We start from the raw sequence: 261,670 nt of genomic DNA on the forward strand, positions 1-261,670 counted from the left end.
ACAGAGAGAGACAGAGAAAGATGAGAGTTTGAGAAAGACATCATGGTCATAGCTAGAAGGGTTTGGAAGAGCAAAGACTTTGAAAAAAAAGTGGGGATGGAAAGGAGGACAGGAAGTTAGTTTTAAAAGAAATAATGATGTATCTGCTTTGAACAATGTGGACAGCAGGACAGAAGCAGTGCTATGACCTTTCAATGGAGGGGCCTTTGTGGTAGTGTTTCCTGTGCTATGCTTTTTAGTGAGAACACTTTGACAAGTTTAAGTACTATGCAGGAAGCTCAGCAGGCTTTAGTGTCATAGCAACACTGCATGTGTAAAGATTTCAGACCCTTTCTGCAAGTTTTCTGCATTCTGGTTTCAGACTAATCTTAAAATGGATTCAAGTCGTTTTTGTCCACATCAATCTGTTCACAATATTTTACAATGGCAGAGCAAAAAATGGGTTTGTGAAAAGGGTTTTTTTTTGTGTGTAAAAATAATATTTGCACAAGTTTTCTAATACCTTCAATAAGTCGTGTTCTACCGATATTCTTGGCAAAACCATTCAAGCACATGGAGTGGGGGGTGGGGTATCTATGCACCGTCATTTTTTTTTTCTTTCCAAGATGCTGTATTGGGGTCAGGCTTGAATTCTGGCTGTGGCACACTCGGACATTCACTAAGATTTCCTGAAGCCCATCCTGAGCTTTCTTGGCTGTATTTTTCTGGTTGTTCTCTAGTTGGAAAAATGAAAACCTTTTCTCCAGTTTAAGGTCCTGGACAATCTGGCTTAATATTGTTTTCTGCATCCATCTTTCCCCTCTGTCCTAACCACTCTCCCAGTCCTTGTCACAAAAAAACATCCCCAGAGCATGATGCCCCCTCCCCTGGGTTTGACTGCTGTATTGCTTCCTCTCAGATTTGACAAAAGGGCTGCATGTAACAATATCAGGTGCTATGAAACTCTAGTAGATAGGAGGCAAGTGGAAACAGGACATACCAAAAGAAGGAAACCGCAGTTCAAAAACAGAGTCATTCCCCATACTGTCAATTATTGCTGCGAAAGGTGGTTCTTGGAGTTACTGAATGATTAAGGTGAAGTTTTTCACAATACTACATAGAAAGCGCTGAAAATTAGCTTTACTAGCTAGCCGTCTGCTAGATGTTCCCTTAGCTAACTCGAGTCACTGAGCTGGATTTCATGAACCAGTTGGTGACCTCATGGTATATTCACCCACTTTTTACAGACAGCTACACTGAAAACTGTGTTCATTGCAGATTTTTTAAAATCTGTCATATTATTATTACCGCTGTTTAAAAAAATCCCCACTTTCTGTTAAATTCATGGAAGCTCTGAGCTCTGAGTTTGTCTCAAATCCACTTAATTTTTGATGTCCTTCCTTGCTCGTTTTAGTCTCCTGAATTCTTGAAACTTGTACTAATTAAAGCAGGACCTCCTGATTGCTGCTTCTCAAACTGTGATCTTCCTCAGAAACGATCCCATGAACGAGCTGTCAGAGAAGTCCCTGCTTACGTTTGCATTACCACAAGCGTAAATGCAGCTTTGGCAAGAAAATAAAGGTGACTCATTGCCAACTGTGATAGATGTCATGCCAACTTCCAACATCTACGAGATAATTTTCATATTTTACTATCATGAATGAAACAAATGACTCCCTGCAAGGTAGAAAACAAATCAGTGAACTTGTGTTCGAAGATGGCTGGCAGCAACATAAAGTACATGATTTGTAGTTAATGGGCTAAAACAGACCTTTCATGCATCACACTGTGGAAAAAAAACAACACAGTTAGCATATTGAACTCTTTCAGCATGTTGCAAAGGTTAAAGGAGCATCAGTTTATTATCTTTAGTTTTATTGACAGTCATTCATCATGCTTTGCCGTGTCTTTGAGGAAAAAAAACATTATAGCTGATTTGTAGCTGGACAAGTAGCCTCGATATCAAAGAAAACAAAGATGGGAGTTAATTTTAGACCTGCAGAACAAAGTAGAACATCATAGAAAATTAGAACCAGGCTTCATGGGGATGAAATGTTATACTAGTAACATGAATGAAACAGGTTTGTAATACTGGCACAAGTTTCATGTACTCATATCTCAGGATAATAAAACAAACTTTTAAAAAAAGAAATTAAAAATTTATATATTGGAGCAGTTCAATGTCCACATTCTTTGCAGACATAAGCTAAGAAAGTTGAGTTTGAAAAGGGAAAGATGGAGAAAGAGTTTTAACATCCCCTGTCTAGAGGAGGAAGACTTGGTTCTGAAGCTAGAGAGGAGCTTATATGTGTAGAGCAGACAGAGTTTGGAAAGTCACGAGAGAATGTTGTAAAAATCAAGACGATGGGATACGAGAAGACAGAACCTGCGAGAAGCTGCGTGCCCCAGTTCATTTAAAAAAACGAGATGAAACTCCATTCAAGTCAGCAACTTTCATATAAACATGCAAGGAAGATACCGCTGCTAAAACCTTTCCTGTCTGTGCCCCGCAGCAAGATGTTAATTCTACAAGGATAATAACAGAGTGGAAAAAAGAAGAAATACATAATACATACATAATTGGAAAGAAGAGAGTTTCAGAATAGAAGGGAAAATCATAATTTGCAAAACACTTGTTTGTGTGAGGACTGACCACAGGTGGGTTATTGGGGCTTAAGGTTGAACGGTCAATTTGGAAAGAAAACTAACGTAGAGAACCACTGAATATCTGATGTGGCCATTCTGCTCGAAACAGCCAGAGGAATGATGTATGACCATTTATCACCATGAGACCATGAGAAAAGTAGTGCATTCTCCTAAAACATTGCCAAATTCCCAAATTAAACCAGGTATAAGTCCAGAACTATAAATCATGTAACAGGACAGAACCCCTGAAGGGTCACAAAGGTAAAACATTGGTACCTTAGCTTGCAAAAACGTTTGCATTTCTTCTAACCCTTACAGGAAAGCTCAGCTGTATGATACAGTAGGCTATTATGTACAGTAGATTGCCTCTTGTTGTACAGTACAGCCGGAGTAACTGCACTCTCAGCTGTAGCTGTAGTTTGCACCATTGCATTTAGAAACAAAACCAAAGAAAGTCACTGACCAGCTCTCAGACTGTAGGTTAGATTATGTCTGCAGCCTTGAAACATATGGTCAGGTAGACAAAAAATCAAATCGAGTACCTGCCACGATTCAGCAGTTTGTATCAGCAATAGCAAATTTACTCTCTTCTTTTTGACTTTATCTGTCTGTCACATCATTGTGGAGGAATTTTGGCTCACTCTTCTTTATAACGTTGCTTCATTTCATTAATGTTTGAGAGCATTTGCTTATGGAGCCATTGCAACACCTTGATTCTTTTCTCTTGTTGCAGATGCACATCCCAGTTCAGCCCAAACTTTAGTTGTCAGCCTCAGTCATGGTGCCCAGGTTCTATTACTACAAATCATTCCTAAATCACGATCCCTCCACACTGTGCTTCATGATGAGTATGAGTCAAACTTGTCACTGTGACCAAGCATCTCCACTTTGGTCATGGTTTTAAACATGCTACGTGAGCCCTGTAGAGTCTGAGATGTAGTTTTTGCAGTTTTTGTGATTAACGCATGGCTGAATTTGCTATAGGATCTACACCGCTGGGAAGATTGTAGCATTGTGTTAACACACACACACGAAACAAATGACTTGCACCTGGCCAAAATTTCTGCTTTTATGCAGGTGGTCGCCCTTACTGATAATCAATCAATTTGATTATCAGCACCTGGCTGCTACTTACCCTCTTAATTCCTATGGAAGCAGTAAAGGTACATTTTCTTTTTCACATTACTGTAGCTGTCATAGTGATCTATCGCTCGGGTTTATCACAGCAAAAGAGATAAAAAAGGAAAATAAAAAGCTATTTTTGCATCATTTCTAGCACTATACTCAGAGGTTAAAGTGGATTGGAACAAGGGCTGCTGTCCTTCTACTGAAGAGGAGCCGGCATAAAGAGAGTAGTAATGTTTTGTGGCAGTTTATTTCAAATGCAATTTTCTAACAGCTCAACAAATATCAGCAAACACACAAACTGCGTCTGTTCAGCGTGACACACAATGTGCCTGCTAGCTAAAGGTACGGCTGCTTTATTTCCCAGGGAGAAAAAAGAGAGTGCGATAACTTCACTCAGAGATGGAAAAAGATGTGAGAAAGAAAGAAGAAGAAGAAAAGAGATTATTTTTTAAAGGCAAGCGCTGCCCAGTGACATTTGATAAACTGGAAATTTAAAGCTTACACGTAATGTCCTCATTCATTCTAATTTTAAAAAATAAATCTGATATTGGATCTGCACATGATGTGAAACATCCTGCAAAACAAATTGAGGAACACTAAGTTTGGGTTATTCAAAAGTTGCATAAAAATAGTTTGCAGTTTGGTGCAGGCTACAGTGTTTAGTTTGCAGTGCTGTGGGGAATTTATAATAACGGGCTATGTTGGACTGGCGCAGAGAGGCTGTGGTGTTCAGCGTCAGTGTTAGGTTACATCAAGCGTAGCAGACATCAGTTTGAATTTAAGCTGATGTTGGTGGTTAGAGTCACTCACTTTGCACCTTTGCATTGTCTAGATGTTGGAAATCAGCCATGATAGAGCTCGTGTAACATCTGTTCATATTTTGATGAATTGAGCTGTGTAAATCCACAATGAGCAGTAACCCTCAGAGCAGCAGCAGCAACACATGTCAGCTGATCACAGCCTGTACACAAAGAATATCTACTTTCGCTCAAAAATATGAATTAATGTGACATTTTTCTAATTTATTTGTTTCCTCCTATATTGCACTACAAGACCCATCTGCCACATTAAACCCCGACTATATTTAGTTTTCTGCTCAGGTGTGAAGGTAAAGTCACTTATCTCCAATCCAAGCAACTGTAAATAGAGTTTTTTCCTCTACTTGTGTTCTACATAACAGATGTTCAAGCCAAGTAAATTCTTTTGAGTTGAATCTGCTGTTTACTTTTATACTCTGATTGCATTCGAGAGCCTGTACTTTTTCACTTTTACTCGAATAAAGAAGTTGGATCAGTACCTTAACTTTTACCAGGGCATTTTCTTTAAAAAACATATATCTGTACTTCGACTTGTCTGTACTTATGTGACACCTGCCATAAACTGTACCAAAGGATGAGCCACAGCTTCACCATCAGATTTTGTGTTTACTTGCGTTATCTGTGGCTAATATTTAATTTTATTTGACGATCTGAAACATTTAAGTGTGACAAACACTTAAGTGGAAATCAGTTTTTCACACCACTGTATGCAAAACATAGTTTTTTTGAACTTTTTAATAATTTCTCAGCTGTAACTGTTACCGACTCTGAAGTGGAAGTCAAGCAAAACAGTGCTTGACAGCAACCTTCTAAAAAAGGTTGCATAGCTGATACAGACTGGTCCCAGTACAGCAATTTCCAAGGTAAAAGGTGGTAGAAATTGCACAACTTAAATGTGTGGAAACACTTTTGCACGGCGTATAACTGTATACCTTAAGCTGTGGAAGCAGTGTGTCAGATTGAAAAAAAAAAGGTGTGTGTGACAGGCAGTAAAAGGGAGAGGAAGTGGCATAAAAACAACTGTTAACAAGTGAAGAGTGAAAAAACAAATAAAAGCAACTGAACGTGCAAAGGTTAAAAGGAAATGAGTTTAAGGAAGAACTATCAGACCTGCTTTTAAAACTATCACATGGATGTATCCTTTAAGTCCAACGTCAGAGGTGAGTGTAAAGTTCAGATGTTTAACTGTTTTCATATTTGTCTCAGAGTTGATTGGTTTAAAACTCTGCTGTAGATAAAAAAAAAATATCTGCACTTTTTGATCCACGCGATTTGAGCTGGGATCATGATACAGCTTTTCTAATGGCTCGCGCTGACAACACGCTCTTAAATCGCGTCAACCCCAGAATGCCTCAGATATGTCACAAAAAGGCTACGGGGGCAGGCTGGCATGTCTCAAGGTTGCGGATTACACGAAGAAAGTAGCCTGATCTACATTATTACTAATTTATTTCACATTAGATATCCCTCAGCCCATTTGCAGAGCATGTTGGGAGCCAAAAGGAGTTGAGCTGTGAATCCAAAAGTAACTCAATGTTTTAATAATTCAGTTCTCACAGATTCTGTGACAGGAAAAAACCTCTTCACTCGAATGCTCGTCATCTCTTAAATAAACAAAACAGTCAAAATAAACGTACCTCATTAAAGAGCTGTTCTTATTTGATAAGCTGTTGTTTTTGCTTCATGTTCTTTACTGGCTCTGAGTTATTGTATTTGCACAGTGGTTGCAGCTTTAGACATTCATGATGTCTTAATAGACACAAAGTGATAGATAATGTGCACTGGAAATAAGTAGCTGCAAGGGTTTTAGGAATCACTCAGACTCAAAAGATGCATCAAGAAAAATGCTGTTACCTGTCATTCGTAGGTGGAATTGCCTATATACTACAGTTGTGTACATTGCCTGTAAATGCTCCCAGTGTGTTATAGCCTTAGGAGAAATTATATTACTTGTCAGTTTTTGCAGGTGTTTCACATTTTGCAGCATCATGCCTTAACACGCCTCAAGAAACACATCAATTGAGGAACGTGTTCGGATATTTTCGTGCCTCAGCGGTAACAAAATCACTTGCACAGTGCATCTGTTCAATAAACCTGACGGCAGCCAATCAAATTGCTTGAGAAAGACATCATTTGTTCATGGTTGGAAGAGCGGGGCTTAGTTTTCAAATAGAACTTCTTTATCTTGCCCTAATAAAACCTGAAACTTCTTTCACCCTGTCATATCACTCGTTACGACCTTATAACTAACCAAATATGCCCCAAATAAAGAGTTTTGTGGAGTTATATTTAGTTGCAGTGCACTTCATTCTGATGTGTTCAGTATTTTACCATACATGCGGAACATCAGCTGTTAAACAGTCATAATTGGGATGATTTTGTGCTTTTGGGTGTCTGAGAATAAGTTGAGAAAATGCTTTAAAACTAAAACCACAGTCTGATTATTTGCAGTAAAATGAGAACTCATTTTAAAAGGTGAATCAATACATCAATCAATCAATTAATCCAATGATCATTCTTTAATTCATCAATCTTGCAGTTTGCCACTGCCGTTCCTGAGCCGGCTGAGAGATGCAGTCACAGTAAAGATAAAATACACACTCTCAGTACTAAGGCATAATAAAAACAAATAACTAGTGTTTATCAGGTCTTAAAATATTGGCTCACACTTCTTTACAACTCTGCTTCAGTCTATTTTGGTTTGTAGGTATTTATTTAAGTACAGCTCCCACCACAGAATTTCAATCAGGCTGATGTTTGGACTCTAACTCAAAAACTGGAATACTTTGATTCTATTGTAGATTTGCTGGTTTGCTCTCTTTTTCTCATTGCACTGTCCTGTCACGTGAACCAAGGCTTGTAGACTCTGAGATGTAGCTCTTAAGTTTTTTGCAGTTTCTCTGAGCATTTCACTGTCTGACCTTGAGGTTAATTTGCTGGGACATCCACTCCTGAGAAGATTGGCAACTGTCTTGAATGTTTTCCACTTATGAACAATCTTTCTCGCTGTAGAATGATAGATTTCAAATGGTTTGGAAATGGACTTGTAACCTTTCCCAGATTGATGGGCAGCAACAATTCCTCCTTGGCATTGTGTTAACACAAACCTAAATGCTTCAGACCAGCAAACCGCCCAAATGTCTGCTTTGATAAAGGGGCCACACTTGGTGATGCTCATTTAATAATGAGCACCTGGCTGCTACTTACCCTCTTAATTCCCTTGCTTAGTTTTCCACACACTGCTTTGGCATTTTTGGCTTAGTTTTGTTAAATAAATAATGGCACGGTGTAATATGCCATGTGGTGCTGTTCATCCGAGGTTATATTTACCTCATTTTAAAATCTGGCAAGGACCAGATTATTTTTATTATGTTTTGATATGTAAAACCTCTGAACTGAAAGTGGGTGTACTTTCCTTTTACCTTGAATATATAATTGCTCTAGAAGTTTCTGGGTTTGCCCCGGGGCCTCCTGCCACCTGCATATGCAGGAAACCTTTCAAGGGGAGCTGGATGCCACCTTAGCTGTCTCCTATCAGCGTGAAGGAACATTAGCTCTGCTCTGACCTCTCTGCTGACGTCTGAGCTCCTCACCTTAGCTTCAAGTCTGAACCCAGCCACAATCTCCCTCTCTCCTTCTTTTTCAGGCACTACTAAGTTGAGGATTGGAACTTGGATTGGAAATACTTCAGCGTCCCACTCAGCGGTCTCTTCACCACAACGGTCTGCTTTACACACGCTCCATCAATCCACACGTCCAGATCTCACACGCTACCTTCCCATTATAGAAGACGATCAGGATCTGGAGCTACTTAAACTCCTTCGCTCGAGGCAACAGCTCTTTCCAAATCAACAGGGAGAAATCAGCCATTTTCATCAGAGAACTGTGGCCTCAGATTCAGAATTTGAGGCACTAATTCCAGTCACTTCATACTCAGAAAAGTGCTCCAGTCCGTCTTAAAGGTCACATTTTGATAAAACCAACCGAAAAGCAAGAACCTGAGTTTGCGCTCTCCAAAATAAATACATATTCCTTGAGATTCTGTCTATGGTAATCACAAGAATGATGGCAGACAGGGGGCAACCCTCTAAAAGTCCAACACCCACTGAAAATATATTTGACTACCTGCCAAGGACACAGAATACCAAAAACAGTTCTGGAAATGTGGGAGGTATAGAGGTAAGTCAAGTTGGTCCTTTTATAACTCCACTTTCTACTGGAAAGAACATTTTAAACGTTTTAACAACCAACCACACATAAGAGACAATGACATGCAAAACAAACTGCTCTTGACACGACACAGATTTATTATGACTACCTCTCTCCCCGCCATTGTTCACTTTCTATTAGCTGCTCATAGCGTGCGTGTCCATTGTGAAGGGTTGCTCGTCATAAAAGACTGGTGCTATCTGTGCAACTTAATACTACTGTTGTGACTCTCAGCCGTTGTTCATCTCTTACAAAAGACACTCATGATCCTGTCTCCTTTGTTGTTGGAAAGTAGCAGTTGTCAAGCAGGCCCGAGACAAGCGTAGCTGTAGAGACGGGGATTAGACACGTGAACTTACTGTACACACACACAAGCATGTAGCTCATTGTCCGCTGTTTAGACATAACGCCTTTACAAAATATAATAATTATACAGACAAATGCAAACATCTATGCTGAACCAAAAAAGTTACATCTATTTTACTTCATGTACAAACTGAGCTAGACAACATGTTTTTGGCGTAATTGGACAAATAATCCATAAGAACCTTTCTTATGAGTTTATTTTTTCTGTTAACTGGACTCTTGTACTTCCTCTTGGTCCTCTTTTTAGATTTTAGAAGATCTTGCCTGTGATAGAAGACTCTGACCAATCACAAGGCTAGATCAAGTGAACAGTGAAAAAGTCTGCATATGAAAAAAGATGCAGTTAAGCAAATAAATTTTATCTGGTTACTAGAGCTTCAAATACAAGGTGAACCGAAAAGTTTGCACTGATTTCCTTTTAGTGCTTATAAAGTGTGTGCATATGCTAATCTGATGGGAAGAGCTACAAAAACAGAGGGGAGAGACACATGATGACAGCCTATTCTGAATTTCTGCCTGTAGATTTCCTAGTTAAAAGTCAGTTAAAAAACTAAAAGCTACCAAAGGTAATTGGATGAGTTATCGAATGCAGAGCAACTAATCCTGAATGCAGTGCATGTATAAGCTAGTTTCTAATGTAACAGTTACTTCTGCACCTACAAGTCTTTGTTATTTCTGGCTCTGCATTTCTTTATTTCCACTTTTTGGTTTGCAAGACCTTACTCTATTTACATCTTTAGGTATTAGCTTTTGGTCACAGCAGCTTTAAATCAGTACCCTTCAATGAAATTGCCTCAGTTTGCCGGGATCAAGTACATTCATGTGGCACTTTCACAGTCCAATGTCAAAAGTTTCAACTTTTCACATGTAAATGTGCAGTGAGGACTGCTCGCCAACTACTGAGTCTGAAATTGAGAAGGCATCCAATTTTATACAGACGTGTTCTACTGACTAGGAAGCACCATCAGTAGAGTTTTCTCATTTGTATCAATTTGCCTCAAACTAAACTGGCGACATCCAATGACGAACCCTGCACAACCTGCAAGCCACCATTTCAATGAGCTTGGAATGAATTTCACGGGCAGATTTTTTTTTGCAATGACCAGGCACTTTAAAGGGTAAGGGTAGGTTGTGTTACTGCTTCTTTTTGTATTTGCTCAGTCTGGGTTTTTCTTGGCGTAACAGCTTGTGTAAACATTGTTGCAACTTACCTATCCGCAATACATAAACCTGTTTTTTTCTACTTTACGTAGAAGGCATGACTGAGTAAAAAGAAAGAGGAAAATTGAGTCAGTGTTGTGGGTAGTGGCGCACTACTGGGTTCAATTGTTTCTTGGCTTTTGTGTATCGTAGAAGGGAACTATCAGTGTCTGTCATCTGTGGCTCAGCTCTGTCAGCCCTACAGGACCACAGCCACATACGGAGGTAAGTCCATTTGAGACTTATTAAAGCTAGACAAGTACAGCATCCCCCGACTAGCTGCTTCGTAAAAAAACAGTGTGTTCCTCTCTGTGTGGTGTCCAGCCTGACTTAGTTTGCCTCATAACACACACCAGAGCAAGTAAACTGCTTTGACAAGTACACGCAGAGACCCAACTCACCAGACATTAATACACAGGCATAGACACATACTCCTCCTATTCCTCTCATTGGGACTGTGTGTGCTGTATCTTGCTGGATCTCAGTGTGAGTCTCAGTGTGTGAGTGTCTTTTTTCCTCATCTTTTTTTTTTTTTTTCCAGGCATCCATCTCTGCATCTCGGCCTTGCCATCTGTTCTCCATGCTGTGGAACATGGCGCTCCCTCTGGCTGCAGGCGTTTTCACATGGTGGCAAAAATTGTCAATTGTGGAGTTTTGAAGAAAGGAAAAAAAAAAACCTGAGGACAGAAATTGTTTAGGATGTGGTCTAAAATGCAGCAATTCAGACATGTGTAAGGAGAGTGTGTAAACATGTCTAGTTTGGATCTTGTTTGAAAGGTGGGGATTATTTATATATGTCTTTGCATATTACTTTGGAAGAAAAAGCAGTTTTATCTGTTGCCTTTTTTCCTTTTTTTGCACTATATTTAAATAGTTTAACAGTTGCTACACTAATTGGCAATTACTGGACCTACTGCAAGCAGGGTTCCCATAGTAAAGTTCTTCCATTTTACAAGCTGGAAGTGGCAGTAATTTTGTTTGGTTGAGTGCGTATTTTTGTTTTTATCATCTGTCTACCTGCTGATTATCCTATTAACAGAGCTTGCCACCTGCTAAAGTTGGACATAATCAGCAGTAGAACCACATGAAAAGTTGCCTTATGACTGAAGGAGAACTTTTTGAAATGCAAATATCGTTTGAGAATATTCTTTTAAACATTTCTAAAGTAAAGACAGGCATGAGAAGTTTCTCCTAACGTCATATTTACGACTCCATTTCTCCACCACTAATCTGGCTTTAGAGCAGCAGCTTGGGGTTAAGAAAAGCAGCTTTCTCCCCAACATCTTTCTGCCAGGAGGAGGAACCAGAGGGGTTCCTCAGCCAGGTGGCATTTATTATCACTCAAGTGTGTTTTGCACACGACTCATGAGATGTCTCAAATGACATATCCAAGAAGCATCCTGATCCGAACCCCAAGCCATCTTAACTGGATCCTTTGAGCTCCTCACCCTCTGGCAAATGAAAATTCCAGGCATCCAGCAAAGAAAGCTGATTTTTTCATTTTTGAGTGTTTCTACTGATCTAAAGGCACAGCTTACTAACACCAACACAGCAATAAACCACGAATCGCCTGCTGATGTTATCCTGACTCATTAACAAGACTTTGGAGGTATTTGCAATAACAACCTGCTCCAAAAACAATCCCAAATAATTTGTCTTCAGAGAGCCACAGACAGAGAAACTAAGTCACAGATGGCTGGAAAGGAGCCTTACTAAATAAATGTTGGAGATCAATGTCTAATGAGGGCAACACATCAACATCACCAGCAAGAAGCATTAATGCTTTCTTGAAGTTAAAACGGCATCTCTTAGTAAGGAAAGGAAGAATCATGACAATCTCTTTCTTGTATGCTCATAAATGGAACTTGTAATTAAGGCCTCAGTCACACAGGGCAAGGGCTGGTTGGCCTGGCAACCTCTGGTTGCTAGGGAAAAATGTATATTCCCCAATTGGTCGGTGAGTGGTCGCTGTCAGTTTCTGAATGAAATTGGTCACAAAGAGGCCACAGCACCCAAAGCTTCCTCGTCATTGCTCTGGTCGTTAACAGACTGGTGCAGCTGCCCATAGCTTGTATAGAAGATGTCACGATGTTTGCAAATGCTCACTAACTACTAGCTGGGCAGAAGGCAATGCTAAACAGTGTGTTGCAGTTTTCACAGTTTTGTGACTGCTCGGTTAGTAGTAAGTGTTTGCGGGCAAGTTGGTGCCTTCCATGGAAGTCTGGGCAACTGTGGCAATCTGCTGGTGACCAAAGTTATTACAAGGAGGTCTTCTTTGCCACCAAATTCACCTTGTGACTGCCCGCAACCATTTGCAAATTAGTCGAAGAATATACAGGCCACCCTCCCAGCCTGTGATTGGGGTCTCTGACTAGTCTCCAGGCCTGCATCACTGGGGCTTTTACAATCAATCTCACCCTAACTTCAATCTCTAGCAACCACTTGCCAGTCTGTCAGGGAGTACACATTTTTCCCTGCTGGTGGTTGCTAGATGTTGACCTACTGTTCCCTCTCTGGTGCCTAACTGACTTAAAATTTAAAAAGCCATGTGACAAACACTACATAGGTAAGCAAGTTTGAACATATACACAAAAAGGAACTAATCACCCAATATACACGCCACTGACTGTACACTTTACAAATGAAATTCTTCATTTTGCCAGAAAAAAAAAACAGTCTAACAGATCAAATCACCAGAGAATGCAGAGAAGAGCTATTGGATAGATCTAATGAAGTAAATGGGTTCACTAAAGCTCCAGGGGAAAACAACACCTGGGAATTAGGGAACTTCTCAAGCTTTGGTTCAGTGTGGACGTGAGGAAATTATGCACATACACGCATACACAAAAGGGCAGATGCACAAACAAGGACACAGTCATGCACCCATGTTCTCACAGACACACATTCGTGCACACAGTCTCATACACACAATCACGCTGGAGGTCTGCTGTGCCTCCCAGAACTCCCATCTGTTGAACCAGCAGTCCAGGTTGGTCTTAATGAGAAATAATGAGCCTTCACTAAATAACAACAGCTTGGATGGATTTCACCTCCACTTCAGATTTTATTAGAATGGCATGGAGAGTAGTTCATTCTTCAAGCTACACAATGCATTTGTTGTAGTTCAAATGACATTTTGACATTTAATTCCTTTTTTTTTCTTTTTCTGAGGGTACAAAGGAAAGAAGCTAAATGACTGTTGGCACATTTTCATCAGCTACATCTTGTTATAAGGAATGTATAAGGAAAGCAATTAAGCATTAATTTACTAGAGGGTGGAGAAAACATTATTAAACAAACTTGTTCAAGTACAACTCATACTGATGAATTTGGGGTAATTTCCCGCTATAAAATCCAGGCTCTGAGTAATGAGTGCAAAAAGGAGTTCAAAAGGGAACTCCTTCCTTCAAACTTGACATATTTCTCAAATAAATCAGAGCACAAATTTAATTGCTAGGCCTCTAACAGCTGCATGGCTGTCAGCAAAAACACCATTAACATATAGTTCGTGTGCTTGTGTGTATCTGTGTGTGTGTGGCTGTACAAAGTCCAAAAGGCATCATGTCAGGGAATCCAGCTGTCCTTGGACGATTTCGAGCTGAAAGAAAGAGGGGAAATGATGAGTTTTTGGAGCGAATATGTGCACAAAAGAATGACACAAAGGAGCAGAGGAAGTCTGAAAGAGAAATTTAAAAAGAGAGGGAGTAGAATGTATCGAAGTATGAAGGAGTGCAAAATGCAACATGGATACTTGGCACAAAAACACGAAGATGATGTGGCATGAAAATGGCACGGACACACACACACGAAACGAACCTTGTTGTACAAATCAAGCAGTTGCTGGTGGTTAAACTCAACGAAGACATTTTCCTGAACCTGGAGAGACAGCGAGAGAAACGAGGTTAGAGACAGTCAGAGAGGCATAACATTTATGGGAGGAAACAATCGAAAAAGTAAGAAAAGTTCCGAAATATACAGAAGCAGCAGCGATGAAAGCACATAGGTAAGAGGCATGACGCAGATTTCTCGAGCTGGCTTCTTGTGCTTTCTATAAAAGCCTTCATTAATTATTACTGCTCTCTGACCAGTATGCACCATCTTTTAAGTCTTATCCATCAGTTGTTTAAAAATACACAGAAGAAAAAAAGCTGTCCGCCATCTTGCACAGGGAAAACCCATCACTCTGTCTCCATTCTGTTGGCTTACTTTGAAAACTTGTAGACTTCTGTCACCGTGTCACCAACCGTAGTACAAAACTACACACATGACTAAATAATACAGGACACTCCTTCTTCTACACTGTCAAGCATATAAACCATCATCCGCTTTCTATGTCAGAATTAAACAAAGCAAATACTCTTTTCCAGTTTATTCTTAAACAACGTTTTTTTTCCATCTCATGAAACAAAAAAATATCAAGTAACATAGATGTGAAACACCATGAATGCAATCATGTGACAGTTTAATGAAATTAGTCTTGTTCAAGAAACATTTGCATATGCATGGTTTGACTTTTGGAGCTAAAAACATGTTCACTACTTAATTTAAGATTATTTGTCTACATGTTTCCTTTTACCAGGAGACAGGTGTAGTGTAATGTCACAAACAGCGGGTTACCCAGGGGAAGCTCATACAGCACATTGACTTGAGGTTAGCACACTGCAGACATTCAAGAAAGAAATGTGTGATTTGAGTAATGGGGAGCCTGTGCCACAGTAGATCTTTATGTCTAACAATGCCTCTGGCTCCTGTTATAGACTCAGGAGTGAAGTCATGTTAATGATGGATCACAAAAGTTAGAGCAGCTTTTGTTTTTTTATACATTAAATGATGCATTTTTCATCTGTGAAGCTGGAATATCAAACTAAGATACACAAACAGTCCAAGTTTGCCTTTAGTTTCATAAAGTTTATTACTTTATGTGCTAACTCTTAGGTTAACCCTGGAGCCTTTTTCTCTGCAGACTCTGTAGAAAACTATACAGAACCAAGGGCAACCATCACTGAACTACCATCATCATCGTCGTCATCATCGTCATCATTATCCCATCAGAAACTCAGACTGAACGATAATCCACCTCTGTGAGCGGGCGTAATGGGGAGACACTTTATCAACACCCATCACGGAGAAAATAGCTATAATGTGTGAAATGGATGGAGAGTACAGAATGAGAACAGCAGTTTTGTAGCCAACTAAAGTGCATTTATTGATGTTACCCTAAATGTACCAAACTCTGATCCAAGAAGGATAGCAGACAGGAGGGAAAAGACAGAATGAACGAGATAGACACAAAGGGAGAAAAAGGAATTAAATAAGTTCATGCTGAAAGGCAGTAAAACTAAATGTGAGTTTTCTGATTGTACACTCCCATCTAAAGCTCCACTCCCAGCAGTTTGGTGCTCGGAGACTAACCGGAGCTTGGGGGCTTGAAGTTAACTGGCTGGCTGGTTGGGTGGGTGGAGGGAGGCCATGTGTCATGGTAAATTAATGACAGAGATATTAATTAGAAGCTACATTAAAAGTCCATAAAAGAGAGCACAGAGGGCTGTTATCTCTTGTCAAAGCTCCCACTCGACAGCAGCTTCACAACACAAGGAAAATGTAGGACAGCCTTGAATTTAGCTAGAGCTGAGGGAGCGCTGCAAGGACAGCCCAGCAGGTACTGAAACAACTAAATAAAGTGTTGTTACTGAGCGAGATAAAATGAAAAGAAGATGCACATCAAAGAAGATCTACGAGGTGATAAATCATTTCTCAGAGGAAAGACAGTTGCTGTTAGGAAATGATTTGATTTGAAGGAAAAAAATTGTGCATGCAGTGAAATTAGTTGAATGATGAACACGTTTTGCTTCCAGTAGCATTAATCAGCCTCAATTCACGCAACTCCCTCCCATTGATCTCCACTGTGGCAAACACTATTATAATGAGCAGACTCCTGTGCTGCATAATAACTTATCTTGGTTAACAGTCTTTAAGTGTGCTCGGGTCACGGCAGCACCAGGAGACTTGGTGGAAAAGCAGAAATAAACACTTGTCAGCTGGCTGAGCCGCCTACTGTTTTCTGACAGAGGTAAGACAAGGGACAGCCAAAATGACGGTTGTATGTGTGTGACTGCGATCAAAACTAACCTATGAGAAAATGCGTACAACAAACCGCTGTAACGCTTGGTGTCTTCATGTGTTACGCTTTTGTGAATGTGAGACTGACACTGTGTTCTGATAAGATTTTCAAAAGACTGCTGTGTGTGTGTGTGTGTTTTATCTTGGAAAACACATTCCTAAATGTGTATGTGAGTGTGAGTGTGTGTGAGTGTGTGTTTGGCCCATCAAATTGTTCCTCAGGGTTGAGATTTTGCCAGGCAGTAACCCAACAAGGCTCTGACAGATCTGGGCTAACACTAATGGGGATAGGATGCATCATCCTTGTCATCACAGCCCTATACAGCCCTAAAGTAGGCACACGCACGCACGCACACACACAGATATACATAAACGTTTCATCTGTCTTAGTGCTAAAAAAACAGAAAACAGGAAACAGGATAAACCCATTAACATAATCACAGATTCACTTGCATCTGGTGTTCCATATGCACTACATGTTAGACCGTATATAGGCTAGACACTGAGGGAAACCCAAAGCATGAGGGAGAATGAACGAGCAAAGGCGTAAATTAGCAAATAAAGGAGCTATAAAGTCATAAAATAAATCAACAAAACTTCTTGAAATATATCCTTGAAATGTAGGACAAACTTTTCTTCTCTCAGTGCTAAAAGCTCTCAACAATGTCACTTGTACAATTCTCAAGATGAGTCAACAAAGTCACAGAGGATAAAGACTCTTTGGGGATTACAGCATAACTCACCATGAGGACGCCATGTTAATTCTTTAGTCTCTGGACACTTAAAGCGAAATTACAACAAGCACATGATTTCCACAGCTCTGGCCTTCAGTGCTATCAGTAATAACAACGTTGTTATGTCAGTTTCTCCAATCTGGATGCGCAGTTTGATAGCAGAGAAACAAAGACAGTGAGATATTAAATAGATGCACATTATAGGAAATGTTAGAGGAGAAAAAAAAGGTACCATTACTATCAAAACTGACTGTAATGTCAATGTAACATCTTACTTTCTTTCATTATGTGATAAATGGTTACTTATATTCTGGCTGTGTTCACTTGAAGTTTTACTTTTAAATCGTGGTAGACAGCCTGTCTAACTGGCAGCTTTAAAAAGCTGGACCCCAAACATGCTATTTCCTTTATAGCACCAAAATTGGGTTAAAATTTTGTTATTATTATTGTTATTTTCCTTATTTCATTTTTTATATAGTCTTTTTATCCCCAGGACTGCCTTAATTCTTACAGGTGCTGGAAACATTCCTCAGAGATTTTAGTCCATATTGACATGATAGCATCACACAGTTGCTGCAGATTTGTCAGCTTCACATCTATGATGCAAATCTCTCATTCCATCACATCTTACAGGCGCTCTTCTGGATTGACATCTGATGACTATGGGGGCTATTTGAATACAGCGAACTCACTGTCATGTACACGAAACCAGTTTAAAATGATTTTGAAGCTTTGTGACATGACACGTTATCCTGCTGGCAGCAGCCATCAGAAAATGGCTACACTGTGGTCATGAAGGGACATGATCAGAAACAGCAGTCAGGTATGCTGTGGTGTTTAAATGATGCTCGGTTGGTACTAAAGGGCCCAAAGTGTGCCGAGGAAATATCCCCTACATCATTACGCTAACACCTGGCCAAACTGCAGGTACAGAGCAGGATGGATGCATGCTTTGGTTGTTGCTGTTTTTGGCACATTCTGACCCTACCCCAGCAAAAATAAAGGCTCATAAGGCCACACACTGTTTTTCCAACCTTCTACTGGTCAGTTTTGGTGAGCCTAGGTGAACTGTATAACAATTTCCATTTCTTAGCTGACAACAATGGCATCCTTGAAGCAAACGAGCTCTAGTTGCTGCTATAGCCCATTTACTTCAAGGTTCAACTGTCGTATTCAGAGATGCTCTTCCCCTACTTTTTTTGCAACAAGTGGTTATCTGAGTTACATCAGCTCGAAGAAGTATAGCCATTTTCCTCTGTTCCTCTTTGGCAATACGACCCTTTCTCCCAGAGATCTGCCACTCACTGGATATTTTCTCTTTTACCTTTTTCCCCTTTGTGATGCTGGATTAGATATAAGATATTTGTATTAAGGATAAACTGTGGCTGTTGCTCAGGAGGCAGAGCAGGTCATCTACTAATCGGAAGGTTGGTGTTTCGTTCCCTGGCTGCTCCAGTCTGCATGCGGGCACGATGCTGTGAATTTGTGCAAATGTTAGACAGAAAGCACTTAAGCACAAAAAAGTGCTTCTATGAATGCATGAATGGGGTATGTTGTATCAAGAGCTTTGAGTCATCGAGTAGAAATATATAAGAACCAGTTGCACAAGTGTACCTAATGAATTGGCTGGTGAGTATATATAGTTTTCAACGATGGATTTCTATGAACTTGGCACATATATTTGTTGCACCCAGGTGAGGAAACCTAGTAGCTCCAGTCATCTCCTGACTTTTTACCTGGAGCTGCAAACACCAAATATTTCACAAATACAGTGAAATATTTCAAAATTAGTGAAATGACTTGGCACAGATGTTGGACTTCATCTCTTTTTCCACAGCAGTTTGACATTTGTGATTCATAGTGCAGGTCTGGAGAAACCTTAGATAAATTTCCAGGCTTAAGGTGACCTTTGCTAGTCCCCGACTTTACTGGTCTATTGACTTTCCATCGAGTGTCACAATCAGGTCAAATAAATATCGGCATATTTGTATAACAGGTGTGTTTTCTTTATGACCGCAGAGTCACAAGTGTGAATGCCGACTCTGTCTTGTTCTCGTACAACCTGTTTATCCTTGGGCTCCTGAGTTTTGTTTTGTTTTTTCTGCTTGTCATAGTTTATTTTATAGATCTTACTATTTCTGATCTCCGACATTACTCCGAGGAACACAACAAAATCTGACCATGACCTAAAACCTAAACCCAAACTGAAGCATTTTAAACAAGAATTTCCCTTTTAAATAAATATGAAATGGAAAAACACTACTCCTCCTGAAGCTCAGAGAGCCAATCATCTTCTGTCATCTAGACGAACAACGGGTAACTGCAGCACTGACGTTGGGAACAGAGCAATTTCGTGTTATTCGGCTTAAAGAGGTTTGTTGTATTCTTGAGTGCTCCAATCAATGTGTTCCAACTGATAAAGAAAACGACACTTTCAACAAATGGTGCTTTTATCTCATCAAGTTGTTACTGTAGCCAGTTATAACAATTTTAAAGAGACTGTGGTGGACAACATGGAGCAGTAACAGCTCTTAATTCACACGGAGTTCATTGGAATGGGGCTAGGAGGACGCAAAAACACACTCTTCATAAATTATTTGCTCCAGTACAATAAAGTAAGGCTTGGATTTGAAACACTTGTCAAAGGAGTGATTTTTTTCTTTCCTGAGCACTACACAAAAACTGGATTTCTTATTTCTGACAAATATAAAACAAAGAAGGGCATGGTGGGAATAAGGAACGGGAGAGTGAGTACAACATGACAAGGAAAATAGAATGACAAAAAAAGAGAGGATGGGAGAAATGAGCAGCATACTGAAAGCAAGAGTAGAGGAAAAAGTGAAGACTCAAAGACAGAATAGTATCTTAAAGGGCAAAAGAATTGTAATTATCTAAGAGAAGGTTCTTTGTAACAAACAAAAAAACCCTCTTCTATTACTTAAATCCAGATATTTGCAAACCTGATATAACAACACAGCTGTGGATAATTTCACAGAGAGTGATAGAGACTGAAAGTGGGGCACTTTTCAATGTCAGGGTGAAGCTGTCTGCTGGGTGAAGCAATCTTAAAATATGCATGGCAGAGTCGATACCAGACAGACACGATGTGAAGCAAACCAGACTCAAGTGTTGAATACAAGTGACAATCAATCTTCTGCAGAATAGTTAAATGATATGTGTGGCCGTGTGAAGGGGCATCACAGTGGTGCCGCGGTGAACACCGTCACCTCACAGCAAAACAATTTTCGTGTTTGATTGAGAGCCTTTCTGTGTGGAGTCTGCGTGCTGTCCCTGTGCCCGTACAGGTTAATTCACCATAATCTCGAGTGTGAGTGAGAAGGGTTTGTATTCTCGCATTTCTGGAAGATTGTTTGCAAATTCAAAGTTAGGTTCTCAGTACAGCAGGGGTTTTTTTGTGTGTGTCTATTTTCAAGGCGCATTCTGTGAAGTTCAGGGTTGACAGCACTCACAGTCCTCAGTGCAAAAACATGCTCACTGTACAGCTTTGTTTTGCTGCTGCGCTCACGACAGTTTCAGCTGAAAATAGTTGTGAAATACGACTGCGCTCGTCTGTATCACTTCTCAAGAAGTGGCGGCATTTACAATACAAACACTGTCCTGTCACGTCTGAGGTGAAACTAATCCTAACTGTGACTAACAACCGAATTATTTTGATCTACTGAACAAAATACTTTTTAACCTTGTAAAAACAAGCTGTTTTGAAAAAAAAGCCCCTCCAGAAACAAGGTCATTAGAGACTCCTGTGCCTGTGAACACAGACCCTTAAACTTTTCTGCAAGATGAATTCACGAGTTATTTTTTTAATTCTGGTGCAGCGATCATCACGTGATTACTTTCTGTAACTTCTCAGGCTGCCTCTGTCATCTGTGTGTGTAGAAGCAACCAGCTGTGCCATAGACATGACAGTTGGGAAAGAAAAAGCATTTCCCTAGATAAGCGTTTTCCCTCTGGGGCACCTAGATACCCATGTGGAAGGTTTTTAACATTAAACTTGGCACTTCTTCCAGAAATGATGTCACATTCATGAGAGGTCTTAATTAGCAGAAAAATACATGAAGGCTGTGAAAAAATAAAAACAGACTCATCCTCTTGGTATTTACACAAACTGTAAAGAGTAATAAAATATTTTTAGGTCTTGATACGTCCCACATGTTTATGGCAACTGACATAAATGATTTAAGAAGTTTTGAAGCCAATGATTCTGACAGATTTTGAGAGCATTAAAGTTGAAATATTTATCGCAAAAAAATGTTTTGCAGTTCATCTCAACCAAAACAAATGTGATGCAAAAGTTTTAATGAAAAACTTTAGAATAAAGGCGCTATTAACCTGCCTTTCTGGTTCCTTTAATGCAACACAAGAAAGAAAGAGTTGCTTTAATTTCAACAGCTGAAGAGTTCTGCAGTAAGAGGATATGGTACAATCTTTGTCACTTTGCTGCATTACAAGTTTTCTGTGACTATGAGCTCTTTCAAAGTTTATTCAAACAGCAGACTCTAACGCCGTCTCTCTGTTGACTTTTCCAGACAAAGAAATCTCTACTCTGAAAGACAAATAGATAGAAAGGGAGATGGAATATGCAGGTTAAGCTATTGGATTTTAGTGGCCCTATTCTCACCACACACACACACACACACACACACTTGTAATTAGTGACCATCTTTTGATGGCAATACACGAGCTGTGACACCAGTGAGCTCTTGGACCTCAACTGCTGTGGAAAATATTATATTTTAATATACATAAAATGGTTTAAAAATAAGAAAAAAAGTACGGTGGCCTTGAGAGGTCAAACACACTGCAGCGTGAGAAAACACCTGCAAATAGAACAATGCTGGAAAAACCTTGCAAAACACAGCGGAAATGATTAGGGAAGATAATGATGTTACGGACACGCTGTGGAACGACAGAAACTGAAATATGTGAAAGATTACACTGAGACACACTTAAAAGAAGTGGAGGATTCGTCGGTACTGTGAGGGGAAAAATATGCACGTTAATGTGTGTTCTTATTGCTTCATTGAGATAATACTGTAGCTACAGGCAGCTGCTCCAACCCATTGTTGACTCCTCTAAATCACTTCTTTTTTTTCTTTTAATTTGCTGGTGTTTTCTTCAGTTTCAGTGCATTTGACCTAAGGTAGGATGACCATGAGATCATTGCCTGTCCCACAAGGCTGTGAAAAAAATATAGGTACTCAAGAAACGAATTGATTTTAAAAATTACTATTGGATTAGGTATGCATTTGTAACAGCATTAGTCCCGTCTTCACCTCCTCCAGTTAAACAACTTATAACCAGCATGTTTGCAGGCTGGCAGGGACTCGCAGTGGAAGTAGTTCATACCAAGTTAAGCCCCAGTCACCCAGGTCTAGATAGTGACATAGTGGCAACCCGAAATCCTTGCAATGTCCGGTAATTGCTAAATGACTGAAATAAAAATTTGCATTTGCTAGCTTATTTTCCATTTGCGGTTGGTGTGTTGGAATACACATTTTTCCCTAGCGACCAGTGGTTGCCAACCCGTCACTAGGCCTGCGTGCTCGGGGCTTTGCTCAGCACTCATATCTCAGACCAGATCCATCTTCAGACTTGAACTTCATTTGAAACCACAGCTGTAAAATTTGGGCTTTGCATAACTAGCGCTGTTATTGTGTTGACAAACTCTATCTGGACAGACCGACATATAAACATCTGCCAAAGTGCTCAAAACCCTCTTTGTCCTTCTTTGCCCCTCCAGGGCCAGACTTTGTCGAGATGACACGCAGACACACAAGGTGAAAACAATGCAAGCTTTGCTATGGCGGGTGGTTACAAATACACCCTTCCCTTTCCTGGTTGCTATACGGTATTTTAAAATACACATATGCTCTTTGTTTCAGCCTGGCTTCACTGAACATACAGAGCATTAACAAAAAAAACAAAAAGGAGCAACAATGGAATGAGTGTTGGTTTATCTTATTCTTCTGGCTCCAAGTTGTCTTTATGCTTGACTGCCGTCCTGTCTCTCTGTAGCCAGTTCACAGTAAGTCCTCTGTACACCCCTGTTTGTCAGTTAGCCTAAAGTGCACGCATCACTGCAAACCTGTCTGCTGATCCTCTTCTCTGTGTTCGTGCTAGCCAAATTTCACAAGCTCTACCTGGCGTCTCTGTTGCTTTCTGTCATCTTGCTGAAGGGTGATCAGCAGGAGTTACTGAAAAAGGATACGCTCGTCTTTCACTGGGCATGCAGACAGGTGATAAAACTGTGGCATAAAGACTGAGTGGCGTTTAGGAGAAAACAGCAATTACATCAAATACGCTGGAATCTCATCATTGTTGATGTACTTAATAAAGTTGCATACTAAAACTTCCTTTAATATCCAAATTAACAACCAAAACACATCTGTTGCATCATAGCAGAAAAAAAACAAAGTCAAAATCAAATGTGAGCCTAGTTTATTTATATATAAGAGTGCTTTTGGTTTGTTTGGTGACACATGTGTTTCCATGAACATGGTTGTAAGGGTGCAAAGCTGTCTGTCACTAACAACTCAAATACTGGCAGGTGTGCTGACAAAACAGTCTTTAAACCTCTCAAACATTTTTGTTGTTTGCTGCACAGCCACAGGTGTGCTACATCCTCTTTCATGCCACGAGTGCTTCTGTCAATGTGTCTATCTCATCAACACTTCTGAGATTTGCCTAGATTGCAGCCACCTGATTCACCTTGTTGGATGAAGAACTCAGGTGGGAAAATCAGAGACAGGTCAAAGTTGCAGCTGAGGAGAAAAACTAATTTGTTTAAGAATTATACTGTGTTGGGGAGCTTTAAACTCATTATGGCACACCAATCAAACAAAATGTAATGTATCATAAATCTAATATGTGCTGTAACTACATTTTCGGAACAAGCACAGGGTGCCATAATAAGACAATTACAAAATGGTGACTACTGACCCTTAAAACTTCCAAAATGTCATGATCTATTAGAGCCAGCATTTCTCAAATTAAGGCATGTTGCTGGGTATTCCCTCAGCCAGTTAGTGGACAGGCACAATACATGGTATTAGTATTCAGAAGGTTTTTTGGGGTAAAGCATGATTTGCAAGTAAATGGTCACTACTGATTACAAGACGTAATTAATACAAAGATGTTTCTACTCAAGAACTCCACCCAGTGAACTGAACACTGCCCACAGGTTGCAGATTATAGAATTATCCTATCCTAGCATCCAACATTTGTACTATTTTTGCGTTAAAAAAAGTGCTACCTACATAGAACTTCAATAAAGTGTGACATCCTATCTCTGCAAAACCACAAGACAATTACCTACTTTTTTATTTTCACTATTGCAAAAGGGGCGGCAAGGTTAAAGATTGTTTCATCTCCCTGAGCCGTCAGTGTCTGACATTTTTGTCCTCACATACACCACCATTAGGCAAAGATCAGAGTAGTTCAGTGCTCTTCAGTGCTGTGATATAACTTTTGTTTGAGATATCTGATTGCCAGAAAAGTGAGTCTGAAACACTGAAATACTGGTATTATTTTAACTTTTTACTTTATATTGTAGTAGTAAAATGCACAAATAACAATCAAACTGTCAAAAACACATTTTCAGTAACATTCAACCTTTCTTTTAAACATATACAGTGTAACAGTACACAATAGCTCTTATGCTCAAAAATGAAAAAAGAACAGAAATCACCAGCGCAATAATTAACCATGTTAATCTTCCCATGACCCGTTGAGACCGTAGCCATTGACAAAAAGCAGTCTATAGGAGCCACATATGCTCTATGCATAAATGCTGAAAGAGGGGCAACCATTAACTGGTATCCACTCTACAACACTGCCCTGTAGCCATCACACAGTGACAGACATGGAACCTCAAAACGTCAGCCATTCACCAAAAGCCCGTTGAGTGCAACAAATAAGAGCTGTCAAAGCCAAACACTAGAAACTGTCAATCACCTCTGGTATTTATAACAGAAACGGGCACAAGCAGATATGCGCGTACACGTGCACTCCCCACACAAATACACAAAGAAGAAAAGTTATTTTCCAAAGCTCTGTCAGACTTATGACATACAATAGATGACATGATGGAAAACCCATCCTGCAAACGGTAAGTCAGGGGCCTTCTGAAAACATGTAATGGGGCCAACACGTCACCCAGACTTTCTAATTTCTTTGATTTGGAAAAAAAAAGGAGAAAAAAAAAGCATCGAGCCTTATCCCTCTTAATATTTTCTTCCTTTTTCAACTGTCCTTTTGATAAAACCCTCATTTTCTCTAAACTCTGAAAACCGCAGGGAGTAACTAAAAGCATAGAAGAGTGGAGTGCACGTCAGGGGAGACAGTGGGAACTTTGACGACAATAAAAAGATAAATAAAGCAGGCAAAACAATAAACAAACTGTAGCTCTTGTTTTGGTATGAAGACAAGAGGAAGCAGCAGGTTCTAAGCCCAGCGGGTAGGATTCCTGAAAGCACACCAGGACACACACACACACACACACACACACACATCTCTAACTAGCCCCCACGACAACAAACAAAACATAACACATATATTTTAGGCTCATGGGGACGTATATACACAAGCATGCACGGGTACAAAAGCACCCACCCAATAACACAAACAATAACCATATACATATTTAGGAGGAAGTAACATAGAAGAGTTGCTTTTATGTTAAACATCAATTACCCTCTGGATGTTATATTAGGCCATTTATTATTTAAAAGCAGTTGCTGCAATGATACAAATAAATAATTAATATTTTCCGTGTTGGTCTGGGTGAATATGTCAGTGGCCATTAATTTCTGATGAAGGACACCTGCTAAGTGGTTCCAGTGAAGCTGTCTGTTCATTCTTCTTGATTAATGGGTAGCCTCAATCTAAAGTAGGTTAAAGTTTGCCAACGTGTTACAACAGTTAGCAAGTTAACCAGATGATACCAAATTAAATAATTCACACGAAGCACTGTCTAGAACAACGCTCACAACTGTCAGTGATCTGTTGTTTTTTTTCTACCCAGCATTTCACTGTAGAATCCTACGTCAAGGTCTTGGAGCAGCTGCTCCCTGAATTTCCTCCTGATGAAACATCTGCTTGAAAGATTGGGAAGTCCTGTGTTCAGAAAGTCGAGCCAATTTCTGGCCATTTCCACCAGGAAATTCTTACCCAACTTCAAAACTTTGGCTCAGGTGGCACTGCTAATTCTAGTTTTGAGTGTGGCAGCAAAGCCTAAACTCACAGTTTAGAAATTATAAATCAAACTGGACATGAAAAGCAGTCACTCTGGGGCCAAGACTTGAAAGCAAATGACAATCACCTCTGTAGGCAACCTCTTTCAAGTAAGCATCTACTTCAAGTCTTTCTTTTTTATCAGAACGGCTTGTTTAAGCACAAAGACTGTGGTGTTTTAGTAGCATGGGAAACAAATCATCTGCTTTCATGTGATGCCTTATTTTCATCTTTTCTGTCTATCCCCTTACAACTGCACACTCTGTTCTCCATCTATCCATTTTCTTTCACTTATCAGGGTTTCTGAGAGGCTGGACCTATCCCAGCTGTCATGGGGTGGGGTGCAGCCTGGACTGGTCACCAAACAAAGAGACAGACAACCATTCATGCTCGCATTCACATTTACGGTCCATTTAGAATCACCAGAGATTATTGGGAGAGCATGTAAACTTCACACAGAGTTGGAGCTGGTAGATTTGAACCTAGGACCCCTCTTACTGTGCCATGACAGTCCTAACCACCACACCACTGTTCCACTAATGCACATATCTTTATACTCTGTCTGCTATGTTGGTTATTATTGTGATTGTTTCTTTTAAACTAATTCAAGAATACAAGAATTGTGATGCAACTAATAAAACAATAAAACTATGAAATGGGCAGTTAATACACCGAGAGTCCTTCTAGAACATAGAAATGAAAGATCTCCCCCTATGAAAAACTGCACTGCCGACGCTCTGAATGTGAAACTACAGGAGTTTAAAACTGCTGTGCACTCCAACAAGGCAGATAAAAAGTACAGAGTTACCAACCTAAGGAGCAGAAACTCTTCTACTAACCTTAGTTTAACTAAATTTTATGTCAAGACTAGAAATGAGGTGTTCAAAGCCAGACAAGTGTGTTACATTAAAAGTGGCAAAGAGACTAACCTCCACCCCTCAAACCTCCCTGCATCTCTTTCTACTACTACATCCCTCTGCTTGGTTACAAAAATGTTGTTTGACATCCAACTGTTTTTTGGCTCTGCCTGACAGGATGGGCAAGTGAGCAAACCATCTTTCATCCTCCACAGAGATGGAGTCAGCCTGGTGCACAGTCAACAAACTAAGAATCATAAAAACTAGACTAACGCCCACAAGGAAAACCCAAGAGGCTTTTCTGTTTGAAAAGTCTAATGATCTGCTCAAATCTGATACAATCTTTAAGAAATATATTCCTAAATATGTCCATCAGGTGCCAAATGATAAGACAGTAGGTGTCTACAACATCACGTACACATAATGTCTCTTGATATAAAAAACATGACAGGCTTAGACTAAATATTGTCTCCTCCACCCCCAAACCTATGAAATATCCTTATTATTTAACACCTTAGGCATTTACCCAAACCGCAACATTCAAAGCAATGCTTCGGGTCAGCCCTCTGACACAGGCCCAGAGAGCTATCAGATAATGTCAAGACATTAATGTGAGGGCAGCCTGCAGGCTCAATGGCCTCCGTCACTGTGGGAGAGATGAGCACAGAGTCGTGGCTTGTCATATTCCAATGTGCCAACAAGCAGTACCCACCATGGCCAGCTGACAGCTGACTAATAACCTGCTTACATAGGTCACTCTGTTTTCTAGCTTTTAGTCTTATTCAATGCAAGATTATGTTAATTTTGTAAATTATGGTTACTGTTATTGTCAGAAAGGAGGATGAAGCAACTTTGGGGTGGGTTGACCTGTGGATTGACAAGTTGCTACCACGCGGGCATGCAGTGTCCCTCAGTTTCTTAGTCACCTCCACCACTCACTCGTCATGACTAATTAAAAAAAAAAGGTTATCTGAATAACAAATGGGTGATGTCACATCTGCCAGGTTCATCTTTTGTATACAGTCTATGGTATGCATTACATTTTACTAAGCATTTCAGGATCTGCCAACACATTTGCATGTTCTAAATATTTACTTAATGTAGTTTAACTATGAATACATTTAAATTAACTACCTAACATATACTTTTAGCTGTTATTGTCAGCTAAGTAGTTCTGACCAGGTTATTATTGTTCCAAATAACTAAGGATGACTGGCAGCCAAGTTGGTATCAGCTGAACTTTGAACATCTCCTCTGGTAAACCCAGTTAGGAAGCGTCGCACACACAAATCACAAGTTTGCAGACTCACAGAGATACATCACTGCTAGTACGTGACCTCCTTCCTGTCACACACGCCATGTGGTTTCACAATCACTGCCCTCAGATTGCAGTAGGATGAGGTGAGGTTTTGCTCCGTCTCCTTCTTCCTGTTGAGGTAATTTCTGCCTCCCTGTCCCGCTTTCATCTTTTCCCCATCTCTCACTGGCAAGAAACACTACCCTTTCTTGATGTATGCTTTTTTCTTTATCTCTGTAACTTCGCCTCATCTCCTGTCTTGCCTTGCATTAAGTGACGTCTTGTTATAAACAGCCCATCAGTGAGCTGTCCATCCGTAACCCGCCCGTGGACTGACATTTATTAAGAGTCAGCTTTGCCTGCAGTCTCCCTGCCTCGTTCTGCATCCCCACATGAATACAGAGAACCAATTAGAGAAAGAACAGGGCATATGTAACGTCTACATGCTCAGAGAGGTTAAGCCACATACACAAACAGATATCTAAACAGAGACAGCAGACAGATGGAGAAATGGACAGAGAAGAAGAGGAGAAGGGGACAGAGAGCAGATGAAGGAAGATGGGAGTAGATGAGAAAGAAAAAGGTGCAGGGGAGGATTTGAATGAACCTCAATAAATAGAGAAATGGAAATACTACCTACGGTGCTAAATGGCTGCTGCAACAAAGGCAGAGAACGGAAACACACTAGCTAAATAAACACACAGCACCTTTATTCAAGAGATTAAAAACACTGGGAGACTGCAGACAAGTAAATTGTGCAGCAAACTCTCATTCAGCAATGATGAGTCTTGACATTTACCATGAGCAGCGGGAAGCAGCTCCTGGGGCTATACAAATAATGTCCTCAGTGGTGGACTGAATAGAACGAGGGATATTTTGCCTATTGGTTTAGTCCCACGTGGATGAGGTCACCTATGTCCTGCCTGTCCAGTTTCGGTGTTTGTGCTTGTTCCTTATTTGTTTGTGTGTGTGTGTGTGTACAGTCCACCACATCCTGTGTTGTGGCTAGAGACAATGGGACATGACTAGGTTTCCACATCCGCCTCTTGAACCTTCGCATGCTATGCAGCAAAACACAGCGCAACAGAAACACAAACACAAGTGACTTATTGATGAGGAGCTTCATGTGACGGATTAATTTAGGCATGAATCACACTCGGACGAGCCAGGGAGACACAGAAAGAAATAAACTCCAGTTAGGTATGAAATCTGGAACAAACATTGTTTTGTCTGCCTTAACCTTACACGAACAGGCCTTCACTTTGAAAAAGTTCCTTCTGAGCCTAAAAGAAAACTGTTACAGAGTTTTATGTTTGCAAGATCAGAAAATGCAACACAGAAAGTTTATTGCAGGCACAAGTTGAGAGACTGTTTGCATTCCTTACAGCCATCACATTATCTCCCCCTGAACAAGCAAAGACTTTTCTATTACACATACATTTTCTTCCACATGCGCAACTTTGATCACGTACCTTGCAGAAGTCTAATGCCTTCAGAGTAAATCTCCCACTTTGAAAAGGATTCTGTGATCAGCTTTTTTACCTAAATTATGAGGTTTAAGAATGTAAAATTTTAATCTAGGTTTCCAGTGACAGCCTTTGAAAATATATGGTCATTGAACTTTAATTAAAATCCCTACACACGCCGTTTACTCGCCAGCGTTTTTCCTTAATACTCCTCTTCTCGGGACGGTATAAGCAAAAGTGCTGACTGATACACTGTGTTTTCATCATAATCGAGCTACGAAAACACATCACAAAAGACTGCCTGAAATGCAGTGAACTGGAAAAGTTATTTTAGTTACCTGTCTCATACAGTGTGCAGGATCATTTATTTAATTTCTTTGCATTGGGATAGACTGTTTAATGTCTGAGGTTTCTGTAAGCACTATACCTATTAAAGCAGAGACACACAGGAACAGTATACCTAATATGGATACTTCAATATTATTTTATTACCAACTATTATCACCACGTTGAAAAATTTTATCCCTAATCACAGATTTTTCTCACATCATGCAGGCTGTTATTAGTTTATGTTCACAGCATAGTACCGCACATCTTCATTCTGACTGGAGGACTAATTAGCATGATGATTGAAAACGTAGAGTGTGTGCAGGACCTTTAATCCTGCCACGAGCAATGCTTCACTCCGCACGTAATAAACTTTATTAACAGGCAGAGTGGGTATAAACATGTGGAAAATAAATAGTTTATGTACTAATAAGTGATGGCAAGCACACCGGTAAAGAAGGTTTTATTTAGATTCTTAATAGTAAACCTAAATGTCTAAAAACTAAAGAGCGTGAATTACTGGGTACACAGTAGTAGTTATATAGGTAAACAATAAATAAACAGTGGAAGCCACTTGATCAGCAAATTCTCTGCTAAAGGCAGTGCCAATCCTAATGCTGTATCTCAAAAGTTTAACGAAAGTGATGCCAACACGCACAAAAATTGATTTAGACTTCTGTGGGAAATCTACATCTTCACTCACGTAGTAACCGGAAACTTCTTTTATGCCTACACTGCAACTTTCTACACCATGCAAGTTGTATGCATCGACCCAATGTGTAGTAACATTTCTTGGGAGGTGCACATCAGGTTACGTAGAAGGTTGTGGTGTAGGGTTAAAATGGGGTTCTGGTGACGGCGTAAGGACTTGTTTGGGCTAATTGCATTGACCAGAGGAAAACAGGCAGAATTAGATGCTGAGATAATAGTCTAACCACACAGACAGTGTAATGCCTGAGGAAAGAGTGTACAGAGGGACACAAAGACAAACAGAAAGAGACAGACAGGCAGCAACAGTGGAGCTGGGTCTGAGAGAGAACAGTGCAGCGCCTGCCAGAGGTCATTTGTCAGGCCATTAGGTTCACCAGTTAATGCAATAAAGGAATAATAACAAATTCCCCTGTAATGTCCAACACAGAGACTGGCTGTTAGTGTGGAGTCCTCTTTCACCCACCACTTCCCATCCTACACACATATGAATACATGCACCCGCACCCACACACACACACACACACACACAAGCACTGTCTTTTCTTTCTGGGTTTCTTTCTTTCTTGCACGCATACACACAGAGCTGACAGTCTCTAGGTGGGCAAGGGTGGGATTTTCACACGCCTCACTCCCCAGAGCACATTCAGTACAGTACAGAGCGTGGCAGCAGGACATACACACAAAGGCTGGGATTGTCGGCACCCCATAAGCCACTCACTGAACTAGAATGACAGAAACACACTGAAGCAAGGATGCACACACATACACAGGCTCCTTGGGGGCATGCCTGAACACACACACACACACACACACACACACACACACACACACACACACACACACACACACAAACTCACACCGAATTCAGATGCACATTTTTCAGAAGTCAGCAGAGCTAAAGCTTTTCCTTTTGGGCCCCCACGACAAGAATGAAGACATCGCCATACAGATTCATTATTTCATCAAACAAAAAAAAAAATGCTAATTATGCAGAGATGCAATCACTCAACAACATTAAACTCACACAATCACTCACTCTTTGGTGAGCTTTGGACTCAGGCATGTTGTTTACAAGCTCAACAAACACAATTTCAAACAGAACCAATACTCTATATGCAAATAATACCCTTATCAACCTGCAGTCAAGCCTTTGCTAACTTTAATGCATTTTGACAAAAGTTCAGCTGTTCCACTTTGATGGCCCTCCTGCAGAGTCATAAATTTTTTAGGCATTTTTAGCAGTTAATTCATAAATAATAACCAAGGCCACGAAGGACTCTGGAACCTAACTGAAATAAACATCCAAATCTCACTTACTGTTCTCTGAATAAAATATTCTGCTCTCCTTATTTTATCAAGCATGGCAATATGAAAAGCTCCCTGTATCTCTGTCAAACATGGATGGTTTCTTTCAGGACTGGCTGTTGACATGCTGTGCTGAAAGATTCATAGAGAATGGATAAATAGTAGAGAGTGGCATATGCACTAAGAGTGCTAATTGTTTAATTCCCTTTCAAAGTGTTTGGTTTGTGCAGTTTGTTACAGACAACACTTCAGTTTTGTTTTTTGGGTTGTTTTTTTTTACATTTTAAGTACATTCTCATTCTTTTCTTACTTCTTTACTTCATCCCTCAGTAGTTTAGTGTCTTCCAATTAAAGGCATTATTTAACTTTTGATGCTTTTTCTAGAAGCAAAGTGACACACTGAAAACAGCATGCCAAAATATGTTAAAAACAACAAAACTGAAATAACAAAAGTATAGATTAGCTGTCTAATAACTGACATTATCACTTCTCCAAGAAAATAAATAGAAAGATTCTTTCCGCTGCTCCCTCACTCACAAGGCGTTCGCATACTTGATCTGGCAGATTTTATGCTGAATGCCCTTCCTGACATAACCCCCCAAAGGATTTGTGTCTCCTCCCTGTCTCGAACTGGAGACCTTCCACCTCACAGCCAAATGTGTAAACTGCTAACTATGGACTATGGACCACTGCAAGAAGGAAAATAAGTCACCCTTGAAAGATCAAATTCAAGTGCCTACAGTAATTGATCTACTTCACATGCAATGAGTCCACAGGAACACAATTAAGAGGTAATAATCAGCATCCGAGCAGATTATGAGCATCTGAACTTTTAGCCTTTGTCGACCTCGATGAATACTTAAAAAGACACTGTAATTATTAATTACTGTAATGTTAACAAGTCACTTGGGGAATCAAACCCTGGACCTCTGAATCCTCAGAGAAAATTACTCACTTGTATCTCTAGGAGACGTGATTTTTCTCACTACCTACAAGTTGAGGCAACGGTATCAGATGTCCAAAACTATTTGCAGTTAAAAATGCTAACAAATGTCAAAGGAGTGAGAAAAGCACATCATTCTGCTTGTTTTGAATGGACTGTCTTTGAATGGACTTTGGTGAGGTTCGATAAAAAAAAAAAAAATGCTGTGCATACAGTACTAATTACAGTAAGGAGGGATTCTGCCAGTTTGTTACAAACCCCAAGAACCACCAAACTGACCCCTCGGCTTAAGCCCCAGGAGATTTAGTACTTTAAGATCTTTAAGGATATAAACTGCAACTGCTAAGTCAGCTAATGTATCTTATTAGCTAGTGTAACCTGAAAGGATTATTAAAACTATAAAGAAAAGGAAAAGCAGTTTTAAAAGGAACCAAACAGATGTTATGTCTCATAACTGTGTTGCTAAAGTGGTTCATCAATATAGGCTGCGTTACATTTATATTTATGAAGTGGGAAATGAACTCCCTATTGTATCTCTCACTCTTTGCACCAGCAGGAGTGCATCAGGTGAGTCGTAAGACCTGAACCTATGCAGCTCTGCATATTTTAGAGCAGATGACCAACAGAGCAAAGATGCAGATGACTTTAGAGACTAAAATAATGAAACAGTTTTTAATCCTCGCCAAAGTATTTTTGCGACAATGACACAAATGCTAACTCAGTCGTTACAGTTGGTACACTTCCCTGAACTTTGTGGGCTGAGTAGTGGCTAGAACCAGGATCTGACACAGACTGCATTTGCAACATATGTGTGCATTGGACATGTACACAAAATATGATATTAGTATATAATTTTAAGTTAAATGTAAGGCACGGGTGACCCAAAATCAAAAATTTCAGACTTTTCCTCTGGCCTGTAGTACTAATCCTTCTACCTTGTTTTATCGAGGGTTGCTTATATTTTGAAATACGGGCTGTAGCTCTACCTTCTTCACTGCAACTAGCCCAACACTAATACTGATTTCTCTGCTCTGCACTGATGACATAACATTTACTTAATTAAAGAAGCAAAATGTCAGTTTTGGCCAGAATGTTAAGAGTTCAAATAGTTGGGTTGATAAAACTCTAACAGATAAAACAAAATTAATCATTTTAAACACCAAAGCTTCCATCTAACACTGGATCTGATGAGAAATCTTATCATGGAAGATAATCACTATGTCTTCCAGATAACTGTGTCATGACTTCACTGGAAGGCAAAATATCCCCGAATTCACTTAACGTTTCATTAAATGAGCCAAAGCCATAGCCTGCAGGTACAAAAATGCAATGTGGATTTTAAAGCAAGATAAATATGAGCTGACAGATACGTTTGTCTGCTTGTGATGAGACGAAGGGTTTCTAGTGACTTTCATAAATGGGTGAATGTCAAGCCATGATGTTTTGGAATAAATCTGGTTCACATCTTGCAGGGGCGTGCACTCGTGGTGCTTCAGAGGCAGCATCTGTGCTGATCAGTGGCCTCTTTGAGGCTAAATGAGGATGACTGGGACTACCGCATCACTTCCACATCCTTTATGCATGTCTGTCACTGCTTAGCAGCTTCAACTTTAATCAAAAACACAAAAACATGCTTGGCCACAAAAAACTTCTGTGGGGTTAAAAGCAGTGCAGTACTTTTTGTGGTGCCAGTGACTCTTGTGAACTTCCATGACAAATGTTCCGATTTCTCTCCTCCTTCCGTGAACCCTGTTTCTCCAACTTCACTCAAGTGAGGTGCAGCCAAATTATTATTCATCCACATGGGAATCTCTCTCTTCTTGCTCTAGGGAAATATGACAGTTCCTCAATCCCTCTATCCTACTCCTACTCCTCCCTCCCTACTGTGGTCACTGTTGAATAGAAACAGAGCCTGGTTCTGATCATCCTTCTAGCACGTCTGCAATGCGTCATCTGCCATATGCTGCGGTTGCTGGTTTCTCCATGGCTTCACAGGCTCTAAGCCTAAACCAATATACAAGGAATAAGTGCTTGTGTTATTGATTGGCTGCATTTTCACTGCCTAATGTTAATATGCATCCCCACTGCCTAAAGATTAAACCAGAAATCAATAATTCAAGCTTTCAGCTATGAGAGTTTTTCCTTAAAAAACACCATGATGCTATTTTTGACTGGCTTTGGTGGGTTTTTTCATTCATTTATTCATTTATTAATTTACCTTTTTTTGCTTGGTCATTTTCTCTGCCTAATAACTGTCCTTATACCAAGCCTCATGTGTCAGCCAGGTTCGATTATGCTTCCAGGCAGCATCGCCCAAAGCTGAGCCAACGGCAGCAAAAAGGAAACAATACACACCATAGCATCTACAAAACAGCTTTTAAATTTTTAAAAACTGAATCTGGGGCACTTTCTTCATTTTTTAGAAGACACTGAAATACTTATTGAGGTTTCATATCAAAAACATCCCATCCATTTTATATATAGTACATTTATTTCTATGCTTTCTGCTGGAGTACATTTTAATTCTGTGCCTGACACACTATACTTTGATACATCAGTAATTCCCCTTTTGAAGCCCAGCGTCTGATGCATGACTGATAACTGCTCACAATAAAAGAAAATACATGCAGAAGGCTTTATTAGACTCTGATTAAACCTCTCCATATGTGGTGCGGGAAGAAGCAGTGAAAGCCATTAAGTTTTTTCTACATCAAACCAGTCCCCCAACCACCTAAGCTTGACAATCTTAATGTGACAAACCAGAGCAGTTCATGACTATTTCATTGATGTATGAACTTGAAAATTTGTAAGAAAAGCCTCTAGAGAGTCTTTAAATCCAAGTGCACCCTTAAAAACTCATCTGAGACAAGGCTCAGGCACCTTTTCATCATCGCAAGAGGAATCCTGAGGTTTCAACCCTGTAGTAAATTTCTGTACTGTGAGATGCACAAAGCAAGAAAAAAATACATTTAGCTCCCACCTACAAACTTCCAACTTGTATTTCACGCTTTTTAAGTTCACTCCTTGTTGTATCTTCCAAAAAACAAGCGCTGTTTAAGCTACTACCAAAGTATTTTACTCATTCACTCTGTTGTTCTGCTGTGGAGCTTATGAATATGGGATTCACAGAAAGAAAGCTGCACTTTGAGAGGAATTTGGTCAAGATGAGAAAGTCAGCTTAATGCCAGCTTAACATAAGTGGAAGCTTGTGTTTAGGCACTATGTAGTGTCTGCAAAAATGTGATGCAAAAACGTCTCTGTACCTGACCTCCTTTTAAACATTTTCTCAACAAAGTAAATCATGAAATGACAAACTGGAGTATTAAAAGATAGAAGATATAAGATACTAGGGAAAAAGAGACAAAGAGAGCATGGAAGAGGACGGGAAAATAATCCAGGAGCTGGGACAGCAAACTGATGGAAGAGGACAAAGAGAGAAGCCCAAAGATGAGCAATTTAATTTTGATTGTAAGAGAAAAAAAAAAAAAAACTTAATCCATTTCATAGTCACCCACCACACCACCCATCATATGTGGTCTGTGGGAGTGGCAAGGGCTGGGCTGGCCTAGATACATGCAAAATGAATAAAGCTATATTATCCTTTGATACAAGTCTTTGAAACACGTTCAGCTTCGAGCAGCATCTGTTCCCACTTTTAATCTGGTTAGGGTATTTCTCTAAATACAGCCAAGTATTATCGTCATCAGCAGGCGTTACGGATAGGGGGATGTGACATGATCAATGGAGTGCACTAATTTAGTGGAAAATAATGTCAATAATCCTTGTTAATTCAATTTCTCAGTGTACATTTTTAACTCTGTCAGCGACTGTGAGATCCGTATAGGAGCACCAGAGGGGAAAAAACCCCATATAAACACAATAATATTGATGAATAATAAAACAGCTAATTTGGGTGTATATCTGAGAGAAAATAGGTTTGCTATTTGGCTCATACTGTGCTCTATATCTCCAACAATCTCCCCTATGTGGCCTATTTAGCCCAACTAACATCCAGCATCTGAAAAGGACCAGACCTCAAAGTGTGTGAAGCCTCTCCCCGTGCTCGTCATTACCATGTTTGTTTATCTACTGCTCACTCTCTCAAAGGAACACCCAGCCTTGTTAAGGAGGGAGAAGAAAGCTTTAAAAGTGGAAATAAGGCATACATTTGAGTCCGATCCCAGGACGATGCGCAGCGCCGAGCTATTTCCATAATGGTAGCTTAACGGGAGCTAGCCGGCTGAGCGAGGGGCACGTCGCCCTCATTAAGGCACTCGCTCAGGAACAGATTAGCGCTTCATTAACATACAGAGAGAAGCGGGGGAAATTACCACTCTCCATTTCACAGTCTGAAAGGCAGGCAAAGACCAGTTAGAGATAAGTGGTAGGGAAAAGATGGACTCAATTTAGGGGATGATAAAAATCGGTGTACGGTATAAAATTTCCTATTAAAGCATCCTGAATGTCTCTGACCATAAATGTGCATGACAGAGTTTCCTGTTTCTGTCCCCATATTTCTTTCGCTCCTTGTCAATCTCTTTTATTCTCTCTTTTTAACAACTTTGTCACTCTTACTGCCCCATTGCTTTTAAAAAGATACCTTCCTGGCCATCATTATACATTAGTTTGAAGAGAATGCGAGTAGTTGCCCTAGGCTGTATTGCTATATCCCTAAGTTTCTGCACAATCAGATGCATCAACAAAGCCAGACTTCACTCTTCCTAATTAGCGTGATGCTAAACGGGAGGAAGACGAGGCAGGACAGTGTGTTGAATAATGAACCAGCATCTGAGAAGCCAACCTGCAGTTAGAGCAAGTCACACTAAAAATTATGAATCTTAAATTTTACTTGTAATGAGCTCCTTTAACTATCCCAAACCAACAATGTACATATGAAGGTCATTTGATGTTCATTTAAGTTGGAAAAAAAAACCCCATCGTATCGTGGTGGGTCCCTTCTGTCTGCTCACATTCAAAAGTCGAAGCTCGGGGACCACGTTTGGCAGAAAAAGATTAATTAGCCCTTTGTGAAGAATTTTAAAAGAAACCAGAGTGGTCAAAAAAAGCCTTTTAGAAAAAAATATGATTAGGCTTTCTCCAGCCAATTCTCCAAATGCATTTGGACAATGTTCACAACAATTTCCTATTAACCTGCCCTTCACCTTCACAGTCTCATGTCCAATCTTTACAATGATAAATTCCGCTAAAATGTATTTACTGGTTACATTTAATGCGCCTAATTAGTGAAACTACCTGTCAGAAGACGGCAGAAATAGAAATGACCCTTTCGTTAAAAACTAAAACTTAGCTCAAAGAAGTGTCTAATTAGGGAAGCTACCTGCAACAGGACATTTGCACAAAAAGGGAGAATGAACTTTTCTCACCTCTAACTTCACGATGCGACTTTTACACGTTTCTGCCCTCATGTTAGCGACCCTCACAAAACTCCATATTTTAACCTTTCCAGGATGTTTAATTAGGGAGAGGTCTGTCTTGGCGCTCTGGCCAATTAACATAAGGAAGATGTGAGCATATCCTGGATCCTCTCCGTATATAGGATAAGTATACAGCTATGCTAACTGATCCAAATGCAAACTGTAACAAAAAAATATTTTGAGCCCTGCTTGGCTCTAATTAGCCTCTGGAATCTAACAAAGACAACTTAGTGCTGAAGTTAACTTGTCCCCCCGCTGTTTTAAATAATTTACAGTAATTTCCAACCTACTCAGAGAATTTTCCCCTTTGTCGATCTGTTTGTTATTAATACCTTTCTTTCACTTTAACTCTCAACTGGACTCTTGGAGGGAAGCTTATTATCCAAAGGTTGGCAGGGTTATTATTATCTACACAGTCTGAGCTGACTTTGGCCAGACAGACTCTGACTGAACAATGTGCTCCAAGTTAATCATCTGTGCTTCATTCTATATAGAAAAGAATATATATCAAAGCTCTGTGAACTACACCTCACTGAAGCCATATATTAACCTTGCAGGAGTCGTTTTAAAATCTCTGGTGTCAAAAATTATTATTTTTTATTTTTTCCATACACATTTTTATTTAACCTAAGCTAGAAGATCAAGGATGAGATAAAAGCAAAAAAGCAGTCTGGTGTGACACCACACTTTACCGTATTCTCCAAAAATCAAAGCCTTAACCCATCAAATTTCAAAACAATCAACAACACATATGATTTTTGCCTTCAGGTTTCCTTTTCTTTTTGCAGCTTATGGTGAATAAAATGACACTAAAAAGCTAATCTACTACTACAACATCGCTTTAAGTTAAAAAATAAAATGTAAGAGCTACCGTTCAAATTAACCTCAGCAAAGCATGACCATGAATCAGATAAGTGAATAAGAAAATAGGTGGGCTGACAGTAATATGTTTTTAACAATACTGAATATCAATTTTGATTTCGGCTTTAAAAGCTGTCCACAATCTTGCAGTTTGGTACTTGAAATGATTTCTCGAACATGTAGGAATATTTGCAAAGGTTGTCTGAGTAGTAAGATCTCTGTGCTGTTCTGTAGCTCACATAAAAAAAGAGACCTGTCGGACACCAAAACAATATAATTAACATGGAGTCAGTGGTGTAAGATACACCGAACTTTAACTACAGCCTACAGATTGTGGTAACTTGCAGTGCAATAATTAAAATTCACATTTTAACCTTCTCAACTCTCACGAAATTAAATGAATTAACTTCAGCTCTCATGCAGTAGTGTTCTCCTCTCCCCGAGGAGTATGTCAGTACGACTACAGTTGGAATTAAATGATAAATGAACCATACAGGCAGCACCACTACTGACAGTGAGAACACTGATTTACAACATAATGAGCTCAACCTGTGCAATACGGTTCATTCAAAGTGAGACAATTGCGTCTTGCAGTATATTTTATGTTTCTCAGAGAGCAGCCACACTAGTTTACGGTGAAAGAAAGAAATCGAGTTGACTTATAACCCTTTCTGGGTAATATTAAATAAATATTTTGGGAGTTAAGTTCTTTTCAGAAGTTTTTTCATTACCTCTCAAAGTATAAATAGTCATAACTACTTTTCTATTTGTTATACAAATGAGACAAAATCTAATAATTAGACAGCCTTAAAGGTGTCTGCAGGCAGTTTTGTTTTAGTTTTTCAGTGAGCCAGGATAGCTGTTTTAAACTGCTTCCTACACCAAGCTAAGCTGAGCTAAAATAAACCAAGATAAGATAAGCTGAGTGGCTTTGAGCTTCACATTAAACACATACAGCAAGACGCCATTTCAAAGCTTTAATCGTCAACTCAAACCAGCTTTTACTCCCATATTATCCTGATTTTATCAAAATTCTCATGAACTTGAGAAGAAATCACATTAAACATCAACTTGATAGACAAAACATTCACAACACAGGAGCCGGTAAGATAGCAGAGGTTTCCACATTTTCAATCGTATCACATGATCTTCCTTAGCAGATGGAGCTCACACGGTTTTCATGCAAGTAAACAAGTTCAATCTCACCTCCAATCTTAAAAAAGGCGTCTGTTGAGCATTTTCCAACAGCGAATGTTTCCAATGTTGTAGCTGAACTCATTTTAACTTGAATATTACATACTGGATGTCATATAGTGATGTACAGTGGCAAAAACAGTTAAATTATAACAATTATTAATTATTCTATAAAAATAAAAAAAAAACTATTTGTATCCACTGCATCATACTGAATTTTTAAGTTTGCTCGTGCAAGAAAATAATTTTTATGATTTCATTTTAATGGAGAAAGACAGAATATCCAGCTCCAATGCATTGGCCATGTGTCCATGTGGCACAAAGATTACAATCAATTAATGCACAATGCTGGAATATCCATCAGCAATAAGCTTGGTGAGAAGATGACAACGCCTGGTGCGATTATTTGGAAACTTAAATAAATATAAAATGACCGTCAGTCTCACTCGGTCTGGAGCTCTGAACAAGAAACTCCTTCCTTCACCCAGAACATAACAATGACCCAAAACATACCGCCAAGACAACAAAGGCACAGCTAAAAGAAGAAGCTTATTGAGGTCACGGAGTGGCCCAGCCAGTCTCCAGACCTGAATCCTATAGAAAATCTGCAGAGGGAGCTGAAAGCAGCTGCCAAGAAATCAAAAAGATTTAGAAAGTTTCAGTCAAGAGTCAAGTTTTGCTTAGAGGTCAAATAGCTATATCATTGAATAACATGCAAATCAATTTATAACTTTTATGTTTGGTTTTTTTGGTTGATATTCTGTCTTTCTCCATTAAAATTAAAGTACCATAAAACTTAGACACTGTTTATTTCTTTGTATGTGAGCAAACTTGCAAATTCAGCATGGGATCAAACAATTATATTCCCCCCATTTTACTTAAATCAGTATTGGACTAGTTATTTAAATATTGTTGTGAAAAAGATCCCAACCTCCTCACCTAGTCTAAATAGAAGAGTAAACATTCATTCATTCATTATTCAGATTAACTGAATAAATTCACATGCAAAGGGAACATATGTCACAATTTCAGCATGCTTTAAAGTGATGCATTCCTGAAATAAAATTCAACCCCATAAAATAACATCACAGACTCAGCTCATCCCAATGCAGTAGCCTAGTTTCTGTTTCTCTCTTTCAACATCTCACAGAGGGGGGAAAAAAGATATGAAAGCTTTGATTGTACTTTATCCTTGAAGTATGAAAAAGTAAACGCAAGGAGAGAGAGAACGGGGGAAAAAAGGTGGGAAAGGAGCTTCAGGTGCCATCCAGATTCCACCGCTATCTTTTAGTCTTTCATGACCAAATCAAAACATATCTAGTGTCTCTCGTCTTTATTGTCAATGCCTTTAATGTCTTTTCCCCTGCTTCAGCTCCTCCATCCATCCATCAACCCATGTTTTTCTAACCTTAAAGCACACAAAGGCTCATGCACAGACAAATAAACACTAAATAGTATCCCATCCATCTCACACTACAACCATAACCACATACTTATTACGCAGAAACAACACATGCCCGTGCGCTTACACATGCACGCCTGCATATGCCACCCATTCAGAGAGCCACACACCTCAACCACCTTTAACCATTCCTGTCTCCACACTCAAGTCGTGATGGCTGCTTCCAAGATGTGGGAGACAGTAGAAGCGTAGCCTCTGCTGAGCCTCCTGAAATGCTAGAGTTGTTTTTCAGCCAGGCTTTCACGATCTCAGGTCAAATATGCTTGCTGCTGAAGGCATTTCATCATCTCGCAAATTTTAGAAAGGTCTATGAAAGGTTTTCCGATGTTTCGAGTCCAGGTTGCGTGCTGTCTCTTTCAAAAATGGATGACTTCTGTCAACTTAAGTGCCTTGCTGGAAATGCAATTCCAAGCTGAACCATTTACCTGCGTGGGTGCGTTCAGGTGCTATCCAACTTTAAAAGTCTTTGTGGTGTCAGTGTTAATAAGAAACTTTATTCCATGCTGCAGGTACAAAATATGAACTCAACCCTTAATGTGACAGTCATCCAATTTGGGATAGTCCAGATAACTTTGTAGGTTTAAAAACTGTAAAAGCAAGAGTGAAACATGCCTTCAGATAGAATTAACTAAGTATTAAACCAATGGTGACAAAGATGAAGCGTTAAAATGTGGGGTGTATGTTGGGGTAACTGTCTCCCTCTGAGGGTTTCTCCCATCTCTGCTGTGACTAAAGGGATTGCAGAGACTTTTTTTTTTTTTTGACGTAATAGCAGAGAGAGGAAACAGCCTTCTTGGAAGCAACTGCCAAAATGATTTTTCCATCCTTGCCACCCCCTTTGCCACCTTCCTCCTTTCCTCATCTCCTTTCTCCTCCTCCTCCTCCTCACTAACCTATCTCTTCATACTGCTCTTCACACCAATGTGTCTTTTTTAGAGCCTTCAGAGGCTGGGTGTCTTATCGAGGTTTCCCAGGTCTACGGGCAAAGCTGAGGAGAAGCTACTGTCAACTCCTCTCTCTGCTATCAGCCCCGTGGCAGTCACAATGACACTGACATGCATACTCAAGCAAGCACATTACCACACGTACACAAATGCACGCACGCACGCACACACACAAGGGAATTTATCAACCCCAAACAAAAGTCTGCTTTAGACTGGAGTCATTTTCCCAGAGGGCTGCAGCAGAAAGAAAAATTGTGCTTAATGGACATTATTGTAAAAGTGCTTTATGAAATCTGTCAAAAGGCTACCAGACCAGTAAATAGAGCAGGGTGAAGCTTACAAGAAGCCGACACCTTATTCAAATAAGATGCTGAACACATCTAAATCCTATCCAGTCGGTGAAAAGCAATGCATAAAAAGCACATTCTTGCCAAAATGATTTCAAGAAACAAAGAACAGGACCATTTATTTTTTCTCTCTGTTCCCTCAAAATGATGTAATTGACTATGTTTCTCAGTGTTAATAAGACAAAACAAAAAGATCTTTTACCAACCGTTTTAACTCCATATAACAGCTGTTTGTTTACTTCGTTGCTGTCATTTCACGGCTAACTGTCATGTTTGTCTCTCTTAAAAAAAGAACAGTCACTGACAAATCGAGACTGTGTTTATTATTGTAAAGTGGTTAACTACAAATTTGTGATGAGTCATGTCATAGACAAAAAAGTACGCTGAGAAATCTTCCTGTTCGTCAAATTTACATAAGATCTCTGATAACAAAAAAAAACAGAGAATGGAGAGCCATTCCAAGAATGAGGCAACATGAAAAGACATGCAGACACTTTAGTTCTTTGTCCATTGTTCTCTCACCCTTTGCCAGCATGTTTATCAGATGAGCAATGTGAACCACTCCCACTGGCTTAATTGGTGACCCATGTATCTCATACAGTAAACAAACACTCTGAAATAACTTATTACGCCCTGTGCCATGTTATTAATGTGTGTGTGTGTGTGTGTGTGTGTGTGTGTGTGTGTGTGTGTGTGTGTGTGTGTGTGTGTTAAAGGGGGGCTGAGTTGGAAGGAGAAAAGGTGGGTGTGCTGTAGCATGACAGAGAAAAACATTCTCACAAATTAAAATTACTACACTAAAATGGGCTTCGCTTAGCAGAAGGCAGCCAAAGAAATTAACAGGCATGTCAGAAAATTCAGCCAGGATCATCTATCTATATCATCAGAGGTTCCTAACTGAGAGAGTTTGTCATTAATATTGCTTAACATAAAGAGACTTTTAATACATGTATATATTTATATATAAAATGAGTAATATCATAAGAGACACCACAAGCCTCCACACTTTAAGTCTTTAAGTAATGTTAGATATGTTACATGCTCCTTGGGGAAATTTGTCTTCTTCATTTGACCCATCCAATCTAATTAGAGGCAGCAGGCACTCACAGTGCAGCACCCAGTGGCCAGCTCCAGCTCCTTGGTCAAGGGCAACAGCAGGAGTATTCCCAATATCTAACATGGTGTGAGAGAAAAATGGCACACACAGTGAAAGCGAATGCAGAGAGGACAAGTAAAGTTTTTCTTCTCTCTTCTGTTCTGCCTTTATTTAACCTACTTGGCTTCTCTATATCTAGGAGAAAATTGAAAACAATATAAACTTCATGCAAAGCGAGTTTAATATTGCCTTGGAGAGTTGGGGCATGTGACATTTAGCTCTGGTAACCTTTGCTTTCTGTGGCTTTACTCTCAAAGCTGCAGGCAAAGTTAAATCCCAGCAGTTTTGTTTACACAGCGTCCAGTTTTCCTGACACACACAACAGGATGTGTGTGGGGGGGGAATCACCTGCAGGATGCATTTAATCAATAACAACCGCTGCAAGTTGTTTGTGTAAAAAGATGTGCAACACCAACTTGTGTATGTTACATGCCCAAGAAAGGTTGCCCGTTTTGCTGTTGTACAGAAACTTACATATATGTATGAAGGGGCCAAAGTCTGTGAAACGTAGAGGAAGAAGACGCCTACATAAACAAGTGGGTTCTGACACTTGTACTAGACTTAGAACAATGAGGATTACTTCTCAACACCCACCAACACTGGCATGTTCTGGCCTATCTGACAAGCTGTCATCTTCTACATTGTTCACTCTGTGCAATTGCACAGTGACAAACGGTATGAACAAAACTGTGTAGGAGAATAGCACAGATTTAAGAAAAAAATGTCAAACTACAGTACATAATCTCTGCCACTGGCAATCACTTAAACAGCTAAGCTAGAGCCATGTGCACTGAATCTACCTACACATCAAATATCGAGCTGAACGCCACATCTGCACTGTCAGATATCTTCAATGGTAATCCTTCGCCATTCATATCAACTGTACAATGCTAATGCTAATATTGAAAAACAGTGCCAAGAGCTACTGCCCTTCTTTAAACAATAAGTTGGCTGTCTTTCATGCAACAGTGTCAGTTTTATTTGGCTCTCAACAACACATTATACAAACTGAAAATTAATGCAACCTTCAAGCTGTTGAACCATCACCAAGTCACAGCTGGGAGCCACTTGGAAGGCTTTTATAGTTGCTTTAAAATGGGGGGATATATTCAGAGCACTAGGGGGAATTACAGCTGAGTGTGTGTGTGTGTGTGTGTGTGTGTGTGTGTGTGTATACGCATTACTCATTTAGTGGGGACATAAATCCGTTTATATAGTCACAGTTCAAGGGCTTTCCTTTTTTTTTTTTAAATAAACTAGAAATATGACAATTAAATTAATTAAATCAAATTTTATTTTGTCCAGTCTAATGATGGCCTCCTTCACTTTCATTGACATTTCTTTGGAGAATTCAGTTCAACACTTGGATCCAACTTCAGATCTTCTATCTGCTTAATTTGTCATGAAATAATGAGGGAACATGCTTCACCTGGACCTCATGACTGCTTAATTGTCCAATTAACTTTTCAGCCGTTGAAACTGTGGGACTGTGTATAATAATCACTGTAATTCCTAAACAGTTAATTCAATACTTTCATTAAACCCTTGAAATTAAATGCACTCCAATCACATCTTGATGGTCTAGAGACAAAATCACCAAATATTACCAAAACTTTGTGCTGTCCAAATACTTTAGGACCTCACTGCACCTGTACCTTGTTTGTGTGATGAAAAGCAGGTGTGCTCAAAATGTTACAGCTGCAATAAAGAGATGAAATTGGAGTCTTCTGGTGTGTGAGCTGTTGATTTTTTTACATTCAAAATGTTGACTTGCTTTGAGCCCAGTACCTTCCCCGTGTTTTTTTTTGGTATGGATGTGTGTATATTTTTTTCTACGTTGCTTATCTGTACCTAAAGCATAATGTTTAGGGTACGCATCCCAATGAATGTGTCCTTGCAAACACAAAGAAACCAACAAGTGTGGAGTGTGTGCACTGCACATCTGTTTGCACATAATGCCTGAACATGAGAGAGCGTGTGAATATGTGTGCACCATCATTAGAGGAAGGTCAGTGTGACACCCTGTATGCTTCATAAATAATGTAAAACAGCACAAGAATTAGACTTTGTAATTATAACTCTTCACAGCACTATGGCTGCTGTTTGCATGTATACATGTGTGCATTATGAGCATCTGTGTCTTTGTGTGTGTGTGTTTGTCTAATCTCTAATTAGCTCCAAGAGAATACACTGCCTACTAAAGTGTTGCATTACTTATTGCTGGGGATGAGGGAAGTGGTGGAGGGCTAAAATTGCCTCGGTTCATTATCATTTGTCTCGTGTAGTTTATGTGGCTGTTTTAAAGAAATTCACAAAAGGAATATATGAGAGAAAGAAAAGGGGGAGAAAAGAAAGACAACATTTAAAAATATGCAAGCTCACAGGCTTATACTCTATTTGTGTGAATGAGCATGAGTGAATGGCTCATGTTTATAAAGTGAGCCTGGCAGTGAGTGTATGTGAGTGTTGCACTTGTAATCATATTCATCCCTGTCAGGTCAGCCACAGTTTACACTGCCACTTTCAATCTAGCGGCTGTGACTTTGCTTTAAACAGCACACACATGGTATTTGGCTGCTATTCTAATGACATTTAACGCTGACCGATAGGGACTGCATGTCACTCTAATTAGAAGAAGCGTTCCCCTGTATGGCTAACTGTTAGACTAACATCGACTCCTCCCTGCAAATTTGGGGATGAATTATTGAAAAGGGCAAAGCTGAGCACCTTGATGAGGATGGCACATTTGGCTGGCTGAACGGTCAAACTGACACAGCTCAGAGAAAGAGAATAAAGGCCATCACTATCACACTAGTTCAGAGTGCAGCTTTGTGTGGAACCTGGACCTTATCATAGAAACTACTGGCAATCCATCCCAAAGATGACCTAAAAGCCAGAAGTTACCAAAGTTCAAATTAACATCAAATTTTGAACAGCTGCCTTCGTGGTAGTATTTATCAGAAACCAGCATTATGGCTCAGCCACACTAGAGTAAAAACAGGATGGCAACTCCCTCGTGATTAGGAATAACTGATGTTTGCACAGTAATTACAATAAATTTTTTCCACATTCAGCAACAGACTGCTGGCATTTATGGTGAACAAGTGGTTGTCCAGAGATTGAATCACAAGACAACTGCATGGCTCACCTGCTGGGAGTAAATCTGTCTTCAAACAGTCACAGTCTGAGAACTGACTGCAATCACCTTCAGACAGACTGGCGAAGATTTGCAAATAATCACAGTCTAGTTTATAAATGCAGACACTGTGCTAAACATTCAGTCAGTGTGTGCACCACAATTCATTTATGACGCTTCTCTTTTCAATAACGGACTTTGCTGAACTGGTTGTCAGCTGGTTGTATGAGTTTCTGGCTGAAGTTACTGCGAAGTCCCGTTTAATGAGAATTTCTATGCATGCAGATGCAATGCATTTGCAATTTTCACAGAGTTAATCGCCGTACAATCAGAAACAGTTCTCATATAACTGCCAACTTGAACAGATAGCGGACATATTACTAGTCATATTATTGTTTTATCGTAGTCTTGATAACTGGTCACAGTAACTTTGGTCATGCCAGTTTCCAACATCTGTTTTCCCTAGTGTGACTAGGGCAGGGCAATAAGGCCAAAAATATATTTATCACGATATATATTTGAAAATTTGCGATAACGATATAATGGAGGATATAATTGACGCAAGACAAAATACTTTACAACTCCACAACTTTATTAGTGCAAAAAACTTCATCAATGTATTTTCACTTAAACAAGCAGCTGTTTTTTATGTGCATTAAAGTTATATAAAAATGTAACACTGCAAATTCCTTGCTGACAGTTTAACCAAAAGGCATTTCCAGTGGAAACTGGCCGACATATCCTCAGCATAACCATGTATAATATCCACAAAACTTAAAAAGAAGTTATACACACACAATACGGTAATATTATGTTGAAGAACAGTACGTATTACTCCGTGAGGCTCCCGACTACGGTAGCCGTAATGCTCCAACAATCCATCAAGCGGTGCGGCTTCGTAGCTTACCAAAGTCGTACTAAAACATTTTTTGACAGATTTTTGTGCGCCGTGTACCACATAAAATCAGTTCGAGGTCAGTAAGCACGACCAGAATTCATACATAAGGCACACGGGATTATAAGATTTTTCAGAAAATCAAAGGATTGATTTTAAGTGTGCCTTATTTTCTGAAAAACATGGTAATAACGACGGCCCACTTGCATGCTCTACCAAAAATTGTGCTTTGGTGTGTATCTGACGGACGAAAGCCAAACCAGTTCCACACCACTGAAGTTGCAGCATTTTTTCAAACCAATTCTGGTTCATCTGTTTCATTCAACGATCCGCTTTCGCCCTCCTCATTCGGTTACACCAGTATAATGTTAGGCAATGATAAGAAAATGAAATATCGCGATAGAATATGGGTAAAACGCGCATGCGCAGTGCCTTTGTTTTCGTACGCACATGGCGGAAAAAGCATGGCCCAGCCCTAACTGTGACTTTAGCATTAGGTATTAAAATGTTTTGAATGCAAAAGGTGTAGCTTCAGTGCACCTAGCAGCAAGAGCTTAATGGCCCTCATTTACTAATATGTGTGTAGAAATTTTCTTATCCTTTGCAAATAACAAGTGCGTACACAAAATTACCGCCGGATTTATGAAGGGTGCACACTTGCGTATTTGGTTCTTACCACCATTCGCACATTAATAAATCACAACCAATAGCAATGGCAATGTTGTGAGACAAAAATCTACACCTCGAAGGAAAGAAAGCTTGAGTGTGTGTGTTCGTGAGAGAATGAGTATTAGTGTGAGAGAGAAAAAGAGTGTTGAGTGTGTATGTGAAATTGTCACGAAATGTACTTAAAATTGAGGGTGGCACTCCGCAAAAATGCCCCCCCCCCCAGGAGCCAGAGGCAGACAGAGATGGATCCAGGAGAACCGGGCCATCCACAGCCCCAAGAGTACCGAGGACCTAAGGCCACACATCTCGGTGATATCTGTGCTCCCATCCTAGTAAGAGAAGGAGCAAGGCCCTAGATGGAACACCCACGGCCAAGGGGTGGAAGTCCCAGAGGACCAGAGTCGACTGGTGTGAGCAGAGATCAGGGTCCCAGGGCTCCAGGCGCCGAAGAACCGCCCAGTACCCAGTAGAGCAGTTTATTAGTCAGTGTAAATGTCTTTTTGAGGACACTGAAAAAAGAACCAATACATGCGCAAGTACCCGTCTGTTTTAATAAAACCATAATATGTAAGTGAACGGCAATAAGCGATATGGTGTGTTTTTGCTGGATGTCACTGGTTAAAAGCTAAAACTGAATTCTTAAAGGCTGCAGAAAAAAGATCAGATCACCTCAAAGTCTCCGGTGAGGTGTTGATAATCAATTGTACATTCAGACATAATCGAATAAATGTACTTCTTTGTTTTCAGTAGCAGACGTGGGAAAACAAAACAAATTCATTGATATGCCTTCTTCAGCTGCCTTGGGGACATTTACTTAAATGACTAAACTGAGATGACTGAAGATTGAAATCTAATTTGTTGCTTTGCTACATTCCAAAAGCTTTCTTACCAATCGCTTTGATGGCTGAATCCAAATTTTGCTACAGAGCAACCCAGATAACTAAACGATTCAGTGCAGTTGTAGATCCTGAATATGTGTATAAACCTCTTTCATGTGTGAGCGTGAGAGAAATAAAGAGTGTGTTAGCCGTTCCCAAGTGATGATTGACGCCGCTGATGACAGAACGGTGGCATCGGATTCTTTTCCGTCTTGCTCCCAAGGCTCCTGACCCACCTAATTGGTTTTCATTGTTTAAAAGACCAAACCATCAAAGGCACCACTGTCAATCTGACGGCTTTCACTTTCAGATTAGGCTCTCTCTATTATTTATAACTGACAAGAAACTTTCTGATATACTCTCTCAAATATACAGACAACAATCCCAACTTGTCTACATACAGACCACACTTTGGTGATCATATATGCACACTTATGCTTTCTCTGCAAGCATGCGTACACACAGAGTGTAAGTACGTTCAGAGACAGCCAGCACACCCTGACACAGCAAAGAGAATATATGACCAAAGGGACTTTTTCAGTGTGTCTGTGTGCGAGTGTTTGTGGATGTGGTATGTTTGAGAGAGGAAAATGAAGATGGACAGTGTGTGTTTGCATATGTATGTATTTCAGAAGGAGACAGACTGATTTTGTGAGTGTGTGTATGTGTGTCTGTGTGTGTTCAAAGCCTTCATATTTTGCCTCTGTACAGACTCTGCAGAACTGCTGTGACAGTGCAGAACTACCGACAATGATACAAGTTCTGTGAGAGTTTCTGCTCCAGACAATACAGAAAAGGCTCGTTCTAATGATCAAAGCACTAGAATAACCCAAGGAAATGTCACTACATAATCCTAGACATTAAAAATAGCCTCATAAATTCTTGTTTAACTTTGCTGAGCACAAAAATAAATACCACGCACAATGGACTCGGAGGCTTAAATGTTAAACTCCAATCAGAGAAATATTTGACATAAAATAAATGTTTCTGAACTCTCTCTTCCCTCAAAATGACTTTCCCATCTCCACAAATAGGCTAAACTTCAACAACTCCTCTGACAGCTACACAAACATCCTCCCGTTCAGCCTCTTCCACATCAGCACGTTAGCTAACGGCTGAAGAAACAGCCAAAACCACTACAAACAACATGGTTTTCCTTCCTGCTATGCATCTAATCTGCACCTATCTCCCCTAACTCCACATCAGGGATACAAATTTAGCACAGATTGAGTCGTGCTTTGAAAGGAGGCTAGATGCTGTAAAGCTATCTTTCTAGTTTGGTGGAACCCCAGTATGCAGTCTGATAACATCAGATACACCTCAAACCAGGAGAAGGTCCGACTCCACCTACTTCCACCCACACGTTCAAGGTATTCACTACACAAACACATACACACACCTCTTTTATCCCAAGCTCTGTTTCCTCTTTAAGATGCCAATCAAACATTGATAAGCACTTGCTTTTAGACTTACAGTGACAACATCCTTCTCTACCTGCCTGTCTATTTTCCTTTCTTCTTTACACAATTCTGACAATATGAGTTTTGTCAATATTGCATAGCAGCCTCTCTTTCATTCTCCCTCTTTTTTCCTACTGTGATAGTGATCCAAGCGATAAAGCTTGCCTCTATTATTAGCAGAGTAATAGAGGGCTGTGGTTCTGAGGATCTGACAAGGAGATGATAACAGAAGTGCTTACTCCTCCGTTCTCCCCGTTCTCCTCCTATATCATTTAGAAAATAGTTGCAGTGCCGCAGCAGATCATGGCTGGCTAATGGCCTTAGAACATAACTGCTGCCACAGTAAGACACACTCACCATTACTCAATTTGTACAGACATTAAAAAGAACATCATTAAATGTAAGAATGTATCTGTTATTTCACTACTCAAACATGCTCCAATAAATATTTGTGACCAGGCACAAGGACCAGAAGCCAAATTAAGAGGTGTAATTAAGAAAGAGTGAGACTTTAGCTCCGCAGGCCTAGGGCTGCTTTCAGGATTGAGCTTCCTATTACGAACTCACAGCTGCTTTGTCTGAATGTGCATACCTCCTGGTTTTGGCAGCTCTCAACCAAAACATGCATCTTTTTCTTTTGAAATTGCCAGTGGGTGCATTTCCAGACATACTTATCTTCTGTTGCAAATTATTTTCTTTGGAGAAGCTCCAGATCTGACACCTGGCGACATCAAGGAGTTAAAATTAGGTCTACAACATTAGGCTTTAGGGGAGTGTGCTCATTCAGTCCCGAAATACAGATCACATTTTGTCTGCCCAGCAATGTAACATCCATGGAGTAAAGTAGAGTAGAGTAAAGACCCTAGTTGAAGGAAGAAACCACTTTATTTGTAGTTGGGTCTAATTTCAATAACAATATTCAAACGTAAGAAAAGTAAAATACTAAAACCTGAGAAAACAAAGCCAACACCGCATCACAGTAAAAGAGGGAAGGAAACAAAAGCAGTCATTGTTAGAACAGCAAAAGTAACCATGACCGGTCAAAGTTATGGTCACTTTTAACAAACAGACTGTGTAAAACTGTTACCAGCTTTGTTTAATGTTATAAATGAGTTCATCTTACTGTATCTGAGGGTTTCTTTACAACTTGTAACATGCCACGCCTTTTGCTGTCAAGTATATTCAGTATATAGTATATATATGTTGCTCTTATTTTATTCACTAACCTTTAGTGTAATTAATTTGTATATTTTATTCATTTTTTGTCTTTTTTATTAATTTAACAAAGGGTTTCTTTGAAGCTTTTTCTTAACTGCTCATTTTTTTAACGCTGTGTAATTACCAGCTTGTTCAATCGTCTGTGAAGTACTCTGAAATACACTATCCTACATGAAAGATCTTATACAGCACAAAGCCTGATTGATGTTCACTTAGTCAGTACAATGCTGTTATTACCAGCATGAATTTTTGCATGGCGTCCAACAACAACAGAAGACAACACAACATAATGTAGTAGTGTGGCAGCGAAGAAAAAGAATGAAGATTTCAGCAGACACAACATAAAATGGACCACATCCCAGTTTGAAAATATGTGTGAAAAGTCCTGTTAAGAACGTGTGTGAAGTTTCTCTATCTGTTAAGCTCAGAAAAAGAACTATAAACCACGAGCTTATTTCCATAGGCTAATGATTTTTACGCTGCAAGTATTCCTGCGCCAGTTCTGAGAGAAAGGTCAATAACAGGTGCTTTTTGTATGTGTGTGCGTTCACTGAGTTTGGCTCTGACAGCAGCACTGAAGACAACCAAAGCCTGCATAGATTTCTAGGGGGGTATGTATTTGGAGCGCTGTGGGTGACTATGGAAAGCGTTCAGAATAAAAAAAGAATAGTTCTCCAAGAGACCACCTGCTGTGTGTCTCTACACTATGAGTTTTCTGCTATGCATCTGTTACTTACATATACACAATTTAGCCTCGGTTTGAATACATTCACCTCAAATGGTGTGCTTCTCTGTGTGTTTGTGTGTCTGCATCGAGTCTAGCACTCTCAAGTGTGTGTTCCACCAAGCCTAAGAAGGTGACATATCGGAGGAGCTTCCTGTATCTATAATTCATAGTGCAGCCTCTAAACAAAGAACTGAGTGCTCGACTCCCATCAGATATGCTACAGGGGAACTGACACGGTTGCAAAAGCTGCAAACAAAATATAGCTGGATAGCTAGGACCTGGAGCTAATAAGAGGTATTACAGACTGTGATAACAGAAAAGAGTACACAGACTGACAAGCAGGCTGACAGCCACATGTGGAATAAGGAATACTATTTTCTTTCTGTCTCTTTTTCTCGCCGCCTTGATGGATTTTCTCTGACCCACATTATCAGGAAACAGACAGGCAGACGTGTAAACAAGTTCAAATATGACTCAGTGTGCTGTCTACACTGAAACAAAGGCTCTTTCAACGCACTGCAATATTTCCTTTGTTGTGATAGACACCTGTAATCACCCCGTGCTCACAATGAGGACAATCATGCAATATTTAGAAACTCAAGCTCAAATCATTCTCCGAGGGAAGATGCAACATTTATACCTGTTGTGTGCTGAGGTTTGTCTTCATGCTACACAGGTAGAAGTTTGTCACATTAGTCAAGCAAACCACTCATCCCTGCCGAAGGAAACATTGTGCACCTTTTCTTTCAAACACAGGGTGGGGCGAGCACAGATCATTTCAAATAAGAGAACAGCCAGAGCACAAATATTGAATATAGCACAAAGCCGAATAAGTGTAGAGCTGAGAAGATGAAAAGCTTATTTGTGTGTGAGAAAAATTAATAATCTGCAATTTTTAAAATCAACTTAAATGTTTAAGTAATCTTTCATCTGTTTTATATAATTAGCCATTGAATATATGTGGATTTTACAGAGTTAATATAGATGATCCCTCTGACCACACTGACAGAGGTATATGCACACACTTCTAGCCTCAAAATGTGTTCATGGTGTTCGGCTTGTTGGTACTCGCAGTAAGTGACAAAATCAGTTGCGTGAAAAATGAACAGAGTGTTTAAGAATTTATTTTCTGCCTGCTGCTTGTGGCTGTGCATGTTTGTGAGTTTGGACATGTCTTCAACAAAAAATATGAACGCTGAAATTTATTATTTGCAGAAGTTCAGACAGACCAAAGTTAATCTTAAACAAAGATAATCAACAAATTAATATTCCGTGTTTAAATCTATAAACCTATTTCAAGTTCCTACATTTGCCTTTCCTAGAAAACAACATCTACTTTTGCAAATAATGAACACTCAAGTCACACACTGTCTGAACACTAAGATGCAATGATGGCAGCATATAGCACCAACCTCACATCTGTTCCTGTGAGTCTGTGTCCTCTTAATTAAATAGCTCCATATTGTTAATAGCAGGTGACAAATGCGATTCTCTCAAACACAAATTGTCATGGGCTTCTGATAACAATGCGATGCTTGCTGCAATTATCGCACAGATGAAGGAGCCAGGCAGAAGGGAATATGTTCATTAAGATGGTACAAGGAAAAATAACCTGAGTTAGAAGAAGACAAAAAGAGGTGGAAAAAGAAGGATAGGTGATTGCAAAGTTGGTAAGATACACTAAGATTGGTGTAGATAAGACATCGGCAGTGATGGAGTGGGAAAAAAGTGGCTTTTTCACCACTGATGGAAGAATCATTCCTCGTCTATTCAGATGTAACTGGCTCATCCTTCAGTGCAGCCAAAAATAGCTTCCTCGCCAATTGCACATGGTACATTCCCCACCTCATTCATTCTGCTCAACTCAATCAGAGGATGAAGGAAAGTAAACGTCGGGATTATAATTCATATAAATATGTAAACATGTGCAACAGCATAAGACTAGTACAGTTGGACTGTGATATGTTCACTACGGTGCAATAATGTTCCACGAGTGTAAGCTTTTTTATCAAATTTGCTGTGATTACTTCCGGTTCTAGAAAACTGTCACATTTGCACGAAATGGTTCATTTATTTCTTTTAAAAAATCTGTTTTTATTAGTTAAATTATCATGATAACTGATAATGATCTATAAAAACTAAAGCAAAACAAGCTTTCGAATTAAAAAAAAATATGTATTATTAATAAACTCCCTGAAAGGTCTGTACATCAACACTCCCCATCCCAGCTAAGAGTCTGGCTGATTTTGCCAAGAAGAAAGGGAAAAAACCCAAAAGAAAGCTGTGCCAAGCTTGTAGCAAAACTTCCACAAAGACCTGAGTCTGTCAGTGCTGCCAAAGGCGGTACAACCAAGTACTAAGTAAAAGGTCTGAATACTTCATATTTTATATACCCAAATATACTGTTCTTTAAGTTTTACTTTGAGAAAATTAATAAAATATAGAGTGATGGGTTTTAATTAATGTGAAATATGTTAAATTAATAAAGGTGCATATTAAATATTACAAAATTGAAAGGGTCTGAAAAAGGGCCAAGTATACAGGTATTCACTGAGTGAACACAATTGTTTTCTTCAAGACTTGATGTATTGTGCATTCAGAGTTACTCCTGCATACTTTGGTTGTAACAAGAGGCTATTTTGGTTACTGTTTCCTTCCCACTAGCTTGAAGAAGACTGGATATTCTCCTCTGACCTCTGACATCAACAAGGTATTTTCGCCCATAGAACTACTATTCACTGGATATTTTCTATGTTTCAGACCTGCCTCTGTAAACCACTGAAGTGGTTGTGCAGGAAAATCTCTGTAGATCAATAGTTTCTGAAATAGTCAGACCAGTTGGTTCGCCACCAACAATTATGTTCAAGTAATTTAAATCACCTTTCTACGTGACTGGCTGATTAGATACGTCCATTAAAGACCAGTTGAACAGGTGTACCTAACACCTTTCATAGCCAGTGAGTGTATATAAAGTACAACTTTAAAGTTTTGCAAGTTTGTCAGCACTCCTGACAATGCTTGATACTGGCACCAAAACCAGGGTCTTGGGGAGTTATATAATACTCTTTTTAAAACGCCTAGACCACCAGGACTTATAAACACTGACAAAGGCGAAAGAGAGTTGGTGAAGAGATGAAATAAGAACAAACTGTAAACAAAGGCAAGAGTAGTTGGAGAAATGTAACTAATGTGGAAGTACAGTATATCCTATTAGAATGGCACCTGTCTGGAAGTAGCCTGGTGCTTTCACATTGTTTGTTCACACCGCCCACGCTGCTTAGTTGGAGGGTGACAACGCTGAAAGGACGCAAATCATATTAGGCACCTAAAAATTACTGAGTCCTGAACTGGAATGACTGGAGCTGGCAGCTTATCCGTGGGCAGAGGAAATGCTGCCTGTGTGGACCGTTTATCCAGTGCTATTCAGCATCTGATTTTCAGATCAACCCTCGCAATGCTTTCAGCTCATTTAGGCTATGCCCACACCAATGAGATACAATTAAAACGCCTTAAACAGGTGAAGAAGATTTTTTGGAATACTGCCTAGATTCTTTTTTTTAAGTTGAGGGTACAAGGGTAGTCTGATACGTTGTTTTTAAACAGCTTAATTTTTAAGCAGTAAAATCTTCCCTAATCAAAAAATAAATAAATAAATCAGACTTTTTAGAAGTTCAATTGAAATCAGTCAAAGTTTGTCCAATTTTCAACATCACACTTGTCTAAGTTACTCACTGGATTGGGTTTGAGTTAAGAAGTCACAAATCTTGCTCAGTGCTGAAGGAGCTCAAGGAGTTCAAACTCTCAGCAGAAGCATTTCAAAATAACATTTCAAGTACTTCTAGTGAATTACGTCACCTCAAATGCATTTGACAGGTGAAACAGCAGTCAAAGGACAAGCCGTTTATTTCTCATAAACATTGGTATTGATCACATTTATGTATTTATCCAAAAATCTTCAATAAGACAACTTTATTTATGATGTAATGTTAACTTTAAATTAATGTTTACTAATGCAATGAGTATTGGAACGAAAAATGAGTTAAAAGAGGCATCTACCCTAAAGTTATTTTCCACAAACTCAAGGCAACTAAATGCTGGCACTGCGTTGTGCATCATGTGGAGCTGAAGCAAGTCGTGTGTAACTTGAAGCCACTTTTGAATTTCTCATGAACAATTACTGAATGACTTTATTAAAACCATTTAAATGTGTCTGGCAGCACTGCAGACATAAACAATGCTCTTCTGGTGCATTCCTGACAAAGTAGAAGCTTAATGAGTGTTTGTTCACTGAGCTGCACTCATTGAGCTTATTGTTAATACCGGTAAAACTGTCAAAGAAGAGAATTTTGAGAGAATCAGGTCAGGATATTTTTCCACAGTTGTCCTTTCTAACATGCAGAACACCTGCAGGAAACACACTAATTGCTTGTATATATTTCTCATTAACACTTTGTTAGAAGCTCACATCATCAGCTGGTATCGAACAGCTGCAGTTCCTTGCGTTTTCACCCACATGCTGATCTAACACAGTCCGTTATTTCCTCAAATTCATACTGCGTTCTTTTTTTAAACCCACAACACTCATGTTTAAGAGCATCTAAATCAGGAGGCTTGACGCTGCGAGCCAGGGAAAATGGAGACACGATCAGCTCAAGCGCCAAGACAAACAAGCCAAGGAACACGAGCCGCTTGTGAGCCATAACAGGATCATTATGGTGGTGGCAGCTAGGTACCCTCGCCTGATATGCAGAAACAGGGAAGATGCCATGTCATGTACCAGCCTCTGCTGCCAAGCTCATACACTCGGTCTCCTTTCCAACAGGGCTGGGAAATAATGTTCCCACTGATGTGCAGCTACCACAGGAAAGCTGCAAAGACTATATATTGATTGCATGATGTGAACTAATTTAAGAGCTCTAAATTTTGGGCTCCTTTTGCATATAACCCCCATTTTATGCTTGTTATTTGACAAGCCCCAAGTTGTACGAGCAAACTTAAAAGTTTCCTCCACCAAACCCGATGCTCACCTCTGAATCTGCTTACTACAACATGATATCGAGACAACACAGCTAAAAAAGAAATCTGTGTCAAACCTTAATCATCTAAATGTGTGTGGGGTGAGTTGAGGAAGAAGTGCAGCTAGCCAACATCTTATAGCACGAGCCTTAACTAAGGCTTGGCGTGCCAGATTTAAGCATGAGAGGCACTCAACCCCTTCAGCCAGGGCCTCCATTTTGAAACAGTAGGCATTTTAATGTATTAAGTTGGCACAAGGTTAGAGTGGAGGTCATGGGTAAATGAGCTGGGTCCGTTAAGGAGAGAGAGAGAGGCTTGCAGAGGACGAGTAACGGCTGCTATTCACCACTGCAGGCCTGCTTCTTTCTGCTATGTGGCAGCCCTAGACGATTACCAAGGCAGCCACCCTGTGCCCCTATGGTATGTAGACACTGTCGCTCTCATACACAAGGAAAGAGAAGGGGGAGTACTGAAATGTGCGTGTGAGAGAGAGACAGAAAAAGAGATATGGGGTGGGGAGGGTTGAGGGGCAGTTTACAGTACAGCTTGCAAGAGACAATAGCCGTGATCCTTCCAATACAGCAAAACATTCCATCTCGACCGAACGACACAAAGCCAGATATAAATATGGTGTCATCAACAAATACTGTAGCTATGAGAAGAGACAATGAAGTTTTCCCACTTCTTTCCTGTTCTATAGTTAATGCCAAAATACAAAATCTATTTATTGAACTCGTTGGGTGGAAACCTAAAAATGTAAGTATCAAAAGAAAGGAGAAAAGCAGGTATTCAGTGTCAGGTCAAGTGCAGTTTTCACTTAAAACCCCAATTCTGAAAACACAGAGATGTTTTGGAAAATGTAAAAAATGAACAATAAAAAAAACCAAGAATGCAATGATTTGCAAATCTCATAAACTCTTGTCCTATTTACAACAGAACACAGAAAACATATCAAGTGTTCAAACTGAGAGATTTTATTGTTTCATGAAAAATAATTGGTCATTTTAAAATTGATGGTCTCTCTACAAACTGTGCAACAATTTCAGAATAAAGCCCCTAAACATAAAATTGAAAATTCTTTGAATATCTTATCGTCTACAGTATAACATCATCAAAGTATTCAGAGAATCTGGAGAAATCTCTGCACGCAAAAGACAAAGTTGAAAATCAATACTGGATGCCCGTCACTTCTGGGTGGCACTGTATTAAAAATCAGGCATGATGGAAAACACTGCATGGACTCGATGATTTCTGAAAATGATTCCAGAAATCACTGACTGTGTATACAGTTTGCTGTGCAATCCAAAAAATGCTGGTTAAAGTGCTATCAAGCAAAGAAGAAGTTATATAAGAACATGTTGCTGCCTTCTTGGGGCCAGAGCTCATTTAAAATGAACTGAGGAGAAGTGTTCTGTGGTCAGATTAATCAAAATTTGAAATTATTTTTGGAAAACATGGACATCACGTCCTCTGTGCTAAAAACTACAGAGAGACCATCTGGCTTGTTATCAGTGCTCAGTTCAAAAGGCTGCATCTCTGATCGTATGGGGGTGCATTAATGCCTATGGACCTAGCAGCTTGCACATCTGGAAAGGTGCCATCAGTGCTGAAAGGTATATACAGGTTTTAGAGCAACACATGCTCCCATCCAGACAACATCTCTTTCTTAGAAAGCCTTACATATTTCAGCAAGACAATGATAACCCGAATACTGCCGCTACTACACCACCATGGCTTTGCAGTAGAAGAGGTGCGCCTGCAGTCCAGACCTGTCACCAACTAAAATTTCATGCATCATGAAATAAAAAATACAACAAAAAAGACTTGGACATCTTTCCTCTCCCAAAAGTCCAGAAACTGACTTCAGACGTTTACAGGCTGTTAAAAGAAAAGGGGAAGTGACACAATGGTAAATGTGGCCCTTTCCCAACGTTTTGAGACATGCTACTGCTGTCAAAAATGAAATAACCTTGTTTGTTAAAATGTTCATTTCCTTAGTTTAGACATTTAATATGCTTTTATGTTCTATTGTAAATAAAATATGTATAAGGTTTGAAAATAAGCACTTTCTGTGTTTATTTACCTTTTTACACAGCGTTTTTTTTGTTTGTTTGTTTTTTTGATTGGGGTTATATTTCTTTGTTCTTTAATTACTACATGTCCATGCTACAGTAGCGTTTGGTGCAGCTGACTATGAAATGAAAACGATTCAAAGCTTTTTAGAGAGCTGTAGGTACATATAGGCAAAAAAGAGGTCATTTTAGCCTATTACTAAGTGGTTGCTAGGAAACATGATGACATCATGATCTCTGATATGTACCTTCAGCCACCTAAGATGTACTTGCAACACACAGACAGAGATTTACACAATACTTGTGTGTATTTAAAATGGCCATTTCTTGTATGGCTGCCTGTTTTTAGACACCATTTGAGATGCTTGATTCATTTTTGTTAAATCAGAAAACAGGTTTTGTAGAAAATCGTGTTTATTTGTCCATCTCACAAATACAACGGATCGCATATGCTTCTGATCAGTCAATACAGCTGTCTGCACAGCAGGAGCAACATTTGGTGTTCCACTGGTGCTTTACAGTTGTAGTCAAGAGCCTAATTGAATCCATATATGTCTATACATGTGTACTGTGTATACATCTATACCCATGGTGCAGGTGAAGCAAATAAATTCCACTCTGAACATATAAAGTAATTTCAAAAGTACTGCTTTATCTTTCAACAGTCAAATACCAGTGTAGCATCAAAGAGGGTGGGCATTCAATAAGAAACTGGTGACAATTTGTTGATATAGGCAGAGGGAGCAGTCTTTGCCCTATCATTGCAAGTCAGACGACAGCAGTGTCAGGCTGCAACCCACTCATTATAATCATTATTTCAAGGCAGGCAAAAAGCCTATAGCTCAGATCCTTTCATTGTGATTACATCTCGTCACAGTGTGATGCAAGCAGACAAAGACAGCTCGGAAAACAAAAAGAACACGGCGACAATTACAATAGAAACCAGAAGAGTAAACATCCAGACCTGTTCATGATGGGATGATATGTCTACATTACTATCAATATCTGGCATTTGAATAAAGCAAAAACAGCCTTTTCATTCTGTATGCCTATCAGATAACTTTCACTGGAATGAATGGATGTGATTTGGCTCTATGCTTCTGCAATCAGTGCGTCTTGTTTAAACTCAAATAGATTTCTCACCCCAGCATAGTTCAGCCAAGTGGCAGAGCAGCTTCTCAAAAATAAATGCCAAAAAAATTAAAATGACGAACAGAAAAAACACACACACGCACATCTGAAAATGGCACTCTTAAGCATTTCTACCAGCTTCTACAAAATGGCCAACAGATTAACAGGGGATTAATGATTACTTCACAAACTGGGTGTAAAACAAACCAGGCTGAATAACCAAAGAGAAATAAAAGCTGATCACAGGAGTGGGAGAATAAAAGGGGGACGTTAAATCAATGAGATTTAAATGGGAGTTGCAGTTGGATTTGCAGGGTTGATGGTTCGCCTATCTGGGTGTCAAGCATGTACCGTGGGTGTGCTAAACAACATCCAAACATACCCAAATCCCCCAGGCGCCTTTTAAGAGGCGAAAGAATTTGGGAAGGGGATTGGCTGAGGAAAACAGGAGTGGAGGTTGGGGAGAGAGCGGGGTGGACAGGAGAGATATAGAGAGTGTGTAATGGGGAGATCGAATCAATGGGTACCCCCGGAGCAAATAGGAGCCATGACATCATCGTATGGCAAGCAGCAAGGAGTGGGGTGGCGAGAAGTTGGGGGGAGAAAGAGAGAGAGAAAGAGCGAGAGAGCGAAGGCAGAGACGAGAGCACCCACAGTCACCCATTCTGCATCTCGGGGCCCATCCACTAGAATGGATAAGAGCTGAACAATGCACTCTGAATGAATGGGATCCCAAATCCCACAGGAGAAAAACAAATCACCAGTGGGAAAGTGGAAGGGCGAGGGAGAGATGGAGAAAGAGACAGAGAGAGATGGAGAGAGAAAGGGAGACCCTTAAAAAGATGTGCACACAAAGCAACAAAGCATCTTGGGACATGTAGAGCAAGGCAAGTAGAGACTGAGACAAAGCTGCTTTTGTCCTTCCCGGCTGGTGGGTGGCTTGGTGTGAAGGATTTGAACGTGGTACCATTTACATCAAAGCTCTCAAATATATTGATTGGGCCATGTAATCCCTCAAATGGAAAAATGAAAAGGTTGGATCTACAGTGGATGAGTTGTTTTTTGGGTCTACATGACGACAGCATGTGGGAGGCAAGAATGAGGCCTTACGTAACTTGTCAGGAGGACTTCGAATTGTGTTTAAAGTTTGCCCCGCATCCTCGTGATGCTGCTTTGACAGAGACACGTGAGGCAAGCAGGGACGTTCAGGGAGGCTCTGATCACAGCACCTCCTTGCAGAAGTCGAAAAGGGATGTTTAATTGCGTGCCTCATCACACAGTGTTAATAAATAAAGTCACAGCCTTCACTGAGAGGGCTCAAAACGTGTGCCGAGTGTGTATTGTTGTGTGCTTTCGAACACAGAGCTTTCATTCCTCCTTCATTACAGCACTGGTGCTATAAGCCAAAACAGAGAAAATAAATTAGAATCACACAACAAAAAAACTCTTTCATGTTGGATGCTTTGATAAGAAAAACAGGTTTCCACAAACTACATTTAGTTGGCTTATACTTTGGAGCTAGCTAGGGACAACTTGACACACAAAAAAATAATAATACAAATTTATGAGATTCACTCATAAAAAAATCACAAATAAAAGACAGGAGAGAAAAAAAACTAGGTCATAAAATTTATTTGGGGATCGATAAAAAGGAAAAGCGCTGAAAGCGTGGACTGGAGTAAAACAATGCAAATTTGGAGGAATCAGACAGAATAAGACCCCGAAATGTGAATCAGGAATCAGAAATATGCTCTTTCTGAAAAGAAGCACTTGCGTATGAATGAGCACAATTAACAGCATGCGTATTTGATGCTTAGAAACACTCTGCCTACGAGAAAGAAGCCACTCTTCCGAGTCCAAATTTTATTGAGAGCTGTTTAAACTACCACAGCATCATCCACCATCCATCAGGAACAGTGAGGCAAAACAAACTCAATTGTTCCCTTTCCAGACGCTACAAGAAATGGACTGTTGACTGTTTTACTTTGGTTACAGTTTTGTCTTATAATATAGTGATCTGTTTGTACTCTGTGACATTTAAGAAACAGGTGAGTGCAGTTAAAATGACAGATGCATTTAAACACGATTTATATAGCAAAAAGCTGAGATTGTGAGGTCTAAAGCGAGCCCAGACATTGAAAAGAGGACCAGAGGAGACGCCTGTTAATAAAAATCAATGTTAGTGGACTGAAATTACCTGGAGTGAAATACTGTATCTCTCTGAGATCAGAGGTGCTGACCCTAATCTCTAACCTCTGAACTTCTTTTAAGTAACAAAGTATTTTCTCTATACTTACTCTAGCTACATTTTTCAATCAATTAATTGATTAGTCTACAAACTGTCAGAAACTGTGATAAATCCTCGTTTTCTGAAGCCCACAGTAAAATTCTCAAATTGCTCCTTTTATCAAACTAAACATTTGTTAAAGTTAAACAATAAAAAACAGCAAACATTTACATTTGAAAAGCCAGATATAGCAAATATTTGCCATTTTCATTTTATAATTAGAAATTACAAAAACAAAACAAATTCCGATTATCTTGGGTGACAGACACTTAGAGAAGATCCTCCTTGAGTTTGAGCTTCTCCTCTTCTCTCCTTCATGTGTATATTTGCTTTCCCTCTTATTTATTATGGGGAGGACGTCGCTAGGTTTGTTAAAACTGTCTGATTTTAAAGAAATATTTTATTTTTATTGTTATAAGTTTTGTAGAGTGAGTTTTCCTTATCAGGATTGAGGCTCTAAGGCCAGCAGGGTGTTGTATCAACCAGTCACTTGAGCCCCACAGTGAAATGAAAAACAACAAGACTGAATGAAACAAGTACTTGGGCGGCGTCCAGTGGAAACTCCAGCTCTAGGGGAAAAGCTATTCCTGCTTACAAGTTTTTGATTGAATAGGCCATAGGAAGAACATAAGAAAAATCTGTTGGGAAAAGTCTGGGATTTGTCTCAAAGCTGCATTTAGTACATTTTTTCCCCTTTGAGGCTTAAAAACTCAGAAGAGCTTTGCTTTATCAATTCTCATCAAGTCTGTCTGAAGCTATCAAGCAAAGATATCCTTTGAAGTCGGAGCCAGCATGTAGAGGGTACATTAGCTCGCTAGCTCTTACCCCGTGCTTTTGCAGCCTAGCATGCGCACAATAAATATTAAAATCGACAGAGTCTGCCTTGCAAGTGGATGTTCCGTATTATAATTTTCACCCTAGCCTTTGGTCAGCAGGCCAGTGGCTCATCCTAATGCCAAAAGATAGAGACAGACACCAAGAGCGGTAAAGGATTTTAATTTTAAGACTCATTAAAGTGACATCAAAATTTCCTTTTTATGAATGTATGTTTAGAAAACAAACTTAAGCATCCAAAGGTTTTTTAAATCAATCAGTCTATCTTAAGGTGGTCACAAGTAGCACCGCTAAAAGGGGTCAAAAGGCTGATTTGTAATATTGTTTTACAAGCTAACAAAAATTTTAAACAAATGCAGGCTGTGCCCACTTGAGTATAGCCACTTGTACTTTCCTCCATGGAATATCTGTCTTTTCCTCAAATTATTTATCCGAGCGTTTCAAAACAGAAAAAGACCCAGTGTGCTCCTTTAAGCACTGCTAAGGATGTAATATCCACTCACTCATAAAAAGCCTCCTCAAAAAGCCTCCATCAGAAGTGGGTTTTCTCTCTGTCCTATTCCCAAAGTGTTGTGCCGCACAAATTAACAGTGCAACTGATTGACGTGTTTACACTAAGCTGCTTATTCTGTGGCCAAATATTTTGAGTATGACTAATGGCCCTGCAAATGCTTACCTTACATCATATACTTAAAAGGATCGATTGATACTGTGTCTTTATTTTTTTTTGTCTCACATATATACTTTAGAAATTATGGCTGCCAATACCAAACATGCCCAAAATTTCAAATAATGAAGTTGGAATATGTACAAATAATTCTCGTGCTCTAAAAACTCAGGCTTCACTCTAGTCTAAACACTGAGATTCAGACAATCTTTCTTCTATACGATGTCAAACACAGTTCCTAAATATGATCACAGTCATGGTAAAATGAAGGTACACTATCTGTCAATTTAAATGTTTTATACAGGGCATAAGTTTTAAAAAATCTACTCCTTACTGGTCTAAAAAAATAATTCAGTATCAACAACATATGGCACATTACATCACATAATGCCATTATTTATTTAGTGTGATTAAACAAACCCCGACATTAAACAGAACCACCTTTAGCAGAAATAACCTGAATTGTTTTCTGTGTGACTTTATTAGTCGTTCAAATCATTGTGAAGGAATTTTAGCCCGCTCTTTTTTACAGCTTCAATTTATTGAGGTCATTTGTTTCTCCACAGCTCTCTTAAGGTCCTGGCACAGCACTTAAGTCAGGATGAGGTCTTGACTTTGGACAACTGCAACACCTTGACTATTTTGTTTTTCAGCCATTCTGTTGCCGGTGTGCTTGGCATGATTGTCCTGTACTATAACAAAATATTGCCCAAGCTTCAGCTGTTGGACAGATGGCCTCACATTAGACTCTACTTTGGTATACAGAGGAGTTCATGGTCGACTCAGTGACTACGAGGTACCCGGGTCCTGTGGTTGCAGAACAAACCAAAATCGTCACACCTCCAACACCATGCTTGACTACTAGTTGGTTTAATAAACAGTACATGGCTGCTACTTACCCTCATAACTCCTGTGAATGCATTAACTTTACTTAGTTTTTCACACTGTCTGTTTTTGTTAAATAAATAATGACATGGTGTAAATAGGTCACGTGGTGTTTTTCATCTTTTAAGACCTGTTAAGGACTAGATTCTTTTTTATTATATCCTGATACTTAAAACATTAGAAATGAAATTAGGTGTACTTTCTTTAAATCTCCAATCATCTCCGCCATCTCTGTGAACACCGAACCCCCGCCCACCTTGTGTTCAAATCCTTTGCTTTTGAGAGGCAGCCAGTATTTCCGCACCTCAGAGATAAATAAGATAAATAAAGATTATTTTCAACTGTGAATAATGCAGAGTTTCTGCAGTTTAGTTCAAGAATAATCCACTTTAATGTTTTACTTTCAGCGCCCTTTTTATCTTTGGCTTTCTTTTATCTATTATTGAAATATTCTCCTCTTGCATGTTTGCTTTCTGTAAGCTGTATCTTTTTACAAATTCAATAATCACAGAAAAATAATAATATCTTATTAAATACTTTGTGGCCCAGTCATGGTGTGATCATGAAAACATATGGCTAAAAAAAGATCTCACTTCCTCAAGTTTTCAACACTTACGTTTTTGTCTCTGCTGCTGTACAAAATTGTGCCATCTGGTTTGTTGGCATGTTGGTTTGTTGTACTAGAGATGCAAATACAGAAATTTATGAAACTAAGAATCTTATTTTTTTGTCAGTTTCTTTCATTCATAACCTACCGGCATATTTGAAGATTTTCAAAAAGTTTTGCACCAAAGGATAAACTCAGCAACTTGGAGAATGAAAGGGAGACGTCCATGTGGTGCTACAAACTCAAGCAGTCCAGTATGCATGCAGCAGATGCTGGGTAGAAAGCCAGTATCTGCTTTACGCATCGTTATTTCTCTAAAGGCAAAAGTCTCACAAACAACACACCTCTGACATAAAATGGAAAAAACTATGCATTTATATCTGAAGGTCTATGCAGCTGGAAATGTTTAATCGGGTTATCTGCAGTCTAGCTAGCATGCCAACAAAAACCTTCTCAAAATACAGATAAAAGCAGACATTCCTGTTTCTCAGAAGCTCAGAAACACTTCCTGTCGTAAAGTCGCATGCCATACATACTACTATTATGAGGACCTCACATAGCCTAATACAAACTGCATGAGAAATTTCAGCAAATTCTCACTCTCATCTTTCAGTTGCCGTTCTCGAGTTTTCTTTGTAGTCTTTTCTCTATTGTTTGTCCTTGCTATCACCTTCTGCTGCATCCTGATCTTCTCCCTTCCATCATCTGCTCACATCAAGTTTTCCCCCTAACTTTTCTTTCCTTTTGACAGCAGATCAATCAAGTCATTTTTCTGTCTCAGCCCCCTCCCCACTGGGATAACAATGCAACAGGTCTTGCGTCATACCTTCACTGAACGAGGCCAATCTCACCGGTCCTTATGAGGGTAAACTAGAGCTCTCACTCCTGAAATATTAAGGAGTGCATGAGAAGACATTTATGCCTGTGTGCCGATGTACTGCAGTGCTTCCTCTGTTTTCATATCTGAAACAGCAACTTTTCACCGAACCCGATACAAATTCAGTTATGAGGAAAATAGCATCTCACATGGGTGAGGTCACACAATCATTGAAACAGAAAATATAATCCATAAGTTCCGTGTTGGTCCACACACTTTAGAGACAGAGGGTGTTATGAAGATCTTCCCCTGATATTATATACTTCAATAAAACACAGAAACAAATATAAAAATCCACTGCACTCACTTTTAATTTCAAGTATGCCTTCTAACATCTTATCCACTCTACTGCAGATACACTGTACGTCACATATAGTTTGGAGAATGAGATGTGAAGCCCCCTGGCAGTCCTCCTCCTCAGGAAGAGTGCTAATGAAGTAGGAGGCCAGTCGGATGAGAGAGTCTTACTCTCCACTTAGGTTCCAAGCAATCAATAAAACACAAAGTGCCACTGTTGCCATCCCCTTACACATCTTTTGCTTTCTTTTCTTGATCCCAATTTTCTTCAGTATTTCTATCCTCTTTAATTGTTTTACTTGTTTTCACTTCCTCTCTCACCTTCATATCTCAATATTTCTGTCCTTGTCACCTCTTAATTCTCTGCTTTCTTCCATTTGCTGTTTTCCCTTCCCCTCGCCATTAGACAGCCAGCACTGACGGTGCTATAAATCTGTGCTGTAATTAGTATGACACTTGCAGCAGAATTTCATTTCTATTCACAACTAATTTACTTCTCCGTCATTGCAGTGTTTTGACATCTCAAAAGTTTTACTGAGGGATTCTCAGAGTTTGGAAGCAAACAAACTTACTGTCAAGAAACTCTAATCAGAAAGCACCAATGGAAATTTAAAAGAAAAGTGCACGCTCAAAGTACCTTAATACAAACTTAAACGAGGAATCTTATCCATCTCAGACACTTCACTGCCCCTGAGGGCTGCTTTCCAACCTGTGAGGCAACAGTGCCCCCTGTAGGTCAACGGTGAACGTGCACCTCAATGATGTTCAGTGAAGTTGATCCCTTTACACTTTTAACCAGCCTTGTTTTAGCCCCCCAGCTATCTCCTCCCACAAGGGAAATTGTGTAAGTGGATTTAAATAAATTAATACCTCTTCTGCAAGGCCTAGGGAGAACACAGAAGAAAACCATAAAAAAAATAACGTACTGCTGTTGCATTCACAAAGATAAAGCAAAACACATATTTTTTTCTGGTTGACGCCTATAGGCCCGCATTTAAGACGACAGCAGTTTGAATATGTCATGCCTAATTCTACGTTTAGACTGAGCCGACATTCTCTAGGGTCTGAATACAAAGCAGTGTGCAAGAAAGACACTTGACTAGTCAGCTGGAACACCACTATCCAGGCTGTGGGGATAATCAGTCCCACCATTCTGAGACAAAAAACTGCTTTACAAGAAACCGTTCAAGTGCCCAAAGGCCAAAAATGAATTTTTAGTATCTGTGCCAACAAACAAAAGTTGTGTGCAACACTCATAGTCGGCAGAATACATTTCAAGTATTTCTCAAAAAAAAAAATCAACAACATTTCACTAAGTATGTTTTCATGTTTGAGGCTGAGCTTGTTAGGAGAATTAAATCATTAAGACTCAAGAAAATGTTTCAATTAAATCTCAAACTTCAAAGGTTGAAAATCATTTAATGTTAAAAAGACACTGTCTTTTGAGTTCTGATTGCTTTCACTGCAGCTACAGAGCTCTACCTCTCCCAGTGGAAAAAAGAAGAAATGAGTGAGGGAGGCTCATGAGGTCTCAGTTATCAGAGTAACTACATGGTTTTAGCTAATTGGGATCCAAACAAACTCTGAATAAAAATAAATAAAAACAGGAAAATGCTTTGATAGAAAACAAAAAGTCAAAACAATATTTAGCTCATGCTTCCTGGTGTTTTCCTTTAGAAGAACAAATTTTTAAGGTTAATTAGATTGCTGCTTAATTATTTGTCCTACTATTTGTGGGCAAAAATTGCCTATTAAGAATCTTGATGAAGAAACTCACTAGTGACCTCAATAAGGCAGGCGCCGAGACTAAATCTAAAACATATTCCAACACAGCTTAGATGCTGGGCATTCAAACAATTCAGTGCTGCTAACAAAACAATGCCCCAACATACTGACCAATTTCAACCACACAATAAGTCTCTCAAGAGAACAAAAAGACCCAGGAGGTTTCCGATAACAAGCTCCCTGATCTCTGATCCATACACTACAGTTACCCTGGAGCTAGATGCAAGTCTACCTCTGGGTCAAGACAGAGACCAGAGGGATTAGCAAAAGAACAGAGAAAGACTGATGGTGCCTCTTAATTGACATTTACAAAGAACAGCTCTGTGATCAAAGTGCACAATAAGACTTGGAGCAAATAGGATGTTTACAATAGATAAGTAAAGCTATAAGAAAAGCAGACTGTCTGTTTGTGTCCATACCTCAGACTCTTCACCCTGGAGCCCCAGCTGGAGGACGGCACTGGGAGACTTCAGTCTGGCATGGCTGGACTGAGCCATCTGCAGGTTCAACTGCCAGCCAACATACTCCAGCTGAAACACACAAACAGTTTTAGAATTAACATAACCGTAAAAATAACGTCTCACACTTCAGTGTAATAACTGCCTCAGGCAGCTTTTCAAAGACTTAAAAAAAGTGCTTTTCCCATAAAATAATTGCTATTTTATTATTACTTCTGCCTCATCCTCATTATCTTGGTACTTTTGACCTGATTTTTTTTATCCTTCATTTCCTTCTCATTGTTTTTCCCGTTTTTTTTTTTATGTTTTATGTTTCCAAAGCACTTATTAGTCAAATTAATCAGCATTGTACTTTTTTTTCCAAACTTCATGTTAACATTTTGCCATATTGCTTTGTTACAAGGACAAAGGAAAACTGAAAACTGTTGTATATGCCGCATGGCCACGTTTTTGTAGACTTTTACTTCATCCCTTCATCCAAACTTTCCTCCAACAAAAGTGAAAAAAGGACGGTCTACGTGATGTGATGTGAACTCGTAAAACTTGCAGTGTCTCCTTATACCAACCTCACCAATTCCCCCACCTGCTTGGTTGATTTAATGACAGACACTTCACCAGTCAGCTGAAGCAGTGTGATAGATTAGCAGCGGTGAGTCAAGGCGGGGCAGTTAAGTGTTTTATGATGCAGCGAGAGGCCATAATAATAAACCATGTGTGACTTATTGGTTGTGGATGCATCACAGCACAGGTGTGAGGTGGGGAAGGACTGAAATGCATTTATTTATACTGTAGAAACATTCAAATTAGCAGGAATAAACATTACAACTCTGCGGTCGTTGGTCTTTAAGTCTCTTTATATGTAAAGGAATCAATCTGAATACATTTAATAAACACCTGCAGTATTTTATTATCTTGTAGAAGATAGGCCAAAATAAATGAGCATTCTAATAGTACAATACATGGGCGTTGCTTTCTAACACATTTCTGCTTTTTCTGCTTGATCATAGGTTAGTTTGCTCATTTTTAGATTAAAAAACAGGAAATGAAAGGAACTGTCCCCGACAACCTCACATGAAGGAAAAATTCTTAATTCTCTGTAAACAGCAGAGTTAATTAAAACAGCAAATAGTCCATTCAATCACACAACAGCCAGTAGCAAGCATAGAGATTAACTTGAGGTCCTGTTCCCACATGTGTGATATTTATATTATTTTGGTATTTAGTTCTCACAACTACTTAAATCACTGGGGTGATGCGGTTTGTGTTTATTTGTAAGACCGTTGCTCATTTCTGCTGTGCATTCAAAAAACTATTTACTTAATTTGTCAATCATGACACACACATATATATTTGACACCAGCACTGAGCTTACAGCTACATCTCGCATATTTTCCTTATTGATTCATCTGCTGATTGTTTTGTCGTTTGCTCTGTAAAATGCCAGAACACAGGGGAAAATGTCATTTATAATTGCCCAAGGTGGGATCTTCAAATGTCAGCTTTTTGTCCAACCAACCAAAGATATTGCATTTACAATTGTGATATTATCAGTGAAGAAAAAAAGACCCAAGTCCTGATATTCCAGAGCCTGAACTCTACAAATTCTTTGATACACGCAATTAATTGCTTAATCAAAAGTGATGCCAGTTAACGTTCAGTTGGTTAACTAACAGTTTTAGCTTTATTGTTCACACCCAGTTCTGATATTGAGCAAGAAATTTATGACTTTATGTTCAATGAGCATGTGGCAGAAATGACAAGATGCCTGCTGAATAGAAATGGTGTGTATGAATATGAGAATCAATTTAATCTCAAATGTGCATGTGAGACAAAACATATTAGTTTAATTATTACAGTATTAGTATAATTACGACTCTATTCTCAAGGATCAATAGCTGTCACATCCTTCCACGTATAAATTCATTAGGGAGCGAGGGGAAGATTTGCCAGACACGAGCAGGTGAGACATATAAATGTCTGACAACAGCAACAGCCCCAGCATAATGTGACTGATGTGTACATGCTGCGTATTTATTCTGTGTTTGATCTTAATTCCCTTGTCTCTGAAAGGAATGCTGTTTGAAGTGTCGCTCTTTAATCAAGTTATAGGGCGAAACAAGTTTTAAAATTAATGAAACAACTTGTGTGAGCTTTGAAAGAAGTCTTTGTAATCCAAATGGCTGGAAAGAACTCACATAAAAGCAGGTCAGTCTTAATGTGGACAGTCTGATGCTTATTTTCAATTCAGTATCACATTATGAATTCAATAGAACTCGGCTCGCGATGAAAATAAAATATAACGGGCAGCTTTGGGTTTCAAAGACGTTATAGCAGGTGTAGTCCAAGTTCAGGTATATCAACACTAATAATGTTCCCAAAAAAATATTACACAGTATACTGTATCGCTTGCTTTTACTGATCCTCCACAGACTTACGGCAACTAAAATTCTATTTCTCATTTACACCAGCACAGGCACAACTGGTGGATGAATGACAAGAATAACTGTTTTACACGCACTGTAGTGTGATGGATGCAGTTTCTGCATCAGTGGTAAAACTCTTGTTTGGATAGATTGTTTGTAAAACATAAACAACAAACTGTAAAGGGTTTGCTGTGTATATTCTGCTAAATAAAAATAAGCAGTCTGATGCTAACGAGGACAAAAAAACCCTTAGCCTGTACCTTCTTCGGGGCAAACAAATTACGTTTCAGTTTCTCCACCAGTTCGGGTCCAGTAGTTGCCCAGGTCTGAGAGAACACCTCAGCCTTCTCTGGGGCTAGATGGACCATCTCCAGCTGTTGTTGCAAAGAGGCCGGCTTTACGCTATGATACACTGCCTAGTAAAGGTGATGAGAGAAGAAGACAGGATGTGTTAATCAGCATCAAATGTAATAATTTACATGGGGTTATTGTGCAGTTACAGTTATAAAAGAACAATCCATTTAATCTAATACCAAACACAACATTGGAAATACAACTACTCGCAACACAACAGTGACCCCAGGTGGAGAAATAGGCTCACTGTGTGATTCAAAAGCTACAGTACAGACTCCATGCCAATCTCCTCGTACTAAGATATTTAGAAAATATGTAAAATAAGCGCTGTGCATCATTTGAGTCACTTTTTATGTGCACTGCAGGAAAAACAATGTAAAAACTTGTAAACATGCCTGGTCACGTGACTTTGGTGAACCATCTACAGAAGACCTCACTTATCGCTCTTATATTTATCTTTCTTACAAATACACCAAAGAACAGTAACACATTTAAATGTACAGAAATGTTTCTATCTGCACTGCAGCAACATATCTAAGTGGATTCAAGTCATGTCTTTGTTCACCACCACACAAAACCTATTTCTTATTTTGTCTTCTCCATCATGTTTAACAGCCATGTTGCCTGTTAAAAATTATATTATATTCTCAAACTAGCAAAAAGAAAGTCCAGCTTATCAAGATAAGCACAGCCGTAACAAAGGATGTCTGGTGACCACTCACTTGCTCTAATATAAAGGCAGAAGTTTCCAAGACTAGGTTGAGAGCATTTTTATCCAATGAGAGAGCAGCCTGGAGTTTTTCCTCCTCTTCCTCACTGAACGTCCGCTCTCCCTGTGTAGAAAAAAGCCCAATGTAATGTAAAAGCATCCTGAAATAATAACTAAGTATATGAACGAAAGGCCACTGTCTGCTTGACAATCAAAAAATTTTCAGAATTAGCTTTAAAACACAGTATGTGGGTGTCAGTGTTAATCTGACAAGTCTGACAACAACAAAGGTTTTCCTTGAAAGGAGCTTATATTCATAAGCAACATACAGTATTATACTCATATTACTCACACTAATGTTTTGCTGCGCGCGGCTCCTCTGCTGCCACTCGTGAGTGACAGTCAGTTCAGTCAACAAACAGATTTTTATTATAGTTTTATTTTTATTTTGGATATTTTTAAACCAAAATATGCAACATTGCAGTATCACAATTTCCAAAGTTAAGTCCTTGTCACTCTGCTTTCTTCAACTTATCCAATTCAGGGTCATATAGCAGCTAAAGCCAATGTCCTATCTCAGTAGTCATAGGGTAAGAAGGGAGGTACATCCTGGATAGGTTGCCAGTTTAACAGGGCTAACATAGAGAGACAGAGAGAAAACCATTCACACCTATGGCCAATTTAGAATTGCCAGTTAACCTAACATGAACATGGCTTTGGAGGAATCCAGAGTACCTGGACATAACCCACAAAGCAAGAACATCACAGGTTTGAATGCTTCTGAGTTTGCAAGTTCTCTCTGGGCCTGTGAGCCAATGGTGCTAACTACTGTACCACTGTGCCACCAGTTAAGTAAATAAAGCCCCTAGTCTTTATTTAATGTGGATGCTAGGTCATGGATAGACTGAGGCTTGTAGCACTTGACATCAGACATGCAAAAGGTTGAAAAACTGCTACTGTATGAATAAAAAACAAAGCATAAACTAACAAGGAGTTAAAATATTCATTCTAATTTCATAAATATCAACAAAACAATTCATCCGCTAGGCTGAATTGCAGCATAAGAACATTAAATAATGTGATCACCTGTTGATACATGTCAAAATGTCTATGGCATTAAATATTATTATTTTAAAAAGTTGCACTGCCACCCATTAGCACTTCAAAAAAATAAAGAAACCACGCAAAGAGTCCCTTGAATAAAACATTTAGTTTGACGAGTCAATCTTGTGACAAACCAGAAAGATTAGCAGATTCAGGTCTGCGTGTGCATTAATTAGAGTCAAGTGTGAGCGATGCTCCAGTAAGTCTTTATGCATGCACGACAGCTTTGCTGCGAAGCCTCTCATCTTTGGCACAGATAACATTGTGCAGTCTCCATACCTTCAGATGAAGCTTCTGTATGATGCGGGAGATCAGTCTGGAGAACTTGTTCACATCAATTGCATTGATGAAAGTCACTGCTTCTTTTATGCTGTTTAAGAAAAAAATAAGAGTCACAAGTGTTAATGACACTGATGTAGGACATTCTCAGATCTCTTAGTTAAGAATCAGAGTTCAGGGCTCAGCATGAAAGATGGTTCTCTGACTGTCATTGAATTTCAAAGGCGCTTCTAACTAAAAACGTAAAGTGCTGATTGTTTTGTACCGAAGTAGCAGATCTTACAAGGTAAAAAAGAACATCAGCTGTAGTGTGAAGAGTGCATGGCAGTGTAAAATGAGGCTATGTACTACAGAGTGAATGTAGAATTCTGGGATAATACTAATAACAATGTGGCAGATACACATGTTTTGATTTTGTTGTCATTTATTTCATGTTTTTAAGCCAGACAGATGCATGAATGATCCTTGTAAAAAAAATAACTGAAATTTAAAGGTCTTTCATTTCTTCATCACTATATTTGAGCATCTAGCTCAAAATTGATGCCAGAGCTAGATGAAAATTATGCACCTACTTCGGTTTACTAGCAACATATCAGTAAAATCACTGGGTACAAAAACAGCATCTTAGAGAGACAGAGACTATCAGAGGTAAAGATTGGCAGAAGTTCACCAATCTCCACAAAGAGAATCTGGAGAAATCTCTGTGCACGAGGGACAATTAAAAACAGGGATGATTCTGTCATAAAAATCACTGCATACGTCTGTGAATGCAGTTCCCGTGTCATCCACAAATACAGATTAAAGCTCTAGCATATAAGAAGAATTCACATGTGAAGATGATCCAGAAATGCTGCTATCTTCTCTGGGCCAAAGCTTAATTCAAATCGACTGAGGCAAAATGGAAAACTGCTCTGATGAATCGAGGTTTGAAATTCTTTTTGGGAAAACGTGGACGCCACATCATCTGGGTTAAGAAGAAAAGTATCAGTGAGCTTGTTATCAGCACTAAGGTCAAATGCCTGCTTCCCTGATGGTCTGTGTGTGCATATGTGCACCGGCAACTTGCACATCTGGAATGTCTAAACCCATAGATACGTTTCAGTGCTGAAGGGTATATGCTTCCATCCAGATGATGACTTTTTCAAGGAAGGCCTTCTCATATTTCAACATGACAATGGTAAACTGAATACTGCAGCTAATACAACAGCACGGCTTTGTAGCAAAAGAGAACTGTCACCAACTGAAAACATCTGGAGCATCATGATTTCGAAAATACGGCAAAGAAGACTCAGGACTGTTGAGCAGCTAAAATCCCAAAAGTCAAACAACTTGTCTCCTCAGTTGCCAGATGTTTATGTACTGTTGTTATAAGAGAGGATACCATGAAATTAACCTTCATGAAATAATGAAAAGTCTTAGTTTACAAATTTGATATTTTTTAATGTTATATTACTCCCAGATCATTGCCCATTGTTTTATTTAATATTGCACAATATCCTAGATAGATAGATGCATCTCAACCATGTCTATCTATCATCTGTCTATCTATGGTTGAGTGCACTGGCTCCTGGAAGAGATCTATCCTCTTGGGCTACATAGGCTAAAGGTTATCACCGAGTAAAGCCTGATGGAAACAGGAATATTAAGACTGTTACAAATACAGATAATCAATTATTTAAAAGTCCAACATCCTGACATACTGGCCGATATTTTTTTCTTTCAGACCCACTAAACATAAACAGATTTCCCTAATTTTTATAATATGTAGTGATTTATGTACTCGTTTACACTCAGTTTGTCTCATTTGTAGTATTTGTATTTCTTTCCAAAAGGGAAGTTGCAGAGTGCCCTCTGGTGGACCAGTTATGCAACATCAACACTCATAATATGGTTGAAGGGTGTTTCAGCAGTCTCTTCTTTACTCTTTCAATGTTAATTTATCAGCCGTTATAAGTTGCGATACTAATAGATATGCTGCAGATAAATCAGCCAGGCTATGTCCGTTAGAACCATTTTCTGAGCGATCCTGCTTCACAACCAGATTCAAAACCTGCAAGCAAAATACCCCAAACAGCATAGTAGTGACACCAGATCCCCTTAGTGCAGGATTCAGGGGTTCAGACCTTTTTGTTTTGTTTTTGTTTAGATTTTTTTTAAATGTATCTTGATCGTAAACTGGCCTTTTTTTTTTCTTTCGTCAAAAAGTTAAAAAAAAAAAGTTTAAATCTCTTGCAACTACACTACATACAGAAAGGCTAAATGGGTAAAAGTTTTTTTTTATTCAAATCGGTTACACGATATGATTTCAACTGTCTTATAAGTGGTTTAAAAGGGGGCCAATACTCCTGCCCAGTTTCAAGTTGTAGTAGTTTTGTTTTTTTAACCATAAGTAGTAACCTGTACAGACTGAACTCGGATTTTACTTAACCCGGCACCCCAGTAGTATTTTTATTTTACAAAGACACCGCTTAAGCGGAGTCATTATGCGCATAAGTTCGACCACTGTACCACAGGATGAGTCGTTTACTCCAGCCCACCAACATACTTGCTAATGTTACCATACCAGACTGAGAAAACGCGTAAGGCTAAAATGGAAGAAGGCGCATTTGTGCAATTCAATCTCACCAAAATAAAAAAAAATAAAAAAAGATAAATATAGATATCTTTTGCTAATATGTATTAATGCAACAAATTACAATATCGACTTTTGCCATGCCCTCGTATGCTACAGGTAGCTCAGGGTTTGCTACAAGATTAAATGTCGTTACATGTAATTGTTTTCGGGGGGGTCCCACCTTTGTGTTTCTTTTATAATGGAAGTCATTGTAGTCTGCGTCCTTAAAAATTAGTGAATGAAGAGTTGAAAAGCGTCAAAGCCACAGCAGCATCCTCACACTGTTGACATTCCGGCTTCCTGTTGTCACAAGACGAGTCACGTGACCGTCAAAGCTGCGCGGAGATGCGCAGTCACGGCAGAGAGTGGGGTCGTGCTGGCTGCTGTTAGCCTGCTGAATGGAGGGAAATTATTTACTTGCATAAAAAACGAAAACTTACTGCTGACATTTGTGATCATTTCACTTTCTGCAAAATAAAGTTTCTGTGAGGTTTGTTTTGCGTAAAAACTGCGCACAGTGAATCTCTGAAAATGCAATAGTCACTACGGAATCAGCGTTGGACAAATCAGTCCCTGTCCTGCAAGAAAAGCGCTAAAAAACGGCAAGAGCACATAAAATGATTTATTTTATTAATGCTTTATCCGTCATTTACCAGAACAAATTTCTGGCTGTGCTGAATTTTTTTTTAAACTTCCCTGTCGCAGATGGACTGTTCTTCTGATAAAAGCCCAAATACAATCATGATAATACGTCATTTTAGTTTACTGGTTGTCGTTTTCTGTTTAATTTGTTTTTAGGCAATAAAGGCTCGACATACTGGATATGAAGATTTTTGTTTTGTGTGAGTTTTGTGTGATTTTGTCCCAAATTTATTTAAAATTGTCCATTGCACTGTTCATTTTCCCCACCTCCGTGGTTTAAAGTTAAGATTTGATACCCCAAGAATGTTTTCTTATGAACTGACTTAACAAAAGTAAAGCACAGTGGATCTGAGAATTTGTAAAAAATGTTAGGCAGCATATTTATTTTAAACATTTAGTTAAATGTAATGTACCACATACATATTTAGCCAAGTATCAGGGGTGATTTGTGGCAGGAGGAACAAGCGCAAAAGGGAAGGTCTACAAGATGATAGTGAGACCTCTTGGGATGGATGGTTTGGAGACCGTGGCACTGGCAAAAAGACAGGAGGCTGAGCCAGGAGTCATCAGGAGAAACCGGGATAGGGTGAAATGGAGGCAGATAATCCACCATGGTGACTCCCAACAGGAGCAGCTGACATAATATCTTTATAAAAATGAAGTAAGCCAAGCACACAGGTTTCATTTTGACGTTTATTATGTTGAAAAAAGAAGAGAAAATAAGTCATATACACACAAAAATTAAGAGCATCATTTGGTAAGACATGGTGAATCTTTGAAAAATACTTTGCATACAAATAAAAGAAAAATCATTTCATATATATTTTTCTGTTACACAGCATATCTTCAACATAATAATCTTCTGTACCCTAAATCTCTCAATACTGTACTAAACCGGTTCCAATTTTGGATTCGAAATAGTTTTGCTTTCACTTTTACTTGACTGATTCTCTTAGTCTGGAAAAAAACAAACTTGTAAGATTGCCCCGAAAGGTCACTTCCTGCCACGCAATTCTCTTTCAAGTAAACACTTTAGCAGATTCCAGTTACAAACTGACACAGAGGAGCTGAAAGTCACGAGCCAACCTTCAGTGAGGCGCAAGGAATGTACCATTCATAAATAAATACTTACTTTTACTTCAAACTGAAAAAAAAAATAACACAAGAAGAAAGAGAAAGCACACGTACAAGGAGTGTCAGATCACACAGTACCTTGAAGATTTATAGTTTTGATAAAAGTTGGTAAATTGAGGTTGTGGTAAACAGATTGCATCACTGTAAACATTGGCTGACATCTGCAGGTTCGGGATCTCGCTGCCACTATTTGAAGGAGGGTAAATTTGGCACTTTTATGCTGATGTCACCAATGTTGATGTTTCTGGGCATTTCCGGGAGGTTCATGTTCTTTACAGCTGATACGGCACGAGCGGGCGCTCCTGCAATACCGGCCTATACACACACACACGCACAAAAAACACACACAAGGAGGGTTGATAAGACACAAACCAGTGAAGCAGAAAACATGCCGTTACAGGACGAGACACTGAAAAGTGAACACTGGACACACACAGTGCTAAACAAAGTACTAGACAATCAACTGCTGACAAAATGCAAAAGCACTGACAGCTACTGAGACAGACAACATGTGCAAATGTACATTCAGATGCCTTCATAGCTTCATACGCACATGCATTATTTTTCTTATTTTCTGGAGAATGATTGGATCACAACCAGAGCCAATTATGAGTCAACGGTGAGGACATACTGTACTACACCATTCACTGATTTTGAGCACTACTGGACATTCATCAAATGGACAAAAGGCAGCATTGCTTGGAAAGTGAACCCACCGGACTCTTGAGGACCGATAAGGTTAAAATGGAAGGAGAGAATTGGGTAAAGCAGAAGAATGGATTTCGATATGAAGACGGTAATGATGTTCGGATAGATAGGTGGGTAGATTTTAGAAAACATACAATGTTTGCTTTAGGAGTAATAGTACAGGTGATACTATACCTCTAGTGAGTTGAATTACCTCTGGGGAGCCTACACATGACAGTAGCTAACATTTTTCTGTCTAAATACATATGAACAAAAAAAAAAAAATAGTGTGTCATTTGCATGTGTGTTGTGTTAACTACTGATGATAGGAAAAGGCTGTAAGCCTACTAGCACTAAACTACAATGGGAGATCTATTTTCAGTTACAGAGGAGGCACTTCACTCTAACACAATGAATCTCAATGTGAAATTATACAGGAGAAATTGAGCGTTTTTAAGGGAAGATTCAAGCCAAGTATAGCTTTTTATGATCAATAACACAGATCTGAAGAGATTGAATGATTTGATGTTTTTGTCTCGAGTACGAGCAGACATTTGAGAATCAGTGCGGTTAGAGAACCCCCAGCTGAATCTTTGGAAGACAGACCCAAAAATGACCAAAAGGATAGAAAACTCCATGATCGCTGCCTCGCTAGAAATGAACACCCTTGTAAATCATTTCAGAGCTTGACACGCAAGGTACGCTTGGAATGGAGATTAATCCACTTCATGTTTCATAAGGTTTTTTTCAATAGGCTGTTTGTCTTAGGGGGTGTCCCTCCCTCTGCCGGGAGTCAAGGAGACTTGTGTTAGACGGAAAGATGACCGTGTCGTTAATCGAAAGGAATGCTGAGCCAGCAAATTGGCTCAGCATTAACAGTGAAGGATACTTTTTTGCCTTCCAGCAGGTCGCCCGGAGACCTGCTGTGCAAATCCATTATAGTGGGTTTTTAATAAAGTACTGGGTGACGAACACGCACAGAAATAGCAACGCCAGCTTCGTGTCACATAACTGCAGTTCGATTCTGTGCTTCATGCAAATAAAAGAGCCTTTTGAAAAACTCACCCTGGGCTCAGTATCGTTTATAAATGATATCAGTGTTAAAGAATCGTGCTAGAGGTTTTTCATTTCTCATTTATGTCAATCTACATGTACTGTAGTTTAGAGGAAACGGCTCATTTACTTTCTCACCAAAAGTTTGATGTAAAGGTTAATAGAAAATGCGCCCATGCTATGCAGCCTTAGCCAGTAATTTAGCATGTAGATTGAAAACCACGGGAAACAAATGAGTTACTTTTGTCTTCTGGCTCTGGTAAAAAGTAAGAAAAGTCACCTTCCAGCTCCTCCAAAGCTCGCTGTGCATGTGTAAAAACAATATTTCACTGTTTAAAAAGGGACATTTTTGCCAGAAATGTTCTTGGCTGGGACTTCTATTATTATATTGTTTCTGCTGGGCAACACACAACACTACAGTAAAGTCTCGAGCCACTCATCATTTCTTTATATTTTGCTTCCAAGCAAAATTTGGTGTTTACCAGTAGTTCTCCGTGCTGCACCTAGATCCCATTTTCCTAGTAAAAATAGAGCTCAAGACTTTTTCACAGTAGCGAATAGTCCAGTATACAATCCCAGACAAACTGCACTTTGGTGACCTTTAGAGATGCTAGTTGGTTTTACATAGAAATAAAGAAATGTTTTACCTTGTCTATCTATGCAAAGCTAAGTTATCCACCTGCTACATACAAACCACCCACACATAAAACTTATATCTTCTCATTTAGTTTTTTTATTAGAAAGACAGCATGCTACTACTTTTCTAGACTGCAGTTTCAACGACGCGACCGTTTTTGTTCCTGATTAAGGAGGGAAACATTTTTGGGTCTGCCACGAAAGATTCCTACTGTATGTTAGTGACGTCACTTTACTTCAACATGGAGGGCCATATGAAGAGACTCAAGAGGGGGGGTAAACTGCAATTAAGGTTACAGTACTTGGTTGTAAATTTAGCAGTACCTGTGTCTACCTGTCCTGCCTGGTAGACTGAAAGATAAACGTCTGTAAAGAGAGAGAGAAAGAGAAGAATGGAAAGAACTGGACAGGGTCAGGAAAAAGAGGAATGAGGAATGTTAAAGCAGATTAAAGTAATTACAGTTTATCTCCACAGAAAAAAAGTGATAGGACCTATCATACACCACAACTGTAAACTGTATACTACAATTATGTATAGCTGCGAAATATAGAGATATTATGTGACAAGAAGGTGTGTTTTGAAATGCGACTAATATCATAATCGTTCCTTGCCAGTCGTGGAGAAGAACGGCTCATTCCTTGGTCTCCAGAGACTGACCTATAATGGAACGGTGTCACTGTCAATTAGCATCAGTGTGATAAACGAACTCTGTGGTCTACGATAGGTCCAAGAGGGAAGAGACAGAGCAGCTCAGATGATCGTAGAACAGTAAAGGATCTGCTTACAGAAGGTCAATCGAAAAGGAAGAGTCTGTCTGGTTAAAAGCACACAATGCAGCTCAGATTATTAAAAAAATATATACACTTAAAAAAAAAAGAATAAAAGGAAATCTACTGTTAGAGCACACAATTAATCAGCCAGTTAAAAACCTGAACCTTCAGTTTGTCAAGGAAGCAAACAAAGTAGAAACAAATTTGTATGACTTTGTGACTTTCGCTGCAAGAGTAAAAAAGGATTTCACCAAAACTCTGACTCACTGCTGATACATTACTGCAGCGTGCTGCAAGTACTTTGGAAACAAAGGGCCAAATCATTAGTGCAGTTAGATTTTAGGACTATCAGGTGCTACAATCCACATTATTTTGCAAATAAGTGATTTCATAAAATTGTCTCTGGCTGGCTGTCAAATTAAAATCAAATTAAACTTTTCAATTTGTAAAATGAATGTTTCTCTGCTAGCAAAAGCTGTGTGCAAAGCAAAGCAATGTCCTTGCATAGAGCGGTTATCTAAGCAAGGACACTGGCTTGTAGATGCAAGAAAACAAGTTTGAAAAGCATTTACTACAACATTGATAGCGCAGAAAGTTCACATTCTCTTCTAAAACAAAGAGCATATAAAGACACAGCCTGAAACCAGCATATTTTCACTACTGTATTTCAAATATAGATGATATGGCTGATTTTATGGTCACTGAATCTGGAGGGGCTTTGGAAAATGGTACAGTTAAGTCTCCATAGAAATGGTAGAAGTGATGACTATGGCTGTATAGTACACTGAGAGATACAGGAGAGAATATGTTGAGTCTTGATCTGAGTTGAGAGCAGTGCAGCAGCAGGAAAAGAGGCCAAAAAAAAGAGCACAAACACTCAAGAGTGGGTAGGGAGCATCCACAAGGTCACTGGAGAATAGCATGCAGGGTGCAGCATACACACATGCCTGCATACTGTATACACCACCTCAGAGTTTGGCGGTAGCATCAAGTCAAACATACAGTTGAACTGACAGGGTCACGCTTACCTCAGACTTCTCCATCTTGTTCTGGGCATCCACCTGCGTGATGATTTCATTCATGTTGGTCTCCAGGACCATCCCACCCATTACCATCTCGGCCAGAATGTTGTGGACCTGAGAGGAATTAGACGTGAATCTAATCATCACGCAAAGCTTTTTCCTCATATTGCAGTGTTACAGTGCTGTGAAAAAGTCTTGAGACACTCCTTATTCTGTGTATTATTCTGTATAAACATGGCATGTCTTGGCGTGGTGTGTAGTGACTCCTTAAAATAAAACATTTAAAAAAAAGGGTACGTGGAGGACAAAATAAGAAGTGGTGGGCCTGGATTAAGAAATGGGAAAAATCCAGCAAAGACCTGACAGATACATCTAGCCCTTCGCCTGATCCATCTACTTTTTGCCAAAGCAGCATCGGAAACAGTCTGAATGCAAGGGTGGCTGCCATGAAGCCATTCATAAGGAAGGAAAATGTGGAGAAAAGACTGACATATGCCAAACTGCACAAGAACTGGACTAAAAATCAGCGGCAACAGGTCTGATGGAGCGATAAATCCAAATGTGACATTTCTGATTCAATTCTCATCAATATGTACAGAGGAGGTGCAACAGTGAGTGTCTAAAACCATCTTTAAAACACAGAGGAGGCTCTGTGATGGCTTTGGATCTTGACAAAATTGATGGAATTTTGGACGTAAAAAATTTACAATCAAATTTCGAACCACCATGCAAAATCATCTGGAAAGCATTCAAATAAAAGCTTTGGTCGTCCTCCAAGAAGTCTGAAGAACTATTGCTAAAGATTACTTAAAGAAATTCTTAGAAAGCTTGTCTAAGAGAGTTCAGGTTGTACCAAATATCAATTTTCAAAGCTGTTTTTGCCTCATTTCCAAGTTTGCACCTATTTCCATTTTCTTTGCTAAATATAAAAGTAAAGTATGTGAGCTTTCTAAGTGTTTTATTCCTAAAATAACAATGCAGTGATTTTTCTGTTTTTTGGCTCCCCCTTAACCAAGTTTAACGAGAACCAAAGCAGTATTGCATGAATTATCAAACAAAACAATGAGGGAGAATAGACAACATGTGTAGCCAAACTACGGCCTGTTTTTCTCATCAAATGATGAGAAAATCCATTATACTGTCAGATATCATAAGAAACATGCACCTTCTTTTTATGAAAACCAACTTAAATTACAAAAATAGTAACAGATCAATCCGAATCGGTCCCCTAAACACTGAATTAACTATATAAGAACAAAAATGCAGCTACACAACATGTTATGGAAGGTAGGTTATCAGATTTTTTACCATAACACGAGTCACTAATGGCTACAACTGATTTCTGATTTCATAAGAGGTCGAGGTCGTTCCAAGGCTCAAACAAATGGTATTATAAACATGTTACATCACAAAGAGACAAATGAATTTATTACCTTGTCAACATGGAAAATTAAGTCAAGCTCACAGACGTTCTCAAAGCACTTGTCCAGCGTTTCCACAAATACCTGCAAACGAAATAGAAGAAAGGGCTTATAGACCTAAAGGAACACAGTCTGCAAGAAAGATCCTGAAAGGATACCAACAACTATGGTGAAACAGATGGTGGCATTATTGTTTTCCCAGGCTTTTACCTGGATTAAGTCTAAAATTCCTAGTTCACTCTCTGAGGAGTCGACACAAAAGACAAAGTACAATGTGGCGTAGTGTCTGTAGATCAGCTTGTAGTCTGATCCTCCAATCAACCTGAAAAACAAGAGGCAAGAAAACATTAGAGCGATTGCTCCTCATCAAATATATAATGAGGCCTGTCAGGCATGCCACAGAAATTACGGCCGATAAGTGAATCTTAATGTATGCTAATCTTCTAAAAGTACGCACAAGGTTCACGGGGAGTTTAACACTCAGAGAGAACTCTGAACTCTGAGAATGACCTGATTTAACTAGTATGAAGTAAACACAGATAAAGACGTGAAGAAAAATAGCAAAATCTTTTCAGTTTTTATGAGTCAGCAGTGTAAAGGTAGTACACAACATATACTAGTGTGAAAAGATAGAAAATGGTAGTGGTTACTCAGCCTCTTGCTGGGTTTGATAAGAAATCACAGTTTCTGGTAACAACAGGAAATGTAGTAACTCTCCCTCAGTATTTTGCAATTACTAAATAAAATGAGTAAATTAAATTAGTTTTGGGTTGTGTTTGTTGTGCTCTCCGGTCAGTGACTAGATTCTTATGAATTTTTTTCTATGTATATTTTTTCATTACCCTTCAATTTTGCAAAGTGTAATGAGACAGAGGGTTGAGACAAAAAAAATATATGCAAGAGCAACTGGGAGCAGTGGTGTTTCACAGTTCCACGCCTAGTTCCTCATTCATGAATGTTAAATGAAGATCAAACGAACACCGTTGCTATTGATTGTCATTCATACAGCCCTCCGAGCTTTCCTTTGGAGAGTGAAATTAAGACCTGTAATGTTGCGTCAAAGTCAGTTATCTTCTGGAGTAGATTACTTCCACTAAAGCCTGCTTCTTTAGCATTTAGACACAGTCTCGTATGCACAAACAGGCTCAACCGAGCAACCTCATAACTTACATTCCTCCTTCGAGGAAATTGCAGACATTCTCATCTCTTTTTGAGACCAAGTGGAAGGTTTCCCTGATGATCTGTTGCTCTGTGTCTTCATTCTGGAGGACGAATTAGGAAACAAGAGGCTGTTAAACACAGAAGCGACTGTAAACAATGTGATGTTTGCCCACTTAATTGCTTCCAGTGAGCCAGTTCATTATTATTAGCCAGAAGACTGGTCTGACAGGATATTAATGGTTCCTCTCACCTCTCCCTTTTTGTTTTTGTTTTTTTATTAAATACGTGTATTCCTACGTAGCTAAAAATAAAAGATTTATATAACAAACATTCTATTTGTCAAAATCAAATATACAATACCCAGAGGTCACAGAGGCTCTTACTGAACCATGTCAGGGAGGCTTATCTCTACAAAGAGATGAGATTATGTTCAAAGCATTCAATATCCTTAGGCATGTTTGAATGAATAAGGGAACAAAAATCTTCTTCATCAGATTGTTCTGTCTTTTAAAACATGAGGGCCCAGAGAAAGGATCTAAAAAGACAGTCTCTGCACTGTCTTAATACAAGATCAACAACCTTGCTAAAAATCTGCTTCATTGCAGCTCTAACAATGACACAGTCTCACCAAAGGGTGCTAACATCCTCCCTGGATCTATAACAGTTCAGTGAGCAAAGGGAGAGCAGAGGGTGACCAGTATGCAGCTGGCTGGAAGGCTAAAAATCAGTCATGTGACGTGCAGCATGGGACTTAATGATACAGTCACAAGGCGGAGCAGAGCAGTGATCCTATTGCAAAAACAGCAGCAGCTTTTAAACTTGTCAGAGTTTGAGAGTTTCCACATCTGGCTACATGAACCTGTAAATCTATCTAAGCCGCAACACAGTATAAGTTAAATTTAAGGACCAACAGGGGGCTAAATAAATAACAGGATAAAAAATCTTAACATCTTTCATGTGGTAGCCAAACATACCAGAAACCCTAAGATTATAGAAGGAGATTTTTAATTACTAGTATTCAAATTTTAAACCATTAAAAATATTACCAGGTGAAGCGATTTTCTCGCTACGATACCGAGAAAATCGTTATCAAGAACGGTCACCAGAAAATATCTGAGCCCTACTCACCTTCTTCAATCCCCCTCCACCTGAGGACTAACCAGTTAAGGTGAAACCACACACACTGTAACAATTATTGGAAATTAATATCACCATGGTGACAAATGTGAGTCAAAACAATGACCAAAACTACATATGATGGTCCCTATACAGCATTTCCCATTATGCAGTAGTTAGTATGCCAACAGGGGGCCAAAGAAGGTCAGCCAATGAGCCTGTGACACGGAACATGGCTGCTTAAGGCTCACTGATGTACAAAGAGTGCAAAAAAGATCTACTACAACAAAAGAGACTGACAACCCTAATGCTGGCTGTCATAGAAAGTTGAACCTTTATTTATATGGGGCCTGTGTAGCCACAGACCGCCACAGAAACCACCAGCAATGAGATCAGAACAGAACAGTGTAAAAAGGAGAACTGGTGTGAACGTTTACACCACATGTGCCATCAGGTCTGTGTTGCATTATTTACCTGTGGAAAGAAGGCAGCCAGTTGCACTATAAAACCTGGTTTGCCAGCATAGGCATTGTGTTATACAATGGGAAACAGTGGCTGGCAGTTATGTTTATGCTACATTAATAGATAGCATATACCCTTTCATGGCAACAGTTTTCACTGATGCAGAGGTGTTATTCAGCAGAATAAAGTCAGAGGACTGCAACACTGCAAAAAATAATTCTGGAATGGGAATGTGACAGAGGTCAGCATCACTGTGCTTGATAGCATAGGACACCTTCAGAGCTGTTTTGACAGCCTGGAAGAAGGGGAGCTAGAAAATATTAGGCAGGTGGTTTTAATGTTGTGGCTTTCACAGTGTATGTTCATCCACCAGCCTCCACTCATGGCTCTGCACATCTATCCTATAGCATACTTTAGCACATTAGCACATTGTTACTTTTTAATACAATGAACCACGATATCCTCATCAAAAAAATAAATAAATCATAAAATAAGCAAAGCAACTTTTTTCTAAAAGCAGTAGCACAAAAAAAGCCTATACTGCTACATAAAAAGTTATGGCCTACATTACTTACTGATGATGAATGAATTATATATAGGGAGAATTTTTATGTGCACATATTTCTCCCTCCTCTCAGACTGGACAGATGCTTTGGGTTTATGTCTGAGCCAGCAGGCTGGCTTTAACAACCAGAACAACGCCTCTTCAGCTCTGCCACTCAACGCAGACACACACACACACACGCATATATAAGGCACAGCCACACTAAAACAAACAACATACCAAGGCCGAGGCTTAACAATAAACTCTGATCAATAAACTGAGTCCTAAAGATAGTTTTTACAGTCAGCCGGATGTGTGAAATTGTATATGCAGCCAGCCTGTAAGCCGACACCTCAACTGGTAACATAACAGATGGCATCTACATGGACTACTTCTAATCCAATCAATTTGTGTTTACCCTCCTGAAATACAACCGCATTAATGTCCGTCTCAATAAATAATTATGCAATATGGATGCTTAAATTCATTTGCTGCTTTCTATTTTGAAACCAAACTCGTTTTAGAGATTCTGCTTTCTAAAAATGATGCAAAATGATGAATACATAAAACTAAGAAAAGCGCCACATCAGCAGACTGGAGGATCTGTAATGAGGATGCCAGACTGACTAATCAATCAAATTACCACATGGTAAATACTTATGTTTTTAAATACAGACAGCTGAGTGATGCCCATCATGCGTTTTCTTAAATCTAATCTTTTCAGGATGTTGTTCTACCCTAAAAATATTTAGTTATGTAGGCTGAGATCAAATCGAAAATCCAGAAGTTCCAGCTGAATCAAACTCCAGTGCTTCGAAATCCACTGTTGAACAGCGCAACGAAACTCACATGTGAAAAGCAGGTGCTTGGAAAGTGTGCAGAATTTTTAAGCAGGCTTCACTTTTTTCTGGCAATTGATCTGTTAATCAACTTATGTTTGTTTGTGTTTTCCCCCCCATTGTCCCCAAGAGTTCATTCAGGGAGCTGGACCAATGCATGTGCAACCTTGTTATTGTGATACCTACATAAAAAGAAGGCGGCGGTCTTGAGGTATAAATCCAATTATAAGACCAAGCCAGCACAGCTCGCACAGCAAATGACATTACATAACCTGCCATTTGTTACCTGTAGCTTTTTAAACAGAGCAGGTAGCCTACATTTAGTGATGCCAACTTACAGGCAATAATCTAATGGCATCAGTGATGGTGATGGGATGGACTGAGCACGAGTTACTCACAAGGGCCACAGCTATTACAGTCATGTGACACAAACAGTAAACCTGCTTCAGGTTGTGCATCACACAGACTGTATATAGGCTGCATGAGATTAGATTTAATAAGCTAAGTGAATAAAACGGAGCTCACTCCTGCTCACGCAGCCTCAGCGGGAATGTGATAGCCTCGCTTCGGCTTGCACACGTTTAATTATTCATATTTTTAAAGGCCAGCGTGGATCAGAGTGGCATCTTATAACCTACATCAGTTTGAAACAACTGCACATTATTGAAGTAGCCACAGCTTCCCATTCAAACAGTGTGCAGCACAATATCATTAATACTGACAGTGATTGAATTTTTTTTAAAGTGTCCTCAGCACAGCTGTACAGCTTGTGATTTTTTTAATTAAGCATTTCCACGTTAAACCTTGAATCACACATATGTGCAGTAAAATATTAAGAAGAAATTTTCACTCACATAATGTTCGTAGAATTTAGAAAGCCTTGGTTTCCCGTGGTTGTTGAATATTAAAATGGCTTTTATCATGATGGTAGCGGATCAGAATGAGGCGGGGAAGAGAAAGGGATCAGTCTGCGAAAGACTGGTGTCCGTCAGCTCCGGTGAACCCAGATCTGAGCGGGATTCACGGCTAAAGCCCGTCTCGATTTAAGGTTAGTAAACGGGATAGCTTCGAGCTACACTCTGCTACTCCTTCATCGTCTCTTTACGGAAATATTCCACGTCAAGGACCAGTCATGCTCTCCTCCTCCTGCTACAGCAGCCGAGATGGCTCAAACTTTGCTGTGGGTAAATGCAAATCACGGGGTTAAAAAAAGAAGAAGAAGAAAGAGTGTTTATTGATTTGTTCCTTATTCTAAGAGCGATTCTCTACACATTCACCCACTGGGGTCAGCCAAGCATTTTCTTTATCACTGAAATTTACCCCATGGGAAGTGAAGCTTATTTTACTGTGATCACCATTTTTCATATTAAGTTGATGTTTCTACGTTTTGTTTTGGTGGTGGGATGTTATGTTGCGCATCGGTTGTGAGTCTTAGTGGAACTTAGATTCCTCCTAAAAAGTCCTGAAAACTTATTAGAGTAACTTTAAACTGGCCATCCATCAAGACTATCCTATGTTGCTAATAATGTTAATAAACGTGATTACAAGAGAGCAGAAAACACCGAACAATCAATCGATCACTTAAAACAGATTATTATGGATTTCAAATCTTATATCTTATTTTCATCTTATTTGGATATATTATTTGGTCACTATTTTCAGTGATATCAACTTTAATAGCAGGAAATTAAGTAGGTATATAATAAGCTATATTTGACAACAGCATAATAAAACTAGAAATTCTGTTTTTAGTGTGCCACCCCAATATTTTTAGTGGCCCCCAAATGGCCACCCCAATGAAAACATTCTGGTGCACCTGGGTGAAGTAACTAGAGGAAATCCACCCAAGCACACAGGAGAGCATGTAAACTCTACACAGTTTCAAACCAAGAACCGTCTTGCCATTAAAACACGGGACTAACCCTGAAGCACTGAATGCCAAATGAAAATTTTATCCAAAGTTCACAAGGTTGATTATCTGGGAATATTTGATATATTGTTAGTCCATTCTCCAAAAATGTACATTTGGGTCTGGTGACACTAGAGGAAAAGTGATGAGGTCACAAACACTGACCAGGTTAACAAAGGACCAAGAATTCAATCATCAAATTTCATAACAATCTAAAAATATGAGAGCCTTGCTCAAAAAGAACATTTTCTGCTCTGTTAGCTCAGTAACATCCCCAATACATGTTAACAAAAGTAAAATGTCCTGTAATCTTGTTTAAGTTCTTAGTTAAACTTTTAACCTTCAAGAAACATTATTTGAAATTATAAACATAAGAATTTTTAACATTTGCCAGTGTTTGGAAATGTTGCTGTCTGATGAGTCTGATGTCTCAGTGTTTTGTGTTTATTAATATTGTCTTATATTCTTGTTTATTCTGGTTATGTGTTCTGTTAAGATTTGCTAGTTGTTAGGTTTGGGGTCTGTACTCCCTCTTATCCAGTTCAGTCGGGTCTCTGTGTAAAGCCCATGTCTCTTAGTCTGTGTCTCTGTATGTGTTTTGAGTTTCCTGTTTTACTTTGAAGGTCTGTGTCTTAAGATAAGATAAGATAAGATGACCTTTATTAATCCCACAGGTGGGAAATTTGTTTTGTTACAGCAAAGTGCAAAGTTATGAAGCAGAAATTAGAAAACACTGGAAAGCAATAAAATACAAAAAAATAAAATAAAATACCATATACAATAGAATAAAATAGAATAGAATAATATATATATATACATACATATATATATATATATATATATATATATATACATATATATATATATATATGTCAGTGTATTCAGTTTTGCGTGCTCCTCCGTCTCATTTGTGTAATCATTGTCAGCCGTGTCTCCCAGCTGTTTCGTCTTGGTCCTGTTCACCTTTTGTATTTAGCGTCTCCGTCTTCCCCTGCTTGTCGTCGCGTAATCTCCCATTCTACCCTGCGTGTTCTGTCTGCCAGCTTGCCTGCCTGTTTAGGTTATTTGCATTCTCAGTGTAAATAAAGCTGGGTGGTTTTGAGTTTACATTTGCCTCTGTGAGTCCTGTTCTTGGGTCCACCATTCCTGCCTGCCTTCACACAGCCATGACAGTAGCCTCATGGCTCGGCACACATTTAGCCTTTCTGTCTGTATTCAAGCGTTTAATGTTTAATTTAATTTAAACATTTTTTAATTGTTTTTTTGTGCATCAATCCACTCTCTTCCACTTATCCAAGTTAGGGTTGCAAAGGGGGCTGGAGCTTATCTCATTTGTCATAGGGCAAGAGAGGCCAGGTAGACCCTGTACAGATCACCAGTCTATTGCAAGGCCAACACATTTGTGCTTGATTGTATGACACAAAACTTTTAGATTTTGTGTTACAAAACTGGTTTAAAAGTAACTTAACTCTAAAGCATGTTTTTTTAAGTTAGAAATTCCACTTTTTTTCACATCATGATGGATTTCTGTAATATTTATTAGAGTAAAGATTAGAAAATCTAGCCCCTCTAAGGGTTTTTATATAGTTTAATGTAAGCATCTGCATGAAAAATGTTATGCAACCCCCCCCCCCCAACTTGAACGATGATTTAGGCAGCCAGTAACTGTTTTTTGTTGTCAGCACATAACATACAAAAAGAAAACTGTCTTTTAAAAAGATAAATTCACAAAGAAGGCTCAACATTGCAAAAGACAAATGCAGTCATGTGAAAAGTTTACACAAGATGCTGTGCAGTCCCATGAAAAACCGAGTTCACCCTCAAAGTATAAAAGAGTAAATAGCAGCCAGGTGCGGCTAATCAAATGCAATTCACTGACTGATAAGCAATAAGTGTGACTACCTCTATAAAACCAGAAGTTCTGGCACTTTGCTCCTCTGGAACATTCAGGTTTGTGTGAACACTAAATGTTAAAGTTCATAGTAGAACAATTAAAAAGAGACTGAATAGACATCTGATTTAAAGAGGTCGACAACAGAAAGCTTCTCTCTATAAAAAACATGGCAGCCCAGCTTAAGTTTGCAAAGCTGTCTCTGAACTTCTGAAGGACGTGACCAAAGTGCTAATGTCTGTCATATTTCACAGGACCGCATTTGGCAAAAAAACAAGCACAGCTTATCAATGCAAACACCTCATACCACATCAAGTACAGTGGTGGAGGGGTGATGATTGGGTTTGTTTTGCAGTCACAGGACCTGGGAACCTTGCAGTCATTGATTTGACCATGAACTCCTCTTTATAAATATCTCTATAAATATACATATGAGGCCATCTGTCCAAAAGCTAAGGCATGGATGAAACTGGGCCGTGCTACAGGAAAGCAATAGCAGCAGCGAATCTAAACCAGAATGACTGAAAAAGAAAAATCAAGGTGTTGCAACAGAACACTGAAGGTACAGACCTCAACTTGGCTGAAATGCTGTGACAGGACTTAAGAGAGCTGTGCATAAACAAGTGTCTGCAAACCTCAATGAACTGAAGCAACATTGTAAAGAAGAGTGAGCCAAAATTCCTCTACAACAATGTGGGAGACTGACAGTCATGCAGAAAACAATTCCTTCAAGTTAAAATTTTGGAGTGTTTTCGGGGTTTTTTGCAGAACTGCAAAGAGTTTGTGTGCTCATGTGAAAAATAACGTTTTTCACACGAGCATGCAAACTGTTTTGGAACATTAGCTATATTAAAAGCTAGTTGTTAGTTTGAGAGTAAATTTTGGGAAAAAAATTGCCCTATGTAGCCTTTTAGGTAGCCACACAATGTCACATTGCTTGAGCGAGCTTTAGGTTTAATTATATATACAAAGCTAGGTAAATATTTTCAATATAATTTTCATTTAATCTGATAAATATTTATTACTGCCACAAAAGAGCTGGAGTTTTGGGGGCCTTTTTCCTCAATGTGGGCAGCTCCACCTGGGTAATCAAGATTCAAAGTTTCAGCCACAGGGTGGAGCAAAACTTCATTTTACAATGCTGATGTGGCAGCTCAGAGGAAAACTTGGCACATTGTGATGCAAAGAAAGTTCTCCACTCTTGGTTCTAGTAAACACCAACCTGATGCTTCCTCAGACAGGTTGGATTTTCCTCTAAAGTACAGATACGTGTTGGATGACAGAAAACAAATGCAGAGTATTCCTGCTGGAAAAACCTGAGCTCAGCCATGGATTTAGACTCTAATCTGAAGTCAAAGTAAATAAATAAAACAAATGATAACAATTAAGTTTTATGATAAAATTTTTAAAATAACAACAATTACATAGATTTATGTAAATTATTATGAAAAACGTAAAAACTGTCTTTTTCATCTCCATTTGAGCATGACATGGTGACCAAACTTAGCTCTCTAATATCTTTTTATCTTTTATATTTTAATCAGTCACTGCACTATCCAAACTATTTATTCATTTATTTCCCGTATTGACCAACGGCACACACTTTTGTCACACTTTATTTTTGAGACAAGCTTGTGGAGGACTGGAAAAGGATCGCCTGTGTGGAATGTGTTGCGTGTCTTAAGAAAAATTTGCATTAAGGTGGGACTCACTGATAAACAGTTGCTAGAACACAGTGTGAAGAAGATGTTGGCTATCTCATCCAAAATATTTGTCTGACTGGTTCTCTTTGTCTCTATTTGAAAGGAAAATTTTCACAGTCAGACAAGAAAATGAAAGCATTTAATTTTTTTAATCTCCAGACTATGTCACATTTTATGATCAAAAATGTGCATAGATTTGAATCTACCTTTATTTCCACTTATGCTGACAATCAGCTGGTTATGTTTGTTTATGAGTCTCCCATCATAACATATCCTGGTCTGGTACTTTTCCACCAGTGATAACCTACACTCAGGAAAGAAAAAAAAAACAGCCCGTCCTCATTGCACAATCTGTAATTGAGTATTCACCATTTTTTTTTCAAATAGGTAACAGCTACTTAAGTTGCCTTCTTGAATTAATTATTTTATTTTATTTTTATTATTATTAAAGGATTTTCTTTTCTTTTTCTTCTTCTCTTTGCATAGTTTATAATTTACCCATATAAAAACTTGTTGTAGCTTTTTTTTTTTTAAAAAAAGCATTTTTTTCAGTACATCTCTACAGTATTAATCTAATGACTTCATGCAACTAAATCACTTCATGCAACTAAATCAAAGCTAAGCTAAAGACAAACAATATTAAAATATACACTAATATATGCAGACACACATTTTATGTCTCCCATAACATGCCTGCTGCCAATCAAACATTTTTCCCACGTTTTCTCCTCCATCCTGATTCAGATCTGCAACAAACACCTTGGATCAATTCAGAGGAGAGCGCCCACAAAAAGAGGGGAGCAAGGCCATTATTAGAGGAATGTCTCGGTGGGAGAAGAAAAGGAGCCAGACACAAGAGGTGTCTGTGTTTGTGACAACGTGGTGGTGCCGGTCTCAGAGAGGATTAGTCCAAGTTGTTAAAGTGTGAGATTAACGGATATCTTAGTCAGAACATACAAACATAAAACTCACACCTTGTAACCTCTATAAAGTAAGTGTGGTGAAAATACAACCCCGTGTTTCTGTAACTTTCCAGCGAAAGAATATTCAAAATTTCAATTGGACTGTTAGATGTGGGCGTTCACCGGTTTACATAATGGTACAGTCCGTCTCCAGCTCCCCCCCAAAAGTTTGCGGCGCCGGCCTATAAAAACTAAAGGACTGTGCAAAGTAGAAAGTCTTCACCACCTGAAGTTTTAACTGAAGCGAAATACCTGAGAAAAAAAAAACAAAAAAACTCTCCTCTGCAGCACAGCGATGGAGCAAACCGAGGTGGTCAAACCAGAAACCCTGGACGACTTGATAAAAATCCTGCACAGCATCTTCGAGAGTGACTGCATCAATGTTGAGGAGGTTCAGAATATAATGGAGTCATATGAGAGCAATCCTCAGGAGTGGATGAAGTATGCAAAATTTGACCAATACAGGTAAAATATTCGTGTTTCTGTTTGTTTTGGGGGTTTTCAACACCTACCCACCCAGATATTCCTCATCTATACTGTTGTCCTTTGGACTTTTGCACATTGACCTAGTGTCGTGTTGCTTTATCGATATTCAAAATTATATTTAATCTATCATATTTTTACTTACCCTAAACATGTGCTATGAGTCCCTTTTCTTCCCTTTTTTAATTGAAAAGGTACTCTTGAAAAAACTACTACTGCATGCATTTCCTCAGTAGCTAAAAGCATTATTTTTGAATGAAAGCGGCTGATTTTTTTATTTTATTTTATTTTTTCATTTAGGTGACAAAAACTGCTGCTCTAAGGTTTTACTTTGAAAAGAAAATTGCTTGGCCTATATTAGTGTGCTTTATTTTGAAAGGTCGTGTTACAATGAGGAGATATGCAAACCAGTTCATTCCTCAGTTCACTGTTCTATTCAAAACTTTAAAGAACCCCCCACCCCCGTCCCAGTGTTTTGATTAGTGGGGGTTCAATGGAAGCCGGTTGTGTGCCATCCAATCAACACCGAGAACAGATACACACCCGCTGAAGTTTGGTCTCTGACGGGCAGACTTTCTTTTTCTAAGCCTGGTTAAAATTGTTGAGCAGTGAATTTCAATCAAAAAGTATAATATTTCATTGAATCTAGCCAAGTAGTTTTGTTGCCTGAACCCTAACCAAAATGTGACTGAAAATTTTGAATAGTCATTAAAAGAGCGTTTTTTTGTTTTCTTTTGTTTTTTTGTTAGAAAGTCCTGAAAGCCATCACCTCTCACTAGCTTCCCAATCTCACAACTGCATCTGCCTTGCTAATGTTTGCACACGTTGCAATTGCACAGTCCAGAAAATACAGGCCTAGTAAGAAAACAGACACAAAAGTGGAGGGTATGAGATATCTGTATGAGGACTATAGGGCAATGATTAAAACTCTTCTGTTTCTTTGTGAGCTCCAGCTGGATGACGTGAAAGCTTCTCAGATTTCCAAAATAAAACTGATTTGTATTAATGTAATGTACAGCTTATTGTGAAAACGTTATTTCAAGTCCATCATCAGTTTTCTGCATTTAAAAAAATGGAATTTGATCACTTGAAAATAAAATTATCATATTTTGACAAGATGTTTCAATCAAAAAAGCTCCAAACTGCTTGTAAATTCAGCCTCTTTGAGCTTGAGGTTTCTTAACATTCAGGTTCATCTTTCATTATTTAGTGTATTGGTCTGTATTTGTCTTATATTTCAGCTTTGTCCAATCATTGTAATACAGTTTCCAAATTCCTCCATCCTTCAAGCCCTTCACTCCTCTGTAACTGTATATTTGTGACATAATGCATCATATTTTTCCATGTACATTTGACATATTTCTCATTCCTGCAGATACACGAGGAACTTGGTTGATGAGGGTAATGGGAAGTTCAATCTCATGGTTCTCTGCTGGGGTGAAGGCCACGGCAGGTAAGATATTTGTATCTTTAAAAATAAATAAATAACATAACTATTATTCATATAAAATAATCTGATCAGAAAACTGAATTTGTTTAAACCTTTAATAATAAGATTTCTGTTTCGGGGTATACTCTTAGATACTGTAGGCCACACGGCCATGTTTCTCACTGGCAATTATTGCATTAGTTAATAAAGATAAGAAAGTCCAATGTTCTACACACTTACAGATTATGTAAATAGACATTGTTTGATATCTTTCTCATGTCCCACTTTGTCAGCAAATGTCACCCAAACACCTGACAGAAAGGCTGATAATTCCTGGATGTGTTGCAAATCTTGTAGGCTGGTCTTTTTATATGATTGCGTATTACAAGATACAGATCAGCAGCTGTCTTTTTTCACACAAGAAAAGACTGTTTTACCACAACCAAGTGTTTTATCACATGGCTGTACCAGTACTAGTGTTTTAAAACAGGGACTTGTTAAGTAAGACTGTTCTGGGAATTTCTTGTTTTGTTTTCTTGAACATACAGTATTGGTGATATGATATGGGGTATGACTTATAAACATAGCTGTTCAAAGTATGTTTAGCTCTCGCCTTGCAAACTTAAGACTTGCCTCATCTTCCCAATGTTTTTTTTAACATTCTCCTCATCTTGTCTAATTTTTATGAAGAGAGCAGTGTTGACATATTCTGACAGTGTTCTTTAACGCTTTGCAGTAGTATCCACGACCACACAGAGTCCCACTGTTTCATGAAGCTCCTGCAGGGTCAGCTGAAGGAGACGCTGTTCGAGTGGCCAGAGAACAAATCACACGGTGATATGGTCCAAAAGTCACAAAGAATTCTTCAGGAAAACAAGGTTGCTTACATAAATGGTGAGAAACCAAAGTGTCTGACTATCTTTTTAAAATCAGAGCTTGTTCTCCAACAGTATTTAGATCGATATGTCTGCTGATATCTTGATATCTGTCTATTGAGTCATTTTAACCGGTTCTTCATTGTACTCACGTCTTTATTATGCCTATGCAGTGTTCAGCACAATAGACCAAACAAATTTACGTGATCATTTGAGATGCTAATGTGAAATTTCCTTGAAACTAAGGCAAGGCTGTTAAATGTGTGGCATTTCTGTCAGCGTGCAGTAAAACCCAAGTTTCTAACCTCTGCAGTTACATAGTGTCTAATTGGTTTCACAGGCAGCTGTAAATTTACAATGAACTTTTCTTTTTTTTTTTTGTCTGTCCTTCAAATCCCTGCCTGCTGTGTATGTCCCTGAGGCAAACAGAGCTCTGGTGTCATGTTTCTGTCTTTAACTGTGGTTGAGCCCTGTTTTACAGCATTCCAATGTTACATGTATGCTGTTTGTTCATACATGTGTACGTGTGTGTGTTTTAGACTCCATTGGTCTGCATCGTGTGGAAAATGTCAGCCACACTGAGTGTGCAGTAAGTTTGCATTTGTACAGTCCCCCTTTCGAGACCTGCCAGACATTTGACCAGCGGACAGGACACAAGAACGCTGTCAAGATGACCTTCTGGAGCAAATATGGAGAAAGGACTCCATTTGTAAGCAGTTTTTTTTATTACTTTAATACACATATATTGAGTGAAACCTGCCGATTTTCTTCTGATTCATGCTTTGAATCCCCCCCCCCAAAAAAATAGGCTTGAGTACTGAAACTTGAAACTCACAAAGATGCATTTGTCAGATGCATAAAATCAAATCTAGTCAGTGTGCATTACAAATTACAGTGCAGCTCTGTTACTGTACAGTGGGCAGACTGCTTACTTCACTCCCCGCTAACCATTTCCCACCTAACAAGAATACCTTCTGAGCAGGAAATGGGAAGAGTTAATAGTTTCTTGCTTCTCTCATTAAGCTGAGCCTATAAAGAATGAAGGCAGCACTCCTTGAAGATTCAAGAATTAGTAGAAAGTTTCCATTTCCTTTCCTTCCTTTACTTTTAATGTGCTTCCAAATGCTTCAGCTTTAACAAAGAGTTGCTTGAGTGAACAGAAGAGTTAGGTATTGAACATATAAGAGTGTCAAAGTTCAGAGAGAGAGAGAGAGAGAATGATCAATAAAGGTTAATTTAATATAAACTAGAATCAGTTCATCAAGATCTTCAATAAATTAGTTATTAATAATTACACAAAGGGGGGAAAACAAGACCAATTACACTGTCGGACCTCCGCCTGTTTTGGCCACCCTGCCAAAGAGCATCAGCCTTATCTTAAATCTACAAGTTGTATAAGCATACCTTGGTCACAACACTGTTATAATTAAGTTCATTTGATTGCAACACCAAACATGCAAGATAAGATAAGTATATCGGTGTGAGCACACAGTGAACCCAACTCGGCATACGTCCATAGTTCTCAACAACTGTTCGAGGCTATTTTACAGACATTACATGTCTCCGTTTAGAACCTGACTGTAAACATTCCTGTTTTAGGTTTGGTCAGGACTTGATATAAAGGAAAATGTGACTATATCTTAGTCTAAAATTGTCTTTCTTCTCAACATTTTCTTAGGAAACCACAGTTTCACAAGAGAACAACTAAAGGCCACCAAAAGAGACTCCAGATGATGAAGACATTTAAAGTGACAATGTTATGATATTGATTCAACGGGAAACTGCTGGTGAAGCGAAAATGTGGACCTATGACTAAGCTACCCATTTAAAAATCAGGAGTGGGCTAGTTCAAAAGGACGACCCAGTAATTAGAATGGCTTTATCACTGCCCAGTGTGAGCTTGGCAAATACTGATGAGCACAGGACGAATACATGAATAGGCTTGGACATGGATTGAATCTGCCTTTTGTTTGCTGGGCCTGAGGAGACCCTTTTCCAATAACAACATTCCTGTCTATCCATGACCTGTGTAACCACACTGTTGTGACGTTATGGCCTATAGTCAAAGACTAGACCTTTAGATTTTCCTAAATTTTATGTATTTCTAGATGGGGGGGGATCTTAAATCGGTTTTGATCTCAATGATGTACTTTTATAGTTGTATTTACTGTTGATTCATGCCACTGACAATTGTCTTAACACCTGTTTGAAAATTGTAATGAAATGTAGTGTTGTTTGTACAGTCTAACAAGTGGTTGTTTTTTTTTTCTCTTTTTGCATTTGGAGAATTAGTTGTAAAGGTTTAGAGCCGTGTTGTTTTTAAAGTGTCATGCTTGTAATTTATTTGCAGGATCTTACGTACACTGAAAGAGTGTTTAAATCAGCTCTTAAATGTGTTCATATTAAAGGTTTGACCAGGGGAAGTGAAGCGACTTTTATTGGCAGAAAATATATTTAGGTTACTTTCTCTGAGGATTTTAGCATATTGTGATTGTAACTGTATTTGTTTAGTGTTTAGCTTCACAGCAAACCACTTCTTATAGTGCTGTCAACATGCTAGAGTTTTCTGATGCAGTAATTGATAAATCTGGCCATAACTGTAGTCCATTAAACACCATTACTCTTTCAGAAGGTTTCAATCTGTTTTGTCTTTATTTTTCATTTTCTGTATTTTCTCCAATGCCTATTGTTATTCATATAATATTTAAGCTTAAATTTCTTTGGATAAACCTTTAAAATCACTTAAATCTTAGCTTTCTAACCAGGAACAGTATTAGTAATGAAAGTTGTGGGCTCAGTAACATTTGGAGCGTTGGTTGGTAATTACAAGCTGCCTCTATGGAAATCTACATTTGGCCAAAGTATATTTGGGGTATTTGTTGCTGTAAGAAATTAAAGGTGGGTCTATCTGGGATCTTTTGAAAATCAAACAGAAACAGTTTTTAAATATTAACCAGTCGTGTAACCATGAATAACTTGCTGTCTTGTTAGGGTATTTTAGTCCGTCCTATCATTTGTTGTGTTTGATTTTTGTGTTTTAGGCTGCGTATTGATTTTCTTCTGTTTTAAAGGGGCGGGCATTGCAGACTAGACTAGGCTATAGATGCTGTGGTGTGTTCCCTAATTCATGTTACATACTTGTCCTTATGCAAAAATGAAGAAAAATTAAGAAAAACTCAAGTTACTATACTCAAAATCAAGTTACTATACTAAATTCTGCCTAAAATTCCACATAGTGTAATTGAGAGACATTATCAAAAGTTCCAGTGTTACAACACCAAAGCAACATAGTGAATAGTTTAGTTTAGTAATTTCTAACCTTTAATATCTCCTGCTGATGTATTATACACCAACAGGCACTTTATTTAACGCATTTTGTCAATACCATGTCGGAGTCCCTATTCTTCGTGGTATAAAGTCGTAAAGGTGCTGGAAACATTCCTTGGAGATTGTATTTCATATTGAAACGATCGCATCACACAATTTCTGCAAAATAATCAGCTGCACATAGCAAACCTCCCATTCCACTACATCCTAAAGGTGCACTGTTGGATTAATATTGGTTGTATACGGAGGTCATTTGAGTACAATGAACTCACCATCATGTTCAAGACAGAAATTTGAGATAATCTGACTTTGCGACATATCCTACATCAGACAATAGGTACGATGGGCGGTCATGAAGTGATGGCCGTAGTCAGCAACAGTACTTTAATTAAACATTAAACCCTTACCACAGGCGGCATGGTGGTTAGCACTGTTATCTCATAGCAAGAAGGTCATGAGTTCAATACCGCCATCAGACCGGGATCTTTCTGTTTGGATGTTCTCCCTGTGTTTTTGTGTGGGCTCTATCCAGGTACTCTGGCTTCCTCCCACATTCCAAAGACATGCAGTTAGTGGGGTTAGGTTAATTGGAAACTTTTAATTGTCCATGAGTGTGAATGTTTGTCTGTCTCTATGTGTTAGCCGTGTGACAGACTGGCAACCTGTCCAGGGTGTACCCTGCCTCTTGCCCTATGGCACCTGGGATAGCCTCCAGCCCCAGATCAAGGACAATTTTTTAATGTTCAATTTTGGTGAGCCTATGTGAACTGAGGCTCGGTTTTCAGTTCTTAGCTGATAGGAGCAGAACCCGATGTACTCTTCTGCTGCTGTAGCCCATGTGCTTCAAGGTTCGACCAGTTTGAGTTACTGTTGCATTTCGATAAGCTCAAAGCATTCTTCTGGCATCAACAAGGCATTTGCACTCAGAAAACTGCAGCTCACAGATATTTTCTTTTTTTCCGAACATTCTCTCTAAATGCTTGAGATTGTTGTGTGGGAGAAGAGTAGATCCCAGTAGATCGGCAGATTCTGAAATAGGCCATCCTGTCTAGCACCAACAGCCATCCCACATTCAAAGTCACTTAAACCACCTTTCTTCCCCATGTCTACATGACTTGAGTTGCTGGCATGCCATTGGCTAAGTAGATATTTGCATTAACAAGCAGTTGTATAGATAATTTGGTGGCTGGTGAATGTTTCTATATACAGAGAGATGCAGCACTGGTGTTAACTCACTGATTATCTGTTCATAGTCATATAAAAGTACTCCAGCATTTTATTCACAGGTGACAATAGTGTGGTACCAGGATGGAAAGAAAGCAAACAGCTGCATTGATGTACACGTTTGTATGTGTACTTTGGTTTGAGGGAAATATTGATTGGCCATTAACTTGACTAGCAAAAACATTTTGGTAAAAGTGCACTGATAACAGTATTAAAGAACCAGAGATCAAGGTCTGCCACATTTCACTGGCAAGCCAACAAGTGTATTAACTGTACCACTTGTGAATCAGAAAGATAACGTGCTTTTGAAAAGTAAAGCGTACGTGCACCGAAACAGCAGGCTTCATCATGTTCTCTGTGTCAGTTTCACATGCACAGTTAGACTACTGCAGACTATTGCAGTCAATGACCAGATAACAAAGTAGGTAACAGTGCACGAGGTAAATGCACTTTAATCTGTTCCTTTATGTTGCATTTAGGGTGTCCTTTGCACAAACATATGGCTTCTTAGTCTCTGTCATTTCATTCATTTTTGTATATTGTGTTAATGTTATTTGTATACAAAAAGAGGACAATGAACAGTGTAGTTTCCACAAGATAGGAAAATAAGTCAGTTTACTCAAACAGGAACAAATGAAATGTTTTCATACTCATATAAAAGTGACAATTGTGGCCAGAAGTTGGTAATTTGGGGCTTTTAATTATTTCATCGAGCTGTTCTTTTTCCAGAGTACAGCACACATCTTTAATGACTTAAAAAAAAAAGAACTAGGTGCTAAAGTTTGTATTCAGGATTTTCTCTAATCTACAAAGGGTCAAAAGTATACATGCACTATGCAGACATACACTTACTTAAATCCTTTAATAACTGGTGCTGAAAGTTGTGCAACACATATTAACTCCAATTTGAATTGACCTCATTAATAATCATGACTGGCTACAACTGGTAGTTTCTGGATTGACCACCTTCAAGCTCAACTGAAATTTGCAGCTGACCACATGGACAAGCGGAATACCTTGTGGAGAAAATTGACAAATGAGAGAGATTGGGCTATTTGGCCACAGTGAGAAGAGGTTTGGATGAGTAAAGTTGAGGTTTTCAAGCCAAATAAATCTCCGGGCTGGTCTTGGTAGCCGGGGATCAGTCCGCCAGGGCCGCCGCCTGGCACACAGTGCACCCGACCCCTACGGCGCCTCCTGCGGGTGGTGGGCCCCTTTTCGGGCTGTGCCTGGCTGGCTTCCATGGACGTCTGGTGGCCCGGCCACCAGACGCTTGCCCACGGGCACCCTCCCCGGGCCTGACTCCAGGGCGTGGCCCCAGTAACCCTATCCCGGGCAGGATAAGCTGTTCCCCCGGTGATATTCTCATAAGGGTCTTCTGAATCGCTCTTTGTCTGGTCCCTCACCCAGGACCAAGTTGCCATGGGATACCCTACAAGGGTGCAAAAGCCCCCAGACAACATGGCTCCTGGGATGCCTGAGACACACAAACCTCTCTACCATGGAGGGCACAGTGACAAGAGGTGGTGTATCTGTACCAACTGTCAAGCATGGTGGTGGTAGCATAATGCTATGGTGCTGTTTTGCTGTCAGTGATACTGATACATTGCTGAAGGTGGATGGAACAACGAGGAAGGAGGACTACCTCCAGATTCTTAATCTCAAACCAACAGCTAGACAGTTGAAACATGGAGGCAACTGGGTGTCCCAGCAGGACCCAAACAGACATAAAAACTGGCTTTAGAATGGATGAAGAAGGCTAACATTAAACTTCTGGAATGGCCTTCCCAAAGCCCAGACTTCAACGTCATTAAAAATGTGTGGTCTATGCTTAAAAACCGGGTCTGTGCCAGGAAACCAACCAATTCAAAGGAATTCTAATAACTGTGCCAAGACGTGCGGTCAAATATGAAATTAGAATCATGCCAGAAGCTTGTTAATGGCTGTCAAAAGCATCTGGTTGAGGTGAAACTTTCTAAGGGACATTTAACCAAAATGTACGTGGAGGTGTATCTGTATATTTGAGCCTATATAATTACTTTTGATCATGTATAGATCAGAGAAAATCCAAAATAAATTCAAAGTTGTGCATCCAATTCTTCTTTTTTTTAAGTCATTAAGGATGTATGCTGTACAATCATTCCACACTGGAAAAAGAACTGACTTTTGACCATTGCTGTATGTGCTTTTGAAACGTATTTTGTTGACTTTGCTCTCCTCTCTCCAAACAAACGTCATTAGTTGCATTTCTTCACTATTTACCTTTGGAGAGGTAAATCACACAGTGTTGTCACAGGGATGTGAGTTTGTTCCAAATAAATGTCCCCAGATTTTCCTATAGCAAGTCAACAATGGCCTACAGCCAGTGTTACATAATAATGAAGCAATCACTTTGATTATCCCGGCAAGACTCCAGGGCATGGTTAGCATGAGTGAGAGAAAAGACAAGACATTGCTCCTGTCAAACAAGAACAATGTGAACACAAGTTATCTGTTAATATTAGACTATTACACAAATGCTTCATGGACTTAAAAAAAAACCTTTATCATTCACATGTTCATGAGAAGACTTGATGTGTCAGCAGTTAAGACAACTGGTGCGTTTGATACTCGCCCCCACAGCATTTATTTATATTCATTTATTTATTTAGATATATTGTTTTACATATTTGTTATGTACCATATTTCAACTGATGATGTGGTGATTCCCTTTCTTTTCCATATTGTGGATTTAAACATTTCTGGAAAAAGTGCTGAAAGATAATATCATGTAATTTCCTCCGTGTACATGTTGATCTTGGATGATATTTTTGGCCCAGACAGAAGACATTTTGGCACCTTGTAGTAAAAATGTTCTGCAGAAATATTTGGAAGTGTGTCAGTTCTTGTTGTGCTTTCTTTTGTTAGGTAGGTTTTGCTACACAGTCTCCACCTTGGATTGTTCTCTGTGTTCCCTCATTCTCACCACTTAAATATTACAGCGTTGGAGCAGCTGTAGTTGTGGGTGAAGCCATAAACCTTAAAGGCAGGTTTCACATTGGTTTTTTTAACCCCCTAGCAGCGCTGAGTTTGAAAGTGCAGAGAATAGGAGTGTGTCCTATGGTAACAACAGCGATAACAATAAGCCAGGCTTGTAGAACTTTCTAGCACACCGGAAGAAACTGAAAAGCTAATTTACTTATCGTAGCGGCCTCAGTACATTGATAGTGAAACACTCATTCACAAATATGTTGCACTATACACATGACAGCGGAGTTTTTATTACAGAGTCATAAAGTATTTTTCTCTGCATTGTCAGGCCTTTTAGGTGATCACTTTATGTTAATATTAAAGTCCACATTTGGTCGTTGATATTTTTCTTTCATGTTCTAAGCTCTACTGTATAGAGTCATGTATCTTGATACCAGAAAGCTGTTTCATATTTATTTGGTGGTGAAGTGAAATTTCTTGCTAAAAACTGTTAGAATGATTGCTGAATAGTTTGTGCGCATATGTGTGAACATGTTGCCTGCATTGTAATTAAACCATGACTGGCCTTCAATTGAAGAAACTTTCTTGTATTCACTCGCTACTATATCTGTCTATACACCGTACTGTGTCTTGACTCACTCCTTATTTCTTTATATTTTTGTAGGAAAATGGGAAAAAGGTGCAGCGATTATTTTAAAGAGTTTGAACAATTCTAATAAACTTGAAAGTCCAGATTTGGTAGGACCACCTTTCTTCTTCAACACAGCCTGAGCTCTCCAGAAAAGGTCTCCAGACTTCTTGAAGGACATTGTTCCATTATCCATCAACATGGTCCCACACTGCTTCAGCGATGTTGAGGTCTGGCCTCTGGCAAGACCAATCCATGTGAGGTATGCTGTTATTGCATTGACAGTATGTTGGACATCACTGCCACACTGAAAAGGAAAACAAAACAAAACAATGTCACTCGGATGCTTTCCAGATTGCATGGTGGAGGAAAATCTGACCATACTTCTCTGAGTTAACGATTCTGCCAAGTTTGACAGGATCCCTACTGTCAATGGCTGAAATGTAGCCTCAAATCACGACAGACCCTCCACCATATTTTACACATGGCTGTTTGCGCTCAAACTGATATCACTGTGTTGGTGTTGTTCCTGGAGCAAAAAAACTAATGTTGGTTCATGTTTAACACTGTAAAGTGACCAATCACATTGTAGTGATGTGATAGTTTTGCAACATTGGAATCACCATCACACCACACACCAAACCATAACCCTAACCACTTTCACATCTTAATCCCTAACCCTAACCCTGACACTAACCGTCCACTTTTTTCCTGACTCGACATTAGCTAAGTTCTCTTTTTTCTTTCCGCAAAGTATGACATCATAATAATGTGATTGCTCAGATGCAATGTTGGTCTTGAACAAACATTATGTTGATCTAGGAACAACACCAACACACGAGTATCAGATAGACCACTGTAGACACTCACTGTTGTACCTTGCTCCCGACTTTCTCCCTGCATACTAACCTTGGTTTTTTTCCCCCTTGTTTCCCTTCCCTGAATCAACTAATGAATCAACTGAAAGGTCAGCCACAACTCCCAGTGTCTGTTTCAGGTCTTTGCTGGATTTTTCATATTTTTTATCAATATGATTTTCAGATTCATGTGTTAGAGACATTTTTTGTTTTAGGCCATTCCACTTTTGTCCTTCACGTATTCAGTTTTCTTAATTTTTTAAATGATGATGCCAAGACATATTCCAAGAGATCAGCTAATAGCTCTGTGGGAATCACCTTGTTGGTGCAAAACATGTATTTTATGTGTCAAACCTTGTTAGGTTTTGCATTTGTTATAGGTTAAAAATAAAAGCAATTTCCTGAAAATGGTCAAGACTGGACTGGAAACAAATTTTTAAAAAGCTAACGTGCAAAGAACCATTTTGAAAAACCCCAGAAAGCCTGAAGAACTATTGCTCAAGATCACTTTAAAAATGACAAAAAAAAGTCTGGCTCCTTGGAAGCACAATATAAAGACATGAGTTGTGCAGCACAAGTTTAGATAAACTAAACACCTTAACTCCCTGAAATCTCAGCCAAAATAAGAGATACCACAACCAAAATCTTTTACCATAGAAAATTGTTTGCTCCAGTTTCTCCACTTCCAGAAATTCTGCTGGACCCTGCAGTGGACTTGAAGACTGCAACACTGCTCATCAGGATACAGCTCTGACTGTAACTACAGATCCACATTAGAGAAAAGACACTGGAAACAAACATTAAACTTTAGAAGCACAAGAGCATCCTTGAACACTAAATATAAAGAAATGAAGAATGGGTCACAACTTTGCACATTACTGTAAATTTTTAATGTTTTGAAAAGAAAAGTTTCAAATGAGGAAATTTTTTTTTATCAAAAACAAGCCAAATGGGAATTTTAAAGGATACAAGAATTTTTCCGCATTCAATCTGGTGCAGTATGTTTACAACTAATCCCATATGAAGGTTTTTATAAAGTGTTAAAATGATCCTACTTTAAGATCGAAGTCTGGTGACTTAATTGATGAAGATAAATTTAAAAAAGAATACTAAATAAACTGAACAAACTGTGATCATTATTTCCAAACAGAACTATTAAAGTGCAAATGAGTCATTATGGCAACAGAACCTCAGAAATAGAACTTTTCTTGCACAAGATACTTGCTTAATAACTTACTATCCTTTCACAATCACCACACCCTAGGTTAGCAAACCAGTAAACAATGAGAACAAGTTCAGCTAGTTCTATTTGGACACAGGTTAACTTTAATTCTTAGAGCAATAAAGTCAATAAACAAAAAGATGAGTTAACGATACTTGTTATAAAGTGATATCTAAAATATTGGAAATCTAGTAACCACCATAGCCAAAGCAGCAAATCTCTTTAGTGTTTGTTGATAAATTCAATTTTTAAATAAAGAGATCAGAGGAGGTGCAGTGTTGTGCAGAAATGCTGCATCCCTGTGAGCACAGTTATACTAGCGGCATGACACCAGATTGGCTACAAATTCAGCCTATCAGCCAAAACATACAGTCACAGAATAACAGGGATTTCAGAAATATGAGCAAAGTCTGGGATTTTGCTGGAAAGTTGGAAAAAGACTGATATCACTCCATTTCATGTCTCAGACGTCACAAACAGAAAAAGTCGAAATGAACACTTACTGATCACAACTACTAGACGATATCCCCCCCCCACCCCACCCAAAAACAAATTAAAAAAGTTACAGAATTAATGTAATTCATCAACGTATTTTGTATATTTCTGTATTCCAATTCATTCTGTGTCAAAATATCTGGAAACATATAAAAAATGAAACTGAAATTGAAAGCTTTATGCACAGTGTCACATCTCCAGAGATCCGTTCTGTTTTCAGTTGATGTTTGGTGCTTACGTGTTAGGATAATGTGCACATGCCAAAAGAACATCATGTTCTGCACTTACCCACAAAAGTCACGCTTTGCTCACAGTGACTCAGGACTCCAAAAAAACCCCAAAACCCTCGAGTTTAAATCTTCACACAAACAATATTTCAAAAGTACTTTAGTTGTTTTCCCAGCAGGGATTTTATTTTCTTACCTTTGTGACACTTTAAGTTGGATTTTGAGAGAAAAAAAAAAGATGGTTACTGACAATGAGAATAAAAGTTATGTCAAGGTTGCATTACTCAGTAGGCAGCTGTTCCTGTGGTTCATATCAGATGGAAGATCACACTGACTTTAAGTCATTAAATATTAATATTAGTTCTCTGTATTGCACATAAAGAACAAACAGTTTATGTCTGAGCACATGTTGAAAATGCTAAAGTTTAGAATAACCCATTAACAATCGCAGAACACTTTATTAGGTGTTGCAAAATAGTTTATTATAAACTAAATTTAAAGCAGAATAACAGGAACATTATACTGTGCCATTATACATCATAAAGCCTTAAAAAACTCTAAATATATCAAAAATCTGTCATTTAAAAAAAATAGCTTCAATGTCCAAAGCTACAACTGAGTAAGAGCACATGTGAAACAAGGAGTAACATTTTGCTTAAAGCTCCCATGCAATGCCTTGAGATTGTAAACTTTCTAGTATTTGACGGATCGCTACATGAATCAGGATTATACTTGAAGAAACCGAGTTACAGATTTGAGAATGTCGCACTGAATTAAACTGTTATACTGCAGATTCCCTGCACTTTATGAAAAAGGTCAATAAGACTGTAAATGTAAATCTAAAATGTAAAAACAATAATATAAGGCTCATTTTTATCACTTATTTATTTTGGTTTAAATGAAACAAGATGCTTTTAAAAACATCGTTTCCCTAAACTGTAATGATTTGGACTGAAAATGCAAAAAAATAGAACAAAAAATTTATGAAGGTGACAAAAAAATCTACAACCTAAAATCAGCAAAAATCTAAACTTAGAAGAAAAGGCACTGACACACAGGGACAAAGTTCATGGTCGGCTGGTTAGGATTCATTATCTGACTGAACCCCCAGACTCTCCAGAGATCTGACCTGCTGTAGAGCGCCTCTCCTAGAAGGGGCTTTCCTCTCTGACCCTTCTGATCCTGACTGACCAACTGTCACCAGCCTTCCTTTCCCCCTGTTCCTTGACCCTACTGATCCTACAGACTCTTCTTTGTCACTTAAAATGTCACTAACACTTGCAGACGAACCACCACGAGATCCATTGCTATGGGAAGCACGGTTGTAAGCGTAGCTGTTGCTGAAGCTGTATCCATGGGAACTGTTGTTTCTGTGAGAGTTGCTGTTGCTCGTGGGGTGGCTCGGCCTAGTCTGGGAAGTTTTACCACAAGAAATATTATCAAAGGACTTTTGGCTATAAAAACTGTGTTCAGAGCCTGAGTCATGCTGGGTGTCAGGCTTTGAAAAATTATTTGCTTCTTCTACATCCACAACAGCACTTGCTGATGGTGCAGAAGCCCGAGTGAAAGTTACATCAAGTGACCTTTCTTTATGAAAGGCTGCTCTATTTGGGGATGGAGACTTGTGCAAGCTGGTGTCAGACAATCCAACGGGGGCGGCAGATGGGGCACCTCCTACCTAAAAACCAGAAATTCAATTTGATGAGACAATGTGGAAAACAATTCTATTCTAACTATTCTAATCAAAACTCTTAATTACTAAACTAAAACTGAAATAACATTAATAATGTCTCATTAATCTACACTTCTGCTTGATGTGGTTACAAATCAAATGTTCACCATTATCACAGAGGGCAAGTCTACAGTGCTGTGAAGCAATGATTTATTTATCCACAATTAAATATCTGCGTACAGATTTGTGCTCTTAAAGTGTTTCAAAGGCTTATGCAAACTTTAAAATATTCACCTCACCTGCAAACGGAACATGCTTCCAAAGTTTGCTTTGCATATTCTTACCAAAGACAGAGCATCGATCCCGTAATGCCCTGCGGGCGGTGATGCTGCTCCATGCAAAAGTGGTTCTATTGTGGAGGAAAGCTGAGGTCTTCCCAGAGGCTGAAAATCTGACTTGTCAATTCCAGCCATTGAAGCTAGCTGACCTAAGCTACAAAAAACAAAAAAAGACATGCGATCTATTAAAAATGAACATCCAGAGTAGATAACCAGCTAATACCAGCCTACCTTTTTCCTACAACAAAAGCAAATAAAAAAATGATTATGGTAAGATGTGACTAAAATGATAAGATATTGGGTAAGAAAAAAGAGCGAGTCAGAGGGACTTAAGTATACACCAGATGCTTTAAGTATACCTGTTCAACTGCTTGTTAATGCAAATGTCCAAATCAGCCAGTGGTTGCAACTCTATGCATTTAATCACATAGACACAGTCGACCTGCTGAAGTTCAAATGATCATTAAAAATGAGGGGAAAAGTTGATTTAAGTGACTTTGAACATGGCATAGTTGTTGTTGCCAGAATGGCTGAGAAATCCACAAATTCTCAGTCTACTGGGATTTTTCACTGGTGGTGTCACAGTGTGGGGGGATATTTTCTTTAACCCCTTTTATAACTGCACCACAGCTAATCTGACTACTCTCGCTGATGCCTTTATGATCCCAGTGTACTCACCTTCTGATGGCTGCTTTTAGCATGATAACGTCATATTAGTCTTTGAACATGACAATGAGTTCACTGTACTCAAATAGTCTCCAGTCACCAGATCTTAATCCAGCAGAGCACATGTTTGCTTAATCTATTCTATTAATAATTAAGGTAGTTCTGAAAGCAAAAATGGGTTCAACCTTGTGCTAGAAGATGCACCTAACAAAGTGGCTAGTGGTTTTATTTTAGATTTAAAAAATGTCCAGAATGATAACCTGATTGAACGAGTGGCTGACTCAAAGATGACTGCAAAATTATACCTAACCCATGGGCTTTGGTTTCCATATATTAATCCAAGAAATGACAATGACAAACCTAGAGACAAACCTTTCGCTCTGAATTAAACCCGTCCCGTCAGAATTAAACTGCAGAATCAATATCAAATTGGCCAATATCAAAATTAACTTCAGATATCTCCGAAAGAAACTGAAATCTAAGATGCACAGCTTTTTAAAATATCACTCGTCTAATATTTTAGAAAATACACCTGTTTGACATCTTATCCCAAGTCAAATACGAGCCATCAGCCTCAACCATTCAAAGCCATTAACTACACAACCTACGGTTTTTCCAAACATAACAATTTAATGATGCATCACTAACAGAAGTGTGTAATCTGAGTATATGCTCTTTCTATACCACTTGAGAGAACTTACTCTTACAGACCACATTGTTACACTTTAAAAGATAAGAGCTACAATAATAAGCTGCTTCATCATGCAGCTGAAATATTAAAGCTACACAAGAGTTTACTCACAAGGTGCCAGACTGTAACACAAAAATCTAGCAAACACTTTTCTGCAATGTTTTGTACGATGCACAAAGATCACTTTTTAAAAAAATAAAATATAATAAATAACTGTAGGTATCGTCCTAAAAAACACATTAAATGTAAAGTGATGAAGCAAAAATGTGACAAAGGGAAGAAATAGAATTAAATATAAACTACTTAAAATGGGGATCCAGTTAAAACAAAACTAAAGGGCAAATTAAAAGGTCAGTGTGGCTCAAGAAGTGGAAAAAAACACCCATACATAATGAAACTGAAAGCTTTTTAAAAGAACAGATTTTCAGTAAACCACGTAGGTCCTGTGACAATGGTGGCATTTTGTACTGGCTGCTATTGAAAATACCCACCCAGCATCTTTGAGCAAATCCAGGAAAGCGTGAAACTTAGTGAATGATGTCTCAATGCTCTCCAGAATTGCCTCATCTTCAAGAGCACTGGAAGCTGGTGGTGCTAATGCAGAGCCACTGGCACCAAGTGCCTCTGACAGGGAGTGATTGGCATCTCGAAGTCGAGCATTCTCCAGCTCATACTGAACAGAAATTAAATAAAGAATACAGGGACAGCTTGGCACAGTCTTATTTATTCATTAAAAAAAAACAAAAAAACACGACTGTTCAATAAAACTGATTCTTTAATAAAGAACAAGATGCTGCATTACTTCATGAAAAATCAATAAGTACCTCCCACCTGACTCACAAAGAATCACACTGTTTTTCTATAAACAACTTTGAGCATCAAATAACATTGGAAATAACACAGTTTCAACAGCAGCAAAGGTACACCAATTTAAACCAACAGGCTGTTTTCTGTTAATTCCCTGGAGTAAATTAAAAAAACCTTTAGATTTGCAGCCACTAGAATGTATCTCTCTTGCACTTCTGCAGTTATGAGGGCTCAAAATTGCTGGTCAAAAATAACGGGATTTTTAAAAAATGCAAAATTTTGACCTATTTTTGTGCAATTCAAGGGTCTATGACTTGGAACATGTTGGTAAAATTAATATTCAAAGATTTTAAGAAATCAGCTGATTCTGAGGGGGTTGATTTTCTGTGGATTTTTAAATGATTAAAACTTGCAATAAAGGAAAACATGAAAAATAAATAACAGGCATAAATTTATCTGTATGTATTACAGATTTTATTTACCTCCATGAGCCTGGACTCAGCCTTCAGTCTGGCCCTCCGCTCTTCTCCGAGCCTCATACGGCACTCTTTTAGCTCCATCTACAGGGCATGGATCAGAAGAGCAGTGTGTGAGGTGGTTTTGTTTAATGAACTCTTTACAAACCACATCTTTGACTTTAGAAGCAGCAAAAACACATTACAAAAACGACTCACCTGCATTTGTTCAAACCTCCGTGCAATGACTCTGTCCTGACGATTAAGAGAAGATGGTCTCGGTTCCACTTCCACCACTTCCTCTTCATCATCCTCCTCTGCCTCTGAATCCGACTCCATGGTAACTTTCACTGTGGCTGCACCCTAATAAGATATTAACATTAATGCTGCTGTTTAGGGCTCTTTAGCCATTACGCTGCATTACACACAGACACAAGACAGCTTACCTGAAAGCTATGGTCTGTTACAGTAATTCCAGGAGGCAAACCTCTGCAGAAGCAAAAACATAATATTAGTCTCTACATCACTATAATAAACAGTGAATGCTTTTTAAACATATTATTACATTCCCTACAGGTTTCCATATGCAGAAAAAAAAAAATTTCCAGACCCCAAAACACACACACAATCCAAACCACCTTCCAAACTTATTAATGGAATATAGTTTTTGTTGTTTGCTTGTTGTTTCTTCTGAACTGTAAACTGGTGAACATTTCTTCACCTTTGGCGTCCAGCTCGTGCAGCAGCACGCCAAGGCACATGGGGGGTGCGTGATGGCTTAGGTTTCAGAGCAGCAGCTGAACTCCGTCCTCCAGGAGATGGTCCTTTATGAGTGGCTGCAAAGAGCAGACATGTCCATGAATTCTGAGAAACTTCACCTCTAAGAAGGGTGCAGCGTTGTGGATGCAAAATCCTCAAAGTATTATGAACTGTACTTTATCACCATGTATTAAAAGTGCCTTGATGTGTCTCTTGTGATTTGGCATTAAAGAAAGGAATAATAATCAATCCATCCAAGTCTTTTGCCTATCCAATTCAGGGATGTGGGGGGTCTGGAGTCTATCCTAGGAGTCTTAGGGCGAGAGTCAAGGTACGCCCTGGACAGGCGGCCAGTCTGCCACTGGGCTAACACATACAGATAGACAACCATTCGCACTCACATCCACACATATGGGCAATTAACCATCATCAATTAACCTAACCCCACTAACTGCATGTCTTTGGACTGCAGGAGGAAGCCGTAGTACCTGGAGAGAACCCACACAAACATGGGGAGAACATGCAAACACCACACAGAAAGACTCTGGCCTGGTAGAGGAATTGAACTGAGGACCTTGCTGTGAGGCAACAGTGATCAGTGATCTTCACTTTTTTATACCAATATTACTGATAAATCTTTGCTCACAGAAAATTGTTAGGTTCCCCCCAATAATAACACAAGATATGTGCAAAATAGTGGAAATTATTATAATGGCCAGCAGAACACGTGTGGGCTTTCCATGAATTAATCAATGCAAAAATTATAAGAATTACATGCTTTGTGAAACTAGCAGATATTACTTACTTCTAACAAACAGGGTATAAACATCACAAGCAAATAGATGAAAGACTAATTAATCTAGGTGAGTATCTACGGAAACTCATCCTATAAATAAGGGCAAAGTCAACTAAACCATAATCAAACACATCACAAATTCAAGATTATTTTTGCACCTATCAGCAGGAGCAACAAAATAAAATGGCAATGAATTCAGTTCTTACCATGTCTCCAGATGACTCAAAAATTTAATTTGAGAAGATGAAAAGATACTGAGAGTAAGCAATACTAGCTCAAACAGACTGAAAGAAATGCTCCAGTGAATTTACACTGCACACACACATGCACAAAAACCCAACACAAAACAGAGAAATGTGCCTATGCTCATAAAAATAAATTAATAAAGGTCTGTTTTTTAATAGGCTGATTTAAGGGGTACAACCAGGAATACTGAAATTACTGTGTTTTGTCTGACTAGGGAGACAATAACATGGAGTTACATGCAGTCTTCCAGTGTTTATGTGGAACATGGAACAAGAAAAATGTATGTATACATAAATACCTATTCTAAATGCAGCTTTCCCTCTGACTGTACTGGGTAATGCTCTCCTCCTTGGACCACAAGCTCTCTGTGGTTCTGATGCTGCAGGCTTGATCCAGCAGTACTATAGGAGAGCATAAGGAAGACACATGGATACAAATACACCACCTACAGCAATGGTCCCCCGCCCAAAAAAAAGTTCACACCCCACAACTTTTATCAGTGAATAAGAATAAAAAAGGAACCAAGCTGAATTCTACTTAAATAGAAATAAACACAATAGCATCAGCTAACTTTTATTTATTTACTTTCTCTGCAAATAGAAAGAATCTCATTTAGTCACTGTAGTTACACTTTTATGTTGTTTGGTGCCATTACAATTTTAGAACCAGTAAAAATTGTTTTCTCTTGGAATATTTCTCCCAAAAACTTACCTCTGGTGACTGTCCATGACCATTCATTAGTACTTTCTCTATTATAGTTTTAATTAGGAGTTTATCTGAAAAGAAAACACAAAAACAGTGAAGATTCAGTACCAGAAAAATTCATAGAAATTTATGTTTCGTGGTTTTAGAGATAAACTACTACATGACTGATGTAATTACAGTATTACTCAAAGGATTTTTCTACAATTGGAAAGGAACATGCACACACAAAATTTGGTTTGCATTGATATGTAAAATGGAAACGTAAAAACAAACCAGCTCAAGCAGTGGAACGAACAACATATTTGATCAGATTGGGAAAAGTGTTATTAAGTCTGGAAAAAAACAAGAAAGTGCTATTGCTTTGACTGAGGTAGCAACTTACCAACTAACGGGTTACCACGGATATCCAGAACACACAAAGAAGAATTTGTTTTCAAGGCTTCTAGCAAACGACGAGCGCCTTCGTTGGAAAGACCACATCTTTGCAGGTCCACAGCTGTTTTACAAGCCAAAAATCAGAAACAGAAATCCTTTCAAAAATTTGTACAATAAGGAAAACAAACAAACACAACCAAACACTACAAACTCACAAATCTACTAACCTTTAACCCAGAGGTCTTCAGCAAGTTCACTTGCAAGCGCCGCAGCACCCCGGTCCCCAATTAAAGTGTTACAGTTAAGTGTGACACGGCGAAGACCTCCCATACCCTCAAACTGCGGCTGTCGATACCTCAGAGACTCCGCCCACGCCGTACCATGTCTTTGCATACCCTGATGCTTTAAGATAAATAAAAGGATTCTTACAAAAGTTGTGATGAAAAATTTAAGACTCTGCCACTTCTATTACTGAACGAAAAGGCCCACAAGTCTTATTCTGTCTTTTATCTTTTATTACAAAATGTTCTGACTGACTGATAATTTCTCTCTTTAAATCTTCTAGGCTTAAGCTGCATATACACTGGAAGCGATTCAAGGCCACGTTTTGACTAGAGACCATAGAAAGTGAACAAGTAAAATTGCTTCCAGTGTGTATACAGCTTTACACCCTCTGTCAAAAAACATACTGCTGTAATCTGTACTGCTGTTTGACCTCTTGCAAAGGTAAACTAATTCATAAAGACCACCTGCTTGTGTGCACCTCAATTTTTTTCAGATTTCCCGAACAAACCTTTTTAACAATTATTATCTGGATAGTTTACAATGATGAAATAATTATCTCCCAATAAAAAAATAAAATAGACTGCCAGATGACACTGAAAATCAAATACTATACCTTGATAATATTGGCCATGTGCTCTGCCCCCCTCCAGGTAAGACTGCATCCACTAAAATCCACTGTCCTGATGTTAGTAGAATACTTAACGCTTTGGCAAATGACTAAAACATATTGAAACATATAGAACACACAGTTACACAGGTAACATACAATACAAACTCCTTTCCTGAACAAAATTAGGAGACAGTGGTATAATTGCACATACCCTCTAAGCCCTCATCACTGATTGGACAGTTAACCAGAGATAGGTTTTCCAAGGAAGTGCTTTTTGCCAAACCCTAGATTAGGATAATTTCAACAAAGAACTTGTTTTAATAAATGTCCATTCTAAGAGTGAACAAAAAAGCAACAAACACAGAAAGAGTTCTGAATAACATTTTAAAAAATGAAATAGTTACAATGCTTTGCTTTTAAAATGCTCTGCTTTCACCTTTGTCAGGGTGATGAGGTCCCTTTCTCTCAGTGGAAGTCCATTGAGCTGCAGCGTCTTGAGGTTGGGAGAGACAGTGAGGCACTCTCTGAGGGCCTTGCACAGCTTTAACGTCATATCCTTGGAGCGAATAGCTGGAATCTTCCTCCTGAAGCTAGACTTAAGATATCTTCTATCTGAAACCAATGGTGACATTGTTTTAAGTAAAATCTGAAAATCAACAAGTTTCTAACACAGACAATTAAGATTGTATTAACTGTTTCAATAACTTACCTGCCTCTCCAGAAGCCAAACTAGCTTGGTGTGTGCTACTTATTGCTATGTGGTGCAGGTGTTTGTTAATGGATATAGAGCTGAGAACGGGTGGCCAGTCTGTTAGCTTCAGCTTGTCTCCATTAAAGTCCAGCATCCCTTTGTTGAGGTTCATTTTAACTGCAGGAAGGGGGACAGATTCCTGCCTGGCACAGGCAAACTCATAGTAAGCCATAAAGTCCTGAGCACCCTGCCGCCGAATCTGAGCGCTGTCCTGGACCATCTTTGATCTAGGAATAAAAATATTCAAAATAAGACAAAGAGAACTATGTAAATGGGTAGGAATACTTCAAGATCACAGTAATGAAAAACAGCACACATCACTGCAACTTTACTTTTACACCATATCGTATTTTTCATACGATTGCTTCAATTTAAGTAGAAAATTCTCCTATTTCTGTGTATATGATTACATCTTTGTCTTTTTCCTTAAGCTGGTCCTTTCAAGGGTCAACACAGAGGATCATGTGCGTCCATCTCACCCCATCTCTAGCATCCTGTTCTGTCACACCAACCCTCTGCGTGTCCCACTTTACTACACCAAGAACCTCCTCTGAAGTCTTCCTGTTTCCCTCCTGCCTGGCAGCTTCATATTCAACATCTTTTGTCCAATATTGTCCAAACCACTCTTTAATTTCACCTCCAAACCACTTAACCTGAGCCGTCTTTCTGATATACTTTTCTAATCTTGTCTATCCTGCCCACTCCCAATGAAAAGTTAACATCTTCACCTCTGCTACTTCGAGATCGCCCTCGTCTTCTCCAAACCAAGCATCATTGTAGGTTCACTACCACCTTAGAAACCTTTGCTTTCACTGCTGTTATCCTTCTGTCACAAATCAACACCTGACACTCGTCTCCAACCACTCCACCCTACCTGCACTCGCTTCTTCACCTCTCTCGTGCGCTGTCCTTTGCTCTCGATTGTTGACTGCAGGTATTTAAATATATATACTGTATATAATTAGACATCTGCTGAAAAAGTTCTAATTCTTAAACATTATGTATCACTTGTAAACTGGTACATAAATTATTGTTTTGTTATTAATTATTTGAAAGTTTGAGGATTAATACATCATAACAATGATCCACAGAATATGCAACATTCTTGTCTAAAAGACTCCTCTGGTGTTCAAAACAACTTATATTTAAGATATCTTTTATTTTTATTATTATTAATCTCTGCCTCCCTTCTACAGTGCGTCTTCTGTCCCATCTTCCTCCCATCACCCCCTAGCAGTCGTGGCAATTACTGCCCCTAACTGAGCTTAGTTATATTGCAGGTCTCTGCCTATTAAATGGGACTTTTTTTCTTCCCAAAGTCACCAAGTGCTTGTTCAAAGGGTTTTTTTGATTACTTCAATTTTCTTTATATTATTGCACATCTCTACCTTACAATATAAAGCACCTTAAGGTGACTGTTGCTGTGATTTGTTGCTATAAAAATGACACTAAATTAAAATTGAACTGAATTAATTTACCAAACTTGTTCAACTTTATTTATTAACGTATTGCTATATCATAACATTTACAGACACAGCAATAAGTATATGGGGTGGCCATATGCGAGCCACTGAAAATATTGAGGTGGCACACCAAAAACAGAATTTACAGTTTTATTATGCTCTAGGTTACTTGAAAATATGTCAAAAAAGAGAGAAAGGAAAGAATTATATTCCTACTTAATTTCCTGCTATTAAAGTTTATATCACTGAAAATAGGGTAAATATGAAAACCAAATAAGATTTTGAAATCTATATTAATCACTTTTAGCTGATCAACTGATCGATTAATTGAGTGGAAGTCCCACGATGGCTTTACTGATTCTCAGCAGAGCTGACTAGAAGCAGCTTAAGATTCACTCTCCCAGACTGGAGTTAACTTTAACAGCAAACTTGTTCACGGAATACAAATAAATATTAGATCATCTAAGAGTGTGATCCGTTTCCTGTTTCTATGTTGGCCCTGAGATGCACAGTGATCTGTCCAAGGACTGGCACCAGCTTTTCTGCAACCTTATTACATTATTCCCAACATAGGACAGTCTTTCCAGGGGGAGCACTGGGAGTGCCAGCAAATTTTGGGGGGTAGCCAGTGCCCCCTCTGGGCCCGCAGCAAAAATAAGCTATCAAGCTATTTCGATAGCTTTGTTAGAAACTGATGGCCAGTTGTCACTATTAAGCCAAGCCATAACCAGCCCTTCTTCTGAAGATCATACACAGACCACAAGTTTTTCGTTAACATTTCAACGTTAACCTTACAACAAAGCTAATTGTTGACTTTCACTGATTTTGAATCTTCACCAATTATCTATGCACAGTGTAACCGCTTTCTCTCATTAAATGCAGGGCGCTAAGGTTAAATCAGTGGCGTTAGCTCAGCTCAGCTCCTAGCAACCAAAGACCGTCTATGCTAGCAGTGAATGTCAGCATCAGGGTCTAGAGCTGCTGTTTTTAATTGTGCCTTCATGCATTACACGACTGGATTTAATCAAAATAAAACAATATAATGTACTTTCATACCCAACTAAAGACTATACCGTCGCGGGACTGATGTATGACTCTTCCTCGACGCTGCTTGACAACTTCAGCGGTCTGTTATTGTTGACAACATAAACGACCGCTCAAAAGTGGCGCTGTAGTGCCAGCAAACCCACGCCCACTTCTTCCTCACTGTGCCATTTGCAGCTCTAGCCAGAGATCTCCTGCCATCTATCAAAGAGGAGCGGTAAAACATACCACAGGGAGTCGCAACCAATGACTGTATAGTCATAATCTATTTAGAGAAGTTTGAGTGCATAATAAACTATCCAGTTATAAAACAGATGACGAACCTCTTGAGACGTCTCAAGAAGACTATGATACTTCAACATGTCATTACAAAGAAATCAAAGAAGTTAATCTGCATTCCCCACTGGGCCTAAATTTTAGGAAATAAATGTGTACAATAACCGTTTTGGCTAAGCAAAATTGTGCAAAAATGGATTTGGAGTTAAATGCATTAATAAAGATATCCCTATTCTGGTAAATCAACTACTCCTAGTTGAATGAATGTGGTGTAAAAAGTTTCTTTAATTCTAAGGGGCTGATGCATGGTGCCATTTATAGTTAAACTGTGGATGCTCCCATTCTTAAATCCTATAGTGATTTTTCTACTTAAAGGAGCACACAGCAACTCTCCATATCTTGTTTGGGCGGAACAGCCACAACCTTCGATCACGTCATTCTAAGAAGTGAATTCAGTGAAACAGTCGTCTATGTAATCATTTCCTTTTTGGTCATTTTGTTGACTGCTTTAGCACTACCTTTACGAGATTTTGAAGCATTTTGAAAGATTTCAAGATTTTGAAAGTTGTCCAGGATGAGACAACGAACTTTCTTTCTTGGGGCCATCAATCAGGCGGCGCGTCTCACGTGTAAGAAAGCATTGTCTTTTGTTTGGCAGACTGCAGAGAAAGGCTGCATTGAGCAGTTGTGTTTGTTGAATGTAAGATAAACAGATTTGTGAAATATTTTCATATCTAATCTTGATTAATGGGTGGCATGGCAGAGTTTCTTTACTCAGGAGGATTTGTGAAGTAGCTGGTCTGTTGGTGGTGATCAAATATTGTGGGGTGTGCCGAGTTCCTGTTGATGCTCACTCTAGCTTATTCCAGAGCTTTGTCTTTCAAATATTTCAATTAATAATATCTTTTAATATTTATATCTACTGATGTCTTGAATATGAATAAGATTTTACTGGTCCTCATACCCAGTTCAAACCCCTACCCACTGATTTTAAGTGTGATGCTCACAACTTTACCTGAGCTGAGTGCCATTGGACTGACACTCACTTGTATGGTATGACATGAGGAGCTCACAAGTATATGAACAAGAGGTACAAAATCTCACTCACAAACCTCACCAACTGCATAGAAACCAGTGGGCAGTAGAACTCATTCACAAAACAATGCTACCCTTTCTAAAACACACAGAATAAGACATAAATATCTGCATTTTTCACACAGTACTACAGATTCTGTTTGCTTTCTGCTTTGACCGTGACGGTGCTAAAAGTTTCCAGGACTATCTTTCCGTCTTTCTTTTTCATCCCACATACACCATAAATCCAGATTCTTGTCAAAGCTGGTACAGTGACAGCTAAAGCTTTCTTCTCTGTTCCTGTAAACCTGACCTCTTCACCAAATTGAGGAGCATTTAAAGACAGAGCATGTGAATACATACAGGGTTTTCAATTCTTTCTGTCCCCAATAAAACTAAACCATATGCTCTCACATCCAAGACAGGAAAAATCAAGTATCTCTCTCTCTCTCTCTCTCTCTCTCTCTCTCCCTACATATATATATATATGTACATATATATATATATATATAAAAACACCCAGCACGCCCCTGCGGGCGGTCTATCCTTCAAGCTCGGGTCCTCTACCAGAGGCCTGGGAGCTTATGGGCCCTGTGCATGGGTCATCTTCCTGATGTATTCTTGGATGTTCGCTGCCTCATCCTGGACTGTGGTACTGACACTCACTAGTCCCCAGCCTCCTTCTTCCGCTTAGCGTACAGCTTCAGGGTGCTGGACTTGGGGTGAAACCCTCCATGCATGGCCAGGAGCTTCCTTGTCTTGATGTCTGTGGCTTCTAACTCCTCCTTTAGCCAGCTTATTATCCCAGCAGGGTACCTCCCTTCCTCAACTTCCTCAGGACTTGCCTGACCCTCTGCAGGTACTTGGTGGTTGCAGGTTCCCTAGCGGCCCCTTCATGGTTCCCATTTGCCTGTGGGATCCCCAGGTACTTGTAGCTGTCCTCGATGTCTGCAATGTTGCCTTCTGGAAGTTTGATCCCCTCAGTTCTGACTACCTTCCCTTTCTTTGTTATCATCCGACTACACTTCTCCAGTCCGAATGACATTCCGATGTCATTGCATATATCCTGGTGGTGTGGATCAGTGAATTGATGTTTTGTTCACTCTTGGAATGCAGCTTGATGTCATCCATGTACGTAAGACTACACGCCTCTGGAGAGGGAGTCGCAAGTTCGATTCCCACCTGGGGATGTCTGTATCCGGTAAGGGTCCTAGACAAGACCGCCCATGCTAACCAAGCCTACTGCAGACATGAACGAGAGACAGAAATATGAAGTCATCCCAGCTTGGACATTGCCCGGATCAACAAGGTCTGTGTCAGGTGTCGAGGAACTGGGGCACCCTGATCAGAATTGGGCTACTGAAAAAAGTAGGCATTGGTGGGCAAGAAACGAAATATATAGATATATATATATATTATGGCCATAGCATCATCTCAGACTTTGTGTCTGAGATAATGTACGTTATTTATGAATAAAATGAAATGAAGTGAAAATGACATGAAACATGAGACTTGAGTTTGGCTGCTTTGACAGTTACAGGCTGCACTTTGAATGGTTGTTTTTTTGGTTTTTTGTTTTGTTTGTAGAAACTGTTCTGTGGTCAACCCACAGAAGGGACACAAAGAGGCAACCTGTATTTTAGACCAGTGTACACCAGTAGCTGTGAATCCTCTTGGTCTTGGAAGCCTCAATGACTCGGCTGAATTCAGTCCCAAACTTCTCACTAACACTGCACATATAGTGATGGTAAAAAATAAATATAGAACTTAAATATATAAAAAATACTTTTGCTTTCTGATGTTGTCAAAACACCCTTTCCCCTTAGCGTGTCCAGTGGTGCCAGTTAAGTTGAACACTGTTGCTAATACCTGGAATGCCGCTGTGGTATCACAGAGTGAGTATGAGAGCTATTCCTCCTTGGCACGTAGACCTTACCAACCGTTACAAAAGAAACATCAGTAATTTGTGCACATTTAAGTTAACGCAAGTCAAATGTATTTATAAATCAGATTGAAAATCAACTCACATTGACAAAAGAAGTTTGTTTTTAAATGTATTTGGTGAAAGTAATGATTTTATCTGTGCTTGCCTAAACTCTAGGTTGAATGCTTGTAACTGAGATAAATGTATTGTTTGGAAGTCTATAGGCGACCTTCGATAGGGGGCGATCGTGGCTCACGAGTTGGGAGTTCGCCTTGTAATCAGAAGGTTGCCGGTTCGAGCCCCGGCTCGGACAGTCTCGGTTGTTGTGTCCTTGGGCAAGACACTTCACCCGTTGCCTACTGGTGGTGGTCAGAGGGCCCGGTGGCGCCAGTGTGCGGCAGCCTCGCCTCTGTCAGTGCGCCCCAGGGTGGCTGTGGCTACAACGTAGCTTGCCATCACCAGTGTGTGAATGGGTGAATGACTGGATATGTAAAGCGCTTTGGGGTCCTTAGGGACTAGTAAAGCGCTATATAAATACAGGCCATTTACCATTCTGTAAGCATGAAAGGTCCTCTAATGATGAAAGAGACTTTTTGAAATATAGTTTCCCATATATATTCTGTTTTGAAAATAGATGTAATTTTGTATACTTGTTACTTATAGTTTAAACAATTTTAACAAAAACACCCACACGGGGAATTTTTAAGCATAAGTAAGGAAGTGAGGAGTGAAAGGCAAGAAAGGCAGAGCCACAGGTGGTTGAGCCAGGCCAAAAATTTTAACAGGACAGTCAAATGAACTAGGCTTAATGATTAACGTAGTTGATCCTTTAATCTGATGTCATGGTGCCATTGAACACAAGCATATGAATCAGCAGCAATGGAAGATGATACCATGGCCAACCCACTGACACACCTGAAACTACCACTGAAATCAAACAAAGGGAAAGAGCGAGTGAGGGACGGAAAGAACGCCTACTTAGAGGGGAAAGGCTGAATACTTAAGCATTTAAATTGTGTGGCATTTTTCCAAACAACATCCATTTGTGGTTTCCTAACTGGTGAAAGCAGATAAAGCTAAGTTGTAAATGAATTAGAAGTGCCAGTGATTCATCATCCACAGAAGCTGGAGAAACAGGAGATGGGGAAGAACTTGCAGTAAACACTCTATATTCACAGCAGTAAAAGCAGTAAACAGAATAAACACTTGTATTTTTTCTACAAACTCCAGACTTGGAATTTCAAGAACCACACCCAAGTTTGCCAAAACAATAACCAGGAGATAAGCATTTTCCTGCTGTTTCCATAAAGCAGCCTGTTCTGTTTAGACACTTTTGGCAAATTTAACTCTCTTATATAGTAATGTACACATATCAACATCATTAAACATCTGGTAGTCACATTGACTTTGGCAGCAGAGGTTTCCCTGAACTTCATCGATTGTGAGAAGACTGCAAAAGTAAAAAAACAGTGGCGTGCCACACACAGCGCCAAGATCTTGACATTATTTTTGAGGATTTTGTAGAGAACAGACTGAAGATATTGTTTTTCTACATTCTTAATAATTCCTAATAATTCTATACCCCTGCCTTAAAATACTCAAACTTTGTGTAATGATAAATGGATAAAATCAGCATTTTTGTCCATCAGTCTACACAGAACAATATAACAAAGATTTTCTTTTTTCCTTTTTTTGTATTGAAAATTAAAACTACTTTACAATAGTCTCCAGTCTCTCACTTTAGAACTTTCTAGAATGCATTTGGATTTCTTTACACTTTTGCTTTTGCTTTTGAATTGTCTGAATGGGATTTATGATTTTCTTTTTTCGGTGGATCACGCAGCACTAATTCCATGTTGTGTTGGTTGCATGCTTCGGGTTACCTTTGTCAAGTTTAACAATCACAAAATTCAAAGGTCATTTGTTTTCTGGAGGAAAGACTTTCTTTAAGGATTGCGTCTGGCGTCCTCATTTTTAACCAGTCTCTGGTGCTGAGAAGCGTGCCGATGCCATGATACTACCATCACTATCCCTGAAAGGATTTCCATCAGGATACCCAGAGATGGCAGTTCGTCTTGTAATTGGAAGGTTTCCGGTTCGAGCTCCGGCTCGGACAGTCTCGGTCGTTGTGTCCTTGGGCAAGACACTTCACTTGTTGCCTACTGGTGGTGGTCAGAGGGCCCGGTGGCGCCAGTGTCCGGCAGCCTCGCCTCTGTCAGTGCCCCAGGCCAGCTGTGGCTGCAATGTAGCTTGCCATCACCAGTGTGTGTGAATGGGTGAATGACTGAATGTAGTGTAAAGCGCTTTGGGGTCCTTAGGGACTAAGTAAAGCGCTATACAAATACAGGCCATTTAGAATGACGTGATTGAAGGTTGTGGCTGTTCCTCCCAAACAGGATATGGAGAGTTGCTCCATAACTCATACCTTTTCCTGACATCCAGTGTGAATTATTTTACCTCGCAGGTCTAAAGGTCTCCTTTTTCTAAACTATATTCAATCAGTCTATTTGGACTAAGCTCTGGTCTAATCTAACAGATAAGTAAGGCAACAAGAATGAAACAATAAGTGGAAGAATGTTTTAATACAACATTTACCCTATTATTTCAAATGACTGAAATTTGTAGATAAATAAACAGAAATGCTTAAAAAATGTACGCTTAAAAAACCCCCTCAGTTTTTGCTTTTGGGGGTTATATTTCTTGTATTTAATCTGGTTTTATATGCTTTTTCTCTCTATTCTTCATTTTTTTTCTTAAAAAACATGAAACAACCCCCCCCCCCCACACACACACACACAGACACACACACAAACAACAAATTAAATACAAGCTTACATACAAAACCTAACACACAATATTATTATCATAATGCTAATGGTGAATGATATTGTAATTAGCTTAGGAATACCACAGCAAATTATAGGGTTGGGCTTTTGATTTTGTATTAAAAACTAAGAACAAAAACATTTTCATCAGTTTAAAAAAATGTTTCAAAACTGTTATATGGATGTCTTTGGAACCACATGACTCACGGACAAAGTGAAAAAATAAACAATAAATCAATTCAATTTGCTGTCAGTGGAAAAAACAGGGATTTCACATAACATCACATCTAAACATCGAGGCTGATTTTTTTTTTTTTGTATTATTTTTGGTATATTTTATACTATCCATAGAGTAATTGTTTTGGATCTCAGGTTTATCACGTTATTCCTGCGTGTCCTGAACGCGGCACGACAACGCCCTCTCCCTGTGTGAACAGCAGGTTACAGGAATCCTATTGGCTACTCCAGACGTCTGTCCCTGTCTACTCGCGGTTCGCTGTATTCCAGTAATCCCAACCCACTCTGGAGTCACTGGGCACGGTCCAACAGCACGGCAGGGACAGGGGCAGGATCGAGAAGATATCGTGGCTCTTTAATTATTTATCACGTCATTCAGGAGCAGGATTAATTGAATATATATCCGAAATATCAGCGAAAACCAGTTCTCGTCACATCAGAGGTAATTTCGGTGTTATTTGTGTTCGGACGTCCTGCTAGCGATAGTTCGTTTAGGGCAGCTACTCCAGCTAGCAGTGTTTTCCAAATATCGGTGGCCTGTCTGCGTGTGTGTGGTGGGTGGCTTCTAAGTGACTTTACAATGACTGTCGGCTGACTTTATCCTCTGTTATCTACATTAAAACTATTGTTAAGAAGTCAAGGGAAAATGAAAAACATTTCACATTTAGTTACCGTGTAGTTACATATAATTACAGTGTGTGCGTTTGCTGTAATGGTATTCCCTATGCTTCTCACTTGCTAATGCTAATGATGCAAACTGTCCGTCCTGTGATGGTGCAGTTGGGCTGGTCTGTTAAACTGAATCAGCCACAAATTCACGTAATAATTTAAAAACGAATAAATGGATGACGTTTACACCTTTTGATTTTTTTGGCTGTGTATTTGGGACCCACAAGTTTGAACTGTGTATGGTGATAATGTGTACTTTGTAATTATGGGATTATGGTTTACACATTGAGAGGTCAGTTTCTTAATCAGGTAGTCAGTGTGTTGCAGTATAGATTGGGTGTTTGCCGCCTCTATCTTGTGTCTCTTAGTATAAAACACGTCCATGTTCATTTTGAAACTAAACTGTGAACAGATAAAAAATATGCACAGACGGGTAAAGAGATCCCCTATCTGTGAACATACAGCATGTTCTTAAAAAACCCTGGGTGGGTATTTTATCATACCATATCATACCATACCCAGTAGCTGCTTAATATTGCAGGCAACACTTCATACCATTTGTGACACCAAAAATCAGGGATACAGGCAGTGCACAGTTAAGGTGCCAGTGAATCAGCAGGCAATCCTTCTTAAGTGTGAAAGTATCTGCACATGACAAGTGAGGCAAATGATCCCTTGTTACATTTTTTTATTTCTATCTATTAGTTAAAACCTACCAGAAAGCTGTCACCCTGTTATTTTTAACTTCTTGATCTTTTAGTGGTAGTAATGAGAGTTATCTGCTGTATCCTCTTCATACCTTACTTTTATTAAATTTTGAGTGATTTAATAAAAATAGATACATTATTGCAACATATGGTCTAGTAGTTTTATGACTCAACATGAGACACACGAGCAGCAGACACCATAACAATCTGGAAAAATATGTTTTATCTACTCCTAACTGGGAGGACAATAGGTCCCCTGTTGGTATGTTTGCTTTGCAAATGGTCACTTGGTTGTGTTTCAGCTAGAGGCTAGCCTACTGCTAGTTTGCATAGTTCTCTTTTTGGCTTGCTTGATTTAAACTGTAGTCCGTGTCTGTTTATTTGGCTTAAGTCAGAAGCTAGGAAGCAAAAATGTAAAAACAAATTATATGAAGTGAGCTGTACTCACTTCCAGTTGTTTTTTTTATAGATTAGCATTTTCATCCATAAAGAACTACAGGGACTAGGGAAGGAAGGAAGGAAATGCCTTTTGGTTGACATCCAAAAGCTACACACACACACACACACACACACACACACAGAGGACTCAATGTCTTCTTTCCACTGAGGTCAGAGCACCGACATTTCACACGGACACTCATTTGGTAACTTTCCCTGTTTTTCACTTATACTCTTAACAAGCATCCGGTCTTCCCCTCTTCCCATTTAAAGGTCGGACATTAGTAGCTGAAGCTTTAGCTCGTGTTTCAAAATGTCACCTCAGTTGCATAGAGCCACTCAGTGCTTACTTCTTTGGTCACAGTGGTCACTGTATGACAGAGTAATGGCAGCTTTTCTGAGCGTAGGCTGAGAACAGGCAGACAACTGTTTCCCTGGATTTGGCAAAGGAAAATCTTATCAAAGGTTTTGATTGCCTTTTGTTCAAATAGTATGCAGATGTATGAACATATGAGCAGACATAAAAATGATAAGCTCATGCAATATAGTCCGCTACCTGGGGCAAAATGCTTGTTGACAAAACATTACAGCATATAAAAGGTTTATCAAACAAAGTTACATCTATTTAGGTAGGTGTGGTATTTTTCTAAGCTTTTTGTAATGTTTTGCTTGAGTAGTTCCTTTTTAGCTTAAAGCAGTGGTGGTTTGGTGTAAATTCGGCTTTGGCTCTCATTCATTTTTATTTTTGTCCTGGTCTCAGTTCTAGTGGGAACAACGATCCCTTTATATGTCTTTAAACGCCAGGATGTCTTTTGTTACATTTACAGGAGATAGATTAATAACTGTTACTCTTACTGTGAAAAGCATTTCTCATGTTCTGTTGGTGTGGGGAAAAATATTGTTGGAATCTGGAAACTTGTAACTATAATAATCTTATTCTTACTTTGTGTCATATAAAATTAAAAAAAGGTTTAATTAATAACTGCCCTGGGCAAAGGACAAGTGCACTGGCCAGGACACATACAAACAAAACCTTGGGAGAAAACAAGCATCCAACTTTGCGTCTGCCTGTAACTGTTTGTATTATTTGTGACTTGTGAAATCCCTGAAGCACTAGAAACGGGAAATGGGTGTTTGAATATGAACTAACATTTTAACAATTTGATGTACGACATGTTGAAGAAATAGTTGCATCACATCAACAGCCAGTCCTGCATGGTGTATGGAAGTACACTTGGATATTTTCCATGGCTTTTCCCTAAACGTGGCTTTACACAGCTGCACAGTGTGGTGGTGTGGATAGAGGCGCAGGCTCAAATACAATGGCTTGTGTTTCACTGAATGTTCATTTCTTTGGTCCCGCTGTATTAAAAAGTAATGACAGCTCTGCTGAGCGTAGGCTGGAACAGACGCAAAGATTGCCTCCACATTTGGCTAAAGATAATACTATCAGTCACAGGGCCTCATTGCCTCATTCCAGTCTGTATTTGTAAGGTGCTTTTGTGCAAACGGACAAGGGCAGAAATCACACAACCACAAAGGATCTCCCATCGCCTGAGGCAGATTAAAGTGTAATTCAGTGTAATGTTTATGAATATAGACGATAAGATTTTTGTAATATTTTGAGGTGTTTTTTCTGTCCAAGCACATGTAATTCTGTCTCTGTCTTTTGTTTTTCAGTTTTATTTTGTCTTCTGGCCTTGATTGTAGCATCAATAACAATCACATAACAAAGTTTTTCTTCATACTTTTCTCAGTTCTTGTTTTTTTTTTTTCTTTTTTTGTATTTTTGTGTTTTAGTTTGATGCTAGAGTTGAAAGAGTCAGTTATTTTGGCCCTGAAAGATCAAACACACTGCAACTTAGGAAAACACCAGCAAATAGAAAAATGCTGCAAAATACACAAAAAAATGGAAATTAGCAGAATTAGCAGAAGTATCTTTTAGACTGTTCAAAAGATACTTCTGTTGGAAGTTCACACAAATGAACTTGGGAAAAATGATGCAAGTTCATTTGTGTTTTAATTGCATGATTCATATAATACTGTAGATCCATGTTCGCTATGACTGTTAGCTTATCTCCCCAAAAACACTTCCTTTGTGTTTTGTGAGGTTTTTTGTGAGCTTTTCTATGTTTTTTCTCTGTCTGTTGTGTTCTATTCAGTTTTGTTTTGCATGCTTTTGCAGCACTTTTCTTTTTTTGTGTGTTTTGGTACGTTGCAGTCCTTTTGACCTCTCAAGGCCACTACAGTTAGTAGTATCAGTTAGTAATCACCAAGTTTTAATAGGTCTCTGTGGACAAACATTTGTCATTTACTATGATCCCGGATCAGTTACAATCTACAGCTTGTCAGACAACACATGTAAATTCCCAGATGGGCTCTCATGTATACATAGATGTACTGATACTTGCCATGGATATGCCAGTAACTGTGTTTATGGTGCAATCCCTAAAGTACCAGTAACTGGAGTACATCTCTCCTGTACTTTGGATTCTTAGAAATGGTAGCTTCATTTCACAGTCAGTCCTGCCCGTGGTATTTTGTGTGGGAGTATACCTGGACAATTTTCATGGCTTTCTCAGAGCCTCTTTACACAGCTGCATATATAGCTGGTAGCAGACTGTGGTGTGGAAAGAGGTGGCAAGCTTGAAGTCATGGTGTTGTCTTTGAGGTGAGTCTGCGCTTTCCTAAAATAGGGCTACTGCAGGCATACAGATGAGGTTTAGGCTTAGTTTTTAAGTAACAACATCCTTGTGGTTTTTGTTGTTTGTGGTCACATTCATTACTGCTCCAAAGACAAGAGCCAGAGCTCAGCAGAGAGGTATTGATTTGTGTGCTGATGTGCATTTTTAGCTATCAGTTTCTTGGATGAGATTTCCCAGAATGTACAGATACCTCCCCTCATCCCCCATTCCCCCACTTCCCATCAGTGCAGCCTGTTTAAAAAAGAAATTGTTGTTTTTTTGTCTTGCACCCTGAGGCTCAAAGAATTGTGTTAGGGCTTGTAAAACATTTCAATGTGGTGTGAAAATTTGGAGAAATAGTCCTCTTAAGAAAGTAGAAGGTCCTCTCATGTGGGAAACCACAAGACTTGGAATAAAACTGTTGTTTTGGTGCGAGCACAAAAATGTGTAATAGACTGACTCCATTCAGCTGTATTTATATTGAGCAGTTCCTCTGAATTTCATGTGAAGCCTACATTAATGGCAGGAACAAAACAGAAGATTTTTAAACTGCTATAGCCAGCTCTGCAGAAAGTCACATTCAATAAATCACATTAATACTGCTGGGTTTAGTGTGCTTTCTGATTGCAGAAGGAGCAGCTGCTTAGAAAGGAAAATGCAATTGCTATGCATGCAGAAAGAGCTAGATTGATGACCGCGAGGATTTTTCATGTACGTGTCATGTCTAAATAACAGCCATTACAATAAACAAACAAACAGGAGGATATCTGTAACTGCTTTAGGAGTCAAAAGAAAAAAATTGATGTTTAAAATTCACTGGCTGCTGGTCTACTGTGTAGATTGATGTTTCAGTTAATGACTCCCATAGCCTACTGCTTTAATAAAAGAACTGTAGTGTTAAGAAACAAACGCAATTCTTTCAAGATTTGAAGCAGATTATAAATGTGTTCTAATTTATTTACTCTATCAGGATAAATAGAATCTTTTTCTTATCTTATATAGAATCTGTCTCTGACACAAAAGAGTTATGAAATCCAGTAGCTCCTGTACAACAACGACTTGTTGTATTTATAAAGTTTGCAGTGGGCCACGTCATGAATTAATGAAACAGCTATCTAAAAATATATCAGCATGATGCTGCACGGTCATACTCAATGTCACTATGGAGTGCTGATAGGATCACTTATTTCACAACGAGGCTTAAGGTTTTGGCAGGAATTGTTTGCTCATCTATTTGGAACATGTTGCAGAGGGCTTGGTTGTTTTTCAGAGGCTTATTTTTGTCAAGCTAGAGAGACGTTTGAGGCCTGCCCCAGCCTGTCTCGAGGGAAACCAGATGAACTGCGAATGTCAGTGATGGTTCAACACACAAGAACAGAGATTTATATGCGTACACAAGCATGCACATGCAGGTTCATCGGGGTTAAGACTCGATTATTCCGTCCCTGTGCACTATGACACTTTTTGTGTTAAATTATCTAACTTTAACAAGAATAACAGGCACCCAATGTACATCATACATGAGTAACGACTCTGGATGTTTTTGCCATTAAACGTTTTTTCAGTATGCTACTCTGAACGACTTTGTATCGGCTTTCGGGCCGCTTGGATTCACATTAATAGGTTAAAGTTTATATTTGCAAGTTTTTTATGTATTTAATCATATTTTTAAAGGGGTGCAAAAAATATTTTTGTTCTCACATGTTGTTAAATGATAATTGCCTGTCTCATTCTTTCTAAGCTGCTTCTGCCAGACAAGCCGGCAGTTTTATCTAACAGAAGGAATAAGCTGTTTGCTATAGAGCTATCTAGAATACCAATTTATGTACTTGGATATTTGATAGCAAACTACAAAAGGCTTTGGTCAGTGGGTGGAAAGATTCATGTCTGATTAGCTGAGAAAAAGAAAATCATCACTCAAAGACAAATTTAGAAGCAGCAGAATGTGTCTTACTCTGCAGCGCAGGCCTGTGTCTGCTCTGAGCCTGGTAGAGTACAATGGGGATGTGAACATCACTCTTGATGACAGCACCGCTGTCGATTTTTCAATAGGGACTAGGAACGCTTACCAGATCTGTTAACAAAGCTGCTAAGTTGGCAAAAGTGAAATCCTGTGAGTTACAGGGAGGTCAGGGGTCAAACTGAAATGTAATGTATTACACAGTTTAAAAAAAAAAAATCTAATAGTAGAATTCAAAATCCCAAAAAGTTACAGAGTATTTGAGTGCAGCTGTGGTTTACCATAACAGCTGTGAACGATTTGTGTGGTTTTAGAGAGCAGCCAAACAGACGGTGAGCAGGGCGAGGTGGTACAGATTTTTGACTGGCAGTACCTGTGGAAGGAGTTTTGTTGACATTAGAATTTAATACACTCTGACATTCCATTTAGTGAAAATAAATGGTTGGGTTGATATTTCCCTGGAAAACGTAGCTCTGCGTGGTTGTACAAGTTATCTTCAGCTCGATCTAGACTGCTGCCAGCTGCCTTTACATGCGAGTGTGTCTACTCAGCTTACATTACTTTCAATTAAATGTGTCTTTAGCTGTGTATACCCAAGTCCTGGTAGGAATAGTTAAATGTGCTCGTCTATCTATAAAAGCTGGACATAGGTTGGAGGTCTGTCTGTTTGTATAGAGATGAATGGAAAAATGACCTTTTGGCTCATTTTTTTCCATGATCTCAGTAAATACCTCCCCAGTGGTTTTACAGTCTCAGCCTGTAGTTTAAAGTTTTATTAAATACAACCTAAAGATCATTTATTAAATTGTTAGAATAAAAAAGGGGATAAAGCAGGGCGTACTTAAGGGTGGACCTGCTTTCTGATTCATAACCCACTTTGTGTGAGCACACATTGGCCCACAGTGGCTCAGTCATAATGCCCACAAAGCTCAGCTCAAAGCCTCAAGACAGGACTAACTGGTAGTGCTGCCATAGCTACATCAATCTTTTATATTGCACAATGATTTTAGTCAATGGCTTGAATCTGTAGGGTCAAGCAATGCAAGATTATATGTAGAGCACCTGTTAAATAAAAGTTCCAGCTGCATGGCATACACGTTCTTGTCTTGTCTGACCCACAGCTGTGGAGCTGTATGGTGCTGTGGATAACGCGTGCAAAAGATCCTCATTTCGAAACCGGGAGGAGACACAGAGTCAGCCTTGGGGCGTCCAAAGCTAGTGTACTGGTAGTGCCGGTTCCAAGCCTAGATAAGTGGGAGGGTTGTGTCAGGAAGGGCGTCAGGCATAAAGTCTGTGCCAAATCAAATATGCAGATACATCCGTCAGCCAAAAGAACCTCCGATGCTGGTCCCACAGTTGTCTTTGTATCCAGTTTGCCTGTATCTTTCTGATTGTTCATAAGTCCGGTTGATATGAGCAGTGTTAAATTCAAAACCCTCCAAAACGGCTTAGAAAAATTCAAAAAACTAGGGTCTTTAAGAGGAGGACAAGTACAGGATAACCCGAATACCAGGAACAGGAGGATTTTCATAACCAGTGTGTGTAATGTGTGTGCTTCAACAGCTGCCACAGTGAAGTTTTGGTTTTTTTTTCTTCTTAGAGTTGACTTTTCTTGGCAGTTGTACATCTGGCTTTGGCAAGAAGTAACATAAGAATGGCAGCTTGCAGTGAGGAATTCCAAAAATTGAAGTCAGTTCAACACATTGGTCCCCAGTGAACCCAGCAGCGACAGAAACAAACCTAAAGCACATTTCTTAAAAACACTGTGCGTGCCAGAATATTTTCATGGAAAAAACATTATGTTTACATGACTTCAACCTGGACAGCTTCACAGTGTCCCCAAGTAACTCCCGGTCATTAGCATTAATTTTTTTTTACAGCCAGGCTGTTATTTTCTTTTTTTAATAATATCTATGTTTTAACATGATACATGATACATTTATCGTTGTTTTGAACTCTGTCCTTCTGGGTTTTTCCACAGGCCTTCCTCTGTCTAGGTTTTGCCTCTCAGGATGTTTTAACACGGTAGTGTAGTGAAGAGGACCATCACTTCATCAGGATCTGTAAGCAGACGCTTGGCCGGTAGATAAAAATGGCTCACTTAAGTCTCACTCCCACTTTAAAGCTTATTAGCAGTGGCTTTGTCTGGCTCCTGTGGATTGTCCTGTGGTTTTCGACTTCACACACTCATGCAGATACTGGTAAGAACTGAAACACATGAAGGAAACCTTAACTTTAATAAATCAGTTATTCTGCTCTGCTGAATTCATCTAACGTTGAAGGTTTCTTTAATTCTAAGAAGCAATTTAGAGTTAAACTGCGTGTCCTATAATCACTAAACCCTGATGTGATTTTTTTTTTTTCCAGGCCTTACAGTACCTCAGCAGGTGACGCTGTCTCCTAACTGGGGCACACAGGAACTCTCCATATCCTGGTTGGGAGGAGGCGCAACGACCTTTGACCTCATCATTCTAAGAACTGAATTCAATGAAACTGTCTTCTATGTAAGAGCACTTCATTTTCTATGAACTTGTTTTGTTATGGCATTTTAAAGCAATTGTAGTACATTATGAGTGTAGGAAGATTTGCTGTACTGGTAACATTGTTTTGAAAATCATCTTTGGCATTCATATAGTATATTTTTTGAAAAGGAAATCATTATCTTGTGCTGCATATTTTCCTGTAATGATTTCTTTGATTTTACGTAAACTTTAGGTTTTGTGTGCACTAAGTAGTTGCTTTCTTCTCTATGACGGTTGCAATATTTCACCAGTTACTTGTTTTAACTGTGTATTCTGTGTATGTTCTGTAGGAGACAGTCTCTCCGACAGTGAATAAGGTGAGTGGTCTGCACCAGTGGACGTGGACTTCGGTTAACCCTCTGGAGTGTACCTCCCTGTCAGTCAAAATCCGCTCAAGAGCTGGGCAGTATACAAGTGAATGGAGTCAGACTGAGACACTTCAAGGTCAGTGGCACCCATGTATATTATAGACCATCAGTAATTAGTTAAAACCTAAGTAGCCAGTTAGTATCCTGTTGACATGTTCTCATTAAGGCCTCATTCTTTTAACCCTTTAAGACCTACCATAGAACCAAGTCCGCCAGAGTTATCTTTATATTTTTACATGCTGTAGTGGCATTTTTGGGAGCATTTCAAGTTGCTATACATCAATATAACTGTTATAGCCCAAATTTTAACAATATGTATGCATTAAGTCTATAATAACTACATAAATTGCAACAAAGTGCAATAAACTACAAAAAATGAAAATCTTTTTTTTTTTTTTTTTTTAAACATATATTTCTAGTTAGAGAAATTTAAGAGGTTTGTCCCTCAAAACTGTAAATACAAAAAAGTTGCACAAAATAGTTTCTAACGACAGGAAATTTATTTTGAGTTCTAAGCAACCCAGAAACTATTCAGAAAAGCATGAAGTCAAACATGACTTTTAAAAACACCAGTACAGGCTTATAAGGCCCCGAAGGTAAAAAACTACATTTTCTGCGAAAATGATGTCACTTCTGGTTTTCGGACAGGTAACGGTGGACACGCGATAGTTTGCGCTGACGTCTATTCCAACGTAGGAAGTGTTATGAACAGCTGATCGGATTGGCAGAGCGTTTTTCTGGAATATGTTTTTGTTGCTGCAAGTGCTTTTTATGCTGTTTTTGCAAAGCCATATGTGGAAGGAAACCGTGACCTAGGACAAGCTGATGGCATAAGATGTAAATACAACTCCTCCGGTTTCGTGTGCAAAAAAAATTATTGTGCTAGCTTACGTGGTTCCGGTTCTACAGGGATTTAAAAACAGTTACGCAAAACGGAGCGTGCCCGCTCCGACCGGTTTTAAAAGGTCAAAATATATACCTCCTAAAATATTTGCCTTGTGCATATCCGTGTCTTTTTACACCTTACTACTCTCCTCACTCATTTTTTTATTCTCTCTCGATCTGTTTTCTATTTCAGGACATGATCACCCCAACAGTGAGCAGAGAGTTAAGGCATTTCCCCAGGACAAAGTTTTACCTGTGGGGGCCAACATCACCTTCTGTTGCATTATGGATGAAGGGATGTTCTTTGATAAGATAGTATACGATGGGAATGCCACGATCGTGACACGACTGAGCAGGCGGACCTATTCCACTACAGTGTCTAATCTGGTGGCCTCTCGCCCCTCAGGAAGCAACATGCTTTGTTTGCAAGAAGACAAGGGAAAACTGTATGGAGCAGTTGTGTTTGTTGGATGTAAGATAAACACGTTAGAAATATTTTTAGATCTAATCTGGGTTAATGTTTTGGGCATGGCAGAAAAATGCATTCCTTTATATCTTTTAATATTTATGACTCTAAAAATGTGACTGAGATTTTTGTTTTTTTGTCCACATCCCCAGATCCACCACTGCCCACTGATTTTAAATGTGAGACTTATGACTTAAGATCAGCTGTGTGCCAGTGGGGGAAAGGACGAGACACTCACTTGTATGGCATTCAGCGAGGAACTCGCTACTTTGTGAACAACAGGTACAGATCTCACTCACAAAAAGGGAATAGTAGAACTGTACAATCACCCATTCACAGAAAACATCTGCAGGTTCTAGAATACATGGACAATACAGGGAACCGTTACCTGTATTTTTCAAACAATCCTACATCCGTCCAAACCTTTCCAAACCGCATGTTGGATGTTTCTTGTCTTGTCCTTCACATCAGCTACATTGCCACCTGAAGCTTTTTATCCAGTGTCAGCACAAAAGCTGCGCCAGTCTTGAAAAAAATGATTTGTCTAGTAGGTCACAGAAGCAAAACGGTCCAACTGCAGTGCAGTGCCTTAAACCTCTCTCCTCAGGCAAGAATAACATATATAAAATGTACACGTGTGCTGCTAATCAACTAGCATTACCTGCATGATTATAGGCAGAACTTTTTCAGTGAAGAGCTGCGATGATGCTCTCCGCAGTACCATGCCAGCAGTTTTCTTCCAGATAAAAATGCTATGAACCCAGGATGGAAAGAAAACAGAAGATTGTTTTACAAAGTTAGATGTGGAAGCCCTTTCAGCTTTTATGTCCAAGACTTTGCTTTTAGCCATCATCGGGTCAGAGTTAGTTTGTATTTGAACAATGTGTTTATATTATTTATGACAGTTCCTCTGCCTTTCTCTAAAAATCCTTTTTTTTTTTGTATGGAAAAAAAAACTAGCTGAGAGAGGAAGACGAGAAATATAAAACACTTAGGCAAAGAGACCACTTGCCTCTGTGTGTCCATTTGATAGCAGATTGGCACACTTCCAAGCCTTTTATGGGAATAGCTTGAACGCTGGCCAAAATGTTTTTCACCCTGTGCCGTTTTTATATGTTAGAAAGACAATTTGAAGTGATTACATTTTATTGTGAATTGCTATACTTACAGCAAATCTAATTTTTTGTGCCTTTTTTGTTTGTTTGTTTTTAGGGACTGCACTGAGGTCAACCAAGATGTGGGACAGAAAGAACTAAACTGTACTTTAGACACATGGGAGGGTAACTGGACACTGGTAGCTAAGAACCTTCTCGGTCAGTACAGCCTCACGGACACTGCTGAACTCAGTCACAGAGGTAGGTGGCTCAACCTTAGCTTCTCACCATCACTGCACATACTCTCCTGGTAAAAAAGAAATATAGAAATCAAAAATATATAAAATATTTTTTTTTCTTTTCTGATGTTGTTGAATCACTCTTCCTCCTCAGTGTGTCCAGTGGCGCCAGTTCAGCTGAGCGTCGTTGCCGATGCCTGGAATGCCTCTTTGTCGTGGCATTGGAAGTACGACAGTTATTCCTCCTTGGCACTTGACTGCCAGGTTGAGATCACCGCAACAGAGGATGAAAAACTAATAAAGGTGAGAAGTCTGCGCTTGTGTATGTTGTGCAATATGTCAGACATCATCACTTTGATTCTTCTGGAACTGCTTCCTACCACATTGCCCTCAACAAATGCGAGGTCATGTAGGATGTTCTCTCATTTGTGCTTATAAAATCGAATGTCTGTTTCCAGCGTGTTTTCTCTGGTGTGGGTCTGAGGTCTGTGTTTCTGTCGGACCTGTATCCTGATGAGCGCTACAGTGTTAAAGTCCGCTGCGGTGCCCAGCAGAATTTCTGGAAGTGGGGAAAATGGAGCGAACTGTCTTCCTTCAAAACCAAAACCTATGGTAAATTATTTATTTGTGGTATTGCTTATTTTGGCAGAATTAGGGCTGCAAGCGGTTATTATTTCCTAATTTTATCAATCAGTAATTTTTTAGTGATTCATTGTTGGGTGTCTGCCTGAATTAATTCAACTTTAATGAAATCTAGGAAGTAAATTTGTTGCTAAATACTGGAAATTTGAAGTCCTTATTACTATAGGACTAGAGTCTCTGAAATGTAACAAAACGTTTGTATGTTTTTGACTTTTCTCAGTTCCTGATACCCCAGATGCTTGGATATGGTTGAACACAGATAACACTGGGACGGTTGTTTGGAAGGTAATGTGTTTTTTTTTTCATCTTTGACTTGAGCTGTTTTAGATTTACATGGTCATTTTAGACAATTTGCTTTATGTATGTATAAGTGTGGAGAGCACAGATTCATCATGTTGACTACAGCTATAATGCACAGACAAGTAACATGTGCATCTTCCGTCTTCATTCTTTATCCTGTTTCGTTTTACCACTTTGATACAGGTCACTGTGTAACGTACCACGAAATGTACCCCAAAAAGTAGAAAGCGATTTAATATAATTTCTTTCCTGATCTCCTTTAGCCTCTAACACGAAGACAGAGCCACGGTAAACTGACACAATATGAAGTTTTCCTTTGGAGCCCTGAAGAAAATCGAGCACTTGCGCCGACTGTAACCTTGCCACCGAATACTTTGTCTATGCCAGTCAACCTCACAGAAATCGCTTTCTTCAGCAATAACAGCAGCATCGTAGCAAATGTCACTGCAAGGAATGATGCGGGATCTTCTTCACCTGCAAGAGTACATTTGACAAGTATGTGAAAGTGGAGGGAGAGTGTGTGTGAGATGTTTATCTTATATTTCAATAGCACACTTGACCTAATGTGACATTGCTAGCAGCTTCTAAGGAGAACTTTATGATGTTTAAACGTCTGCTTTCACTCGTATAACAGGTGTCTTTGTTGAAACGCTAAAGTAGCACTCTGTTGTGTAGAAACAGTGAAGAGATGTGGCTTCTACATTGCTAAGGTTGTTTTCATCTTTCCAGGTGTGGAACCCCTTGCTGTGTCCAGGATAGTTTATACAGACCAAGGTTTTCCCCTGTTCTGGGAAAACAATGCCAATGCCACCTGTGGGTATGTGGTAGAATGGGTTGATGCCTTCTGCCCACAAGACTGCCCTGTAGAGTGGATTAAGTTGCCTGCTGGAACCATTAATGTTTCCGTTGAGTCAGGTATGCAACAACTGTCAGCCTGTGAAAAAAAAGAACATTGATTTCAGTGGATTTCAGCACTGCACTGTATGTATTTTGATTGTTGGTACAAACTGTTTTATCTTTGTATTAGTATTATTCTTGACTGTGTATAGTAATTTCAGGTCTTTTCAGACACGGAATAGATAATATTGCTGTCTTCTAGTTTTCAGAGATGAGCCATTTTTATACTAACGTTCCTCATAGCTCCATTCAAAACAGCCAACAGCATTGATAGTAGGAGGCAAAATTACTGACAGTATTACTACAGTATTATGTGTTGTCTGTGAGATTTGACAGTTCATCAAGTGGAATAATGCATAAAGTCAGACTGTAGTTAATAACATTTTGGCAGTTAATTTGATAATTTAGCCATATCCCGTCGGTTACTGGAAATCATCCGTACACACTTTAGTAAGTGGATCTGGCGATTATTAAAATCTAACTGTATGTAATTGCTCACTTGATTGAAGTGAATTACACATCAAGTGTTGTTTGCTTGCAATCAATCTTGTCTCCGTGTCTCTTCCAGGATAATTTGTTAAAGTTACTGCTCTTGTGCTAGGTACACAACTCCCATTCTTTGTTACTGATGGATTCTGAAGCTGCAACTATGTAATGAATTGTTAACTTGTTAATCTGACCTGTCACTGGCACTGTGACTGAAAGCATTTATCTCGTGGCAAAGGTTTGTTTAGGCATTCTCCAAAACACTGATATATTTTAATGAGCTGGGAAACTCAAGATGTTGGAGGGACACCCGTGCAGTTGCAGTCTTGTGACTGCAAGTAGTCACTCTTGTGCTAAAAATGTTTGTGTAAAATGTGCTTGGCTCGAGGTTTATGGAAAAGTGGTCAGAGCGTGCATTCTGATATGGAGAGGTCACATGCTGATTAGCAGGAGAGAGTATGCGTCAGAAAGAGGTTTAAGATATTAATAAGATTTTCAGCTTTCAAACAACCTCAGTTACCTCAAATAACTCTACTGAAAGGGGCTGTCGAATTTTAAATTGTGTTGCATAACACACAATAATCTGTTTCTCTGTCATCAGATATGTTCCAGCCAGGTATGAGATACAACTTGTCCTTGTACAGCTGCTCCTCAGATTCCAGGGAACTGTTGAAGCGCTGGCAGGGATACACGCAGGAGCTGGGTAGGGATAACGCTGCACACTGAAAGCTTAACTTTAAAAAAACAAACAAGCAAACAAACAAAAACAGTGGTGCTGTGCGTTTTAATTGCTGACAATTTTTCTCCTTCTTGCCATGCCCCTCCAACCTTTTTCCACCTTTTGTGGTTTCCACAGTCCCTTCTGTTGCTTTGACTCTGTCAGCCAGTCAGCAGAACGCTGATATTCTTCTTACCTGGAATGAGATTCCACTGGTGAACAGAAGAGGCTTCCTCCTGGGCTACAATATTTACAACAGCACTGGTTACCAGTTCGACCTACTAGGTATATTTTATGATCCTCCTCCTGTTTAACCAATAAAACTGTTACAGTACGATGCCTTAAAAAGGACAAAGATCATGAATAATTATGATTTTGCAGTTCATCAAAATGTGCGCATTTTGCTTCTGGTTAATACTTTTCTTCTTCTTTTCTCCCCTTACTTGTTCATTACCCTTCGAACAGCCAATCTGCCTGATCCAGAAACGATGAGCTACACAGCAAAGGATTTCACTAAGGGGACCTACAAATTTACTGTCAAGGCCTACACTGCAGCAGGGGAGAACACAGGCACCACTGCCACTGTAACAATAGAGCCCTACGGTACGTAAATATCTAGTTTTATTTATTATGTCAGTCTGTCAGCATTATTAAAGATTCTAATGTGTGATGCATGCATTTATGTGTGTATGTATGTATCGATAGATAGTGTAATTTGTCCTGAGATGTAGGTAAATTGGTAGTGTAGCATTTCTAATACTCTCATTGTCCTATCCTGACAGCTGATTGGCTCATCTTGGAGATCTTGACTTCTTTGGGGCTTGTAACTTTATTACTGGCCATCGTCACTTTCACTTGCTACAAGAAAAGGAAGTGGTAAGACTGTTGTGCTGCTATTTTTGCTACTCTTTCTCTCTTGTTTGCATGTATGCAAGAGATGATTTTATAATTCAAGGCAGCAATGCAGAGCATCTTTTTTTTATTATTATTCAGGCATTTGATATTCTAAATGTTAAAATTAAAATTCTGCTCCTACCAGGGTAAAGAAGGCATTCTATCCAGATATTCCAGAGCCCAAGCTTCCCAGTGATTGGCCCAGGACACAGGTACAGTATTAGCTTAATCCACTATGATCCTTATAAACTTCCTTGTACTTCCTTTGTGATTACAAAAGCTCATTCCCTGTTTTTTATGTGCTATTTTTTTTATGTTGTCTTGTGAAATAATATCAAACTGACTCTTTGTCTCTTTCAGGGTCCGTTGGACGTGAAGCCATCTCCCCACAGCATGGTGTGCGTTGTAGAAACACCTGAGTATGATTGTATTAAAGAAATGCTCGTCGCCATTCCTGAGGAAGATGAGGATGATGAAGGGCAGGGAATAGGGGATGAGTCAGTTGACACAGATGAACCAATGTCATTACGCTACTATAACCAAATGGTAGATGAGCGTCCCATAAGGCCACGTTTCCCAGATTCGTCTGCTTCTTCTTTATCGTCTATGGGTTCAGCTCACACCGATGTGACATACACAGGGATCCAGACCTCAGGGTCTTCTTTGGTCCTCCAGCTGGATCCACAGGGCTCTACCGAGTGCTACCAACCCCAGCTTGATCAGTCGGTCAGCTATGGAGGAGGAGGCTATCGACCTCAGATGCAACCTAGAGCCCCAAGTGATGACATGGGCCTGCCTTCACCTGAGTCTTTCCTAGAGCCACAGGCTGCCTGTTCTGGGGGCTACAAGCCCCAGGGCTCCTGGCATTTGGACTCCCCCGTGGATGCTGCAGAAATGGGCAGCCTGGCACCTTCACTGGGATCCCCTACCTCTGTTGCTTCCACTCAATTCCTTCTCCCCGATGGAGAGGAGAATAGAGGGGAGAAACGACAGCATTCGTCTTCAGCAGCATCCTGGCTCACAAACCTGCTGTCATCAACAAAACCATGAGATCATCTCTCTCTCAGTACTAGTCGCCAGGTCAGGGGGTTTAATGTGAAACTTTTTTCATCATTACTGTTACCAGTGTCATGTATCGCAAGGCTACTTAGTCTAGCTAAATATCCCTTCTGATGTAGCACTACATGATTGTTGCATTTCGACAGCAGCAGTTAATAAGTCATTTTCTGACGTTTAAGCCAAACACATAGAAATGTGTGTCTTGTTATTTTCTCGTCCTTGGATTATGAATATAAATCTGTATATTTATAAATCAAAACATTTCTATCATGGCAGCAAAACTCCTCAAATTATTTGTTCTTACCTCTTTCTACCATACTATATATTGCACCCCCTGGAGACCCAGTGTCTGATCTGTGACTTCGTGTGATGGGCATTTCCTAATGGCATTTCCTGTGTTTAGTGTGCTTACCTTTCTTTCTTTCTTTCTTTCTTACTTTTTTTGGTGATGTAAGCTTTACTACACTACAGAGAAAAAACTGAATGCAACACAGCTTCAAACTTTATAATGGCACCTGAAAATACTTTATAAATACCTTTAGGAAAGGAGCAAGAGTTTTAATTGTTCATGTCTTCTGGTGTTCCACCACTGGTTTAATCTTACCTGCTTTGAGACAGCTACAGGACTGAAGCTCAAGTCCTCTCACATGTGATTTCACAAATAACTGTTGAAACAGGGAGATATCAGTGGAACTATGCACTTATTGATGAAAATCATCTTTAGTTTACACAGATGTGGGTGTGGTGCTTTGTATTATGGTCTGGAAATATATGGGTGATAAACCCATCAGATATACACTGTTATAAGCTAAAAACATGAATACAAAGTGATGTATTATAATGAACAAACACACTAATATGTAATGTTTTCTTGCCTTCCGTTTTGCCTTCATTACCAGTAGAGTTTATTTGTATTTTTTTATTTGATTTTTTTTTGCCACGAAACACATTTCACGGTCAGGCTAATACTTGTATTATCCTCCGAGATGATGATTGATATTATACGTTCTTCATACATTTTTAACTGATGCGAGTTAGTTGGATGGGTAATCAAAGTTTTCAAAATTCAACGCTTCCAGTGATTTGCACCATCAAATTTCACACATTGCCTTATTACTCCTAAATGTTGCTGTTAACAATGTCTTATGCTAATGTGATTCAGGATTGACTGGAAGTTCACTGTATTTCAGTATCTGGATCCCACTCACACTTTAGTTTAATGTACAGGAGATGTCATTTTTCATCAGTTTTAGTCAGTGCTATGGCTTCTCAGTGTGTCTGTGTGGATTGCGAAGATTTCTTTGGTTTCTTTAGAGAGTTCTGCACAAGAACGTGATATCAGTGTGGTAGGCTGTGTTTATGTGTTTACTGTCTTTTGGTCTGCAGTACATTTAAACAAATGTTTTATAATAATATATATATGCCACCGTTTAAATTCTATGGTTAGATAAAGGGACCAAAGGAGAGAAATGACAGATAATGACTAGAAATGCTCATTGAATACAAATGAGTATAGAAAACGTATAATTTGACACAATAAGCAAGATGTATTGTTTCCTTTTCTTCTTTTAGAGTCAGGCCAGGGCTTGCCCGCGTGGCAGATGTGGTCTGTTGTTTCTCAGTGCCTCCAGCCAACAAGCTTTAAGCAAACCTACTGTGATATGAATCATGACGTAAACGAACTTTAACTGTGTCTTCACAGATGAACTGATAACAGGCAGGCAGTCGGTCCTCTTTGACTACTGAGAAAATTGTATCCCCCCTTTCTTTCTCTTAGAAAACTGCTCTGAATTTTGATTTATGAGGCGACAGCTTGCATCAGTACTGAATCAGCCACTTTCAGTATAGGAGATCATCATCTTTTAAGGTTATTGTAAAGAGGGGATATAATTCTGAGTATTTAAACATGGCTGCATATTCTGTTCCTTTGAAGCTTGCTTTTTTTTTTAAACAAGCAGTGCTTCGAAGATTATAAGTTACACAGTGTGTTACAGGATTTATGTTGATTTTGATCAACAGACTGGCACCTTTTTATTGTCCTGGAAATCTTATTATTAATGCAACAAACTGTACATAAGTGTGATTTTCTGTTTTTCCCTTTCTTTCTTGCAATACAAAATCTCCCAATGTTTTATATAAAATGGCATTATATTCCATCTACTATTTAGTTAATGAGAGGAAAATTCAAACAGAGTCAGATTTGAAATATATATTTGTTGTATATAAAGTGAATAAGAATTGTGATCCTGTTTTTTTTTTAAGCTTACTCTGCTTTGCATTGCTATCTTACCATAGGAGATTCGCTTTGCCAGACAAAGTGTATGTAAGGCTAGAGAACTTTTCCTTGCAGCTGCAGACGAGCAATTTTGCTTTAAAGTTTCCGCTGTTTTCTGCGGTTCATCTTCATTTCTAATGAGTGTTTACACTGTAGAATTTTTGGATTTGTGCTTTGTACACCAGTGTAAACTTGCTGCTTTACACATCTTCCTCGCTGGCCTTGGATGTCTTTGTGAAGTTGATGCATGCTATCTTAAATATCACAACAAAACAGTGGCTTGTAAACTCCTCGTTTATGTTGCCATATGGCTTGGAAACTAACACTTAAGTGTTCTGCATGACAACACGACTGAAAGTATTGTGCATTTAAAAAAAGTACTTTATTTCAGGAAATTCTTCAAAATTCGTAATATTTAGCAGATTATTTTATGCTTTCGATTTTATTGAATGAAAACACTACATTTCGTCCGAGTGGAAAAAATAAATGTTAACACTACTAACACAAAATGGTATGCTATCTGTTTAAATGCAATAAAATGACTTGTCTGGCTAACTTAGTTTTTCGGTGTGTTTCCTTTTTTCCATATTGTTTTTTTAAATAAACAGTTTAACCAAAATCACCGTGCCCAGTGTGCTACTATTAAGTCCCCATTACAAGTTATTATTTTCCTTTAATGTCTGATGATGGTTGTGTAGCTAAAAATACTTCTGTCCCTTTAGTATTAAGTAGCACAGGTTCTGGATCGGTTAGTAGTTATTAATTCTAGTTTTTAATTACACTTGTTTGTGAAATAAAAACTGATCCAGGGTAAGCTATACTCAAGCCTTCTTTTAAGGCCACCGGTAATGTTGATAGGGCGCCATGGCAACGGTGTACCAGTGGGATATGCTCCGCTGTTTTTTCTGACGTTATCCAGGAGCTAAAATGTCATACTCTTAGTAGCGTTAGGTTATGTGTTGTCTGAGTATAAATGTAAGAGCTGAAAAAGTACGATGTCGGATATATTGTGCCGGTGGCTGAACCAGGAGGTCCAGCTGTCAAAGGCTGTAGGTAAGTTTGTCCAACGAACTAGCTGCTAGCTTAATGAAGCTAAAGTTCGGTATAGATGTTGTTATTAGCTCCTGGACGCTAAAAAGACAAAGGGCACGTCCATTTATAAAGTCAAGAACGCAAGGGCTATTATTTCAAAGTTAATACACAATACTCATCAACACATTAACTCATTAAGCCAATAATTTTTCTGGACTGTTCAAAATATATTATACCAGTCGTTGTTTGGGTAAATGACTAAATGTTCATCTCCACAGAGCCAAAGACCATTGCCAAAGATTTCGCCAGTGGTTACCTAATGGGGGAAGTTTTGCATAAATATCAGCTGCAAAACGATTTCAATATGTTTATGAAGAAAGAGTAAGTTGCACCCTTCTTCTCTGTCTCTTAGCTACAGGTGCCTAATTCTGCAGTTCATTTAGGGTGTTCATAATAAGTGTAAATCACACCTTTCGTTTTAGCACCTCCGTCTCCAAACTGAATAATTTTACCCGCCTTGAGCCTACTCTCCAATTACTTGGGATCTCCTTCGACATAAACACAGCCCAAGACCTAATGCAGGAGAAGCAGGGAGTTGCCACACGCCTCCTATACCAACTCTATGTCTCACTTGAGAAGAACAGGAAAGCAGAAATTAGTGGGACAATGATGGAAATTATGCAGCCAGCAGGATGTGCAAGCCTGCACAAAAAGGAGCATCAGATCTACTCTGACGTAAGAGGGCTGTTTGTTTAGTGTGTGTATGTGGTTATTAGAGGCTTTTTTCTTTTGAAGCATGCTTGTTTTGATAGGTAAGAAACATATTTAGATTTTAAAAATGTATTGCTTTTTACGAATAATAAAAAATAAAATGATGATTTGGGCTCTGATGTGTATTTTCAAGCGTTTTTTCCTTTCGTACAGCGACTGCGTCAGGTGGTGAAACGTGATACAGAATTGAAACTTCAGAAAATTTCTCAGCACTATGAGGAGAAATTCCAGCAGTTTGTGGTGACCCCTCCGATCGAGCAGAAGAGACAAGTCAAAGCCCAGGATGAGAAAAGACTGAAGAATATTGACAAGGTGCTGGAAGACATCGAAGATTAAATACAATATTAGCTTACTTAAATTGGTCTATAATTAAATCCTTTCCAAATTCTTTCTCATTTTCAGATGGCACACAGTATTTTCCTTTTGTACATTATCTTATATTATGCTATTGCAATAAAGAAAAGTTTGAGATACTTACCACTCTGAACTGTGTATGTTGCAGTTGCAGGCATTTCATCAGAAGCACAAAGGCATGACTTTTAACCAGACCACTTATATGCAGGTGCCTAAGCCACCTCCATACATTTCACAGCTCAGCCTAAAGAAGAGACAGCAGCAGCAGAAGCGCAAAGAACGGCAAGCACAGGTGTGATAGAGCTAAAAATACTGTAATAATTTCCTAACCCATAGAGGAAATTTCATTTTTGGTCTGTTGTCTCTTGGGTGTTATTGTGTTTTGTTCACATAGATAGTCCAGACTGAAATAGCCCAGTTTGAGACAAACAGGAAGAAGGTAATTACTGCTGGGTTATCATCAAGGTAAGAGAATAGGAAAGTATTTTATTTATGAACTAAGCATATTTTTAAATGTCTGTTTTAATGGACATTTGTTCCAGTCTTAAATCTTTGCTACCATATAACTTCTTACATATGTTTTTTTTTCTTTCTATTTTTAGTGGTCGGTCCCCCGTAGATTTTTCCCTTGGTAGCAACAGTCAGGGCCGTGATTTGCTTGGACGTGGAAATAAGGTGATGTTACAGTCCAGCAACAGATACATACAAGAAATCCGAAAGAGGCTGGAGGAAAATGCTATAGCTTGCAAGGAGAGAGAGAAAAGACAAGACAGATTCCTGGTGGAGCAGCTCAAGGCCCATGAAGCTCAGGAGGTGAAACATCTCACTGAGAAATATTAATAGCCTTTGTTAAATATATTTAAAAAATCCAGTGGTTCTCAAATGTTTTTCCATCCCTCCTATTTTCTTTGACCTCAAATAGTCTGTTATTTGACTCTCATTTGTCATTTTAACCCCAAAATCAGCTAATCAGCCTCCTTTTCCCCACCCTTCAGGAGGCACGACGAGAGGAGCAACTGGTGAAGCGACTGACACGTCAGACTCAGCAGGAGCAGCGTTTGGCAACCCAGCTAATTCAGATACGTATGCAGAAGGAGGTCATCCGAGAGAACCGCCTGTTCAGAGAACAGCAGTACCAGCAGCGGAGAGAGAGAGACTTCCAGGAAGCTCTGGACAGGGAGGCGGTGAGATAGGATGATATATGAGGACGGATGTCTCACTGCTGTTGTTTTGTATTAGGCTTGGTCAGTAATAGTATTAATTGTCTAGTAGGGATAAAAATAAGAGGCCAGATTTACACAGGTTGTATTGTATCAACAGAATTTGTTATCTTGAAGAGAAACAGATGGACTTGAGAGGTATAGATAAAGGACATACTAAGAGTGTATGAATCATGTCCATTCAGTGGTCACAGATACACTACAGATGACAGATTTAGTGGAAAACAAATTAGTGATGTTCATGATTCACTGTGGTTTCAGTGTGAAAATATAGCTTTTTTTTAATCGCGTATAATTATTGGCAGTGGTATAGATTTACAGGTTAACTGTTATCACTTTATAACATTATAAGTTTAATTGTCAACAAATCCCAATAAAAGATACAAAGCAAATATGATGAAACAGTATGAGGGTGGAGCACTGTGGCACAGACGAATAAACTAAACCAGACTTTGAATACATGAATACACAACAATGCTAACTACTTTTAATAGTTTTTATGGGATTTGATGACAGTGGCACGAACATAGAGAGTCACTTAATTAAATGTCAAATGTTTTGTATGGTGTCACCATTTTGTGCTGGTTTTATCACTAATTTAATTTCTCAGGGAACATCAGAGGAGAATTTTGTGAAAACATTTCTCAAATTCAGCTGTTATTTACAGAAGAAATGTAGAAAAGCATATAATTAAATGTACACAGAATGTCTTATAGGGTCTTTTTGTGCCTTTTTGTAAACTAGGCAGTAGTAGTGATAAAATTCTCCTTTCTGTTATTTTTTGTCTTTGTCTTCAGAACTATTTGTGAATAAAACTTAGTACTAAGTTTTATGCAGTAATTGATAAAATGTAATATTTAGCATCTTCCCTAATTTCTTAAATTAAAACACTGGTGATTAGCAGGAACCTTTATGCCTTCTCCACTGATTCCCTCTTTCTGACTGGGGCCTCATATAGGCTCTGGCTCAGCAGGCTAAGTTGGATCGTGCAGAAGAGATCAAAAAGGAGCTTGAATTCTGTAACAGGATTGCTGCTGAGAGAGCTCAAAGGAAATATAAGAAGCATTTTGAGAACTGCAGGGGCATTTTGGAGCAGATAATGGACTTGGCCACAAAGCTTGGAGAATATCGCCTACTCAATGGAAAGTACGTATCATAGTTGCTTTGTAAAGATGAAGTATAAATGCAGCAGATGGTGTTTGGTTTCAAAATGGACCTCTTGGTCATTTGATAAATGTGTGAAAATTCAAAAATGTGTTATAAAATGTATGTTTTCAGAGTGTACCACTAATAAGTTGCAGAAATATTTTTACATTGGCAACTTCATGATGTGAATAATTGGACTAAGGGTGAAAAGAGCACATGCTCTGCTCTATATACAGATTTAATTTGTTTAAATTAGAACACATTTCAAACTCAAAAATAATTTACAGATTTTTTTTTCTTAGAAAGTAACTGAAATAATTTGGGCACTTTTTAAAATATAGATTTTTTTTCTATCCTTTATTTTAGTTTCTTTTTACTCAAAAACAATATAGAAAGTATTTTAGGAAAGTACTGACAAACTGAAATCTGACTGAAATTTTGAAGATGTTTTTAATGTTAATGCTAAAGCACTGCACAGTGTGGTACAAATGCTGATGTGAGTTCAAACCTGTGAAAAACTACCAATATTGGAAACTGTCGTTGTACAACTGACCAGTGGTCAAATAAAATTGGGCCATGTAAATATCCAGACTGTCTTTTCTCATGCTCATCATGCCCCATATTTGCTGTCTTGATCTATCCGTCTATCTGCAATGCTGTATGTATGTTATACTAGGTTTTACATGTCCCATGTCCACTGTGTCAGCCCTCCTACTCATGACCAGATTAAGCATTCCTGTAGAGTTTATTTACAGCATTTTCCACCTCATTAAACATTGATTGACTAAATGAATACATTTAGACAACATTAAGAAACGTATTACGGTTGAATTAAGAGACTGGACATTGTTCAGATTTATAGTCCATATCCAACCTCAGAATTCAAGCTTTGCCTCCTGTCATTTTCTGCTATGATGTCCAGTCGGATTCCAGAGAAGCTGATGAGAGAGTGGAAGGAATTGCTGTTCAGTGGTCTTCCACTTTACGAGCCAATAAAGGACCACCAGCCAGGGTTTGGGTTCCGTGAACCACTAGACCCTGTAGAGCTTCAGAAGCAGGAGATACTCAACAACCAGGACTATGATGAATACACTGTGAGTTTGAAACATGAATGCAGTGTTTCAAAAATATTTTGAATGCACATTTGCCTTCCCTTACATATAGCTAACCTTTGTTGACAAGGTAACTTTATTTAGAATAAAAAGTGGTATGGCGATTGAGCTACATTTTTGACAATGAAGAAGTGTGTATCTAAATTCAAGTACCTGATGCTATCTTAATGCCTAAGGTCCTCTTTGTCTTTGACATACGTTTGTCAGAATATGGTGGGTGAGTGGGGATTGCCAGAGGAAGCTGAGGAAGTGAAATTACCTGTGACCAACAATGATATTCTTGGGTACATTGTCCAACGTCTGAGGAACGTTGTTGATCAACCCATCATGGAACCATCATCATCTCTATTTCCAGACTTTATCCTTAAGGCCTGCGTCCTTGGAAAGTTTTGCTCTGGCAAGACCACCTGCCTGTCCAAGATTGCTGAAGGCATGATATAAGAACAGATATTTACTGCATACACAAACACAAAGTTAATCTCCACTTAAATCTTTTCTTATATTATACTTGTATTATAAATGGATATTGGAGAAAATTGCATGGTTAGTTGTCACTGTATGTATTGTTTCTGCTTCAGCACATGGCATCTACGTCTTATCGACTGATACTTTGATTGAAGAGGCACTGAATGCTCACAAGAATGAAGAGAAGGTTAGTTAGAGACAGTAAAATGAGTACTGTAACTTTACTAGCATCCATTCTTATTATAAATAGACTTTAAAAGATTTTTCAGGGCAAACATTTCAGTTATTTCTGCTGTCATTTCAAACAATTATTTTGGGCAAAATTAACAGAGCACAGCGCAGCAGAGTGAGGAAGACAATGAGCAACCTCTCGCAAACACATCAGTGAAATCTGGTGGGTTACTGAAGGTCTAATGATTTTATTCTAATCTGTTTTGTATTATACATTATGGTGTGTTTCTTTCCTTAGTATACAAAGCTGTTATCATCACTTCTTTTTTCATCTTTTTCCAGATCTTAAAAACCAGGAAGAAAATAGAGCCGGTAATGCAACAGTAAGTGCTGTTTGTGTATGTATGTGTTGTGCTTATCATCTTTGTATTTACTTATCATTTTTCTATTTACTTACACTACATAACAGCCTGTATCCATTTTACAACACCAATCTGTCTGAGGGAAATTGTTTTTGGTCTTTGTTGTTAAAAAATACAAATATGTATTTGGAGAATCTAATGATTTGGAATTTGGGTAAAAGCTTTTCTTACTTTTCCAGCTTTCGAAGCGAGCCATACAAGGAGCTGCTGTGGAAAAAGAGCTGAGGAAAGGGAACACTATCCATAATGAGCTGTTAGTGGACATTATAGTAGAGGCGATCAGGTGAGAAATGTTGAGGCCATTATCTTAATTTTACCAGTTAATGACACATTCGTAATAGAAATCCAAATATTCATATACAAAATGAACAACAAATCATGCTCTACATAGTGAAATAATTATTGTGTTTGCATTAGTCAGCTTCCATCTCAGTCAGGTTGGATTTTGGATGGATTCCCATTTGACATTGCTCAGGCACATCTTCTAGAGGAAGCCCTTGGTGGAGCTGTATCCTTAGAAAAGGAAGTTGTAAATAGCAGGAAGAACCTTGCTAAAGATCCCAATCCACCAAAACCTCCACCACCCCCTGCACCTGTGCTGGACCTGGTTTTGCTCCTGGATATCCCTGATGAGCATGCAGTCAGTCGTGGATACACTAAAATGGGTTTGATAACTCTTAGGAGCTTAATAATGTGTATCAACATGCACCTAAATATTAACTGTTAGGCTGTGTTTACATTAAACAAGTTAAATCTTAGTGTAATGTTTATGTTGTGCAGATCTGGATGCTGCTGCTAGAACCTCCCAGTCTGCAGACAAGAATGTGTATCTGGCACAGATTGGACACAGGTACAAAAGAAGAAAAGAGGAAGCTTAATTTGAAGGAAAAACCTTTGTTCTGTGTCTGTTGATATCCAACATCATTTCTTCCCTTCAGGATAACAGCTTTTCAGGATACCTGGCCAAAACTGGAGAAATGGTTTGGTGAAAAGCAAAACATTTTGGTCCGTGTTGATGCAGATGTAGACGTTCAGGAGCTTTACAGTAGGGTGGAGTCTATCCTGCACCAAGCTATGTTGAAAACACAGGGAGGTGAGTGGTTGGTATTTTGTAATTCAGCTCATTTTAGTGAACTTGGATTGTCATCATCCTTGCCTATGTTTCCAGGATTAGCTATAGTACTTTTATTTATATGGTAAACAAAGTGTTGTAGATCACTTATTCATAGCGTTTGCTTTCAAAATTATGACATATTCTCTTATCAGCTTTTTCCGGTCCTCCTGTTGAAGATGCTGTACTAGACAGTGCAAAAGCTCCCAAGCTGTCCTCTTCAAGTACACCTTCAGGTGTAGACCAGCCTACAGCTCTCACTGAAGAAACTGTTGAGCCCACAGAGTCCTGCTCCAGCCTTAAAGAGGAAAAGGTCCAAGGTCTCAGAGGTGACTTGCTCAGTATTCTGCTAATTTAAACAATTGTGTGTGTCTTTTCACTGACCTGTTTTAGGCCATTTGATATTTTTGACAAATAAGTATTTTAGGGTGGTTTGGCACAAATTTGTGAATATTTACGTATTTTTTCTTGCTTTTTCAAAAGGGCCCAGTAGGAGTGCATCAGTATCCTCAGTGTGCAGTGTTAGCTGTCAAGGAGCCCCCAAAAACTCACCTAAGTCTAAGTCTTTCTGCCCCCGATCATCCGTCCAGCTCTATGTGAATGAACCACTTCCTCCGGTATGATACGACCCTGTATAACTTTGTCTTCCCTGAAAGATTTTGTTAGTTAGCGGATATGACTCATTGGAGGTAACCATAGGGAGGCTTTATTACACAATTTAGTCCAAGCACAGTTTCAGAGTTAATGAGATTTATTAAATGAAATTCTTTGCTATATATCTTCTGCTGCATTAAAGAGTATTTTGTTTGGTTTTGTCTTTTTTTACTCTGTCCTCTCATACTTCCATTTGATCCTGTCTAGGAGATCCCAGAGTACCTGTGCTCATACTGGGACACATTGTGCAATTCTTATGTAGACGGGGTAAAGACGGTGATGCAAGAGCTGCGCTCACAACGCTCTGTTATCAACCATCACCTGTTTAATATCAGGTATTCTGCCAAGCCTTTGTTTATACCTATGGGTCAGAAATGTTTTACGAATAAAAGATGCATTTTCATTGAAAACAATCATTTATGAAAACTGGTGCTATATTAATTTATTAATGTGCATTTTTTGGTTTTTGGTGTCTGTAGAAAGCATTACAAACATTATTTGGGGCGCCCAGACTTAAAGCAGGAGTTAGTGTCTCAATGGCAGAAGAACTTCAACAGCATACCCGATGATATGAGAGAAGATGAGGATACCAAAGAAGAGCTACATCTGAGATTGGATGTAAGAAGACTTTACAATACAAAACAAATATTCCTAAAATCATGAAATTTGTATTAAAAACAAATGAAATAAACTTAAAATAAAAAACATATATTTAAGATTCAATGATTTGCGGGCATACAGGAGCTACGTGAACGTTTGTGGGACATTACTGACAAGCGTAAGGAGCAGGATGAGCAAGAGAGGGCTTCTCTCATGAGTGATGGTTGGTTGGAAGAGCACATTGTTGTTCTCGTCAACCACCACTCTATACTTACGCAGGTAACATTGTAGTTTTTGTTTTGGCTATGTCTCTTACATAAAAATGTCTCTTAAATATCACCATAATCTTTGATTGTTAATGTTGTGTAGGTGGAGTTGAACCGCTTCCAGGAGACGCTCTGTATTCTCAGGGTCTACTATTTAAGCATGTGTGAACAGATGCTTCCCAAACCACTCTCAAATTTTTTTTATATTCCTTTAATGGAAAATATAGAAAATAAGGATCAGGATGAGAGGCAAGAAGGATATTATTATTAGCCACTCAGACTTATTAATACAAGATAGTGAAATGATAGAATGCTAAATATTTACACATAATGAGTACAGAAAGTTTTTGTTTCATCAGGAGTGAACCACCAGGATCAAGTTTGTGCAATCTGGATGAAGGAGAGGACAAGAAGAAGTTACATTTGTAAGGGAGAAGCACACTTGCACTAGTTTTTATTGTTTGTTGTTCACTCATAGAAACACTTCCCTGTTTTGTTTTTTTATTTTGTTTTGTTTTGTTTTTTTCTTTAGTACTCCACTCACCAGACATCCTGACGCCTCTGGAAGGGTCTCCAAGACAAAAGGCCAAGATCAGCCAGAACCTGTTCAAGTCAGATTTCCTGTTTCTCTTTAAGTGCCCTTTATTTTTCAGCGCACACACACACACACACACACACCCACATAGACACATTTTGCTAATGTTAATGGATTTTAGATGCGGTTTGTGAATTTGTACTTAACTTACATAAAATTGTTGATGTTATTGACCGTTTTCATTTTTTGTAATAATAGCCACCACACGAAAAACTGATATCTGGCTACGAGGAAGCACTCACAGCTATCAGCAATCTGGTAATGGTCTATGTATATTTCTAAAAGAAGTTCATGGAGGTATTTTTATGGAAGTATATACTTGATTTCTGAATGGAATGGGTTATATATTTCTATAGGTGTCAGGAGAAACAGACAGGTCGGAGACAAAAGAGCAGGACGAGAAACTACCAGAGAAAGAAAAGGAGAAGGCCTCCACAAGTGAAAATAAAAACAACAAACAAAAGCAGTCATCCAAAAAAGGCATGTCTCATGTAGATCATTAATAAAGTCATAGAGGTGCCCACAAAATACACACTAAGTTTTTTTCTCTCATTGTTCATTTTGTTGCTCCAGATCAGTCATCCCCACCACAGACACCCAGCCAGGCAACAGCCGAGGAGAGAAACTCAGAGAAGCCTTATAATCCTAAAGTTAGAGAAAAATTACACGGAGAATATTCAGCTGCTGTAACTCATGAAGGTATACACACACACATTAACAGAGGCAGTGGTTTCTCTCTCTGTCTCTCATATCCATCTATGTATGTATTTTGAGATGTGCACATATATGCAGATGTATTGATGTATATATGGTCATTGTGTCCCTCTGTTTATGTGCATGTGCCCGCTTTCTAGAGGATGCGGTAAAGGCCCGCATTGCACTGGTGAAAGCTCATGGTCTGGTGATGGTACAGTCCCTGCAAAGCACAGCAGAAGAGATTTTTGGCAACATGGAGAAGTGGCTACACGAACGTTATCTTGCAGAAATGAAGAGGTATGGTACAGTGTGAGCGTCAGCTTGAAACAGTGTTCAGATCTCGTAATCTGTAATTGCATTACCTAAGCCCTACAAATTGCAAAGGTTATCACCACACTTTTGTCCCTTAGTGTAATTTTTATTTATTGTGTGACAAATGATGTTAGTATGTCATTGTTACCATAATGCTATACATATATGTCAATAGGTGCTTTTGCCACTAAGATAAATGTTTTACTAATGGTCAACTTTTTATACACTATTTTTGAATTGGAGAGATTTTCTGTCATAAATGGCATAAAAGAAATTCTTCATATTTTATGAGTCTTTCTTCTTTTCTTTAGCATTGACCAATTAACAGAAGTGGTTCACCACCACATAGAGACTGGTGCTAAGTTGAAGAATGAGCTGGTGTTGGTATGTAATGACTTCTTTCATATATATATATATATATATATATATATATATATATGTATATATATATATATATATATACACATATATGTATATATTTATATATACACATACAGGGAGTGCAGAATTATTAGGCAAATGAGTATTTTGTCCACATCATCCTCTTCATGCATGTTGTCGTACTCCAAGCTGTATAGGCTCGAAAGCCTACTACCAATTAAGCATATTAGGTGATGTGCATCTCTGTAATGAGAAGGGGTGTGGTCTAATGACATCAACACCCTATATCAGGTGTGCATAATTATTAGGCAACTTCCTTTCCTTTGGCAAAATGGGTCAAAAGAAGGATTTGACAGGCTCAGAAAAGTCAAAAATAGTGAGATATCTTGCAGAGGGATGCAGCAGTCTTAAAATTGCAAAGCTTCTGAAGCGTGATCATCGAACAATCAAGCGTTTCATTCAAAATAGTCAACAGGGTCGCAAGAAGCGTGTGGAAAAACCAAGGCGCAAAATAACTGCCCATGAACTGAGAAAAGTCAAGCGTGCAGCTGCCAAGATGCCACTTGCCACCAGTTTGGCCATATTTCAGAGCTGCAACATCACTGGAGTGCCCAAAAGCACAAGGTGTGCAATACTCAGAGACATGGCCAAGGTAAGAAAGGCTGAAAGACGACCACCACTGAACAAGATACACAAGCTGAAACGTCAAGACTGGGCCAAGAAATATCTCAAGACTGATTTTTCTAAGGTTTTATGGACTGATGAAATGAGAGTGAGTCTTGATGGGCCAGATGGATGGGCCCGTGGCTGGATTGGTAAAGGGCAGAGAGCTCCAGTCCGACTCAGACGCCAGCAAGGTGGAGGTGGAGTACTGGTTTGGGCTGGTATCATCAAAGATGAGCTTGTGGGGCCTTTTCGGGTTGAGGATGGAGTCAAGCTCAACTCCCAGTCCTACTGCCAGTTTCTGGAAGACACCTTCTTGAAGCAGTGGTACAGGAAGAAGTCTGCATCCTTCAAGAAAAACATGATTTTCATGCAGGACAATGCTCTGAACAGTGTCTGGGAGGCTGTGGTTGCTGCTGCACGCAATGTTGATGGTGAACAGATCAAAACACTGACAGAATCCATGGATGGCAGGCTTTTGAGTGTCCTTGCAAAGAAAGGTGGCTATATTGGTCGCTGATTTGTTTTTGTTTTGTTTTTGAATGTCAGAAATGTATATTTGTGAATGTGGAGATGTTATATTGGTTTCACTGGTAAAAATAAATAATTGAAATGGGTATATATTTGTTTTTTGTTAAGTTGCCTAATAATTATGCACAGTAATAGTCACCTGCACACACAGATATCCCCCTAAAATAGCTAAAACTAAAAACAAACTAAAAACTACTTCCAAAAACATTCAGCTTTGATATTAATGAGTTTTTTGGGTTCATTGAGAACATGGTTGTTGTTCAATAATAAAATTATTCCTCAAAAATACAACTTGCCTAATAATTCTGCACTCCCTGTATATATATCATATATATCACATTTTAATAAATTATTCCAGAAGAATCTGACATTTCCATTATTTTCCATATTCTCTTAATCAGGAGTGTTCTGACTTTTATCTGAATGGAGACTGCCGTGTGATTGCTAGCCCACTTCCCCCTCCCCGTCCACCTCCTTTGGAGAAACCCATGAGGTCCACCCCAACCATAGCTCAGCTAGAGTTACTGTACCAGCATCTATACAGCATTTCTCCATCAGGTGCAAATTGGAGAGACAAGCTCTGGTTTGGAGCAATTAATTCTACAGTAATGTCTGTCAGTTAATCCATTATTTACTTCTCCTCCTTGCTGACTTTAAGGCTTCATGTCTACGTCTGGGTTCTTCAGTTTGCTCAAAGATATCATCACTACTAACATGGGCAGAGACACCTTGCCTGAGCCCTGGATGGACAAAAGTGAATCACAGGTACAGAAACTTTTAGAGTTGAGTAATAATATATGACAGTGTGGTTTAAAGACTGCAAAACATTTCTGCCTCATGTTGTTCTGTCATATTATGCAGATTTTGTAGACAGTGTTATTGTCTGTTCTGTTCCCAGTTGATGGAGATTGTGTCTTCATTGACGGACAGCTATGAGCTGGTAGACTGGCGTCGGTTTCTGCTCAGTGCTGCTCTTCCTTGGCCATTTCCTTTGTTAAGTCAGCTGCTGGATGTGCTACAACAGTTCAAGGCAGCAGATACTGGTGACACAGGCTATATAAATGAGGAGAACTACCTGAAAGTAAGTCCATTTGTTGCTTTGTTAACTGTAACATTTTAACAGATTTTTAAAAAATCACATTAAATCAATCTACTCTAGATAAAGCTATACCCTCACACTTTGTATGACCCTTCTTGTTCCGTGATCAGGCCTTGGTTTGAGTTATAATATCACATTTAGACTGTATTATATATTTGGTAGAGTATAAAATGAAATATTTACCTCCCTAAAAGGAAGTGATTAAGTAGCTTTTCTTGCCTCCTTTGTCATCAGACAGAGTTGTGGTTCTCCACTGAAAGTGTCCAGACTGTTCCTGAGGACCCCTCTGAGCCTGTACCTTATGAGCGTCTGGCCAACCTTCGCAAGGTGACTTCCCGTCAAGCCTAAAAGCTTGGGTTACTTCACCACCACAGTGGTAAATTTAGATGGGCGTAGTGCACAAGCAACATAAATGAAAAAAAAACACAAGAAAGTGTAAAAACATCAAAGGTGCTATAGAGCATTTTCCAGCTTTTGAAATGTTACAATAAAAAATGCCATTTTGTTCATTTCCATATTGTAAAAATCATTAACCTACAACACAAAAGGGAGTGGGTCCAGTCATTGTGATCATTTTTTAATTCTCCATCTTCTTTTTTCTGGTTAAATGAGCTGCAGATAATAAATGAATTAAGTGTAAAATGTGGTCTTTTTTCTTTCCTCAGTTCTTTTTCCACATGTTTGCAGACCACTCCTTCTCTCCCTCTCGATTGGATTATGTGTCCATGCTGAAGTACTTTGCTGCAGACCCCAACCCCACACAGGGCTTCATCCGAGCACTTAGCGTGATCCTTGGTCAAAAGCTCACGCATTCCTCACTGAGCCATCTTGTCAAAGTGAGTATGTAAAAGGAAAAGTATCATGCAAAATCACTGCATTGCATTTCACATTATCATTGTGGGTTGTGTACTCAGTCTATGCCCATCATAGAAGAGAATGCAGACCTCACCTCCTCTGAACTTGACTACAAGGAAGAAGGGGCTCTCAGTGCATCAAGCATTTTTGTGGATGAGCAGGAAGTGTCGATCCCTGCTCTCCTTTCTATCATCTGCCACAAAATCACTAAGATGGAAGACAAAAGCCACGTTCCCTCCGGCAGCCCGAGTCAGAAGGAGCACACTGCGGTATAGATGCCTATGAGAGTTCAAACTGAGCATTTAATAAAATTAATAAATACAAATTACAACTAAAATAAATGAATGATTAGATTAATTTGGAAAATGAATAAATGTAGAAAAATAGGTGAAGTCTTATCTCAGCAATGCTTTGTAATTTTTGTAGGTCTTACAAGATTCACACACTTGTTACTTTTCAGGCACTATGTTTAATCTTTTAATGGTACTATGATTGAGGTGCTGTAAAAATAAGATGGACCCCTGAAGAAAATCTCCAGTATAACAAACTGTCAGTTGTTGTATGTGTGTAATAGCAGAACTGAAGAACAGATGCATTTCAAAGGATAGGATTAGGAGCAATGCTAACAAAGCAAATCATGACCATGAGCATAAATATTAACCATAACACTAAGCTCTTCTCTAATGATAATACTATTACTATCTGCTGGCCTGCAGAACCTGGTGGAAGTGTTCAGAGAGCTGGGATATGATCCTGAGGACCATGTCCCTTTTTCCATTCTCTCTCAGCATCCTTCTGTTCAGTCGCTGATGGAGAGTTGTACACACCACCAGCTTGTGGTAAGTTTCTACTTACTGACTCACCAGTATTGATCATAGTTTGTTTTTTACTCTGACACAGGGCTTCAGTGAGAGTCCAACATTGCATAACATTTGTCCTCTCCTACGCTGATCAGTCATGCCTACTTATCTACAGTTGTGGTCAGCAGTTTATGTGCACTCATCCTGAGCATAAATAACACAGTCATTTGGGGCTCTTGATGATTTCTTTGAATTGTTCTTTTTCCAGGGTGGAATGATTGCACACTATACATCTTTAATTACTTTAAAAAAACAGTATGTGGTGCAAATATTTGGATTTTTAAAAAATTATTATTTTCTCTAATCACACAATGTCAAAAATATGCAAACAGGCATACACATACATCTCCACGATATTTGGCTAATTTTCGCTTAGCAAGTTGCACCTTGACCAAATGACCAAATGCTTTTGATTACCATCAAAAAGGTTCTGACATAATTCTGGCTGGATATTTGACGACTCTTCTTGGCAGAAACTTCATCCACTCTGGAAAAAGAAGACGTCAATGAAATCATTAAATGCCCAAAATGATGATGACCGTATGTAAACTCAACTGTATATTAAACATAATGTGCAACAGTATTCTCACTGAGTATTCTCTCACTGTCTTTCAGAACATTCATCGAGTGTTACTGGACAGTCAGCATGGAGGAGAGACTAACAGCTCAACACTTTCATAAAGGATAAGATAGACATAATTCTGACCGCACCGTGAAGAACTCTAACTTGGGAAATGCACATGTGGATGCTTTTGAAGTGTTCTTATTACTTTAATTTTTAAAATGCTATGTTAATTCAAATAAATAGATGTGCATCCATACACTGGTATTGTACTACATATTTGAGATGGGAACAGTAACATATGGTGGTGGGATTGACCTTGCTAACTTTTTTGTCCTATGATACACTCCAGAAGTTTTCATGAGTGAGGTGCTTTTTTTAATTGTTCAGGATAATTCAGATGTCAAGCCTGACTTGTCCGTCACTGACTGCTGTGGCACCAACAACCCTATCATAGCTCATTCAGGACTTATGTGTTATGGTAGCAGCTTTCCACTTTTTTCATAAACAGAGAAGTATGAATAAATGATATTTCAACAAATAATGTAGATTGTTAGACAATTTGTCTTACTAAAGGCAAGAAAACCTGTTATTATACCAATACTATGTTCTAATGATAGGACTTCTTTTTGTAAAAGGATGATTTTGCCAAGCATGAGGCATTTCTTGGTTTTATGGTGATAATCAATTTTGTTCTGCTGATATCTTTTGGAAATTTGTCCATTTGTCTTGATCATCACTCAGTTTAACAAGCTGCCTGGCTCATTAAATTGAACTTTTCCATAAGGAATTGTTTTAGCAGGAAGATTTTTATTATCTGTTTCTAATGAAGGAGAATAATTTTGTTACCACATAATACAAACAGCATGGGTAATGTATTTTGGACTTTTTGGCTTCTGGCTGTCCCAGTGCTGTCTGTGACTGACTCTGTCTGATTGGTGAGTAGTGGAGTATCCATCCATCCATCCATTTTCTTTCACACATCCAGTTCAGGCTAAAGCGCATTCCAGCTGCCACAGAGCAAGGGTTTTGGTACACCCTGTATAGGTCACCAGTCTGTCACAGAGCTAACACATAGAGACATATTCACACAATTTAAAATGACCAATTAACCTGACTCCATGCATGTCTTTGGACTGTGAGATGAAGACAGAGTACCTACACAGAGACACGGAGAACATGCAAACTCCATACAGAACGGCTTCAGGCTGGATTTAAACCCAGGACCTTTCTTGCTGTAAGGTTAACTAGCGTGCCACCAGAGTACACACACCAATATTTTGTTTAAAAAAAATTTCCATTAGAGTATATTGTATATAAGTTCATACAGTATTAGGTAAACCTTCTGTTGATATAAAAACAGTGAAAGCTCTGTTTTTTCCAAATGACAAACAAGACTTTTACTGAGCAGGTATCACACAAATTTTAGACGACTTGTTTACATATACGAGAATGACTGGAGACACTGTTGATAAACTTTCAGGGATCTTAAAAAAAACAAAAATGTGCGCCCATTTAGTCTCTGTTGGACATTCTTGAATTAATGGTACTGTAAAATAGAAAGTTGTTATAGCTTCCTCTCTCTTTGTCTCAGGGATAACTTTAATGACCTCCCAAACTTCAGGAGGTACCTGTCCTTCCAGTATGAGAGGCTGCTGGGAGAGAGAGACATAATAACTTTCCTTCAGAAGGAACATTGTGATATTACCGTCCTTGATGCTTGTGACCCCTGTTCCTTCATCCTGGCACACAAACCCAGTATGTCATGGTTATTTTCATCCATTCAGCCTTAACATTACCTCAGTAATATATCATAACACTATCTAGGTACTCTCCCAATAGCTCAATGTGAATAAATCAGAGGCTCAAAAGCGTTATGCAACTTTTTATATGGTTTTTTTATATGGTCTCTCCAGGTGTCCACTATATAACTTTCTATCCTGGCACTCTGAAGGGTTCTTTATCCATCCAGTATCCTACATTCCAGTGTTCAGTTCCCAGCTTTCTGACCACTCAAACATCTGGGGTCAGGCAAAGAACCTATTTTATTCTTTACTGAGTTCTACAATAAAGGTAATATCTGCACACACCATCCATGAACACTTAGTTGTCACTAGCACTTTAGAAATACTAATACAATTAAAGCTGCAAGCAGCGATATGAGGGCCCTCGCACCCCCGGCGCGTCGAGCCAAGCCCAACACCTAAAACCAGCGCTTCTGATCTGATGTCACATTGATGGAATTCATGCATTTAACCACCAGCTAAAATTTCATCTCATTCAACCATTATTATAGTCGTCCCACTAGGTGGCGCTCTAACCATTACTGACAAATGGCATAACAAACATTTCCGAGCTCGAGTCTCATCACGCCTGCGACCTTTGGGAGAGATTGGACATTGTGTTTTTGAGCGACAGCAGGTTACTGCTTTTTGGCGAGTGATTGAAACTCCACGTGCCGCCATGACCACCCCGTTTCCCTGAACGTAAAAAGCTTCGCAATTTAACATCACAAAGGTCTTTAGATTCCACACACAGGAGATCGCGTAAATCTAATGAAATCCCTTGGAGGAGTTCGTCAAAGTATGAGGCCTGAAAAGAGGGGAAAATGTCGCCAAATTTACACATTAATTTTAAAATGGCTGACTTCCTGTTGGATTTGGGATATTGCTCCAAGAGACTTTTTTGTACATCTTGATATCTCCAATAAGCTTGCCAGGTTTCAAACTCATACATAAAACACAGAGCAGGGGCTGTTGTTTTGAAATTTTGTAGGGGGCGCTGTGGAGCCATTTTGCGCTGTTCAAGGAAAATGAACATATAAAAAGAAATCCCTCATCACATTAGAGGTGTGCGCCAAATTTCAAGACTTTTTAAACTTTTCAAGCCCCTCAAAAGCCACTTCATCTTTCATGGTGAACTGCGCTGCCACCAGGGTGCGCCGTTGAGTTTATAGTCACAATTTTCTCACTGAAGCATCAAGAGGGACTGATGGTGATATTCACCGCTTTTGAGGTGGCCACGATGAACCTGTGAAAATCAGTACAACAAAATGAAAGACATGACATTTCCTGGTGCCACTAGGTGGCGCTCTACGTATTCCTGACAATGGGCATATCAATCTGTTCAGGGCGGGTCTGACATCATCCCTGTAAAATCTGGTACTGATCAGATTGGATTTCATTGAGTTACACTAATTTGTTTCTTCATGGCGAGACCTCAATGTTCGCCATGCTGCTGGGGTCACACCCTTCAGCGAAAACTCACAGTTTTCTCTGTAACCCAAGACCAACTCCTTAAGGCTTTCCTGGAGAAATTTGAGGCTGCAGATGTCACCCATTACAATACTGTACCCCAAAGTGTAAAACATGACATTTCCTGTTCCCACTAGGTGGCGCTGTCCCTGGTGTCAAATATGGCAGTTGAAATATGTTCAGGGGTGGAGCCTTATCATATGTGTCCACTTTGGTCAAGGTCGGACAATGTATGACAGAACGAGAGGCAATAAGATTTTCATGGCGAGTCATCGAAATTCGCCGTGGCGCCACGGCCTCACAGTAACCCGAAAACTCAAAAGCTCCGCAATTTAACATGGCCCAGGTGTGTAGTTGACACTGACCAAATATGAAGCTTGTACGATGAAATTCCAATGAGGAGTTCGCAAAAGTTCGAGGCATGGAAATGGCAAAATTAGAGCCAAAATGTCACCTTCACTTCCAAATGGCGGACTTCCTGTTGGGTTTAGGACATGGCCATAATAGACTTTTATGTGCGTCTCCGAACGTTAGATATGTGTTCCGAGTTTTATACATGTAGGTCATACCCATCTCGGGGGCTCGCGTTTCTCATTTTTCTAGGTGGCGCTACTGAGCCAATTTTCCCTGGACATGTCTACGGACATTAAAATACGTAAATTTTCACCAGACCTGACGCGTCTGCAAAATTTCATGAGTTTTCGAGCATGTTTAGGCCCTCAAAAGGCCGATTCATTTGCCGAAATAATAATAATAATAATAATAATAATAATAATAATAATAATAATAAGAAACAGAGCAGATACAATAGGGCCTTCGCACTTTTGTGCTCGGGCCCTAATAATACTCAAGTGACTGATTTCACTTTTAGTTATTTTGTAGTAGTACCCTTAATTTACCTCAATTATCTCTCGATTTACTAAGATTTCTTTGTTATCTAAGATAAAAAACTGTTTCCATTAGCAGACAGTCTAAATACTGTGCTGGTGGGAGGGCTTTTTTGTTCTTTCACTAATAACCAATTAGGACAGCTTTTAGTGTCCATTCAGTGCTTTGTTACCTTTTCTCTTTTTTGTCTGGCAGTTAAATTACATTCATTTAAATTTGATTTTATTTATATGGTGCCAAATCACAACAACAGTTGCCTCAAGGCCAATCAGTGGCACCCGCGCTAGTTACAGGTGCCACTGGGTCCTGTCTCTGCCTTGTGTCCGAACTGAAACAGAGGGCAGAAAAAACTCTAAAATCATGACAGGAGGGGAGGAAACAAGGAACATTGATAAGAAAATTAGAAAGCTGCTTAAGATTGTAGATGAGCAAAGCAGAATCCTGGAAATTCACAGTGCAGAGAAGAAAAACAAAACATAATAGTGATCAGAGTGCATGGAAGACACATTAGTAACATACGTCCAAAATACTGTAATTTTTTAAAAAAAACTTTTAGTTTATCTTAAATTTTATGTTTTTCATTGCTGATTTAAGATGGAATTTCTGTATTTTGTAGATTTTTACAGCAATTTTTCTGAAACCAAGCCAAATTTACTACAGGTCACCTGCAGTGATAAAGAAACCAGCAAACATAAAATGACACAATGATAATAGTAACAGAGTTTTAAACACTAAATTGTACAACAGGGGAAATGCAAGTTAAATAATGATTAAAACATTGGATAAGTTTAATCTCTGTAATCTAAATGTTTGTATTTTTCTGTAAATTATTGGAGGTCAAAAGATTAAGCTAGCTTGGACCTTTCTGCTGGCTCATTCTCTGTCAGAGAAAGGATGGACAGCAAGGCAGGGGACAGCAGAGTCTGTGCATGAATCTGTTGTTGACTTTTAAGCAATTGTGAAGTTCAAATCTGGGATGTTTTTGTGTTAGAGCCCCACCTAGTGACGTGAGGTAAAGACTGCACTGAGAGTGAGCCACCTCTAGCTACTCATTTATAGAAAGCCTTATAACCACGTGGTGTTAAAATTATGTCTTTTAGGAAGTTTCTGCCATCTCATTATTAATGTTATTGCTGCTAGGAATACTTGTAACATTTTTTTTCTCTCTCAATAGTCATGAAGTTTGTTTTACTCTAGAGGATTATTTTGCAACTTTGTTTTTTACTCCGCTATATTTCAGAGAGATATTATTATTTGACGTTATGAACAACTGGCCATGGCTTGGATACCTATAAGTAAAGAATAGAAATTCACTCAGTCAAACTGATAAATGGTCCAAGAGGATGATTTGTTTACCACAGCTGAACAGCAGAAAGTTGGCAGCAGTTGGTTGATTTAATCTTACTTGACAATATACTGAGTTTCTTCCTCCTGGGTGAAGGCTTATAGTTCCAAAGTGTAGAGCAGCACAGTATGAATAAATATAAAGAGCTTTGTTAAATTTGTAGCTTTTGATTTGGTGTTGATTATTTATTTATTTCTTAAGCTGCATTACGTACGTGTTTGTTTTCTGTGTTTGTTGAAAATGCACATGTGAGGAATGACTCACTTACTGCAAGACCAAATCTTCCCACAGGTAAAAATGAAGCAACACCCACTGGATACTTCATTAATTACACTTTGCTAGTACTGGATTGGACCCCCTTTTTGCGTTCAGAGCTGTTTTTGTAGCATAGAGTCAACAATGTGCTATCTTGCGTGATAGCATCATCCATGAGATGAGATGATTTTAGGTTTGTGGCATGGTACGTTATCCTGCTGGAAGAAGTCGTTACAAGGTGGGTGCACTTTGGCATAAAGGGATAGACATGGTCAGCAAAAATACTCAGGTAGGCTGTGGTGCTTAAATGATGCTTAATTTGTTTTAAGGGGCCCAAAGTGTACCAAGAAAATATCCCCCACACTGTGACACAACCAGTACGAGCCTGAACTGATGATACAAGGCAGACTGAATCCATGCTTTCATGCTGTTTATACCAAATTCTGACACTACCATCTGAATGTCATTGGGAAATAAAGGTTCATCAGGCCAGGCAACTTATTTTAAATCATTTGTCATGCAATTTTGGAGGGCCTGGGTGAATTTTAGCCTCAGTTTCCTGCTCTTAGCTGACAGCAGTGGCAGCTGCTGTGGTCCTCTGATGCTGTGGTCCATTTGCTTCAAGGTTCAGTGTGTTCTGGTGCATACCTTGGTTTTAATGAGCGGTTATATAAAATGAAAAATAGGGCGATTGTGCATAATGATTACTCCTTTAAAGTATTTTAATTGTGGTACTCCATGTTTTCCCCATAGTGTTCTTTTGGTTTACAGACTTTTTTTTTTTTTTTAATTTAATGCCATATTTTGTCCATCAGCAGCCACGAGGGCGCAATTTAATTTTTAGAAGGTGCTATTCTTATAATAGACGACTCCGATTGGTTAAACTTCTAGAGTTTGATTGGTCAGTCTTCACAGCGTGGGCGTGGTTAGACGTCAATGTTTTTGTAGCTCCCTGTCTGTGTATGTAACCGCACCAAGGACTCTGCAATGTGATTTCTTGACATTGATTTGTTTTCTTATCATTTAACCCGCCGTCTTCACCGCATGATGCACCAGCTTTCGACATGGGGGATCACTAGAAGGTGAAAGACGGAAGTAACCGAGGAAAAAGCCGGAATGGCAGGCGCCTTTGGCTTTAAAGGCTGCCAGAAAATTCGAGGACCTCAGATTAGAAATCTGCTTGAGGCGAAGGACTTCTTTCTCTTCGACTGCGACGGGGTCATATGGCACGGAGAGAACGCGATAACTGGCGCCGCAAAGGTGGTGAGCTCGCTGATCCGGCGCGGCAAAAACGTGGTGTTCGTCACCAACAACTGCACCAGGCCGCGGGAGAATTATGTGCACAAGTTCTACCGGCTGGGCTTTACCGACGTGATGCTGGAGCAGATCTTCAGCTCGTCGTACTGCTCGGCTCTCTACCTGAGAGACGTCGTCAAGGTCCCCGGCCAGGTGTTTGTCATCGGCTGCGACGGACTGCGCAGAGAGCTGCAGGAGGCGGGCATCCCCTGCGTGGAGGAGGCGGATGATCCGGACGCCACCATCTATGACTGCGACCTATCTCCGGACGTCAAGGCAGTGCTGGTTGGACATGATGACAAAATGACTTTTCTGAAACTGGCCAAAGCCTCCTGCTACCTGAAGGACCCGGAGTGTCTGTTCCTGGCCACCGACAACGACCCCTGGCACCCTCTGTCAGGTGGAAGGGTACTACCAGGTATACTGGGGATGAGGTTTAATTACCACACAGTGTTGCTCATTCACGTCACGTTAAGATATTCGTTTTTCTGCTAGACATGGATAGATTGCTAAAATGGCTTAGTGGTCAAGGGACTGGAATGCCAAGAGGTCAGAGGGTCCTAAAACTTACTTATTCTGCAAAAATAGTTGGGCTTAATTGTGCAACCTGCATCACAGGTTTCTTTTCAAATGTTCATCAGCATGAATCTGCAGTGTCTGCAGAGAACAACTGGCTAAAACAACAAGAGCTCCGGCTTGTTGCGTTATTTAAACTTTTTGTTGTTCACTGCACCACTCTTCAGGGGCCCACCACTGCACACATACACGCAGAATACACCTGGAAGCTTCACTGCAGTATATTTAACCCACAACCCGAGGCACAGCTACCTCCTGGCCTCAGGCTTGTATCAGTTCATCATAACTAGTTTGCAGAGCTTTAAGATAAGGTAGTAATTGGGCGACCCAGAGACCACAGGGTAAAAGATGCTGGTTCGACTCAAGCTCAGGGTTCTGGTGCATGTCATCAGTCCTCTCTCCCCTCATTTCCTCCTGATATGTTTAAGATTAAAAAAAACAAAAAAACAGGATGTGATGTTGTGGAGCAGTTGTCAGTTTAGCTCACTCAGTAATCCAGATTAGATTCCACAAACCTGAAGGGTGATTTTTTTTTCCAAAACAAGTGGCCCTCTGGAAAATATTTATGGCTTGTACCTACTGACTGAGCAGCTTATATGAGATACGCAGAACTATTAATAGCATGCAGCTGGAAATGAAAGTGGTTGGTGGAGATTCACTAATTTTTACTCCGCCTCTCCCCCTGCAGGTTCTGGCTCCCTCACAGCAGCCTTGGAGGTGGCCTCGGGACGCAAGGCCACTGTGATCGGAAAGCCCAGCCGCTTCATGTTCGAATGCATCTCCAGTCAGTTCAGAGGGGTGGATCCTGCTCAGTGCCTGATGGTCGGGGACCGCCTCGAGACGGACATGCTGTTCGGGTCCAACTGCGGCCTCGACACCATGCTCACTCTCACTGGTGTGTCTCAGATGGAGGAGGCCCAGGAGTACAGGAATAGTGACCAAACCACCAACCACAGCTTGGTGCCCGACTACGTGGTTGACACCATTGCTGATTTCTTACCGGCTTTTGAGGAACTGGACGAACAGAGCAACTGATGAGTCTGTGGTCTCCAGTACAGAGCACAGATTGCTTCAAGTGCAATGTTGAGTCTTTAGTTTGCAACAGAATTAAATCTTAATAAATAACAAGGCGCCGTTTATGTTGTGACCAAGACTGATTTAGGGCAAATAATTTCCATAATCACAGTAACCCAGTGCATACCCCAGTGTTTCTTCAAGTGTTGTGCTCATTTTGTGACTTGACAGTTTCTGTAGCTGTGTTTATAATCTATGAATATACTGCAGTTTCTTGTTCATACAGATCATATCGTGTTTGATATTGAGTTTTAAACATCCAGAGGTATTTTTATAAAGCCATGAATTGTTCTGAATTCATGTGTTTAGAAGCTGGCTGTTTAAAGTTTGTTGTCAAACAGGAGACATGTACTTACTAATGCTGAATTATCTTCAAGTGTGTTTGCCTAGGTGTCACTTCTACTTATATCACGAGAAGATAAAAAACTAACAGTGTGAGCTTTTCTCAGCTCTTGTAGAGACTAAGCTGACAATCTGCCAGGCAGACAGGTAAAGTGTTCATTCACTTCCGGCCTTTCTGTCATGTCTGTGCTACTTGTGCCAATATTCATCTGAGTAAACGGCTTACTCATAGCTAGAAAGCCAGTAATGGTTGCCTATCATACTGCACTGTTGTGAACTTTCAGTGTTGTTAATGTTTACCATATAGAGCATGCCAGCAATGGTAACAATAAATACCTTAAATTGAATTTTTCTTGAAAAGAGTGGTGGCCTGTTACTAGAATTCTCTTTATGGTCTGCTTGGTTTGGATCTGCACAATCAAATTCCAACAATAAAATAATCCAACATTATTTTAATCATTTAAATCCAGCCGTTCACATGAACTCAATGTAATTTCATGCAGCATTGTTGCATCAACTATCTCACCAGCCTTTTAGCTCCAAAAACCATCCGTTCAAGTGCAGCGAGAGACATGAAAAGTCCAATTTCCTTCTGTATACTAGAGCCTCCTGCTTGGATTTTAGTCAGCAGGTAAAATAAGATAAATTGGATGGAAGAAAATAACAAAGATGAGTTGATGATTTTATTTTTAAACTAAAACTGATTAAAAACAAACCTTTGAGAAAAATATGCACAAACCAAGGAGCTAGTGTGCCTTTGCGGTGTGTTTTACAGTGAACATCTCTGTTGGTATGAGGTTCATATAGATTTAATCAACTAACAATAAACATATATACATTTTAACAGGATCCATATAATACTTTATTCTACATGTGGCATCAGGTTCTCTTGTGCTGAGGAACAGGATTAAAGACATACTGATCTTCAACATATAAGGACTTTGGCTGCAGTGATGGCGTCACTTCACGTCACTCTGGTCCACCGCGCTGTGGCAAAGAAATGATATAGAATACAAATAAACACATATACCAGCCAAAATATATCCTTAAATACTCAACACTTTTTAGATTTATACTTTCAGTTACTATAGCTATTATACACCAGCAACAAGTTACAGTAAGTTTTCTTAAGTTCTGAATTAGTCCGTACAATTAACCTTTGTACTTTTGAATCCTACTGCTACAAGTTTATGATCAGTCAAAGGTGGGTCATATACGGTTTCCAACTTTGCTTGACATTTTTCCATCTCTTTTGTTATCCCACTCTGCTCAATTTTAAAGAACCAAGTAGTTCTGTGTAAAAACTCGGTACAGTTAAGATAGCCTCACCTGGATGTAATCCATCTCATCTGCCGCTAACGGTCTCCTGCGGTACCTTGCAGGAAGTAGCTGAATAGAGGCCAGTGTGTCTGGCGTGCCTGGGATTGGTGTTAAAGGTGCATGTGGTCTTGATAACTGAGGCGACGCTGCAGCTGAAGTGGGAGCATTATGTTGAGGAAGGTTTAGTGCTAACGTTTTCAATGCCTCCTGGGCTAGAACATGAAAAGAAAAAGAGGTAACGTAATGAAATAATCACCAGGGAAGGCATTGTTAAAGATTAAATTTCTGATAAGTGTGAACCTAAAAGAACATGTTCATTCAGCTGGGAAAAACAAAGGCTCACCATTAGGTCTGGGGAGACCTTGTCTGTTGGGGAATTTGATCAGGGGAGCATGAGGCCGTATTGCCTGAGAAAACACAAAATCAAACAGCAGTCAGTTAAAGGGTAGGCATCCTGACATGACAACAAATGGACAGTATTTTTTTGTCTCCCACACGTGCTAAAACAGAGTGAATGAGCTTTGAAACAAACACAGATGCTAGAAAATTATGATGAACACCACTAGGGAGAATTTAAATTTTTATTTATGTCTGGTATGACCTGTGACAGTATTGAGATCAAATGACTGACTTGTCCACAGTAGTTTATTTTGCAACATGGTTTGGTTAACTGTGCACTCGTACTGTGAACTGCTGTCCAGTCAACTTTGTAGTGTTTGGCTGAATCCGAGCATAAAGCATAGCTTCTTACATGCCAAAATAAATCTGATTTTCTGCCTCATGGCACTGGATTTCATGATCCAGTGCCACTGAGTCTCAGTACCTGTGTTTCATGTGTTTCTTCTCTTTAGTGTTATCTGGCCTTTCTGTTCACAGTTGCAAATGATTTGGACTTTGCAGTGAACCCTCTGTACTGGCTCTAGATGTTGGATGTTGTGAAGAGGTTTTCCCTCACCGTTAACAAATCATCCACCTCTTCCATACAAGTCAAGACCTTATTCATGTTGCTAATTAACAGTTTATTGTGCTGAATCATTGACTTAGTCTGGATTTGTTTTGTTTCTGCAGCTGGTAAGGGTGGCCTGCTTCCCGTGCACTGAGAGCTCCTTTGACAGCAAGTTGCAGGTTCACAACAACAACTTTGAAACTTGAAAACACGTCAACATGAAATCAACTATGAACCTGTTTAATTGATGAATGATTGACTTCAATCTGTCAAAGGTATTTCCTGACATCACAGGCCTAACTGCAGCTAAAATACAGTAATTCTGATCCACATTACTTATGAAAGAACAGACACGCAGTCATCACAAACGTACTGTTACAAACAATTATTCGGTACAAATAGCATAAATTTAGTGACTAAACGCAAATTAAATATTTGTAAAGACTATTTCTGTTTTCCTGACATTTCAGACTGCTTATATCCTCCAGTAATCAAAAAACGATCAAAATTAGTCTATTAGTAGGAAATAAGCACTGCTGGCACAGTTCCTTAATACTCTGGTGGGCTACTGTGGTACAAAGATCTGTCTTTAACCGATGCGGCCTCCCTGTGCACCGTTTTATGTTATGTGAACAGCACAGGGTAAAGAACTGCCTAGTTATCTTCTACTCAGCCATAGCAAGACTGACAACTAAAACAACTAATATTACACCTACCTTAAGTTTTAATTTATTGATTAAAAGGCCGCTATCACAACGTGACTAAACGATATTGATGTTTGCTGTGCGGTTTATGAACAAGGACACTAACAAGGGTATGACGGGTCTTTGCCACCCCAAGAGGCCGCAGGAAATAAAGTAGTTTACTGTTCACAACAGCGGGAAAAGCAGCGTTTTACTTCATAAGCTCTAAATCAAGAGGCAACACAAACAACCCCGGAGAAATTAACATTTAAGTAGTTAACGTTACCTGAATAACTCGAGCGGTGGGAGCTGCCATTTTGGAGCTGACTTTACTCCCCATGACGACCTCTCGGGTTTACTTCCGGTTTGAAGCTGCAGAAAAAAAACAAACAAAACACCACATGATGGCGCTATCGACGGCGAGTCCGTAAGACAGAAAGAGTTCAGCGAATGACAATATAACGACGGTGCAGGAGGTAATGTGAAAGTCATTGTAGATAAATAGCAATACATGTTATGGGACGACTGTTTAATCCTTAAATAAGATTCGGTCGTTAACATACATTTTGAGTGGAAGGTTAAAGTGCATTAGCGATAAATGCACTGTTTTCATGCTACACCTTACCTCTAGCCGTGTCTTTAACCCTCTGTCTGTGATGGCAGGTGGAAGGCAGATTGTTGTCAGCGACTGTCCTGTTAGGTCATGTTACAGGCTTCGTTAGCCTCCTGCTGTCAAAAAATGAAAAACTGTATCACTAAAAACCTCCTACCCGCTCTAAAGTAAAACTATTCTATCTCCGATAAGGCCCAGAAGACCATTACTGTTATCAAAGCGACAAAATTGATTGAATATTGTCGTATGATAAGGGAAATGTCTACACAAGGATCCTGTTAGGTAAAGGCAAAAATATCTATCTTTAATTTCACCCCCCCCGAAGAAAACGGATAACCTCGCCACGTGGGCTATGCTCGCCCAATCATAAACGAGATAAGGAGCAGAGCTCTTTTATTTGTGAAGATCTGTCACCAGCGGCAATATCGCTTTTTCCTTCATGCGGCGTTGCACATACTGTAGTATTTGTAGTCTAATATCTATATAACAGCCAGATTACACAGCAATTAGCTTATTAATATTGCTGTTCCTTAACATTTGGGGCTCATAAGAGAGGAAAACCCAGCACATATTGGGTATCTGACTTTTTTTTCTCTCTTCTCATAGTTTATATGTCTCAGCAGTTCTCTTAATATAACGTAATAACATCTTTCATTGTAGGCCTTCTGGAAAACAATGTGCAAAGGCTGTTAAAACCCCAGGCATCTGGTTTAGAACGCAGACTTTCTGATTATGGGAAAACAAATAATAGCTTGTAATGGGGTAAATAGATCTGAAAAGGCTTTGTCAGAAATTCATGTTGATTAAATCTCAGTAGATTGTTGATATGTTTCTTCTTTTTCTTTTGACTGCAACCTTTAGGGGTCACAACAGCGGATTATCTGCCTCCATATCACCCTATCCCTAGCATTCTTCTCTGTTGCACTAACCCTCTGCATAACATCCTTCATTATAGTCATAAATTTTCTCTTTGGGCTGCCTCTTTTCCTCTTGCCTGGCAGCTCCATATTCAACATCCTTTGTCCATGTCTATATATAAATATATATATATATATATATATATATATATATATATATATATATATGTATATATGTATGTATATATAAAGAAAATAACACTGTCAGATCCTATTTTCCAATTAAGCTTTGTCAAATTAATTAATGGGAAAGATGAGAACAGTTTAATGATGGGTAATAAAAACCATGTCCAATGCTTGAAACAGTGTGTGAGACTAGGACGTTTCTGGTATGTTCTAAAGTCATCTTGTGCTTACTGTACACATATACTCAGGTGTTATGTTGGTAAACATTAACTATGCTTTGAGTAACAGGCCTACAGTTAATCAGAGAGTTCACTGAGTTCACTGTTTGTTCTCATTACAAAAATAAACCATAAATAGCATAAATCTCACTAATTTTAGCCTTATTATTTAATGACAGGTCTTATAGCACTGAACAATGACTCTATTATAACACTTTTAACTCTGCTTTGCAGATTATTTGGATGCATAAACATTTCTTCCAGTAGACACAGAATATATGCGTACACCACCTATCATCAGAAAGAAACTGGGAAGCAACAAACGATTTATATTTTATCTTTTTTTTTATTAGATATTAAACAAAGTGGTCCAGGGTTGGAGAAACCAAACTGGTCACGGTTTTACTGGGCCAGCTCCCACTTTTGAGACGCTGTGGCCCCAGTTTTACAGTCTAAAGATACACATAGCAGTGCTAATGTCACAACAACTGACACTATGTTTGTTAGATGAAGCACTGTATATAGATACTATGCACTGCTGTGCATCAGCTGTGGATCGCAGCTGTTCCGTTTATGTCGGCTGCTGAGTCTGAAACAGACTGACTCAGTGGGTTTTTGATTTGTCGAACAGCTGTTCAAGTTCTTCTTTAGAGGTCGCCTCTTTCTGCTGCATCAAATCAGCATGGCCCTTGGTAACACCCCAAGAATCAGGGACAGACATGGAGGGACACTGGGGACGACCAGAGGCTGGCTTTAGGTTCTCCCAGTAATCACGTCGGGCTCTAAAAGTCAACAGACATAAAAAAACAAGAGTGATTACTGGTAGTAAACAGCGAATATGTCATATTTCACAAAGTATTTTTAAGTATTAGAATTAATCGTTTCTTCTGTTCTGACCTGGCTCTGACCCAAGGCTTGGTGTGCATTTCCAGACCAGCACCCCAGGAGCCATGTTTCTCTGATGCACTTGGAAGGAAGCCTCTCTCAGGTGCCAGTTCCTCTGCTATAGCCCTAATGTGATAAGCCTCAAAGCCACAGCACCCACCAATGAAGCGAATGCCAGCATTGTAAGCTTCTCTGGCATACTTGTGCATGTCCCAGCGAGTCAGAATCCTAGGCTCCAGGCCTGAGAGAGAAAAAAAAATCAATTTTATGCACATTTAAATTACAGTTTTGTAGTTTGTAGTGAAAGCTTGCTCTTCTGTGTTGGCTGGCTGAACTTTCTGCAATGCAGTGTAGCATATTCACCAGCAGAGGGCATATATAAAGAAAGTGCTCATCCAGAACAGTTGGAATGGCAGATTTATAATACAAGACAGTATCTTGTTACCGAAGGGGAACTCTGGCAGGTCGATAAATCCCTGGCAGTTGCAGTCAGGAGTGTGGAATGCCAGCGGCTGAACCATGTAGTGAGCCTTCAGACCAGCCTTCTCCACTCCCTCCTTCATCAGCTTCACAGTCTCCACACAGGTCATGGGGTCAAAGTGACAGTTGACTCCCACAATCTGGGCACCTGTAGAACAAAATACACCACATGCAGTAACATGATTATCACCTAATCAACTGTGGTTTGCAGTTGTGGGTATAAGGTCTCTGAATGTATTTGTGTTGTAGTGTGCATGTTACTAACTATTGGCCACTGTTTTGGCCTGTACAGGCTCATCCCAGAAAAAAAAGAAATCCAAACAGAAGAAAACCAAGTACAGGTATCATATGTCATTTTTATTTAGTTACACTATGGTGGCACAGATGCTGAAGTTTTGTTCATTTTTACTGTACAATAAATTGCTGTTGGGCCAATAGTCACTCACTCTTGTCGTAGAAATACATCAAGTGACCTCACATGAATGTAAAGGTATGTAAACCTCAGCTGATAAGAAGTCTTGAACTTTTTAGTTCTGATAAGGTTCATGAGGAGGCAGGCTGTTATTCTTTTCTGCTGAAACAACATGAAAATTGACAAAGATCAAAGATAACTGTACCCACCGGCTTTGACCAGCCTGACTGCACACTCTCCGGGTGAGACACCGTGCATGTCCCCCTTTGGTCCAATACAAAGAGAAGCAGCCACAGGCTTCCCTGTCTCCTTCAGCACCTCCACAGCCCACACGGCCTCTTCAACATGCTCAAAGTACTAAAGGACAAAAGCATTAAAGCTCAAACTGTATTTCTCTCAACAAGTAAGAAACGCTCAAAAGTGGTACAATGGCAGTTTTACACCTTTGGAATCCTCCAGAAAAAGTTTTTTAAAAATGGCAAAGCGTTCAGTGTAGCTACCTCAGCAATCAGAAAGTCCACATTTTTTTTGATGAACACATCCAACTGTTTTCTGAAGATGGCCTTCACATCTGCCTCGCTCTTGCAGCTCAGGTAAGATGGAGTTTGGGACACTCCTCCAGCAACAAGAGCATCACCCTCATTGGCGACCTCACGGGCTAAATCACAGGCAGCCTCATTGATCTGAGCTCCCTGCAGAACGAAGCAAAAAAACCTAATAATCAAAGAGACTCTTCAAATACACATTTAAAATATTTTTGTTTTGATAAAGAGCTAAACTTGCTGTAATTTCCCTTTTAACTTACAGTCACTTTGAGGTTGTTGCCTCTGTTCTCAAGTTTGTCATCACTGGCGTAGAATGTGAAGGTCTGCATAACATTGGACCCGGCTCTCAGGAACTCCCTGTGCAGCTGTCGCACTGAAAGAGTTAAGAGTTTGCATCATAAGACAAACGCTGTCCCAAAGCAATCTAAAATGTAAAACACACAGGGTATTTACAGGAAGACCCTGCAATGGATAATGGAAATTCCATTTTAAGATGTAACGGAGTAGCAGTTTTGGTGCAGCAGTATGTTCTTACCTGCATCAGGGTACTGTACAGTAGCTTCAGGGGTCCAGGGACCGGCCTTCACATAGCCTCTCTTCTCAAGGGCAAACACAAAGCCTCCATCTCCAATCACCACCTCCCCAGCGTTAAGACGCTCCAACACTCCCTGTGATATTAATCAGTGTGAACTTGGAATAATGCAGATAACTGACTATGACAAGAGTAGTTAAGCTGGAGACATCACAGTGGAGCCAGTGAAGCCAAAGAAACTGCAAACTGTGAATTTCAAAGAAACCTGTAATCGATATCAGCTCATACACAGTTAAATCAATCGTCTGTGCCTTGTGGATTGCAGTTTCCTATATCCTGTACCACATCTGTCTTACCATGCTGAAAGTTTGCTTTTAAAGGTTTGTTCCTCTAAAAAAGCTCAAAAAATCCTGCAAGATTTGCAATAATCAAATAATATTTATAACTAAGTCTTGTTATTTTTAATCTACAGGAAAGAGTTCAAATCTAGGTTATATCAAGGGAGACTGCAAGTGAACTGAGCAAACATGTTAAGTGTTCCTAATACAAGATGAATGCTTAATGAAGAAAATGTTTTTATAATACAAATTTTAAAAAATCCTATTTTTAAATTGAAAAAAACAAAAACATTAATTATGTGCTACTTTGCATAAATCCCTGCTACAAACTGAATAAACACCCAAATGTGTGTTTTGCACACATCTTTAGTCTAGCAATAGAAGCAAAATCGGCTAAAATATTAAAACTGACCAGTGGATAATATAAATATAAATGTGCTTGCAGTGTGACACTCTAAGATAATCTTTTTAAACTACCATTAATCCTTATACAAATAAAGAATGGAATAAATTAAATGAGCTTCATTGGTCTTTCTGTATGTCTCTAATAACATTGAGAAGGTTCAGTGGTCTGACAAATGACCTGATGTTCTACTCAGAATACACACCACTCAAAAAGACTACCATAAACATGCAGTATGATACCCCAGCCTTACAACCTTTCACCCACATTTAACTTACAGCGTGGGGTGGGAGCAGAAATCTCAGAAGCAAATACTAACCTCACTTTGGATCCAAAACTATCATTTGTATTTCCTGATATTTAGATCTTCTACAGAACTCTTCTCACAGCATAACCCCAACTCTGGAGAAAAAGAGCCCACACATACCTTCTTTGCTGGTGCCATAATCTCACAACTGTGTGGACCCCTGACTGCTCAGACCTCGAGATGCTGAAGTGACAGTAGAGTCGGGCAGAGGGCCAGATTAAATCTCTCTGAAGAAGGGGAGTGGTCTAAGTAAGAGCTGCTCTGATTGGCAAGAGAAAGGTTATGCAACTCTTTAACTGAATGAGTGTATTGTGAATGTGCGATACTAGTTTGGTCCGGATTAGATGGTTCTTGGTCTTGCGGTGTTGTTGTTGGATTCCCTCACAGTTTTGGGGTTTCTGTTTTCAACCTGATAGCAGGCAGGCATTAAAAGAAAAACAAAAAAAAAGTCAAACACTAGATCACTTCACATATCTCTGCATGGGTGAAATTTGTAACAGACATTTTTGAGTAGTTTGATTTGTTGTGCAGTCCAAGCACATGCTTCACAAAAACAACACGAAGCCATAAAGTGAAGTAAAAAACTCAGGTTTATTGTTTTGGGGGTTTTACAGTTTAACACTCTATAGTCGGAGCATTGCTGTTACAAGTGCTTTTAATCGCCTAACTGAACTGGGAAAGACCTCACTCATCCCCCCCCCGTCTCTCTGTTGTTGACTGACTGGAGGGAGAGGTGCATTGATTTTCTTTATAATCTCATCCTCATGCAGTGGACTTGGACTTCTGCACCTCCAGCACATGCTTCATTTCCTGGCTGGTGGTGGCCTCTTTGTGCTGAAGCAGTTCAGCATCACCCTTGGTCACACCCCAGCCTTCTGGTGTGGACATGGATGCAGACTTGGGGCGACCAGATGCAGGCAAGATCTTCTCCCAGTATTCACGACGGGACCTAGAAAAAAAAGGGCAGGTTAGGAGACAGACACTAAAGAATTTTATTGCTACAATTGTGTGAATCTCACTAATCGTTTAAGACCCTTTACCTGGCTCTGACCCAAGGTTTGGTGTGCATCTCCAGACCGCTACCCCACATTCCGTGTTTCTCTGATCCAGCGGGTATTATGCCTCTTTCAGGGGCCAGTTCCTCTGCCAAAGCCCTGATGTGATAGGGCTCAAAACCACAGCAGCCACCAATGAATCGGATGCCGGCCTTGTATGCCTCCCTGGCATACTTATGCATGTCCCAGCGGGTTAGGATTCTGGGCTCCAGGGCTGAGAGGAGAGTGGAAAAGAGGATGTGAAATGATGGCCACTGCAAGATAGCCTGCTTTTTTCTTTTTTTAAATATGCACAAAAAATATATTACCGAAGGGGAACTCTGGCAGATCAATGAATCCCTGACGGTTGCAGTCAGGAGTGTGGAATGCCAGGGGCTGAACCATGTAGTGAGCCTTCAGACCAGCCTTCTCCACTCCCTCCTTCATCAGCTTCACAGTCTCCACACAGGTCATGGGGTCAAAGTGGCAGTTGACTCCCACAATCTGGGCACCTGCAAAACAAGGGGGATTTGATTATTTATGCCTTTAAGTAAAAGGAACAAAAAGAAAACATATGACTATAATTTTGCGTACCAGCCTTCACCAGCCTGACTGCACACTCTCCAGGTGAGACACCATGCATGTCTCCCTTTGGTCCAATGCACAGAGAAGCAGCTACAGGCTTTCCACTGGTTTTCAGCACCTGCACAGCCCACTCTGCCTCCTCAACATGCTCAAAGTACTGGAACGACAGCAAGAGAAGAGTTAGGCTTTATTTGCGCTGCTAATAATTGCCCTTTTATGAGACTTAATCAGACATGACTCACCTCAGCAATGAGGAAATCCACATTCTTCCTCACAAACACGTCCAGCTGTTTCTTGAAGATGGCCCTCACTTCTGTCTCACTCTTGCAGCTCAGGTAGGATGGAGTTTGGGACACACCTCCAGCAACAAGAGCGTCACCCTCATTGGCAACCTCACGGGCTAAATCACAGGCAGCCTCATTGATCTGAGCTCCCTGTAGAACGAAGCCACAATATGGTGAATAAAATGCTAACAATCAAATACACATTAAAAAAATATTTGTGTTTTGTTGCTAGTTCCCTTTTAACTTACAGTCAATTTGAGGTTGTTGCCTCTGTTCTCAAGTTTGTCATCACTGGCGTAGAATGTAAAGGTCTGCATAACATTGGACCTGGCTCTCAGGAACTCCCTTTGCAGCTGTCGCACTGAAAGCATACATTGTCGCATTAAAGTTAAAACTTTAGTGAGTTTAGGTGTGGATGATGCATAGGGGATACAGCATGTATGAGTGCTGGCTGTCTTACTGGCTTCGGGGTGTGTGACACTAGCCTCGGGTGTCCATGGTCCGACCTTCACGTACCCCCTTTTCTTTGGCGGTACATGAAGGCCTTTGGAAATCCCATTTTAAGATATAACAGAGTAGCAGTTTTGGTACAGTAGTATGTTCTCATCTGCATCAGGGTACTGAACAGTAGCTTCAGGGGTCCATGGTCCGGCCTTCACGTACCCCCTCTTCTCCAGAGCAAACACAAATCCTCCATCACCGATCACCACCTCACCAGCATTGAGACGTTCAAGGATGCCCTGTGGAAACAGAGGGATCCATTGACACGCTTAACCTGTGCTCAGTGGATCATTTTGTGTGTGGATTTTTTTACATTTATGGATGTGGAGTAGCTCATTCTACATTTTTAAAAATAGTGACAAAGAACACACAAAGATGGTACCATACATATTGTACTGTGGTTGAGAAATGAGCTATCTCTGTGTGCAATAACAATTTTATGATTCTGTAAGCGTTACTGTGAAAGAAGCTGCCGTTTAAGTACAAAGGTGCAAAGATAAAAAGCCATTTTTAGCTTGAGATTCTCCAGCACTGACTGCTCCAGTCTGGATATTTCACAGACCACATGCTCACACATGCATGAAACATGCACTGGCAACATTTCCTTTACAGCACCACAGTCCACTAACCAGCACTGCATATTGCACTTGGTGTGTAAAACATCACACAGTGGAGTATAGTGTGTAGAGGGTTTATTTTACCTTCTTGACAGGTGCCATGTTCCCCGTTCTAGCTGCAGCACAAAGCACTTTGTAACAGCGAACCTTTTTAGGCCTGAAGAGTGCCTGAGATCCCTGCGTTGCTCTTTTTATACTGTTGCAGGTCCAGGAGGATTTCAAGTTTGAACCAAATTCATGCCAAATTGCCCCATGTTTGTTTGGAAATTGCGTAACAAAGTCAACAATTAGCTGGTTTGAGTAAAACAGGGCAAGAGAATGAAAGGGAAATCTGCCTGTGCAATGATTATAGCAGCAGGCTAAACCTTCACATTAACTCACCCCTGTTTGTCCCAAGCATTTTTTTTTTGTTTATATTTTTATATTTTTATTTTTTTGCTTTTATTTTCTGCAGACTGCAGAGATTGTCTTATCACGTAAGTGCGAGAGCATATGCCTATACTTCTGCTTTTGACATAATTTTTCTCAGGGTTTACCTTGAGCATGCAAATGCATTTACTGCATGTACATGTTTGCAACCTCATGCGTTTGTGTGAGTGTTAAGAGATTTTTACATTTACTTACTTTGATAACTTTTATTTTGCTTAAGTATAATTTCTTGTGAGAACATGATGTGCCTGCAACCTACAGATTAAGGAACAGAAGCATGCGTGAGGAAGTTACAAAGTAACACACTCTCAGGCAGAGACAGTTCCAACCTGAAGCTGATATGACAAAAGATACTAGTTCCTCTTGTCTTATGGATAACGGCCACTCATGCGATAACCATATCTAGAGATGTTTTTCTATTACGTATGCTCCACCTAGAGATGCTGTGTAAGCTATTCTCTGCTATAAAATAAAGAACGGACTGAGGCTTTGCGCGACTTGCCTGTGTCTTGCCACGCAGTAAGCCTCGCCCATGTACATGCCATAAATTGAGTTTGTGTTTCTTGCTTCTCTAAGGTTTTTTCCTTTGACATATTTCTTGGTCCTTCGAGCCGGATGGGAAATAACAGCTGATTGGCTGTGACTCCTAACCAGAGACCCTCAGTGCATCCTGATGCCGTGAGAAGCCGACCCTGAAGTCTGTCGACAGCCCTCTCTAGGTAGAGGTGAGAGCCCTAGAACGTGAATTCGGGTCTAGGCCAGGGTGATTTAGAACGGTCCACGGCGCTGGGGTGCAGTGAGGAGATCTCCGTCCTAACTACAGATCCTTTGGAGAGGTGAGAAACAAACTCTTTGTTTTAAAAAAAAAGCGCATAGGTCTTATCCGCCGCAAGGATTAATAGCGCATTAGGCTGACCCACTGCACGGGTGCACAAAGAGAGTAATCCGCTGTAAGGATTTAAGACGTCTAAAACTTAACTTGAAAAAGTTAAAACTGGCCTGGTCCGCCGCAAGGACCCGCGCGCGTAAAGAAACAAGAGTGAATATATGTGTTTTGTGTATGTCATTTTTCTGTCTGTTGGAAGTAAACTAATTTTACAGCACAATACGCTGCTGAGTTGCTTCCAGTTGTTATTGTTATTTTATTTGCTGTAAGACGCTGAAGTACTGGTGACAAAGGAGAAGTAGGTTGGGCTCCGTCCCGTAAAACTGACACCGCTCCGCGAGTAGCTCGGAGTTGGAGGCCGTGTCAGCAACCACTCCTGAGTCTCATACCAGAGAAAGCTCTGCAGTTGTGTTGTAACAATGGGTAATCAGCCCACCAAAACTCACTGCTGACTAGCAGTGGTTAGAAAAAAAAATGTCCAGGCACCGGACAAATTAGTGCTTGTAGATGGAGAAAGCCTAAGAAAACAAAACGTCCCACTATACATTCACCCATATCAGGAAGAACATAGTAATCCCTCATCAAGTAAAAGATTAGAGATCAAAGTTTAAAAAGGGCTGGATACAGACCCAACTTAATACACATAAATACAAGAGGAATGCATAGTGGAATAAACAAAGGGTTAAATTAAATTAGAGCTTATGTATTCAAACTAATAATAGGAAAGATAACAATCTGTAAATTGGTACTAACAAATGAAACAAAATTGGGAAGACAACCAAGCTGAACGAATAGAATAAATGAAAGCAGATAATTCACACAAAACATATTAAATAAAATAGAGAAATGCATAAGGTATATTAAGGCTGTGTCATTGTTCAGCCAGGGAAAGAGTGTGGAAAAGCAAATGTCTCCAGCTTGGGAAGGTGTGAAACTGCAGGTCACATCGGCCTTTGATGGATACATAATGAAATATAAAATAATAAACTATTGTATATTAGTAGTAAAGTAGTGTATTGTAATATACTATTGCTGTTATAAAAAAGGAAAAACAAAACAATAACAACATTAATAGTGACATAATATTAATAAGAAGAGGCACCTCAGTCAGTTATGATGTGAGGTGGATAATTGTTAAAAGTAGTCTGATTCAAGCTTAAGGTTTGCTCAAACTCAGTATAATAATATATGAGATGAATAAATAAGGAACATAACTAAACTAATCAAGTGCATAGAGACACTTGACCTGGTTGTAAACCTGTCATCCTAGATGAGACTTTGTTGAGATGAAGAGCAAACCTATACTAACAACTAATAAGCCAAACCCTGTATACAACAGCTAAAGCTACAGGTTTGAGAAGCTGAATAAAATGAATTAAATATGTGGACACTACCAAGCTGATGAGCAAGTTACACATTTTTTATTTTTATTTGTTTTTTAGAGCAGAAGCTGCATATTAAAGGTCACACATGCAGCTGTTTGTGAGCTCAGTTTTTTTCCCTCACACTTCTGCTTTGTTTCTGGCAGCAGCTTTTTCTTTTTGTGTCCTGACTCATGTGTGTAAAGCCTTCATGCCATCGGCAATTTGTTTTTTGTTTTTGTTTGTTTGTTTTGTTGGTTTGAAAAACAAATTTGTGATCATACTTGTGGATCACAGTGACACATAATGATTAGGCATATGATTTATTAATGCCTAGTTTTAGAGCTGTGAGCTATGAGCTGTAAGCAATGCAAAGTTTTTTCCTAACTTAAAAGTTTGAAATATGTAAGATGTGTGAGTTCTTTGAAAAAAGGAATTGCCTAAAATGCCCTAAGTCAAAATGTAGTGCTGCATCTACAAAGAAGAAAGCAGAAGAAGCATTCAGTAACTTGAAACTGGCATTACAGACAAATACAGTTTTGGCTTTGCCTGATTATGATAAGCCTTTCTACTCGCATGTAGATGGAGGTGCAGGTTATATGAAGGCTGTTCTAACACAGGCCTTTGGGGAAAAACAACGCCCACTTGCATTTCATTCATGTAAATTAGACTCCGTTGCATTGGGTCTGCCTACGTGCGTGCAGGCTTGTGCAGCTGCAGCAGAGGCAGTTAAAAAGTCCGCTGATATTGTTTTAGGACACACATTGATCATTAAAGTCCCACATGCTGTGACCTCCATCTTACTGCAAGCAAATCTATCATACCTCACACATGCACGACAACTTTCCTATGTAGACATTTTACTCTCACAGTCACACATCAGAATTCCGAAGTGTGGACAGCTAAACCCTAGCACACTTCTTCCCACTCTGGAAGATGGCGACGCACATTGCTGCATAAGAAAGCTAGATGAAGAAACCAAACCACGAGTTGACATTTACAGTACACCATTTTGCAAAAATCTGGCAAAATAGAGGCATGGTTACCTCCACAGGACATCCAGTACAACACAGAAATTTTCTAAAAACACTTTTAGAAGTAATAACTCTGCCAAGACAGCTAGCAATATGTAAATGTGCAGCACACCAAAGAGACGACTCAAGCATAACAAAAGACAATAACTTCGCATATCAAGCTGCAAAATCAGCGGCACAACAAACTGTAGACACACTAATGTCAACATCACCCTCACAAATACCACTTGATGTTTTAAAGGATGAACAAAAAGCAGCTCCCACAGCTGAGCAAAGGAAATGGCTGAAATGCGGAGCGCAACTAAAAGATGACTTGATGGTTTGTGAAGGAAACCAATACTTCCAAAATCTCTACACAAAACAGCAGCCTTAGTGACACATGGAGTTACTCTCCATGTGTCAACAGGAGGGATAGTAGATATAATCTCCAAAACACTTTTACACTCTAAATTTCGAAACTTCAGCAAAAGAATTTGTCAGAACATGCATGATTTGCCAAAAAAACACAATGCACAAGGGAATCTCAGACCAAAAAGAGGTCATTTTCCCACACCACCTCATCCTTTTCACACAATCCACATGGATTTTATTGAACTAAATGAATGCCAAGGCTCAAAATACGCTCTAGTGATCATAGACGTATTCTCAAAATGGCCAGAAATCTACCCAGTAAAGAAAGCAGATGCCATTTCAGTAGCAAAATGCTTATGTAACCATTTTATTCCAACATATGGCATCCCCACTCTGATAAGATCAGATAATGGGACACACTTTGTCAATGAGGTAATCAGCAAAGTCTCTGAAGCACTAGGATTCAGCATCAAAAATCACTGTGCTTATCACCCGCAAAGTGCAGGATTAGCGGAAAGAACTAACGGCACAATAAAACAGAGACTTAGAAAATGTATGGAAGAAACAGGGAGACCATGGCCTGAGTGTATAGGCCTAGTAAAAATGTGGATGAGACTAACACAGGGTTCTCAGAAACTCACACCTTTTGAAATCATTCATGGCAGACCATTTCCACTGCCAATCACAAGTGAACCTTTAGATAAATCAATCAGAGAGACCACACTAGCAGAATGGATGTCGAAGCTACTAGAAAACAAAGATATTGTTTTGAACAATAAACTGCCTTCTGAATCTTCTCCAGTATCTTGCAGGTTGAAGCCAGGTGATTGGGTCCTGATTCGAGTTCTCCATAGAAAGAATTGGAGCTCGCCCCACTGGGAAGGTCCCTACCAAGTGCTTATCACCACACCAACCGCCTGTAAGATAGCAGAGAGACCATCTTGGATTCACCAAAGCCACTGCAAGAAAGTGAGTGACAGCCCAGACTCATAGACTCCAGCACCCCTACCTTCTGGTGATCTACCTGGTGAAGAGAGGGCTGATTGGGTATATCCCGCCCTCTACTTCTCGCCAGTAGTCTACTCACCCGAGGATCTAGGTGTGTTTGGCTGTCATGAAGACACTCGCCGTCCTAGCAGCTGTCCTCCTGCTCCTAGCAGGACTCCTCGCACTTTTCGAGGACAATAAAGAACAAAACACAAGGCAAACGTGCCGCCAGCTTTTCGGGCGTTGGCTATCAGCATAATAAAATCATCATCAACGAGACAAGCTCATCTACCATCTACTCGCTTAACTTCCTTAGTATCTTTCAGGGACCACCCCAACACGAGATAATCACCATTGAAGACGCTGGACTTGACAATGGAACGTGTGACCAACTTTTCTGGATCAACTTCAACGTGACAAACCGGAACACATCCATTCACTTCCCAGTGTTCTTGGACCAAACCCCAGGGAAGAACCACTCCATGTGCTACCAGCAAAACAACGGTAACAGACCGCTTGGAAACACCACTAACTGTAAGTGGAGAAGGTGCCCCTGTGAACATGACCGGCCCCTCAAATGGCACTTACTGGGTCCAAGGAATGGCCTGGCTATGTGGACAACGTGCTTATTTCATACTACCCCCAGGCTGGACCGGAGTTTGTGCCCCCATCTTCATATCAGACCACACCTTCAGGATGACCGCTGTAAACACCACCCCAACCACACGACGGAAAGGAAGATCATCATCTCCAGGTATCCAACCACACGACCCCGTGTACGGCAGTGATGTGCCGGAGGAATTCAAACTATGGACCACTGGACTGAAGGTCCTCCACTCACTGTTTCCGTGGGTTGGAACTGGAAAAAACATGTTAAGGATTGAAACATTAGATTATCGCTTTGGACTCTTTCTGAACACATCATGTAAAATCAACGACGAACAAAACCAAGAAATCGACGCTCTGCGCATTGCAGTAATGCAACACAGAGTAGCATTGGATATGATTCTCGCCGAGAAAGGAGGACTATGTGTCCTCTTCGACAACACCTGCTGTACCTACATCCCGGACAATGTGCATTCCTCAAACATGACTGATGCTCTGAATGCCTTGAGGCAACTGAAGGAAGCCCAAAGTCAGGACTATGTGAAAAACACCACTGATTGGTTCACCTGGCTTTTCAACGGCTCATGGCTACAAGTACTGAAGAGACTATTCATTGGAGTTGGAGTGTTTTTAATTTTGTTCTGCTTCTTTGCCACATGTGTTATCCCATGTCTAAAAGCCATAATCAAACGAATGATTAACACCTCACTTGCAGCATACGTCAGTATTCCACTTGATTTAGAACCTAATGATGAGAGTGAAGATGCCACTGTTTAAAATTATAATGTGAATATAACCATGTTTGATTAAAATCACATACACAATGACGAGCTACTTGAAAATGCAGACAGCAAGAAAGTAGACTTTGATGTTTTAAGCATGTTTTATGAAGAAATTAAATCAGCAAAAACAGGAGGGAATGTTAAGAGATTTTTACATTTACTTACTTTGATAACTTTTATTTTGCTTAAGTATAATTTCTTGTGAGAACATGATGTGCCTGCAACCTACAGATTAAGGAACAGAAGCATGCGTGAGGAAGTTACAAAGTAACACACTCTCAGGCAGAGACAGTTCCAACCTGAAGCTGATATGACAAAAGATACTAGTTCCTCTTGTCTTATGGATAACGGCCACTCATGCGATAACCATATCTAGAGATGTTTTTCTATTAGTACGTATGCTCCACCTAGAGATGCTGTGTAATCTATTCTCTGCTATAAAATAAAGAACGGACTGAGGCTCTGCGCGACTTGCCTGTGTCTTGCCACGCAGTAAGCCTCGCCCATGTACATGCCATAAATTGAGTTTGTGTTTCTTGCTTCTCTAAGGTTTTTTCCTTTGACAGTGAGTGTGTACATGTTTGTAACAGCATGCATTTGTGTCCTGAAAGACCCAGCTTTGGGATGTCACAAATTTGGTCTGTCCTGGTTTTTGAAAGCTTTACACATATGAACATTTGTTAGTGCCGAGACTCACAACATATAGTACTGTAAATGTCTGCAGCTCAAGCCCCAGTGCAGTGTGCTCATGTAGGCATGCCTGCATGCATGTAATGGATATAGAACTACTATAGAACAACTAGTTTATGAAACAGTTTATTTACATACAGTGAGTGGGGAAATATTTTGATAATAATTGTCTAGAGATTCAATGACTTCTGGCACTTTAACAATAATAATGTAGTTATTTTTTCTGTTTTAGATCATGCAAATAAACAGGGAAATAACAGATTAATTGTATTTATAATGATAATAGATTAGGTTGCTTTGATCATGCTGTCTGGAATGGAAAAAAGCTGATATTTGTTCAGATTTAAAACCGCTCCTACATGTAGATCGTTTCATTTATCTGGGTTAACCTTAACACCTCATTTTCTTCACAAAGTCTTGATTTTTTCTATGTGCTGCACACAGACACATAAAGGTGTAGACACACACACACACGCACAAAGACACACGGATATGGAGAAACTGACCTTCAGCAGAGTGGTGGTGTCGTGCTGTTAGATCTGGGTCTATCCAGTTTCAGGAGGAATGTTACAGCGAGGCCTTCCCAAAGTGTTTATCAACAGAGTCAAAGTTCAGAGAACCACCTCCAAAATCTGTAGTTTATGGAATTTCATTAGCGTGTATTTTCTCTGCTTTTTGTGCAAAAAATGAATCCCAGCAGCCATTTGAGAATCGGCTGTGCATTTTAAAGTAACCCCTTTTCCTTGTTGGTTTCAACTTAATGCCGTTGTGCTGAACCTTTTATTTACAGAAAAATTTTAGAGGTAATACAATTTTTTCCAAATAATACATTTTGCTGGATTTGGAGGGCAAAGTGTACTAAATGATGCACAAAGTTGTATTGAACCTGTGGATGTATTTTGGTAGTAGGAGCTGCAAATAAATGTATGAAGAAGTATGACTGCATACCTCCCTGTTAGTCATTAGACTGAAGCTCATTTCTTCTCTAAGTCGTCTTATTTTGGGGGTTTAAAATGGCTATATTTAGAAAAAGCTTACTACAAGATGTAGAAGTTTGACTTGCAAAGACGACACCTAAATGAACCCTCTGAACTACTTCTCTCAGACACAAGACTTTATAGGTAGACTTTTATTGAACCTTAGTTCACGTGTTTGTATATTTGTGTCTGAGGGCAAAAATAATTCCAGTGCACTGCAGAGATACCGATTCAGGCAGCAGGTCTCCCAGGTGAAGCCTTTAAATCTCTAGGTACACGTGCACCAGAGAAAGTACTGTTTACCGTGCCCACTGACTATGTAGCGTAATATTTCAAGGACACATGAAGCTTGGAATAAATATAAAAACTTTTCATTCACCTGATTTTTTACATCTTATTTTTCTTTTCACCTCTTCCTTAATAATTAAGGGGCTCCTGCTCTCTTCTCTTTCTTCAATTTTAATCCCATCCAAGAAGGGTTACAACAGCTACATTAAGCTTTACTAGTGATCTAAATTTGTAAAGAATATCTATGATATCCAATTTCTTTGGAATTATTCCAGCTATCCCAGTCGGAGTATCGAACACTGACCAGCAGGTGGGCAGACTAACATTGCCCTCAACTAGTTCTCGCAGGCTGAGGCTGGAACTGAGGCCATTCATGGAGTTTCTGTAACAGAAGGCTGATGGTGAAAGAAGGACCAGGGACTGATTGGTGAGTAGAGGGGAGGAACTCTTGACAGTTGGCTTGAGCTGGATGGTTTCAGAGGTGAGGAGTGGAGGTGACTCTGAAGTGAGGCAAAAAAGTTCATATTTGATGTATGAGAGCTGACGAAGAGAGTGAACGAGCTTGGCTCATACTGATAAAACTGTGGTTAACTATTGACTCCTGACAAACTGATAACATGTTGAATTTGTCACATGCTCCTTTGGTCAGGTGGCCACACAAATATAAAAGAGAAAAGCTGACACAACACGGGAAAATGTTGAGATGAGTGTTTGTTTTTGGAATGGCAACTGCAATATTGTAAGTTATGTTAATACTGTTTTTACACGCTGATTATTATTGATAATCTTGTTCTCCTTTTTTTAGTCTACAAGTCATAGCACATTGATTATTTTCCTGCCAATATTATCTGTGTTGTTTCACTATCTTGTAACTGGTTATTGAGGGACACCCTGCCTGTGCTGCTGAAACCCCCTGTTTACCTCCTCCCCTTCCTCTGGTCCAATCACAATTCAAGCTGAAGAAGACGTTCAGCTGAAACTGTATTGAGGCAGTCAGTGCAAAAGAGGGAGTGCATTGTGTAACCTAATAATCTCACTCATGTATTTGTAAGTTTTTTTTCTGATTTTTTAATTATGTTTAATAAATTTGTAAGAGATGACATTGGGTTTAGTCATTAGTGATTCTCATTCTACAATGTAACTCCACTTTTAGACACAGGAGGGCAGAAGGGTGCCCTTTTCTTGGTAACAGCAACAGCCCAGTAATGTATGAGAGGTTCTGATACAAGACACAAGAGGTCACTCAGTGTTTGCTCCATTTTAGAAAGATGTGAATGTTATACTTTCCAGCTGAAAACTCTCAGGACAATTTGGACTAAAATGACAGTGTTTGTAAAACAGGGATTTCAGGGAATCCTGAAACTGTGAAACTCTACATGCCATGTAAGTGTATATTTTTTATGGGACAGTGGTGACAGAAATCAAGGGATACCTTGACAATGTCAAGACAACTGTCTATTTTCCCACCATATTTACCTGTTCCTGCACCTGCTGATCATTAAAGGATCATGGGGAAGACTCCATTCATGATCCCTCCTATGCATAAGTCATAAGATTATAATGTCACCCGAGGTGCCATTTCAGCCAGTGTGGCAAACACAGGTGCTGTCCCACACGCAGGTTTCGTAATACTGCATTGAATGTTCAGACTATATTGCAGTAAGCAAAGTATGAGATCTAACTGGTAATGCATGTTGATAATTATGACACTGTTATGAGGATCTTTTTTCTTTTTTTAAATCAAAACCAATATTCAATGGTTGTAATGTTTATACATGGTTATTGCAACCTGTGCACTGCCTGGATAGATTACAAGAAGGCCTATGACTCAATGCCCCACACCTGGATCCTGGAATGCCTAAAACTATACAAGATCAACAGGACCCTAAGAGCCCTCATCAGGAAATCAATGGGAATGTGGGGTACAACACTAAAGGCCAACTTCAAGCCCATAGCACAAGCCACCATCAAGTGCGGGATCTACCCAGGAGATGCTCTGTCCCCACTGCTGTTCTGCATAGGCCTGAATCCCCTCAGTGAGGTCATTAACAAGACTGGCTACGGATACCAACTACGGAACGGAGCAGTTGTCAGCCACCTCCTGTACATGGATGACATCAAGCTGTATGCCAAGAGTGAACGAGACATTGATTCACTGATCCACACCATCAGGCTATACAGCAATGATATCGGAATGTTGTTCAGACTGGAGAAGTGTAGTTGGATGATAACGAAGAGAGAGAAGGTAGTCCGAACTGAGGGGATCATCTACCAGAAGGCAACATTGCAGACATAGAGGACAGCTACAAGTACCTGGGGATCCCACAGGCAAATGGGAACCATGAAGGGGCCGCTAGGGAAGCTGCAACCACCAAGTACCTGCAGAGGGTCAGGCAAGTCCTGAGGAGTCAGCTGAACGGTAAGAACAAGATCCGGGCTATCAACACCTACGCCCTGCCCGTGATCAGGTACCCTGCTGGGGTAATAAGCCGGCCAAAGGAGGCGATAGAAGCCACTGACATCAAGACCAGGAAGCTCCTGACCATGCACGGAGGGTTTCACCTCTAGTCCAGCACCCTAAGGCTGTATGCTAAGTAGAAGGAAGGAGGCTGGGGACTAGTGAGCATCAGCACCACAGTCTAGGACGAGGCAGCGAACATCCAGGAATACATAGGAAGATGGCCCCAACCGACAACATGCTCAGTTAATACCTCAGGCAGCAGAAACCCAAGACGGCCGCAGTGATAGATGTAGCGGTTCCAAATGACAGCAACATCAGGAAGAAGGAACACGAGAAACTCGAGAAATACCAAGGGCTCAGAGAAGAGCTGGAGAAGATGTGGAGGGTGAAGGTAACAGTGGTCCCAGTGGTAACCAGCGCACTAGGTGCGGTGACTCCCAAGCTAGGCGAGTGGCTCCACCAGACCCCAGGAACAACATCAGAGATCTCTGTCCAGAAGAGCGCAGTCCTAGGAACAGCTACTGCGCAGGACCCTCAAGCTCCCAGGCCTCTGGTAGAGGACCCGAGCTTGAAGGAAAGACTGCCCGCAGGGCCGAGAGGGATATATGTTGTTTGTATTTATTTTATTTGTTAAGGATTAATGATCATTTCTTAACTGTTAAATGTGTTGTTCAAAATTCTGTATAAACACTTAACAGGGAATTCTTGGCCCTGTGATTTCATGAAATATGAACTGGCTGTATGGGTTAAAGTAAAGACAGAGTGAGCTTACAGTTCACTGTAATATAGCTGTTGCAGGGCTTTTCATTATCTTCTTCTTTTTATTACCTCTTGGTGTGTACTCTCTCTACGTCTCTAGGTTTACGGTAACTTATCTTTTAACTTTCCCTCTAATCTCACCACAAAGTGCCATAGAATGACAGCAGGAATATCCATGCTGTAACACACAAAAATAATGAGCACTGGGAAATATGTCATAAAATTATTAGCTGAGAAAAACAATAAATTCTGGCTTAGTATATCTTGAATATTATTGTCCGTATGGATTTTTAGTATGAAAGAAACAGTTAAAGGATTATGAAAAGCAATGCTCAGCCCTGTTTGTGCATTTCTTATTTGTTTTTTAGCAACCGCAGATGTGTTGTTCAAACACAACTCATGAAGTCACCTGCATCCATGAGCTGTATTTATTTTGGCAAAGCAGACAGCAGAGTGCAGCACTGTTAGGTTTGAATGCTCAATGAGATTTTGCGTCTTGATATGCTGCAACGTTTCACTTCTGTCCTTGTGACTGTGGGACGTTTGGTTTGCTGAGATTAGTAAAATTTGGATAAGTAGCAAGTCAAAAATTTGAAAAAAAAAAAAATCTCCTCAAAATGACCAAATAAGATGATTTAGTTTATGCACTGGTGTGCAAATGTATGAGTCAGACACAGATTGAATGTCTGTTTTTGTTTTTAGATAAAATGAGAATGTAATTATCCATCAGGGTAAAATGAGTTTTTGGCCACAGCGGGGACATGAGAACGTTTTCTTCTCTACAAAGTCGTCATCTCTTCTTTTCTGTTTTTACATGAGCCAAAATCTTGTGTCACCTCTATGTCATATTTTATTTATGTCTTTGTCTCTGACCTCATTTCCAACATCAAACTGTACGCTGCTGGGAAACACCACTAAACAAAACTGAACATGATGTGTTCTCCTTTTTTCTAAATGCCAGGTCTGTGACCACACTGTCGCCTGCTGTATGTTTATGTTTACCTCACTAAACCTTCAATTAACTGGATTTTTTCCTAAAGGACTGGCTGGATGAAAAAAATCATTAGTCTTTTTGCTACAGTTACATTTTTGTTTACAGTATTTAAGATCTCATTGTTACTATGAAAGTAAAGCTTCACTTTTAAGATCAGATGATCAAGGGGAAATGAGTGTTAACATGTTGTTCCCTTAGTCTGTAAGTCTGACATGTTGTAGCCTGAAAATATATCTCATCATCTCTTGAAGCCCCAGAGAGTCCTACGGGGTAAAGTCTGAAGATATATGCAACATATATGCAACATGCCATGTAAAAAGTAACGTTTTCATATGACTATAAAAGCAGAAGTTTGGGGAGTTTGCTGCACTGAAGAATTAAGTCTTGTTTTAATGCAGTGCCACAATCTTCCCAGGAGTGCATGACCCTGTAAATTCACCTCAATGTCAGACCGTGCAATGCTCTGAGAAACTGCAAAACATCAAAGACCTGCATCTAAGACTCTATGAGCCTCAGTTATCATGTTAATTATTACATTTTACGACTTTTCATAGTTGCAGTCCTTGCAGTTATTGAGTCAGCCATAAACTCCTCTGTACACCAAAGTATTCTATAGTTAAATGTGAAGCCATCTGTCTTACAGCTGGACTGAAACTGGATTATGCAACAGGACAGTGATTGCAAACACAGGAGCAAATCAACAACAGAATCATTGAACAAAAAAAGATTGAACAAAAATCAAGGTGTTGCAATCACAAAGGGCAGACTTCAACCTGATTGAAGTGCTGCGGCATAAACTTAAGAGAGCTGCGCATCAACGAATGCCCGGAGACCTTAATGAACTGAAGCAACATTGTAAAGAAGAGTGGGGGAACATTCCTCGACAGTAATGCAAGAGACAGATAAAATCATTCAGAAATGTTTTGCATGGAACTGTCTGCAGTCACAGGACTGCAGACAGTCCCTTGAAAGCTTTCTTTTTCAAATGACTATATTCAAAATTTAATGACAGATAATGTAATACATTCAGTACCGATGTCCATGGGGATTTATTACAAATGCTTATTTGTATTTGGTATATTTACTGGTATATTTACAAGAAATACACTATAGACATGCATAATTAACTTATAAAGGAATCCTAGGAATTTGTTTTTACAAAACAAGTTATTTCCACTATAACATAATATAATATAATATCATATAATATATTATCAGATAGTAAAATCATAAAGTTGTGGATTAATAGATACAATTTTCATTGTTTTGAGCCATTTTAAAACCTTAAATGAGATGAGAAATTGTCAGATTTAGGGTGAAGGATAGACAAACACTGTCCTCAGTGGGGTAAACAAATAAAACATGTGCAAAGCAGGTTATACTTATGCAATTTCATAATAACCAGCTACTGCGGTGGTCCTGGATTTTTGACTCCGTTTTGTGTAATTTCCAGTTGATTCCTATTGTTTGTTAGTATCTTCTGTTTATCTTCTGTTTGTTTCATGTCCTTAAGATTCTTAGTCTTGATTTTTTGTGACGCTGTATTCTGTTTGGTGTTTTCACTTGTTATTTATCTTGGATTCCTTACTCCTCCTCCTTTACTTAAGTCTAGCATCCCTCATATTCCCTAATATTGTGTTGTCAGAGTCTTTGTCTCTGTTTTTGTGAGTTGAGGTGTTCCTCTGTAATGTTGCTTTCTGTTTTGATTTGATGGGCATTTGTCTCTTGCTTTTACTTTCCCAGGTCTGTGTGTATTTTCCCGGATGTCTCCACTCTGCCCCAATTACCCTTTGTCTTTTGTCAGATTTGAACCAGTTTACCCTTGCCTTGTGTGTTTTGCTTTTGGCCTCATGCCATTTTGGACCTTTCTGAATTCAACCTCAGTAAAAGTTTTTTTTTTTTTGCTACCTCCGTCTGTTTCCAGCAATTGGGTCCAGTTTCCTGCTACACATCATGGCAGCAACATAAACAAGACCTGGATCTACACAAAGTCAGCTTCTTATAAGAAACTTAAAAACCACCATTTATGTCTGGATTTTTCAAATTCTAGCAAGATTTACGCATTGATAGTTTTAGAAAGAGTGCAGCTATATATTAAAAGCTCTACTGCAATTAACACAATTATACCAGGCAGCCCTGATTTTCACACACACCCACATGCAAATCTGTAAACACATGCACCAGGAATGGCATCATCATAACTTCCTCCCCACAGTCACTAACCATCAAACCCACTCGTCTTTCCCAGTGTCTCCCAGGTCCTGTCTGCATTTCCCATGGAGTTACCCAGCAGCTAAGAACATCTTCCTGGCTATGTCATGACCACACATCTCTATTTACAGACTTTTCTGCCTCCCACAGTGTTCTCACCAAGATGAGACACACAAACAGCACTGGTGTGGAAAGAGGAAATTCTGAAGGCAGGGCAACCCAAATGATACAGTGGCTCGGCTGCAGCGCAGAACTGTGGCATCGTGTGAGTGAGGAGACAAACTGTAAAGTGTGAGCCTGTGAAGAATGCCACGAGGGCGGCAGCTCTTTAAAAGAAGAAAAAAAAAAAAAACTCCCACTGCATCACTCCAGAGAGGAAATGAAAGCTGGAGTTAGCAGGCCAGGAAGAGGAGTTTCTTGGCTTTAATTTTTTTTATTAGGGTTTGTGTATGGCTTGTTCAAAATGTATGCAACAGGAATGTAGTGAAAACCAATGTGGTTGTCACAAACACCCAAAATATAGAAAGAAAAACCAAACAGTATATATCATAGTGACACATGTAACACTCGAACTTACAAACTGGACTGTGCCAAGACTATATGTCGCCTTTACTTACTAAAATGAGAAGCTATAGAGCTTTTATGTCTTATACTGAATAAGGAGGGTGTATGACAAATAAGACAAAAAACGCAGTCCTGTGAAATTAAAAAAGATTTCAGTTGAAGTCAGTGTTATCAAACAGTATAAAGTGGCTTGAACCTTGAGACTACAGCAGTCATCTTAAGGCACTTTCTATCATAAGGTGAACTTAACAACACTGGGGAGGAATAGCTCCTCTGTAACAGACAGCAAATTCAAGCAAACCCACTCTGAAGGAGAGGCAGCCATCTGCTGTAACCAGCTGGAGGCTGGCGGGAAAGAGAAGGCAGAAAAGATTAGAACAGTGAGCCTGCTGAATACATAAACTACAGGAGAGAGCAGGCAAAACTTAGTGAAGATCAGTGATGGTATTTAAACGACATGCACAGTGCACTGTGGGAGGTTGTGCACTGTAAACAAAACAACAACAAACCAACAAACAAACAAAAAATTCCAACAGGAACAAAAGAAAAGAAAATGTTCAGGTAATTTTCTGTTACTATGTGCTACTTTCCTTAAATGTTTCCTTAAATGGTAAATGATAACATTCATTGTGTAAAACATACAGAAGAATTAAAACTGAAACTTCCTTATCTTTCTTTTATTTATGTTTTATTTTAATTGCGCCTGTAGCAGCAATGGTTCAGAGTTAGGGTTATGATGTGACATGATGGTATTTGATAATTTAGGTCTTTTCATGTTAGGAGAAGCCATTTTAATTAAAGCACAGCTATACATTATCTAGGCCATAATAATGATGATGATGATGCTTCTTTCTGATGAGCAAGAACCCCGAAGACTATCAAGACAGTCACATGTAATGCATATGTTTTTTAAACATCATTAGACACACCAGAAATCAGTACAGGTATCTGAGAAAAACTGGCTATGACAGCATGAGCCTGTTTTTACAAACACACTTATAAAGGAATTTAACTATCAGTACACAACACTATCGGTGCAAAACACACAGTCCTTTAAAAACACCCTGCAGTGCATTTGTTCCTTTTACAATTTTCACAGTGTGAAGGTCTTCCTCAAGTTTTAGCAGTTCGACTATACCACACTGTCATAGCGTGTTTAAGAGTGGCTCAAGCCAAACTACTCTCAACATGCAGAGGGAAGCTTTTAAGGCTCTTCTGGAGCCTTAAATGTCTGGTAGTCAAGGCTATCTTAACTTATATGTTGACGCCAACCTGATCCAATCTATGCAAAACCATTCACAAGCATCATCCGTCAAGGTTCTCAGTCATCCAGTTCAGTCATGTTAAGTCTAAAGTACTCAACTCACAGGCAACTAAACTTCTTTCAGGTTGTTGAAGATGTTTAGTCTCTTATCTGAAAGGCATCTTCAACTCAGAAAAAGCTTGAAGAAAACATATACAAGAACCTAAAAGGAGTCCAGCTGCCTTCAGCTCAAGCGCTTTAAACCATTTATAAACATTCAAATCACAAACCCTTACTCCTTAAAGATTTTGGTAACAATGTTATGCATTTAAAAAATATTTGATGAAATGATTAAAACAGTTCTCGTGGTCTCATAAAACCTTTTAAAACCTTTTTTTTTCTTCCTTACACAGTGTTTTGTTAAACTAAACCAACAGCTACTGGCTCCAAATTTGGCAAACTGGTTTCAGGATGATATCTTGTAGCTGAACTGATGCGTTAAAGTCAAAATCCAAATCACAAGTCCTCACAAGCAAAATGTTTATCTGTTGTCAGCTTTTTAAAGAGAACGTCTTATTCTCATGTAAGGCTCCATATAGTTTCCCTTTTTAATAAGTCCTTATTTTTTTCATACTCAGCCTCAGTGCTGCCACCCAGCTTATCCTGTCACCCTGTGTCTTAAACCACTGTAGCTGCTCTCTTTCTTTCTTCTTATTGGCCCCTCCTCATAAACAAAAGCTTTGAACAGCTGCTGCTGTAATCACAGCCAGAGCTGTGTGTCTGTGAGGCCAATATTAGGTATATCGCTCTGTTTTTTGCAACATCATACAGAGGCAACACCAAAAAAAAAAGGCTTTTGGCTCACATGGATTACTCAAACGTATGTTGACCTCAATATAAAAAGCATGAAAGGCGCACTTTAAGTATGTGAGGCAAAATAGTTTTTTCATAATGATAATATTAATCCAGGACTATTTCAATGGTCAGACTGAACATAAATAATCAAATATCCCAGCAAAATAACATTATGTAAAATGATATCTCACCTAAATATATGCAGTATGACGGGTCACTGATAGATTCCATATAAATCCCGATTATTTTGCTACACAGCTTCTATTTCACACCTGCACAATGATTTATGTGGGAAGATACACTGATGTGGTTTTAGCAGTAGCCATTAAGATTTTAAAAAATGAATTTCATTGCACAGACAAAAAAAGGAGTGCGTAGATCGCTCTCGACGCGTTTATTTGAGCAGCTGAGAATAAGAACATCCAGGAAATAGTAATTTTCTTTCTAATCATCGCTACAACTTTTCGTCTACTTTCTCTGTGGCACACGGTGGGGGTGGGGGATGGGAGCGAGGGGGAGGGAGGCGAGAGAGGGGAGTAAACGGGGGGGGAGAAAGGATGGCGTCAGATGGTAGCGGGGCGGGTTAGTGGGAGGGAGAAGGAGAGAGTCCCGAAGAAAGGAGTGAATGAGTGCTTGGAAAGCTGGGCTGCCCCGGGAAACGAAGCAGTGTTTCAAAACTTCTCCGCTTTTCGACTTCGGTAAGTAGAAGAGTTTGTAGCAATGACTTAGCTTTTGGCCGGCAGATGTGAATCTCACTGCTGAAAGTGTCATTAACGCACAGCTGTAAATCAATTTTGGATTGATTTACAGCTGTGCGCGCACACACAATGCACGAAACCCTGCTCAGCCTAACGTCCATGTGTCAGCTGATTTCTTTCGTCGGAAAGCTTTTCATTGATTATTCACAGCTGTACGTTTTTGGAGTTTGCATGCTTCGCTGAGTTGTAATACACAGGCATCTTGCCACTTTAAGACTTCTTGGAGGATTGTGTGTTAAGACCGCATTTATTCAAAGAGTGAGCTATCTGCACTTGCAGCTGGCTCTGTGTTCTGATACAGCATGTGGCAGCGGTTGAAAACGTCAATATTTTAATGGTTTTCACATCTTTATCTGTATTTCGCACATGTCCGCACAGCAGCCCTTTGTCCCCTTCCCTTTCCACCACAACCCCGTGTCCTTGAAGTGCGGTGCAGGGTGGAGGTCCATCTTTGGAAAGCCACCCAGGGAGTAATATTCTCTCTGCCTGACACACTGTTGCACTGTGAGGGGAAGTGGTGCTACATCATAAACCAAACAAATCAAGAAACATCTGCAGTGTTTACTCAAGCTGACATCAAGAACAAACTTTAGCAATAATAATGACAAAAGTGAGTTATGACTAACTTTCAGTGAGGACTCACTGTGACTCATATCGAATGATCAGTACTGCATTTTTGGACTTACGCGTACAATGTTCAACAAATTCCAATGACCTTTTAAAAGATTATGCAGTTCTGTGGTAATTTCCTTCAGTGTGATTGCTCTAGCCTGCCCTCTTTTCCTATGAGTGAGTTTTGACAAGCGCAAACTTGTTAGGTGTCATTGAATGGAGCAATGTGCTGATGATAGCCAAGGGAGATTTCTTTTTCTTTTCTTTTTTTCAGTGGTGAAAATACAAGCTGTGCTTCTAGTGAATGCAGGAAATATCGTAAGTCCTATTTATTTATTGAGGTTTTTATCAGGCTGTGATAAAACTTGTTTTTAACATAAGTGTTGAGTCAGGGTCACGATTGACAGACTTCTGATTATTGTAGATAAAACCATTATTATATCCAGTTACGCCACACAGTTCTTCACATTGTTGCTGTCCTTTAGAATTTGCTTCCTTCCAGGAGACGCCTGTTCTCTACTGAGTGTGATTGTAAACTGTCCTTCATGCATTCTTTGATATGTAAACCTTTAGAGGCAGCCACAGCTGGATACTCAAATTATTTATGGAACTCTTTTCATAGACTAACATAGTTGTGTTGTGTGGCCTTTTTTGTTTTTACCTCCTTGTAATTATTGTTTTCGTCTGTGTGTTTTGATACATTTCTTATTGCTAACTGAATCTAAATCTCAGAGCGTGAATGTAGTGAGAGGAAATGTCACATACATATACAAACAAGGGTTTGAAGGGATTTTAGTATTTAAATCCTTTCCAAATGGATATATTAGTGTATATAGTAGTTTTATAGAATATTTAACATGCCAAATCTCTTATGATCTTTTAAGGAAAGGAAAAAATTGTGTGTACGTCAATCATCCTTTCAGAAACAAACTGGAGAGCAGGACGGCTGAAGGAGTAGAGCCAGCCCGTTTCATGCCTGTCTTTGTGTAAGTGAAATGTGAGGGTCACTTAGGGGCTTTGTGCATCAGAAACTATGAGGCTAGAACAGAGTTTGCATGGGGAGTGAGAGGCCGGGGTGTTGCACAGATTGAATAGGTTAGGGACCATGGCGACCTGTTTGTGAGCGTGAAGAAGTGCATTCTGGGCCAACGGTGGCATGTCTTTGAGAGGTAGAGTGAGTGAGGGGGGGCTGGTGTCGGCATGGCTTTGTGTTGCCTTTGTTGAGTTGAATTCTACCAGATGAAGACGGCTGATTTTTCTTCTGTTTTTTGGCACATCCACACACACACATACACATGCGCACAAATGAGCCTGGCTGATACTTTTCTCTGGGGAAGTCATGTGTTTTTTGATGCGATTATAGCCAGGTTGAATGAGCACAGGCTGGCACCGTTTATGATTGTGTATTTGTGTTTGTTTGTCAGTAAAGTGGGATCTATTGTTATGGCGTGATGTTGGAGGGCTTCTTGCTGTTGACTTATTGTTTACATTTTTGGGCCCCTCTATTGTCATCGAAACCTTAGGTCCAGTGGTTGTATATGAGAGTTAGAACTGCTGGCATTTGTTCATCAGCAGTAATGGTCTTTTGCAGCTTGAATTGTTTTATTGTGTTTAATCTGGGCCTGTAAAATAAATCTTACTCACTCTGGAGCGCTAAACATGCATTTGATGGTGGCCATCACTCAGTGGCAGACGTTATGAGACACAAATTGTGGTAAATGCCTATCCATGGGAAACATTTTCTCCTCCTGCAGCTCTTTCATTCCGCTCTTTATGGAGGGCAGCAAAAGCAGCAGCTCACATGGTTATGGTTAGCAAGAGAGAATTCTTGATGAGAACAGCTCTTGTTTCATAATATCTGGGACAATTAAGCAAGTAAACCAAAGAAATCAAACTTATCTTTGCGCTTATTGTCTTTTATGCTTGGTATGCTTTGTGTGACTCACTCTTGGGTACTCTCTCTGCTCTCTTGTTGAAGCACACACTGCAATAAGGTAGATGGTTAATTCCCTGAGGCTATAAGTTTAGGTGTGGCAAACAAAGGACTAGGTAAAACCTATTAATTCTGTGTGCAACGTCTCCTCTTATTTTTCATTCTTCATGTTTGTTTAAACAGCTGACATTTGCGATGGTAAACGTGGTTTTGGTTTCACAAGTTTGTTGGAGGTGAAGAGAGCGTGGCGTTGACGTGTTTTTGTTCAGCAGATAAAAATGAGCAGTGATAAAAGTTTACAAGTCTACACTGAAGGCCACAAGTGACGATGAGTCTTGATGAAGCACCAAGAAGCTTTTATTAATAATGCACTGGAATTAATTGGAAAATAAAGACTTGCGGTTAATGTATTTTTTCCAGCGTGGGTGGTGGATGCATTGCTCCATTCTGACTTACTTCCTATTGAGCTCAGCTACCTGCAGTCTTTTATGATAGGACGCGTTTGATCCCGCCCAACTCTGATTTGCATCAAACTGCTTTAGTATCATATTTATTTTTCATTTTCCTAATTTGTGGTGATGCAGACAGAAAGTTTTATCATTTGAGTGAGCTTGTTGTTCACATATTGTATGAGCCCTTGTGTTGCCCTAAAGATAGTGAGTCAGCCTTTTATGTGGCCTCAGGATGAGGCCCTTACTTCCAGATGAGCAGCACAGAGCAGAGCTCGACTTAGGGCTTATGGTTCAGGTTATGAAAAATTTGCTACTGGGGGATCTCTATCCAAATTAACAGGGGGGTCATCTGGTATGGGCGGCTGATCTACCAGCTCAAACATGCTTTTCTAAACAGGCTCATCACAGAAAAACAATTGTATTTTTATCGTCTCTCACAGCTTCTAATTTATGTCCATGAATGGACTTTCTTTCCCAATTTAATGGCTGCGTCTACCCTCCCTTCACCAAATAATCTGGGCCAACATGCTTTAGATCTCTTAACCACCCACCTTCAGTCCTCATTCACTTTCACCCTTCAGAACAGACTACAGTGGCCTGCACTCATTACCTCAGCACCTTGGCATGCTACCAGCACTGTTGCTGATATCTCAGACCAATTAACTCCTCAGCGGCTTCCTCTAACGGCTAGCTGACTGACCCACATATGTGTCTGCTGCTTTGTCTGGGGCTTGGAGTCAAACGGACATTTCGTTTCATTAGTAGAAACTTTACTGGGCATACAAACTGCTTGGACAACAGGTTAATCTCTAACCTGTGGTCCACATGGTTGGCTGTTGGCCCACAGACTGCATTTTTTGTAAATTCCATGAGAAAAAGTTTGTCTCATAGCAGCAAGGAGACTGTTCATGTTGGCTTGTTGAATGAAGTATTAGAAGGCTGTGTGTAAGTTGGCTCGGGGCCCCCGCTACATGCTTGTAATGCTGTGCAGCAAGCTTGGTTTGTGTCAGGACGGGAGAGCAGCGTGGGATAAAGCAGGTTCGAGATCAGATTCAGAACCACATTACCGCTGGACATCTTTCATCCTGTTGCATATCTACCGTAACATCAAACTCAGCATCAGGGACGATTCATGAAAGAGTCTCCATGGTCTGTCAGTGTTAGGGATGATGCATATCAATGAGAGCGAATCCACAAGCACAGAGAGAGCTGCAGTAACAAAGATCTGGCTGTTTCAAGATATGTATCTATCAAAAGCAACAGGGAAGCAAAGTCCTCTCACCCACAGCGCCTTGATCACTGGGTTATGAATAAGTCATAATTCTGAGTGTCTGATGTGCCGTTAAGTGTAAAATACTCCTCCCCAGTGCTCATATAAACACACAGAAAATCTTGACCTTGGTGAGGAAGTGCCGTTCAAGCACTTTCCCAGAACAACCACCAAACAAGCGGAAAGTATTCATCAATTTCAGGATGTAGTGACCTTTATGCTCTCTCAACAATACTGCAGTAAGCACTCTTATGCACAGAACGTGCATATATACATGCATACATCCACAGACTCATGCAAATGCCTATCAACAAGTTGGTACTAATGAGTTACTGTAAAAGTTTCTTGCAGATTAATTTGTATGCTCTCTACATTTTCGAGTTAAATACCAGCATGGATAATACCTCAAAATACTCAGCCCTAATAAAAAAGTAACTAACTTTTTAAGGCCTAATTCTGACAGCACTCTGCGAGACTAGAGAGCGGTAGACGAGGCGTGAGTGAAGAGATTTCCTGTAGTAGCTGAGAGAGATCACACAAAGTGCCTGCTGACTGCCTCGATGAGGTATGTTTTGTAGGCTCCATCTCTGTACAGAGCTGCTAATTTGTGGGCATTGTAGTCTTAACAGAGCGCACCATGCTCAGGCTGGATGGGCTATAATCAGCTGCAAACAGAAGGCTCAAACTCCAGAGGAACTAAAAGTGTAGACTGCGTAGCCGAAAACAAAAGCTCATGCAAAGATGTACGCACATGGTTATGTGCGCTTGAAAGAGCCACATTAACACACATTGATTTTTCTCACAATGCACACCCACTTAAAAACTACATTTCTGTGTTGTAATGGCTGCTATAAATAGAGCTAAAAAGTTGCGTGTGCGGTGAGTGCTCTTGTGTGAAACGACTGCAGAATGGAAACTGATAACAATAAGGAGCCATTGTGCGTAAAGAGGCCTGGAACAATCTCAAGGACTGTAATAGAATAGGGCACTCCCTAAACCATCCTCAAACACATAAACACACTTCAAATACCTGATTATATTGTTCTCGGTCTTTTCTTTATAGCCACAATTCCCTGAAATTAGGCTTCACAGTTCATTCAGACACACTGTGTGTGTAGGGCGACGGTTTAGATTGGTAGTTTGACAGGTCATCCTCACAATGCATGAGTGACTCTCTAAAACGTTTGCACAGACACTGATGCTTCCTGTTTGCTTCCTGTTTATTTCTGCCATTTCCTTAAGGGGCTGAAAATGACCAGTTGACGTTGGCGGATCTTCTTCATCTCTACTCAACCCAGTTGTAATTGAAATGCACTCCCTCTGTTTAACCTCCCTCTGGGTAATTATTTGTAGGCAGCGTATTTTAGCTGGAATTTTGTGTGATCTCTAATTAGTGTGTGAGATAGTAGTAAGAGAATAAAGTTCAAGTGTCCTGAAGCACTAAAATTCTGCTCGAGCACAAGCAGACGAGATGAAATTTAACTAGGAATGTTTAAGACCGGCTTCACCGTCGAAGTAAAATCAAAGCAGACTTGTGCACAAACTACAAACACATCCTGTCATGACTTTCAAACACAACAGGGGGCTGCAGACACGACTGAATCCCCCTGAACTGAATCACGGCTTAACCGTTCCAAATCTCATACCTGCTACTCAAATGTCGTCATGCTTCGACTTTGTTGTTATGATCTGGTTAATCCTGACTTCACGTGATTCAGTGTAGGGGTAACAGATAATACTTGGTCTGGAAATTCCTGGAAATTCCTGAAGTGTTTTGCCTTGAAATGACTTGGATCGTGACAGATGTGGTGTAATGATTTACCGTCTTTAATTGAGGCTGGAGGGTTGATTATGTGATTCCTGGTGCTGTACTTGGAGTATTCCCGGCAGGTCACCAGAGTGACTTATAGCTCTTAATTAATTTTTTTTGTGCTGAACTTCTCATCACTGGCAAAATGACACATTCAGCAAGAATTAGAGCAATAACATCGGCTCCTATTAGTTAAACAAGCCTCTCCTCCCTTCTATGTGAAAGTTACGGCTCTATAAAGTGCCTGATTAATGGTTTCTCATAACTGATACAGACGGGAGAACCCTTTCTGTCTTAACTCCAGTGGTGTCAAGCTGTGCCAAAAATATTCGTTTGGTTTTATGGTTCCAGATTTTGAGATCTCTGAAATATCTCCCACTCCCTTTGTACAAAAGACACGAAATTTGTTTTAGTTCTTTGCTTTTGCAGAACTAGAAAATGAATGAAGGTTTAGTTAGTTTAGTTTATTTTTACAAAGGGACAAGTATGTTACGTGAATTAGGTAACACCACAGCATTTATAGCCTAAGCTAGTTTGCTGTGCTCTTCACTTTTTGTAAAAGATTCAGTTCTCTGCCAATGTCTGCAGCACATGTAGCAGAGCGGCATCACAGCTGATCACTGAAGCAGATTATTGTTGGTGAGCTGCAAACTAATTCTTAATTCAGTTGTGAAATGCAGGGCAACACTGTGGTGCTTTGGTTATCACTGTTGCCTCACAGCAAGAGGTTTCGTGGTTTGAACAACTGTGGCTTCCTCTTACAGTTCAAAGAAATGCTTCTTAGTTTGAAATCGGCAAACCAAGCTGCACCAGTGGTTAAATGCTATTAATATCTGTTGAGTTTAGGTTCTCAAAACCTTTAAGTAAAGCATTCTGTTTGTGGCTACGTACTAGCAGCGATGAATTAAAATAATAATTGATATATTATATGGATATAATTAAGGTTAATATAATCTTTAAAGCCTGTCTGGGGGAATGCACAGACACAGGCGTCCCTTGGCTCTACCAGTAAGATCTGCCAAGATAGTGAAGATGATACATCCTGCATATTTTTCTGTATGCATCATGCAGCTGGTTCATGACATCAGAGGGTTTCCAAGAAACTTCATTGCTCCCCTAAGACCAAGGATGCGTCGAGGCTAATATGGTCACAGCAAGTAAATCATAACGCAGCAACAGTGCCGTTGATTGTTGGGACTTATGCCCATTGCACGAATACAGATTTTTTTTTCTGTTGAATAAAGAACAAAGAAATGGATTCTGCTTTGCTAAGCTTGATGAAAGCCAATAACTAATGCTGATGTACATTCATTTATTCAGGCTGTAATTTAAGCAGTGAACTGAAGGATCCCATTGATGTTGTGTCTGCCTGTGACAGCGGCGAGGATATGGCACATTATATTGTGTGATCCTATCAGTGGCTCCATAGTGTAGTGGTTTACACATTTCCCAAGTGAAAGATTCATGGTTTGAGTCCAGGAGGAGACACAAATTCCTCGGGGGTTGCGTCAGGAAAGGCATCTGGCCAAAAATAAAATCTACCAAATCAAAAATGTGGTGCCACCCACTTTAGTGAATACTGAAAGTGGCTTTTGTTTGATTCTGTCAGATGTGGCATGCTGTAACAGAGTTTTGCACTGCTCTGTGCTAATAACTGCTTAGTGGCAAAACACACAGTTTCTATCCCATTGCAGATAAAATCAACCAGCCAGATGTCTACCATGAGTAAAACGAGGACAGAATAAACTCTGCATTGTGATTCATCATGACTGTTCTAGCACACACTGGGAAGTTTGCCTTATTACACACTCATAACAAGCTGTTTGTGACTTTAAAGTAGCGCTTTGGGAATAGGCTTTTGGTAAGGATGAATGTTTGATGACAGAGGTACAAATTGGACACTGTTTGTCATCTGGAAAGCCTAAGGAGGAGCGTAATGATTCATAGTTGCTGGAGAATCATTTGTAGATGTTTCTTATACCGTGTCCTTGTTGTGTTGCTGACTTCAGTGTGTCTCTGTTCATTTAGGCTTGCTGTTCAGGCGGTATCATGACTAAAGGAAGCTGATTTGGTGCACTGTCGCCATTTGGGATGTCTGAAGCCAAACATTACCTCAAAGAGGAAGAAGGCAAAGAAGAGGTGAGAGAAGGGACAACATCTGCTCTGAGAGGATAAGATCAGCAGCCCATCTGGATCTGCGCAGGGAACCTAACGGACCTTTCTCTTTCTAAGGAAGGGAAGTAAAACTCTCCAATAGCTTAAAGGGCTTCAAGAATTTTTATTAAGTTTTTCATCATTGTTTTTTACCTTCTCTGAGCTAAAGCCATGTGCCATGTTATTGTAACATGCCGTTCCATGCTGTGGACCCTACTCAGCATTGTAGTGGCGTTTGCTGAGCTCATCGCATTCATGAGCCCGGACTGGTTGCTGGGATCGCCTCGGAATGACACCAGCGGGATCAGGGCAGGAGTGGACTCCGGATACCGGCCGTCTCTCGGCCTTTACAACCGCTGCCTTCGTATTGGGACCCCGCAGGTGAACTGTGGGCCCTATGCCACGACATTTGGAGAAGTGGCCAGCGGTTTCTGGCAGGCTGCCATGTTGTTTCTGGCAGCGGGGACATTAGTGCTTGGGTGTGTGGCCTTTATCTCCATCTTCAGCCTGTGTTTTCAGAGCATCCTGAAGAAGAGCATATTCAACATCTGTGGACTGCTTCAGGCTGTTGCAGGTAAATTGTTAATCTGTCTGTATGTGTTTAGTATCTTTGTTACAGAAAGTAATCATGTGCCCCCTCCCACCTTCATATATATGTAAACTATGCTCTGAGACGCTTCCACTAAATTGAAATGTATTTTATTTTATGACATAAATAAATTATAGTATGAAAGTTGCTGGAGTAAAACCAGTTACCAGTCAGACTAAGGGGACACCCCAGAGTATACTAGTATATATTAAAAGTATCTGCTGTTTACAGCATATCCATGAAAACTGATTTCAGAAATCACATATCTAAGTTTTTTTAGGTTTTTATTTCATAGTATACAAAATGAAAATAAATATTCTTTTAAAAAAGACACAAACTGAAATCATGTTCTATTAAATAAAAAAAATGAAACTAAAAATTGGGACCATAAACTCACCATGAAAGTGTTTTGTGAGATTATGAGAAATTCTGTCTGTAGTAATATTTTTTATAGACATCTTTTTGTAACCGTTTAAGTCGCCCCCTGCTGGCCATTTCAAAGAATGCTGGATTGAGGCATTTCTGTTCTTCTTTTTTTGTTTCAATTTTAAATACAGAAGCACAGGGAAAAAACTATTAATTTCCCATTTTCTCAGTGAAAAACATTTTTTTTAAGTGTTCATATTTATTGATCATCATGAATTATACAGATATGACATAAAAGGTTGAAGGATAGTTGTTGGATAGGTGGCAGAAATCATACAACAATCCAGCAAACGGCAATAAATAAACAATTAATATACCATAACACAGTCAGGTGTCCAACAAAGTAGTAAAATAGCAACATTATAAACAGAAGGAGTTATTAAAAAGACCAGCCTCAACCAAGACAAATTCATTCAGTCCAGACACAAAGTTTCTGAGTTTCAGTATATTTACTCTTAGAAAAATAACAAGCCAGCCAACCAACCATCCATCCATATTGTTTATTGAATTTAAGGTTGCAGTGGGCTTGAACCTATCATAGCTGACTTGGCATGAAAGGCTACAAACATACCAAATACATGAATATAATTTTTTTTAATTGCCATGAATCTACTGGGTTCATTCACCATTAATACTAGATGTTGTATGTTACAGGAACTGATCTCAAGAATAGCAGTGCTGAATCATGGTCAAATTCAAGAAACTGAGAAACTGCATATCACTTGCTCCATAGCTAATGCTAATATGCCAGTATAGCATCTATCACATCAAGTCTGTGCAAGCAAGGCTGTTCGAGCTCAGTTTTGAAATCATGCCATAGTCTGTAAGGAATTTCAGTTCTGCTTTTGTGTTGGCAAGTTACAACATCTGACTTTACAACATCTGATGTTCATCATACTTTCCTAAGTTTATTAATCTTACCACTGTATATTTTGCAATGAATCACACTGGCGGGTTTGACTGCCCAGCTTTATTGAGTAGGTAGTCTGTAATTATGTGATATCACCACTGAGAATGGGGGTCAAATGAGGTCTCTCCACCCATTACAAATCAGCTCGTCAGCTGAAAAATTGGTGTTGTCTTTAGCAAAGTCGACTCACTATTTTCCCACCTGCACTGCGATTTGTTCAAACCTTCAGCTCTGACATGACTAAACCCCTCATATCATCACCTGCTCTCCTTCCAGGCCTGTTACTGATGGTCGGCCTCATGCTGTACCCTGCTGGTTGGGGTTCAGATAAGGTGAAGTTCTACTGTGGCCCCGATGCGTTGCCGTTTCGACCATTTAATTGTTCACTTGGCTGGGCGTTCTACACAGCGATAGGAGGATTGCTAGGAACCTTCTTGTGTGCCGTTCTGTCTGCACAGGCCGAGATCGCTACTTCCAGCGATAAAGTTCAGGAGGAGATTGAGGATGGGAAAAATCTGATCTGCCTGCTCTGAGCCTTTAGAAACCCTGGGAAGCTCCAGAAGATCACCCACGGTGTAATTTCTCTGATGTGGACTACAACTTCGTGGAGGGAGGACGGATGTTTCACTGTGGGATTTTTCTTTTCCCTCCCTCATGATAGTCTGGATAAAATCAGCTGATTGTTGTAAACGGCCTTAATAACCTCCCCCTGGTTTATTTTTCTTTCTTTTTTTTTTTTTTGCTCTCTTCTGATGGAGACTACCTGATGAGCAGTTGAAAGGGGAATAAAATGCTTTCCCCCCTTTTCAGAACTTCAGTTTAAAAACCTCTGGTAAAGCTGCAGAAGGAGGAATACTTATATGCTTTTGAACAAGTTAACTTTTTATTTTTGCTGGAATAGCAGGAGGTTAGTCAAAGAAATTGGATTGGCAGTGGATGGGTTTTTAGATTTAACATGTTAAACACGGCCAGAAAGCCAGTTTATTTGTTTTAACCATCATTTTGTTCATTCATAGGGTTCGATCACTGACCACTACCAGATTCATCCACTCAAACACCCAGCAACATTCTTGTACAAATATTTTATTATTGTATTAATATAGCATAAGGTTCAGTTACCTTTAACAAAAATGGTTAGTAGACTTGAGCTACTTTTCACTTTCTTACTATGAGTACATTTCAGAACCTGTACTTTTTTACTTTTACTTGAGTAAAAAAGTTGCTTTACTTCAACTTTTATTGGAGTATTTTTTTTAAACACGGGTATCTGTACTTCTGCTTAAGTAAAGAAAATCTGTACTTTTGCCACTTCTGGTGATAGACATTAACTCGAGGTTTCTTAAATGCCTATGTGCTCTGATTCTGTGGTAGCAGGACATTGAGACTCTTTTTAAACGCTTTAAGTTGAAAATCACCACAGAAGGGATTTTTAGTTTCAAAGGGAGCTCCTCCTGTTTAACTGATTGTGTAGCTTAATAACTGTTTGTGTGTGCGTGTGCAGAAACAAACAAAAGAAAACAGAGCTCTGCCAGATGTTTCATTGTGTGTGGCTTCGTGACGGGCTAAAGCAGCGAGATAAAGCAGGTGGTTTATCATGAAAAACCGTATGACATGCAGAAAGCCAAAAACACAAGTTCTGGCTTTGTGAAGATGCCCAAAAGGAAAAGATAAGGATTGAAAAAAACCTCCCACTGGCTCATTACACTTCATTCCCACTCGTGAGTGATTTGGACACTTTTGCAAAGCTGATTAAAGTGGACCTCCATCGCAGTTTGATGGTTTTCCAATTGGAACCTATTGTATTTTGCACTTGGCCTTTAAATCATTTCACATTGCTGCATATTGTATTCATTTCTAATTCATCCATGCTAAATGTTACTGTATATGTTAGGATTCATGTGATGCAGTGCTTTTATTCATTGTAGATGAGATGTGCAATAATTCCATTAGTGTTGTTTTCTGAGAGCGAGTAGGCAGAATGAAAGTGAACTTGTGGATTTACATCCAAACGCATTCCTAGTATGACTGTGATTAAATACATACTGTCTGCTATTTTTGTTACATTAACAAAAGCGTATAAGTGGAACACTGTATGAGGCTTCATGTATGAGAGGGTGATCTATCTGAGGACAGAGAACCTGTGCTTAAATAAAGCAGGACTTCTTTACTCTGTGTTAGAAATGTGTAAAATCTGTTTCTACTGTGCCAAGACTTCCTGATGAAACACTGACCCCTGGAGACGGACGGTGGACATTAGCTCATAACAGTGTTAAAAGAGGCTTGTGAGGTAAATCTGAAGTGATATGAGATGTTTAACAAGTTTAATTTTTTCTTTTTTTACTGGCAAATTTTGAATTTTATATTAAATCCATTTATGTTTAACTTTTGAAAATCTCGCGAATCTTTTCATCTCTAAGCATGTTTGTATGACACCCTGTAAACTGTGTCACGGGCTTCGGAGTCTAAGTGGTTCTTAAACTTTTTTTAGTATGCCACCAAAAAAAGTAATTTGTATTCAAACATGACCAGTAAAATAAATAAATGAATGGATGAATGAAAAAAAAAAAATTGTCATGATAATGAGCCTACCATCTTGCAAATGGTAGAGCAAGTTTTGTTATCTTAGCTGACAGGAGTGACATCTGTAGCACATCTGCTTCAAGGTTTAGAAAAGATAATCTCTGAGCATACAACGCGTATGCTCAGAGATTATCTTCTGCATACTTTGGTTCATTCTAACAAGCAGTTACAACCAAGATGTGAGAGTTGCTGTTGCCTTTGATTCAGCTTGAAGCAGTATGACCATTCTCCACTGACCTCTGCATACGTCAGCACAATCTCTGCCTAGAGAACTACCGCTCACCGGTTATTTTCTTTTTCAGTCCATTCTCTGTAAACCTTAGAGATGGTTGTGTGGGAAATTCCCAGTAAAACAGCAGTTTCTGAAATACCCAGACCACCTTTCTTCCTCATTTTGACGCCAAGTTTGAATTTGAGCAGGTACTCTTGTCCATGGTCATTCTTATTTTTTTAAATCACGGCAAGAGGATAAATTTGTAATTATGTAACAACTCCACAATAATTTCTTTGAAATTTTATTTCATGTTAATACCATAAATATACAAAACTCAAACTATTTCACATGCGACAAAGGCCAGACAAGAGTGCATTACTTCTTTTTACACGTGATTTGATAATGGGGATCAATTTTTCAACTTTACAAAATATACAAGTGTCCCTTTCTGGATGAGTTTTTTTTTTCTTTTTCTCTGATTCAGTGAAATAACATAGTCACAGGTCCAAAACACAGTTTTGTGTTGGCAAACTTCAAACACATTGTTCTGTACTGCTGACCAGCTCATCAAATACATCAAGAAATTACCCACTGCAGCATGGCTTTGTAAAACAACTGTTTGAAACTATAGATAGATGGGACTCATGTGGGCGTATGGAAGAAAAAGAATACCTCAAAGTAAAACATGGAAAGGGATCACATCACAAACTGAGATTTGAAAACAAATCTGTATGGACATTTGGTAGATTTCTCACAGCTTTTCAGGACATAGAATAACACTTGAGGGAGCTTATTTTATTTTTTTTCCTCTTTCATACCAACCATAAACACACATCCTCGTACGACAAGCACACCTCTTGCAAGGTCAAGTTGCAAAGTCATTAAACACTTTAAAAAAAATCTTTAAATCTAGCTGATGCTATGACGGTGTCATTAAAAAAACCCCACACAAACCAAAAAAACAAAAAGGAAACAAAATGCAAACAGCTTAAATTACACCATAAATAAAAACATGTTTTCTCTTGCGCTACGTTCAACATAAAACAAGAAATGTGCAATGAATTTCGATGAAATTACCTCCAAATCAAAAGAATACTGCAGAGATCTAGGCTTATTCTTTCAGGACAAATCACCGAGCCTCAGCTAGCTAACACTGACAGCATTTCGTCCACGATAAAGTTCAGGCTATACATTTTTAATAACAGTAGTGCCAGTTATCACCCGTCTTCTGCCATGCACATCTTCACACAGTCACCAACATCATGAGAGGTGCTAAAGCACAAAGAAAAAAAATAAATAAAGAAACCCACATCCATATTTCACATCAGTGACAGTAGTCTGTACAACTTGGTGCTGGATAACACTGTTATTATTGTAGATAAATTAGTGTATTGTAGTGACGTCACCCCAAGTCCAATCTTCGGTTATATTAATACTTATTTTGGCTATAAAACTTCAAATGCCAGTAATTCACTACTGACAGAGGAAAACAAAAATGGAGTGTTAGCCTATGTAGTGTACATATACACGGTGTCAATGTTTTTTACAAGTTTATGTATGCAGGTTAATCTCAGGAAAAATGGTAGTGTCCAGAACTGTGGACAGTGATTCTTCTGTGAGAAAAGGCAGGTCTGATCCCTATGAATGGTACGCATCCTTTTCGATAGGAAACACGACAGCGGGAGGCCACGACCGAGCGCCTCTGAGATTCATAGCAGCGTTAGTTTTCGAGTATGAGGAGCTACAAAAACAACCGAGGGCCACACAGTTTTTGCATTAATACACACATACGGGGGGAAAAAAAAGCTAATATTTCCAATTTTCATCCCCCTTTTCCCTCCAATTTTCTTCTCTTAACCGTCGTCTTCTGTCAGGCAGCCACCGAGACATGCAAACAGCCCTCACAGCAAAACCGAGGGAGAATAAGTAGGCAGACAATCACCGAAAACCAGCTCCTTGTGGCTGGGACCAAAAGGAAGTGGGAAGAATGACTTTGCCAAAGACTTAGCTACCTTGGGTGTGCTAAACATGCATGCCGCTATCATGCTGTCAAATCTAGAGATGCTGACCCAGCCCACGTTGTCAATCAAAGTAGCACACAGAGCAGGAAAAAAATCGGTCACCTGGCAGGTGTTGTTGGGGGGGCAGGTCCTTATATAAGAACATACAGACATTTTCCTATTCTTGTGATTTTTTTTTTGTTTTGTTTTTTACTATAACAAGAATGGTACTTGTCTCACAACAGAAGCACAGATATAGGACAAGGTACAATTTACCTTTCAGAGCTTAATGACGGAGCACTGGATTATATTAAAAAAAAAAAAACAAAACGAAGAGAAAGAAATCAGAGCCACAATTTTCTTAGAGTGAAGCAGACATTCGCACAGAGGCCCAGCCACTTTCAGTATACGGGCAAGAAAACCAAACTATGTGCAAAACACCACGGTCAGATCACTTTTCATTTATCAGGCAGGAAGCTGTTTGGGGGTCATCACCCTCACAGAAATAAGGTATGGTCGAGCTGCGACCTTTACCTGACCTAGGATCACCTCGAGGGGACAGACGAACAAGGAGAGTAAAGGAGTGCGCAAGCGTGTGCGATGAAATCTCACACAGGCGGAGCACACCTTGAGTCACTTGCTGGATGTTTTGTGGGATGTGAGCAGATAGTCACCTGACTGAAAAGCTGACCAGGTGGATACAGGAGAGCTGATATATGGTTTAAAGTGAAGATGGACAACTCCGGTCGTTTTTTCCGTTATTTTACTTCACACTTTTTAAGCAAAGTGTGTCGGCGCAGGGCAAACATTCACAAATATTATCAATTTGATCCGAGGACCGGCAGGGCCAGAGTTGTGCATCTCCATTTTGTCTGTCTGCGTGTGTGTGTTTAAGTATATGCGTGTGTGTGTGTATGTGTGTTGAAATGAGCACTGAGCACGTGTACCACATCTGTTTATGGATGAGCTTTGAAGGCCCCGCGAGCAGCATTGGACGCAGCATTGGCTGCAGCGTTGGCAGCTGCAGTCTGAACGGTCTTGTTAGACATGACCCCGGTTGCAAACTCTTGCTGGGCTTTCTCAAAACTAGCACCGGTGGTGCGATAGAGCGCGTGCACCTGTGGAAAGAAGACAAGGAATTAGTTGCAATCAATTTATTTGGTTTAAATTTACCAAAAGAACTACAGCACAGCACTGCATGCTCGATAGGAAAGATGCTTCTCTTCCTGTCCAGTCATAGCACTGATTCTTCTTGGCGTGCAGCACTCTGCTTATTTCTAACACACTACAAGATGATGTAGACCAGGGGTGTCAAACATAAGGGGCCAGAATGGGCTGGAAAAAAAATACAATCTGGTCCACTGGACAGCTCTAGAGAATGTGGAGGGTGGCATTAATTTCAGATTTTTTTTTTTTTTTTTTTAAACACCAGCAAAGTAAAAACTCTCTGATCTTTCACTATAAACCAAAAAAAAGATTTTAAAGAGCATTTTCTGCAAATTAATAAAAACTTCAACTTTTGTTGATTTAACAGTCAAAAAAGCAACACTTACATATTTGTTTCATTTACTACAAGAACATTTCTTTATCAAATAGAAAAACTGAGACACACTGTGGAGACTGAACTTCTTTTTCTTTGTTCTAAGCTATCACAAGGATTAAATTTATAGTGAGAGAAAGGAGGAGATACACTAAAGGGCCCACTTAGAATCATAGTAATAATAATAATAATAATAATAATGCATTGGATTTATATAGCGCTTTTCAAGGCACCCAAAGCGCTTTACAATGACATTATTCATTCACACTCACATTCACACACTGGTGGAGGCAAGCTACGGTTGTAGCCACAGCTGCCCTGGGGCAGACTGACAGAAGCGAGGCTGCCATATCGCGCCATCGGCCCCTCTGGCCAACACCAGTAGGCGGTAGGGTAAAGTGTCTTGCCCAAGGACACAACGACCAGGACAGAGAGGCCGGGGATCGAACCGGCGACCTTCCGGTTACAGGTGCCCTTCCCAACCCCCTGAGCCACGGTCGCCCCCTGAATAGTGGGCTGTAGTTTCCTCGGTCTAGACGTTTCCCTCTTCTCTGTCCACTTAAGTCCTCGTAGAAGCAAGTCTTCCTTATTGGCAGCCATCCTGGCAACATTTTCAGGCACTTATTCTAAGCTAATAAAACCAAGGCCCCAATTAAAATGAATGGGGAACGAGCCATAACTTTAATTTCGGAGGTCAACTACACATAAAAACTGAATTGACTGAATCTTCATTCACATTTGATTTGCTGACTTTGCCCAAAATGCGAAATACAGAACATCGTGACCTCGTTTAGGTTTCAATCCAGAGAGCAGATATTATCAGTGTCTGCCTCCTCCAAACTGAGGACTTCAACAAATACCATGCTAATGAGTACACTACCCTAACTCTTTACTACAGTTACAATTAGATCTGTCTGCCACTGCCCAACTGGCTCTCATATTTCCTGCTTCAGCTGTCGACTTGCTCGGCACTCTTGCCATCTTTGGCATTCCAAAATTCTCCCACAGATTTCTCACAGTGCCCCATCTCACTTTTACAGTGTCTCTATGTCCTCTCTCCAATATTGTCACAGTAAAAACTTTTACTAATAATATCCTTTGTCACTGTAAGGATGCCGTCTTTGTGTTGCGTTACCTTTTTAAACATAATGAGGGAGCCCACAGACAGAGCAGTAAAGAGGGCTGCGATGAGTAACATGATGATTCCTACTGGGATACTGGTGTTCAGGCCAGTTAGAGCTGCAATCCAACCACTGGCAAGACAAAGGAAAAAACCAAGATGACAATGTGATCTTCAGTGCACACTGATCTACGGTGCCTGGATCAGCTCAAGCACAAAATACTCACCATGTTCCCCAACCAGTGATGCCAATGGTTTGTAGAACGTGAACTCCGAACTGACAGATGTAGACGAAGAAGAAGACAAAGAAGCGGAACGAACTGTCGCTCCTACGGTGGAAAAAAAAAAAGAAACGGTAAGAGAGCAATGTGGAGGGAATAAAGTCAAACTGTGCCACTAGTTCATCCTCCATTAAACATTAATTACTTAATCCTTCCCTCATTCTCTCAAAGCCTTTATGCGTGAAATAGTCGAGTGCACGGTAAGAACATGGCAATGTCAGCTGCCCAACTCTTTTTACCAGTTTCATATTTGGAAAACTATTAACTTTATCTTAAGTTAATTTATGTATGTTAAAAGGAAAGTGCAGTTTTAATGCAGTTTTAATAGAAGCTCAGAGTTTGTGATGTTTGAGAAATGCTGTTTGAGCTCATTCTTCTGGGCACACAGGTTTTCTGTAAGGGGACTTTTTTTCTGGTTTTTCATGTTTCAGCTTACCTGAAAGCCCCGTAAAGCGGTCTGTACCAGCAGACGAAAGAACATGGGGTAAAAAGCAGAAACCAGAGCATAGCCAGGCCAAAATCTACGCCACGAGTTGGATCCACACAGAACCAGGCCAAACAGCCAAACATGTTCACAAAGAGCGTGCCTGCATGGACTGATAAACAAAGATGACAAAGAACCTCAGATTAAACCTAAACGTATACTACGCAACATTTTCTATACAGATTCTTGTGAATGAGCAAACGGTTGCAGGGCTTGCAAAATCGCTAGCCCGACGTCCAAAATCCTGAGATAGATTTTGGTCGCCCGACCGGAGATATCGCTAGTTCCGGGACGTCGGGCTAGCGATTTTGCGAGCCCTGAGTTGATGTTTCTTAAGTGACGTGCATCACGAGGTCTTGTAGACCCGCTTGATGTGGTTAATATTGAAAGAAATTGATGAGGTGTGCTAAATGGTCCACTTACACATCCAAAGGTTGTACATAATCTTTACGGTCTTCTGGAACTCTACAGGAATGTCCACTGCAATGTCGTGGTAAAAACATGGACCAACAGGGAACTTCTCTGGCAGTGGAGGCCAGTTGTTCTTCCGCCCTGCGTGAAGAAACGATGCACTTGTTGGATGTTGATACTAACAGATTTGTTTGCAAGAATCTTAACAAGCCAGAAAAATATGTTACACGTTATTATCACCACAGACATTATCCTACAATTAGTAAATGTGAATAAAGTATGAGTGATTGACATGTTTCATTCAGTCTATTCAATTCTACTTCAATTAGATTTGTCCTTTGTACATTTAAACATGAACATCCACTATAACATAATGCCTTCTTAATTCAAATACAGAGAAATACTTTTTTTTACATTTTAAAACTCCGTGTTTGTCAATCACCATTTATTTATTTTATGCAACTTGTATTAAGTCTCCCATTTTGTGAATCGGACATTCACTAAGATCAATAGCTCCATCCTGCACCACACACAGCAACACACTTTGGTCCATTTGATCACCTGGAGATTTTTTGGCTCAATGCAAAACTTAAACTGGAACATTTACTGTTCCATACTTATGTAATACTGCACCTGCACAGAATTAAAATGCTCTTCACAAATTGTGTGCCACACCTGATATGTTAGTGTCAAGGTAAGAAGTCAACTTTTAGATCAGCGCTGTTGCTAGTCCAGCTCTGAGTGGGACCCAGAATTCAGACTTTGAGGTTGAAGCATGTGAGTGATTCAAATGGGTAACTGATGGACTGACTGACCTCCTACGGCTCCATGGGACTGTAACTCTCTCTCTCGACGATCGAGCTCTGCTGCTTTCTTCTCCAGCTCCTCCTGCCTTCTCAACAACTCAGCCTGAGCACGCGCTTGGTCCTGAGACAAACACAGATGTGATCTTAAAGCTCACAATCCAACATCTGACAGAGGTCCAATATGACATGAAGTCCAATGATGTAAGTAAAGGATTTTTCACTCAGGGAAAGCTCAGACATGTTAGTTTAACAAGGGAAAATAAGGGCTCTGATTTGAAAACTTATCAACAACTGCAGTTCACTCACTCGCCTCTAACAGCTAGTTCTATACAACTCTAAAGTGATGCTACAGGTGGAAAAGGGGCATTAAATGGATCCATACTATTCAAGACAGTGACATGAAAGGGTGCAGGAAACATTAAATGAAAAGGCAGTACCTCATTACGCTGCTGATGGGCCATCAGAAATCAGATAAGTATATGAAGAACAAGAGGAAAAGACAAAGTGTTGTAGTGTTGCAGGTATGGGGACAGTTGCACATTTTTGGTTCTTTTGCAATTTTCATCACCTTTAACAAATAGAGCCCAAAGTCTAGGTTCTCTGGGACTCGCTAGCCACCTTCAACTCTTCTTTTTTGTACACAGGGATCTACAGAGCTAGCTAAAAAAAGGATATTTGAACACTGCTGCTTTTGCTAGTCTGCAACAGAAATGCTGGTTAACTAAGCGACCCACCACAGAAAGCAGCGCCTCTCTCTTTCTCTGATGGGAAATTGTAAACAAGCAGGTGGGAAATGAGACAGACAGCTGTGCAAACTAGTGTGAGTTTGCAGCCCACTCGTATGTAGGCTGTGTCAAGAGTACAGTAGCTTATAACCACTTGATTGGAAAAATGTACAACTACATTCTGCACAGACATGTAAGGAAAGACGTCTGCTGTCGGTGAGACTGCTAACATTAGCCACTGTTTTCAAACATATCCAGCACTGTGTGTAAGATGTGCAAAGTACCACTTATTTCAGCAAGATTAAAAATACTAGTTTATTTTCAAAGAATGTGATTAACTGTTTAAAGTAGCTCTTAAAAACATAAGCAGTATTTCTATTAATAATGTTTAAGTTCTACAGTCCTAGTTGACTCCCTTGAGTTTCTTCTCAAACCAGTAAATTAATCTCTCAGAAAAGTCTTTAGTCTGTGGAAACTTCAACATCTTCCCTCTAAAGTGCATTTTAGCTGCTTTGACTGTAAATTCAGGTTCATCCCGTTGCTTCTGTCAGCAAAAAAATCAAAGATTAATGTCAGAGTTAGAGTTCCCTTGGGAGCCATATGTCCCCCAATAACAAAACCTCCATCATTCTTCACAGATAAAATTTGTGACTGAAAAAACAACGCCGCCAAGCCAAAGTTTTCTTTGATTTTTTTGAGGCCTTCTGGACCTTCTGTTAATGAGTATCCTCAGCGGTTTGTATCTAGTGCTGAACTTGCTCCAGTTAAATAAACGAGACAAGACGTGATGAATGTAACAGGACAAGAAGAGACAGGAATTTTGCAATGATCTACACATTTGTGCTTCTTGGCCTAACAGGTTACATTTCCATTTTTCTTGTATAGGCCTGCTTTTACAGAATAAATCCAGCTGTTGATGTCCACCTCTGTCTGACAGATTTTTCTCTCTTATCTTCCTCACTTGCACTCTGACCCTCTTTACTTCTCATACTTACAAACAACTCCATCTCTTCATCAAGTCCAAGCTAGATGTTAATTAATGTTAACACACCGCTTCCCAAGAAATGTTTCACAGCCATGTTTTCAATTACTTTTCAGCACTTGCACGTTGGGCACTGTATGTTTAATGGCTATAACACACTCACGGCTCTTTTTATACTAATAACTGAGTAGAAAGACGAGGAAAAAAAAAGTGTGACTAACCAAATATGTTTAGTTTGAATTGCAAATGACAAAAACATGTTGACAACCTAACTGAAACAAAAAAATGAGAAGAAAACTGGATGTGAAACACGTTTATGAATGCTCCTGAGTGTTTTACCTGAGTCTGTTGCTGTGAGTAAGCTGGTGGCTCTTCTGTGGGCTTCATGATGGCAGGCTGTGTGTTCTGGGAAGGTGCTGGAGTAGATTTGGGGGCATTTCTTGGGGCTGCCTGTAACCCAGCAGAGATTCTCTATGTTAATATTTGTGCAAGCATTAAGAAAAAGTGTAATTAGGCCACAGTCATATTTTGTCACTGAAATCCTCTGTGACTGAGAGGAGGAGGAGGAGGAGGAGGAGAAGGAGAGAAAGAGGATGAGGGTAAGGGATAAAAACGAGGTCACTGACTAAGAAGCACATAAACGCATGCATGCACACTACTCATCAATGAAGTTGCCCGTAAAGCTGACCGTTCTGGCGTCTGTGAAGGGGTTATACTCCTCCAGACCACCAGGAGGGGCAGATCGTGTCACCTGGGTCACCGAAGGATCCTACAGGGCAGAGAGGTCCACATAGGAATTTAGGGAGTTAAAACTACAACTGCAAGACCAAAAGCTTCATTCACTGGATACCGTTAGACGGCCTTTAGTTTCCTGAAAATCAGCTGTGAGAAGTTTTCATAAACAACATGTAAATGTATCACTTTAATGATGGTATTCTACTAATATTAAGGCTTTCCACCATGTTTTGTGAAAAGCTAAAAACGCGCAAGTTAAAACACCCTGATAAACACAGCTTCAAGTAAAGGGGAGTCAACAGTTGCTTGAAATTAAAGCCTTAAGATTTCTGGAAGCGTGTGGTTTATAAAAGGTGGAATAAAATGCAAGCTGTAGCAGAAATTCACACCTTGTTCCCTTGCTTAACATCGAAAACAGATGTACAATGTCGGTATTTCCAAAATATTAGTCTACATGACTGCAAAGGCAGCCAAATGTTTACTGGATACTGTGAAAGTACACAACACACTGTGATATGAGCACAAAAATGCACCTGTCCTAAGCTAGCCAGCCGGTAAACTGTCCATCAAGCTAGCAGCGGCCAGCAAGTGTTTACAGACGGTGGGCAGAGCTAATGCTACCCAGCTAGCTAACGTTGACATAATGTGTCTTTGTTCTCTAATGACATAATTCCTTTAAATTCGAATACAATAGATATCCCCAGCAACAGTGCGTTGTGACCATGTAATTATTCGGCACCCCCTCTACAAAACTATCTAGGTATAAAATTTGATGATTAGCTCATTCTGCAAGCAGGGATGCTAAAGTGAGATTGGCCTCAGTGGGTTTTCAAGCGTATACTAGCTTGCTTGCTTGCTAGCTAGCCGTGTCAGCTACCTGAAAAGGATTGCTGAAATCCGGGTCTGCGAACGGGTTGCTGTCGAAATCGGACATTGTGTAGCCTTTCTAACAAGAGTTTCCTGTGTGCGGGAACTCCCCGATTCTCCAGGGAAGGCTCAGGTCCTTTGATTTGACTGCTTCTCTCTGTCGCCTGCAGTCTTCTCCGCCTCCTGCTGATGGAGACCCCTTGATTAGCAAGTTAGCCAGTAGCACAAAAATGGCAGGAGAAGAGAGGATGCGTGATTAACAGAACGGTCTACGTCACTGTTTCAGCACCGCGGACAGCATGATGCCCGGGCAGGTGCGCTACCTCTGAACACAAAGGTGCAGTGCACTCTACGAGACACCTCTGGTGTATTGTATTGTTATGTACTGTATTTGTGTATTGGACTGTGTGTGAGTATTTGAGACTTAAACATGGACGATTACAAGTTCACGTGTTGCATTCAGTCTCCATATTTCCAGAGTACAATGTGCAAAACACACTACATGAGAGTTTACTGATTACAAAGTTCATCCAGTCCTCAAACTATACGCTGAAAAGCAACTGCCTGCCTTTATGACAATTTGTTTGATGTCATGTAAGTAAACAGATGTTTATTTACTGTTTGCAGAACACAGGATCCCTCTGCATGCTGAACAATTCTATGACTAATAATATAAGGAAATTTACCAGAAGTAATCTACATTATAGACTCCATATCATGGATTACTGTACTTAACCCATTGGAGCATCTATTTGAATTTTAATATTCGCTTTTTTCTTTGTTTATTTTGACTTTTTTGATTGCTCAAATATGCCATTATCAGCAGAGTGGGGCACATTCACTCAAAAACGGTCCCTTGTTTTTAATGAATTTTTACTGAATTATTCGAAATTATTTCACAAATATTAACATATTGTAAGTGAATTAGTGCTTATATAGTACCTTCCACCCTCCACCTGCCAACCTGTCAGCTGTGGTTAGATGGCGCTGATTAGTCTGCTGGGATGATGATAGTTTAGTTATATGTTTCTTTCTGTGTGTGCGTACTCTCCTACGTTTTGCACATATACATTGAAATGGATGCTCCATCCATCCATCCATCCATATTTATCATTTTCTGGGTTGTGGTGAGGCTGGAGCCTATTCCAGTTGTCATGGGACTGAGAGGTGGGATACAAAATTTGCCCTGGACAGTTAGTCTGTCACAGACCCAGGCCCAAGCCAGGCAGTGGATTTAAACCCAAGACCTTTTTGGTGTGAGGCAACAATGCTAACCGCCTCATCACATGCAACAAGTCTTTTTCACTTATTAAATACAATTGTAAACCTTTGACCCACTACAACATTGGTGCTTTTCTTATTATCTGTAAATAATTAATAACTAAGAATGACCCAAAGAAACCGACCTTTTGCTTTTATTTCAAGTGCACCATACTTTTCTAATTTCTTCTGCACTGAATTACATTTTCAGTAATGCCATGTTGCTTTCAGTGCAGTACTTTGAAATTAGTTATTACTTTTAAGCTCTCAAGATTATTTTCATAGCATGCCTATACCCACATAACCATACAATAAATTCGTTTTTTTAATTAGTTTTTTTTCAGTTGCCAAACAAAGAAGTCAACCTAAACTTATGGCTGCTTTTACTTGAGTTTTACAGTTTCTACCTTTGTAAGATGTAATGGCCAAATCTTTAATTCGATGTACTGATGAGAATGTTTTCCCAAATTAAAACTTCACACCTCAGCGCAAAAGTGGAACTAAAAGGCAAAACCTGCACACCCGGGCTAATGTGAGACAAGAAAAGATTTTTTTTCTTACATCATCCTTGTGATCATTCAGTAAACTACAATATTTGAGCTCCTGTAGGTCAAATACCAACGCAATCTCCTCTACTTGATGATTATGATGATTACGTTAATGATGATAATGATGATGAGGATGGTGATATATGGAAGTGTCTGCTGCTCACTTGGTCGCTTGTGCCTGTGTGAAAGAAGTAGAGAGGAAAACCTAGACTGCCTTTTTCATGATAAGTAACAGTGACCTCTTTATCTGGAGCAATCCCAGACAATTTACTGGAAATCATTTTATCTCTCTTGTCCACATATAAGAAGTATCAGCCCCCCTGAGAGCTCCTGTGGTGTGTGTGCGTGTGTGTTTTTCTTCACTGGCTTGAAGATTCAGTTATATGTCAAAAATGCCCACTTGGGGGAGCTACGATCCAAAAGGTCTCTTCAACCCGTTTTGCAGAATCCTTTCTCATTTTCCATCAATTTATTTTCATTCAAACCAAGGGTGACCATGTGAAGAACATCAGATCAGTTGACAGCCTGTAAATGTGATTTAAACATTTAAGCACCATTTACCCAGATTAAGTTTCAATTGAAGAACAAATGCTATTAGGTTGAAATCTTACAGTATGTTGTAAATGATGGTGGTTAAAATATTCCCTTTTCACTGTTTGAATTCAGCTGCTCATTTTTAAACAAAGACAGCACGTTTCTTTAGTTTTATAGCTGCTTATCATACAACCGTTAAATTAAACTAATGGGTTTTTGTTAATAAGCAGCTAAACACTTTCATGGCAAGTTAATGTGCTTTTTTGCTTTATATACTGTACCTATATAATGTTTGTGTGGATGAACTCTAGATAAACACAAAGTGAGAATTCATTGCAATTCAACTTCAGTACACACACGCACACACACATAAATGAGCATCGGTTCCTCCCCTAATCTTGTATTAATGGACCCAATCACAGAGTCTATGAATAATCAATGGCCAGTGGTCTGCAACCGCAGTGCTGAGACCTTGAGTGAAACTGAATTTTCCTAATAAGACACACACACCCACCTACCCACACACACACATACAATCACACCTTGTGGACCTAATAAGCTCTAATGCTCTGTGGGTTGAAAATACGTCACATGGTTTGTTTGCTGTAGAATGTGAAAGATAAACATGCTGTGCCAGGATGTGCAAACTGGACGTACTGTATATGTGTGTACAGGGGAGGAAAAAGGTGTGAAAAGAGGGATCTGTCTGTCCGTGTCCACTTGTCCACTGGCCCTCTAATGCTGCTTTCCATAGATGACTCTGTGAGGAAACAACCACTTTGGCTAATAGCTGCTACATTAGTCTCTTAACCAGCTGGTCATGGCCATTTAGAAATGTTCATTAGGTCGCAGACCAGAGTGGATAGGTGAGATAGTTCACTCCACACTGTTGACTGTAGAAAGACAGGAAAGGAGACAGAGAAAGGGGAGAGAGAGAGCGAGGAGAAGGGCGGACAAACAGACGGTGAGGGAGAAACAGAAGCAATTTACTGGCCAACATGACGACCAAGTGTAAAAAGCCACGGATGCAATTATCGTCATATTGCTCTGAATAAGAACCTTGTGCATAATTAGATCTCATTAAGGTCTATGAGTGTTATTTTAGGGCTCTGAAAGGTTGGATAAGCAGCACTTGATATTATGGCTTATTAATGCCGCAACATCTGGTGCCATTCTGGCAATGGCCTGACAATGTCTAAAGGGGCTGAAAAAACTCAGTATTCAACTGATGTTGTGACTAGATGGTCAAATACAATGCACGATCTGTTATGCTTATCCAAATATAGGGCTGGAGATATACTGTATATAGATATAGGGTATTATGGCTTTATGTATGCTGTGTGTATGCATGCGAGTTTGTTTGTGCTGATGACCAGTCAGAACACATTACACACCGCAGAGGGAAACAGCCCTCTGTCGCCGGAAAAGCGATTGATTCTCCATTTCCATATTAATGAGCAGATTTGTTAAGAGCCTGCAGGAGTGGGAGAAAATAACAGGGTCTTCATAGGGCACGACATTTATAAATAAAGCTGATGCAGAGAAAAATGGAAATTAAACCTTTTAGTTTAATAAATTTGAGGCGTCCGCAGCAAAGCGAGCGATTTGCATTTCCATTTGTGGCCAAATAATGAGAGTGCGGGTCCATGATGAGGCTGCTAGTGCTTCTTTTGGGTCTCAGGCAGTCAGACAATCACTCCAGCGTGCAGCCCTCCACATCAATGTCATTAGCTCAGGCCTGTTAACTCTGCTACTTGGCTTTCTAAGATTATTTGGTGAACTAGAGATTCCTACTGTCGCTTCGAGTGAGGAATAGAAATGCCGTCAAAGTAAAATTCATTCACTTCTGTATCTACAGCATTGCCCACCTTGGACGTGTCTATATTTTTCCTTAAATATTCAACTTTGTCTATACATGCAGACATAACTTTAAAGATATATTTTGTTGTTCTAAAACAACCCTGTCAGAAATCGTTGCTTTCCTTCGCTCTGCCATTCTCATAAACACTTGCACCTAGATGCACACCCACATGTGTCTGCACACACACGCACACACACACAAAGCATCACTGATTGAATTTATTGGGGAATGGATGTTGACTAGACCACTCCAAGTAGGCTAGATTGTTGTTGTTCCCAGATTGACAGACAGACCCAGAGCGGCTGATTGAAAGTGCCTTTTAGCTTGCTCTCACTGTATATTTGATTTGGCAAAATGGAAGGGGAGTCCAGTCTTTTCCCAGGATGCAAACACAACTCCCTGTGTTTGTGTGAGAGTATGTGTGTGTTTGTGTATTTATGTGCGCTCTGCGTACGTTGACTAGTGGATGCTTTTGTAAATGCTGCATAAAATGTACCCTTTCAGGTATTAATTGAATAATGCAAGCACTCCTCTTGTCAGCCATCAAGTGGGCCACTTTCTCGGTGGCCTGTGCTGTTCTCTTTGCCTGTGAATTGACTAGATTTATCTGTGTTGTTCCAGTCAATGGATGCCATTTGTTCCAAATATTTGACATAAACATGCAAAGAGCAGAGGCGTGCACTCATAAAACAAGCTTCTAGACTGTTGTTTTACAGCCCAAAGAGACAGAGGGCTCTCAGCCTATCAAATCATGTGGAGCTCTTGCTGAGCCAACAGCGTGTTAAAGTTCTTTTTCAACCAATGATGTGATGAAAAGGAACAATTGCTGCCATAAAAAAAAGAGGAGAAAGAAGAACGGGAAGAAGGAGAAAAAGAACATGACGAGAGAGACTGAGTTCTTTGGTGGTGCCAGTGCGCAGCTGGAAGAGAGCTGTGCAGTGTCCTGCTAAATATGCATAGTTATTTTCCATGCCTTTAATGGGACACATCTCATTGAGTGCCTTATGTCTGCTTCCAAACTGTAAAAGATATTTAGCTTCACACCTGCAGGAAATTCCCCGTAATAAAGACAATATTGGCAGAGTCTTTGCTGAATCTGCTCGATGCTTCCTAATGGCAGTCACACAACTTCTGTGTTAATGCAGCTTGTAAGAAATGAAAATTAAAGTTGCATTTAACTTGTATCTTTGCATGAAAAGGATGTGAAATTGATTGTGATTAATCGGGGTAGCCATTTATTTTTATGCAGCATTTTTTTTTTCAAATGTAGAAATTCCCCTTAGATTTTGTCTGTATTGCTTTTATGGATTGGACGTGTGTGTGTGTGTGTGTGTTGCCAAACTGTGAGGTTCGATTTGCTGATTTAGCACCTCTCTAATTTTCTGCACGGTAATATTTGCCTTAACCTACCTGCCATCTGTTTTTATTATCCAGGTGAATATGTTTGTCTAAGGATATCAATAATCATAAACAAAGCAATGACTCTTTCACCTCTCCCCGTATACTCCTCACAGTACCTCTGTCTGCCTCTCACACGAGGCTGCTCTCGCTTCATGATCTGCCTCCATGCAGTCTACATATTTCAGTGTGTAATTGGTGAAAATCAAACATTTTCAATCCCAGTTTCAGTCAGTCAGTCAGTCACACACATACAGTACATAACTGCACACACATGAATTCACATACACTGTGCCCGTGGCTCTCATGCCTTGACAGAGTGTGTGCTCTCCTATTACAGACAGTAATTACCGTCAGTCACCCTGTGTGTCCATAACAAGCCAGCATAATGCCCTAATCAGGCCTGGATTAATCTAACCCTCTCTCTAATCACTCTAAAAGTGATTTATATTGTTTTTCCTGTTCGGAACAAATGAAATCTGTAGCCTAAATTAATACTGGCTTTTCATCACTGGGAAGCTAAAAAGCCAGTAACCGTCACATTCTTGTCATTAAGACTGCATCTGTGGAGAGATGTACACACACACACACACACACACACACACACACACACACACATACACACACACACACACACTCACAGTCATGCACGCATATTTAGGTTGGAAAGAAAAAATATATAATACAATATTTCATTAACTAAGCATACTAATAACATTAGCGTTTTGTAGAAAGGCTCTCAGCCCCACCAAATGGGGTCATCAGAACAACAACAAAACGTTTTATTGCTGCTGTTTCATATTACACATTCTTCTTTGATTTAATAATTTCTATTAGAAAATGGCTGCTGATGAATTACACTTAGACTGGACAGATGCATCGGGCTTTTTTAGCATTAACTTTCTGAGATGTGAACTACATGCACAGAGTTTATTGGTCAGCCTAATGTATGTCGGCACAGGTATAATTTTGCACTGTAGTACACGTAAAATGTGTTTTTATCCATCTTCCAATTACTCTGATGAAAAATGCTCTATATCATTCTGTACAAGCCATTTGTTAAATTGTATCAACCACAATCTTGCAATTTCTTGGTCTCTAGCTTTCATTTTAGATAGCATGCCTCTTATTTTGGTCCATGCCTCCTACTTTGTTTCATTTCCATTGTTTAAACAAATCAATTCCAACCCTGACTCACTTCCCACTGTTTTTCATTATGAAGAACGAAGGCCGGACACGAATCGTAACAGAACCCTGAAATTTCCTGCTCACCATTCAGTTTGTGCTCAGAATACAAACCAACTCACAAGATGCACATTTAACAAATGCAAATTGTGAGCCAATCTGGTTGAGCTATCTGGGCTCCTGCTTCCATATTCATTTCCTACACCCCACTGTTCACAAACTCAAGAAACAGTCCTGGGGTTAACCTGAAAGGGATAGGAAATGAAGATCTGACAGTGTCCACTATCTCGCTCTTTTTTTTCGTCTCCTTTATCTCTTTCTCTTCCACACCGTCTCTCACCTTTGCTCCTCTCTCCTTCCTCCCCTCTCCCCCTCTCCTTCCCTCGGTCCCCTCTCCCCTGTTCTCTTCATGCTGTGTAATTCTCATCTTACACACTCTGTTGCTCTGGACTATGAATAATGCATGGTGTGTGAGAAATCCTCAATCTCATGCTTGGCTCCCAGCGAGCATTACGGAGCTTGCATCTCTATTACGGAGATGAATAGGAGAGAGGGGAATATCACATAGGATACGGTCTAACTTCATTGTTTGTTTTCAGCATTATAGCCCCAATCTGGGATTTCTTTTAAGTACATATGAATTATGTATATGAATGTACAAGGGTAGCTTGTTGATGAAAATTAATATTGTCAAACCCTTCATAAATCACTGTATTGTCCCTGCACTCTTCTCCAGTGTCACAATACAAATAAATATATACAAGAAGAAACTGTTTGCAGCTTCTCAACAGATTTAAAATTCATGTGTGTGCATGCTGCCAGCTATTGAAAAAAATCATTTATTTGTCCTAATGAAATTTTATAGAGAACTGCTTTAAAATCCATCCAGCAAAGCTATAAAAAGCAACACCATAACAATTTCGCAGTGTGTGTTTTAGTTCTGTTGGGTCTTTGCTTTCCCTCCCTTTCTTTTTGATTTGATTTTATGGAAATGATAAGATGGCAGGGAACAGAAGGGAAAATGCATTTCTAAATACAAGAGCTTTGTTGGATGTGTGTCCACAAGGATCCCTCTCTGTCTCTCCGTTGCAATTTGTTTACAGCTGAAATACGGCAAATGCTGATAACAAAAACGAGATCCGGTTACTGCTCTCAGAGAAGAAAAAAGGCTCAACACTTTAACAATGGGTCAGGTTAAAATTCTTTTATGTTGCTATATGGTGTCATCACACTAGGAGCAAATGACTGCTTGAACCTTTCCGTGGATTTTATGGGAAGTATAAACCTAGTGAAGTGGTAGTGTTATGCCACCCGTGATGTGAACTTTCAACATTTCCAGCGGTTTTACAAGCTTTTTTTCACGTCCTTCTGCAGTCTTTTTAAATAATTTACTTTTGCAATGATGACAGCATGGAGAGGATGCTTATACACTAAATTGTTCAATAAAAAAACAAATGAAAAACATTTGGTTCAGTCCGACAACCTTCCTCCTTCTGAGATAGGCTTATGTATACGTTATATGTGCTTCGGTGTGTGTGTGTGTGTGAGCTATGCTGCGACACAAACCTATGTTTTATGGGGTGTGTACATGTGATAAAAGCACTCAAGAGTTAAAGTGCTTTTCTACCATGCTCAAAGCCATGTGTCAGCACTAGACCACTAAATCCACACCATTCCCTTGAACAGTTTCCCTTCCTCTGATAGTCTATCATTCCTTTGTTTCAGGTGGCTGGCCACTGTGGCTGACAGGGCCAAGTCCTTGAGGAGATCATGTGTCTATGGAAAGTACAGGACAAGCACTGATGTTTGAGCTTTCAAACCAGTGTCCCCGGTGTTGCCTATTTCCCTCTGCCTTCACTGCATCTCACATACAACGTCTCTATGACAGAGCTCCGTGGCTTGGCAAGTATTTGTGATTCACGATTTTGCATCGTTTGAGTCCTCTGAGGCGTTGTACACGGTGCAGGAGATAATATACCATCTGTGTCACCCATTCTTTCTCTGTGTACATTTCACCCATCTTTTTATCTTCCATCTTTATATTCTGCATTATCTAGTATTATACATCATTTGTAGGGATAGAGAGTGTTATGAATAAAAACCTCCCTATTATTCCATAGAGCTGAAATCTTACAGAAATATGCCTCCCATTTTGGTAGACATGGCTTACTCTTTCGTCTTTTTCATACCCATTTTGGATGAACCCCTGATGAATCACGCTAATGACCTAGGCCCTGTGCTGCAGCACTGCTCTGAAATTAATATCGTAGAAATGGAGATATAGGGCAAATAGATGAGAATAGGAACCCGATATTCACTCTTGGGTACTGCGTGCTCGGGCAGAGACACACACATACATGCACTCGCATATACAGCACACAGAGCCTGACAGGCAGGCTATTATCCCCCAGCCTGCGCTGCTGTAATTGGCTATCGCTTTTTACAAATGTGGCTCCGTCTGACTCGCATATCAGCTCGCGTCTCATCAACTGTGTAGGGGTCACCATGTCCACGCTTGTGTGTGGTGGTGCATGTGTCTGTATACGTGCGAGTATATATGTAGGGGTCACTGGTGTGCCAATCCCTCTCATGTCTTCATTTCACACACTCATTTATGTCCATGCTAAACGAGCCAACGGATGCTAAGTGTGTCTGTGGCGGGCTCCTCTTTAGCAGCGCCGGAGTATTTAGCCATTAGGGCTGCTAATAGCATCAAGATCATTCTCACACTGACTAGGTGATGATGAAATATTAGCTTAGCTCAGGGTGCCATTAGTTAGTCTGGGATTGCCTTGGAGGTCAGATTCCTCTTATTTCACACACGCGCATAGATCAAACCCAGTTATTAACTGAATGCGCAGATTAATTTCTTAATTTTATCACATTGTAAAAAAGCTTGTTTCAAAGCCTACTGCAGCTTTAATACAAAGCTTTCCTTTCCTTTGCTCTTCGACCAAACTGTTGAATTATTAAATGTCTCCTTTTATTTGCTCAAATTGCCCTGATGTACTTTTTATGGAGTTTTTATCCTTTATTTGATAGTTGACAAAGTGGAGGGAGAAACTATAGCTGGAATTATACAGAGGGCATTAATTAGTGAGGACGTTTGTACACATTTTAAAACTGTATGCTCCCATTTTCAATTTACCTTTAGTCCAGCTGTGTGTGTAACATTATTTTTTCAGAGGTACAAACACAGACATTAGTCATCACGCTTTGCATCACAAGTATTGTAAATGTGAATATACAGCTAAGATTAAATTGATGCATCCTGATAGAATAAATGAAAAAACACATTAAGTTTTCTTTGGACATTTTTTGCATTTCTTAGAGTTTTCATGCACAAAATCTTTAGTAATATTATAGTTTAAACATCACATTTACATTTCCTGAATATAATGCAATTAAAGTGTGAATTGTTTCTTGATTTTAGATCCATGTTTTAATATTTCCAGAGGCAAATTGGGTCTCAGAAAATGCCTCCTGGAGTCCTTTCACCTTTGGCCAGATTACACATAGAAACAAGTATCATATGTCGGTCTATGTACAGTAAGATTACCATTACGATATATTTACAGCTCTAAAGCTTGTCTGTATTAATGATCTGGTACAGTTACATCATCACATAATTTATATATTCATTGTACACTGGGAGACTATCCCAGTCATAGGGCTAACACACAAAACCATTCACGCTCACATTCACACCAACAACAAAGTATCATCAGTTAATCTAACCCCCCACATGCCTTTGGAGTGTGAGAGGAAGCTGGAGTACACAGAGAGATCCCATGTAATTAGATGCATGTTTGAACTCAAACTCAAAGGTAAATTCACTAGCTGGGCCCACATCCTCATTTTAGGTTTGACAGCGTTTTAGTAGGTAAAGGTGAATGCTTGGACATGAATTGAGCTGCGCTTTGGGGAAGGCCTCGAAGGGGACTGGCGACAGCTCCCGGGCCTGGCAGATCCCCGTACTAAATAGAAGTAAAGAAGTTAAAGAATTGAAAAGGGGAGGGAGGTTGGGGCATGTAAACGAGAATGAACAGTTTGCAGAACAGGGGGAACCTATATGGATGAGAACCGGAAAGAGCATGTTTGGAGGCGTGGTCCTGCTCCTGAAATTCCGATACATAATGTCCAATTAAATAAGCATGTAATAGTTCTAATAACTCAGTGTGCTTACATGCTGATTTGTATGTCTTTACAGCACATTGTTTTTTTGTGCTATCACACACTCACCTGTTTATGTGACTGATAAATATTCATAACATTATGTGCTTTGTTTATGTTTAACTGTATGGATAAAGAAAATTAAATCACACAATCCTGAGTAAGGCTGACTGTAAATATTGTTTGAGTGTACATTATCAATTATAAACGCTACAGCATTTCAAAATATTCAGCTGAATAAAAACAACAGGATCACAGAATCTCAGCATGTGTATAACCTTTCACTTAGTCTGGTTTCCTCTGTCATGTGACAGACCCAGTAAAAGCAACAACTATATAATATAAAGTATTCACAGACGTGTTGCTGTTGATGTGTTTGCCCCTTGTGTGTGGCACACAGCATAGAATCTATTTCATGTATAGATTAATGGACACAAAACACAATTTACACTGGGTTAAATGGCTTTCACACAGACTTAATTGTACAGTGTGAGATGTTTTATGGTGTATGAAAAGGGAAGATTAGAGAAGGAGACAATGAAAATGACTGACTTGTGTTTGAACTCTCGGCACCAGCGCACCACAGGTTTGGAGTTGTACTTTAAGAAGAGTCCCTAAAGCCACACCATAATTACTTTCCCACTAGGCAGGGCTCTGGAGCTGAAATTACATCACACATAATGGGGCTGATTTAAACCTATATTCGAGAAGCCAACTGCTTGCCTATCATATTCTTGCACCTTGTTAATCCTTAACCAATGAATTAACCCTCATTACCAGCAATGGAATATAGATGAACACTCTCTCTTCCCCCGTCTTGCTCTGAATCGTCTTCCTTCTATCCCATTCTTAGCCTCCATCTAGCTTCCTGTGATGGGGGACGTCTGGGGTCAGTGATTCTGTCCCGTGTCGCCCCTGATAGTTCTTCCTGCATTCAGATTATTCTGACCTTAGATCAGCCCTATCGGCTGACCGTTAAAGCACTTTAAACCCCAACCTATCCAAAAGCCAGCTGCTCCCCTCAGAGTCAAGATTGCCTCATATCTTTCAGCTTGTTTGTCTATCTGTCTCTGTCTCATATGAACAGAGTGAACAGTGCGACTAAAAGGAGACCATGAGCAAATGCTCTTCACAATGCTTCAATTTCACATGACAAAGTAGAGACAGAGGGCTGAGCACTGGTGTGAGATGAGCTTTATGCTCAGGTGTCATTTAAACCTGGCCCCCTCTAGACTGTAAATAACATGCCTCAGCTCCACTTTGCACACAGGAGCCGAGTTCTCTGAGCAGAAGCCGGTGTTCGTGCACGTATGTGACTGTGTGGTTTTTACCCACCTTCAGGTATTTTATTTTTTATAAAGCACACAAATCAATCCACCTCCAAGAATTTGATCTTATCATGAATGGTTGAGCTTGATTTTGTTGTCTCAAAATCCAATATTCTTTTGGGTAAGAATCTATTGGATCAATGATTTATTACCCACGGTGTAACAGAGCTGTTCTCTAATGACTGTGTTTGATTGACACCTGACACTCACTCACTGTTCACTCCAACCAGTATTTCAGATCACTAGAACAAGCATGTGGAGGGCATTTCATTACCATATTTACGGAAGAGATCATATATAAAATTTAAAAGCTCTGAATTTGTGAGTTCTATTTTTCTTCACATAGTTGTGTTGCAGTATTTACTCTATTTTCTTTTTTCTTTCTTTCTTTTTTTTATTTATTTTACCCATGCATCCTGTGAGAGGCAGTATGCCTGTGCTTGTGCATTCAGATGAACATCCGGTCTTATTGTGTGTGACCTCCGTCTCTCAGGCTGTTTGCTGTCTCGGATAACATTTTGACATTCCAGTCTCCTCTCTCAGACACTGCGATACCTCGGACCGAGGGTGGATGGGGGGCCCAGTGATAAGGCTTCACTCACAATTAGCAGGCAGGAGCAGGGAGGCGAGAGGGGGAAATTGAACTGTCAGGAGAGAGAAGAGGAGAGAGGAGGAGTGGAAGAGAGAAGAGGCCGAGATAGAGGGGAGGGGAGAGGGGGAGGGTGACCCCATCCTGCAAAATGGAGCCCGTCATAATTTGTTCATTTGGTGCCCATCAGGCTCTACCTTCCCTCTCTAACACTGCTCTGCTGACCTCCCTCCCTGTGCTTCGCCCTCTCCCACCTCTTCTCTCTTCATGCTCTCATCTTCTGTTTCACCTTCCTCCTTACCTTCGCTTGTCGTGGCATTTGCTTCATGTTGGTACTATTGTGCTCACTTTTGCCATCCTCGCACTGCTATTAGCAACATTATTCTTATTAAATGCATCAACTGGCTATTTAAGGAAAAATTACCCAGAAGAGAAAAAGAGCTAAGAAGACCAAGGCCTGTGCCTGCCCTGTCTCTCCGGAGGACGCAGTGGATGGTAATGCTAATGTTAAATAAGCAGAGAGGCTTTTAGCAGCTCTGTATTTAAATGTCAAATGCTGATGGGCCCTAATGAGGTAATACTGCTGAGTGCAATTAGCCTGCTAGCTGCAGAAGACTATTCACATCAACACAAGTAGACTCACACATGTAGCAGCATGTATACTCATATACACACTGTATGCTGAGTGGAGAAAACAACTGCCACTTTAAGTGGAAATAAAGCTTGCTTTTAAAACTTGATCATTGTTGAAATATGCTTATGTAAAGGATATTTTTGGGCACTGATTAAATATGAAAGCATAAAACTTATTAAAACTGAATTCCCTGACATGTAATCTTGCTTTTGTTTCTTAGCTTGTTGTACTAAAATGTTTCTTTATAGCTTCTTTCTTCTACAAGTTATTTGTTTAGGCTAAAGGTTTAACTGAGAATTCAGCAAAGATTTTCATCTCTTAAAATTTGATCTCTCACTCTGTACACAGGACAATATGTGTGAATTGTTATGTGTCAGCTAAAGTGTGGTCGGTGCGTGTGTGTGTGTCTGTGTGTGTGTGTGTGTGTGTGTGTGTGTGACAGAGAGGATACAGGTGTTGTTAGCAAGCTCTGAAGGTGACTGCTGGTCTCATCCATCAAACAGGCTTTCCTCGGGCTGATCCCTAATGGATCCCCTCAATCAGAGCCGCTCACTGTCACTCGCAGTGCAACAAAATGAGAAATCAGGCAACTGGTCGCACAGCCAAGGTTGGGAGTCATATAAAGGGGACAAAGTGATAAAGACCAGCTCGTGTCCAGCCTGTTGATTAGTATTGAGTGATCTCAGCCATCCAGTCGGTCACGACGGAAGCAGGACATCAATCTGGACAAAGCTAGTTCTTTAACAACTATAATTCAGCTGTGCATTCACTATATCCAAACCTGCAAACAAGACTTCAGTGGGAAGTAATTTGTTGACTATGCATTAGTGGACATGTATTAGTCTGTACCTTTAAAAAAAAAAATCCACTTTAGTCCTTCAAATTAACTTATTTTAATAAATCAGTGTAATGTGATAACAGGCTACAGGCTGAATATGCCAGTGGTTTTGATTTCATCTAGTCCAAAGTACAGCTACTGGTTTAAAGGAAATGATAAATGGGCTAAATCCTCTCTGTATGTTGAAAAATAGTATCAGACTAATGTAGTTAAAAGTTTCAACACACTTCACTTTGCTGTAGGCCATTAAAATCTATGAAGGGAGGACAGATTTAAAACAGTGCATTTACCTTATTCTTCTGTGTCCAGGCTTCCTCTTATGTTAAATGCTGGTTCTGTCTTCTCTTCATGGTGATTTGATTTGAGAAGCTAATATCCTGAAAGCCCCCTCTTACTGTATGCCTCCAGGTACTCATTCTCCCAACTTTAAAAGCACCAAACCTTTATTATTGAAAAGGCCTGTATTTGGTTTTAGGGTCTAACAAAATTGTGTACCACATTTTCCTCCTTGAACACAGAATGAAAAGGGTTTGAGTGCTATCCGAGCGAAATAGATTTATTATACAGCATGTCTGTGTTTGACTACTAAATAGACAAGAAGGAAAGAAGTTTCATAGAAATATGAATGTACAGTGAAGTAATCACTCTAAAAGCTCTCAAAACTGCTCACTTTTAGACCCAGTAGACTTGTAGTCTCTACAAACCATATAGGACTTCCAGACACTGTAAACCGACTGCAAACTATTTGTTCAGACACTCAAGGCTGGATAAACAGCTAGGCAAAGCTAAGAAATGCCCCAGGTTCACTTTGTCTCTCGGAGTCAGTAAATTGTGTTTAAAATTAAAGCAAAAATATTTAATTACCCACAAATTAACACACATTCTGCTAAGAACAACTGGTTATTTACTGCATTCTTAGGTGGAATATATTGTTATTATGTATAACCTGTGTATAGCTAATGCAGCTGACTGACCCTATATAAGGAGCAGGAAAAATAGGCTGCCATTAGGGACTGTTTCAGTGTAATTATCCAAGTTAGTCTATATGCTTATTGTGTACACCTTTATTTCTAAAATGTAAGGCTCCTTTAAAAAAAATCCAATTCACTGGTCATTATTTTCACACACAATTTCAAGCTTGTGAGACAAACACAAGCAGGTAATTCAAAGTGTCATAAAAAATGACCTGTGGTGTCTATTTTTTGAAGAACACCATAGGAGAGACAGAAAATGCTTCCCGTCATGGTTTTGTTTGTTTTTATGTTTTTAAATAACTAATAGTGGTAGTAAGTCATATCCATTCCATTCATTCTTACTGCAGACAGATACTCGCCAGTCGACATGCACGCTGATATTAATTTTGGTAGCAATATTGATCTGGAGGCCTGCACACAGTCATACATACAGCTGTCCGGTGGTGGGCTTACCAATCACCATAAGTCAGTGTCAAGCTGGGAACACCAGGGGTGGTGTGGGCACCCATCAAAAATTAATCAGAGAGATTTAATGCAGCCCTTGTCTCTGCTATTTCTGGACTTCACGCAGTCCTCACATGTATACACAGTCTTGATATTGTATCATACAGTCCGGCTAGAAAAAGGGCTCCTCTTTTGAAGAAAAATCTAATGTGAATTAAGTTTTATAGTGGGATTACATGTGGCCAAAAACTGATTTCTGAAAGCATAAAGGGTTCTGCACCAGCAATGACATAGATTTATTAAGAGGACAGCTGCTTTACATCTGTTTGAAGTTTTCCTACTTGCTTGCTGCTCCTTTGTTTTATCCTCTATGTTCTCTTTCTGTCTCTTAAGCTGGGGAAAGCTCTTTGACTACATTCCATGATTATCATACAGATAGGATCATATCCCATTGATTTTATGCAGATGATCACCTTTCTGTGTATGCAGGGCTGACGGTGGTAGTAATTTACAGAAGAAAATCAATTACCCTTTTCGTCTGCAGGAGTAATTGTTTATTATTTTGCTATTAGACAAACTGTGTTGATCAATGTTATGGAAGGATTGCCCATGAATATTATCAACATAAATAGATTTGCCTTCGACATTAGTACTAGTTTTCCTTTAATGACCTGTACAATGTCAAACCAATGCCACAGGCTGAGATTTAGCCGCTAACTATGTGATGGATTCATATGTGTGAGCCTGTGTGTTCACTGTGTGCTCACGTTCTCCGTTTCTTGGTCTAAATAAGTCTCAGATTTTAAAAAGGACTGTTAAACATTCTGAAACCATTTGTAGGCCTTAAATTGATCTCTTTGTTCAGGGATATATTGTGTTATCAGCTGTTTGATAAAATCATGAAACAACTGTATTCAAAATACTAAGCACAGGATCCTGTTGTTTCACAAATCTGGTGTTGATGTGAATAGTCATTGGTTCCCTTGGCTCTGTCCACAGGCTCTCTGCCTGCATATGTGTGGATTGATCTAGACACAAACTAATCACTATTACTCACTGAAGTAATTGGCCCAGCCCAGATCACAGAGTAGCAACCGATCGACTGGTCCAGGGATCAATTCTTTGATCAGAGGAGGTGGGAGCAGAAAGAAGGGACGCAGAGGCAGGAGGAGGAATGTTTTCTAATGTGGCAGATCAATCTGGCTGAACGGCGCAGTTTCTGGGTGTGTTCTAGTCCACCTATCACATTCAAAATGGTAACCATGTTAACTTTGCAACTTAACTGCATTTCATCAGCTGCAGTGTGCAGCATGCAGAATTCAGAGGTCAGAATCACAAGTCTATCTGAGATTGCATGGTGACATCTTCTGCAACCAACAATCTACTTCTCAGGTTGAACACAAATGTCATAGATTAAGGAAATTAAAAATGCAAACTGTCTTAAAGTTAAACCAATATCTTGGAAATCGAAGATAGACGTACGTATCAAACAGATAATATTAGAGTAATCAGGAGCAGGCAACAGAGACTGAGCTGATTGGTGTTTCACCATATCTGCTTCCAAATTGGTGTTTATAAAAAAGCTGTACAATTTACCTTGACTCACTTATGAAAATCTACATGACCCAAATGTTTGCAGACAGCCCAATAATTTAAATTCAAATTCCAGAGTATTAATTTTCTTATTAAATTATTAGTTGATGTTGACATATTTTGCTTTTTTATCTTCATAAAAACAAAATAGAAGTACATTAATCAAGAATAACAATTAGAAACAAGATCATCATTAGCTTCATTGACTGTATATACAACATAATGTTTGCAGTGCTGTTCAAAGGCATGCCTCTATCAGCTTTAGTAAGAGTCACTTTCATTTTTAAATGTAAGATGATATATGGATTTCAAAGATAAAGCCCATTATTGCCATGGTATTGTCCGTTCCTTTTGTGAATTATAACTACACTATAAAGTGAAAACAAACAAACATGCAGAGACCAGGAGAGAAATGTGGTTCCTTTACTGCAATTGCTGGTGACCGAGCAACTCTGATAACGCAAAAAAGCACCGGGATAACACTCCTAACATTTGGCCTCAGTCGCTGCATTCCCCTGATCCGCCTATTTCATGGGCAGAGCAGGTGGTCCTAATATTTCATGCGTTCAATGTGTTTGCAACCCTTATCCCCCCCACTCTGGCCTCTTGTTTATTCCTCATCCCACGAGAGCCCATTTCTCTTTCATTCGTGCTGGTCCTGCTTTTAGGAGGTTCCTGCTCGGCCAGACAGAACGCTGAGCACAGTTCCGGAGCGCTGGCCTCTTCTCACCATTCTCATCTCAGCGTCTCCCCTTGACGCTGCTCCTGTCTCGCTTTCTCCTCAACTCCATCTCCTTCTACCGCCCTTCTCCCCCCTTTCTTCTTTCCTCTTTCTTATCCTTCTCTTGTCCCTTTTCTCCTTCCCTCTTTCTTTCCCTCTCACTGTGGTTGTTGATTGGGTGTCTGAGTGCTTGTGGCAGCTGTGTGTTGTGTGTAATAGAGCAGAGAGGCTAGTCTGAATACAGCGATGGGAGAATTTGTTTATGTGAGAGATGCATAGATGGAGACAGGTCTCCAGACGCTGCGGGCTCTCTCTTGCTGTCATCCCGCATTCAGGCCCTGACAGGAGATCTGAGATGGCCAAATATGCTAGACGCTCTCCCCAAATCCCCAAGCTGCACCCCGCAATCCAACCGATGTGTGCTTGTGTTTATTCAGATTTGACAGAATGATTCTGTGTGTGAATGTGTGTATGTGAAGTGTGGTCATGTGTTTCTAGGATGGCATGCTTGATCAGATTCCCCTGCCACAGGCTCGGTCCAGAGTCCATTACCACTGAGCGACAGAGGGGAAAAAGTCTACCAGCTATTCTCTTTTTATCCCATCCCAGTGATCTCTTTCTCTTTCTGATATGTTAAGGCTGTTCAGCCGTGCAAAGATTCAGCATCCATTGCTTCTCTGAGATACACATCCCGCTCAAACAGCTCATTTAGTATTTTCATTCCTCTCTTTTTGCTGCACTTGTAGTTGCATTTGTATCTCATGTTTGCAGCAGTTTGTCCAAGTTAGACTTGTCACTTCACCCTTGCATCTTCAGGGACTCTTTGCTTTGTCTTTGTGTCACCATGATATGTTACAATTTGTTATTTAAGTCAAGTGTTTAAATTGAATAACCCCTGCGTTTTGGTTCATACAGCGGTTACTTTGCTCACTGAAGGACTATAATGCAGGGGTCCACTGTTTGGTCTGGCACAGCCCTGACTGTGGCACTCTTCTACCTAAATGAAGACAAACTCATGTATTGGAATAATATGCTTAGAGGAAAGACTCTAAACCACAATTAATGAAGACTGAACCTGAAGTGGCTCTTTGGCTGTAAGGCTGTTGTTGCCATTAGAATCTATGCTTCCATCGATGCAGCTTGACTAAAACGCAAAGGCTGCATTCTGAGAGCAACCCGACTCGGCATGTTGTGGCCTTTTAACTACCTTCAGCAATTTGATGCTCCTTAATTATCCCCCCCCCCGCCGCCTTGCTGCCATCTTTCCGCTCAGCTGCAGAAACGGTGCGTTTGCTTACCAGCTCTGCCTTGCCTAAGTGTTCGCCTGCATGTAAATTAATCTTGATTCACTTTCCCCTGCCCTGCTGAGTGCTACAAATTACCCTATAGCAACGAAACAGCACAAGTGAAAAAAGCCAAATCGCTGCACTTGATAGGCTGTTGCTCCTGTGCTTTATGCCATTACATTAGGGCTACATAATGAATGCTCTCTTGTGAAAAGTAGTGTGTTGTAGCTTTTTAATTCATCATGAATAGGGAATGTTTGTGCATCTCTCTCACTGTGTCTGCCTGCTTGTGTTTCTCCGGAAGAAGCTTTAATAAGGGGTGGAGGGGGTGGGGTGCTTGCTGGGTAGCCACTAAGCGTACATTCACTCACATTGCCCCCCACACCTCACGTCAGCATCCATCATTCCATTTACAGGAGCTTGACAAAATTAGATGCCTTTGTGCCGTAGTCGCTCTAATTGGCCGAGGAAGAGAAACAGGCTTTTGACACAAACACAGGCAACACATTCACTTACCACAGCACTTGTCTCTCTGTGGCTGTTAATGTGGAGGAGGTTTAGGTTTTAATTCACCAGAACAGAATTGGCTTCAGCTTGAGTGCTTCGTTTTCTGCCCTGACGGCTCTTCACAAATTTCCCTGCCGTCTTTTATTGCTTTTAAACCTCAGTTTTATGGGGGGGTTTTCTGATGGATGTTCACTGTACTCTACTTAGTTTCTTATGAATGTGTCCCTTAAGAAGTCACTCTTTGTTCTGTCGTCTTGAACAAAAGTAATTTTTATTTGCTGTGTTTGATCTTTGCATATTAGTCAAATATTTTGCTGCATATGATATAACCTTGACTATTGACAAAGCAAGGACACTCACTGTGGGTATGCTCTTGTGTGTGTGTGTGTGTGTGTGTGTGTGTGTGTGTGTGTGTGTGTGTGTGTGTGTGTGCATTTGTGCATTTGTGTGTGTAAATCAATGACAGCGAATGGGAGGAACCCCTCTACAAACCCTCATCTTTCATCCTGAATAACCGATATCATAAACAGACGCTACTCATCAATCTCACCTGTGTTCCCGATACAAAGATGGGAGGCAGGCCTATTTCCCTCTCTTTCTGCAGACCTGATGACATTTACTAAATTGCTCTGTGTGTATTTGTGTATATATCTATATGTGTATATAGATATATACAGTAATTGCACAGAGCACTGTGGTTGTGAGTGTGTGGTTATGTGAGTGTGCGGTGTGTTTTCGTCCTTGGCAACATTTGTGGAAACTTGATGCTGTCTCTTCGTGTTTCACTATTATTGTAGATCAGTTTAAGTTGAGCGGACAGTTTTGGTAAGTGAGCTTTGCCTTTTTATTGGTGGTGTTGGAAACCCTGCAGCTTTGTAAGCGTCCACAGAGGGGCAGTGCAGCAATTTGCAGCTGCTGTGGACCAGGAGAGAAAATAAAATAAAAGTGGGGATAAATCAGCAAAACCAGCACACATGAAGAAGAGGTAAAGATTGAATTATGTTTAATGATGTCATTTGGAGAGGAGTATGCTATATTATAACAAATGATAAAAGCGTGTTTTAATGAGTAGTCATAAAGACTCGGTAGACAGTCCAATTCAATAGGCCTCTTAGCTTGCAAGGTTCCTCAGGGCTGAAAAAGATCAAAGTGACTTTGGGACAATTATTGCATGTGTGTTTATTATTACTCCAACTCCATGCCAAATTGAGTGTGTTGTAAGCGTGTGTGTGTGTGTAGCCCAAGGTCATGGTAAACATTGTACATCTCTAGCCTTAGGCAATAGTGATAATGCTTGGATAAATAATAGATGAAGTATATAAATCTATTACCAGAACAAGGCCGATAAAGACATTTATCCCTCTGAAAGGGGGATTACCAAACAGACACACTGTGTGTCTGAGTGCATGAATTCAACTGTCTGTTTTATATTTTGAAGCAGACAGGACAGATAAACCGATTTTCAAAAATCACAGCACACTTGAAATGCCCACAACATGCCTTCAAGCTTTATTAATGCTCCTCTTTGATAAAACATTTTTTGGTTAGTTTTAACTAAAATAAAAAAAAGAAGAAAGTTTGATTGTGATTAAAAGACTCTTTTACTGAAATGTTTCAGGTTTAAATGGTGCTTAACGAAGTGTTTTTGTGCCAACTGTTCCTTTCTGAACTAAAACTAAACAAAGTTCCCACCAACTGCAAAGCAAAGAGTGCCACAACAATTAGTTGGTAACAATTAAATATCATTATGTTATAATTAATCTGCACACAATTCATTAAATACTAATTCCATATGAAAATTGGGGGGAGAAGAATGCCATCAATACGCTGCTTTAATCAACATGTGATTGACAGCATGCTGAAATAGGAAGTTTCTGAATAGGATGAGACACCCTCTCTCTCGCTCTCTCTGTATGTGTGTGCTTGTCAGTGAGTGCAAAGTGGATCATCTTAAGTGTGTAAAGAAAAACTCCCCTCTGTCTGTTGATGGTAATTAAGTTCCCTCCCTGTGGGGTTGCTGCTGTGGCCAGGTTGGAGGAGACGGGTGGGAGGCATGATCTTGCTAATTGTTGTACATGAGAGCCTGTTTTGGCTCCTGTGTATGTTCATGAACTGTGAAACTGAATGGAACCATATGACTACAGGTCACACCCTGAGTGCCGTTGCTAAGATACAGCATCTGAAGCATCATGGAGGGGTGGTACTTGGGTACTCCATCTTCAGCCCCCCCCCCCCCCCCCCCCTCACAACCTCGATCCTGCTTCCTCCCCCCATGTCCTCCCTGTGCCACCTCCCCCTGGGGTTTGGCTGAATGGGCTGGGCTGACAGGGGCTGAATGGTTTGGGGTGACAGGGGGTGGTGTCCTATTTGTCCCTAAATGCTTCTCTATAGACCCCTGATAATAGACTGGCTGCCTGTTCCCCTCCCCGCCTGCCCCACCAAACCTCCGCTGCTTCATCCACCACCTTCACCCACTCTGTCTCTGTCTCCTTGTCTCATTGTCTCCCCCCTCATCCTCTCTGTCTCGTTTTCCTCCCTATCATGTCTCCTTCTCTTTCTATCTTTTTCTCTGTCTCTCTTTTTCTTTTATCTTCCTGCTGCTTCACTTCTTCAGGCATGGCGATGTTGGGCTCAGTTATTCGCTGCTGTTTGTTATATTGCTGGCGCTCAAGTGTTGGTGGTGTACAGGGAGAGGGTCAGCGCCTATTATTCACCTCTCCAGCTCCTCTACATTGTCCGGCCACTCCAGCTCTGTCAGCGTTACTTGGAGCTTCTTTTGATGCTGCTGGTCTTTCATGCTTTGTTTGGGGACATAGCTGAGGATATCTTTTGATGACTACGGGCCTGTTAGTCAAGCTGTATGGTAAATGAGAGCAAGCAAGGAAGGGTCTTTTAAAAGATTCATCTGTGAGATGAAAAAATACAGCAATGAAAGCGATGCAAAAATAAAAAGGGGGAAAAAAACAACCTACAATGATCGAGTGTCTTTCTGTATTCACCACACAGTCAAAAGGATAGTACACTGAAGAGGTCACCGCCTGCATCTGGATCACCATCTGCTTAGTGACTGCATCACTGTGCTTTCACAGTGGGGGAAAAAATTCTGTTTACTAATTTGAATGTGCATCCTTGATTTTGTGCAAGTCTGTATGTATTTGTGTTTATAAGTATGTGTGTATCTATGTGTGAGCTTGCATGCCTGTATTAGGGGTCAGGAGTGAAGATGTTATCCTCTGGTCATTCATCACAAGCATGACACACTCTCCCCTGCACTCTGGTACGCAGAGGCAATGTTTTATAAAAGAATAACACGTCAGCGGGCACCCACCGGCCATCCATTACCACCCTGTGCAACCTGCAAAGACGTAAAATGGACCCATAGATTTCATGCATTTTCCTGGGTGCAATACTTGTTTGGTACATATGGAAAACCACTCACTGTCCTATATGTTCATTAACTTGTAAGATAATTAACTGATCTGTAAAAAAATGTCGGGGTTGTATTGTCCTGCAAAGACAAACTAAACAAAGGAATAGATGGACCAAAGAAAAGTTGATTTAAAGGTCCTGAGGAGACCTTAAAAGCATTTAGTGCTGGAGTGAAAATGTCTTGATCTTCTCTCTTACTAGACAAATACACACACACTCACACACGACTTGCTCTTACACCCTGTACAAGGCTCATCACTCATCTTGCTGACAGCTGCTGCTACTGTTACTACTTCTATATTTGTATTCACACAAATGTTCAAATTGCCATCATGTTTAATAGCAAATAATGTAAACAAACCGACTGTGTAAACATTTTGGAAGGCACGTTGTATTTAGCTCCAAATTCACCAAATTGTGGTGAAATATATTATGTTCAGCCTCAAAAGTAAAACCAATAACAGACTTAGTAAAAAACATTGCATGACAAAACAACAGCTGTGTTGTCATGCAATGTTCTGCTGGGAAACCTGGTCACCTGGATGTTACTATATTAGGAAAGTGGTGTATCGTTTTTGTGTAATACATTATTGATTAAAAAATACTAATCCAATAGAGCAGTTGGGAAAATGCCTTTGTGCAAGACAAAGAAAGACACAAACATGTTTCAGGCAGACAGCACACAATTGAAATTATTGATTTATTACATTAACACTGTTACAGCTGGCCCAAAAGGCCACAACACAAGGCAAAACACAACACCAGTTTAGTCTCTAATCAGCATCATTTATTAGCAAAATCATGCAACAAATAAGGGGTCCAATGTGATGGCTAGGTGCAAGGCAGGGGAAGAGAGTGAGGATAAGGACACTGAAACAGACCTCGGTCCATGTACTTCACAGATAACCTGACCTGTAGTGACATTTAGTTTAACATACATATATTTTTTTTATCCCCATACAAACCAACCATGAAAAAAAACAAAAATGTCCCTTTGGTTGTTTCTTGACTGGTAACGGCTGTCATTGTTCAGCTGTGTACCCAAATGCAGGATTCAGGAAACAGGAATCCATTTTTTGTAAAAATCAGCTTTATTTTTATTCTGGAATACAAATAGTTCAAAACATTTGCAGACTAGAGAATCCGAACACCAGAAACACAGGACAAGGTAACACACAGCTATGAGAAACGAATGACAAGGGGAGACTCAGAGAATATGTACAAATCTAGAAAAGAAGACAAACGACGTAAAATCTAACACAAGACACAGAGAAAACAATTATCAGCATACAACAGGAAGAGGGGCACAACTGAAATATGGAAACAAGACTAACCTGACACAGCTAAACCTGGAGACAAGAAACAGACAAACATAGACAAGACTATAAAGAAAAAACATACAGATGAGACTAGAACAGAATGAAATACAAACGAGAGCTAACTAAATATTACAGAGACTCACCCTAAACATAACCAAGATCTAAGACTTAGACTGCAAACTAAAAGCAGAGACCACTGGAAGATATAAATGACATAACGGAAAAATATGTGTTGCAACCAAGAAAATGTCTGCCTTATAACCTACGTAACTCACAAAATGATTATTTAAAGATCAACAATGTCAAAACCATCAAAAAACATCACATCATCAATAGTGGCTTTATAGTGTATCGGAAAGATTGCTGGTTTCATTCCAGGCAGAGACACAAATCCCTTTCAGGGTTGTGTTAGGAAGGGCACCCTGTAAACTCAGCCAAATCCAACGTGCATGGTTACCTGCTATGATGATCCCCTGTGACAAGTGACCAGCCAAAAGTAGCTTTACACATCAGTTTGTAAGCTGGTGTGTGGGCATGGTTATCTTTGAGTATAATGTATGAGAAAAACCTTTCCACGTTATAAGGAAAAAGTCAGTCATCTCCTCAAAGCCGGGACAGGAAGAAACCTCAGTCAAAATGAGGTTTCTTCCATCTATGACTGGGAGGGGAAACAGGAAAAGGAAGAAAGGAAAGAAAAGCACTTTAATGGCTCCATCTTCAGACTTGATATCAATCAATTTTCTTTTCCACCAGAAAGCAAGGCAAATGCTAAGCCATTCCTATAAAGGTTTGAGTCACACAGTAAAGCACATTACTTTCTGTTTCTCAGACTTCAGTAATGCAAGTTGTATGTTTTGTTGGTGATGTAAACAATTACAAACATCTCTACTGTTAAATACAAGTCTTTAAAGGCTGTTTGATATACAGCTATGAAAAAGAAACTACACCGTCTTTCATTCCTAAGGTTTTAGATATCAGTACAAAATTTAAAAAATGAAAAACTATGGTTGGTTTGGAAGGTTTGCAATTAGAAAGCCTCGTTTTTGAAAAAGAACTAAGTGGCATGAACAAGCCACAAGACCTGGAATCGTGTCCTTTGGACTGATGAGACCAAAGTGGACCAAAGTACACAGAACCACAAGTGAAACCACAACCAAAACGCAAACATAGCAGCACAGTAGAGTAGGAGATTTGGGTTTGTTTTGTAGCCACAGGACCTGAGCACCTTGCAGTCATTGAGTCAACCATGAATTATTCTGTACACCAAAGTATTCTAGAATGCTCAATAGGACAGTTGTCCCAAGCACAGCAGCAAATCTAAAACAGAATGGCTGAAAAAGAAAATAGTCAAGGTGTTGCAATGGCCCAGTCATAGTCCAGACCTCAAACCAACTCCAATACCTTGGTGAGAGCTTAAGGGAGCTGTGCATAAATGAATGCCCACAAATCTCAATGAACTGAACACAAGTTGTAAAGAAGAATGGGCCAAAATTTCTCCACAATGGTGTGAAAGACTGAAAACGTCATGCAGAACAATTACTTCAAGTTATTGCTGCTAAAAGTGGCTCCACAAGCCATTTAATCATTACTGTACTTAGTTTTGATACATTTTTTCTGCATTTTTAGGGGCTTTTTTGGTAACGTTTTTTAATAAATAATGGCATGGTGTAATAAGACCTGGAAAGCAGCAGATAGTTTTTTACGATGTTCTGATATATCAAATCGTAGGATTGAAGGAGAATGTGCTTTACTTTTAACATTATTGTTTTTTAAATTTTAGCAGGCTTTAGTTTTGTATTTTTCTTTTTTGGGTAGATTTCATTTCCTTTTGTTTGCATTTGCATTGCAGTTTGTGCCTTTGGGCCATCAGTATTTTGTATGTGACAGCTTGTGCTGTGTAAGACAGAACAAGTTGAGGACGATTTGAGTTATAGAGCTCTTAGACCAGTTTATGAGGACTATTATCTCTCAGTTAGTTTCAGTTTTATGTGCATTTTCTCTGGGCTGGCCTGGAACCATCAATTTAATGCTTTCATAAAGCAAGGTTAGATAGCACTGAATCAAACAGAACACTCGCTGACACTCTCCTCTGCTTTAGAGCTAAAGTCACAAAGAGGAGTCGAGAGAAGAAGATGAGGAGAGGCGATGAAAGGTGGAGAGACAGTTTTATGATGTCTTTTTAAAGCCAATTTACAATAAAAGTTTTGTTTCTAGCTGCAATAACAATTGAAAATGTAGTCACACGCTGAATCCCAAACAAATATTTTTCCCCTTGTCCCTTTGAGTGTCTGTTGCACGGACACTTTATTGTCTGACATGACTCTGTGTTCATGCATCAGACAGGCTTATGTGTTTTGTGGGGCAACCATTTCTGTGGTGCTTATTGCCTGTTTTATAGCAGGCCATTCCTTTCCTGATGTTGGTCTATCACCTGCTGTTTCCTGTCAGCAGTCAGAAAGACAAAGACTTTGTAGTTAGTCCAAACATGTACGCGCTATTCACTCGAAAACAAATAACAAGCAGGGATCGTTACGGGTTGAAACTGAGTATAGTGCTTATGGACACCACAGAGTTTTTCAAGCAGGCATTCAATAAGAGTCTGATTCCATTTCAGCTCATTTATGAGTTGTGCGTGTGACTCTGTGTATTTGTGTGTAATCCATCTACTCTAGTGTGACAACTTAATTTTCAATGCTGGTGGAAGCACAGCAGGCAGAGGAGAGGGAATGGATGGGGAAAAGAGGAAAAGGAGAAATGAAGAAAGAGTTGAAAGAAATGCTAAAGGTAGTTGTTACGATTTTGTTGCTTTGTTGGTGTGAGCTGTGAGTCTGAGAACGCCGTGCCAGCACTCTCTGACAGGGAAGAGGAGATCTATCATTTGTCAGTGGTACCTTAACCCTGACAGAACCCGAATGTGAGAATCCCCCTGACACACACACACACACACAAACACAGATGTACCCTGATGTGTTGACTGCGTCTGTGTTGTGACAGGCATGGTGGAGCAGGCTGCGGGGTCTTTTGTCTGGCTTTGACGAGCATGTCATTAGCAGAGACGAGGAGAGACACAGGGCCTCATCAGTATTTAAATAGTCTGACATCTCTGCCACCACATTTCTGCAGGGGCTTGCTGCTACCCACTTCCATTTTTCCAGCTCCCTTCTTTTTCCTCCCGTCCTTTTCCTTAACTTCCATCCATCCATCGCCTTCTTTCACTGCTGTTCTGTCAATTGCATTTTCTTGTCTTTAGATCAGCGACTGGGAGACTTATTCACTTTCTTTTCTTTGTTTTGTCTCAGTGTGTGTTGGGATTTGTCACAGAGTGTTACCTGCTGTGTCTGACTACCTGGTGTAAAGTATTAGATTCTCTTTACTTTGGCTGCGCCCAGTGAGTTTTGGCTCTTGTGAAATGTAGTCTGTCACCATGCAAAAGTCTAAAAATGAATTCAGGATTGTCTAAAAATTTTCTGCTAATATTCCATAGAAAGTGTGTGTTTTTTCTGTGCTTCTACTTTGCAGATGGAGCTCTCGTCGCAGCATCTGAACGATACTGACAGTCGTGCTCACGTATAAACTACTTATTACAGCCGTGAGTGCAAAGGAGTACTCAAATCTACAGGAGAAAGGAAAAAAAGAGCACAAGTCAGGACTGGCTTAATTGTGACTCTGATTTGAATGAAAAAGCACCTTTATAAAAGGGCCATTGGAGGCTGAGAGGTAAAAGGTTTTACCTTTAACAAGAGCTGCACTAAAACAACTCTGAACCTGAAGAGGTGCGCTCTCAAACGCATGTATAAAGCCTTTTGTACGTGTCTGCTTTGAATGTGCGCACCACACACAAACACACACACACCGGGGTGATTTATTCCAAGCACAGGGCAGGTAAATTGAAGCAGGCCTTTCAGGTTGGTTTTCAGCTCCAGGTCTAATGAGAGCAGCGTTTCCCGTCTCTCCAAACAATGCGCTCCTGTCTCTTAAGAGCCCTTCCACCCGCCTGCAGCCTAGCCACTCTACATTAGATCTGTGGCCTGCAGCAGCCACTACAGTGAAAGGCCTCAGGCTCTGAAATGGCTGTTTGATTCTCTCCCTGCTTTGCCTCTAAATGAATGATTTATTGGCTGTCAATGAGGAGGCCAAGCATAATGGACAAAAGCAGCACTGCAGAGCCCCAGTCAAGAGGATGTTGTTGTGGATGTTCTCTTTGAGGATCTCCCTGCCTCAGTCTGAAACTGTAATGAAGAGTAAACAACCTTGCTACTGCTAGACCAAAGGTAGTTGGGCGGCATTAGGAAGTGTATGACTTCAAGTTGAATGTTGACATCTTGCACCTTTAACTCTGATAGAAACATTTTTCAAAAAGAATTAATTCAGATTTAAAGAACGGGCTCAGGAAATGTTATTCATCGTCACAGTCCTGGAGTAGTGTTTCTTCTTAAACTGCCACCAGTTGGGTAACATTTTTTATTGTTATCTTACGCCATTTGGCCCACAATTTGAGTTAAAATTTCAGTTTTTATGTCTCAAATGGTTCTTTATAAATACCGTAGGTTTCGAAGCTACAGATGCGGTGCATTGTAGGCTATCAGATACAGCATTGGCTCCTTCTGTTACCACAGGGCTTCAATCAATTAACACTGCTGAGTAACCTACCACACACACTGTGACTAGAGTGGCCACAGGCGGCAATGGAGACGTGTTATTTAAAATCCCCACTGCTTTTGTTCCCGTAAAAGGGGACATTAACACCCGCTCGTCCTTTGGCCTCTGCTTGTCATCCAAACGGCTAATTTCTGCAGATCCCTCTAATCTCCCAGGAGAGACGGCGGGGCTCAGAGCCAGCAGGGACGAGGGCCTCAGAGGCTGGCCGCAAGAATAGAGAGTCAATGGGTGCTTTTAGAATTGACGTTCTAAAACGTGCCTTTGTTTGCATCATGCTCCCTGGTGTCCCGCCTTTCTGCAGTTCTAATGATAAGTGACAGGCCATTAATTGAAGCTCTTTAGGAAGCCATCATCAGACACACGTCTGATCCTTCCCCACTGAGGCCAGGAGAGCAGCATTGTAGGGTGGTAGATGAGGAAGTTGTTGGCTTAGGTAGTTTAATGTCTTTGGTTTTATTGGTGCTAGTAAATCAGTTGTTATAAAGGAGAGAAAAAACAAGGATATTATTGGCTGTAAAATACTCTTATTTCTCTTCTGCCTAACAACTGATTGCTTGTTTGAGCGAGCAAAAGTGGATCAATTAGAATTTAATTTCTGTAATTTAAAAAATGTGATGCTTAATGCAAGCCGCGTGTATAATGGTCTATTTTAAAAGACCCATTGCCACAAATCAAGGACGCCTTTAAGTAATGCTGCAGTAAAACTTTTATTTGTTTTCGTGATTGCTTCTTTCTTCTTCTTCTTCTTCTTTACTAAACAAAGTGAAAAGTCTTGTCTCGTGTCAAGGTCTTTTGTTGTTTTAATGAATTTTGAAAGAAACAAGAAAATAGAGAATTAGTAAAGATGTAAATACTCCCTTATGCTGTGCAGCAGGCCAGAACTACCTCGTGTTCCGCCGTCTTTACTTTCAGACATAATATATTACATTCATAAAACACTGTGTGGAGCCATCAACTGTTTTTATTTTGTTTCGAGTGTGCACTGCCACTATGAACTTCAGTCTTCAGCCTCTCAACATGACATTCTTCAGAACAAATAAACAACAGGAGCGTTTCACGCTGTAGCGGTGGCCTACAGTAATTTGGGCAAATGCTTCTACTGCTGATGTAGAGATGATAAAAAAAATATTCCTTATATAGTCTTACCGAGCTCATGATATGAATATAAGAAGAGGAACATTGCAAAGTAATTGTCTACATATCGTGATAAAAACATTAATTTAAGGGCACCACATGCACCACAAGTAATACTAGAACTGGGATTCAGAGGGAAGACAAGAGAACATAACAAGATGTTTCATGTCAGCTTCTTTATTCTTCTCCCGTGGATCCGTTAGCTGCTGTAAAGCGTAAGCTAACTCAGCTTTGCAATTGAATCTTGTCATTTTTTGTGTCTCTGAGCAGAGGACAAGCATAAAAAAATATCTTAATAAATTAAAAGTACTGTAAATACACACAAAATATGTTATCACCATAATACCTTAGACACATTAGGTTCTGTTGGTTGGTTCTTTGCATTTCTTTGCCCACAAAGAAAAACAACAGGAATATAAACCATGTGGGAATTAGAGTACAGAATAAATGTCAAACATTATAAAACATTATATTAAATACAGACTGATTCAAATAATTGCAAACAAAATCTTTTTTTTTTTTTAAATCCACCTTACAAACAAAAAAGGACCAATCTCACCTCCTATTTGATCATGTCATAATCTACAAGGTCAAAACCATCACTGGCCAAAAGAAGAACTGAAACCTCATTGAATTTATTCTACATCCCCAAGTCCAGTCATCCAGCTACAGTTCATTCCCCCCTAACCAATTTACCATCTGTGCATCTCTCCATCTTCTCCCTAAAACAGGGAAGGAAACAGTTGTCGCTGTTTGGGTTTTAGGGCTAAATGATGTTGCTAATCGCCTGCTTTTAGTGGAGCTGATTTATGGATGGGACATGAATTGTTATAGGCTGACTTATATATATGTGTGTGTGTTTGGGTAGGTGTCAGAGAGGCAGCCTGTGCGATAGGCTAAATAGTCCTATTATTTATTGTCTCAGAGCGGCCTCTCTGAACGGAAGAGCGGCTCTCCAAATTGAAATATAGCTGAGTTTACCCTTCTGATTACCGCAGTAGTTTACTCCCAGAGCCCAAGGAGATCATTAAACAATGGCCGCCACCAGCAACTCAGCACCCCATTATGGCCCAGGATAAATGCTCAGACTGAGACATAGCTAACCCGGCTGACGGACAATAAGTGTGCCTCTAAGGCATCATTTTTCCCCTTAAAACTGCAGCAGTTGTTGCCTCAACCCAAGCTGGCATCACAACAGCAATGTGGCTTGACGGATATAGATTTCTACCAGAAAGATTCATTGTTTTCTAGATGAGAAAAGGCACTCTATATCCAGCTAATGCGAGGCGTTATTCTGAGAGTAAACCGGCCAGCTAATGTTGTGACAAGATCTGTAATTGGTTCAAAATTCTAACAAGATGATTAAAATATGGTAATGGATTATGAACAAACAATGAGCAACACATGAGTGCTTTACTGTCCTTATCATTGTCCAATGGAATGAGCTTAATAGATGCTATTGCAGTGAGCCACCAAGACCAGAGACTTGGCACTGAGGGAACTTGTAAAGTTAAAAAATGAAAACAATTATGTTGATGATGCAAAGCCTTCTTTTTGTGAGTATTATCAGGATAAAGCAGGAGCATTAAAGAGTTAAGAAAGCAGCAAGTGTGTCGATGTGAGGAAAAATAGGTTATCACAGTGGAACCACATCTCATTCCATCCCAGCCATCACCATCATCCAGCATTTCCACAATGACCTTTGCCGGCGTGATGATGGCTGGGGTTGCAGGCTGAGTCCTTCACACGCTGCTGCTCTGATTACTGCAACATCTGTAACATAAACAGTGGAGCAGGACATCAGCACAGCAGACCTAACAGCCATGACAATGAAGTGACAGTGTCAGCTCAAGACAAGATGACAATGATGTTTCTGTCTCACTGTGTTGATTATGCACCGTTCAGTGTGTCTCATGGAGCTCGAATCTGTTCTGAATAAATGGGGAATGAAGCTCCAGCGTACACCATGGCAGCTTTTTATGTCACAAAATTAAACCTTGACCTATGATTACTTCTATGATTAATAGGAACTGCACAAAAACATTTCTGAAAGGACCGTGGCGCTGGCTGGTTTATGCTGCAACATGTTACCCCGAGAGATGTCTGAGGCTTTATTAGAAATTAGTATGTATGTCGGTACACAAGTCAGCCAGGAACGGCTGGAGAATCATCACCAGTAATAATCAGCCTTATTCGATAATAGCAGGATAAGAGAAAAATAGGCTTGCATACTGCTGAAACTGGAGCTAATATGATGAGCTGGCTCTGGAGAGGAATAATATCGAACAGCTGAATGGATGGCAAAAGCTGCCCAAACAAAGACACTGTTTATGAAGTTTGTTGCCACCAGCTGCTAATGAAACTATATTTAAATCTTAATAATAAAAAATAGCTGGATGATCTATAATTGCTGTGCTGTTTAACATGCACACAGGTTTGTGAGGAAAAGGAGCAAGTTTCTTCTGTTGAGCGGCTCTACATTTCTCCCATGTAGCAGGCTGTTTTTGTGGCTGTTGTTGCTGTCTGTCCTAACACATTTACCTTAAGCCATCAGCACTCATTAAATGCCTGCTGGTGCAGGGAAACAAAAGGCTGCCCGGCGAGCCAATATGCGCCTCTGACACGTCAGCCAATCCCCAGACGGTCCGCAGAGCCTGGCTGCGCCACGGAATTCTCAAACATATTTTTCTAATTTATGGATGGATAATAAATCAACATTAAGGCTTGGACAACGAGTTATACATCAGAGGGAGATGGCTGCAAACTGGGCCACAATGCAGCAGAGGAGACCAGGCGCACATCTGCACTAAAGTCACGCTGTGTACGTGTGTCTGGGTGTGATTACATGTAAATATGTACGTCTCTTCCCTGCCAGACTCACTTTAATTTCAACCTTTAACTTGGTGGAGATGCAAACATTTTTTAATGTCACTGCTTAGAGGTGGCGAGTATGAATATTATGAATCGGGAATAAGACCATTAGGATTTACTACTGGAGGGATGATGCTTTAAATGCTTCATAAAATTTAACACTATGAAATATGCATGCGTTTGCATTTTAATGTCCATTTATTGGCCTTTCACTGACGTGGTAGGTCACTGCTGCTATGCTGGGCCTATAGCCCTGCATTTAGTAGCCAGGACTTGGAAAGGAAACTCATGTCCTACTGCCACACGAACATGAGTTTTCTTGAGTGTCATCAAGAAAGCATCATCATTTCGAAATGAAATTAGTTGCAGGTCTTTTACAAATACCCCTGGCATGCATCTGTAATCTGCCATAGCAGATTGGTGGCAGGGTTTAAGTATGATTTGATGTATTGTTTTTTTAAGCCTGTCAAAAATAACTAATATTATTAGTCTAGGTAAACATTTTTATTCAATATATTTTTTGATATAGACTTTAAAAGCTTAAAAGCAAGCCTATCTTGGTGATTAAATAGCTAATGACAGGAATTTCAGTGAAAATTATCCCTACAGTCGATGCAGTCGTTTCTTTAAACAGGGACAGGGTGCAAAAATATGTCCAGTATACAGACCGTTATCAGTACATAAAAGCTGGACTAGACATAGTTGACGTGTGAACACATTTTTGGACTTTACCTCCTTGACTTTCATGTCACCATCACAGTGCTGCTGGTAAGTTTGTTTGTTGCTGCTGGCACTCGCTTGCTGTTTTTGCTCTCACTCTGTTCAGCGTTTGATGTATCATGTGGATAAGCTAGAGCTCCACTCTAAAATTATTAGACCTAATCATTCATTAACCTCTATTACACTGATAGGAGGGTAAACTCAACGCCTGATTACATTCTCAGTATATGTGTGTACAAGTTGGTGTGTTTATGTCTGAGTGTGCATATATACATTATGTTTATGATGAACATGTAAGTGTGAGGGATGCAACTTATGGATTTCTCCACATACTGGACATGTCTTTATTGTTTTGGTTAACAAACTATTTCTGTGTGTGTGTGTGTGTGTGTGTGTGTGTGTGTGTGTGTGTGTGTGTGTGCATGCATGTGCAGTGGATAAGGTTTGTCATTCATTAGAGTGGAGCACAATCAGAGCTAAACTAGCCATGGCGGCCTGACTCATTATAAGCTGAAGGTTTATTTAAAATCTCACACTGCCTCATTCCCAATCCACTCACCGCCATATGCATACAGTAATTACACAAGTGAGGAGGAGGAGAAGGTTAGTGAGCTGCTGCTGTGTGTGAGAGAGAGAGGAAGAGAGAGAGCAAGCACACAAGCCTGTGTGTATGATTATTTTTCATTCCATGTTTCGCCTGAGTTCTGCCCCTATAACTGAGGATCTAATCAATCTGCCGGCTATTAAGTTTGTTAATTGATAATGCATACTAATTAGGCCTGGCTCCGTTACCACAGCGACGACGGGAAGGTGATTGTAGGCAGGAGTCCAAATGGACTTTTAAAGCAGAGAGCGTGAGGTGGAAGCCATCATGCCAGCACATATGCACACACATGCTCATGGACTGACCCCTGCAAGCTGCATAGATCTGTGAGAGCATTTGTGAAATGTTGTTATGAAAGAAATACTTTATTTCAGCCCATTTTTAAACATTTATTTCACAAAATATTTACAGAACAAACTGTTGTGGAGGAATTTGGATATACATATGGACTATTTTGGAGGAATTTTTTATGCCCACTTGTTGTTGTTGCTTCTAATCGGCTTCTTTTCATATTACCTTTACCTTATTTATCAGTTCCAACACCACACAGCAATGTTTATGTATGTCACCAAACTAGAGTTTTTTCATTGCATTTAAAAACCATTTAAAGGTTTATAACATGTACATACTATGTATTATCAATTATCAATATTTCATAGTATTATAAATTATTAATATTATTACTCAGAAAAACTAATCTTGTTATTTAGTTTAGGTCTCCATCAGCTTGCTTTTTATGTCTTTATCCATCACAGAGATAGATTTTATGACATATATAATACAATGTTATAGTATTTACTGTACAGATTCGCAATTTGTATAAAAACCAAATGATGATGCTTAAAGAGCATTTTGATTTTTAAAAAACATTTTTTATAATAGAATTATTAGTAGTCTCTTTTATACTACAATATTGCCACTTCTACTTAGGTGAAGCATCTTAATAATTCATCCGTCACTGTTAATGACTGATGTGTTACTACAGCACAAGAAGTGCATTTGTTAATCATTTATTACCAACAATATTCCAAATGTAATTACCAAATAAGGACAAACACCAGCCAAAGTTTTAAATTCAATCTGGCAACCCCAAATCTGTTCTTATTAATAGCTTTTGACTCATCTATAAATCACACCCAGGGAGTGATTAATTTAGAGTTAATAAAGTCGAGTTTAAAATTCATGTTAGAGGATATCTTTCAGTGGTTTCTGAAGACAGTCAATGCAAACATTGGAAAATAAATCAAATGTAAATTAAAGCTTATATTTAAAATTTTCATTATTTTGCAGACCACACTTGCACAGAAAAACAAAAACAAAGGTTCATGCAGCAGTAGTGTATGCAGGGTCCATGCGTGCTTTACTGTTTGCTTAGCTCACTGCCTCTCCATTTGTTTAGGTATCATTTTTGTGAATACGGTGTGAGCACACACTCAGACACAGGCACATGCACACATGCACACAAACCATTCATCACCTGCCCAAGACTCTGAATTATCTCTGCGCTTCAAGGTCAAGGAGATGCAGCAGGTAAATTGAAGTCTGAGAGGTCAGCAAGGTTTGATCTCTCTGTTCTACCCAATCCGAGAGATGAAGGCAGGAATAGACCGATGCTTTATTTGTTTAAATGTTGATGATTAGAGACATTTCCTTACTTAATCTTTAACAGGACTTACCTCTCTTCAGCCACTTCTAAGCCCATTTCCTCTGACCCTTGTCTCTTTCCACCACCCAACAGGAAGCAGTTTCTCACCTCTCCACATATTTCACACAGAATACAGCTCAAACACTTCTGCCTCATTGACACGATGAGTGTTTCCAGTGTGTGCGAAAGTTCAGCACACGCAATTACATTGTCTGATTTTCTGTTTGTAATCTGCTTGGTTGTTATTGTGCAGAGGAGGATATTACCCTCATTACCTCATGATGAAGAGCTCAGTAGATGGTCATATCACTGATTTATCCTGCCGGCTTTGTCTGTGTGACTGATGGCGTTGTACTCACAGGCCAATCCCTCATCAAACTGCACAGTCACTGACAGCTTAGGATTTATAAATGAAGCAAACATTTTCAGGACAATTGAATCACCTTCACAAAACACTTTAATTGAGTCATCTGTATCTTTTGACTTCCTGTTTT

The 261,670-nt window shown here is 39.6% G+C and overlaps 12 protein-coding genes and 1 long non-coding RNA gene across 20 annotated transcripts; 5 read left to right on the forward strand and 8 right to left on the reverse strand.

Annotated features, from left to right (window-relative positions):
• Window positions 1–13,386: 13,386 nt before the first annotated feature.
• On the reverse strand, window positions 13,387–78,476 carry commd10 (COMM domain containing 10). Of its 2 annotated transcripts, XM_005473451.4 has the most exons (7): window positions 78,321–78,476; window positions 75,526–75,616; window positions 74,156–74,266; window positions 73,340–73,495; window positions 70,618–70,728; window positions 14,163–14,222; window positions 13,387–13,944 (listed from the first exon to the last, which is right to left on the reverse strand). In XM_005473451.4, the coding sequence occupies exons 1-7, from the start codon at window positions 78,347–78,349 to the stop codon at window positions 13,906–13,908; spliced, it is 597 nt and encodes a 198-aa protein (XP_005473508.1). In that variant the 5' UTR covers window positions 78,350–78,476; the 3' UTR covers window positions 13,387–13,905. The 2 variants fall into 2 exon arrangements, with proteins under 2 accessions (XP_005473508.1, XP_025752897.1); XM_025897112.1 differs by lacking the exons at window positions 13,387–13,944; window positions 14,163–14,222 and adding an exon at window positions 44,673–44,774.
• Window positions 78,477–79,460: 984 nt separating this feature from the next.
• On the reverse strand, window positions 79,461–90,799 carry ap3s1 (adaptor related protein complex 3 subunit sigma 1). Of its 2 annotated transcripts, XM_005473453.4 has the most exons (7): window positions 90,482–90,799; window positions 86,676–86,767; window positions 85,716–85,827; window positions 85,518–85,589; window positions 84,091–84,198; window positions 82,616–82,657; window positions 80,094–80,230 (listed from the first exon to the last, which is right to left on the reverse strand). In XM_005473453.4, the coding sequence occupies exons 1-6, from the start codon at window positions 90,548–90,550 to the stop codon at window positions 82,622–82,624; spliced, it is 489 nt and encodes a 162-aa protein (XP_005473510.1). In that variant the 5' UTR covers window positions 90,551–90,799; the 3' UTR covers window positions 80,094–80,230; window positions 82,616–82,621. The 2 variants fall into 2 exon arrangements, with proteins under 2 accessions (XP_003451109.1, XP_005473510.1); XM_003451061.5 differs by lacking the exon at window positions 82,616–82,657 and having other exon boundaries at window positions 79,461–80,230; window positions 90,482–90,794.
• Window positions 90,800–96,280: 5,481 nt separating this feature from the next.
• cdo1 (cysteine dioxygenase, type I) lies at window positions 96,281–101,259 on the forward strand. Its single transcript, XM_003451060.5, has 5 exons — window positions 96,281–96,557; window positions 97,951–98,028; window positions 98,741–98,898; window positions 99,419–99,588; window positions 100,558–101,259. Exons 1-5 carry the CDS (start codon window positions 96,388–96,390, stop codon window positions 100,585–100,587), a joined length of 606 nt encoding a protein of 201 aa, XP_003451108.1. The 5' UTR covers window positions 96,281–96,387; the 3' UTR covers window positions 100,588–101,259.
• On the reverse strand, window positions 101,139–109,637 carry LOC112841812 (uncharacterized). Its single transcript, XR_003213199.1, has 2 exons — window positions 108,538–109,637; window positions 101,139–107,335 (listed from the first exon to the last, which is right to left on the reverse strand). It is a non-coding gene; the product is annotated as an uncharacterized LOC112841812 (long non-coding RNA).
• Window positions 109,638–110,511: 874 nt separating this feature from the next.
• Window positions 110,512–121,674, reverse strand: cep78 (centrosomal protein 78). Of its 2 annotated transcripts, none has more exons than XM_005473454.4 (16): window positions 121,522–121,674; window positions 118,944–119,212; window positions 118,671–118,846; window positions 118,446–118,518; window positions 118,238–118,341; window positions 117,567–117,741; window positions 117,347–117,460; window positions 116,971–117,035; window positions 116,558–116,660; window positions 115,180–115,294; window positions 114,905–114,947; window positions 114,678–114,821; window positions 114,486–114,563; window positions 113,688–113,869; window positions 111,846–111,993; window positions 110,512–111,507 (listed from the first exon to the last, which is right to left on the reverse strand). In XM_005473454.4, the coding sequence occupies exons 2-16, from the start codon at window positions 119,203–119,205 to the stop codon at window positions 110,911–110,913; spliced, it is 2,379 nt and encodes a 792-aa protein (XP_005473511.1). In that variant the 5' UTR covers window positions 119,206–119,212; window positions 121,522–121,674; the 3' UTR covers window positions 110,512–110,910. The 2 variants fall into 2 exon arrangements, with proteins under 2 accessions (XP_005473511.1, XP_005473512.1); XM_005473455.4 differs by having other exon boundaries at window positions 121,505–121,657.
• A 6,433-nt stretch (window positions 121,675–128,107) lies between these two features.
• Window positions 128,108–147,686, forward strand: lifra (LIF receptor subunit alpha a). The gene is made up of 18 exons (XM_005473457.4): window positions 128,108–128,270; window positions 136,268–136,487; window positions 136,654–136,790; window positions 137,099–137,252; window positions 138,255–138,533; window positions 138,680–138,809; window positions 139,740–139,882; window positions 140,015–140,163; window positions 140,319–140,472; window positions 140,723–140,787; window positions 141,066–141,297; window positions 141,532–141,717; window positions 142,787–142,888; window positions 143,042–143,188; window positions 143,369–143,506; window positions 143,686–143,779; window positions 143,943–144,009; window positions 144,158–147,686. The coding sequence occupies exons 2-18, from the start codon at window positions 136,379–136,381 to the stop codon at window positions 144,845–144,847; spliced, it is 2,976 nt and encodes a 991-aa protein (XP_005473514.1). The 5' UTR covers window positions 128,108–128,270; window positions 136,268–136,378; the 3' UTR covers window positions 144,848–147,686.
• A 290-nt stretch (window positions 147,687–147,976) lies between these two features.
• spef2 (sperm flagellar 2) lies at window positions 147,977–163,553 on the forward strand. Of its 3 annotated transcripts, none has more exons than XM_005473458.4 (39): window positions 147,978–148,184; window positions 148,442–148,544; window positions 148,646–148,898; window positions 149,088–149,246; window positions 149,437–149,580; window positions 149,683–149,753; window positions 149,891–150,101; window positions 150,284–150,472; window positions 151,467–151,654; window positions 152,577–152,748; window positions 152,974–153,196; window positions 153,345–153,418; window positions 153,562–153,625; window positions 153,745–153,785; window positions 154,004–154,107; window positions 154,242–154,489; window positions 154,605–154,674; window positions 154,763–154,917; window positions 155,091–155,264; window positions 155,419–155,552; window positions 155,797–155,924; window positions 156,069–156,207; window positions 156,331–156,468; window positions 156,559–156,704; window positions 156,815–156,880; window positions 156,988–157,066; window positions 157,249–157,308; window positions 157,407–157,530; window positions 157,624–157,749; window positions 157,905–158,043; window positions 158,370–158,442; window positions 160,035–160,191; window positions 160,292–160,398; window positions 160,532–160,714; window positions 160,967–161,059; window positions 161,398–161,568; window positions 161,647–161,856; window positions 162,304–162,426; window positions 163,063–163,553. In XM_005473458.4, the coding sequence occupies exons 1-39, from the start codon at window positions 148,127–148,129 to the stop codon at window positions 163,126–163,128; spliced, it is 5,163 nt and encodes a 1,720-aa protein (XP_005473515.1). In that variant the 5' UTR covers window positions 147,978–148,126; the 3' UTR covers window positions 163,129–163,553. The 3 variants fall into 3 exon arrangements, 2 of the variants coding, with proteins under 2 accessions (XP_005473515.1, XP_005473516.1); XM_005473459.4 differs by having other exon boundaries at window positions 155,115–155,264; XR_002064089.2 differs by lacking the exons at window positions 162,304–162,426; window positions 163,063–163,553 and having other exon boundaries at window positions 147,977–148,184; window positions 161,420–161,568; window positions 161,647–161,787.
• A 6,101-nt stretch (window positions 163,554–169,654) lies between these two features.
• Window positions 169,655–172,386, forward strand: pdxp (pyridoxal (pyridoxine, vitamin B6) phosphatase). The gene is made up of 2 exons (XM_013274884.3): window positions 169,655–170,465; window positions 171,312–172,386. Exons 1-2 carry the CDS (start codon window positions 169,868–169,870, stop codon window positions 171,656–171,658), a joined length of 945 nt encoding a protein of 314 aa, XP_013130338.1. The 5' UTR covers window positions 169,655–169,867; the 3' UTR covers window positions 171,659–172,386.
• A 323-nt stretch (window positions 172,387–172,709) lies between these two features.
• On the reverse strand, window positions 172,710–175,930 carry kgd4 (alpha-ketoglutarate dehydrogenase subunit 4). The gene is made up of 5 exons (XM_003451058.5): window positions 175,614–175,930; window positions 175,275–175,360; window positions 173,703–173,766; window positions 173,369–173,571; window positions 172,710–173,026 (listed from the first exon to the last, which is right to left on the reverse strand). Exons 2-5 carry the CDS (start codon window positions 175,326–175,328, stop codon window positions 173,009–173,011), a joined length of 339 nt encoding a protein of 112 aa, XP_003451106.1. The 5' UTR covers window positions 175,329–175,360; window positions 175,614–175,930; the 3' UTR covers window positions 172,710–173,008.
• A 1,406-nt stretch (window positions 175,931–177,336) lies between these two features.
• On the reverse strand, window positions 177,337–181,005 carry LOC100705436 (betaine--homocysteine S-methyltransferase 1). Its single transcript, XM_003451057.5, has 8 exons — window positions 180,885–181,005; window positions 179,720–179,852; window positions 179,445–179,557; window positions 179,140–179,331; window positions 178,849–178,996; window positions 178,193–178,375; window positions 177,760–177,988; window positions 177,337–177,644 (listed from the first exon to the last, which is right to left on the reverse strand). Exons 1-8 carry the CDS (start codon window positions 180,900–180,902, stop codon window positions 177,467–177,469), a joined length of 1,194 nt encoding a protein of 397 aa, XP_003451105.1. The 5' UTR covers window positions 180,903–181,005; the 3' UTR covers window positions 177,337–177,466.
• A 331-nt stretch (window positions 181,006–181,336) lies between these two features.
• LOC100705166 (betaine--homocysteine S-methyltransferase 1) lies at window positions 181,337–184,027 on the reverse strand. The gene is made up of 8 exons (XM_013274882.3): window positions 183,870–184,027; window positions 183,275–183,407; window positions 182,916–183,028; window positions 182,626–182,817; window positions 182,393–182,540; window positions 182,128–182,310; window positions 181,805–182,033; window positions 181,337–181,713 (listed from the first exon to the last, which is right to left on the reverse strand). The coding sequence occupies exons 1-8, from the start codon at window positions 183,885–183,887 to the stop codon at window positions 181,527–181,529; spliced, it is 1,203 nt and encodes a 400-aa protein (XP_013130336.1). The 5' UTR covers window positions 183,888–184,027; the 3' UTR covers window positions 181,337–181,526.
• Window positions 184,028–201,845: 17,818 nt separating this feature from the next.
• On the forward strand, window positions 201,846–214,559 carry LOC100704897 (LHFPL tetraspan subfamily member 2a protein). 2 transcript variants are annotated; one of them, XM_005473461.4, is made up of 4 exons: window positions 201,846–201,961; window positions 202,908–202,951; window positions 210,127–210,826; window positions 212,454–214,559. In XM_005473461.4, the coding sequence occupies exons 3-4, from the start codon at window positions 210,424–210,426 to the stop codon at window positions 212,708–212,710; spliced, it is 660 nt and encodes a 219-aa protein (XP_005473518.1). In that variant the 5' UTR covers window positions 201,846–201,961; window positions 202,908–202,951; window positions 210,127–210,423; the 3' UTR covers window positions 212,711–214,559. The 2 variants fall into 2 exon arrangements, with proteins under 2 accessions (XP_005473518.1, XP_003451103.1); XM_003451055.5 differs by lacking the exon at window positions 202,908–202,951.
• A 700-nt stretch (window positions 214,560–215,259) lies between these two features.
• On the reverse strand, window positions 215,260–225,144 carry LOC100696201 (secretory carrier-associated membrane protein 1). Of its 2 annotated transcripts, XM_025897006.1 has the most exons (10): window positions 224,933–225,144; window positions 224,009–224,089; window positions 223,660–223,770; window positions 222,051–222,062; window positions 221,623–221,734; window positions 220,820–220,948; window positions 220,349–220,508; window positions 219,859–219,960; window positions 219,647–219,764; window positions 215,260–218,089 (listed from the first exon to the last, which is right to left on the reverse strand). In XM_025897006.1, the coding sequence occupies exons 1-10, from the start codon at window positions 224,987–224,989 to the stop codon at window positions 217,928–217,930; spliced, it is 1,044 nt and encodes a 347-aa protein (XP_025752791.1). In that variant the 5' UTR covers window positions 224,990–225,144; the 3' UTR covers window positions 215,260–217,927. The 2 variants fall into 2 exon arrangements, with proteins under 2 accessions (XP_025752791.1, XP_003451151.1); XM_003451103.5 differs by lacking the exon at window positions 222,051–222,062 and having other exon boundaries at window positions 224,933–225,142.
• Between the last annotated feature and the right edge of the window lie 36,526 nt (window positions 225,145–261,670).

The sequence above is a fragment of the Oreochromis niloticus genome, linkage group LG12 (assembly GCF_001858045.2).
Source record: "Oreochromis niloticus isolate F11D_XX linkage group LG12, O_niloticus_UMD_NMBU, whole genome shotgun sequence".
Lineage (NCBI taxonomy): Eukaryota > Metazoa > Chordata > Actinopteri > Cichliformes > Cichlidae > Oreochromis > Oreochromis niloticus.

What these genes read in the sequence shown, in the direction of transcription:
- commd10 (XM_005473451.4), bottom strand. Translation starts at nt 78,349, where the DNA reads ATGACTTCCATTATAAAAGAAACACAAAG. An exon ending in TACAGAAGCTTCATCTGAAG is followed by an intron (nt 74,267 to 75,525) that starts GTATGGAGACTG and finishes TTTTCTACACAG; the next exon opens with GGAGAGCGGACGTTCAGTGA. An exon ending in TCCAGGGTGAAGAGTCTGAG is followed by an intron (nt 14,223 to 70,617) that starts GTATGGACACAA and finishes CTGTCTCTCCAG; the next exon opens with GTTCAGGAAAATGTCTTCGT.
- ap3s1 (XM_003451061.5), bottom strand. Translation starts at nt 90,550, where the DNA reads ATGATAAAAGCCATTTTAATATTCAACAACCACGGGAAACCAAGGCTT. An exon ending in AATTTCCTCGAAGGAGGAAT is followed by an intron (nt 85,828 to 86,675) that starts GTAAGTTATGAG and finishes CTTGTTTTTCAG; the next exon opens with GTTGATTGGAGGATCAGACT. An exon ending in TAATTTTCCATGTTGACAAG is followed by an intron (nt 84,199 to 85,517) that starts GTAATAAATTCA and finishes AATTCCTCTCAG; the next exon opens with GTCCACAACATTCTGGCCGA.
- cdo1 (XM_003451060.5), top strand. Translation starts at nt 96,388, where the DNA reads ATGGAGCAAACCGAGGTGGTCAAACCAGAAACCCTGGACGACTTGATA. An exon ending in CAAGGTTGCTTACATAAATG is followed by an intron (nt 98,899 to 99,418) that starts GTGAGAAACCAA and finishes TGTGTGTTTTAG; the next exon opens with ACTCCATTGGTCTGCATCGT. An exon ending in ATGGAGAAAGGACTCCATTT is followed by an intron (nt 99,589 to 100,557) that starts GTAAGCAGTTTT and finishes ACATTTTCTTAG; the next exon opens with GAAACCACAGTTTCACAAGA.
- cep78 (XM_005473454.4), bottom strand. Translation starts at nt 119,205, where the DNA reads ATGGTCCAGGACAGCGCTCAGATTCGGCGGCAGGGTGCTCAGGACTTT. An exon ending in TGAAGACCTCTGGGTTAAAG is followed by an intron (nt 117,461 to 117,566) that starts GTTAGTAGATTT and finishes CTTGTAAAACAG; the next exon opens with CTGTGGACCTGCAAAGATGT. An exon ending in GTCATGGACAGTCACCAGAG is followed by an intron (nt 116,661 to 116,970) that starts GTAAGTTTTTGG and finishes GCTCTCCTATAG; the next exon opens with TACTGCTGGATCAAGCCTGC.
- lifra (XM_005473457.4), top strand. Translation starts at nt 136,379, where the DNA reads ATGGCTCACTTAAGTCTCACTCCCACTTTAAAGCTTATTAGCAGTGGC. An exon ending in ACACACTCATGCAGATACTG is followed by an intron (nt 136,488 to 136,653) that starts GTAAGAACTGAA and finishes TTTTTTTTCCAG; the next exon opens with GCCTTACAGTACCTCAGCAG. An exon ending in TGCTGAACTCAGTCACAGAG is followed by an intron (nt 139,883 to 140,014) that starts GTAGGTGGCTCA and finishes CTTCCTCCTCAG; the next exon opens with TGTGTCCAGTGGCGCCAGTT.
- spef2 (XM_005473458.4), top strand. Translation starts at nt 148,127, where the DNA reads ATGTCGGATATATTGTGCCGGTGGCTGAACCAGGAGGTCCAGCTGTCA. An exon ending in AAAGCAGTCATCCAAAAAAG is followed by an intron (nt 157,531 to 157,623) that starts GCATGTCTCATG and finishes TTGTTGCTCCAG; the next exon opens with ATCAGTCATCCCCACCACAG. An exon ending in ATGAGGAGAACTACCTGAAA is followed by an intron (nt 160,715 to 160,966) that starts GTAAGTCCATTT and finishes CTTTGTCATCAG; the next exon opens with ACAGAGTTGTGGTTCTCCAC.
- pdxp (XM_013274884.3), top strand. Translation starts at nt 169,868, where the DNA reads ATGGCAGGCGCCTTTGGCTTTAAAGGCTGCCAGAAAATTCGAGGACCT. An exon ending in AGGTGGAAGGGTACTACCAG is followed by an intron (nt 170,466 to 171,311) that starts GTATACTGGGGA and finishes CTCCCCCTGCAG; the next exon opens with GTTCTGGCTCCCTCACAGCA.
- kgd4 (XM_003451058.5), bottom strand. Translation starts at nt 175,328, where the DNA reads ATGGGGAGTAAAGTCAGCTCCAAAATGGCAGCTCCCACCGCTCGAGTT. An exon ending in CCACCGCTCGAGTTATTCAG is followed by an intron (nt 173,767 to 175,274) that starts GTAACGTTAACT and finishes GTGTTTTCTCAG; the next exon opens with GCAATACGGCCTCATGCTCC. An exon ending in AGGTCTCCCCAGACCTAATG is followed by an intron (nt 173,572 to 173,702) that starts GTGAGCCTTTGT and finishes TTCATGTTCTAG; the next exon opens with CCCAGGAGGCATTGAAAACG.
- LOC100705436 (XM_003451057.5), bottom strand. An exon ending in TGGACTTTCTGATTGCTGAG is followed by an intron (nt 178,997 to 179,139) that starts GTAGCTACACTG and finishes TTTGTCCTTTAG; the next exon opens with TACTTTGAGCATGTTGAAGA. An exon ending in AGTCAGGCTGGTCAAAGCCG is followed by an intron (nt 178,376 to 178,848) that starts GTGGGTACAGTT and finishes TTTGTTCTACAG; the next exon opens with GTGCCCAGATTGTGGGAGTC.
- LOC100705166 (XM_013274882.3), bottom strand. An exon ending in TGGATTTCCTCATTGCTGAG is followed by an intron (nt 182,541 to 182,625) that starts GTGAGTCATGTC and finishes CTGTCGTTCCAG; the next exon opens with TACTTTGAGCATGTTGAGGA. An exon ending in TCTGCCAGAGTTCCCCTTCG is followed by an intron (nt 182,034 to 182,127) that starts GTAATATATTTT and finishes CTCTCCTCTCAG; the next exon opens with CCCTGGAGCCCAGAATCCTA.
- LOC100704897 (XM_005473461.4), top strand. Translation starts at nt 210,424, where the DNA reads ATGTGCCATGTTATTGTAACATGCCGTTCCATGCTGTGGACCCTACTC. An exon ending in ACTGCTTCAGGCTGTTGCAG is followed by an intron (nt 210,827 to 212,453) that starts GTAAATTGTTAA and finishes CTCTCCTTCCAG; the next exon opens with GCCTGTTACTGATGGTCGGC.
- LOC100696201 (XM_025897006.1), bottom strand. Translation starts at nt 224,989, where the DNA reads ATGTCCGATTTCGACAGCAACCCGTTCGCAGACCCGGATTTCAGCAAT. An exon ending in ATTTCAGCAATCCTTTTCAG is followed by an intron (nt 224,090 to 224,932) that starts GTAGCTGACACG and finishes TCTGCCCTGTAG; the next exon opens with GATCCTTCGGTGACCCAGGT. An exon ending in ATCACTGGTTGGGGAACATG is followed by an intron (nt 219,765 to 219,858) that starts GTGAGTATTTTG and finishes TTGTCTTGCCAG; the next exon opens with TGGTTGGATTGCAGCTCTAA.